The sequence below is a fragment of the Cricetulus griseus genome, chromosome 2 (assembly GCF_003668045.3).
Source record: "Cricetulus griseus strain 17A/GY chromosome 2, alternate assembly CriGri-PICRH-1.0, whole genome shotgun sequence".
In the NCBI taxonomy this organism is placed as follows: domain Eukaryota; kingdom Metazoa; phylum Chordata; class Mammalia; order Rodentia; family Cricetidae; genus Cricetulus; species Cricetulus griseus.
This window is the reverse complement of record NC_048595.1, coordinates 444,303,502-444,548,501: the sequence shown is the minus strand read 5'-3', so window position 1 is coordinate 444,548,501 and position 245,000 is coordinate 444,303,502. Positions and strand designations below refer to the sequence as shown.

The following is a 245,000-nucleotide window of genomic DNA, read 5'->3' as shown; positions in this document are numbered from 1 at the left end:
TTTGAGGCATTGATATTAACCTTCTCCTTGCTGCCTGAATTCTGAGTGGGGAGAGATAGAGAGATGACGGCTGACGGATGTACAGCATGGAACCCATCCTTTCCAAAATGACCCCAGGGTCCTCTCTGGATACCCTTATAGCTGGAGAAACTGACACCCAGGGTGATAAACTAGATCTTAGGTGCGACTCCCTGGCTTTCTTGGCTACATGGCTCTGCACCCCACAGTTGGCTATGCTGATATTCACCTCAGGCCAGCATCATGTGTCACGGCAGCCCCAAGGACATGGGAGCATATAGGGGCAGATGGGCTCTAGTGAGAGGACAGGAGTGTCACCACAATTGCCTGTTCCTTCACCTGAGATGAGACCTAAGTAAGAAGCAGGTCACAGGACCACAGTTTTAGCCCTAGAGGAGAGCCTCATGGAGAATCCTCTACTCATATAACCGTTCTTGGGGTCTGTGCCCAAGCCATTCTTTCCTCACAGTATCTCTAGGAGACTCACTGGAGAGGGATGTGGCCCCAAGGACATGATTCTTTGAGGTAAAGCAGGCAAGAGCATGGGCATACTCGGAGCACAGACAAGTGGGGGTCCTGAGGATTGAAGCAGGCTCAGTGTGTAACTTTGTCTGGGCTGCTAGGCCAGCTGACCCTAACAGGATTCACTATCCAATACTCCAACCACCAGGAGCCCTAGAACCACTGTTTCCTCCTCTAGCTATAACCGACTCTAAGCCAAGAATCTCATGTCAAATCCTGAGGAGAGTATTTTAAATGGAAATGATAAAAATGAGTAGAAAAAAATATTGGCCACAAATACTGAAACAAGTTTCCACACAAACAAAAAACAATAACGGAAAACCAAAAACAAGCTCTCCACGACTTATCTTTGCTGTAGGGAAAAGGAAGCCCATGGTGGGCAAAGGCTAATGAGAGCTGAGGGGCAGTCAAGGGAGGCCCGACCTGTCACTGTCTATGAGACACAGGCCTGGGATTGAGTTTCCTCTCTGGACTTCGTCATCTCCACCTGTACCTGCAGTAAGAAGACCTTGTACACAAACCGATTATCTTCCCACAGGTGGCAACTCAAGGACAGCCATGGTGGCAGCCCTCAGCCCAGCAGACATCAACTATGATGAGACCCTCAGCACACTGAGGTATGTATATTCTGCAGGTGACCCTGGAGTAAGAACATGTCTTTCCATGATCCAGCCAACACCAGTCAAAGGGTGTTCTTTTGGGGAGTGTTCTCTGGGAACTCAGAGGCCAGCAATAACTGTGCTGGAGCTCCAGGGTGCTTGTGGGCCCAGTTCTGTCCCTATTATCCTTTAGAGTCAATTTCAGGGCTAATGGTGGCCCAGAGCCCTGTGACCCCGGGCTGGAAAAGCCATGCTTCTGGCTGTGGGAGTGGAGGACTTTAAATTAGCAAATAAGGTCCAAGAAGCTCTCCCCAAATCTCCCACTATGAGGTGGACATTTTTCAGATGAGAACCGTGGGGGCAGAAGGCAGCTTGATTGGTTGGGTTGGGAATGGTTGGCCTCTACAGAGTGTACACTTTCTGTGGAAAATGGAGCCTGTGTCACATGGCATCACATGTGCCCTGTGACGGCAAACAGCATGCTGAGCTGTGACACACGTGTGTGGCCATTCCCACACACACATGCATCTTGCACCCCAGTTTTAGAATAGCCCTCTCTACCCTCGGATACCAGATTCAAGTCCAAGGGTGGTCAGTTTGGGGAAGGACACTGCCCTGTGCCTTCTGCCCCTGACCCCTAGTTCCCCAAAGTAGACAAGGCAGGCTGGACTATCCCACCTGTAGGTTGTTCCTGGACACTGGTCCCAGAGGCTATCCTTTAGGGCAGAGGGGTGATTTCTCATTCTGCCAGCCTAGGTCAAAGATTTTCTCCCCAGCCGAACTCACCAGGCAGAGTTCTGAGCGCCCCTGGGCTTGCTCTGCGGACCTACCCCCAACTCCTGTGTCTCTTTGCTGTCCAGATACGCAGACCGGGCCAAACAGATCCGCTGCAATGCCATTATCAACGAAGACCCTAACAACAAGCTGATTCGAGAACTGAAGGATGAAGTGACCAGGCTGCGAGACCTGCTGTACGCCCAAGGTCTTGGCGATATCACTGACAGTGAGTGTCCATGCCGGTCTGCCCTGGGTAGGGCAGGGGCCTCAGACTTGAGGACCTCTTGTGCCTCGTGCCCTCTCTCCTGGGGCTGTGTCCTACTCATGTGGTGTTGACACAGTTGTCGGGAAGTGTTGAAGTTGCCCAGAACTTCATCCCTCCTCCAGCTCCTGGGCAGAATGCCGCGGGGTGGGAGGCCTGGGCGGGCAAGGACTGGGCCAGGTTTTCTGGCCTTGGCCTGGATGGATTGCATGGTTTGGGTTTGGAGCTGGCCCAAGCAGGCCAGGGAATGTTTCCTGGAAGCCCACAGGCCAGCTGCAGCTGCTGGGATTTTGGTGGGTCCTATGTCCCTACCCTGAAGACCTACTCTCCCCTAAGCTATTCGCTCTGTGAGACGGGTACATGGACCCTTGGGGACAAACTGCTCTGTTTCTCTGTCTCTTCCTCCCCTGCCTGCCCTCCCCATAGCCAACACTGTGCCCGGAGGACCCAAATGTGTGTATTCCCCACTGCTGCTCTGCACCCCTGCTTTCATCCCGGCCATGGGGGCCACAGGGCAGCACGGGTGGGGAGGGAGACCCCACAACCTCTTCTGCCTCCCCTACTTCAGGGCTGTTCAACAATGGGGGATTCCATCTGTCTCCAAGCCATGTTCCTGGTTCACCTCTGTCTGTGTGGGAAACTGAGGCAATAAATAGGCAGAGTGCATCCAAGGAGACTTGGGCTAGACTCGTGAGCACCCTTCGGCTCTAGAAGGTCAGGTGGTAGAGCCTGAGGACTCGGAGGGCCAGAAAGCCATGCTATCCTGGCTCCCGGCTCCTGGCCCAAGCCTACCTCTGCCTGCTCCTTCTCCAGCTCCAGCTCTCCCCACATCTGGGTCCCTGGAAGTCTCTTGAGGCTGAACATGTCAATGGTGCTCCCAAGTCTCTTCCAACCTGAGGCCTGGATCCTTGGGGTTCACTTCCCCAGAGCCCCGTGCTGTCCTGTGTTGGCTGCTGCTTTGCTGTGTGTCTGCTTCTACTGGGAAGGGCCTGGCACCTCTCCTCCAGGTGTCACAGCCCAACTCCCCATCTTTAAGGGTGATGGAATTCTGGGGGTGGTGGAAGAGTAGGGGCTCCCTCAGGAGTGTTCTCCATGCACCTTCTCCAGGTAGTCTTTGGGCCCATTCTGGGCTCAGCGGGATGAGGAATACAGCTTGGTTTGCAGCACAGGTGCAGCCCTTCCGCAGAAGACGGAAATGGACCTTGGGGGTAGGGAGGACAGGTGCCTGAGTGAGCTTAGGTGAACTCCTGGCCTCAGGTGCAGGGGCACTGTGAGGTGTGGCTAACAGGCATGGGCCTTGGATGCAAGTACAGGGGCTGCAAAAAGGCCCCAGTCAAAGGGAGAGTGGAGTGGCTGTGGGTGCTGCTGAGGGAAGAGGGCCCATGGGTCAGGCAGGTGAGTGGCAGGGCTGAGGGTGGCAGGAGACCTTGCATGCGCTTGTCCTGGGCAGCTGGGCCAGGCTGCTGTGCCTTGCCTGTGTTTCCCGTTTCTTGCCTCCCCTGACCCTGCCTCTTGCTTTTCCCACCTGCTTCTTTCTCTTCTCTCCTTCTTTCTCTCTTGCCTTCCCTTCAGAATGCCTTAGATGTGTTCGACCTTGAGAACAGTAACCGTAACTGTGGTGGGGCCGAGCTAAGCCAAGCCCCTAACAATCTCTCCACAGTGACCAATGCTCTGGTGGGCATGAGCCCCTCATCTTCGCTCTCAGCCCTGTCCAGCCGTGCGGCCTCTGTGTCCAGTCTCCACGAGCGCATCCTGTTTGCCCCAGGCAGCGAGGAGGCTATCGAAAGGCTGAAGGTGAGGACTACCTGGTCTAGGGCCCTCCTGGGTGGGTGATGGGCATCAGCCTGTAGGACAAGGGAGGCTCAGAGAAGTGAGGGAGCACCCTTGCCTGTGACCTCTGGGATACCCCTGTATATAGCCTCACCTCTCAAGATCAGAGTGGTGTAATAATGGAAGTCTTGGGTATGCAGCTACCCTGAGGCACTGAGGCCAGCCCTGCAACAGCAGCCAGAATAGCTAGTGCATTCAGGCATCAGGCTGCATGAATTTGGATAATGAACAGAACTCCTGGGAAGTAAGTGCCTTTGAAGGTCCTTTTTTAAATTAATTAATTAATTCATAATTTAAAAAAATTTTATGTGTGTCAGGTGTTGGTGGTGCACGCCTTTAATTCTAGCACTTGGGAGGCAGAGGCAGGCAGATTTCTGGGAGTTCAAGACCAGCCCGGTCTACAAGAGCTAGTTCCAGGACAGCTTCCAAAGCCACAGAGCAACCCTGTCTCAAAAAACAAAACAAAACAACAATAAGAAATTATGTGCATTGGTTTTTGCCATGGTTGTCAGGGTCCCCCGGAACTGCCACGTGGGTGCTGGGACACTTGCTTCTTTTTCACTCCTGATTTGTTTTTCTGGCCTTGTTCTATGGGGTGTGTTCAGGAAAGTCTGTTGTACTTCACCTTGATCCTGCAGAATCTCTTATGCTGGGAGGTGCCTGGGCATCTGAGCCTCGGGGCTCTGCAGGCTCTTTCCTGGCTCCCCGTGTCCTTTGACAAGCCACCCCACAGCACAGGCACAAACTGGGGTCTCACCCTGCTCTGTCTCACTCCCCAGGAAACAGAGAAGATCATTGCTGAGCTCAACGAGACCTGGGAGGAGAAGCTGCGGCGGACGGAAGCCATCCGGATGGAGAGGTGGGCAGTGGGGGGTAGGGGTCTGAACATTCCAGAGAGTCCTGGCCCCCAAACCTGGAAACCCAAACCCTGGGGGGAGGTTGCATGTCTGCCATGGGACAAATCTGTGCTGCCTGACCCAAGCAGCTAACATGTGGCACTGGCCACTGGCCATTGAGGCCTCGAAGAGCAGATCTGTGGGTGAGCACACTCCTACAGGCGGACACTGCCCAGGCACTGCTGACAGTTCCTGGTTGGTGGGTGGGTCAGGCAGGGTGGGGCTAGGTCTGGAAACCTCTGAGCTTGTGCTGACCGAAGCTCTGTCTTCCAGGGAAGCCTTGCTGGCTGAGATGGGTGTGGCCATGAGAGAAGATGGTGGCACCTTGGGTGTGTTTTCTCCCAAAAAGGTAGGAGCTGGGCCGATGTGGACAAGGTGTTGGACCACTGGTGGATGTCAAAGTGGGCAGGGTCCCTGGGGAAGGAGTAGCAGGATGGGGTTCTGGCACAGGCATGAGCCAGCCTTACCTAGACTTTCCATTGTGTGGTGGGACATCCTGCTGTCTGAGAAACATCCCGTGGGGCTCGGGACTGCTTGAGGTTTACACTCGGTTTGTCAAGATTGTAGCAAGACTTGGGGGAGATGCCCAGGGTGGAGAGCTGAGTGTTGTGGATCTACCTCCACCCTGAGTCTGCTACTTCTGGAAGCTTCTGACCTTCCTTTCCCAGAGCAGTTCCCTGGCTGCAAGGCAGAGTGGCAAAAGTCCAGGAATATAGTCTGGTCCCCAGCCATTGCCAGTTTCTAGGCCCTGTTTTGTGTCAAAGAAAGGCTGCCCTGGAGGGAAGTGGAGTTAGTGGCTTGGGCATCTGAGAGATTGGGCCAGACACCTGTGGGCAGCTTCCCTAGAGTCTGCTGCCCTGCCTTGGTCTGGGATTGCTTGGAAACAATGCATCACATGAGAGCTTGAGGTGGCAGGCTGGGGTCATGGAGAGAGACCCAGGTGTAGGTGTCCCTGTGGGCTCTAGCCAGGCCATTCAAGGCACTGTAGCTGGTTCACTGCACACACAGAGAGCAGTTCTCTTAAACTTGCCCAAATGTGAAATACATGGCCAGAGAGGCTTTTTTTGGCATTCCAAGACTGCTGTACCACCCAGGAGCAGAGGACACAGCACTGTAGAGTCCCCACCATGTATCTCTGCGAGGGTCCAAGTAAGGCTCCACGTTGCCAGTGCATAACATTAGGCGGCTGAGCTTGTGACCGGACACCTCTGTGACCAAAGTTTGGGAAGGGCTGGGAAAGGTCATGGTCTAGCTTGGGACTCTGTGAGGACCTCAGAGTTTCCAGGACTCAGGGAAAGTAGGAAGGCCTGCTGAGTCGTCGTGATACCACCTCCATTGAGCTCTTCCTGGCTGGATGAGTTGGGGATGGCTGGCACTGATGGTCAGGACTCTGCACCCGTGCTCAAGGGTGCACTTGGATTTATAGTATAACATGGCAGTGGCTCACCCCAGGGTACCCTGGGGAAACAGGAAGCAGTCCCATCCTGGCACCTCTTCCTTGTTACAGGACCCTGGCTTGGGACACAGGGATAAGATGACTCCTTAGAATCCTGCAGGAGGGGCAAAAGCAAGAACGATCTGGGACAGGAGACAGAAGGCAGCTATCAATGGGGTGGGGTCACAGGAAGCAGACATCTAGACCTGGAGTTGGGATGCTAGCCAACATGCAGGTCCTAAGTAGCCCAGTGGTGACTCCATCAGCTGGTTCTTCCCAGGCCTCTGGGGAGACTATTCTTGACCAGGGCCCTTATCCTGCTTGCTGATAGTTTCGCTGGAGAGCCTTTGGTTCCAGGTTGTTCCCCTGGAATGACCTTTCTGGAGCATCCTTTTATGGTACAGAGGCAGGTGCCTAGGACTCTTGGGGTGGGGGGCAGGACCAACCCTGGAGCCCAGCATGTGCCCTGCACATCTAGAATCCCCCCCCAGTGCAAACACAGATTCCATCTAACCCTTACCTGAAGCCTTCCAAGAACTGGGAGCTGGGTCTCCCAGATGCCCCCAGCAGCCAAGTTCCCCACAAAATATTCAGGCCCTCCTGAGCCTGCTGTTGTCAGGAAGGCCTGAGTCTGGACTTTCTTTGTCCTTCATTTTCCTGACGAGGAGTTGCCAATCTGGTGAGGCCAGCTGAGCTTGGGGCTCTGGGGTTCTGGGTGCCCCAACTAAAGGTTCCCTGGGTACCCTTGCACTCCATGTCTCTTTTCTTCTCTGCCAGGCTGGGGAGGGCACTGTGTCCCCAGCAAGCCCGGATCTGAGGATGGTGGTAGTCTGGTGCCTGCAGAGGGCGGGCAGGATGGCCACTGTGAGGATTCTGCTTCCCCCCCAGGAGAGTGACCCTTCTGTTTCTCCCCAGACACCTCATCTTGTCAACCTGAATGAGGACCCATTGATGTCTGAGTGCCTCCTCTACTACATCAAAGACGGGGTCACCAGGTAGGGGCTGGATGGGTCATTGAGTGGAGGGAGGGGTAGCAGCTGAGGGGATTACAAGGTGAGAGAGCTATAGCATCTCCAGTCAGCCTGGATCCAGTGGTTTGGGGAGTGTAGGTCCCCTATCCCCACTAGCCCGCACTGTCTCGTACGAGCTGAGTTGGATAGCAGCTCTATGTGGTCCACAACGCTTTTTCTGAAGTGCTCCTGGGGCCATCTGGATCTCCCCACAGCTGGGCTGCACTGGTGGTCTCTCGCCCACTCTCACGTCCCCATATTCCCACAGTACATATACCTTGGTATTTAAAAACAAAACCAAAAATGAAACGTGAAAACCCAGCTGGGCATCCCTGGGAGCTGCCCGTAGGAGTGAGCCAGGCAGAGTGGGTGTGTTCGGGGCCCTGCCGCTATGCTGCCGTGGTTCCTCAACAGAGTGGGCAGAGAAGATGCAGAGAGGCGGCAAGACATTGTGCTGAGTGGGCATTTCATCAAGGAGGAGCACTGCGTCTTCCGGAGCGACTCCCGGGGAGGCGGAGAAGGTAGTGTCGTCCTCCGGCCCCCACCCTGCCCCGTCTGCTGACCTGGCATCCGTGAGACCTCGTGGGTCACCCCTATCCAGCTTCTGGGCTCTAAGTGGATCCTGAAACACACCAGTACAGGAACAGTATGAGCCCCAAGGACAGCTGAGTGACACCCTCTATTAGAAAGGTTTTTGGGAGAGGCCTGGTGACTCCTGTGGCCAAGCGGCTTTTGCTCTGGGGAGCCATATTCTGCCTGGAAGGCTGGGGCCCAGGGGCATGGTGGGTGCTGGGGCAAGGACGTTGCTAAGTGTTAGCAAGCAGGTAGGGATGTGTAGGCAGAGGAACCTCGGGCTACGTGGATGGAGCCCACTCTAGTGTTGAAGTGGTTTGGAGAGCATGCTCTCCTGTCGGTTGGGGAGCAGCTGTCTGTGGTCTGGCTACCACTGCCTGCAGAAGATGGAGCTGCCCAGTGCTGGGCCGGCCCTGCTGGTGTACCGACACTGTGTCCATGCCTCTGAGTACAGAGCTGGTGTCCAAGCCAGAAGGCATCTGACCATCCTCAGTCTTTGATTCCATTACCAAATCCCTGTCTAACTTGACCACCTTGGGATGGTGGCCCTAAACGGTGCTTGGGACAAATGTCACTCCTAGATTTCCCCACCCACAAATCCCCACTTCTTTTCTGTGCAGGTGAGTCATAGGGAACTAGGGCCTTCTGGGGACATGTTAGCCACTATTTCTTAGTCTTGTCCACTTAGAGGCCTGAGTAAGAACATGAGAAGTCAAGCCCAGCATTGCCCCCCCTCCCACCTAGTCTTGGCTTGGGCCCATGTGTCTCCTTCTTGGTATTTTTCTCCTTGACTAAATGATGGGAACCCTGGGTTCATCCAAGAAGTCTTACGCTTGGTCAGATTGTATTGCCATCCAGGAATAAGGAACCTGAATGGTGCCCACCAGGGGCCAAGAGAGCTGAGCCACCGAAGCAATGACCTCTTACAGTGCCCTTCTTATGTGTCTCGTAGCCGTGGTGACCCTGGAGCCCTGTGAAGGAGCTGACACGTACGTCAATGGCAAGAAAGTCACTGAGCCCAGCATCCTGCGGTCAGGTATGGCTGGGAGCACTAGGGGACTGTAAGGTAGTCAAATCGAAGTCTTTGTGCTCATCCTCTCGGGCATAGTTTAATCCCAACAAAAGGTAGCTTTGCTATGGACACCTGAGCAGCCCTGAGACCCTCTAGTCCCCAAACTGGTCTCTTGAGGACTAAAGTGCCTGGACCTGAGACTACAAAGGCAGAGGAGGCTCCACTCACAGAATACTGGGTTAATGGAGGTCCTGAATGGTCACTTTGTTGGACTAAGCTCGGGAGAGAGGGCAGGAGACAGACAGATGGTTGGCCAAACTGTGGTATTACAGAGCAGTCAGTGTGGGACAGGTTACCACCTTCTTCAACACCATTTTCCTGGGATTAAACAAATTTCCCACCCTGCTGCTATAAAAACCACACACATACAGCTGCTAAAGTCTCCTCCAGGAAAGTCCTATCAGATATCCCCAGACAATGTAACTGTTGTCTGCATGATGGGAGGCATGGAGATACACGTGGCTGAAGACAGAGCTGGGCAGATGAGTAATGACACATGCACACATGTGTAAGGAGACTCCCTAGGAACTGACTTACAGGAGAGTCAGTCACCATTGTGGCCATGACAAAGTACCCGGGGAAACAATTCAGGAGAAGGAGGATTGCTTTTGGCTCACAGTTTCAGAGGCTTCAGTCCATCTCCATTTTTGGGCCAGTGGTAGTCAGAGCTTCATTGTGGGAGGGTATGGTGGAGCAGAGTTGCACAGCTCTCCGTAGCCAGGAGGCAGAGGTGAGAATATGAAGGTTCTGGGAACAAGATCTACCCTTCAAGGGCATACCCTCTACTTCCTCCAACAAGCCCGCACCCTGGTGACTCACTCATCTACTGTGAACTCACCGGTAGTTTAAGCGCCAATGAAGTTAGTGCTCTCATGGTCTCATCACCTCCCCATAGTGCCCCTGGCTGGACCCCTAGCCTTCAACATCTGAACCTTTGAGGGAGACGCCATATTGAACCCACAACATTCTACTCCTAGTCTCCCAGCCTGTGTCCATCTCACAATGCACAGTGTATTCCATCTGTCTCCAAGAGTCTCCACACATGGAAAGTTCCATCATTGCTTAGGAGCCCGAGTATAAGGTGTCCTCTTAGACTCAGGGCAAACTTTGTGGCAAGCCCTTGTAAAACCAAAATGGAAATGACACACTTCTGGTATATGATGAGACAGGGTATACATTCCCACACTGAAGGGGAGGAATAGAAACTTAGCAAGGAGGAACGGGGCTGAAGCAAGTCAAAACTCAGCAGGGCAAACAATAAGTCCTATAGCTCCATGTTTAGAAGCCAAGGCATGTGGTGCTATGTTGTGAACTTTAAAGGCTTCGGTAGTCTCATCCCTCGGCCCTCTTCAGCTGTGGCCCACAAGGCTTATTTCCTGGAAAGGCTCTGCTTCTGGCTCATGGCTTTCCTCAGAAGACATTCTGTGTTCTTGGCATCTCTGGCATGCTGGGGTCTTCGCAGTAACACAGTATTTACTCTCGCAGCTTTATACACTGTCCTCTCAAGGTCTGCCTGTGAGGGGTTTAACACACACACACACACACACACACACACACACACACACACACACACATATATATATATATATATATATATGCCTGACCTCTCAGAACTTTACTTTGAAATCTGTTGGAAAGCCTCTGTAACTACATAACTCTAATGATTCACCCAGCTGCAAAATCAGCATCACTTGGGCAATGCTAAAACCTGCTGCTAGCTTGAGGGGTAACTAGGCCTGCTTGGATCGTGGCTGCGGTGGCCACTGAGTGTCTGGATGATTGGACACAGGGAAGTACTTACTGAGACAGCTTGTGTACACAGCTTTCTTGGCTCTAACTTGTAAATGTGCTTCTTTTCAAAACCCCCAAGGTTTTCAAATCTTTTTCTGCGATGGTGACTGCTCCCCATTCTTACTGTAAACCTGGCCAAAGCAGCTGCTAAAGCCCCTGCCATGGCTACCTGGATGCTATGCGGCCTTGGAATTTCTTCCGCTAAATTAAACTAACACTTTGACATTCGGCCTCTCACACAGTCTTAGCACATGAGCAAAACATAGCCGTGGTTTTTGTTTTGTTTTGTTTGGCCAGAACATAAATAATTTTCCTCTAGCCCAAGTCCTAATGGATCTCTCTTTCTCATCTGGAGCCTCATGAGCTGTCTTTACAGCTGCTTTCTAATCAGTGTTGGAACCCTTTGCACTTCTGCCAGAATTAAGCTCTCCTTACAGCATCCTAGGGTTTCTATAGCCTGTATCTCTAAACTTTACCAAATCCCTTCTACAAAACCTAAGACACATAGTCAAGGGGCTGGATTTGGGAGACAGCAAAGGGACTCATTCCAAGGAGAAAGATGATTTTGGAGCTAGGGTTTGGGGGTGCTGGATGGTCTTCCCGAGGTAGGTGATGCTGGGATACCCAGGCAAATGAAGTGCCTGTACCCTTTCTCTTTTCTTCTTCTCCCACCCCTTGAGGGTACCTGAAAATCACAGGTACCCCAAGCCTGGTTTTGCCTCCATCTCCCAGGAAACCGCATTATCATGGGAAAGAGCCACGTGTTCCGCTTTAACCACCCTGAGCAGGCCCGCCAAGAGCGTGAGCGAACACCCTGTGCAGAGACGCCTGCTGAGCCAGTGGACTGGGCCTTCGCCCAGCGTGAGCTGCTGGAGAAGCAGGGCATTGACATGAAGCAGGAGATGGAGCAGAGGTGAGGCCTAGCGCCAGCTGCCTGCCCGCCGAGTCTGATGGCCTTGTGTTCACCTGATGTTCTCTTGCAGGCTTCAGGAGCTGGAGGACCAGTACCGGCGGGAACGCGAAGAGGCCACATACCTGCTGGAGCAGCAGAGGCTGGTGAGGATACCCACCGAGCTTCCCAGACCCTCTATGCCCTAGCACACTTGGACAGTGGACCTCTGCTCCCTCTGGCCACCCTCTCTGCTGCCCGGGCCCCCCTCTTGCTCTCCAGTGGGCTGGGGTGAGGCTGTCTCCATCTCTCAGGCCCTGCCTATCTCTTCAGGATTATGAGAGTAAGCTGGAGGCCCTACAGAAGCAGATGGACTCCAGGTACTACCCAGAGGTGAATGAGGAGGAGGAAGAGCCAGAGGATGAAGGTAAGGACTCAAGGACTCAAGAAGATGGCTTGTGAACTGAAAGAGCAGGTCCCAGGTGGCTCGCAGGAAGTCAACTGGTCTGAACTGTTGCCCTGGGAGATAAACCTCCTTAATTCTGGATACTGTTGTACGGACAGGATTTAGGAGGCTGTACTGAAGCAAGTGACCACACATCTCTCTCACACACAGGCACACGCTTGCTAATGGGAATGGGCCAGGACCACAGGTGCTGGCAAGGGTTCTCTTTGTTCACTGTGTGGTATGTAGAGACCACCAAAGACCTGGTTCACTTTGCACCTCATCTGAGGGTTCCCTTTTTTCAAGAGGGCCCCATGAACAGAGGGCATGTGGGCCTCCGCTCTGCCCTTGCTCTCCCAAGAGTGCTCTTCCCCACTGGCAGTCCTGCCAGGCAGATGACATGGTGACAATGGTGACATGGATCCTGAGTTGCTTTGACTTTCAGCCAATTAGGGAAGCTCATCTGGGGAGCCCAATTAATCTTTGGGTGACCTGGGGCATTTCCACAACACTTGATTGGCTGGTCTCTCTGCTGGGGTCTCCTTTCTCCACGCCAAGAGGGTTTAGTATGAAATCAGGAATGAGAGCATGGGGCCTCCAGCCCAGCATGGTAGGGGCTGACCAGAGTCTGTATCTGGGGAGAGAGGGCCAGAAGCCAGCAAGTCTTCCATGTTAGCCTTTAACATTGACCTCTGGTTACAGTGACTGCAAAGGGGCTACAGACCAGCTGCAGTGTGGCCTGGGCCCAGCGTCCACTCAGCTAGTCCTTTGGCCTTGCCAAGCCATCTTGATCCTTTGGAGCTCAGGTTGTGGTAGGCTATATTGTGGCTTTCTTTGATGACCCACATGGCTTCTCCCACAGTCCAGTGGACCGAGCGGGAGTGTGAGCTGGCACTCTGGGCCTTCCGGAAATGGAAGTGGTACCAGTTCACTTCTCTACGGGACCTGCTGTGGGGCAATGCCATCTTCCTGAAGGAGGCCAACGCCATCAGTGTGGAGCTAAAGAAGAAGGTGGGACCCATCAGAGGGGTTTCCCCATGAGTTCTGGGCTAGTTCTGGGCCCTAGAGCTGACTGGGCCCTTGCCTGAATGAGGTATCCAGTGTGGGAGGTTGAAGGAAGCACTGGGGGTGGCTGGAACTGATCTCTTGCTGGCTCTGTTTGGGAGTCAACAGCAGTGGTGGGGACGGGGTGAGGGGTGTCAGGCATTTTTTTCAGTGATAGCTTGAACGGTTTGGTGAACTATGGAATATAGAGCTGAGATCTCGGGGGTGTGGGGAGAAGCCCCCTGGGAACCTGGCTTCCACTCAGCAAGGCGTGGGTGAACGGTCATCTTCTGCCCTTTCCAGGTCCAGTTCCAGTTCGTCCTCCTCACAGACACCCTCTACTCCCCACTGCCGCCAGACCTACTGCCTCCAGAAGCCGCCAAAGACCGAGAGACACGCCCCTTCCCTCGAACCATTGTGGCAGTGGAGGTGCAGGATCAGAAGAACGGGGCCACCCACTACTGGACGCTAGAGAAGCTCAGGTACAGCTGGTGGGCACTGAGGTGGAGGTAGACGGGGTCCTCCCCGGGGACAGAGACAGACTGGGTTCTGCTTCACAACAATGCCAGTGTGCCTCCTGGTGTCACGTTTTGTCTGCTTCTGAAGGAGCACTTAGGCAGTAGAAGGGACTGGAAGGTGGCTCAGTGTCTCCAGCAAGGCCTGTGCCAAGGGCCTCAGAGACAGGGGTGCCCTGGATTCTCTACTCTGCATGCCTGAAGGAAATTTTCTCCTCAGCCCCCAGAAGGCTGAGGGCCTGGGCAGGTGGAAGGGCATCTGTAGTGTCCCGCCATCGCTGAGGTTTTTCCATTGCTTGTGTGTTGTGAGAATGCTTCTGCCTCCTTGGTCTCCTCCTCTAGATCATGCCAAGTCTTCGTGTGTAAAGGTGACTAGGTAATGGCACAGACGTCTGCCATGAGAAGAGTAGAATGTACTCACAGCCCTGGAAATATGAGGCACAAACCTGCAGGGCCATGACTGGGCACCAGAGCAGGCCAGGAGTAGGAAAGCCAGAGTGTTCCTTGGACTTCTGAGGAAAATGTGGGACAACTGGTCTCTATGGACCAGCTCCCTGGAATGAGGCCAGACTTGGTAAAGGGGTCTTCCTAGTTTCCTACTGTCCTGGGGGCAGACAGAACATGGGTCAGGTGTGTGAGAGTTTAGCATGAGGAGAGGTGGGTGTGGACTTGGGGTCTGTTGTTTTGTATGCAGAAGGCAAGCTCACCAATGAGTTGCTAGCTATCTCTAGGGAGTAGCTAGATCAGAAGTTCTCAACCTGTGTGTGGGTCATGAACTCTTGGGGATGAATAACCCTTTCATAGGGGTCACCTAAGAACTCTGAAAAACACAGGGATTTACATTATGACTCATAACAGTAGAAAAATTACAGTTATGAAGTAGCAATAAAAATAATTTTATGGTTGGGGTCACCACAACATGAGGAACTGTATTAAAAGGGTCACAGCATTACGAAGGTTGAGAACCACTGAGCTAGATAGAGAGGGCTCTTCTCGGTTAGCCAGGCCTCCTGAAGATGGCAAATGTGGACAGCAAAACATGACTAATAGGCAACCCTTTTCTTGTTAAATCTGTGTGTGCCCACAGGCTCTCTGTCCTCCTGTGCCCTCCTAGGAAGTTAGGTTGAATATAACACCATCAGTAGTGGACACTTAACCCTCTAGAAGTCAAACTGAGCCCTAGAGAGCACAATCTCATTTTCTTCCTCCTAAATTTTGTCCTACCTCAGGGGTGAGATTTAAAACTACTTTGTCTTGTTGGGCAGTGGTGGTGTACCCCTGTAATCCCAGCACTGGGAAAGCAGAGGCAGGTGGATCTCTGAGTTCAAGGCCAGCCTGGTCTACAGAGTGAGTTCCAGGACAACCAAGGCTACACAGAGAAACCCTGTCTTGAAAAACAAAACAACAAAACAAAAATTTGTCTTCTCCATCCCTTTCTCTGCCTCCCTTGAGCTCACTACAAGAGCCTTCAGGGCTATGATACCAGTCCCGTTTCTGAGTTGCTGTAGTTCTCTGTTCAGCTCACCTTTGCTGTCACTGGGGAAGACTAGGGAGGCATTTGTGGTGAACTGCCTTCTCACTTACACGGTTGCTGTGGATGCTGACTTCTGAGGACCACAGAGGGGTTACTAGCTGGCAGACCTCTGAGCCTGTGACCCTGACAGGATGATGGTGATAGAGCCATGCTGGGTCTGATGCCCTAGGAGGAATGGAGAGCCAGGCTACCTATGGGCACTGGTCTGAGCCTCCATGGTCTTTGAACCCCAACAGACAGCGCCTGGACCTGATGCGGGAGATGTATGACAGGGCCGCAGAGGTGCCCTCCAGCGTCGTCGAGGACTGTGACAACGTGGTGACCGGCGGGGACCCCTTCTATGACCGTTTCCCCTGGTTCCGGCTGGTGGGCAGGTGGGTACCTCCTCCCTGTCCTTGCAGAGAAAGACAGAGAGAGAGAGAGAGAGAGAGAGAGAGAGAGAGAGAGCAGACACAGAGACAGAGACAGAGACAGAGACAGAGAGACACACAGAGAGAGAGGGCAGTGGAGTCAGAGCCTAGACCCTGAACTGTCCTGGCCTGAAGTCAAGAAGGGGCATATTCCACACTTGTTCTTACCTCAGTCATCCCTCATCATGCATCTGCATGCCCAGCTGTTTTAGGAGACCCGGGTGCCATCTTGTCACTACTGCCTACACCTATTGTGATACTTGTCCGTGTGTGTCCGTGTGTGTGTGTGTGTGTGTGTGTGTGTGTGTGTGTGTGTGTGTGTGTGTGTGTGTGTGTGTTGTCCAAGCACCCAGGGGCCTAAAGGCATTCTAGGTCACTGGTGTTTTGGGGGTGGGAACACAGAGGCAAGTTTAGAGACTACCAGCTCCTTCCTTGTTTTCCAATCTGGTGTCTGTACCTAGTCTCCGACCCCCCATGTTATCTGAGGAGATCCTCAAAGAGCTTTGGCTATGGCCAGTGTGGACCCTCGTTGTCACTCATACCTGCTGCTGGTGATTTCCAGAGCCTTCTACTGACCATGGATTCTGTTGTTGTTAGTCTGGGGTGTTTTGTTTTGTTTTCTCTTCCCAGCCCAGAGATTGGGTGTATTTTTTGTTCCTTGTCTTTTAAGGCAGCTTTCTTGATGGTTGGTGTTTGGTTTTAAACAGAAGTCCTCCTTGTCCCGCCCCGCCCCGCCCCACCTTCCCCGGAGTAGCTGGTGTTAACTTCTTTCTGTCTTGTCGTACTAACCTCAGTTCAGTCATCTCTGGCTGCAACAGCTACCCTCTTCTCAACACATGCATGAGCGAGCGCATGGCTGCTCTCACCCCCTCCCCCACCTTCTCAAGCCCCGACTCCGACACCACCGAGCCTGCCGAGGAGCAGAGCGTGGGGGAGGAGGAGGAGGAGGAGGAGGAGGAGGAGGAGGACCTGGAGGACGACGTCTTTCCGGAGCACACGCTGTGCGACGGCCGGGACCCGTTTTACGACCGGCCCCCCCTGTTCAGTTTAGTAGGAAGGTTGGTGAGGTTGAGGCACGCATGCCGGGGAGGAGCCAGCTCTTTTGCACAGGAGCACTGCTGTGGTATAATCCGGCATCGGGGCAGACACCGGACCCTCTGGGCCATGCAGGCTAGGGCTAGCCTCTGAGGGGCTGAGAGAGCCAGGTTCCCCTCGTGTCTTCACAGTGGGAGATGGATGCTCTGGCTCAGCAGGGAAGTCTGGAGCCAGTGGCAGGAGAGATTGGGGCTTGGAGCATGCAACTACAGCCAAGAGCTCCTGGTACCCACTCTGAATGGCTGGGATAGTTCCTGTAGTGACCCTAGGAAATGACCAAGACTCCATGACTCCCTGTGCAGGGCTCGAGGGACATTTAAGAGGGGAAGAAAGATGTCCTCAGGCAGGATTCCCCAAACCCTTGTCTTGGGAATCGGCTTGGTTCAGCTGAAGTGGCTTCTGCTTATGCCACTGTTGTCCAAAGAAAAGGTACCCTATGCGTTCAGTGCCGCTGTTCTGAGAGCAGGACTATGAGCCACCCAGGGCAGGGGAGGAAGGACCTCACCTACCTGCCTTAATTTTGTAGAGCCTGGCAGGTGAGAATAGCTCCAAGCCCCTGACCTCCCAGGCCAGCCTGATGAATGGGCACATGCCCTTTACTGAGAATCCCACCCCCATCCCCTGGCCGCTTAATTCCTGGGATAGGTGTGAGAGAGAGGCTGGGGATGGGGAAATGGGATACAGGAAACCGGGTCTAGCTGCTGGCTGCAGCAATGAGCCAAATAACTTCTGAAATGCTAGGGTTTGTAATCTACCTGCTTGGAACAGCAACAGTCTTAGTAGCATCCTCTCCTGGAGTTTAAGATTGCTTCTCGGACAACGGGAGTTTCAGAACTCTTGACCTTGGAGCACAAGTCCTTATAGACTATGAACTTTCAATGGAGTTCCTTCCTTTCTTCCTTGAATGGAGGCGATGGTGTGAGAGCCCCTCTCCCTCTTGGAAGGTAGCAAGTTCCATATCACTGGCCAGGATCTTTGATTAGTGTTCCTAACTCTCAGTGGCTGGCAGTAGCTGTGGTGAGCTAGCCAGCTGGACACAAATGGGTAGCCTCTCCCTCCGAGACACCCTGGGTCTGGACTTCCACCCTGCTGGGCCTGAGCAAGAGGTGCAGATAGCAGACCAGCTCTGCACAGGCATCTCCCAACAAGCCTTGAGCTATAGTACCAGACCTCCCATGCCTGCTGGGCCCTGGGAGTGGTTCCGGGTGTCAGGTAGGCAAGGGGTCAGGAGACAATGACATGAGGAGAAATGGGGTGTGGGCTCTGCAGTCTCATGAAAAGAGCTGGGTCCTTCCAACCTTGTTTTCCCTCTTGTGGATTTGAGATTTTACAAAAGGACCAAACTTAGCAAAAGTCATCCATGAGAGGCCTGGCCCCCTGTATTGTGGGGTGCTCTGTGCAAGGCTTCATTTGGCAACATCCTGACCTTTTTGGTTTGGCAAGAATTGGCTTCTCCGCACAGCAGCTATGCAGGCCCAGCCCTGAGGAGGGCGCCACCTTGGTTTTCCTTTTATCCTCTGGTAGCTGCTGGCTCTCTCTCCAAAGCTTAAGCAAAATTGGGGTACCCACTCTTGTCCCCTCTGGAAAGGCTTCCCTGGGTCCCAGCATGCGTTTCTGCACCTCACCAATCTGTGGTTAGCGCTGCCTCCTCCCTCCTGCCTCGCCACGTGCTGCTCTGCCCATTGTGCCCCCCTCTCCTCTTCCGGGTATTTTAGTCTGCTTCAAGGCGCTCTGGATCCTGGGCAGTTGTCTCATGGCCGTTACCAGGGCCCCTCCTCACATCCAGGGTCTCTGATGGTTAGATGTCAGGTGGCCTGGGGATGTGGGTGAGTTAGCTGAAGTGAGCCTAGAGGCTCCCATTTCCTAGTTAGTGAACATTCAGAAGATGGGGACAGGGAGGCAGGCACTCAGAGAGGAGGGAGGTCTGGGGGAGGATCTGAGGAGGGTACCAGATGGGTAAATGTGGACCCAGCAAGAGGCTGCACTTGATAGCTCCGTGCTAGGCCTCCTTATCTGGCCCAGTGTGGCTGTGACAGTGTTCTTCTGGCCTTGAGAGCAGCCGGGTGTTGGCTGGTGTGGCTTGCCAAGCTTGGCAAGGGCTGTGTGGCTGTGTTGTGACCCTGCAGTGGCTTACACTGTCTTGTTGTTTCTGGTGTCCAGAGAACAGGTAAGATGAAGGCTGGAGTCTATTGGCCCCCTGAGCAGGTGTGCCCTCATCTCCCAGGTTTGCTGGCTGAATGAGTTCTACTCAGAGTGGGGCACAAAAGTCTTCCAGATTCAGCTTGTGGCCCCTTCAAAACCTTGGGAGGCAGTCCTGGCCCAGAAGTATCTTCTAGATGAATGACTTCACCACAGTGCCAAGTGGACTGAGTTGGTCATATAGATCACGTAGAGAAGGGGGGTGGGGGATGGGGAAGTGAGCATTGCATTCTTTTTGTCTTCTGCAACATCTGACCCCACAGCTATAGCTAGACCCACAGTTCCCATTTGCCCTGTGCAGGGATCGTGAGGATCCAGGGGCTTTAGCCACAAATGGGTCTCTTTCAGTGCATAACCCCAGCCTCCAGTGAGAGATTCGGGTTAGGGTCAGTGTTAGATGTGGGACACATCGTTCCTACAGTTTGGATGTGGGCCATGGCAGCCTGAATTTCCCCTGTCTGATGGGAGGACGTTCTAAAAGATGGAGATACAAGATTTATTTGTGATTAGTTGCACTGACAAGCAATGAGCAGCAGGGCTGAGAGCTAACTAAGGGAAACTAGTTAGCAGGACCCATCCTAGTTCTGGCCCTTGCTGCCACCCCTGGTTTCTGCCTAATATTTTTGTGCATCAGTTTCTTCCCTTGTGAAATGAGCCTGAGTGTTATATTCCACCAGCTGTGATGGGCCATGCTAGACTCTGGACTCTTTACATCCGTAAGAGAGGAGAACACAGCTAGCTAACTCGAGGGGTACCACTGTTAGGACAAGGTTGATAAACCACCTTCCAGGCATTGGGGAGCATTCACCGTTCCAGGATATGTATTTCTTCTTTTGGTCCTGTAGTCTCTGGGGTGGTCCCACTTTACAATAGGCCCTGTAGGGAGCCTGAATGGCTGCCTGCTGAAGTCTTACCATATGACTTAGGTATAGACTTGCTCTGGGTACTTCTCCAGAACCCCTAGTTCTGGACAGTGGGGAAGGGTCAAGAAGTGAGTGTGTAAGATCTCTGAGTTTCCCTATGGGTGCTCACAGAACTGGGGGTATCTCCATAGTGCCAATAGGGTACATCTGGATAGCCCAGAACCTGGACTCTATTGATTCCAAGCAAGCTCTGTGACACTGCCTCCTGAGCCCTCTAGAGAGGTAACCAAGGGGGTGAGGGCCTTGGGAAGGCAGAGACAGGTTTCATTTGGGCTCAGAGGCCCTGAACAGCCATCACAGGGCCTTCACCTGGCCCCAGTGTGGTATGCCCTCACAGTCCTCTGTGGGCTCTCTATATTCTTTCCATAGCAATTCCCCAACTGGAATTGAACCTTGAACAAAGGGGTTTGGCTAGCGCTTTTCCTGAGAGGACCCTCTGCTAAGGAAAGTCCTGGGGCGGTCACCCACAGGGACACTAAGGTCTCTTGAGGGAGCTGCCTCCCAATGAGGCCTGACTTTGAAGGCTTTGCCATAACAACTTGCTGAAGCTCTGCCATATATTAAAAGCACAGAAAACCGGAGAGTCTACAAATTCTCAAAGTCAGAAGATGGAGCCCAGAGAATGGAAATGGGCTGTTGCCGTGAGAGTAGACAGATAGCAGGGACCCATTGGCCCCTGTGGGAGGTTGAACATGGGGGCTGTAAGGTGGGGCTGGCCCTTAGGACTTAGATGATTCTGTGAGGAGCTTGGGCACCATTGAGGGTGTGGGGACTTCAATGTGACAGGGACACATAGAAGGGACAGTGGGAGAGGCAGGGTGACAGAGAGGCCAACTGAGGGATCACCAGCAAGGAGGTATTGACTTGAAGGGGCATCAGGGCCGGGCCTAGGCTTCTGAGTGATGCGCACACACTCTGAGTTGCACTTACCCTGAGAAGGGCGACACTTAGGGGCCGGTTGTGTCTGACCTCCAGGTAAGCTGATAGGACACAGGTGTTTGTTTGTTAATAGAGCTCCATGGAGGAGTTGCTTGATGGAGCCCAAGGGGAAGTAGGGATCCATACTCTTAAACGTTGAGGCTTGCTAGCCTGTCCTGGTTCATCCCAGGTCCTCCAGCCCTTGAAGCAGGCTGAAACCCGCTCTTCAGCTGTTCTCAGACAGCCATGTCCAGGCTGAGCTGGGTTGTGCCCTCCATGCACTGAGGCCCACTCCTCCCTCTCTGTACCTCCACCTCCTGTCTCCCCTGAGCCCTGAAAACCCTCCTCCCACCCCCACCCCACCCCCACCCCCTTGCCTGTTCCCAGCCCTCCTCACTGCCCTGGCTGTCTCGCCGCTTTGCTCTGCTTTGCAGCTTCATGTTGTGTGTGAGCCGGCCTTGGTGTCACTGCTGTAGCTCAAAGCACACCCTGAGGGCCACCTGTGACTATGGCTCTGCTCCTGCAGGGCCTTCGTATACCTGAGCAACCTGCTGTACCCTGTGCCCCTGGTGCACCGCGTGGCCATCGTCAGCGAGAAGGGAGAGGTGAAAGGCTTCCTCCGTGTGGCGGTGCAGGCTATCTCAGGTGTGTGTGGCTCTGAGTCCCTTGGGGGGGGGGGCTTGCCTCTGTAGGCAAAGGTGGGAGGAAGAATATTGTGCAGGAGCCAGTATGAAGCTCGCCTTACCCTGGACGTCCCGGCCTCCCCGTGGCCAACATGAAACTTACCCCCTTCCCAGGCAGGTAGGCGGGTGGGGCTTGAAGGAAAAGTCTCCTGTGCTGAGCCCTTGGCTCTGGCCTCCTAGGCTGGCCTGGACTAGATAGGAGCATCTCAGCCATGCGGGTGCAGCCCAGGATGTCTGAAACTACTCTCCTACTCTGGCTTGGAGTCCCCACCTATCACACACTTAGGGTGGACCCAGAGATTGCCTTGCTGCCTCCAAGAGACATGGACTGCCTGTTACCCCCCCTCCCCTCCCCCCGCTTTCTCCATAGTCAAGGGAACCTGTAGACTGTTAGTGCTTGCCCAGTGCCGGTCCAGAGGTCCCATCTAGCAAGGAGAGCCAGGAGTGGGTGGATTATGAGCTGGTAGAAGAGCCCAGACTTCAATACCACCCAGGCCACACTGCTGGAAAGTGAATGTTACTGAGATGTCTTCACTAAGGGGTGTGTCTCTGGCACTGAGGCAGGTTGTATGTTCCTCCCAGGCAGTTCACACCTCAGCTCATCTGAATGAGACAGTCAAGGGGGGCTGCTCGTGGCAATGGGAGTGGAGGCCTAGAGGGTGGGTGATTCATCTGGGGAGTCAGTGACGAGGCTGGCTCAGGGCCCTAGAGACCCAGGCCCCAGTGCACAGATCTCTATAGCTGTGACAGGGTGGCTTTAACTTAACCATCTAGCTTCTCAGGAAGAGAGGCTATGATGAAGTCTGACCTGGGGTCCCCAGATCGTATATGAAGACACTGGATCTTACTGTATTTGGAGTCACAACTAATATTTCCCTACCTGTGGCAATGGAAGAAAGGAACTTAGGAAACACAATCTAGTCACCCCTGCCCTGCCCTGTGGCCATGGGTTGGGGTCAGCTCATCCACTGAGTCCCACTGGGACTAGCCCTGGCTATCAGACTTTGTTAGCTGACTAGGTGGTAGCAGAGGAGTCGTCGCATGCTGGAGGTGACATGGTAGGGCCCATGGGCTCTCAAGAGGGTGGTGGAGGGGATCAAGATGGGTTCTCCCCGAACACCTGGTACAGGTCAGACAGTGTAGGGCTTATGGCTCATGATGCATGGGTCTTGACAAGGACATCCCTCTGGGTCTTGACAATGACAGAGCTGCAGGTGGTGATGCTGGCTGCAGTTAAGAATTTGGTCACCTGGGGCCATTTGGCCTGGCTCTGTCCACTATGGAAAACAAGTTGGCCAATCACTTGCTCATTCCTCTTGCAGCTGATGAAGAGGCTCCGGATTATGGCTCCGGTGTCCGTCAGTCAGGGACTGCTAAAATCTCCTTTGACGACCAGCATTTTGAAAAGGTACTATGAAGGCTTGCCTTGTATACTGAGGAACCCTTCCACTGAACCCTAGGCTCTAAGAGCCAGCTCTGGCAGGGCCCCGTGGGCTTGGAGTCTTTTCTTTTCCCCCCTCTCTCCCTGAGCACTGTGCCTGTCCCATCCCTTGCTGTCTAAAACACACAATGTCCCTTCCCCAGTTTGTCAGTACCCTCTTGGTCCAACCATCTTCCTGAGTCTCATACAGCAAGGCCTAGAGCTGGTGAGTAGAGGCAGCTTTTAGAACAGGCACCCCCATTCTCTCCTTTCTTGGGTTAGCTGTTCTCGGGGTTCCCATAGCATACTGTTTTTTCTACCACCCTTCTTCCTGCCTTCCCCCAGTCCTGTGAGAATGAGCACAGCCCCATTGTGGCCACCCTCTGACCCACACAGAAAGGACTATCTGAGGAGACAGTGGAGGGATTGATCCCACGCAGTGCCCCTCCCTAGATGGCCTTAATTTAGCTATCTGGTTCAAGATCTCAGTCTGAGGATGTCCAAGATGGAGCAGTCTGCCTGTGGCCTGCCTCAGGAAGTTCCCTGGTGCCCTGGGGGTACAACTGAAGGCCAGGAATGGTTCCTGGTTTCCCTTCACTATGTCTCTGGCACTGAGGCAGGTTGTGTGTTCCTCCCAGACAGTTCACACCTCAGCTCATCTGAACGAGACAGTCAAAGGGGGCTGCTCGTGGCAATGGGAGTGGAGGCCTAGAGGGTGGGTGATTCATCTGGGGGGTCAGTGACGAGGCTGGCTCAGGGCCCTAGAGACCCAGGCCCCAGTGCACAGATCTCTACAGCTGTGACAGGGTGGCTTTAACTTAACCATCTAGCTTCCCGGCTTTCTCTAACTCTATGTCTTCACAGTTCCAGTCTGAGTCCTGCCCTGTGGTAGGGATGTCCCGCTCAGGGACCTCCCAGGAGGAGCTGCGCATTGTAGAAGGCCAGGGTCAGGGTGCCGACTCCGGGCCTTCAGCTGATGAGGTCAACAACAACACCTGCTCAGGTAGGTGCAGCCCCACTGTATGGGACACGGATTTGTGGGAGCAGGGCTTGAAGAGCACAGAATCTAGAGTAGAGGCTCCATCGCTCTGCTCCCAACAGCTGTGACTCCTGAAGGCCTCCTAGATAGCCCTGAGAAGACTGCCCTGGATGGGCCTCTGGACACAGCCCTGGACCACCTCCGTCTGGGCAGCACCTTCACCTTCCGTGTAACAGTCCTGCAGGCATCCAGTATCTCTGCCGAATATGCCGACATCTTCTGCCAGTTCAAGTGAGCCTGTTGTCTGTTCCCTGGGCTGCTGGGAAGTAGGGTGCTCTCCTGAGGGAGGTGCAACCACGTAGGCTGTGCTGGGGGCCATGGAGGTCACGTGATGCCCAGTGAGGCCACAGGCCCTTACTGCAAGTCCTCACCCCAACTTCCTCTTCTTGATCTGCAGCTTTATTCACCGCCATGATGAGGCTTTCTCCACTGAGCCCCTGAAGAACACTGGCAGGGGACCCCCTCTTGGCTTCTACCATGTCCAAAATGTAGGTCCTAGCCCTTATCCTCCAACACCCAAGGACCTTCTACAAGGCTAAGAGTGTTTTTCCCTTCCCATACATTCTTTCTCCTCTGAGCTAACTGTTCTGGGAGCTGTCTGGCACCAGGTTATAGACCCTCCAGTGCCATGTGGGGATGCTGACATTACAGCTAGGTAGCAGGGGGATCTGTGCTGTTTAAAATTGGAGCCTAGGGTCAGAATAGAGCTCCTGAAAACTGCTCACAGTGATCCTTGAGCAGACACAGACTCAGAACCTCCAGGGATGTCATGGCTGGAACTGATGCTGAGGGCAGGGCCTATAGTGCTGCGTTTTCTTGGGCACTTTGAGATACGATTCACGCCTTCCTTCTTTCCCTTCTAGATTGCGGTAGAGGTGACCAAGTCCTTCATCGAGTACATCAAGAGCCAGCCCATTGTATTTGAGGTCTTCGGCCACTACCAGCAGCACCCATTCCCACCTCTTTGCAAGGATGTGCTCAGGTCATCTGCCTAGGTCACCCAAGTGTCCCTGTCTCCAGGCTACAGAGCCCATGTACCTGATGCCCTCTCGTTAGCTGTCCGGGATGTTAGAGCATAGCCCAGCCCGTCCCTTTGGAACTGGGTTCTTAAGGACCATTGCTGTCAGAGCCTGGACCATCAACCAAGCTTGGGAAGCATCCAGGGCATAACCAGCTTTTGCTGCCCACTGGCCACTTCCAGGAAGGGAACATCTGTCCAACTCTCTCATTCTTTGGGGGGAGGGAGCAGAGGGAAGTCTCAAGAGGCTGGGATGTGAGGTTAAGGTACCTATAAGCCATCTCACCCTGGGTCCAGGAGGTGGGATGGGAATGCCAGCCACCCCAAGGACTGGAGATGCGTTGATAAGCCTTTGTTCCTCTCCAGCTCCATCCATCTCTCTTCAACAGAGTAGACCTCACAGCTGAGCGATAACCAGGCTGTGGGAACAAAAGAGGGAGGCAACTGAGATTATTTGGGGCACTGAGACTCTGGGACCTCATGGAGCCTTTGGGATGGTGTCTATGACCCTAAGAGTTCCTCCTTTCATATCTAAGCATGTACAGAGACCTGGGATCTCCCTGAGTCTGACAGGACAGGGAAATAAGGGACACATGAATGCACTTCTGATCAGCCCACCCTGCCCTGGGCTGCCCCAGGACTCACAGATACCAGCTAGGTCTGCTCACTCTGCCTTTCCTCCACAGCCCCCTGAGGCCCTCACGTCGCCACTTCCCCCGGGTCATGCCGCTGTCCAAGCCAGGTAGGTGAGGTTCTCCTGAATCCAGTGGGGAAGCTACTCCATGGGTGCAAGTGTGTTTGGACCTGCTGCGAATGTAATGGTCTTTCAAGGTGCAGATGGCATAGCAGATGCCGTCTGTTCTGTGGAATGTGTAGATTTTGGCTTTGTGCTCTGTTGTTCAGCACTGTCCACAAGGGAGACATTTAGACCCAGTGACAGGTAGTATGAAGAGCACTCAGCACTAGTAGAGGAAGGGCCCTGTGGACAGACATGGTTGGACCCCGGAATGTGTGTGTGTGTGTGGGGGGGGTGGTGTGGGCAGAAGCCGTCGGGAGGTAGACATATTAGAGAGCCAGCAGGAAGAGGTGTGGATGCTGGCAAGACATACTTGGACTGATTCATTTTGCTGTGGCCAAGTGTAGCTCAGACCAGGCAGAGGGGTCCTGTGCATGTGATAGGACACTGAGCAGTGCCTCTGCTGCCCTCATGGTGGAGTCTCAAGCCACCACCCTCATACCCAGCTGTGTGAAGCCACGCACTCCTACTTGGGAGCGTTCAGTGGCCACACACCTGAGACCAGTGCCATGTTTCTCATGCCTGACTGTGCAGGTCTAGGTGTGACCTGGGCATGGGTACGCCAGTCAGGCGCCTCTGTTTGGGCAAGTTGTTGTCTATGCAGTTTTGTTGCCCTCTCCTTGAGTAACCCCTTCACAACCTTGTTTTCTCATCTTCCTAGTGCCTGCCACTAAGCTCAGTACGATGACACGGCCTTCCCCAGGTCCCTGCCACTGCAAGTATGACCTGCTGGTCTACTTCGAGATCTGCGAGCTGGAAGCCAATGGCGAGTGAGTGGTACCCAGAGTGCCCATGTGGGGCACCAGCTTGGGGTCCAAGAGTCTGATTAAAGAGGAGAAGGGCACTGGGAATGGTGTTCTCAGAGCAGCTGAGAGTCCACAGTGACTGACATGGGAAAGGAGGGTCAGGGGACTCTGAGCCCATGTCAGCGGAGGCCTGGGACCAGGTCCCAGTCTTGAGGCATGGAGCACAGAAGCCACGACATATCCATACCCAGGTCATTGGTGTAATTTCTGACTTGTAGTGTAGGATGGAAAATACAAGAACTGTTGTAGAGAGCCAGCCCAGAAGGACCTGGTCAATGATCCCGTTTTCAGCTCTACTGACCCTGGGGCCAGGATTTGTGTTATGGCGGGGGTGGGGGGGGAGGAGGGGGTTTGCATCTCACCATCACCGTCTTTTCCAGTTACATCCCCGCTGTGGTAGATCACCGAGGCGGTATGCCATGCATGGGGACCTTCCTTCTCCACCAGGTGGGAAGCCTTACCTGCCTTCCTCTAGCCTTGCCCCACCCTGAAATCCCTTGTATCCTCAGTGTCACCTGACTATTCCCCCTCCTGGCATGTGGCAGGGCATCCAGAGACGGATCACCGTGACGCTGTTGCATGAGACAGGAAGCCACATCCGCTGGAAGGAAGTTCGAGAGCTGGTTGTGGGTGCGTAGAGCAGGCAGGGGTTATCTCAAGAGTGGGCTATTTTGGACAAACCCCTGGGTTCTAACTACGGTTCTGCCCTGTGCTGTGTGACTCTGGCTAGGTCACGAAGCCTTTCTGTGCCTCAGCCCATTGCCTGAAAGGGAGAACCCTGGGTCTGTGTTATAGCCCCAAGTTTCTACCTAATCTGTGTTGCCCTTCCCATGTCTTTGAAACAGTAACCACAACTAAATGGTTAAGACAACAGAAGACTACCAGGTGTCACAGTTCTGGAAATCAGTGTGCCAGCAACAAGCATGCTGTCTGGGGCACTGCAGGGTCCTTCTCTGCTTTGCCTGGTCTAGGGAGGTGGCTATAGTCCCGAGTGTCCTTAGCTTGTGGAAGACTACTGCAGTCCTCGGCTTTACAGGGCAGGCTCCATGCATTTCGATGGCATCAGACATGTGACAGTAGGGCTCCCACACTCACTCCAGGACAACTTCAGCTTGGCTAGTAACACTGCTGGGCTACGCGGTCGGGACTCCAGCACACCTTGTTAGGAAGGGCAAGAACACTGTCTTTCTCTGTGACCTCCTCTGTTGAACTCTGCTTTACTAAGCTGTCCTCCAGACTTTCATTTGGCGACGTGGGTAGATATCCATCCCAGGACGTAGCTCCTCTACCCTGCAGCTGAGACATATCTATCTACCCTGCAGCTGAGACATATCTATCTAGAAGCTCCTCCCCAGTCCTGGGTAGGCAGGATCTCAGAACCGAAGTCCTTAGACTGACCCATCGTCCTGTGTCCCCACATACAGGTCTGTGAATGGTTGGTCTAGGTACCAGGATGGACACTTGTGTTTTACAAGTTTTTTGTCAGGGATCAGAAAAGGCATGAAACCAGGGGTCAGAGTGTCCTATGGGGAAAGTCCAAACTGAACCAATTCCAAGACTGAGGTCAGGTCTAGCACCTGGCTTTCAAACCAAGCTATCTCTGGAATGGGGCCAGCCTGCCTATGCTGTCATCCAGTGGTGTCCCACCCACTATGTCCCCCCTCTCAGATGGGCAGCCCAGAATGCCTTAAATCTCACCTTCTTCTCCTCTTCTAAAAATGCAGATACCAAAAGCTGCTGATTTTGGGGTGGCAATGGGGACCTAACAGAAGTAGGGGAGATACTGCTGGGAACACTGAGTCCATTGAGGTTATAGCTGCCCCCCAGTCTAGAATCCCTTCCTGGAAGGCATAGGTCGTTTAGGCTCTGTGAAGTGGACATTGTGCAGAGGGACGAGCAAAATGGAGGAAAGACAAGAGACCCTGGTGGCCATGAGCTCCATATAGGTGGCCCTGTGACGGATATAGATGACACTAGCTCAGTCCCCACCTCCATCTTGTGTCCTGCCCAAGTATGCCATCAGACCCTCAGGCAGAGAGCTCTATGGAGGCCCGTTCCCTAGGGCTGAGTATCTGCTCTGGGCAGGCTCTCCTTGCCCTGAACTCCTCCTTGTCATGGTATCCCAAGCACTGGAGAGTCTAGCATCAGGAAAGGACTGGCTGAAAAACCCCAAATTGCCTCCTCCTAGAATCCTCATGCTGCAGAGCTTCAGGGAACCCGGCAGGACTGCCCAGAATGTGCAGAGGAAGAGAGGGAAGCTGGCCACTCTGTTGCCAGAGCAGAGGACTTGTGAGCCATCTGCCTGCTTCCTTTAAATGAGCCGGAAGCTGCTTCCAAGTTGAGGAATTATGAGATGAAGTGTCTGCCTCACAGACAGACAGATGGACTCCTAGGCCCAGAAGACTGGCTAGTGCACGAAGAGCATACACATGGACAATGCTACTTTCCCCTTCATTATTGTTGTTTTAGGTGTAAAATGGAGTAGGCTCTCCCCTCATCTGGCTTAGGTCTCCTTGTAGCACAGGTGGAAAGCGCTGAGCTCACTAAGCTGGGCAGCTGAGATCCACCAGGAAGGAAGTGTGATTAGAGTTGAAGAATAGAATGCAGCCCTCTGCTGGAAGGAGACAGGAGGGAGACACTGGCCATGGCACAGGAGCCCCCAGGTCCCCATCAGCCTCCCTGCCCACCCTAGTGTCTTTTACTGCCTGGCCAACAGTCAGATAGGGAATGCACCTGCCACCTTGGCTTCCGTGCAGAGGCCTCAGCATACCTGGACAGCCAGCCTTCCTGGGCAATGACACACAGCCGCCGCCCTTCCCACAGGTCGCATCAGAAACACTCCAGAAACCGACGAATCTCTGATTGACCCCAACATCTTGTCCCTCAACATCCTGTCATCAGGATATGTTCACCCAGCTCAGGACGACCGGTGAGTCACAGAAGGGTGGGAGGACCATGACTCCTGCTGACCAGCCCCCACATGGGTCACCTGCCAGCCTGCCATGGTCTCACTGACCCAGCCACTCATGCCGTGGCCAGCTCCAGGCCTACACCCTCTTTCTGACACCTAGAGGGACAGAGCAGTGAGTGGTGGCTTGTGGCCTCTAAGTCTCTCTGCTCCCTTGATTCCATGTTCCCCATGTCTGGTTTACACATTCATATCATCCTATCACCTGATGAGGGCCAGCGTGGGCTGAGTCCTGTCCCTGGGAGTTGGTGGGTGGATGGTTGCTGACATGGGGTGGGAGACTACCACAGTGTGGTTTCTGAGGACCACACTGCTATGGACAGGTCTGAAGCCTCTGACAGGGATCCCGGGGATGGGTGGGGAGCAAGGAGGCTGTCCGGAGTCCACAGAGTTGGCAGCTTGAACAGAGGCGTGACCGTGGGTCACCACTTAACACACACTTCTCATCACTTTCCAAGCTCCAGAGAGTCCCAACTCCCATTTCACTTGAACAGTAGAGTGATGGACCCCTGAGATGTTCTTGGCAGCCCTGAGGGTTTTGCTGAGGTGCATGGGTATGACAGAGGTCACACAAAGGCTGCCAAGGGCCAGAGTCATCCTGTGAGGGTGGATGCCCAACTGGACAAAATTGCCTGGGACACAGTCTTCCAAAGATTTGTGGATGTTTGGCAGGGGTTGAGCCCCAGCCTGGTTCTTCCTCAGTGACTCAGCCTGACCCAGTGCCAAGGAACCAAGAGCTGACCCAGGAGCTATAGATGAGACTATCTGTGGCAAAACATTTTTTGAGGGTGTGACACCCTTGGAGAGGCGCAGGAGGATCATACCACTGTGAGGGGTTGTATGGACCCAGAGTCCTGGGAGTGGCCTGGGTTCTTCCAGCTCCTGGGTCCAGAGCTCCACTTCTGATGGCCCTGAGGAGGGACCAGAAGAGGTCCTCCCCAAAGTACCACAGACAGCTTCAGTGGGGAGCCAGGGCTGGGCAGCAGTGGAGAGAGTGGACAGGACAGGACAGGACAGAAACTAGGGTGTACACATGTGGGTCTGGTCCCCACCCTGCACTTCTGGAGGTATTTTCTTGGGAAGACGGCACTGTGAGGGATAGGCTGGAGCTCATATTGGGGAGTAGGAGGGGAGCCAGACTATGACATGAGCTGGGACCTAGAGCTTCCTCTGGTCTTCCTTCTCCTCTTGTTCTGCAAATGCACCCTACTGAGGCAGAGGGCCTTATGACTCCTAATATAGTATAGGCTCCTAAGCCTAAGCATGGGAGTGAAGGGCCCGAGAGGGAGGAGCAGGAGCTGGTAGGGCCTGTCCGCCACTGAGTGCTAAGAGGTGCTTTGGGGTCTGGGAGTAACTTAACCCCCGTGACCTCTGACCACCCACTGCAAGACATTCTGGGAGCCAAGGGGGAGGGATGGGACCAAGAGGTCAGTGGGTAAGTGGGAGCCTTCTAGGCCTCCCTTTCTAGCTGTCTCCTTGTACTGAAGACCTTGTTGCTGGTGTCTTCTTGTCATTCACTCCCCTATCAGCCCAGCTGTCTTTGACCCTGGCTAGGCAGAGGACAACTAGGAGGCCAAGACTCATTGTCCCTCAGCTGACAGAACTTTGGTTAAACAGCCTCAGCCCTGGCTCTGGACTGACTAGCTTCCATCCTATTCCCCTTCCAACCCCACACCTAGGATGGAGGCCCTGGATACCAGAAGGGAAGACAGATGAGGCCCCTCGCTTGGCTCCTGCCCTTGCTGTTCCCGCTGGTGCAACCCCAGCCCTCCCTACCCCAGAAAAGCCTCAGGCACGCTCCTTAGCCCATGACCTCCCTCCCCCAGGGCCCACTGGGCCAGCTTCCTGTTCCCTGGACATGGCTGACATCCTAGGAGACTTTGATGGCCAGGCTGCTCAGAGACCAGCCACCATACAGAGGCTGAGGCTTGGGCCTGGTCTAGCTCTGCCCAGGGCCTCAGGCTACCATGCGCTTTGCCATACCTGGGCCTCTCCCTGCTCCATGGTCCCTGCTTTGCAGCCCCCAGCCCTGAATGGGTCTGCCAGCCTCAGGCGGCTGCCCCCGTTGCCGCTTGCTGCTGCTAACCTGCTGTCCCGCTGCCCACCTGCAGCCTTCACTAACGTGTGGTTGTTTGTGTTTTGCAGGCAGTTTCTTGATTCGGACATACCTAGGTACCATTTCTGTCCCTTGGTTTGATTTCAGCCTCTTACCTTCCCTCCTCCTTCCCTGGTCACCTACACAACCCTAAACTTTTAATTTCTAGCTTTTTCAACTCATAACCTTGCTCACCGTTCCTTCCTGTTTCTCCCTCCTTTTAATTTCATTTCCTTGGAGTAGCGTTCTGGTTTTATTTTTATTTTCCTGCCCCAGCCCCACATTCCTGGCTGAGTCTCTCCTGCCTCCTCCAGCCTTCACTCCTGATTTCGGCTGCTTTTGTAGTTTTCTGCCTCTGTAGACACTGGCCGGCCTCCTGCTCCTCCCACCCCAGCCTTGCCTTCTATGCCAACCTCTAGCCTGGCCACAGCAGGTGCAGATATCTCCTGCATGTAGGCTGGACAACCCGGCTGCTGGGCTGCACCAGCTCACAAGGGCCAGCCACTTCCTGCAAGGGGCCATAGCAGGCAGAGCCTGGAGCATGGGGAAGGGGCAGACAGGACCCACTGCCAGGAGACTCTGAGCTCCCATGTGCTCTACAGCTGCCCAGGAGCCCTTTCTAGAACAAGTCAGCAAGAGGGACATCACTCTAGCCTCACTACTCCAGCCATGGCCTCGGCCTTGGCTTTTGGAAGTGGCAGGCACTAACTCCATGAGAAGGCCAACAAACAGGCTTTTGAATGTGGCTTGTGCCCATTTGAGACTCACTTATGGGTGCTGAGTCCTGGTGGGGAGATTGCTGAGGCTTCTTTTTACCTGGCTGGAGGAAGTCCCTGAACACACTGGCCTGTGTTGGGACTCAGTGATCACTAGGAAAGGACAACCTCCAGGTCTTGAGTCCTCACTGGGTCCAGGAAAAACTTTGGGCTGTTCTGAATGGAAGACCAAGGCATCACCTTCTGGGCACTTGCAGGACGGTGACCAGAGTTTCCTGGTGGTTATCTGTCCTGTGGATCAGCTTTCTTAAAGTCATGAACACTTGAACCTTTAAGCTGCACCACCCATGTAGGGTCTAGGTTGCATCCTTGGCGGGTCATGGTTGTAATGGTCAGTGCAGATAGTGTTCATTTGCCGTCTTGCCTGGGTACATGGGAGTGAGGGCCCCAGAAGGAGGCTCCATAGGGTTATGAAGCTGTGTTTCTCTGAAGCATATTCCCTGGGCCATAGGTGTGGGACACATCTGAGTTATTGACCAGATCTTTTTTACATGATACTATGGGCCATGAGCCGAGTGGACACTCCCTGGGGACCTGGGACTAAATGAGGCAGAAAACTCATCAAGAGACAACTCAAGTCGTGGCCACACTCAAGCAGGGGACATATCCCTGTCAAGCCTGAGCATTTCTCCCTACCAAGATCAGCTAGGTGGGCTCACTGGAGGAGGTGGCATTGGGCTGGCTCTGGAGGCAAGTCTCTGCTGAGACCCCATAGACCTGGGCTTCCGTCTGCTGGTGGTCTCTGCGTTTGAGAGGTCTTTTAAACTGGACAAGATAGCTCCAGCTACAAACATCTAGTGCCTCCATGGGGCTTCTGGGTGAGCAAAGAGACCCTGGCACCATGCAGAGGAGGGAGCTGGCAGCTTCATCTTTGTTGGTCCTTCCTCAGCCCACAAGTTTCATGAGCTCCTGCTTATGCTCTGGGGTTTGACCTTCCTGGAATGGTCCCTCCCATTTATTCTGAAAATAAATGTGTTAGTAACAGGACTGGGGCTTGAGAGAGAAGGAAGGGAGGGAGGGAGGGAGAGAAAAAGGAAGGGAGAAAGGAAGGAAGGAAGGAAGGAAGGAAGGAAGGAAGGAAGGAAGTCCTTAGTCTGGAACTTTAGCTTCCTCCCAAATCCAGTTCTACAGGACGGGGACCCATTGTAGTGGCCAGTGACGCCATCATGGTCATGAATGGGAGGAGTCTTATCCCATGTGACCCAGGAACCACACAGCTGAGCTAGACCTAACTAAAGAGGGACATGTACGTGTCAGAACTTTCTGGAGGTTACTTCTTCCCTGAGGATGGAGAGTCATGATAGCGGCTGGCTGTGATGAATTAGCTGATTCATGCAAATGTCTCAGTTCATACCGAACATGAAGTCTCCCACTATTGTCACTGACAGTGGCATTTGATATAAAAATGCAGAGCTCCTGAGAAAATTTGTGGTTTTTATCCTAACCACTGAGGGATGAAACCAAGACACTGTGGGCCACACACAGGGACTCTGTGAAAGTTGTGGAGTGTTAGCATGGGTATTTATGACTTAGCCACATTTTAAAAGACAATCTGACCTTACGCCCATCCTGTGCTCCTTCCAATGGCTTCATACCCTGCCTGCCCTGAGTTATGGGGTTCTCCTGGATGAGCATAAGGGGCAACAGATCCTTTAAAGCCAGGCCCTTCTGCAGCGTCCACAAGAAGTAGAGAAGCAGCTGGATCTTGGCTCTCTTCATCTACCTGGCTTCAGAACTCATTTTTATTTTTCTAATGCTCCAAGAGTTCTCTAGCCTCCTGAGGAAGGCCAGACGCAGGGTCTCATGGAAGCCTATTTCCTGTATATCTCCCTTAATACATTTGTGAATAGCATTAACTGTTTCAGGCATCCCTCCAGTGCTGTGAGCTGCATCTGACTTGACATTAGGAACTGTAGGTCCAGAGACCCAAAGCCTATTGGGTCTTCATTGACCCCATCCCCACTGCAGCTGCTAACTGAGCAGGCTTTGTCCTTGCCTTGAGCCCCTGGAGTGGGGTGAGTGGGGGGAGAGCGTAACAAGGAGCTTTGCATCAGGACCTGTCTCCTGAACCTCCTTGATGAGGGGTGGGCCCAATGGAGAGATAGCGCCAGGAAGGAGGAGTTCAACCAGGCTGAGACTAGAAAGGGATCCATGAATACAAGAGGACAGTCAGGGGCAACTGACCAGGATTTCCCTAAAGGGAGGTCTGGCCAGGGTCCTCCTCCTCCAAGGATAGTGACTTCAGACAGCCTGGTGGTGTGGACCGGGGAGTCATGGGTACAGAAGCCATTACCAGCTCTGGCTGCCTCTACTGGGCTATCTATCGCCCCAGTACTTACCAGATAGACCTTGAATTGAGTCACACTCTGCTCTTCTGGGTTCCTAACATTCCTATGGTCTGTGTATCAGGGAGAAGCTCTCTGCAAATGTGCACCCCCCCAATCTGGCCTGCTTGTCACCCCAGCTCCTCAGCCCATATCCTTGACAAGCTCCCTGCTCAGCAACACCCTCCTTTAGGCAGCCCCTCACCTGCTTATCTCAGATCTTCCCTTTCCCTGTCTTGATCTGGTGAATACGGCTTCCGGTTCTAACTTCGTAGTTCCCCCAAACTATGGGATGCTCGAAGGAACCCACAAGTGACCTTGAAGAGTGGGGAAAGTAAGCCAGGATGATCAGGATCCTGTCAGGGGTGGAGAGCCACCATTAACCTGCAGGGAGGGTTTGGAGTGTAGCTTGCTAAGGTGGCTGGTGCAGACTCCCAGGATGTTTTTGGTGGCAGCCACTCAGCCTGGTTGTGCTACTGTCCTGGGAGAGGGTCCAGCTGCATGTGGTCACCGTCAGTCCTGGGCAATCAGACCTGGAGCTGTGGGTGGGATTTGTGCTTGCCTGTGTGGGGTCACATCTAGACCTTTTACACAGGATCTCCCAGGTCAGCACTGGAGCAATTCCCCTATTCTCAGTTTGTCATGAGTCGTGACATTAAGTCCCCATGGGGAAAGGAACTGCCCTGGCTATAGTCTGGGGACTTGTGACAGATGTGAGGCTGTGAGGTGGCTTCCTTGGAGGACCTGGGCCTCCCCCTCTAGAAACATACTTCCCCAGGCATTCTGGGTTTTTGGCTGCAGTCTTAGGCCTGAAGTTTTGTGTTCAGATCCTCAGGAAACGCACTCTCATTGATGTGCACCTTGTTTGCCCTCTGTGACAGGGACACCTGCAAGATCTAAAAGTCAGAGTCAGTGTGGTTTAAATACACCTCCACAGCCATCAACAAAGAGTGACATTTATTTACATACTCTCATGGGAACACACGTGTTGTCATAACCCACAGGCTTATTCAGACAGCAAGAGCAAGAGGAAGTTTTTTTAAGGTTTTTTTTTGGATTACATCAGTTATTTTGAAACAGTCATCTTTGGTTATGGTGATCAACACCATGAGACATCAGTAGTAGGTTGAATAGACAAGCTGGATAGCTGTCCTTGCAGCAGTGCCTGTGCAAGCTCATGGCTTTGACTGTCTTGTGACAGTCACTTGCAGGCAGTTGTGATGAGAAGCCTCCCTCCATGGCCACCTGGCTTTATCCATTATTTGCTATAGTTGACACAAGGACTCCATTTTAATCTGACAGTGTGCTCTTTCCTTTCACAGCATCACAGACAGTAGGATCTGGTGCTCAGTAGGGCCTCATGTGTGCATGACCTGCCCTCTGGAGGCCAGGCAAGAAGCGCATCCACCTTCACAAGGACATAGGTGTATCGTTCTGGTCAGACTGGGAAAAGGCATGTTTCTAATTTACAAACCTGTGGTGGCATGGAGTCACCTGCCCAGGTCCCTGCAGCCTGTCCGCAGCACCCACTGTCCTGTCTGTGGGCAACCCTCATGTAGTGAGGGCAGTGCTCACCACGTGGGTCACCCTTGCTCAAGCACTATGCGTGCTGTATCACAGGCTGTCCTGTCTGTAAGCTTGCAAGGGCAGCTGTGTCCCCTTGGAGAGAAGAGAATCACATAGTAGGCCTCCTGGCGCCCCTCCAGGGCAAAGAAGCCAGTTGGAGCAGGACATTGCCTGGAGGTCCAAGCTACTGCATCCTTGGGCTCTGATTCTGGCTTTAGGAGGCTTGCTGGCCACCTTTGCCTTTTGAAGACCCTATGTTACCTGCCCAACTTTCTGAATGGTCAGATTAGCCATTTCTCATCTTTTCCATTGGACAGTGCTCCAGGAATGCCGTGTCTATAGGGAAGCCAAGGGAGTATGCACAATAGACATGGGCTCAGATGGCACCCTAGGGGTAACAGCCAGAGCAGTTGGTGGTGGGGCTGGGAGGGATTTCGCCTGCCCTAGGCCTGTTTCTTCAGCTGTGTTAGGAGGGTCTGCAAGATGATGGGGAGCAGAGCAGATCACAGAGACCATTTGGAGTCAGCTGAGGTTCTCCACTCACAGGAGACAGCAGCCAGAGTTTCTGACTCAGTGGTCACCCTAACAAGTTCCTGAGTGGTTCTGGTGTAGGCTCTCAGCTGTTTTGGACTGTTCTCATAGTGTATCTGAGAGTTGCTGCTCTATTTTCTGATACTCTAGGAAACTATCTGAGATTGGGTGGCTAAGAAAAGAGTGTTTGGACTCAAAGTTCTGGTCCACTGTGGGTTGAGGGTGGGGAGATTTGCATCTGGAGAAGGTCTCTTGCCTGTGGAGTTAGAAAGTGTGACAAGAAGCAGGAGGTGCATGCACGTGCTCTGCTTCCTCTTAGCTGTCAGAGCCCAGTCGTGGAGAACCCCTGGCAACCATATTTAGTTCCACTCACTCCTGGAGGCTGCATCTCTAGACACTGTCTTCCACCCTGCCGATGCCTCACAACAGGGCGTGCATTTTGACCCGGGAATGCTGGGGCACCCATCTCCAAGCCATTGGCTAACTGTCACCCTATAAGGAATGAGAGGTTGTGTGGAGGAGGTCCAGGCTTCCCCTGGGGTACCTGAACTCTATGTGGAGTGAGAGTCCACTGCACCTTCCCAGGGCCTCCCGATGGCTGTCGTCCTGGGCCTTCCTGTGTAGGCCACCTCAGCTTCTTTGAATTCTATTTTTCTACCTAGTTACTGATGATGGTAATAGATCATGGGTTCCATATAATGGCCTGCATGTTTGGTGGATCCCACAAAGGTGCAAGCCCCTCCGATTCTCCTATGCCACCCCCAGCTTGTCCACTCTTGGGCAGGGTGACATCCCTTAGCAGAGTCTTCAGGGACACTGGGAAGATCCAGACCCTCCATTCCTTGGGGCCCTCAGTCTGTGTCTCATGACCTAAGCCATGGCCGGTGGAGGATAGATAGAGGCTTGTCATAAGGCCTCATGTGTGCAGTCCCCCAAGACAGCAGATGACCTCCATGGCTAGGGACTGACCATCATTTGGAAGTGGCCTCATGTGTGTAGCCCCCCAGAGGACAGCAGATGACCTCCAAGGCGAGGGACTGACCATCATTTGGAAGTGACTTGCAAGAAGCTTCATGGCTGTGTTGATTTTGAAGCCTGTTCTGGTTGGCCATCTGGCCACTGGAAGATGGGGCAATGTGTGAAAAGGCCAGTCCTGCTACCGAAAATGGTCCAAATGGAGTCATACCTGCCACAAATAGGCATCTGCCAGTCAGGCCTTCAGAGATATTCCAGTTTGCTGGGGTTTGCAGTGTCCTCCACCAATACACTCAAAGGCCACAGTTTTGTTTTCTCTCACCTGGGTCTGGGCTAGAACCACTTTAGGCTAGCTGGCAGAGCCCTCTCTATTTCCAGGAGCACCCCAGATAAGCTTGAAGACCACAACTAACCTGGCCAGACTCATTCCTCTAGATGTTTCACGCAGGGCTGAGAGGCAAGGACAGGCCTGGGGCTCAGTCCCTGGGGGGACGTCCAGACTTGGGAGGCCATGCTCTTTCCAAGGGCATAGAGGAGCTCTGTCTACACACACACACACACACACACACACACACACACACACACACACACACACACACACACACCATTCAGAAGCTTTGAAGGCAAAGGATGATAGATAAAGGTTTGAGGTCAAGCAAGATGTGACGGTGATGATGGTCCTACCCTGGCATCACTGGAATGGTGACACTGACTCTAAGATGCCCCATGACAACCCCTGTGATCCCCTCACTCAATGTTAGCTCCTTGGTTCTGAAGGACGCCATGATGAAATGGGGGCCTTCACTGCCCTGCATACCACAAGGAAACAGCAGAGACATAGCTGACCTCTGCGGTCATAACTGGAAGCAGTTTCATGAGGATCTGGGGCACCCATGGGGCTGGGCTGGGGCTCCAGGGGGCCCCTCAGCAGCTGTGCTGGCCATGGAAGGCCTGTTCTGACGTCTCGCTCTCTTCTGTGTGTGTGCGTGTGTCCTGGCTGCGCCCTTAGCGTTTCCTTCGGAAATGACACTAGGTACAGGCACCATTCTCTCCTGCCCTCGCTTGCTCCAACCCCCCCCAACTCTATCCTTCCCCCTTTTCCTCCAGTGCTGCCTGCCCTTTGCCCTGTTCTGGATACCCGCTGTCTCCTTGCCTTAGACCTCTCCTTAGTGACGTGTCTGACAGTGGCCCTGTCCAGCCTGCTTTGTTCCATGTCCCTGACCTGTGGACCCCATGTCCTGTTCCTGGACAATGTCATACAGGAAGAAAGGCAGTACCAGTCAGGCCCTCACATGGCCAGGCACCTCAGGGAGCCTGCTGGCATCCTTGAACGGCCTGGCCATGAGGTGGTGGGAGAGTGTGCTGCCGCCTGACCTGTGAACTGTGTGTCAGCGAGGATGCTTGGATGGAGTGGGCCTGTGGAGTGGCCATGCTATGAACTGAGGCAAATTTCCCCCTGGGAACCCTGGAGATTTCTGTTAGGATAAGCAGAACAAATGCCATCTTCCAGAGGAGAGGCCCATGGGGATTGTAGTGCAGGGGTCCATATCGTAGATGCAAAGTCCTAGGCTCTTGATAGCTACCTGAGCCATCGTGGGCAAATTTGAGCCTTGCTGACACCCCAGCTGGAGATAGGGATAGATGAAAGCCCAAGGTTGCTATTCCCATGGAACTGCTGTCAGGAGCCCATGGGATGCAGATCACAGGCCACTGTTTCCACTCCAAGCATCCTCCCCCAGGGCCTCCCCCTGGCAACGCGAGTCTCAATGGAAGGGGTGGGCTAAAGATCCCTGGTGATGCCTCCTTGCTCAGACTGAGGCTGGGGCAGCTCCCTCCCCTTCCTCCTTAACCTTGGTGTGTCCTCTGAGGGTTCTCCCATTCTTCCCAGTCCACGCTGTGGAGCTGAGAAAGCTGGGGCCGGCAGGAAATGGCCCCATGGAGGCCCCTGCTTGGTCCTGGGTCTGAGTGAGGAGGGGTCTGCCCTTCTTGGTGCCACCCAAGCTTCCCAACCTGTGACTCTGTGATCTCCCTGCAGCTCTCCTCTATCTGTGTCTGTCTGCATGTTCCCATTCCCTCCAAGAGCAACCCCACACGTTGTCCTTTACCTCATCTGCTTTCTTCTAGGACCTTCTACCAGTTTGAAGCAGCCTGGGACAGTTCCATGCATAACTCTCTCCTGCTGAATCGTGTCACCCCTTACCGGGAGAAAATCTACATGACCCTCTCTGCCTACATTGAGGCAAGATATCCACGTCCACAGCAACCCCCACCCCATAGCTCCAGGGCCTTGCAAAGTGACACTGAGTCTGGTGACCCCACTCTGTTCTCAGAGAATGCCTCAAGTCCTTGAGTAAACCCAGATGCCTTTAATAGCAATGCTCAAAATTAGTAGACACCTATCTCTCTAGTGTGTGGATTTCAGTTTTGAGACTACAGCATGGCTGCATCATCACTAGACATTACATCAATATTCCAGAAAGTACAAAAATAGAAGCCCTTTACTGCCACTCCTCCCCGTAGGCCTACAGCCACCAAGCTATGGCCAGTGTGTTGTGGCCTTTCTCTGAGGCACAGGTAGAGACCAGAATGTGAGTGCTTCCACTTGGGCACAGCATCCAAGAAGACATTTGGAGATGGTGGGAGCCTTGCACATAAAGGGCACTGCTTCTCCGGAGAGACAGATCACCCTGGGTATCACATTTGCTGTGGAATGCCCACCATGCACAGCTGGAGGTAGCCAGCATCAACAGAAAGGAATTTGCTGTGACCTTCTAGAGTCAAGAGTGAGAGTGGACAAGTTCAGCCTTGATGTACAAGATTTCAGGCTCTGCCCCTGGTTTATGGTTATACAGCCAGAGAGCAGAGTAGGTCTAGTGCCCCTTGTTAGCCTCTGTCTTCAGCAATGAGGGGCAGAGCCCTGGCTCTCTTCCCTAGGATTCTGCCCAGCGTCAGAAGCAGGCATTAGCAGGCTTCAGTGAGTAGTTCTTGTGTCCTAGAGGAAGGTAGGGAAGGATGGACATTGCGCCTGGTTGAGCGGGGGCCTAGGCACTCTGGACCATCTCTATGCTCATGACCTCTGTCATCTGTCACAGATGGAGAACTGCACCCAGCCAGCTGTCATCACCAAGGACTTCTGTATGGTTTTCTACTCTCGTGATGCCAAGCTGCCGGCCTCACGCTCCATTCGCAACCTGTTTGGTAGTGGGAGCCTGAGGGCCACAGAAGGGTGAGCTCACTAGGGTGGACGGGGGGGGGGGGCTGCTTTAAAGAGGGAACTCACCAAAGGGATAGGGGAGGACCACCCCTTCCCACCCTGGGCAAGCGGAAACAATGTTAGACTTAAGAACAGTCTTGGGTGTCCTCAGTAGACAGACACTCCTGTATCAAGAACCCCTTGAGTTCCACAGCACAGACTTATGTCCTGTGAGGACATAAGCTGGAGTGAGGACCAACCACAAACCCTCCAACTCCCTGTCTTCAGTTGCCCCTGGCGGCCAGTGGAAGCACATGTAGGGGACATGCGTCACGCCAAGCAGGCATGCGGGAACCCGCTATTCTCCATGGGAAGGAGAGAGGCCTATGGACACCAGCCTCCTCATGGGTGCCCAGTAACTCTACCCTAGGGATGTCTGCCCTTAGGTCTGCTTGCCGCTCAGAAAAGCTGAATGTGTGTGTGGGGGGAGAGGGGGTGAGTTAAGTGGCTTTCTGGACACTGAAAGGCCCAAGAATGTTGGGTCTCAGACACTGGATCCCCCTCTATTCTTGCCCCTTACTGTAGCCTCACTGAGAGAGCCTGAACCAGCTCTGTGCAGCTCAGTGCAGGCCACTAATCTTCCACATGGAACCAGGGTCTGGGCCAACTCTGGGCACAGCCAAAAAGAGTAGCTTGGGCATCAGGACTCAGTAGTTATCAAGGCCCATCTTCATGAGAGGGTTATGTTGGTGACCTTGGTGGCATTGGTATCATAAGTACAGGAGTGGGGTGTGAGGTGTGGGGACCTTAGGGGACTGACGACACCTGGCACTGAGTGTAGCAAGTCTTTCTCTGTCCCACCAGCCAGCTCCCAAATAACCTCACACAGACTTCTTATTAATTATGAAAGCTTGACCAATAGCTTAGGCTTATCTTCAACTAGAGCCTGTAACTTTAATTAGCCCATTTCTGTTAATTTACATGCTACCATGTGGTTCATGGCTTGTTACCTCATCTCCCACATGCCATGCTTCCTCAGCTGCTCCTTCTCTTGCCAGTATTTTCTGCCCTGAAAATTCTGCCTAGCTATTGGCTGTTTAGCTTTTTCTTAAACCAGTCACGGTGACGTATCTTCACACAGTGTAAATGAATATTTCACAACAGCTGAGGATCTGGGGTGGGGTGGGGTGGGGCAAATGTTTTCATGTCTCTGTGTTCCCCAACTCCCCAAGCAGCTCCAGCTTCCAGAAGGGCTATTTAGCTCACAAAGCTGAGGTCCCTTGGGGTCTTGATCTAAACCCGAAGACTGGCATGGGGACCTCAGCTCAGGATGTGACATACCACAACCTGAAACAGGCTACCTGCCTTAGGCCTGTGATGAGATCTGTGCCCACAATGCATCAAGGGTGGTGATCTGTCCCATAGCTGTGCTGACTAAAGACGTACCTCTCCTTCTGCTCCCTCAGCAACCGTGTGACTGGTGTGTACGAGCTCAGCCTTTGCCACGTGGCCGATGCAGGTAGCCCAGGTAGGACACTGTCCTGACTGCTCTCTGCTGGGGCTAACTTAGCCTTCACTCTCCTTGCCTTGACTTTTGCTAAGTTGGGAGCCTCACCTGCAGAGTGCAAGTGCTTTCCCTCCAGCCTCCAGAACATCCTCAGATGGGAGGGTGGGTAGGAGTCAAGTAGCTCGCTGCTGTGGCCACTTACGTCATAGTATCATGGGAAAGGGACCGTTAGACAGCTTTTATGGGTGAGGCCCGGGGAGCCGATCTTGAACCCATAAAGGAAAGAACTTTGGAGAAGCCTGATGTCTTTCTGTCAGAATGCTAGAGTGTCAATCCCTATGCAGGAATGCAGCGCCGTCGCCGGCGGGTCCTGGACACATCAGTAGCCTACGTCCGGGGTGAGGAGAACCTGGCTGGCTGGAGGCCTCGGAGTGACAGCCTGATCCTGGACCACCAGTGGGAGCTGGAGAAACTGAGCCTGCTGCAGGAGGTGAGTGTGAGAGCCACCGAGGAGCGAAGAGCACAGGACTCCGGGAGTAAGCAGGTGCAGCTGGCTAGAGCTGTGACCCAGAATGAAGCCCAAGTGAAGCCAGGAACCCACCCTCTGGAGCTGGCACTGCTGGGTCTATCGGTAGGGTGCACATGGGAAGTGGGATACAGAAGCAAAGTTCCCTCCTGCCCATGACAGGGCCCGCGAGCATCATGAGCATGGCTAACTATGAAGGAGACCACCAGGCTTGTCTTGCCTGGGTCTTCTGAGTGCTGCCAGCAATGTGTCCCTTAGGTTACCGGTCATAAAAAAAAAATTAAAAAAAAAAATAAAAAAAAACTTGGTCAGGGAAGACTTTTTCACACCTTACCAGAAGACCTTGCTGCTGCTATGCAGGGTCATTGGCCACCTGCTCTGGCTGGTGCCGTCTCTCACCTTGGTTCCCCTGGCAGGTGGAGAAGACCCGGCACTACCTGCTCCTACGGGAGAAGCTGGAGACCACCCAGCGGCCTGGCCCGGAGGCACTGTCTCTAGCCTCCAGTGAGGACTCTGAGTCCCGGAGCTCCTCAGGTGCCTCATCCCCACTGTCAGCCGAGGGTCAGCCATCCCCTCTGGAGGCCCCCAATGAGAGGCAGAGGGAACTGGCTGTCAAGGTAAGCTGGACTGTCGGGTTTTGTGGCTATGGCAGTGGCCCAGCCTGGTCTGTGGCCAACTCCAGTCTGAGTTGCCAGTTGCTTGGTCGGGGAGGCGTTAGGGGCTAGTTAGTCCCTTGCCTGCTACCTCACCCCACTTTACTCTCCTTCAGAACCCTCAGCCTGAGGCCTTTTATAGGCTCCTCCTCCCCAGCAGTGACTTGCCATCTCTTAAATACATGAACTGCTGGGTAGCTAGCTCGCTGCCTCCATGCAGAGCCAATCCTCGTTGCTATACAAGCCACGAGGGAGGCATCGTGTCTTTAGGTGATGCTAAGTCACAGACTTCCTGAAAGCACAGTGTGTGAGTTCCCACCTTAGCTTGTCCCACCCCATGGTTGGATGGAGGTGCTGCCCCCCTTTCCCCCAGCAGGCTGCTATTGTTCAGCAACTCCCATCTGACAGTTTGGAGCAGGGTGGGTGGAGGCCCCGTGCTGCCATCAATGCAGGTGTGACCACATGTTCTCTGTCTACAGTGCTTACGCCTCCTCATGCACACGTTCAACAGAGAGTACACCCACAGTCACGTCTGTATCAGTGCCAGCGAGAGCAAGGTAGGTACAGGCCCCAGATGCCTATAGTCAGGGGTGATCCTGGTCTTGCCAGGCAAAGGCAAGGAGGGTGTTCTTAGGATCTCAGCTCCCACTGCCTAGTGAGGTACCTCACAGCTCAACAGCTGGTTTCCCTGGGCCTGGGATCGAAGGAGGCTGGGGTGTGAGTGAGGGCCTGACCCAGACCACCCCAGACCACATGGTGTCTACCCAGGCCCTGTCTTCTGCTCTCTTCCTATGCTCTTGATGTTATCTTTTTTCCTCGGGACTGTTGTCCTGCAGGCTTCTACCAACTCCAGAAGTTCATGCCCCATTCCCCACCCCCACAGCCTCTGAAGGGGGAACCCACCTAGGCCAGGGTAGTCTGAAGCCCTAGGAGGAATAGTTGGGACTGTGTAGGAGTTAGAAGAAGACCAGGGGTACAAAAGCAACAAGCACCTTGAGCTGGGAAAAGCGGGAGTGAGGGCACTCTCAACAGAAAGTTAAACGCAGGCCAGGCCCATCCTCCTCAAGGCCTAAGGGTCCACCTGAGAAAGGCTTTCTGTCTCCACAGCTGTCTGAGATGTCTGTCACCCTGATGCGGGACCCATCCATGTCCCCTCTGGGCGCAGCTACGCTCACTCCCTCTTCCACCTGCCCCTCTCTGATTGAAGGACGCTATGGTGCCACTGATGTGAGGTGAGTGGGCTCTGCACTTACTGGGAAAGCTTCTATAACACCTTAAGCCAATTGGTGGTAATCGCTGGGAATCGGAAATGGATATAGTGGGTGAGGGGGCCTCAGGGAAAGGCAGGGCCTGGCAGGAGGAGGCACTGACCTTCTTGGACTACCTGAGTCCATCTAGCCCACACAGCCACACTGAGCCCTCAAGCTCCCTGCTAGCACAAATGAAAGATATGTTAGTGAATAAACCGAGAAACAAAACCCCCTTTCCAGGGATAGGGCTCATAACATACACAATGGAGAAAAGGTAGTAGAACAGAACTTGAGGCTGAGGCTGCCATGCCTGTGGAAAGGAAACTCCACTCCATTGTAACATCACTGATTGCTAAGAGTTCTGGCCATTTTCATTCTTTTTTTTTTTTTTTTTAATTTTCATTTATTATGTATACAGTGTTCTGTCTGCATGTATCCCTGCAGGCCAGCAGAGGGCACCAGATCTCATTACAGATGGTTGTGAGCCACCATGTGGTTGCTGGGAATTGAACTCAGGACCTCTGCAAGAGCAGCCAGTGCTCTTAATCATCTCTCTCCAGCCCTTTGTTCTTTCTTTCTTTCTTTTTTTAAAAAGAATTTTTTTAAAGAATGTTTTGGACTTTCCAATTAAAAAATCAAACAAAAACAAAGAAGCAAATAGAAGGCATTGAGCACTCACTCGTCACGAGTCACCTTGCCCTGTCCTGGCAGTCTACTGCTATGCCCCAAGAACACAGAGGCACCACTGAGCAACAGTGGTGATTTTAGAGAGGAAGGGAAGCTGTGTGGGCTTTTATCCAGGGCAGAGACTGGAGAATGTCCTGAAGAAGGGAGAGCTATCTCCCCAGCAAAGCAGAGCCTACCCTGGCTGGGCCACAGTGGCTGTGGAACCTCCTCACTCAGCCCAGCAGCCCTGGAGCCAGGTGGACTCTGAAACCCGGGAACTCCTCCTGTGATTCAGACAGACAGTCCCTGGACTTTCCCCCAGCAGCTCTGAGGAGGACATTTCCAGGGAACGACAGTCCCTTGAAGAACCCTGGCAGAAAACAACATTACCTTGCATTTCCAGGACCCCCCAGCCCTGTTCCCGGCCCGCCAGCCCAGAGCCCGAGCTCCTGCCAGAAATCGATTCCAAGAAGACTCCCTCTCCAGCTCGGGCAACAGAGGTGGACAAGGAGCCCCAGCGCCTGCTGGTCCCTGACATCCAAGAGATCCGAGTCAGGTATGAAAGGTTCTTGCCTCAATCAGAAGTTGTCTAGCAACAGGCACCCAACCCTGACGTGTGTGCAGGGTAGAGCCTAGTGCCAGGGGACCCCCTCACCTATGGACAAGGCAGACAGGCCCTTCTGGCCCTTGAGAACAGAGCAGGTCACAATCAGAGAGAAGAGGGCAGGTGAATGGGACAGAGATGGGGACCTAGTGGACACTGAGCACTGGGTAACTGCTCTGGAACGTTAGCTTTTTTCCTCCTGTTCTTAGATTTCCCAAAGCAATCTGTCAACTACCCCTTCATACCTGGTCTTCCTTTCTTCCTGAGGGCCTAGTACAGGGAAATAGAGTGTGAGCCCCCGTGTTGGCTCACCTATCCCAACTGACTACCCAAGGTTCCTGAGCCAAAAGATGTCTCTCTATCTCACAGCCCAATTGTCTCCAAGAAGGGGTACTTGCACTTCCTGGAACCACACACGGCTGGCTGGGCCAAACGCTTTGTTGTGGTGCGGCGACCCTATGCCTACATGTACAACAGTGACAAGGACTCCGTAGAGAGATTTGTGCTCAACCTCTCCACTGCCCAGGTGGAGTACAGCGAGGACCAGCAGGCCATGCTCAAGGTGCGGCTAGGGCCCAGCTCAGATGTACTGAGTCCACCAAAGAAGGTGTCCACTGTCCCCTCTTGGGCTATAGCCCTTGACCTGCCCTGGTAACTACTGGTGGTAGCAAGTATTGCCATTTGCTCACACAATGGCCAACAGCTAGATCCTGTCCTGGGGTTCCCAAGAACCCTGGCAGGTTAGACAGAACCTCACAGTCCCAATAACCTCTCATTTCCAAGGCATTAACCCATGGCCTTCCAGAAGCCAACAGTGCCCTAGAAGTGTGGGAGCCAGCTCCTCGTAGCTGGTTGGAAGGGAGGCTCTCCAAGCCTGTGGAAGGAGGCTACAGTGCCTGCTGGATATTTTATTCCCTGCGGCGAGAGCAAGCTATGTGAACCTAGTTACTAGACACAACCAGCACAGAGGGCATGGCTGAATGGGACACTTCAGCCAGGGTCCCAGGTACATGAAGGTCACAGTCATTTCCCAGGGGATACAGAGCAGCACGAACAGACCTGGAACAAGTTTCCTGACCCCAGAGGTTTCCAGAATGGAGCCGCATGCCTGTGGGGTCAGGACAAAGTGTGTGTTTTACAGAGAAGCTAGTCCCACTCCCTCCTCTCCCCCTCCCCCTCCCCCAGGGGGCGGGGTGCTGTGCTGTGGAAGGCTAGCCTTCTCTCCCACCTACCAACTCTTAAAGCTTTCCAAAGGGCCCTTTCCTAGGAATGGAAGTGGCCGTGTCCCCAGAGAGCCTTCTCACCAGCAGCTTCCCTTTTCAGACACCCAACACATTTGCCGTGTGCACTGAGCACCGTGGCATCCTGCTGCAGGCCAACAGTGACAAGGACATGCACGACTGGCTGTATGCCTTCAACCCGCTCCTGGCTGGGACCATTCGGTATGTGCTGGGCCGAGAGATGGAAGAGGGCTGGAACACACGTGGGGCTCCATGCTCTTGGGGCTGGGGCATTCTTGAGTATGCTGGTACCCGTTTCTGTAATTACTGCTCATGCAATAAGTCAGCTGGAAGACTTTCTAAATGAAGGTTCTAGCAGATGGACCCAGGCTCTTTTGGATGGGATCCCACCTCTTCCATATCGCAGACTTGATGAAGGGCTAGGGGGAGGGTTAGGGTGCCCCCCAAAAGCACTGGTCAGATATCAAGTCTCTGTGTGTATAAGGGGCTGAAGAAGACAGGAGGCTGTGGTGTGGTATGGGAGTCTGCTGAGCTGCCTCTGGCTGCTGGAGGCCCCGGGGTCAACTCCTGACTATAGCTTCATTGTCCGCACCCTTGCAGGTCCAAGCTCTCCCGAAGGAGATCTGCGCAGATGAGGGTCTGAGCTGAAGCCTTCCGGATATCCAGTGGCCCAGACCACTCCCCTGTCCTCATCATCTGTCCTGTCATCTGCCACTCAGCCCTTCCCCCACCAGGGGACACCTGTGCTGGGCCCAGCAACCCTGCCTCTGGCGGGAGGCCTATACCACATGGCGAATTGTGCCCCCAGAGGTCGTGTGTGGTGTTGTTTCTTCCAAAATTGCTCTGGTGGGAAGTTCAGAATGCCAGGAAGGTCAGAGAGTAAAACACCCAGGGTATTGCCGCTGTTCTAATATTTTTTTAAGCATAGACAGACTTATAATTAATATACATTAGTTAGTGGTGTTGAAACAGTCCTCCGAGACATTAACTATAAGACTGTGTTCTGTTTATAAGTATTTATTTCTAATGCCTCCAGGTACGGTTGTAAGGCTCATGTGGAGCTCTCCCCGACCCCCCCCCCCAAGCCTAGGCCCTGTTGGTCCCCACATATGTCTCCAGCCGGCTAGGACCAGAGGGGCGGGGTGTGAACAAGCCATGGCTCCTCACGGCTGGCACAGGGATGTGCCCTGGCCAATTTTATATGAGATGCACCTAACAGGGTATGTATGTGAGGAGGTCTGCAAGTCCCGAGACTTAGGCAACTCAGAAGGGTGCAGGCAGCTTCATTCCCAGAGTGGGAAGGATCAGACAGGGAGTGTGGAGGAAGGTCAGCCCTTGCTAGGCTCCAGCTGGGCTGTGTCCAGGCTGTTGGGTAAGGCGGCTGGCTTTGCACAGGACTGTGGTTGGCAGAGAGTGCTGGTGTTCAGGATGGGATCTCTGACTTTAGCCTTGGGTCGGTGAGAACAGGGGTGAATGTATAGCTCTGAGAAGGTTCTACGATCCCTTACAGTCTCTGCCCGGCAAGCTTCTCTGTAAGTCTCGGCAAAAGAACTCAGTGAGGAATGTGTGTCCTTGCCAGGCAGATGAGGGTGACCTCGAGGTGGTCTCGGCAAAGGGACTCTTCCCTTCCGAATCTGGGGAATTTCCATACCATGGGTCCATTTGGAAAACCAGAAACCAAACCTCAAGTCCCAGAACCCATCAGGAGCAGTTACACTCAGCATCCAGCTATCCCGGGCCTCTCCCTCCACCTTGACCAGCCCCTCCCCCTCCAGAGAAGCAGCTGGGTCTGAGCTCCCTCTCAGCCCAGGCTGTCTCCACACCGCACAGACATGACATGGATACTCTTCAGACCATACTTCACGGCCTCTCTACTGACTGGAAAGGCACAGGAGAAGGTTCTGACTCCAAGGCCCTTTAGCATTGTCATCAAGGGCCCTGCCCTTCATCCAGGCATCAGGATTCAGGGTGGTGGCGGGGCTCACACTGACAGTAGTGTGTGCACCTGCCAGCCAGTGTGAGCCCTGTTGAAAGTGAGAATTCGCCCACCACTGGGGGCAGGTGCCATGGGGGTGGCCACAGTCATGCCTAGTTGTCCTCAACTCCAGGACCTGAGGTAATAGTCCTTAGCCTCAGGTCTCAGGAAACCCTTTGAAATGTAGGATAAGACTTACTTCTAAGAATCCGATCAAAATGCCCACCCCAGACCATAATTAACCCAGAAACCAGGTGACCTGGGCTATCTACTGTGGATCTTGGAGGCAGGAGGCTGAGATACAGAGTGAAGAGAAGACAGCTGTGTTCTTAGAAAGCTCACTCTGGCACTCATGACCTACTGAAGGAAGGGAAAGAACAGGTTGCTTAAATCTTTTGGTTCCCAAGGGTCACACAGCCACACAGCTCCCAGCAGGCAGGGAGACAGTCAGGCCTGCCATGCTCACTCAGGTCAGCCAGCCTGAAGCTGAGGCCTTGGAAGAGTCCGGCTCCACCCAGCATGTGGGTGTCTGAGGCCAGCCAACCTACAGAGCACCTGTGCCTGGGTCGGGTTGTAGAAAGGGTAGGAGCTCTCCCCCGCCACACTCACACACACATGCATACACACACCGTTCGGGGCCATTCCATTTTGGCCCAGTGCTATCCTGGCATTGTCTAGGAACCAAGGTGGGCTCCCTGCTTTTGTGGGAGGTCCTGAGTCAGAGCCTAGTAACCAGAACTTATTGCGCAAGAACTCCGTCCACAGCTCAGGAAACCTGATTTCTTCCTGCTGTCTCTGTCCAAAACTTATCATGTCAGCTAAAGGTCCTTCATCCAACATAGAGACAGAGGGCTGACTTGGAAACAGGGATGGAGGGGCAGGCTCCTGTCATCAGACAGAAGCAAGTCTTTCTAGCTGAGGCCTGTTTCCTGCTAAGTGCAGAGAGTGAGATAGATCCAGAAAGCCATTTCCACTGTTTGGTTTTGCTACTTGATGCTATCCAGGCTGTGACCTCAATTTAGTTTGGAATAATCATCTTTCTTGGAGAGGGTGAACTCTGTGTCCTGGAAGAACCCAGCCCTGGGCTGGGTTCCTGTGAGACCCTGCTAATTCCTGGATAATACATCTAAGGCCACCTGTCTTGCTCCAAGCAATCATGCCAACACCTTGTTTGTCACACACACACACACACACACACACACACACACACACACACACACCAGCTGTTCTAAATTGCTCTCCTCATCTATCCTGGTCCCTGGAGACCCCTGAATATCTTGGGATTACTGAATATGACCAACATTACAGATGTGAACGAGGCCAAGGTGTTGATCCCCTGCTCCGCCCAGCATGGGGATCTCACAAGACATATTCCTTTACCCCTGGGACTGGAACTGTGCAGTCCCCCAGGATGGACAGATGCTGTGGTTGACCCAAGTCTCCCCTTGCGCCTGGACCTTCTGTAGTTTGTCTATACTTGGACTCAGAGGCTGTGTCCCTGACTTGTACATATGTGATTGCTGTGGGCATCCCCTGGCCCCCGTGTCGTAACCATCTGACGTAATGACTAGTATCCTGCTGTTTACACCTGAGTGTTAGCTGTAGGCTCCTGTACTGTTTGTGTGCACTTAGGGCTCTGTCCAATTAAGAAATAAACGTGGCTCTCATGCAACACACAACCATTTACCTCTGTCTCTGTCTGCTGGCTGCGGCTGAAAATACTCGAAGGTCCCTTTGTGCAATCAGAGATGGTACCAGGCCCCCTGGTGGTGAGGAAGGGACAGGGTGGCTTCTTGGGGGTCAAAGAGGCAGATGGTGAGAGGTGCAAGAGGGTGCTAGCTCTGAGCCCACCTGCTTCCTCAGTACTGACTGAACTGATTCCAGGTGTCCCTACCTGTGTGCTCCAGGCTCTAGGCTGCTGCTGCTGCCTCCTCCCCTCACAGCCTTTTGGATGTGGTCCCGCATAACAGCTGGCCCACAGGGTGTGTCTTGGGCCTCAGAACTTTTCCTGGGGTACTGAAGTAAGGCTCTCACTCACAAGGCCCTGATCTTTCAGTGGGCTGGGAATTTGGGGTCCCCATCCACTGGTGATTCATGGGAGTATAAGAAATGAGTCTTGGCACATGAATTTCCCTGGGAATGGGAAATAGAAGACATCTCCTTGTAGGGAGCCGGTTCCTGCATTCTCCATTACAATAATGGTGCCTGAAGACACCAAGATGTAAATTACTTCACAGGCGCTGGGTAATTTCCATTCCTTTGATCTCTGCCTATCCAGTGGCTCATTTGGCCTGAGGAGCTGAAGCCATTCATAGGGTAACACGTCCCAGGCGGCTGCTTGCCAGCCTTTATTAGGGATGGGTTTCTTGGTTCAGTGTCTCCGCTCTGGTAAGCTTATGCTCTCCCAACTCTCAAGATGCATTAAAGCTTGTCTGCAGAAGGATCCGAGTGTCCTGCGTGTATTTCTTGCCGGCGAGAACATACAGCGCGTGGGACATCTCCTGGGTAAATTGGGGACAGGAAGGGGGTGGAGGTAAGGAAAAATGAGGGATCGGGTTAGGTAGGTAGGGGGTGGTGATGGACAGGGAGAATAATGGAAGAAACTTCTTGATGAGGGGACCATTTGGGAGCTAGGAGAAACCTGGTGCAGGGGAATGGAATCCACTAGGATGACCCCAGCTAAGACTCCTAGCACTAGTGGAGAGGGTCCCTGAACTGGCCTTCCCTGTAATCAGATTGGTGACTATCCTAAATGTCATCAGAGAGCCTTCATCCAGTAACTGAGGAAAGCAGATGCAGAGATCTACAGCCAAGTACTGGGCTGAACTCCAGGAGTCCTATTGAAGAGAGAGAGGAGGATTGTACAAGCCAGGTCAAGGTCATGACAGGGGAACCCACAGAGACAGCTGACTTGAGCTTGTGGAAGCTCACCAACTCTGGACCAACAGCTAGGGAGCTTGCATGGGACCATCGGTGTGACAATTGTGTAGCTTGGTCTGTTTGTGGGGCTCCTGGCAGTGGGATCAGGACCTGTCCCTGGCACTTGAGCTGACTTTTAGGAACCCATTCCCCATGCTGGTTTGCCTCGTGCAAACTTGATACAGGGGAGCTTGGTCCTGCCTCAACTGGATGCACCAGGCTTTGTTGATTCTGGAACAACAAAGGAACCCTGCCCCTTTCAGAATGAAGGTGGAGGAGTGGATGGGGGCGGGGGATAGAAGGGCAGTAGGGGGAGGGATGGGAGAAGAGGGGAACTGTGGTCTCTATGTAAATCTGAAAATAAATGAAAAATTTTAAAGAGAAAGAAATGAGTCTTGGGCTTCAAGAAAATGGATACACCGTCCAAAGTATTATCGGCAAGCCAAGAGCCCAGTGCCTCACTCTGGCAGTCATCAGCCTCCCTCCATCCTTAGGTGATTGGCTAATACAGAGCTGCACAGTTTCTGGGCAGAAATGAAGCTTTAGCATATGTTTTGATTTCAAGAAATGCAGACCCTGTAGCAATTTCAATTTCTGCCAAGTGGCTACTTTATATTTTTTTAAAGTGAAGTTTTGCCTTATTTAACTCTTTGAGAGAGAAGACAGTCCATCTTGGCTCTGTTTCCCATCCATGGGAGGATGGGATCTGTATGCCTGCAAGTGTTAGCTGATTACCTCCAAAAGACACGAAGTAGGCTGGGACCCTGGGGGAGCCGAGATGTGCTCTGGAGTCTCCTGTGGTGCCGCCCTCTGGCTGAGGATGGTATTGCCCCAGTCTGAGGCGTGACTGCAGTCTGGAATACTGAGGTGGGAGTGTTGGGTCTCAGGACTGGTGAGCTCTAGGCATCAGGGGGCATAGGCTAGCCTTGCTTCCACTTCCTCATCTAGGTCATTGCGTAATAATCCAGCCTGGAATTCACTGGGATTGGCTGGCCTGTGTGTGTTCCAGTGTAATGAGACTGCAATAGTGCAGAATTGCAACTTGGCCCTGAGACACTCTGGAAAGCTATGCTGAGACTGGACTATTCCCGACATCAAGGCTGTCTCTGAGGCCACCAGGCATCAAGAGTAACAGGTGTTTTCATAGAGAAGGGCCAGCCTGTGTCTGGAGTCATCTTGGGGTGTTTAGCACAGGGCCCTACTCCTTAGGATGGGTTTTGGGATCCTCTTGGACCCTGGCTTTAGGGATGAACAGAAAAGTAGGTTCTCTCCAGCCCAAGTCAGGCTCTGGGATAGCAGAACTTGGGATGTGGAGAAGGCAAGGGGCCCAGCAGGGGCAGATGGGGATGAGGGAGCCAGCTGGTTGGCTGGGCTGGCCTGGGTATCTTAGGACTTGGGGATGATGATTGTGGGCTCTTGTGCCCCAGAGTGTCCTAAAGGCTTTGCTGGCTTTAGTCTAGACTCATGCAGGGCACCAGGCAGATGACTTTACACTCAGGACTGACGGTGTCTCCCTTAGGATGGGTGTCTACTGCCAGGTGCTCTGGGTTATAGAAACAAGAATCAAAAGACTTGGACACTTGGCCTGAGAGGACTGTATCAAGGAACCAGCATGGAGGGGAGGATTGTCCGGTCAGGAGGGGCTGTGACCCAGGAGAAGGAAGAAGACACACAGGGTACAGGATCACAGTGCTCAACTGTTGAACACCATCTGGGGGACAAGTGGCTCTTAACTCTAGAATACAGCCACATAGAAGGTGGCACCAGCTGCCAGAGCCTGGGGTCACCCACTAGCCTGGGGGCCTGACTCACAACTCCTCTCCTAGGTATTCTAGAGCCTGTTGGTAGTCACTTAGCATCTGTGGGTACCTAAAATGGAGTTAGAGCTGGACAGAAATGACACAGGTTTATCCATACAACTGAAACGTAATTCACTTTTAAATTTTACATTTTCATTTATTTTTTTTCAAAAGTCAAAAATCTTATACCAGACTGATGTGGTATATACAGCCCTAGGCTAAGCCCTCTGAAAATATGAACTCACCTTCTCCCCATCCCAAGCCACAAGGAAGCTGCCAGGCTCAGAGTCCTGTCTTGGCTCATGTCTCCCTTTTCATTTCAAAAGAATTAAACAATAATGCAAATTTGTTTTAGGGCAGTTTTCAAAATGTAAGTAATGGGAGATGCATGGAAAAATGCAAATAATAACAACAAACCCACCAAACATAGTAGAGAGGCTGTGGACCTTCTCCTGGTCCATCAGTGACTACAAGACTGTACCCACTAGGATAGAGGACCAGCCAGGCTGAGCACCCACTAGGCTGACACAGCCGCTCCCCAAGCTCAGGCACCAACATCCTGATTTCACAGTTCTGCAGAAGGTGCTGGGGTAGGACTGTCCCCACAGACAGCTGGGTGTAATTCCCGAGGAGACTGCCCATGGCCACTTGACTTCCTCCAGGGTAGATCCGGGAGGCTGCCTCTCTGCTCTGCATCACTTACTCACCTCCTCTCCCATACAGAGGAAATCAGTGCTTCTCTGACTTTTCCAAATCAATTTTTGGACAGTAAGAGGGGAGGCAAGAAGGACAAAGTAAAACTATTCTGATAAACAAGTGTGTGGGGTTTTTTTGTGTGTGTGTATGTTTGTTTTGTTTTTTGCTAGATAGATTTATTTTCTACAAAAATAATTCATTTTATTTTGTCAACAAATCTTAACCTATGGCATTTTTGAGATTTCTCAACATGTCACTTCTTAGACATACCATAGTGAAAATGGTCAATTTTCCAAAGCATTGGAAACAGGGGTGCAGCAAGCATCGGTACACCAAAGACTAACAGCATACTCTGGGATAAATTTCTACCAGAAATTGTGTGTGGATATCCACCCTCTACCCCGTCCATGTGGATTTGCACCTGTGTACAAGCATGTGCACACAATAGTCACACACTTCTAGAAGAGCTCCAAGCTGTCCTATAACCATCACAGCACAGACACTCATGGCTCTTACATCCTCTGTGTACAGCACCCTGTATGACACCCTACATTAATGTATTATATTCTCACTTTACACAATGGACCAAGTTCTGCCATATCATGTAATAGGACTGTGACCCAGACACTTTAATCACAGCAGGATTCCTGTCCTGGCCATCTGTGCAGGCCATGAGGACCACAGGCTGCCAGCTTCCCTGGGTTCAGTGTGGCCATGAGGAGCTGTCTCAGCTCCTAGGATGCTGGTGCAACAATTATGACGCCACCCCAGGCCTGATGCATCTACAAAGCCCTGCAGGAAGCTGGTAGGCTCATAGCCCTTATCACTATCCTTTGTAGGCACACCATCCATTGTAACCCACATCTCCAACTCTGTGCTCTCATCATCCCAAAGTCAGAGGCCACACAGAGCTGGCTCTGCAGCCCCTTCTATGGGCCACTGGGGAACTGGGGTCCTGTCACCCATTCCCAGGTTAGTCATACAACAAAGGGAGAGAGTCTAAGGGTTCTAGACAGGGACCTCTGCCAGAATGGGTAGGCAGAGGGGCCTTAGAGAAGGTAAAGGGGCAGGCATGGAAAGGCCTGGAAAGGTCTTCTTTCTCTTCGGAGTGGCCTCACCAGTATCCAGGAAACCAGGACTATGCCCTTGTTTTGTCCTCAAGTCCTATACCACCACATGCTATGACCCAGGAACTCCTGGAGTAAGGGACAGCCTAGCCTTGGGGGATAAATAACCAGTGTCCTAAGGGCAGGAAACTTGATAAGTATCAGCATTGGGTTCCTTGTGCCAGGAACAGTCATTGAAATCTCCATTGCAGGGTCTACTGTAATCCTTGGGGCCCACAGGAAGTCTTAGGTCTCTCTTGACTGCACCAGGTGGCCAGGCCCAGGTTAGCTTACCCTGGGCTTTTTGCCAGTCTTTGTAGCATTACTTTTTATTATCATTGTGTAAACATGAATCAGGAAAGAAAGGTAAAAAGGACTCACACTCACCTGTCCTTCCAGAAGCTTCTGTCAGGCCAGGGATATGGGTGGGTCTTAGCAACTGTTTATTGATAAATGATTTCCATGGAGGGGAACCCAGAAGTTTCAAGAGGTGACTGAAGCCTCTGTGAGCAAGACAGCTCAGCTGGACCCCGGTGGCTACAGCCCTGGTATATAAAAGCTACAAACTTCTGCCACTTTACTCCTTTGTGGACATCTGGGTATCCACAGCACCCCGGGACAGCTTCCCTCTGGGAGTTCGGTATTTTGTTTTCTGCCGGTAGAACAGATTTCTCTGGAAAAGGCGGGGAAGGTGACCCTGATGCAGTAGGACAGCCAGGATCATCCCTGCAAGAGATGGGGTTAGATTGTAGACCAGTCAGGACATGAGAGCCCAGGCCCTCCCTGCAAGGTCCTACCTGGGCTCTGGCCTGGCTCTTTTCTGGCCACATCCTTTCTCTGGGTCCTGCCTCTTAATGCCCAGAACAAGCTGCCTAAATAGCTCACAGAGCCCTCACGGGAGGTTAGGAATGCTTTTAGATGATGCTCTGGGGACCCAGGACTCAGGATGCCCACACACGTCTCACACCATTTTTCGGGCTGCCTCTAAGGCGTGGTAGGCAGGGCTGCTTTTAGTGAGCAGAAGTTGGGGACGTGGGTGTGCTAGATAGCTATATCCCAACTTGACACAAGCTAAAGTCAGTTAGAGAAGGAAGCCTCAGTTAAGAAAATGCCTCCACCTGATGGTGGTGGCATACCTTTAATCCCAGTACTCGGGAGGCAGAGGCAGATGGATCTCTGTGAGTTTGAGGCCAGCCTGGTCAAGTTCCAGGACAGCCAAGGCTACACAGAGAAACCTGTCTCAAAAAAAAAAAAAAAAAAAAAAGAAAAGAAAAGAAAAAGAAAGAAAAAAGGCCTCTGTAAGAGTGGGCTGTAGGCAAACCTATAGGCCATTTTCTTAATTATTATTAATTAATGGGCGAGGGCCCAGCCAAAATTGTGGGTGGCGGTCCTGGATTTTATAAGAGAGCAGGCTGAGCAAGCCAAAGCGAACAAACCAGTAAGCAGCAGCCCTCCATGACCTCTGCAATAGCTCCCGCCTCCAGGTCCCTGTCCTGTGTGAGTTCCCGTCCTGAGTCCTGACTTCCTTTGATGATGAACAGTGATGTGGAAGTGTAGGCCAAATAAACCCTTTCCCTCAGCCCTTTCCTCCCCAGCTTGCTTTGGTCATGGTGTTTCATCACAGCAATAGTAACCCCAACACAGGGAAAGAGCAGGGTTAGACCTCGGTTAGGAAGGACTAGGGACGGAGAGCTGGCTCAGTCGCCATGCTTTCTCTGATATTCTCAGTCTTCACTTCTTCCAGGTCCTCAGAGGGATCAGCTGGCCAGGGAAGGAGGAGAGATCCCACTCTGCAGTTTCCACTCTGCCCCTCCCCCATCTACTCCTCCAAAAAGGGCAGGCCTCCCATGGATATCAGCAAAACATGACATAGAAAATTGCAGTAAGACAAAACTCCTCCCCTTGTATTAAGGCTGGACAAGGCCACACAGGAGTAGGGTCTCAAAAGCTGGCAAGAGTCAAAGACAGTCTCTGTTCTTACTGTTAGGAGTCCCATAAGAGGACCAAGTTACACAACTGTAACGTATGCAGAGGGCCTAGGCCAGTCCCATGCAGACTCCCTGGTTGTCACTTCAGTCTCTGTAAGCCCCTATGATTCTGGTTTTTTTTTTTTTTTTTTTTTTTTTTTTTTTTTTTTTTTTTGTGTGTGTGTGTGTGTGTGTGTGTGTGTGTGTGTGATGTATTTGACCCCTCTGGCTCCTACAATCCTTCCTCCCTCTCTTCAGCAGGATTCCCTGAGCTCCACCTAATGTTTAACTGACCAGTTCTTTTTGGGGGGGGGTGGTGTGTTTTGTTGTTCCTTTGTTCATTTGTTTGTTTGTTTTTCTGAGACATGGTTTCCCTGTGTAGCACTGGCTATCCTGGAACTTGCTCTGTAGACCAGATTAACTTTGAACTCAGAGTTCTACCTGCCTTTGTCTTCCCAATGCTGGGATTAAAAGCAACTACCTAGTTCTTAGTTCTTAATTATGACTGTCTCTGTTTCTCTGTCTCTGCATGTGCGTGCGTGCGTGCGTGCGTGCGTGCGTGTGTTTCTATGTCATAGCCACATGTAGATTCTGGTGACTTGATCTCAGTTCCTTGTGTGTTTGGCAAAAGCATTTTATAGCACAGAGCCATCTCTCCAGCTCCTCAATGTTGAATTCTAACTAACCTTTGTAAACTTTTGTTTTTGTGTTGACAACTTCTAGATGAAGATGGTGACTAGAGCCAGGCATGCTGATACATGTCTGCCGTTCTGTCACACCAGGAAGGAGAACCACAAGTCTGAGGCCGGTGATACACACGTGTGTATTCCAGCAAGGTGTTCCCAGAGCAGTGACAGAGGCAGCCAAGGCAGGACCCCCAACATCACAAGAGATGAGCATGAAGGCAGCATACCCAAAGTTATGCCAAAAACTGAAATATTAGGGTTGAAGAGATGGCTTGGCCCATAGAGTGCTTGTCTTATAAGTATGAGTGTAGGGAGACACTGTAGCCCCACCTCCTAGGAGCCGGCTACAGATATGCTTGACTATGCCTGTGAGGAGTGCCCTCTTTCTGGGCTCCCTAGCTTGCTGCCTCAGGGCACTCTCTCTGGCTTGTGTTTGGCTGGTGTTAATCTGAATAAAGACATCCTAACCCTTATACCTGGTGCCCAATGTGGGGCTTGCATTCTGGTCATCTTGCCATCCAGAGAATATCCTTGTGGAATTCTGATGCAGAGGGAAGACACTATATTAGAATGGATATTTCTGCCACATAAACAGAATAAAAAGTTAAAGATGTATATAGAAAAGATTTCTGATTTGATTTTAAAGGGCAAATTAAGACTTCGTCAGCTGACTGGGAAAGATCCAGCAGAAATTATAGTACCTTTAACTAATGAAGAAATTTCCTCCTTATGGAAGGATAATGAATATTGGCAAATAGCTCTTACTGACTTTTTGGGAACAATTAGCAACAACTATCCCAAAACCGACAGAATTAAATTCATAAAAAAAGACAGTCTGGATTCTTCCACGTATTGTAAGACAAACTCCCATTTCTGGAGTTCTTACCTTCTACACTGATGCTAACAAATCAGGTAAGGCTGATTATAAAGCAAGTGAGGTAAGTAAAGTAGTTCAAAGTCTGTACACATCTGTACAGAAGGCAGAATTTTATGCAATTCTCATGGTGCTTACGGATTTCACAGAGCCTCTTAGCATAGTTACTGATTCCCAATAGGCAGAGAGAGTCGTCTTACACATAGAAACCGCAGAATTCGTCCCTGATAATACTGAACTAACCTAACTAACAACGGTTCTTACAATTACAGGAAACAATCAGAAACAGAAGTAATCCTATATATATTACACATATCAGATCCCATAAGGGTCTGCCAGGCCCACTAGCACAAGGCAATGACGAGATTGATCATTTATTAATTGGCACTGTGCTAGAAGCCTCAGAATTTCACAAAAACATCATGTAAATAGCAAAGGTTTAAAGAAGGACTTCTCCATCACTTGGCAACAAGCCAAGGAGATAGTGAGAAACTGTCCTACTTGATCCTTTTATAATCAAATTCCATTGCCAGCAGGTTGTAATCCTAAAGGCATTCAGAGGAATGAGATCTGGCAGACGGATGTCTTTCACTTTGCAGAATTTGGAAATTTGAAATATGTGCATCATACTATAGACACATTCTCAGGTTTCCAATGGGCTACTGCTCTCAACTCTGAAAAGGCTGATTCTGTTATTACACACCTGCTAGAGGTGATGGCAGTTATGGGTATACCTGCACAGATAAAAACTCACAATGCTCCAGCATATGTCTCCACAAAAATGGAACAGTTCTTCAAATATTATAACATAAAGCATGTCACAGGTATACCACACAATCCTACAGGACAAGCAGTTGTTGAAAGATCTAATAGAACGCTTAAGGAGATGCTCCATAGACAGGCTGGTAAGTCAAAACCCCCCAAACACAGGTTGCATAATGCTCTATTGACACTAAACTTTCTTAATGCCAATGACAAAGGACAAACAGCTGTGGAAAGACACTGGACTATGGAAAAAATGTTGAACTAAATCAACCAGTGTACTTCAAAGATGTACTGACCTCAGTATGGAAACCTGGACATGTGTTACGTTGGGATAGGGGTTTTGCATTTGTTTCCACAGGAGAAGAAAAACTTTGGATACCATCAAAATTGATCAAGATTTGAGTTGAAAAAGACAACCCTCTCAACAAGGACAACTGACAGGTGTTTACTGAGGTATATCTCGTAAACTAAATGAAAGCCTCCCAAAAGAAAGGGAAGTGCTTTGTTCTTATCTTCACAGAAAAACTCATCTCCAGAAGTCAAAGGCCACTGCATGGGTAGATACTTAAAGAAACGAAGGTAGCTATAACCATCAAACAAAAGGAACGTACCATACGGTAAACTTTACAGCTGTCTCTCAAATAACTCTATTTCTCTTCATTTCCTAGTCCCTATTCAAGTAAATCAATGCTGGATTTAGGGTTGGATTTGGCTTTCCTCCCCTAAAATCCAAGCATGTTGTTTAACTGAATTTTCGAGTTTCTGTGTTATATCAAGAAGCCAATTGGTGTAATACAGAATAAATGAAGAATTTGAGGACTATCTTTTGTCTTTTCTTGGCTCTTTCTTTCAAGGCCTACACCCTCTCATAATTGTCGTTTTCCCATGGTTGCCTTTCCCAGCATACATACATATGCAAGCAAACATTTCTCTGCTGACTCTTATATTTGAGTCCCATACAGCCAATGAAGACCCGCCTGACAACAATCCCTGGATGCTCCGGAAAAGGAATTGGTCCATACCTCCTGGACTGCACTGGATTCAACTCACTCCGTTTCAACTGACACTCCGACCAGAACTTCGAGTACTGACTTCAATCAAGTTGAGAATTTCAACCTAGATCTTCAGTCAAGCAAATTCCATCTAACATGGACTGGAGATAACCCATTAGAGACTGTCACTATACTAACATTCCCCCCCACACACAGAACCCCTCAAGGCTAATCCCGTTTTAGCAGGAAGTAACTTAGAAGATGCTACGCCCCATTCCCATTTGTCTATTAGGGTTGTGTAAGCTAGTTATGAATAACTTTCTTATTGTTTAGAGATGGGATTGGAAGGAGGTGTTCAAGTTGGACACCCTTTTCACATGACTTGAGGGCTTAGCTGGAATAGACTTAGTTAGGATGTGCCATAGCAGATTATTGTATCTTCTTGTATTTCACCTTTATGATTGTTAATTTTGGATCTTTTACACTATTAAGTTTTAATCCTCTTTTAGACTAAAAGGGGAATTGTAGGGAGACACTGTAGCCCCGCGTCCTAGGAGCTGGCTACAGATGCTTGACTATACCTGTTAGGGTGTGGTCAGGGGAGGTTCAGGATGATGCGTGGGGAATTCTTAAGGGGGTGACAGACGTGGGAGCGCCTCTTCCTGGGCTCCCTAGCCTGCTGCCTCAGGGCACTCTCTCTCTGGCTTGTGTTTGGCTGGTGTTTATCTGAATAAAGACATCCTAACCCTTATATATGAGGGTCTAAGTTTGGTCTCCAGCATCTATGTATAAAAAGCTAGGCAAGCCAGGTATAGTGGCACACACCTTTAATCCCAACACTCGGGAGATAGAGGCAGATAGACCTCTATGAGTTTGAGGCCAGCCTGATCTACATAAAGAGTTCTAGGACAGCCAGGGCTATGTGTAGAGACCCTGCCTCCAAGCTCAACCTCCCCCAAAACAAGATACAGTGGAATGTACTTATAATCCCAGCACTGGGTAGGAAGAGACAATAAGATCCCTGGGGCTTGCTGGCCAGCCAGTCTAGGCTAATCAGAGAGTTTTCAGAAAACAAATCAAAACCAATAGCAAGGGAATGACATCCAAGGTTGACCTCTGGCTTCCGTGTGCATATGTGTACTCACATATATGAACACATGTACACACATACACATACACCTACACACAAGTATATTAAAGCTGACAAATTATAGAAGAGCCCTGCAGTGTGTATTTGGGGACAAGGGGATGCATTGGAAGCTGCCCACAGAAGAGTGGCCCATGCGGGTAGGACACATGGGGCAGAGAGAGGGGTCTCATCTTTTCTATCATGTTCCAATAACCCAGGTTACAATGATGAGACCATGTCTCAGCCATCATCCCAAGCTTGTGTTCGTGGGGAGAGCTGGGGCTTCTGTTTCTGTTCCCCTTGGGTTTAGGCTCCGCCCTGAGTCCTGCCAAGTGTGGACCTGGAAGGACAGGAGCATTTCCAAGTAGATCTCAGTCATCTGCTAAAACCGTGGGCAGTGTGGGGAAACCTAGTGCCAGAGAGGAATTTGCCAGTACCAGAATTTCCCAGATCCTGTAGCTAGGGACATCTGGCGCCCTTCTCTGGGTTACCCTAGCCCAGGGCAGACCACCCAGGGCTGCAACCCTGAAGGGAACAGGGTTATCCAAGCATGACCTCTGTGTCCCATAGGCCCTGTGTTGGCGACACCCAGAAAGACAGCTGTAACTGGGTATGTGAAGATGCCCTGAGAAGAAAGGAACCCAGGCACAAGCGGACTTGTGCAGCCTGTCCCTGCTGCCCACACAAGAGCCCTCAGAGGGTCGGTCCAATTCTCCATACCCCACACTCCACCTAATACCATGCCCTCTCCTCTGTGACAATCCAAACCAAGACATTCCCCCCTTAGTCACTTTCTCCAACTGTCCACCCTGCAGAGACTACGAGAACGGATCTGAAATCCTTGTGGCCCCAACCCCCAAGATCCCAGGGAGCCAGCAAGGGTGGCAGCATTTTGAATCTGTAGCTAGTAATGCCCTGTGTGTCTGTGTCTGTGTCTGCCCATGGACACTAACTACCTGGGCCAGCCTTGCCCCCACTGCTTACCTGCCACAGGACCCAGGCAATACACGTGGGTGTACTCCAGCAGCGTGTTTCCAGAGCAGTGGAATGTGACAGAGGCAGCCAGGGCAGGATTGAAGAAGGCAGATGTGTAGGGCCCAGCTGTGGACAGAAGCACAGAATTCTTATGGGCTGGCTGTGACCCAAGCTGCCATCTCTGAGACCACACTGCTAGACATGGAACTGGGCTCTTGGCACTAGGGGATTGGGGACAACTGCCCTCCCTGTTGCATGCTGGTGAGCACAAAGGATCAAGGCTGGTGCGGCCAAGGCCAGAGGTCACAGGAGAGCAGCTGCGACCAGGGATGTCTGACACACTCCCCCATCCCTCACCCTGAGACTCCTGCATCAGGAGTCCTCTGATCCAACACCCCTCCCTACCTTCTGGGAGGTGGACCAGAGAGACATGGGGAGAGAGAGAGCATGGGATATGGGGAGGGAAAGAGAAAAGTTGGGGGCAGGGGTGGGAAACAGACACACCAAGACAGGGCCAGAGTCAGAGAGGGGATTAAAACAAAAACACAAAAATTAAATAAGGATGGGGGGAAGGGGACAAGACTGAGACAGGGAAGGTGAGATTAAAAACAGTGATAGTGACAGAGATGTCACTTTCAGGCCTTGGGAGAACTACAGAGAAGTTATCACCTGCTGAGTAGCCGCAGAGAGAAGCGGGGTGAGGGGAGCAATTGAGGCAGCTACAACATTTCAGACCATGCCAGGAAGCTGGACAATGGCAGAGGGCAGGCAGAGCAGAGCCAAGCCTGGGCCTTAGGCAAAGCAAGTGCTGTGTGGGCCTAGACCTGGGTGCAGGACACGGGTGCTCTCCTGTGGGAGGTGGGAACCCTCCCACAGCGCAGGGCACAGCCCTATTCATTCTGCTGTAGGCCACCACCCTCCCACATTCTCTACACTTCTGGCCTCAGTTTATCCCATCTGATCAGGGTGCTGGAGGTCCTTCCTGTGGTCTTGCTAGCTTGGGTCACCAAGTCTTGGGCTGGCTTGGCTCGGCATTTGGCTTGTGCTGTTTCTGCTTCCTGGGCTCTTGGTCTCCTGGAAGGAGCCTTTGGAAACCTCAGCTCTGGTGCTGGAGAGATGGCTCAGTGGTTAAGAACACTGCCTGCTCTTCCAGAGGTCCTGTGTTCAATTCCCAGCAACCACATGGTGGCTCACAGCCATCTGTAGTGAGATCTGGCGCCCTCTTCTGGCCAAGCATCCACAGAGCCCACAGCTCTCAGGAGCATCTGGTCAGTAGCCTGCAGTGCTGCCTGTCCTGGGAATCCCATCTAGGCATGCCTCCCTCCAGGTGGATCCCAGGGCTGATCATGGGATGCATCACCCCTTTTGGGGTGTTTGGGGGCTCAGGGGCATTCAAAGCACAGCTGGAACCAAGCCTTAAACTGCCTAGATGCTCCAGCTGCCCCAGATGTAATCAACACTGCATCTAGGAATTGCAGAAAGATATACGGTACAGGACTCCCCTGGACACAAACCCAGGTCTAGCCTTCCAGTCCCTACACACCTGTCAGGGGCCCAAGAAGTGACTACAAGGACTTGTGGGCCCCTTGGCCAGCAGACCCGCCCCCCCCCCGTAGGCTACCAATGAAGGTGTCAAGGTCCTGACAGATCCAGCAGAAAGGGGAGCAGGGCTCACCTGTGTAGGCCATGACAGTGACCAGCAGGGCCAGGGCAGGCACCCTGTAGACACGAAGGCTGTGCTGCAGGCGGAGGAGGCTCAGATGGAAAAAGAAGGTGCAGGCCCCCTCCACCAGTGCGCCCTGCAACACGGACGTGTGCAGGGTTGAGCTGCAGTGCACAGACATGAGGCTCTGCAGCATATGTAGTTCACTGAGCTCCCAGGTCCAGCAGCGCTGGGTCAGGGCACAGGCAGCCTGTGCGCCCAGCACCTGGGCCACCACTTTCAGCAGAGTGCTGGGCAGCGATGCCTCCGCCATGAGGAACTCCTGTAAGGCCACAGTGGGGTTGGCGGAGGCCCCATCAAAGGTGACCCCATGCACCACGAAGAGCAGGAAGACCAGTGTGAGCAACAGGTCGGGCCCGAAACCCCCGGCCCAGGGGCCAAGTTCCACCAACACTCGCAGCTCTAGGCAGCAGGCTGCCAGCTGGGCTGCGCCCAATGCCTCCCGGGAAAAACTGACATAGGTACCCGCTGGGAGCAGGGCTTTAGATGCCCTCCTCGCCACCTCACAGAGGGTGCAGGTGGCAAAAAAGAAAGAGAGGGAGACATTCAGACTGGCCATCACTCTGGGATCGGCAAGAAGCCTGCTGAGCAAGGACCTGGTGACGTGTGGGAGACCGGTTGGCCCCACAGCCCAAGGACAGAGGAGCTGTGGGAACACCACACCTGTGACCCTCACAACTGACACCACTGCTCACAATGCCAGGTGCTGCAAGGAACACCCACAAAGGACCGGCCCCTCTTAGAGTCCTCCCTGGACTGAGTCACCTGCTCCCACTTCTCTCTCTCACCAGCAGGGGGCACTGGAGACAGGTCACTCTCTTCAAAGGCACCATGAGCACTGTAACTGACACCGGGGCCTGGCACCAGGACCACAATACCTCTTCCCAACGTCTGCCCTGCCCTCATATGGTCCCTCATCTTCCTGCAATTGTACTGTGTCCCCTCCTGGGAAGGACCACCAGAGATGTGAGCACACTGGCAGGCGATGGTCGGGTCGAATGACCATCATACCAGCTGCAAACCAATGGCTCATCACAAATCAGGGAAATGGGGCACCATTGCTGCTGTGCCAACCTGCCCTCCACCCCGGGTCTGACTAATGTGCTCTCGGACAGACTCCATATGTGACCGGGGTGCTGGTGGCCCTGAATGGAAGCATTATTTTGCTACTCTATCAGCTGCGTTTGTACAATTACCTTGACTCCTGGATTCCTATTTCTCAGGCAGTCCCGATCGTCAGCTCTGGATGATGCACAGCCTGTCACCTCAGGACTTCCATCAGTTCTGCCGTCTCGCTGTCTTCACACGCTAGTTGCAGCTCCTTTTGCACCAGAGCCAATTAGACACTCAACAACCACTGTCACCAGCAACATGGAAATGACGGAGTTTCTTACCAGTAGACAATCAGGATCCAGCTCGTAAGGCCAGATGCTCCGGGTCAGTGGGCTACGGGAGCCTGGTGTTCTGAACATACAGCAGAACCAGACACTGGGAAGGTCACCGCAAGGGAGTCAGCAAAAAGAGGGGGGATGAAACCTGTGGACACCGTAACCACAAATCCTTGCTCCTTTAAGATAGTTCAAGGGGGAAGGTTCTTCAGGCCCTCCAAGCAGCACCGCCATCAGGGCAGAACTTTACAACCCAAGCTATTTCCTTGGGAAACGCTCCAGACTCTGGTGTCATCATCATTTGAGCACCAACAGGGAGGGGGTCAAGGGACGTGTCAGTTAGCAGACCCACCCCCACCAGCTGCAAAATCTCCAAGTTCAGAATGCACAGGCCCAGGCGTTCCCTTTGCCTCCAATGTGAGCGATTTACTTGGAGTAGCATAGCAGCAGCATCAGTATCACTCAGACACCCACTGTCTCAGCTGCCTCCATTCCTGCTGCATAGTCAGTGCGAACGCTGCTCAACTCTCCTCCATGCCAAGCTTCCGGGGGATTCACCAATGGGTACTTCGGGGAACCAGAACCATCTCCCAGCCTGCCACTGGCTATCAAAAATGCTCCAGTTGATGAGGAGCTCACCTTGACCTCCATAGATCAGGTGGGGAAAGGACATATTCTGAGACATGGGGTGGAGAAGAGAACAGACCTGAGACCTATCCCCAAGTTAGTCAGAGGACCCAGTGGGACATGCGTATCTGTCCCCACTGTAAAGACAGCAAAGAGAAGGACTCTGGAGATCTGAGCATAAAAACAAACTGCATATTTGTCACATTGGGGTGTGGCAAAGAATATGGCAAGACCTCCTACCTCTGGGCCTGTGGAGCTGGCTTGTAGAGAAAAGACATTGCCATTGGCCATGCTAGAGGAACAGCAAGTTGCAACTGAAGTTCCAGGTGTCAGTCCACCAGAAAGGAATCCTCTGATGGATCCATCTGGTTTAGGCAAGGCCACGGGACTGCAGACCCTAGAAGGTCTTTTGCTTCTGCTGTGCCTTACATGTTTGCTGTGGCTCCCTTTCTCTGGTATCTGCCATGGTGTGAGTGGATGTGGGGAGATCTCCACTGCATGTCACATGTGTTCATCTCTTGGAGACATCCTGTTCTACTGGGCAGTTTTTTTTTTTTTTTTTTTGGTTTTTTGAGACAGGGTTTCCCTGTGGCTTTGGAGGCTGTCCTGGAACTAGCTCTTGTAGACCAGGCTGATCTTGAACTCAGAGATCCGCCTGCCTCTGCCTCCCAAGTGCTGGGATTAAAGGTGTCCGCCACCACTGCCCGGCTCTACTGGGCATTTTTACCTGTGGATTGTCAAGAAGATGATCCCTCTCTAGGCTATATGGTCTAGTTTGATGAGCTTATACAGAGCTTTGATGAATAAAAATAAATACAAGGATATGTTTCACAGCCAGGGTCTGTGAATTTCACTTAAGGAGCTGCATAGATTGTAGCTCAAGTTAAATGATTAAGACACAATTGAGTCCCAGTGGCCCAGATAGTTTAAATTCTTTTAACCTTAGTGTCAGTTGTGTTCACAGATCTCAGAGTGCGGCACAGCTCAAACAAAGCTTTGGAAATAACAAAGTTAGATCAAGATGTTTTTATTAGATAACTTAGAGGTAAAGGACCCAAAAGACAATCTAAAGTTTTAAAAAGGCACACAGTTGAGTGAGGAACTCTTTAAGGTCAGGGAACAGGAACAAAGCAGCCCAATTATTACTGGCTGACATACTCTCCAGTTTGGTTTGGTTGATGACCAAAGGTTATGATTAATTTCTTATACCCATTTCTTCCCTCAATCTCCTGAAATGTGTGTGTGTGTGTGTGTGTGTGTGTGTGTGTGTGTGTGTGTGTGTGTGTGTGAATGTATACATACCCTAAAGATTTAAGGTAGAGCTGACTGATTCTTTTTCATTTTTAAAAGCTTAGGTTTGTGATTCCTTTAAGATTACCTTTCAAGATGAGTAATGAAATAATTGGCCCTTTCTTTATCATGCATCCTGCCAGTGAAAGACCTGACAAGAACACCTTGCTTGCCCACATGGTTAATCTATAACAAGTTGCTTGGGTATGAATGTATGTGGGTTCATTCATTTTTCACCTGTAATACACAAATGTTTAATCATGTAAGGGAGATGAAAAACCTGTTTTTACCTGTAATCATTCACTTGAGAAATGGGATGCAACCATTTTGACTCTTGTACTGCCTGGAAGATTCTGTTGGGGAATAAAAGCTGTGAAAAACATGAGAGGACAGACAGAATAAAGAGGGGGAATAAAGAAGGAAACCATCAGGAGAGTTTGCGGGTGCCTTTTCCCTACTCCCCTCAGATAGAAAAGTCTAGCCTCGATGACTCAGTGGATTCCTATCAAAGCCCTGTGCTGCTGGAGACAGCCCCAACCACAACAGCTGTAAGATATGTCTGTGTGTTTCTGGTCATGCTGTGGGAAGCATTTGGCCCATTCAGATGAGCTGCACACACACACACACACACACACACACACACACACACACACACACACACACGTGAGAAAAAATTTGCCTGCTCTGAGTGCCCTAAGAGCATCATGAAGAATGGGTGGTCATTTGTCAAAGCATGTCAAGGCCCACTGGGTTAAGAAGAGAGGCCCTGCTGTATCCCTGGGTAGAGGAACCTTGCCTCTGGACAATGAGGCAAGTTCTGAAGGCTGCAATAATGCCACCACTTTTAGCTTTTATTACCACCAGTATGGAGGCCATCTGTCCTGAAGGGATTACCCATATTACCAACAGTGGCAGCAATATCATGCCAGTGGGAGATTTGTAGTCCACTAATACCAGTGGCAAGGATTTCTGACATTAAACATCTGGGGTTAGAGATATATGAGCCAGTTATCCATCAACTATCAGGTGCAAGGTAGCATGGATGCAAGAGGCATGCAGAAGAGAGAGCCACGAGGATTAAAGTGCACAGAGGTGGGAAGAACTGGAAAAGGGCGAGAGAGCAGGTGAAACTGTGGCATCCATCTGTGTCACCTCTGCCTCCTTGAAAGTGGAAAATGCTAGTGAAAATTCTGTTGATGTCACCCTTCAGGGAAAACATCTTTTTTAAAAAAAGATTTTATTATTAGGTGCAAGGTAGCATGGATGCAAGAGGCATGCAGAAGAGAGACCAGAAGGATAGTTGTGAGCCACCATGTGGTTGCTGGGAATTGAACTCAGGACCTCTGGAAGAACAGTCAGTGCTCTTAACCTCTGAGCCATCTCTCCAGCCCCAGGGAAAACATCTTAGTGCACCTCTCTCTCTCTCTCTCTCTCTCTCTCTCTCTCTCTCTCTCTCTCTCTCTCTCTCTCTCTCTCTCCCTCCCTCCCTCCCTCCCTCCCTCTCCCTCTGTGAGAGAACTGGTGAGTAGGAACTATTTTGGATTGCATTTCATTCTCCTTCATAGTCCTCCGTGAACCACTCCAATCTGTAGTCCAAACTCTGGCATCTCCCTGGAACAATTGAGGCTCACCACACATATTGGCCTCCTTCACCTGCTGCCAGGCTTGGCCACTGTGCCCCTCCCTTCTCATCCTCCCTCTCTTGTCCCCTCCCTGGTGAAGGTCAGAGGACTCCAAGACTCCTCAGTTCAGACCCTCCAGAGACCAGAGACCTGTCCACACCACATGCTGTCAACACCGTCTGACCACGGAAGAGTGTCTGTCATGTCCTCTTCCAGAGAGCCTGTTCTTTAGGAAGCCCCCTGTTGAATTCTAGAGCCATTTTCTCTTTTAATTTTATGGCTGTCGGTCAATCTGACAGATAATTCCAGGACAACAATCTGTATTCAGGCATGTTGGGTAATGTAGACATGACTCTTAGAAATTGTTATTCTATTTTGAAGGGAGGGTAATTACATCATTTTGTGGTTGCTAATAAGTAACAGGAAGCCCAAGGAGAACTTTGTTTTGTCTTCTAAAATTGTTTTACTGTTTCTCTGCCCCCCACCCTGTCTAAGCAGTTATGAAGGCTCTCAATGGGGCCCTGAAGGATGACTTTATAGTAGTGACTGACGAATATTCATTATATTAACATGGATCGCTTTGTATTTTGAGAGTGGATCTCATATGATCCAGGGTGGCCTTGAACTCACATTGTTGAGGGTGATCTCAACTGCTGCTACCTCCCAAGTGTTGGGCTTGCAGGTGTGCGTCATTAGGTCTGGCGTAGGTATGGATTCTACTAGCAAATGGCTTCCATTTTATTTGATGTCTACATGGTGTGAGTGGTTTGGAGCGTCTCCACTGACCCAGAAGTCCCCAACTATGTCATTCCTCTCACTTGGCTTCATGGCTGTCATAGGGTAACATGGGGTGATGACACACATGGGATGGAGCCCTAGATCTGCAGACAGCAACTCTAAACGCTGCGTGTCTGGAGGGGAGTCCTGGGTGAATTGCGATCCCTCATCCCCTTGTGACCAGTTAGGGATGCAGCAGACCTGACTGCATGGTGCTGCTGGGAGGAGCAAGTGACAGGCTCCCTCCTGACACAAGATGGTATGCGCATGCTTGGTTGTTTGTGGTGAGGGTTTGGGGAGCAATGCATGATAAAGCTTGAAGGGGACTTTGGCAGATTCCATGGCAGGCAAGGGTGACCAGAGGCGGAGGGACAAACATGCCAGGCAGACAGAGCTTAGCTTAATGAGAAGTTTTGCTAGAAAGGGAATGGTGGAGGGGCGCGGCACGGTAAAGAAACAGAAAAAGAGAGATGGCAGAAGAGAAGAGGGAGACAGGAAAAGTCCTGTCTGCCCTAGGAAAACAGTGGGGAAAGAGAGAATCCAGAGAGAGGAACGGAAAAGGAGCGTAAGTGGGCAGAGGTCTTTCTTTTAAATGGGTCCTTTGCACCTGGGCTGACCAGGGTACTGCCTGAGTGCATTCTGCCCGGTGACGAGGCAGGCCAGCATAATGCCTGAATCCCTATACCTGTAGGTAGGATGGGGTCTCTAGGAGGTTCCTAAATTGAACTCACCCCCTGTCAGCCAGCCCTGCACCCAAGATTTACCAATATTCTGACTGTCCTTGCCTGCTCTGTGTCCTTTGGCTCCCAAACCTTTGCCCATACCTGGCTTTGGGTACCCAGCTCTCACCTCTCACCCCTGGCGGAGCTCATTCTAGCCCTTCCACGCTCACCTTTAGCTACGCTTGGCCACGCCCAGTGACAGTTACAACTGCCCGCAGTGGACCGTTTAGAATTCTGCTTCCTCCCGGGCGGTGCTAGAGCTGTGGGCCAGTGACATGAACATGGAGAAACCCTGCTGGCCCTGAGCGCTGTCTGCCCTCTCCACACTGTTGATGGGTAAGGCTATCACGAGACTGGGCTCAGTCAGTCATGCATGAGCTCAAAGAACACTTCCTTCACCCCGAAACGTTATTCAGGGATAGTGACCTCTGAGAGAGGGGACCTGCAGCCTTCTCCTTACTATAGAGGAGGTTCCATTATACAGAGACGATGCCTCGAACTATCCATTTGGTCACCGAGGCTGCTTGACTGGAGATACCATTGGATTAGCATGGATAGTCTATGCTGGGAAGACAGACCTGTCATTTCCTCCAAGTCTCTGTCCACAGACTTGAGTGCCTTGTAGAAGACACTTGGGCAGCCTCCACCTAAACACAGGGACAGCTGCAGTTCCTCCAAACGTTGGGGCAATTCATGGATACCCTGGTGAGCCTCACAATACAGCATGCCCTTTCATCCCCAGCTGCCAGAAAGTTATTTTATTTTCTTCCCCTGAGCCTGACATTTGCTGCCATCTCCACTAAGCTCCAAGGCATCAGAGGAGCCAGACTGTGGATCACCAGCCTGCCTTGGTGTCAATTTCTGTTTCTATTTTACTTGCAGCCAGGACTTCCCGGCTGTCTCTATCCCACAGGCTGAAAACCTGCTCAGGGTCGGTTGTCTCTACTGCCGAGAGAATGGTTTCAGAGCATTGTGTCCTGGAGGTGTTGGTGATGTCCCACCTTTGCAGCCTCAAATATAATATGGTGGTGTTCCAGCAGGAGTGAACTTGGGTTTAAAGGCATCCAGAGCATCACGGACACAAGAAGGACCCATTAGGGAGGCAGGGCAGGCAGGCCCTGATGCTACCAGCGCCCTGCCTCCCCTCCCCCATTAAGAGCAGTATTTTTTTGATCCCCTCCTCTAACTCCTCATTTCTCTATATGTACGGTACAACCCGGAGCATCAGAACTAAACTGGCTGTGGCTTCAGCCTCTAGCCTGCAGTCCTGATCCATCCCAACATGAAGTGCCTGGCCAACCTGCTTGTCACGATCTGAACGTGGCTGCTTGTGAGTCCTCCATGGTCACAACCTGCCCCTGCTTCCCTGCAGACAGTGCTGCCCTGCTCTCTTTCCCGAGAACATAACTGAGGTTATGAAACCCACACCCCTGCTGCCCCCCCATGCCTCTGTAGACACTGAGACTCAGATCTGGACTCCTGCCTTCCTTCGGGTGTCTAACTGGGTAAGAGCCATCTAGCCAGCAGTTCTGCTATCTGAAGATCCACAGCTCACAGAGCACAGGGGCCCCCAAGGCCTTTCTGTTTTATGAGCCCATTATCTTCCTTTCACTGATGAGCTACAAGGTAGTTCCCTCCAAGGCATCCCCCACGCCCCAGGACCTTTTCATTCCTAAGTATCACCACTGTCCCCCCCAGTATGGACTTAGCTTGCTTGATCACTATGTGACAGAAGCCACACCCCACGAGGAGTCCTGCCCACGGTCCACTGCCGGTGCATAGATTTCCCCTCGTCTCCTATTTTCTCATGATCTCTACTGAAGACACTCTGAACTTGCCCTCTGTGGGCAAAACATGTGCTGTTGATTCTAGCTGTGTCCTAGAGCTGAGCTCTTTAGGATAAGGAGCTAGCTATGGACAGCCATGCTGGGCCAAGGAGAGGAATCTCAGCCCCTATCCTCACCTGTGTTATTCTCAGTCCAGAGAGTGGTGAAACATGTATAGGGCCGTGTGTCCCTTTTTAGAGGCCAATTTCTCAGCAAGCCCAACCCTGCCTTAGCCCTGCTGAGCTGTTATGGATAAGGACAGGGCTTGGCCTTGCCCTTCTTAGCAAGCAAGGAACTTGTACTATGGCCAAGACCTCTTGCAGCAAAAGTAGAACAGCCCATGGCTGGCTGAAAAGCATCAGTCTGATGTCACTAGTGGACCTGTGGACCTGTGGGCCAGGAACTCCTCCTGGCTTCCTTTGCAAGTTGCTGTCTGTTGGATCTCAAAGGCATCTGTTGATTTGTGTCTAGTGGTTGTTCTTACACAGCAAGTACAAAGCTGCCTGGTTACAAAGAAGACAAAATGTTTACTATGTGGCCCTCTATAGAAAAGGTTGGCCAGCGCTGATGGAGACCCCTGGGTTTGCAACCTGCTACCAGAACAAAAGCCACCTACCTGCAGACCTCTAGGTCAGTGATCCCACACTAACCTGAGAGGATAAGGGATGAGCACTCTGGCAGGGCCTCAGGAAGAGCCCGCTGTGGGAAGCTGACATGACAGATAGATGCTCCCATTTGCCTGGGGCAATACTTTGTCTTCACTTCCCAGCTGGCACCTTGGACATGGCCTAGCTCCTCTCCCAGGCCTCCCACTGCTGGCTGGTACAGTTTTTTGGCATGTGATGGAACACGGCAGAAAAGGAAACGACACACCCACAAGCAGCACCCACTCTGCCCTATAGGAAGGACTGCATCATGCTGTTCATGGGTGGCACAAACCTACCTTCGTTCCACCTGCTCAGCAAAGATGCCAGAGTACCTGTCATCCAACAGCCTCACTCTGATACTAAGTCCAGAGCAGAAACCAGCTTCCTCAGACCTTAATCGCCTCACACAGCTCAAATCCTATCACAGCTAGGATGCAGCTCAGTGACAGAGCCTTGGCCAACTCCTATGTCAGCGGCACCTCGGGCTCATCACAGCAAGCCTCCAGGTGGCCAGGACCCTCTCAACATGTTGAGATACCTCCTTCAGCTAGCAGCAATTCAGGCATTGTTGCTGCTGAGACCTCCTGCATGGTCTTGGCTGGCAAGCAATGGCACTGGTAATGGGACCCTCACCCTACTGGCAGATACTGGAACCTGATCAGCGATCACTGGGATTTCCAGGTTCTTGTTTCCTGGGAAAAGAAACGGCAGGCACAGGGACAAGTGCATAGTAGTCGAAGCAGAGACAGTTTATTAAGGAAGAAAGCACCTCCAGGGGAGAAGTGGGCCAGAGTTTGAAGAAAGGTCAGAAGCTCAATGGCGCCAGTGCCGAGGGTGTGTGTGTGTGTGTAGAGTGTAAGCTCTTTGTGGATCCCCTTTGAGTTGACCTTGGAGGGGATGGGTTCAAGTCCCCTCTGCAAATCCGTTGCTTTCATATGCTGCTGTTGACCTTCCTTTCCACCTGAATCTCCTGGCACAATCATGGCTGTCACTAAGGGCCATGCTTGTTGTTTGTCCTTTTCCAGGTCACAAGGCCAATGCCAGTAGCTCTGCATATCAGCTGCTGACTACTAAATGAAGCTTTCTCCTGGTTGGAGCATAGCTGCCCTGGTTGGAGCATAGCTGCCCTGGTTGGAGCATAGCTGCCCTGGCCTTTTTTTTTTTTTTCAGTGATGATCATTTGGGTGACTTTAGTCTCCTATTTGGACTGACAATGTCACAAAGACAGAGGGACCAGGACCTGCAGTTCCACGGGCACCAAAGTAGGCAGTGTTGAACACTGCTGCAAAGGCAGCATCCAGGCTGGGACCCACCAAAGCCTGGTACTTGGGTTGGTTGCTTTAAGGAACCCTGAAAAGCAAATGCTTTCCCTGTCCCCGTGTCCCAGGACTACCTAGAAGCCTGCCGTCATGCTCAGCTGGGAAGATGGTGAGACATGCAATCTGGCCCTCTCTGGCCCATGGCAGTCCCCTGCAGAGGGGCACAGCTCAGACCTGTGTCAGGAGGTGACTGGGCCACATCTCCTAGCAGTGAGCTCTCTAGGAGGTCCTTATTCTGGGGTGGCCATGACAGGGAGTCCAGGTTATAAGGTCAAGTCCTAAAATTGTCTTGGCTGTCACCCAAGGGGCCAGATGCAAGGCAGGAAGCTTCTCTCCTCTCTCTGGATATGAGCAGCTGGACCTGGGGGGGGGGGCAGGAGCCTCTTGATCATGTGCAATGGATCAGCCCGGCCCAGGTGTACAGTGGGAGCAAGAACAGCTCAGGCTGGCTAGCTTCTGCTTGCAGAACTACAGAAAAGTAACCAGAATGTCACCAGGGAGCGGTGCTCGATGGTCTTGGTCACAGCCACCATCTGAATCTCCAGGCACAATCATGGTTGTCACTAAGGGCCATGCTTGTTGTTTGTCCTTTTCCAGGTCACAAGGCCAATGCCAGTAGCTCTGCATATCAGCTGCTGACTACTAAATGAAGCTTTCTCCTGGTTGGAGCATAGCTGCCCTGGTTGGAGCATAGCTGCTCTGGCCTTTTTTTTTTTTTCAGTGATGATCATTTGAGGCCACTGGGGAACAGCATTCATATAGGCAGCCTTGCACGGGGCTTCCAAACCCCCAGGGCTGGGATAGGCTGCAGAGGCACAGTCTCCCTGGCCCCGCCCCAGATGTCCCTGTGTAGCTGAGGACAGAACAGGTCCTTAAGAGACTTTTGCTCATCAGCACTGATTCCTCATTGGGCCCACAAAGCAGCAAAGCCCAGGGTCAGAGCTTGACATCAATGCCTTGTTTTGTGTACTTAACCCATTTCTCCTACCTTGGAGGCTGAAACCTCAGAGATAAGTTGTTGTCCTGAACCTGGTGTCACCTTAGATTCTAGGAGCACCAAAGCGTCCCAGGACAAGCCGTTTCTCCAGAGGAGGGCAATGACTTATGAGGACAAGGTCATACCTTGGCCAGGGCTGCTTCATTATACATAACTTTGTTGATCCTGCACCAATTCTCTGTTTTAACCTAAAGCTCATGTCAGTATCCCAAAGAGGACTTGGGAGGTCACTTATTTGTTCCTCTTTCTACTGTGGCCACAATGATTAAATTTTCTGCTTTACATCACTTTCTATATTCGGTGTACCAGTGATGTCGGTGGTGTATGGGCACATCTAGAGGGGTTCCAGGTTCTTATATCCCAAAGCAAGGAATTGGACAGAGACACACAGATAGCAACAAACAATGCAAGTGAATGTATTAAGAATGTATCTCCAGAGGCTGGAGAGATGGCTCAGAGGTTAAGAGCACTGGCTGCTCTTGCAGAGGTCCTGAGTTCAATTCCCAGCAACCACATGGTGGATCACAACCATCCATTATGAGATCTGGTGCCCTCTTCTGGCCTGCAGGCATACATGCAGACAGAACGCTGTACACAGAATAAATAAATCATATATAATTTCAAAGGAGGAAGTGTGCTGGAGCCAGGAGAAAGTTTAGACGCTCAGTGTTGGCTCGCAAAGGATTGGGGCACTTGTGTCACTTGAGTGGGCTTTAGGGGGTTCATTTGTAGTATGAGATTTCTCTGCACCCTGTTACATGTAACTCATGAGGTATGGCTCACTTCTGAGTGTTCTGGAATGCCTCTGCACATGTTCCAGTCTAGTCAGGCTTGGTGCAGGATAGCGGGCCCAGCCATCTTGTTTTCACCAACAGTCATTTCTCATATACTATCTTTGCATCCTTTTTTTCCCGTAAGGCTTTCTAGGTCCCACGTGTACCCAATTCTCCCACCTGAGAGCGGTGGTCCCAGAAATCTTTGGGGGAGAGCTGGAGGACAATGATACATCTTTTAATATTTTTCATAAGTATTTCCTGCGGTGAAGGGCACAGTCTGTGCCTAACAGGGACCGCAAAACTCCCTATTCTAGGCAGTGCCTGGGAAGATTTGGACCGCATGTAGGTAGGAATTTACTGAAACCCTCATCTCACAATGAGTTTACTCTGAAACTTCTGTGTCCTAGAAGACTCAAATTTTATAAGGAGGTTAAAAACATAAGATCTGCAGTGCCCACCAATGACTCCTACTGGGACAAGAGGAAATCTATGCCCGCGGTTTGTCCCAGGGGAGCCATCTTTGTATAGTGTGCTCTTGGGTTGTATCTTTGGGTTGGAAGGCGCGCGGTGCCACTGACCGGTGACCCCCCCGGGCTTCCGCGTCTCAGGCCCGGCCCGGCCCCTGCCTCCGCCTAGCTCTCGCCCCAGCCTACGCCCGCACAGCCGCGGGGGCCCGGGCGGGGGGCCACGCCGTGCCGGAGGGAGGAGGAGGACGACAGCTTCCTCCTGCTGCAGCAGTCGGTGACTCTGGGCGGCTCGGCCGCCGTGGACGGGCTCATCGCGACGGCCGGGCCTCGCCGAGTGCTGCCCCGGGGCCCCCGGGAGCCGTGCGCGGCGCGCTGGGGGAGTGCGGGCGCGGGCGCGGGCGGGGCCGGGCGGCGGGGGTGGCTCCGGGGGCGGTGGCTTCTCGGCGAATCCAGCAGCGGCGGTGGGCCCCAGGTGGAGCGCGCGCGCGCGCGGCGACGGAGACATGCACCGGCTCCTGCAGCAGCTCGTGCTCTCGGGAAACCTCATCAAGGAGGCGGTGCGCAGGCAGCCACGAGCCCCGCCAGTGCCCCGGGGTCCGTGGGTGGCCGAAGCCGGCCGGACTCAGTCACCCTGCAGCCCTCGGGTGCCTGGCTCTGACCCGGGGTCCCGCGGCTCGGCCGGCCCAACAGTGTCCTGCCGGGACAGTAGGGAGCCGAAGCCGTCGTCCATCCCGCGGGCCGCAGCCCCAAAGTTACCGGCCGCGCGCGGGGCTGTTGGAGAAAACGGCCTCGACTGAGCAGCACCGGCAGCCGGCAGCCGAGGAGCTGGGATTTACTGGGAGAACTGCGACAGCTACTTGATGGACTTGGACCTGCCAGCCCTTGGGTGACATCGTTTATACTGGATTGTGGCTCGCAGGGGCGGGAATCGGGAGGGCTTTCTAACAATACTTGAATACACGGTGTCGTTATTTTCGGGTGGAGAAGCTTCCTGGATATGGTGCTACAATTGCAGATCGGAGAGGTTCTGGGGTGAAGAGTGTTGAAGCTTGGCAGCTGGGTGGCTTGGCAGCACCTGCTTTCTGTTACAGTGAAAGGATGATGAGACCCAGTTGGTGAATTCTCGAAGGTGGGGAGAGTTGAGTTTAAATGTGTTCTTGTAAATGACATGACCTTGCCAACTTTGACTCAAGGTCAGGCTGGTTGTGAGTGGGGTGTTGTGGGATTCTTGGGAGAGCTAACCGCGGGGTTTTTTTTTTTAGTCTTTTTCTTGATCCAAGTGCAGACCTGTCTGCTTTGCCACCGCTTGGAGTCTTCCGAGGACACGCAGCCCAACAGGGCCGTGAAAGGAGAGTTATTTGAGCTTTCCGTGCTTTTCTCTTTCCAGATCTTTGAGAGAACTTCATCAGCTTTCTCAGAAATGGCCATGGACAACCCCTTGTCCTCTGCAACCTTCGTTACTTGTGGTGTGTGGGGGGTTGGATGAAAGCCTTGGACACACTTTTCTGCCCTGTTTTGAACCCTCTGCTGAATCCGAGGGGCGCTCTCCTGCTTCCTCACCTGTTAGTTCTTTGTGAATGACTGAAACCGTTTTTTTAAAATGTGACTCCTGGAGGAGAAATCACAGGCTTTTCCAAACCTTGTGAAACCTGAGGGTGCCCTTTGAGGTACCACCCCCAAACTTTAAGGTAGCTAAACCATTAAAAAAAAACAAAGATTCAATGGCTTGTTCATCCTCAATAGTGTAGCTATTGACGTACACTTGGCAACGGAGTGTCTGAAATTGTGGTGGTCCTGATTTATAGGATTTCAATTAAAATGTCTGCTGAATAAACTTGGTTTTTGTTTTGGAAAAAAAAAAACCAAAATACTGATGGTTATATTTTGGGAATGTGGGAAAGAACAAAATAATTCAAAAAAGAAACATAATTGTGAAATAGAATTTAAAAAATAGTTGAGGTTGTAATCACTGAGCATGTATTATACAAATAGTACCCAAAGAAAAATAATGAAGAACAAAACATGGAGATTATATATTCTAGCAGATGTGTTTATCAGACTTCTCTACATCTAAAAGATATATTTTTCTTGATTAAAGAAAACATTTAATTTTTTTAAGTTTTCAGGTATAAGTGGCCTTCAAGGTGTTCTTGAAGCTGTAGAGCTCTAGAGAAGATAGATTATTGTAGAGATTAACTTTTCTTAGTCTAAGCTGAGTAGGCATCTACCTACCCAGAGAAGATACCAGCAAACATCAGAAGATATTTGTCTCCTGGACAAGACTTGTCTTTCACATTGCTTTGGCTGCAATAGTTTATAACCATCCTCGATGTGCAATGTCCCCTACCTTTTGAGTGAGGACTCTCAATGTCAAGGCCTATTATTAGACCAATTTATGGCAAGTCCCTAACAGGAATATCCCCTGCATTAGGGCAATTAGCTATGATGGCATAGCCGAACCCCCAGGAGCAATAATATCCTGAGAATCTGTCCACACCTTGAGCAACAGGAGCTTTTGGGAACCATCTTCTGGGACCAGAATTGAGACACTGATAAAGTAACACCTTGAGCAATCATGTATCCCTCTGATTCTCTGTTTTGATTTTTTATTTAAAAATATGTCTTATATGGACCTGAGGCTTCTTAGTTTGCTTTTTCCAACATGGCCACATCGATTGAACCTCTTTTCTCTATCCCACCCATCATTTATCATCAGGCTACCAACCAGGAGTTTTGGCCTAACACTCCATTCACTCTGTGAACTGAAAGGAAAATTTTCAATTTATGTGACCACTTATTTATAAGCCACTTGGGTGCCATGTAAACAATATACAAACCTAACACATAGACAGCACATATCCACAAAATGCTACATGTATAGATTTTAAACCCCAAAGATTTTGTAGCTTTACAGTCATCATTTGCCAATTTTTAAGTTAGACTGTTGGTCTGATTATTTTGTCCAAAGCACTGAGTGATCTTTAATCAAAGCCTGTTCTTTTCAAAGATTTTTAGTAGAAATTATGAGGTCTTAGGCCTAGATGACAGAGACAAAGTTGAAACCACCCAGTGCTATGGGTACAGCATAAATGTTTAGAAGCTTATATGACAGCATGGGCATTTAGCAGAGTAATACTGGGTTCTGCCCAGGGCCCATGACTTCTCCAGCCACGGGCTTTTGACCAGGAACCCAGCACCAGCAGTAAAATTTCTCCATGGAGAGCGGCCTCACATGAAACCAGAAGATAGTTATCCCCTGTAACAACCCTGCCATCATTGCACCTGTGGGCACATCTGGCCGTGCAAACCAAAACTACAAACAAAAAACAGGTGAATGGGTAGGGAGGGAGGGTTTTGTTTCTTGTTCTTTCCTGGACTTCTTGCTCCAGTGTGTGTCTTATTACCTAGGAGAGTAAATCCACACCCTCAGGGCTGGGACTGTCAACTGTAAATAAACAGAAAGGACATGACACACCGAACTGTAACAAGCTCCTTGAGTGATTGTGTGGGGTTCGATTTGGAAAGATGAGACCACAGCAGCTCATTGTTTTCTTAGGCCATAAACTGAGGTGAGTCACCAGGGCTCCTTAGGAGAATGGAACTAAATAAATGCTTTAAAACATCATAAACCACTGGGTCTGGCTCCAAGCAATCAGGATCTGATCTTTACAGAATGGGGGATGGGAAGTGTCACTTTTTGGTTTTGGCTTTTTTATCTCTATACCCCCCAAAACAGATCAGCAGGGTCAAATCCTCGAAGGATAAAGATCTTCCTTCTGGAATGTCTTCATAACTGAGAAGGGGTGGGGGACCTGGTTGGTGCCTCTCTGTCACAGAATTCTTGGATCATAAGGCATAAAAGGGTTGAGCTGTATATTTGAGAAGGAGGTGGATGGTAATCACATGTTGACGGTCACCTGTGACATCATTTAGAGGTCAGGTGGCCCTCAATAATGGGGCACAGTGTCACCATAGAGAGTAATGATTGATATTCCTAAGACAGTCCTAGCTAGAGCTTAGTGGCCTATAATCCAAAACTATCAAACCTACCAGAAGGTTAAACAAGCAGCAGGAGTGTGTCAGTAACTTCCCTGTTACAATGATAAAATACCTTTACAATATCAGCTTAGAAAGGGAGAGTGAGTTCTAGCTAACAGCCCAGAGTCATATCCATCATCACTGTGGGGAAGTCACAACAGCAGGCACTGGTTGTTGTATTACAGCCACAGCCAGGAAGCAGGGAGTTATGGCTGTATGGCAGTCTCTAAACTGAAACACCAGGAAGTAAAGGAACTTCACATGTCTGGGAAAGCTGAAACAAAGGTCACCAGGGACTCTCCCTAAGGTTACTGAAGCAGTGAGGAACTACTGAGGTGGCTGACCAGCCATGCTGCCAAGAGAGTCTCCACCCTGCCTGAAGGTTGTGCAGATGTAGAAATACAGCCTTCCTGAGTCCTGCGTTGGGGTAGCTTGTCCATGGTGCAAATTGTTTTGACATGGGTTTGTCCGGTCTGCAGATTTAATAAGCCATTAAGTGCTGAAGGAAGCTACCTCCGGGAGGACACTGAAGGGAAGACAGGTCCTGGGCTAGGGCCTATCCAAAAAGGTGGGGTACAAGCCAAAGCCCTCAGATGAGACAGACTAAACTGTTCAGTGTTGTGGGTGGGTTCAGGTTCTGCCATTTGAAAGCAAATGGGAGCTGAGAGTCTGGGTGGATGAAACACAAAAACAACCTGAACGTCCAACACTGCCAACCAGGAGGCATTGGAGGATGCCCTAGTTCACTTTTTCTTGTGCTGCTGAACACCATGACCAACTTGGAGAGGAAGGGGCTTATTGGGTTTACAGGCGACAGTCTGTCACACAGGCAGGAACTGGAGCGGAAGCCATGGAAGGACACTGTTTTACTGACACACTCCTCATGATTTGCTCAGCTGCCCACTCCCACATAAACTATCAATGTAAAACATGCCCACATACCTAATAATCCCAGGTCAGTCCGATGGAGGCCATTACCTCCTCCCAGGGGACTCTAGTCTGTGTCAGGTTGACAAAAGCTACCAGCATGGAAGGTGTCTATCCCAGAGCGTTAAAGGTTGGCAAACTACAAGATGGGTTAGAGCCACACAGCCTCACTTACTGTTGTTAGGTCCTGGACCATTCTGGAAGATCTGTCTGATTTCTTTACTGCCAAAATAGGGTGTGGTATACAGAGGGCTTCGTGGTGCCCTAGCTCAGTAGCCAGAAGTTATTGAGATGCTAAGCCTTCCTTTAAACTATATTGGGGGTCTTTGGGGAAATGGTTAGAGCCCTTAAAAGTAATTGTCTGAGTGGTGGTGGTGCACACCTTTGATACCAGCACTCAGAAGGTAGAGGCAAGCAGATCTTGAATTTGAGACCAGCCTGGTCTACAGAGTGAGTTCCAGGACAGCCAGGACTGTTACACAGAGAAACCCTGTCAAAAAAAAAAAAAAAAAAAAAAAAAAAAAGGTAATTGTGACAGGGGTGGCTGTTACTAATCTCTAATCTCCGGGAATGAAGGCCCCATCCTTCAGGTGACAATTGTTGGGTGAGATAGGAGTCTACAGTAGAGACTACAGGAAAGACATTTGAGGTTCCAGGTGGCTCTTGGCCACTTTGGGATAGGGAACTATGGAGTTTTAAGAATGGACCTGAAATTTAGACACGCTATCTCTACCTGGGAAGGGATGGGGCAACAAGGCAGGACCAGGAAGGGAAGAGTAAGAAGACACTTGCCTGCCATATACAATCCAAGGGGCTTGGGCTGGGCTGGGTCTGGCTTTTCAGAAACAACAGTGAGGAGAATGGGGAGTAAAGGGTGAACCAGAGCCGCCAGGGTGGAAACAATAGTTTCGGTATCTAAAAGGAAAGTAATTTTGCAACTATCACATTTAGGCTTATCCAAGGCCCTCCACAGAGGTGGAGAATACAGATGCCCTGTCTTGGCAGTAAAGTCATCAGGTGGATTGTACAGAACAGTCGGGGACCTGAGGTTAGTAAAGAACAGACGGAGAGGAGGGTTGGGGAGCAGTAGGAGGGGGAGATCTGGGAGAGAAAGTGGCATCAAGGTTGTTAAGTGGAAGAGTGGCTGGATGGATTGAGCAGCGCGTCCTCTGGAAAGGAGCTGTTGAGAGCGAACCCGATGAGACATAGCATCCCTCCCACACATGAGGGTGCTGTGACAAGGCTGTGAAGGTCTGGACATAGAGTCATTCGAAATTATGAGCAAAAGATGTCTAATTGGAAGATACAATTATAGCTTAATGAGACATTAGGTTATCAACATTCTTGGTCTAAGAGTGGATATAAAGAATACATTTTGTTACAAGGGGAAAATAACTTCTTGAGGGTCTGAGGATCAAACAGAGCAGTTTTTAGGATATATTGCAGGGTTGCATGCCAAAGAGATGAATCCCTAACAGCGGCAGGGCAGGCTGATCTGTGTCCACTGACTCCCAGGTGTGTCTTCTTCCTGGGCATCCCCCTAGGGAAAAAGAATCATCCCCCATAGCTGGAGAGCCTATAGAGTGTTGTGGCTGGCTCAAATCCCAGAGTGTTAGCACCTGGGCTTTGGACTGCCTTTTGTGACTGTTAGCTTTTACGATCACTACATTTTGTTTGAAGTGTTTGAACCTTGTCTGAGTTCTTCCTGAAGGGTTCAAAGCCTCTGCAAAACTTGGTTGGAGTCCATCACAGTGAGTAAATTCTCAAGAGAGAATTACCACCTAACCCCAGGAGGAACTGGGTCCCTTTATAACAGTTAAGAGGAGTGACTTGGTCTTGCCTCTTGGGCATTGTGTGAAGGTTATATTTGAATGGCTCTGAGGAGGGCAACGCAGTCTCTTCTTGGATAGGTACATTTGTAATGCCATTTGCCCCTCCTGACTCTAGCCGTTTAGTGTGAGGTGTCAGAGGTCCTTAGGAGTTAGGCTGTAGTTGCTTGTATAAGGCATGATTAAGTGACTGGTTTAGGGTCTAAGCAGTCCATGTCTTATTGTTAGAGAGTAGGGGTTCATACCTACCTTTGGTTTTGTCCTGTTGCCCCCTCAAAGTAGGAGGGAGAGAGAATTATAGCATTTTAGGCTCCTTTTAAGTTACTGCTCTTAGCAGGAAGCTGCTGTGGTTTTGCAGTGTCTTGACGCACCAGTGAGGACTACAGTCTCCACTCAGAACTACACATCCTGTCGTGGGAGTCTTCAAGTATAGCATGTAATTCCTTGACCCATGCCCACAGTTGGAGTGGCTTCTCTCAGATACCCCTAGAATGTATAAAATGTGTAAGAGGTTATACACATAGACTTGCCTCCTGGATGGCTTGCCCAATGATGTTAGTAAATTCAATGGGCATTTCTGAAGGGATTCCAGGTATCCCAAACAAAGGATAGTAGCAAGCAAAGCAAGAGAATTTATTAAGAAAGGATTCTTGCAGGTTGGTGGTGGCGGCTCACGCTTTTAATCCCAACACTCAGGAGGCAGAGGCAGGTGGATCTCTGTGAGTTCGAGGCCAGTCTGGTCTACAGAGTGAGTTTCAGGACAGCCAGGGCTGTTTCACAGAAAAACCCCGTCTCAAGAAAAAAAAAAAATCAAAAAGGAAAAGAAAAAAAAAAAAAAAGAAATGATTCATTTCCAAAAGAGGTAAAGCAGGCTGGTACACAGAGAAAGCTTAGAAGCTCAAACAGTGGTGGCACACAAAGGATTGGGACTTTGGGCTTTGGGGGTCATTTGCATAGAGTCTTAGTTGGGGTTTCTATAAAACACTACAACCAAAAGTCATCTGAGGAGAAAGGAGCACTTCATCTTATAACCCTCAGGTCATACTCTACCGCTCTCCATGGCTTGCCTGGCTTGCTTTCTTCTACACCCCATGACCACTTGCCTAGGTGTGGCCCCACACATAATGAGCTGGGCCTCCATATCAACCACTCATTAACAAAACAGGCTTGCCTGCAGGCCAATTTTCCCCTTTATTGAAAATAGAACTTTTCCCTCTCATGTTATATCCTGACTATGGTTTCCCCTCACTTTAACCCCCCCCCCAGTTCCTTCCCACTCCCCTCCCATCCAGATCCACTCCCTTTCTCTCTCATTAGAAAACCAACAGACTTCTAACAAAAACCATCATTTCAGAGTTGGACAAGGCAGACAAAGAGAAGGAAAAGAGCCCAAGAGAAGGCACAGGAATCAAAGACCCAATTGTGTGCACACTCGGGAATCCCATAAAAACACTAAACTGAAGCCACAGTGCTGGCACCAAGTCCTCTGGGCCCTGTGCATGCTACCTCAGCCTCTGTTTGTTCACACTGGTTTGTCATGTTGATTTAGAGGGCCTTGCTTTCTTGGTGCCCTCCATCCCCTCTGGCTCTTACATTCTTTCTGCCCCGTCTTTCTCAGGTTTCCCTGCGTCCTGAGAGGAGTGATTTGATAGAGACATCCCACTTAGGGCTGAGTGTTCCTAGGTTTCTCACTCTCCACACAGTATCTGTCTATGGGTCTCTATCTTTGTTCCCATCTGCTGCAGGAGGAAGTTTCTCTGATGATGGCTGAGTAAGGCACTAATCTGTGAGTATAGGAGAATGCCATTAGAAATCATTTCATTGCTGTCTTTTTGTTGTTGTTAGAACAGTAGTATTTGGTTTTAACCTAGGTCCCTGAGCTTTCCAGCCTCTGGTTCTTGGTCACCCAAGTAGTGCAGGGTATGTGTTCCATCTCATGGAGTGGGCCTTATGTCAAATCAGATATCGGTTGGTCACTCCCACAAGCTTTGTGCCACCATTGCCTTAGCATGTCTTGCAGGCAGAACCACCCTTGTACATCAAAAAGTTGGTGGCTGACTTGGTGTTTATGTTTCTCTTTTGGTAGTGTGACGCTAGCATGTAGGGGTGAAGGATCTCTGTAGGCACCAGCTTGACTTCTCCATGTTCAATGAGTTCTGTAGGTGTTGAGGCCTTACTATCAGTTAGTGGAGATCAACTTATAGTCCTGGCAATAGCCTGGGTTATTTGGGGAGTCCCATGGGACCCCTTTGGCCAACAATTCAATTAGATGTAACCGAATCCCTGTACTAAAAACTTTATTTAGTGACAAAAGATAGCCTTTTGGGAATTTATCTTCCCCACTATTTGGTGATTTCATTTAGATCACCTTCATATTTTATGGCATTTCTACTGTATTAGGTTTCAATATTGCTCTCAAATCGCCCTTAATTTTAGCTGTCTCTCCCCATGTTCCTTCTCTCATTCCCCTCTCTCTTCTCCATCCCCACCTGCTTCTCCCATTCTGGGAATCCCATCCATCCATAACTATCTATTTTATTTCCCTTTCCTAATCTATCTGTCACCCCTCCCTTACTCTATACCTACACTCTGCAGTTCTACAGATTGTAGCTTGGTTATCATTGACTTAACAGCTAATATCCACATATAAGCAAACACATACCATATTTGTCTTTCTGGGTCTGGGATACCTCATTCAGGATGATTTTTCTCTAGTTCCATCCATTTTTCTGTGAATTTCATGATGTAGTTTTGTTTTAATGGATGAATAATACCCCATTGTATAGAAGTACCACATTTTCTTTATCCATTCTTTTGTTTAGGGGCAGCTAGGTTGTTTCCAATTTCAGGCTGTTATGAATAGAGCCTACATCGCTCAATCATTAAGAGAACAGGTTGCCTACAGGCCAGGCTTACAGAGCATTTTCTCAATTGCAGTTCCCTCTTTTCAGATGACTCTAACTTGTGACATGTTGACAGTAAAACAAAGCAAAACTAGCCAGTGCACACAGAATGGGCTTTGGGGAAGTTATTTGTATAGCACAAGCTTTGTCACAAATGCTCTGTTGCATGCTGTTTTTTTTTTTTTAAACAAATCAGAGGTCACCTTCAGACATTCTGGAGGGTCCTAGCACCTACTCCAGTAGCCCTCACCAGTTCTAGTTGGCCTTGGCCAGTAGCGGTATGGGGTTCAGTCTTCCTCTTTACCAACAGGGTTTCTACTATGCTATTGTTTTTACATTTATTTATTTATTTGGGGGTATTTGTAGGACCGGAGCACGTCTTGTAGGATATGATTCTTTCCTACCACCATGTTGGTTCCAGGGACTGAACTCAGGTTGTGGGGACTGGTCACAAGTCCCTTTACCAGATGAGTCTTCTCAGTGTCTCTTCCTAACATGCTTTGCCATGTTAACTTTGCAGTGAAGATGCTGTCTTTCACTTCTACCCATTTATTTTGCACCATCAGGACAGATGGCCAAGCCTAGCCTATAGGGGAACATGGGCTGTCCCCTTGAAACTGTGGTTACAGAGAGGATGGGGCGGGTAGAGTGTTCTCTTCATCATGGCAGAGGCTCTGCTGGTGCTTTGGGCAGGGAACCTAATGCTACACACTTGGAGGTGCTGCAGGGGCCCCAAATGAGCCATTTCTTCCCCGCCTGAGGCTTTGCTTCTTCTGTCATGGTCAGGCCACTTAGAATAAGTGTCTGTTCTTGTAGTCTAGAGGCTACTGCTCAGAAAAGAGTCATAGGTCCACACATCTATAGTACGTATTTTTATACCACATAGATACACCATCCTTTCCAAGCTGAAGGTTTAGAGAATATTGTAGAGGGTGGAAAGAATGGGGGGGGTGGCTGAAGGAGGAGTGCTCGAGTGTGGTGGGAAGGCCATTTCCTCTAGCTTAGCATGATCATCAGCCATGAGCAGAAGGCTGCTGCTGAGATCCACTGAATGTTGTTGCCCACGGTCATGGTAACGAAATAAGCAAAATACTACTTTGCTAAACAGATTGACACTGGCGGTGAAGCTGTTAGCATTCCCTCTTAGAGGGACATGAGGGTCAGCAGACCTGAGGTTCCAGCCACAGCTCCCTCAGACCCCCAGCTGCATCTTGTCTAGAGAAGGTGTCCAGGAATATCCGAGGTGGAAGTTTCCTAGGGACTAGAAATCTCATGGTGTAGATTTTGTGAGTTGTCACCCATGCTGAGAGTGGGGTTTTTCAGTGATGGAGTCACCAGGGAGTGGTGGAGTCACCGTGCTTTTGGAAGTAACTCCAGTAAACTGGTTCACCAGTTTGTACTTGGATCAAATTCTTTCTTTAGTGTCTGGAGGGTGAACAGATTTTTGGTTTCTGCAGAAAGGGTCACACAAAATAGAGGACAGTTAGGCAAGAAGAGCTGGATGAAGTGGGAGTTGGGAGTGGCAGGGGGAGCAGCCCCCAGTTGGAGGGGCTCTGGCTGCAGCATTTGGGCCAAGCACAAAGGGTGAAAGCCCAGGGCTATCACATCTCCAAATGTGCTCTGTGCTCTGAGCTGGTTTCAGTAGGTTTGTTTGTTTTAAAATTTTATTTATTATGTATACAATGTTCTTCCTGAACACCAGGACAGGGCACCAGACCTCACAATGGATGGTTGTGAGCCACCATGCAGTGGCTGGGAATTGAACTCAGGACCACTGAAAGAACAGCTGGTGTTCTTAACCTCTGACCCATCTCTCCAGCCCACTAAACTGGCTTTGTAGCCAATTCTTGTCTCTAGAGCCCCTTGCAGCCTAAGGCCACACCCCCAGATAGTACAGGTACCAGGCCAAATGTCAAGCTTCCTCACAACAGACTCCAGAAGAGCACTACCACAGCCATTGGCCTTGTGATCAACAGGCCCACTATAAATGGAAACACCACCAAGAGGCCCGGGGCTCCAACAGCAGTGTGTTACTGATGAGTGTGGCTTTATGGCCATTGGGTATCCCGAGCTGTCATGTGCTGTAGATGACAGCCTTCCAGACCATAGGTACTGCCCTCCTGCCTAACCCTACAGTAGGCATGAAGTCTGGAGGTCCCTAAAGGAAACAGCCATTAGAGGGTCCTCTCAGAAGATGTCTCCTAGCTCTTTGAGCTGTATGTTCCTTCTTTGCCTCTTACCACATGCATCTGGGTGACACCAAGGGCCCTGCCAGGACCATCTCCCGGAGACAGCTCTATTCTAAAACCAGTGACTGGCCACCGAGGCCCCATTCTCGTGCCTCAGGGGTTCTAGATCTGGGGTGGCAGGTATGTGGTCTTGCTCCAGGGTCCTTCAAGTTGGTCTTTAGACTCTCAGTCCTCTGGTCCCTTCAGAGGAGCCTCCTATACAGACTCTCTAGGCCACCTGGGTTTCCTAGAGTGTTCAAAACCCACATTAGCTTCAGGCTGTTTTGGGGGCTCCTTGCTAACATCACAGACTCCTCTGGTCCATGGAACAGGTTCACTTCTAGGTGAGGGTCAAGCTCTGAGAATCTTGGCTCTTGTGCGGTGTATTGGAGGTGGTGGCTGACATGGATGCATCTTGGAACTCCTTGGCCATGTAGTAGTAACAGATGGCATCCAGGCAGCAGTTGGCATCTGAGAGTCTGCTTGTGAGGGACAGGGCACGCCCGAAGGTGTAACGGGTAGCACAGGTGTTCAGGCCCAGGGAGACCTGCACGGTCAGGACCACATGCAGTGGTAAGAAGCAGATGATAAACACAGCCAAATTGGCCCAGACCATGCGGGTGGCCTTGCGGGTGGCCTCTGCCTGCACTACATCAGTGGTTGGCCTCTGCACCAGCGCAGTCACAACCTGCAAAGAGCAGAAGACCACTATGGCCAGTGGCAGGTAGAAGCCCAGGAGTGAGAAGGCAATGGTGCGGAAGTTGTGCCGGGTATGGCTCCTGAAGCAGAAACCACCCTCCTGCAGCCCCAGGCGCCAGCGCACTACCAGGGAGGTGACCACTGCCACCCAGAGGGTCACACACACTGCAACGGCCTGTTGTGGGGACCGAAGCTCACGGGCACGTATCGGATGCCGCACTGCCACATAGCGGTCTACAGCAATAGCAGTGACCAAGCTTATGCTCATGTACCTGTTGACCAGGTAGATGCCCTGTGAGAGCTGGCAGATTGGTGTGTCTGAAGTGTGTCTCAGGGAGTACAGCATGAATGGCAAGGAACAGAGTAGGCAGAGGTCAGCCACAGCTAGGTTGGTCATATAGACTCGGGTCTCCGTCCACTGCTGCATGCGCCAGCAGAATACCCAGAGTGCCAGGCCATTCAGTAGCAGTCCCAGCACCAGCAGCAAAACTGAGTAGATGCCGAAGACGTAGCTGACTGACTCACTCCACACGCTGCTGTTGCAAGTTGCATTCATCGTCCCGGGGCTGCAGGAGGGTCAGGAAGTCAGTGAGAGTTGGTAGGAGGAGGAGCCCAGGGTTAGGCCCAACTCCTGTGCCAAGGCCTGCCCACCTCTGTACAGGAGCTATGGAGGAAGCATGCAACACAGTGTGAAACTCCCCTTTCCCAAGAAACCATAGAAACTGTACAAATCTCAAAGTCACCCTCAAGGCCTAACCTTTTCTCACTGGACAGGTAGGGAGACCAAAGCCTCCAGAGATGGAGGAAGACCTAATGTTGCAGTGACCAGGTCAAAGCTAGAGACAGAATGACTCCTCCCATCTCCCTGGCCTTTCTCTCCTTAGGCCAACCTGTTGCAGGGGAAAGGGGAAGGAAGGAGTGTCTACAGGTCCCGTCCAGGAAGCCTCCAATTGTCCTAGGCAGGGACTGACGCCATCAGCCTCACTCAGCATGCAACTCTCAGTAGGGAGGCCTCAGAGGCAGCCCCACCTATGGGCCCAAGGATCCCAAGGCTGGGTCTTGCAGATTTCTGCCCTCAACCTGGCTGCAAGAAGACACCTCCACTTGATTCACAGATATGGCCAGCACCCACTCTGTCTGGTCTGTCCCCGAAGCACAGGACAACAGAGGGGATATAGGACTTGAGATCACCTCTGGGAAGCCGTGGGAACTCCTGAGGTGCCACCACCAGGCCTGCATCACCCCAAGGACCCCTCCCAGGTTTGTGTCTGAGATCAGGGTGTAGGTACACAGTTCTCAGTGGTCATAGCCCTGTCCCTCCAGGACCTGGATGTACTCAGAGGCCCATGCCACTGCCATTGTCAGGAATGTCCCCACGGTCACATTCCACTGCCTGTCTACCCCCTACAATTAGGCCCAGGAGGGTTACTGAGCCCATCAAGCCCCACCCAGGTAGGCTTGGGCAGTGTGGACACTTAGGACATGGCCGGTGGCACAGCAATCACACTCCCGTCTCATCCCGCTGTCAGGCCAGCCTCGGTTACCCCGCCATAGCGGCGTCAGTGTGACTCCACAACTAACACAAGAAACTGCCAGCAAGTGCTGAGCCCAGGCACACTGGACGCCTGGCCCACCCCCTTGTTGGTTGCTGGGTACCAGGAAAGACTGGAGAATTGGATGAATCATAGCTCTCAGTTTTACTACAGGGGCTTCCTGCTGGGGAAGATGACGGGAGGGGAAGAACTGTGTTCACCAGGGAGAGTCAGGCATTAGCTGGCTGTCTGCCTTAGAAACATGGAAGGCATGTTTTCCTTTCCCACACTGGAAATGGACAAGCACCCAGCCCAGTGATTGCAGACAGGGAGGTTAATGCACGCTAGATTGAGCCAGGGCTCATTTCCTCTTTGGTCTCCAGGGAACCTATGGGCCCACAGTCCATTAGAGAAGCCAGGCACAGATTCCAGCTGAACTGCTATCGTATTTCTGGGTCTAGAGCCCATATCTGCTGGATTAGAATGGACTGCTTACCAGCAATCGCAGTTTCCTGAGCCCTGCTCTGCAGTTTTTGTTTGTACTTTCATACAACTCAGGATTCTTTGGCCCTTGGAGGGACCCTGAGTCAGGCTGAGCTCTGAGGGTGTCCCCAGAGGCTCTGGCACTGACTAAGATGGCCCTTTCTGTCTACCCTTTACTCCCAGATACACTTACCCAGAAGCAACCTGTGGGGCCTCCAGCAGAACAGGTCCCTGAAATTTGTTTAGTATTCAATGGCAACATCCAGAAGCTGGACAGAGCGGGTCCTGGGCTGCCTGTGGGGCAGGTCTCCATGCTACCAGTAGCTGGGTCCCCAACCTGAGGCCCCTTCACCTAAAAGCACAGCCCCCACTCTAATTCTCTGCCTCTGGGTTTGGAAAGGACGGCCTGACTTCTCAGCTACCTGAAAGCTGTGGCTGTGAGATGTGGGGCCACTGCTTGGGCCCTCCCTAATGTCCACTGTCCCACATGGCTCCATGGGGGCTTCCTGTTACATACCCAAACTTGGTATTTTCAGGTTAGACTCAACATGACCCAGCATTTTGTAGGGTCAGGTCAAAACCTCTGTTCACTTAAAAGATAACACAGAACCCTACGAAAAAAGGATTCAAACGTTCCAAGAGGTTCAGGTACACATGCAGCTCTGTTAGAAGCAGGCTGCTATGGAACTCTGCTCCTTCAGGACACCTCCTGCAAAGTTCCAGGTATCAAGTCCCAGGGCCCAGTGACAGCCAGCATGTACCCCAGACACTCCCAATTGCCTCCCAGTGGCAGGTGGGTTGCCCTCAGCAAGTACTTGGCATCTACCACACAGCCGGTGCTGGCATGCACATGGTGGCATCTGGAGAAGCCGCCAGTGGCTACTGGGTTGGGGAAATGGTGCTTTCAGGCTAGGAACTTCCTACCTGGGGTGAAGTATGGAGCTGGCATGAGGAGGGGATTCAGTTGTGCCTGGCCCGGGTGTTTTCCTCCATCCAGCAAGATCAAGCCCCCTTGTGCAGGAGAAACAGAAGGCTGCCCTATGAGTTCAGCACTGCCCATTCAGGGAAGAGGTTTGTGGAGGCAGAGGGAAAGACTGAGCCCTCCAGAGCCCATCCCTCAACCATCCTGATGTCTGGATGGGGGCCCACAGTGCTTGTCTGCTCATAATCAGGCCCAGGGGCCCACCCACTGGCTGAGATTTGGTGGCAGGAATAAGGCACTAGCAGTTGGATACTGCATGGACTCTGAAACCACAGAGCCTGGACCCCTACGGAAATACCCCAGGGCCTTAAGAAGGCATGTGCCTGGGAACGCGAAGCTCCTCTCAAAGGCATGAACAGTTATTTTCTTTTCTAGTTTTCAAATGCAAGACACCACCTACAAAACAGACTTGGGAGTCTCAGATGAGGAAGGCAGGAAGGCCCAGAAACATCCTGAGTTACTGTGTGCCTGCCGCTCATGTTGTCCCCTCCCCCACCTCAACTGCTATGGAGCATAGCGCACTGGTCCTGAGTGTAAGCGCTCTGCCTGCTCCCTCAGGAAGCCTGCCCTGAGGACCCAAGTCCCCAGCTCAGTCCTAACTGTGCTCAAGCATATCTGCCAGACCCCAGCCAAACCCACCTAACTGACAGACCCCAGTCCATCCCAGCCCTGCCCTCACCTCACCCGATGGACCCCAGCCCCGCCCTCTCCTCACCCAAGGGACCCCCAACCCAGTCCCCCTCATCTGATCAAGTGACACTGCCCCCGCCTTACCCATCTGACAAAATCCCAATCCAATATCAGTCATCTGATAGACTCCAGCCCAGCATCATCAAATATGACAGACAAATCCCACGCAGCTCTGCCCCATGTGGAAGCCCCAGCTACATCATGTCACACACCTGCTCTCTCTCGCTGGGCTGGAGCCTGGAGCGGAGGACTGAGGAGGCCGACCTCACAGCTGTCTGTCTCAAGCCTGCGGTAAGTTGAGTAGGCTGTTGGGGTTATTGATGACAGCAACAGGGAGGCGGCAGCTCCCCGCCCCCACTGCCTGCACCGCTTTGTCAGTCCTGGGGCTGTGTTGAAGAGTGGGGATTCCGGGAAGGGGAGCTGCTTCTTCGTACCTGCCTGCCGCCTCTGATGACACCTGCAGAGAAACAGCAAAGAAAGCATTTGTTATAGAAATAAGTTGAAATGGCTAACCAAGCAGGCAGCTCGGCCGCACCCTTGGATGCTTCCTCTTCCTCAGCACACTTCATTCTTTTTTATCATGACCGGGCAGCCCCCCCCCCCCAGTATCTGCAGTCAGGAAATGGCAGTCTATACCCTGCTCCCTGACCAGCGGCAGCAATGTTCCCTCCCTTCCATGCCTATGAAGATGTGATTGACAGTCACGTCACACATCCCTACCTGACAGATGATACAACCAACATGCCTGGGTACAGGCCTGGTCAGTCAGCCCACAGACAAATCCAGACAGGGCACTGCTTTATTTTCTTATTTTTATTTTTATAATTGTAATTAGACCAATTTTTAATTAGAAACAAGCTTCTTTCACATGGCAATCCCAGTTCCCTCTCCCTCTCCTCTTCCCCTGCCCCCGCTAACCCCTATCCCAACCCCTTTCTGCTCCCCAGGGAGCGTGAGGCCTTCCACAGGGGATCTTCAAAGTCTGTCCTATTATTTGGAGCAGGGCCTAGACCCTCCCCGGTGTGTCTAGGCTGAGAGAGCATCCCTCTATGTGGAATGGGCTCCCAAAGTCCATTCATATACTAGGGATAAATACTGATCTACTACCAGAGGCCCCATAGATTGCCCAGACCTTCAAACTGACATCCTTGTTCAGGGAGTCTGGAACAGCCCTATGCTGGTTTCCCAGCTATCAGACTGGGGTTGATGAGCAACCCCTTGTTTAGGTCAGCTGTTTCTGTGGGTTTCACCAGCCTGGTCTTGACACCTTTTCTCATCACTTCTCTCCCTCTCTGCAACTGAATTCCAGAGTTCAGCTCAGTGTTTAGCTGTGGGTGTCTGCTTCTGCTTCCATCAGCTACTGGATGAAGGCTCTAGGATGGCATATAAGTTAGTCATTAATCTCATTACAGGGGGAGGGCATTAAGGTAGCCTCTCCGCTGTTGCTTAGATTGTTAGTTGGGGTCAAACTTGTAGATCTCCAGACAGGCCAATTCTGACCTACCTCCTCAGAAGCCTTTCCAGGGCTCATTCTCTTAGTCCAGACTATCCTTTACATCTGTAGGCCTTAGTAGGCACTCTTTGCCACAAACATCTTCACTCAGAGCTCAGGGTTCTTTCCCTAGGTCATTCTTGCAGATCGCCTCCCCAGCCCCAACCACCCAGGGGTTGGGGGACCTTTTCCACACATGAGCCCCACAGCCTCTGACCACAGTGTTCCGCAAGGGGCTAGGGAGAGCTTCAATTCCACTCTGCCCCATCTTCCAGGGGTGGAAAATGAGACCCAGAGAAGGAATTTATTGGGTAGGGTGTCCCAGTTGATAGCAGGCTTGGGACAACACCCTAGTCTGCTGTCTCTCAGGTTGAGCTCCTGCCCAAGAGGGAAAGTTGGCTTCAAGCCCTCTCTTTCACTGTACCACAGGCACAGCCTATGCCACTGACTACCTTTCCAGACCTGGGTCCCAAGATAGACACTCAACCTGGTGTGGAGAATCCCACCTGGGGCTAAGACACGGCCGGGAAGTGTCTCCTGTCTGCATACTGGACTGAGTTTCCATCCTCACCATCTCCCCGACTTCAACCTCTGGCCACAGGATTTGTAGAAGGTGCTGCTGGGTAGAGGCTTGGTGCCCTACTATCATGTGGACCACCTCAGGGGTTTCTTACCTCTGAAGTAGTACAACAACATCAACACCCCTCTCTCCTCCTCACTGAGCTCCCTGGTGATCTAGAGGACGTTGTATCCCGGGAAGACGTTCAACATGTGGGAGTCATGGTGGGCTCTAAGACACCATCTTCTCCCACTCAGGGCACAAGTTGCCCTCAACCCTGTCTCCACACCCTACCAAGCCTATGGGGATGCCCAGCCCTTTTGTCAGGGGATTTAGATGCCCAGGTCTCAGAGACCTAGCCATTGCTGGTCAGGTTCCAGGGTCCTGGCCAAGTCCACATTGTCCCTGCTAGGCAAGTCTCAGTCTTCTGCAAGAGACTGACTGGTGCCTCTTGCCTCTACCAGCCTCAGATCCTGGGTACCACTTCTCTCTCTGAGGCCTGCCTGTCTCAGCCAGGTCCCTGCCGAGGCAACCCTTGCCTTCTTCTCATATGCTAAACCTGTTAAGCCCACACCAGGCCCAGTCTTTCTGTGTCTCTGTCTCTATCTCTCCTTCTCTGCCTGCGGCTCAGGATGTAGCTCTCAGCTACTGCTCCAGTGGCATACATGTTGCCATGCTCCCAATGTGAGGGTAATGGACTGACCCTCCAAAACTGTAAGCCAGTCCCCAATTAAATGATCCCTTCTCTAAGAGTTTGCTGTGGCCATGGTGTGTCTTCACAGCAAAGAACACCCACTAAGACAGGTGCCCAGGCCTACAGGCAGTAGGAACACAGTGACCTCTCCTTAAGGATTCAGGATGCCACTGCCACCTCCAGTGGCTGAATCAGAAATTGGATGGAGCCTCACCTTCCAGCCACCTCCCCAGGCTGACCTAGTGCCTAAAGGCAAAGGGACACTAAGGGTGACCCTGTCTTTGTCTACAATGCTGACACTGATCTACACAGAGTTTTTTTTTTTTTTTTTTTTTGCATTTGTCTTAGGAAGACAGTGCCTCAAGCATTGATTTTTCTTGAAGTCTATTTGTTTCAGGGCTCTCTTAAGTGCTATGTCCCATCTAGTGACCATTTGGCCAGACACCGATTACCCAGCCCCAGGAGAGAGGATCAGAAGGCAGGATCCCGTGTGTCCTTGACCCTGGTTATGCTAGGTAGGGCTAGCAGAGAGGATATGAACTATTTGCCAGTTATACATTGGCACTTTCAGTTCCCTCTTCACAGAACCAGGTCTGGAAATAACATCTTCCTGGGAACACCCCCCCCCCCCGGCTGGGCCAAAGCCAGCCAAGACATGACCCTGCTTCTGATGTTATTTTGTGGTGGGTTTATGGTCTAGAATCCACAGGAGGTGGGTGCAGAGTGGAAATACAGCACTGAGGGCTGTGAGCCCCCTTCAGCCATTGGTTCCCATTCTGCTCTCATGCCAGGTCCTTCCAATACCAGTCCTCAGCCTGTCAAGGCCACCTCCCTTTACTCCACAAGTCATATCCCCCCTTCACAGGACAACAAAGTGACAGACATGGTAACACCCTTGAGTTCCACTTGAACTGAAGCCCCTCACTGTCTCAGGACCCCAAGCTTTCCGCCTTATCAGTAAATGTCCACCAGGAAGCCTTCCCTGCTGTCTGGAAGCTCCCAGCATCCAACCTGGTATGGATTCCAGGAGTTTCCAGTGAGACACACCCTGGGCACACCCTTGCTCCATCCACTCCCTCACACGTGGGAGCCAGCCTCAACGCCTCCTTTCCATCTCAGCTGTCTACTCCAGCTCTGCCCAGCTTGCCGCTGGGGCTGCTGGTCATTTCCCATGCCGCATTGTTCTCCTGGATGGTTGTGGCCCCGCTGTTGTTCTCTTCTGTGGGTTTGTGCCTTTGTCTCCTCTGCAGGATGGTCCTGACAAGGTACAGTTAAGCACCAGGCTGTGGCTCTCACCTCCAACCCCAGAACCTGGGAAAAGCTACCAACTTGGTCCTTGCCTCTGTAGGCCTTGTCAGAGAGCCCATGACATAGCCCAGACTTTTGTCTGGGTCTAACTCTTTCAGAACTCTTGTCCACAGGCAACACACACTCAAGTATCTGACATAGTGGCGGGATCTGTGATTCTCCTTAAAGTCCCTGGTAGAGTAAGGCTGGGGGCAGTGGTATCTTCATTAAGAAGATGTGACAAAGGGGGCCCTGTGGGGATGGGTGACTGGCACTCTGTTTTCTCTGCCTTACCCCCTACTTTTCTGAGTATTTGAAAATTCCCACAGGTTTACATGAAAGAAATGTGTGTTCAGCTGCGAGATGGCCTGTGAATGGCAAAGCTCATCAGTTATTCAGGGAGGCAAAGTAGCCAAGTAGTTGAAGGACATGATGCCACAAGGCCGGTAACTTTATTGTGGGGGTCCCTTCAATCTGAGACTTGACACCTATAGCCCCTTGATGGTTGCACCCAAGCCTCCCCTGGCCTTCCTGAACAAAGAAGCCCCCCCCCTGCCCTCCGGCTCCTCCAACGTCCTGCTATGGCACCAAGAACCTAGACCACAGAAAGAGATTTGGTTTGAGGCAGGGAAGGCCTAAGTTTCCTCTGAATGTGAGGTAACTTTCTCTATATTTTCTTCTACTGGTGGGATTTCCATAGAGCAGGGGGTTAAGAGCTTTGTTAGGAAGCAGCTACCATAGGGTGGTCAAGGGACATGGTGAGGACCCAAAGAATCCTCAAAGAATCTTGAATGAACTCCTTGGAGAACCCCAGGAAACCTAAAGGAGTTCTGAAGAGGCTTTCAGAGAGCTGAGGAAATCCATAGGGAAGTGTCCTGGGGAACATCCCAAGAAAGTCCTGAAGAGATTCTGAGGCACTCTGAGGAGATCCTGAAGTAATCCTGAGGGTTCGAGGAGATCCTGAGGAGGTCCTGAAGGAACACCAATGAGGTCTGAGAGGATCCTGAAGTAGTGTTGAGAGGGTTTTGTGGACATCCTGGGAGGACCCTGGGTGGAGATTCTGAGGTCTCTACCACAATTCAGAGGCTCCTGAGTTGTGAGGGTGTTCTGAGTGGCTGCCCCACTCAATCGCTCTTCTGTAGGAGCCCAGAACCTACCTCCAGCAGTGACTCTTTGTCCTGAGAGATTCAGGGGTGTTATCCTTCCTTCTATCCTCCTGTCCACTTGTCCCTTGGTGCCCACAGATAGTTCACGTCAACTGGGCCCTAAAGACAGCTGGAAGCATCCTTACCTTCTGAACAAAACCCACAGGCTGAGGGTAGGTGCCGTTTCAGGACGTCCAGTCCCATTTACCCTAATGACACACTCACCTCAGGCCGTACTCTTCTGCTCCAGCTGGGCCTTCCCAAAGTGCTGTTCAGTTTCAGTGCGGTCACACACCCTTCTGGGACTCCCTCCTGGACAGTGGGATGGGACCTTGGCTGCTACTAGGCCATAGGCTCCCGCCTCTTCAGAGCCTCGTTGCCCTTTTGCCGCCCTTGAATTGCTTATTCACACTCTAGGCCCTCCTTCCCCTTTCTTAACTGGAAGGCGGGCTTCTGACCTCACACCAGTCCTCTATGGGGGATGCTGTCTTCCACCATAACCCTCTAACCACCCACTGTGTTTCCTCAGTCTCAAGGAGGTTTCATGAGCACTCTGACCTTTCTAACAGAGTCCTCCCCACTCAACCCACCTCTGGTCTGAGGGCCCCTCTAGCTACTCCCTTAATCCAGAATCCTGACAGCTCACAGGTCCTGAACTGTGGCAGAGACTTCAGACTAAAAAAAATTTGGTGGGACAAAATGCCAGCTCATATCAGGCAGTGGTGGCACACACCTTTAATCCTGGCACTCTGGAGGCAGAGGCAGGTAGATCTCTGTGAGCTTGAGACCAGCCTGGTCTATAGAGTGAGTTCCAGGATAGCCAGGGCTACACAGAGAAACCCTGTCTCTAAAAAACAAAAGCAAAAACAAGCCAGCTCACTCTGCTCCAAGTGGAATGGTCACCACCCAGAAGATGACAGTAGGCAAGAAGGGCCAGTTTCTCTGTGAGGGACTTTTCTACCTCCCCCATCAGGACATCAGCCTTCTGCTTGCATTGACTAAGGTAGTATCTCTTGGGTGGGCCAGGAATTGGCTTAATCAGTACCTGAGACACACCGAGGCAGCTCTCTTGAGAAACACAGAGCTGAGCGTTCTCACATCAACCTTTTCTCTACCCCAGGGCCACCAGCTCTCTGAGACACTTCCTCTGAGGTTGAGCAAGGTGTGGCTGGTGATAGAAATGGAAGCAGAAGAAGATATACCCATAGGCGGTTATAGATATGAAAAGGGTAACCCTCATCATCAAGACAAGACAGAAAGAAATTACCAGCTCTGCAGCCCCAATGACTGTCCCCTCACACAAGGACAAGTTCCAGAATCTGATAACAATCTCAGGGTGACTTCCTCTGGTATGATTCATTGATTTCTAAGATGTCACAAATCCCAGTGAGGGGACTCGATGATGCTGAGCAAAGTGAGAGCCGTAGTATTATTTGACCCCAACCCCTTATCAAGGAATCTACCACAGACAATGAGAGAGGGATGAGCATTCTTTAGGGTCAGCACTGCAGTGCAGACCTGAGCATGGCAACAACCCATGAGTCTCCAACTTCAGTCTGTGGGGCTCTCGTTGAAGGAAGGGTTCTGGCGCCATGGAGCATTGCATAGCTGTAAGAAGAGGACAGTCTGTCTAAGATCTACTTCTAGGCCAGGCAGTAGTGATGCACAACTTTAATTCCAGCACTCTGGAGGCAGAGGCAGGAAGATCTCTGAGTTCGAGGCCAGCCTGGTCTACAGAGAAGTTCCAAGACAGCCAGGGCTGCACAGAGAAACCCTGTCTAGAAAAACAAATAAAAAATATATTTCTAAGCATGTTTATGTGTATGTATGTATGTATGTATGTATGTATGTATTATGTATGTATTATGTATGTATGTATGTATGTATTATGTATGTATGTGGGTTTGATAGAATATACTGGAACCTCATGCATGCTCAGTGAGTGTTCTGTGCCTGAGCTATAACCCAAGTCTTCCTTCTACCTTCTGTTTTTATAAGGATCTTCCCAAGTCTCCCAGACTACTCACTCTGTATCCCAGGAATGCCTTAAAGTTGTGATTTCCTGGTATTAGCTTCTAGGTCAGCCTAGGAAAACATGCCTGTGCCACCAAACCCAGACAATTTATATCCTTTAATTTTTATATCTTTCCTTAATTTAATTTTTTAAAGACAGGGTGTCATTGTATAACCAAGGTTAGCCTAAAGCTCATGATCCTTTGCCTCAGTGTGTATGACACCATGCTCAGCTAATTTATATCTTGTTTATATGGAGCCAGGAGCTTATGAAGTTTGGTTGGTTGGTTTTATTTCTTTTCTTTCTTTCTTTTTTGATGCAAACTGCATGAGGCTTTATTATAGTTGTTTAACAAGCTAACCCCATGTTAGCTCGGGTCTTTCATCTACCCACCATGGCGGATGGCTAGAAAAGACAGCTCAAGGCGTCTGCATAGAGATCTTATAGGGCAGCGTAAGGGGAGTGTCTAGGGGTACGCACAGACTCAGGATTGGTGTGCCTCCAGGCTTGGAAGGTTTGCCCTGTGTTGATTGGTCAACTGGTTGTTATGGCCCATAGGCCCTCCCAGGGTGGTTGCTATGCTCTGCGCATCATTGCTGTGCACTTGTCTGTAAAGCACACCCAGAGCCATAAAGCATAGCACCACCAACTAACTTCTGATTGGTTCCTTGCCACGAGGCAAGCACCTAACCTCCTAGTGACTAAGACAAGGTCAGACAAGCATGTGTTCAGCTGTTATGGCTGGCTTTATTTCTTTTTGAGACTGGATTTTATTTAGCTGAGGCTGGCCTTGAACTCCTGAGCGTCCTGCTTCTATCTCCCAGGTGCTAAAATCACAGTATGTGCTACCATGCCTAGCAATCTTGTGTTTTCATATATGAAACACACACTCATGATTCTGGGTGTGTCTCCTTTCCCTTAGTACCTTTCTATCTCTACCCACCTACTAGATACTGGCTTGCCCTAAAGTTCTTCTGTGCATCAAAGTCAACAATCTGGTGTTACCTGAATTTAGGTCCCTGAGTCCCCCAGGCTGCAGGTGACAGCATGGACCTATGTCACCATCGCAGTGGCTTCTGACAGTCTCACTCTGTGGCCTAGGCTGACTTGGAACTCACAATAGAGTCCCGGATGCCTTGAACTCAGGGCCATCGTCCTGCTTTCGACTTCCAGGTACTAGGACTGTAGGTGAGAAACCACCACACCTAGCTCTGTTAAAAATGCTATTCCATGACAGGTCCTTATGAGAGCACATGTGAAGGTCTACTAAGATAGCAGAGTGCTTTCCTGACATGTGGGAAGGAAGCCCTAGGTTCAACGTTCAACACTGTAAAAGAAATTAATAAACACCACCTGCCTAGAGTTAACCAAGGAGTCACTTCTTTGACAACAGGCTGGCCTGTCATCTGGGCAACACAGCTGCTGTGAACCCTTGGTAGATTGTCTGAGGAAACTTCAGCTACAAAAACCACTATAACCATGGCTGTTATTGCAGCCACCTCTTCTGCTTCGGGGCCTTGCTCCAATCATGACTACTCAAGGAGCCTGAAATTGCTCTGGGTGCTTATAGTTTGGTCATGAAAAGCATTGGCTGGTGTCTAGGTGACTGCTCATCTTTTTCCCTGGAAGAGTTCGGGGAGAACTTGTTTGCTCCAACTGGCGCACATCCAGGGCTTATGATGGTGAACACTGGACACAAACTTAACATACCTCTCCTCCAGCTCTATTATGCAACACTGTTCTGCTTTCTGGGGTCAGTACTGGAGACATCTCTTCCATTAACCAATACGAAGTCCCAACAACAACGGTTTGTCCCAGTGGACTCTTTCCTATTTGTGGTAGAGCAGGCTGAACTGGTTGCACAGAGCAGACAAAACCTCATCTTCACTCTCAGGGAGCGTTTCCTCAACTCCCTCATCACTGAAACATGGACTGCACCATGCTCAGTCCTTAAGGTCCCCGTGGACTCCCAGGTCACTAGACATCAGTGCGCACATGGTAGACACTATATTGCTCCTCCTGCAGGCAGCATCCAGCAAAATCAATACGGTCTCATTTTGCAGATCTCTCGATAGACTATTTTAATGGGATTCTGGATAATACAAATGAACCCCCATTTACTTACCAGAAAAATTAAGGATAGAACTTAAAATGATCCTGGGGGGCCTCTTGCACATTGCGCTGAAACTCTCTCATACCCACAACACCACAAAGCCGCTTCCTCTTGTAGCAAAGACACACATACCGCCTGGCCTCGTCCTGCCCTGCCCTTGCTTCTCACAGCCCCACTCACTGTCTTCTTGTGAGCATGTCTTGACCCGAGCCCTCGGCATAGCACATATGCTCCTCAAGCAGGGGCTTCTGCTCTTATCAGTCTCACCGTTACCTATGCTCATGACCCCACCCTGCCAGCCTGGACTCCGGCGTGAGTGCTGGGCCATGCAGGGGTCTGCTAACAGGTGTTTTCTCTTGGACGCCTCCAAAGTACTCTACAATCAGTTTGTAGCCAGGTGACCCTCACCATCCATCCCTTCCATCATCTCCCCAAACACTAATTTTCCCTGAAATTTGCCAACTCAGAGGGATCTCTCTACTGCCTACCCCAGATTTGTGAGTCTAGTTTTTCAATCTTCCTTCCTTCCCACTTCCCCACTTCCAATTAATCAATAAAGAAAACAAAGAAGATCACATACATAATGTGTATATTTTGTTTGAAATAGAACAAAAAAGTAAGATTACATACATAATGGAGGAGATAACTGAAATAGAAAACAAGGTGCCAGCTATCCAAAATAGGGAGAGCACAGGCGGGAAAGGGCACGGGCAGCTTCAAAGACGGTCACTTCAAATGAGATCAGCAATTGATTAAAAGCAAGACTCCAGTCAAATGCATGTAAGCATGGCATCGACTTCTTTCATAAGTATTGATAAGTTCTGTTTTCACTGTCATTTAGTTCAAAATATCTTTTTAAAGATTTATTATGTAAACAGGTGTTCGATCATGTATACAGGTGTTCTGCCTGCAGGCCAGAAGAGGGCACCAGATCTCATTACAGGTGGCTGTGAGCCACCATGTGGTTGCTTGGACTTGAACTCAAGTCCTCTGGAAGAGCAGCCGATGCTCTTAACCACTGAGCCATCTCTCAGGCTCTCAAAGTATTTTCTACTGTTCTTTTAGTTATCACTATCTTTGAAGTATTTCTAAATGTATTGTTTTAAGAACATTTCAAGTTCAAATATAGAGTCTTACTATGTAGCCCAGGCTAGTCTTGGACTTATAGCCATCCGCCTGCCTTAGCCTCACGTGTACTGAGATAGCAAACAGTGCCATAGCCTCACCCCCAGCTTTTTGGGCTTTCTTTAGATGCCATAGCTCTTTGTTACTGGTTTATTGTTAAGTTTAATTATATTTAAGGAATATACTGCATATCACTTAAATCCTTTTAAAGAAGACTGTGTGTGTGCATGCAGTCACCACCCACATGGCTACTCAGCCTTCAAGAGTCACACAGACTTCAGCCAGAGAGAACTCATGCAGCCCTATGGACAACCCCTATTTTCCAAGAGGTTAATATTCAAGTCCTGGAGTCCCATAAGGCCTTTGCCTGCCCTTCTGGCCTAATCTGGGTGCTGTTCTGCATGGCCCTCTCCCCACACTGCAGGCCCATCCCTGAGGGCACCTAGTCCACACTCTGCCCCCTATCGATCCACTGTCACACTGTGTGCTCATCTGTCGTCTCATTGTCCAGATGCTGAGGCTGCCTGTGTGTAGATGGTCCTCCATAAAGGGCCAGGGTTCCAAGGTGGGGGCGCTGGACAAGGAAGCCCCATCTAAGGCACTGGCATGAGCAGTGTGCTTGCCACCCAACATATACACCCTGGTGTCTTCAGGATGAAGTGAGGTTGGGTAGAAAGTGCTCCCAGCCAGCAAGGTCAGCCTGCCCTACCAAAGCAAAAAAAGCCCCTCTGCCAGAGCAGCTCCACGCAGAGCTTTGTGGAGGGCCCAAAGGCTGCAGTGTGTTTCCAAGAACAAGATGATTCTTCCATTAATTTCAGATGGAGGCAAACCTGGCTTAAATCTGGTAAATATCAGAGGATAAAAAAAGACAGGAAAACCCAAAAGAGGCATACCTGGGAATCTTTGTATGTTAGTAAGGCATGTTTAAGAGTGGGAAGGGGTGAGGGGAAGAGGGAGAGGAGAGGGGATCAGAAGAGTGCAGGGACAGAGCATGGGATGCGCTGGCTGGCCTACATGACGCTCAAGGCTCCGACGAGTCCCACCCCAACCCATTTAGCCTCTTGTCGCCATGCTGCCCCTCCTGACCACCTGACCTCAGGTCCAAGACTCCATACTCACCTTAGAGGCTCTGGACCCTCAAAGTTGGCTGAGTGCCTGGGAGGAAGGAGGGAGAAAGGACGGAGGGACAGCCAAAACTGGGCAGCACGCAGCCTCAAGAGGCGTTCACCCACTCTTCTGATTCACCCACTCTTCTGAAGCAGGAAGTACTGGAAGGAGCTGGGCTGGCAGAGTGGCCAAAGTCTCCCAGGAAGGAGACGTTCTCACACAAACACACCCAACCTGCCCTTCTGGATCTACCAGGCCCACCCTCATCCCTTCCTGCCACTAAAGGTGCTCAGCAGGCACCGTGTGGCCCTGGGCACCATGGAAGACAAGCCCTGCCGACATGCCTCAGCTCTTCCCAGAAACCTGCCGATCCCACCAGGGTTGCTTCACATATCCCATGGCTTATAAACAATAGGAATTTGTCTGACACTTCCGGTGGCTGCAAGTCCAAAAGCAAGGTCTTGGAGAGCCAGTGGCTGGTTCATGGCTGGTTCATGTCTTGCTGCAGCCTCATGTGATGGAGAGGTAAGGAGTTCTCCAAGTTCCTTTTATAAGGACACTGTAGTAGTTTCTTTTCTCATTGCTGTGATATCTGATTTAAAGCAACCACAGGAATGGTGGGTTAATTTTGCTTCACGAAAAGTGGTACAGTCTGTCACGGTGGGAAGGTACGACAGTGGCAATGAGGCAGCTGGTCACATTGCATCTGCAGTCGGGAAGCAGGGACAGATTCTGACAGTCTACTTAGTTTGTTGGGCCCAGCTGACAGCATGGCATTCTTACATTCACGTTGGGTCTGTTCACCTCAGTTAATCTGAGGACAGACATGCTCATGACATTCCTTGGGGATCATAAATCCTGTCAGGTTGACAAGATCCTGCCAAGCCCTCTTGCCTGCTCCTACCCTGGTTAAGCTAGTCCTTTGGTCAGGTGACTGTGGGAACTGCCACTACAGGGCACGGCATCCTCAGGGTGGTGGGATCAGGACCTAACCATCACAAGTGGCAGTGCCCTCATGCAATCTCCACCTGTGTCCTAACCACCTTGCTAAGGGGAAGGTAGGCTTTCAGATCCTGGTGGTGACTCCATAGCCTTGGGAGTACCATTCCCCTCCTGTCCTTTAACACCCCCTAGAGTCCACAATGACCTATGTTCACCCTTCCAAACCAGGGCCGCCCTGAGAAGTAACAGCCTAGTGGCTGTCCCCTAGTGCCCGCCTGAGCTAGACACCTCAACTCCTTAGAACACGGAAGGCAGGTGGAATCTAGCTGAAAATGTCCTGTGATCCTGACGAGCAGGCCGCAGCTTAAGTGCACCTCTTGGAGGTCACTGGGGTGAAACACAGGGAGGAACATCAGACTGGTACTATGATAAGTCCTCAAAAGGCCTCCCTCAGGAGCCACAGCAAATTGGCCGGTGGTGGCATTGGTGAGAGGCATAGTAACCGTGGAACTCTCGGCAAGGGTGTGGGGATCCAGATGCCTCCAACCGCTAAGCAGACCTTTGTCTAGTGGCTGGGAAAAGTCCACTGGGTGGAGGCTTAGGTACGTTCCTTGGGGCAGCCTAAGGGGACAAGGGACTCCTGGGGCCTTTCCTGTAAGCTGTCAGGTAGAGCTGATGGGGATGTCCTCCTTCTGTATGCTGTGAATGTTTCTCTTATTGGTTATTGAATAAAGCTGTTTTGGCCAATGGACAGGCAGGATGTAGCCAGGCAGAAAGTTTAGGTGGGGCTACCAGACTAGAAATCTGGGAAGAGGAACAAAGTGAGTCGCCAGGGAGATGCCATGTAGCTACCAGGAAGGTAGGACATCTGCGCATTCTCTAGTAAGCCAAAACCACTTGGAGAGACATAGATTAATAGAAATGGGTTAATAATTTAGAGAGCTAGCCAATAGGAAACCTGAGCCATTGGCCAAAGTTTATAATTAATATAAGCCTATGTGTGTTTATTTGGGACTAAATGGCTACAGGTCTGGGCGGGACAGAAACTTCCATCTACAGAGGGCTATTTCTCGAGAGTCCTCTTAAGATGTCCCTGGGTATACTACTAAAACAGACAATGTTGAAAGGGGAGGGGCAGCAAATAATAACATGCTGGCTTAGGGAGCAATTGGAGGGGAACCCCTAGGAAGGGCTGCTGTGGCAGGGAAGGTCTTTAGGGTCTACCTTACCTTGGAGGCAGCCTTGCCCATGTGACCCAAAGGCCAAGCATTCCAGCTCCCAGGGAACATTGTCAGGCCTCCATCCTTCTAAAGACTCTAAATTCAAGGTTGGGGCTGCCCAGGTGGCTTAGGGGGAGTTCTGTTTCTACCCAAACAAACTGCCCCAAATCCTACTCTGCTGTGTACTTCTGGATTAAGGGGTCCAATCTGAAAAAAAAGTGACAATCTAGGCTGTGGAACTGGATTACCCATTACCCACAGAGAACAAGGGTTTGTCACTGGTAGTGGGGAGACAGTAGGCTCTGCCCAGAGTGACTATCCTGTCTAACCCAATTGCTATTTGCTGTTGTTGAATAAGGTGGGTGTAGAAGGGGGTGATGGTGGACTCAGTGCATTGTCTAGGTGCAGACTCAAGAGGTCTCCCTGGGATGATAGAGACAGCTGCCTAGGGAGCAGCTGTAGACGGGCAGGTGGCTGCTGTCCAGGATTACTGAAGCCCTCAAGTGTTATTTTCAAAGGAAAGACCAACACATCCCGCCAAGCCCTCAGGCCTATCCCACCCTAGTTAAGCTAGTCCTGCATGCCAGGTGATGGTGAAAACTGCCATTACAGGACTTGGTAAATAACCAAGGGTGGTGGGATCCAATTCCAAGGACAACAAGACAGGAGATAGCCTTTGTCAATGAGTGGCACCAAATATAACTGCCTAAGAAGTTATGGCTTATCAACAGGGGTGATATAGAGGGCCACCAGGCAGACATTTGACCAAGCCAGTGAGTGAATGACAGAGAAGGTAGCACTTCAATACAGTTCAAAGACCTGGCCCACAAGAGGACATGTTTGCTGTCCACATCAATATGGTCACAAGTCCCCCCACAACTACAGTTTTGGATCTTTCCTCCATGGCTGTGTATTGGGAAGGGGGGCTGTTCAGGCATCTGGCAGGCCTATGGGTCCTGCCTATGTTGACAAGGCCCATCACAGTAGGCCACAAAAGGGTGGCAGTTTGTCAACAGTCCAGCAAAGATCAGCTCGTGCAAGTCCAGGAGGCATGCTCACTGCATGGAGTTAGCTGTTCCCTAACTCCAAGCATCTAACTGGGACTGACTGATGGAAATGATTAACACCCTTAACACATCACTGGGATTCAATGTCACAAACCAGAAACCGAAGCCCAGGAAGACCAAGTAGGATGCCAAAACTATGCCCAAACCATCTGCTTCCGTTCCTACCTTCTCCAGAGCCCATGCTGCCCTCACCCACTTCAGCACCTCCCAGCTGTGCAGGTGACTACCAGGATGTTCATTTGGCCTTGGGCTTTGTGGAACAAGACCAATTCATATATTACTCATGTTTATTTATAAAGTCATATCCTAAAAATATTTCAAGTAATAAATAGTTTTTAACATTTGTCACAATCTGCCTGCTTGGTGTAAAGCTTCTGAAGTCAAGAAGGGTAAGAGGATTCTTCAGAGACTTCCACAGCAGGTCTGGGCCCCAGGAATCTCCTGGTCTTCACTGAGGAATGAAGATGCCACTTGGGAGTCCTAGCCCCACCCTGCAGCACCCACTGGACCCCAAGATGTCTTCTATTCAGGACAAAGCACCCTATTTTCACTTCAGGATCCAGTCGGTCCTCAGAGCTGATGAGAAGCCTAGGCTCACAACTGGCCGGAGATGTGCCTGGATGCTGAGATGCAGGCAGTGGCGGCTGCTCCAGGTCACAGCAAGCACACAGGTACTTAGTCAGGCTTTCATCACTGCCATGAAGGAGACCTGCAGGGAGAGATGAAGTTGGGCCCTGCCCTCTGCTCCCCACTGTCCTAAATACCTGAGAATGAGACTCAGCCCCAGCTTCCAAACCCCTGGAGGCTCTGTCTTGTGACTCTTTATGAAGAGGTCACACCACTTTCCATCTCAGATAGAGGCCACTTGCAGCAAGGCTACTGGGAGGAGGACAAGGGAATTAAGACCCCAGAACACCAAGCATATGTAAGTGGGTGAGCCAAGCTAGGCAAAGGCACTACATACGAACCTCCTGGAGTAGCTGGCCCAGCATCTCTTGGCTGTGAATGGACTGTCTGTGGAGAGAAGGTCAGGTCATCCCCTAAGCCTGCCTTATACACCTTCCCACAGATCCAGGCCCCACTCCCAGGGTCAGACCAGCGAGTCCCAAAACCCACAAGCCCACCTCTTGGCTCTGTCAGAAAGACAGGAGCTTGGGCCAAGCAGGGGACTCACATGGAAGAAAGTGCTACAGTGCTGAGAACCCTGATCCCTGCTGGCCTCAAGGCCTGGAGCCCTACCTGTCTATTCTGGTTGCTATGGTCACTGTGAAGGTACCCTCTGTATCTGGCAGATAGGTGGAGGGCACAACCCTGTAGGTCCCCACTGACAGGAGGCAGAGGCGGCTCACTTCCTGGGCATAGCGATGTGGTACACAGCTTAGCAGCGGCTCCTGGAGCAGCAGGGAACATGCATTCTGAGTCTCACCATCCACCGGGACCTGGGGCAACAGTGCAATCAGCATGAGGAGGCTTGGACAGGACAGCATGGCTTGCTCACCCTCTGAACAGCACCAACTGAGGGCAGAATGGCCAGGGTCAGCAGGGGTAGCTGATGCTCTCAGTCCTTCAGCTATCAAACCCCTTTGCCAAGGACAAAAGCCATGGCCATGCCATTCTTGCCAGAGGCCCTGACCTGACTCAAGATTCCAAGAGTCCAGCTTTTTGGGATACACTGACAACCCTCAAGAGAACCTTTTTGAAAAATTCCTGTTCTCTCCTCCCCATGTCACCTGCATCCCAGGCATACATGCTTCCACCGCCACAATGAATCCTGATGCAGCGCGATACACGCTCAGTCAATGCTCACCGTGAAGCGAGGCCCCAAAACGAACAATCACGGGATGGGAAGCCTCATTATTGTCATCATGGAATCTGTAGCCTAAGACCCTTGACCTCTAGCACAGTACTTCTTTCTTCTCCCATTTCTTCAACTAAAACTTTTCTCAGTGTGTTCCCTGGCCTGTTGGCTAAGAGTTAGAATAGGATAAAGAAGCACCCTGGGAAGGTCTGAGACTCACCGAGCTTCCCCAGCCTGAGCAGCCTGGCAGAGACACTGGTATAAGCAGAGCTCCTGGACCATCACAGAGTCCCCACGTGAGGTCCTTTGGTGTGGCCTCTCCTCCATTACCTACGGCTACCCTGGGCTGACCTCCTCAAGGCAGAGTTCCTGGAGGTTTGTCCAGAAGTCCTGAGCCAGGCTCACAAGAGCTTTTCCTCAACCGTGCTGGTACCTATCTGGAATCCTCTGGGCTTGCTGACTGTGGCTGTAGCACCTAACCACTGGGCTGTCCTGCTAGAGGCAGTGGCCAAGTCTCTCTCCCTTGATATTCTTCTGGACTCTGTGAGTCTTTCCGACAGAAGCCCAGACTCCTGTCTGCTCTACCTGATCCTGTTATAGGACGGCTCTTGCCAGCCCCACCTGAGTGATATAGCATGAAAAATAAAAACCCAAGACTGACGCTGGGGTTCAGGATTAAAGCTGTGTGCTAACACTGCCTGCCTGGCTTCTACGGCTGACTAGTGTGGCTGCTTTGCTATATTGATCTCCAGTGGCTTTAATAAATCATGAACAATGTATCACCACCGAGTGACATGGGAAAGGATTGGCTGTGGCACCTGGTACTGCCCACGGGTGTGTGACTACTCACTGTCTGTGGTATGAGTGAGTGAGGCCTGGAACCACATCAATGTGAGCCTGGGCTCCCCCTCAGAACTCCAGAGCCCAGGATCAGATACAGGAGGGGATGGGATGACACAGATACCGGTGTTCGGAGTCAGCTGAGTTGCTCCAGGTAACCCCAGTGAATAAAGACTTTGTGAAACCTACAAGTGAGTCTTTCCTGAGGCCAGCTGGCTGGGCCAACAGACACAAATGACAGAATGAAGACTCTGTGTCACAGCATCCGGCCTCTCCTAGAACCTAGCTCACCTGAAAGATATGGAAACCAATTGGGTGGAGCTGGCTGTCACTGAGTCGGCAGTGTTGGTGCAGGGTGATACGGATGTAGCGAGGACCAGCACCCTCAGGAACGGAGAAGGGGAGGCAGGGATTGCAGGGGTAAGAGGCAAAGTTCCTGCTGCCCCCAGCTGTCTGGCCAGCTCTCCAGCAGCCCCGCAGCTGCACGGTCTCCCATTCGCCTGCAGGCAGGGCTGTTCCAGGTGATGCACCCTTGGTGGCCGGCCTGACAGCACTGTCAGGAGGACAAGCATAGAAAGCAATGTTAGCCTTGTCCAAAGGAACCTGCCCAAGTCCTACCCTCACACTGAGCACACCCGTTCCTCCCCAGGCCTCAGTGCAGTTGAAGGAAACTTAGCTAGCACTGGCTCTTCACCTGAGGGAGATTTTCCCAGTGGAGAAGACCCGGAGCAGGAACTGCCCTGGCACATCCTTCAAGAAGGTGCTGGGGACGACCAGGTAGTAGCCTGGGGAGAGCTCACAGCGCAAGTGGACCTCACGGTCATATGCATGGCAGGCAGTGCCAGCCTCAGGGGGTGCAGACAGGACTCTGGGCAGGCTGACCTTCCGCTTTTCTACCTGCACCAATGGAGACAGGAGGCTCTGAGGAGAGTCACACCAATACACTGGGCCTCTGACTCCCTGCTCCTCACCGCTCAGGCAAAGCTCTCAGGAGACAGACCATCCATCCTTTTGAGCCAGCTGGAGATGCCAAAGACTCAGGGCTTTTCTCAAAGGTGAATAACAGACAAATCTAGAACTATGTTCAGAAAGGCCCATGACCAGTGCAGCCTGGGGAATGCTGAAAAAGGGACTTTCCTGCAACATTTTTACAAGAGGAAAGGACTATGAGGTAGGTCACACCTACAAAGGACAATGAACAGTGGTGTGAGTTGTCACACTCTATCAAGATAAAAAGATTAAAATGTAGCCATTGAGTAAGCAAGTAGCAGCTCCTCAGAGGCCTGTTCTAGGAAATAGATACTGGTTTATAAAACTAACCAAATGTCTGAGACTGACAATAAAATAACCCTAAACACTTACAGGTGTTAAGGGGAAACCAGAGGAAGGCAGCCAGGTGGAGTACACAAGGCAGGCACCAGCCTTGTATAATGGCAAACTTGCTTTGGGGAAAATGGGGATTGTAGGGGTCAGGCTAGCCTCCACCTCTGGGGTGAGATGGTGGGGTCTGAATCAGTTACATCTGCTGGAACACCAGAGGTGCCTGCAGCCAGAGGACACGGGAAAAGGAATCAACGGCCAAAGATGGGTGCTCCTGGGACCCAGGCCTCCAATGCCTGTCTACCTCCCACCACGGGCTGAGCAGATGGAGTTACCTTCCAGATGTGCAGGCCCACAGCCTGGTAGTCCTTGCCTGGGAGATTCACTGGTGCATGGCTGGCACCCACCAGTGCCCGGGTCTGACCCACTAAGCACCTCCGGGGTCTCTGAAGGACAGCCGCACACACCTCACTGGGTTCCAAGAGCCGTAACCAGAACTTGGGGTTGCAGGGAAAGCAACTGTTGTTCCGGCAGCCTCCAGCTGACTGCCCTATGACCCAGGCGCCAGGTAGTGCCCGAGTGTGACACAGCACCTTCTCTAGTGGGAGAGCACATGAGTCAGCTGTGAGGACCTTGCTGGTTCTGCTGTACCACACGGCAAGCACACGGTGGCAGTCAGCCCACCCTCCAAGACAGAATCCTACCCATTCCCTTTCTCCAGGTCCTCAGTCAGTCAATCAGAAGAAAGGGCACCCAGTCACTGGTGTGACACTCTGTGAAGGCTCCTGACTTCAAAGAGCAGAGCCCACTCCTGTGGGCGGTCCTACCTGTGTAGAGACTCTGTAGGTGGCCTGCCTTTGTGACTGGGTAGCCAATGGTGACCTCGTCAAATTCCCTGAGGAACTCCTCTTCCTCCACCCAGAACTCTCCTTCCTGGAGTTGTGCCAGCAACTCAGACGCCTCGGCTGGATCTACCTGGTTCCACCCTTCACCCCTGCAGGAAATCTTATTTCAGTACAGGCAAACAGGAAGTGGGATGCTGGAGGATGCAGACCCCACGTTTCTGCCAGACCCTGGATGGCCAGCTGCATAGCACATTCCCTTGCTAAGAAGTGACCTGGAGAAGGTTCCTTCTGTGTGCTGGCTGTCCATCAGAAACTCTCCTTCCCAGGGGGACTCCATGCCTGAAAACTTGCCTTCTTAAAGCCATCAGACCTTCTAGTCCCTGAAGGAGCTGTCATGTTGAGTAGCGTGCTGCTCTGCTAAGTGGCAGCACCAGACCAGCTTGGGCACAGAGGCTCCCAGGTATCAGGGGGATCCTAGCTTAGTTGGGTCTTAAAACTGAGCTGAGGACTTTAGCTACAGGCCACCCTCAAACCCCAACTCATCCAAACGCCTGGCCAGGCATCCACTATGCTATGGGTAGCCAAGATAAAATCCCATAAAAATAATTATCCTGGCAGCTGGACGTGAGCAAAGAACAGGCCAGGTGGGCATCATGCCACGGATGCTCTCAGGGTACTTACCCCTCTCTCCAGAGACCCTGCCAACAACGTCGGCCCCAAGGGTTATGAATCCGAAACAGGAGGATACCCTGGCCAGTGCGACTCCACAGCTCCCGCAGATCTGAGATGATAAAGGCATGGAACTCCCCGAGCTCCTTAGCACCTGTGGGAACAGCTCAGTCATGTGCAGGACCAGCATCACCATGTCCCCAAACTGGACAGGACAAACAGATTCCTGCTTTCCTGATGCCCTGGGTCTCCATGGTGTTAAGGAGTTCTGTTCCAAAACACAGGCCAGATACTTGCAGTGCTCACTGGCATTCTGTGCCAGGAAGGGCCAACAGCTGGGCCCTGGCTCACTGCCACCAAGGACTGGTGCTGCACGCAATATGCTTCCTCTGGGCCTTAGTTTTCACCATGTGTCTCAGAGCAGGGCCAGCTATCAAGTATGAAACCACTATTACTGTCACTGACATCAATAGCTAAAAGACCCCCCCCACCCCACTCCCCAGGAAAGTCAGATGGAGAAGGAACACGTGAACCAGAAGTCAATGTTGAAGACTCGAGGCCAAGAGGAATTCTACCTGGCCAGAGACCACAGAACAAAGAGAAGTGCTATTCCAGGGAGGGTGAAAGCCAGAAAGAGGGCAGGAGGGCCCATGTGGCCACAGAGCTACTCCCAAAGGCTCTGCAGCTACCTACCATTCTCAAGCCTAGCCTTGAGGCTTCAGTAGCCCGAGCAGCTCTTTGCCAGGGAGAGGGGTTCTCCAAAACTCGAAAGGTCCAGAAGGGTCCACACTCTAAGGCCACCCAACATCAACAGTTCCAAGAAGCGGAGGGGTCAATGGTCAGCTCCCACCCTCAGGAGGAGGCTTAGTGGAGCCAGCATGGGCAGCAGTGAACACACCCTGTTCTTCCTTTTAATCCCACATCTGCCTGAGGGGACCAGACCAGAGCTTTGCCAACTCTTAGCTGCTGGACTAGCAGTGTGATTACCAACGAGTTTTGGTTACTTTGATAGTCATATTGTATTATTTATGTGTGTGCACATGTGTGTATGTGGGGGTGTGTGTGCACATGTGTGTATGTGTGTGTGTGCACATGTGTGTATGTGGGTGTATGTGCACATGTGTATGTGGGTGTATGTGCACATGTGTATGTGGGTGTATGTGCACATGTGTATGTGGGTGTATGTGCACGTGTGTGTATGTGCACGTGCACATGTGTATGTGGGTGTATGTGCACGTGTGTGTATGTGGGTGTGTGTGTGCACATGTGTGTATGTGTGTGTGTGCACATGTGTGTATGTGTGTGTGTGCACATGTGTGTATGTGTGTGTGTGCACATGTGTGTATGTGTGTGTGTGCACATGTGTGTATGTGTGTGTGCACATGTGTGTGTGTGTGTGTGTGCACATGTGTGTATGTGCACATGTGTGTACAGGCCAAAAGACAGCCTTGGTGTTGTTCCTCAGGAGCAACCCACCTTATTTTTTGAGACAGGGTCTCTCACTGGGACCTGGAGCTCACTGTCTCAACTAGGCTGGCTGGCCAACAAGCCCCACGCATCCTCCTGTCTCCACCTCCTCAGAGCTGGAATTACAAGTACCCATCAGCATGCCTAGCCTTTGACCTTGGTGCTGAATATCTAACTCAGGTCCTCAGGCTGTACAGCAAGCACTTGACTGACTGAGCACCTGAAGTCCCTAATTTTGAACCAAAGTTATATTACAAAAAATACTCTTAAATGTGAATAGAAAATTATAAAGGTGTTCACGACAGTATTATTATTATTAGAAAGATCTAGCCAGGCATGTAATACTGCCAGTGGTGTTAACACTCATGAGTCAGAGGCAGGAGGACTACCTGATTTCTAAGAAAGCCTGAAACCCCCCCCCAAAAAAAAATGAAATAAGAGCAACAACAACAAAAGTAAGAAAGGCTCTGAACCATCCAACATTATTGGAAGGATCGAGAAAATTAGTGCAGTTCCAGCAATGGAGGAAAATACTCCAAAGTTTACATAATAACATAGAAAATGCTATACAACAGAAACAGAAAAAGCTGTATACACAGGAGAAAACTCAAAAAGGGCACCAAAAAGTTCTAAGTGGCTTATAGTTGTTTTATTTGGGTGAGCTTTTCTTTCTTCTCATTTTTGTACACAAACTTTCCTTCATGAAACTTAATGTGTTAGTAAGACAGAAAAGGCTTTGGGTTTTGGTTGGTTACCAGCTGGGCAGGGATGATGGCATGGTCAGCTCAGACACTGTTCCTGCTACTGCTTCTAAACTGTCTGGGAACAACAGGGGACACAATGTAGGTCCTGTGTTGCTCTAGGTGGAGGGACTGGTCGAGGAGAAAGTGTCACTTCTCTCTGGAGGAGGGATAACAGAACTACACAAAGCCACAACAGCCCTCTCCGGGACAGACCTCCTTCTCTATAACAAGCTAATGGTGGAGGGAGTTGTAGCCACACGCTGTACCTGCTCTGGGGCTGAGCACAGAGCAGCTGATCAGACATTGATCCTTCAGGCGGAGTAGTTGCCGACAAGTCCTTTGCTCCCCGCCGCTGGGTCTGTCCTGCTGGTCACTGGCTCCCACTATGTCTTTCAGGCTCCACCTTTCCGCCAGGCTTCCAGTGAGATCCACCAGGGCATCTGCCACCTGCCCTGCCCACAGGTGCTCATAGGATCCATGGATCCTGGGAACCATAAGCACAGGAAGTATAAGCCTTGCTCCTGGGGGTTTCTTGCCTCTCCTATTCCCACAATCCATCACACCCCAAAGCACCTTCCAAGCCACACTCTGACTGCACCTGGATTGCTCCTTTGCTTCCTATCACATCTCCACTCATCTGTAAATGTCAAAATCTGCCCTGGCCCTGCTGTTCTCTGACCAAGTTCAGACCCACCCTCTACTGTGGGCAGCAAGACAAGGGGACATAGGGGCTCCATCTCAGAAGCTCAAACCCCACTGTTCCGAGTCCTGAAATTCCCTAGCCTTCTGAGTCCCTCTGCTCAGACACCTGCCCATCAGCCAGCCTCCTTCAGCAGGGTGCAGGGGGACAACTGTTCATCTGGGACTGCAGAGAGAGCAGGACTGGGATGAGCAAGAGCTGCGCCACACCAGACTCCTTGCTCCCCTGCAGCAGGCAACAAACCGCTTGTCCTGAATGTTAGAAACATACATGGCGACATCTTTGTGCTGGGACTGAGGAATGAGGAGGACCTCTCAGTGGAGTGCTGGGCAGGGAGAACAAACCACAATTCTAAAAGCAGAGTCCACAGGGTCCACAGGACTGGCTGCCAGACCCCGAGGACTACAGAGCACTCTGCAGCCCAGGACAGAGGAGATGGGCCTCTGGGGACAGTCTGGGTGCTAAAGGCACCCAGTCTGGCTGGCCCAGCCACGTCTATACCATACGTACTTAGCATAGGCCTTTTCCAGTAAGGGAAGCCAGAACACATCCTCTCTCTGGCACCGGGAGAAGCACAGTCTCCCAGCAAGGCAAGGCAGACGATCATCTATGGTCACCTCCTCCCAGTGTCCAAACTGCCAAATTCGACAGGTGAAGAAACCTCGGTACTTCTGGTCAGACCAGCTTGGCTGTCCTGGAGGGAAGACCTAACACGCACAAGGAGAGGCCAAACAGATAGCATGAGATCCATCTCAGTGAGCTCCTCAGTATCCCAACAGTGTGGCCTCACAGAAGCACTGCAGACACCTGAGGGACCATCATCACCTGTGTTCCTCAGTGTGGCCCTGACAGAAGTACTCAGACACATGAGGACCACCTGAGGGACTACCATCATCTGTGCTTCTCAGGGTCTTAACAGTGTGGCCTCAATAGAAGCTCTCCATGAGCACCTGCTGAGAGTAAAGGGCTCTGCTCTGTTGGATGCCAGATCTATATGATCATGTCACAACGAACTCAACCAGTGAACACAAAATCCAGATTTTCACATAAATAACTCATGTCCCCAAAGCTTACAGCCAACCACATTTACTGCCCCAAATAAGCATTTGACCTGAATCCAAAGCTTTGGCAGGCAGGAGTAACTTAATTTGGGGGGGGGGGGTTGGGCTTAAGACAAGGTTTCTCTGTGTAGTCCTGGCTGTCCTGGAACTTCCTCTGTAGAAACAGGTTGGCTTCAAACTCAAGAGATTCACCTGTCTCTGCCTCCTGTGTGCTGGGATTAAAGGCGTGTGCACCAAACCCCCTTCTGTAACCCAATTCTCGACAGACCTGGCTATAACAGGTAGCCACGGGCCTAGCAGTCCTTCCTGCTTCTCAAAGCCAAGTGCACCAAACTGCTCATCACTGGCCCAACTAGGTCTGCTGCTTGCTTCTGTTATAGGCAAAAGCAGGCTCTGCACTTAGGGAGAGACTTAGTGTGGTGCTGACTCCAACTCTCAGTTACAGAGGAAATAAATATGCTGACAAAGACATCAGCATCCTTTTACAGAAAAGTTAAATGTCAACAAGCCTGTAAGGAGAGGTAACAACAGTGACGAGCTTAGCCCAGGGCCCAGGACATAAGAGAAGCCATCCACAGGTTACCCCTCAATGCTGTTGCCTTAACCGAAAACCTGAGCAATAAAACAGGCAACACTGTGAGAAAGAAAACCCACAAAGCCTTTGTTATGGAGTCTGCCTATATCAGAAGACAGTCCCAATGACCTTTTCCCTATTGGTACTTAAAACCTACATATGAAAAAAGAAAGAAATCAATCCAGTAGAGAAAACAAATTCCAAACCAGAGACACAAGATGCCTCTGCTGACCCTGTTCTACCTGCCAGCTTGGCCTGTTTTTGTGTCCCAAATGTGTGGGTGGCTCTGGTCTGGTGGACAGAACACATCTGGGTCATGGTCTTAGTGCCCTAACCTTCCCCATCACCCATGCTGCTCAGCCACAAAATATGCTGCAGCAGGCCCTGCTTTTGGAAGAACTTCCCGTACTGTGCAGGTAGAACGAAACCAGTAGGGAGAAGCCTAAGGTGGCCCATACCTGGTCCAGGAGGTGTTGATTCTTCTGCAGGGCAGCACAGGCACACAGGAACCAGCAATCCCCCAGCAGCCCTTGCTTCACCTGTCCCTCCCGTGGGTTATCTGGAAACAGCTGAGGTGTGGCACAGATTTCCTGAAAGCAATTTGTGCAGAGTTAGCTCATGCCTGTGGCTACTCTTCAAGCTAAGCACACATGAATCCAGGACAGGCTACAGAGGCACTTTCCTAACATTAGCTAAGCTTCTGGCCCAAATGAGACGGGAAGCTACTCCTCCGCCACCCCTACCCTTCAGCACCTCCTTGGCTACAATTCTCCCATGGAACATCTCTACACTTTCCTCATTGGCAAGACCTCAATTCTGGATGACCCTTTGTGAGACAGCTAAGTTTAGAAATCAGCTCTATTTCATAAATTCATGGTGATGAATATCAAATGGGTCCTTTGCACTGCTGGAAAGTCTACTGTGCCTCCACAGGGTTCGATTTCCCACTCCTCAAGACAACTTCCTACCATCCCCCTTATCTCTCTTCTCAAACATTTTCATCCCCTTTGCCTGCACACCAGAGCTACCAACATGTCCTGCTACACAGAAGCCACTGGACATCCACCTTCTGCTCCCTTGGAGCTGGCCCCGTCGTTACACCCTCTCCTTTCAACATGTTCAGGCATCCCACTCCTGGGCAGGGCAGACCTGCATGCCAGCAGGACAGAGATCTCCTGTTTTTAATATCTGGCAGCACTGTATTTATTTCCTAGGCTCCCTTCAATGGTAGCTTCTCACAGTAACTGCCACCCTCCTGTCCCTGCCTTTCCTTCTCATCAAAGTCTGCTCTTGCTCCTCCGTCAATCATGCCCCCAAACTGCCTCATTTTCACCTTTGTCACGTCAGATAGAGTGGGCATGTCTTGTCATTTAGTAACTTTCAGAACTGCTGGCTGCCCCCCGACCCTCAAGGGCACAGAGGCTCCCATGATGCCACACGCGCCTATGGCACTCTCCCTCACTGCCTGCTGCATCTTGCCTGTTGCTGTCTTCCTGTTGGGGCTCATTTGCACACTTAAACATTAAGGCTTAAGGCTAAGTCTCGAGATCCTTCCTCCACCCCTATCCCAGGACCTGAGTGGCTCTTCCCCAGCTGCACTGTAAACATCTATCCCGTCCATCATACTCTTCCTGGGCTTCTGCCTCATCGACCTGACAACTCCAACAGAACAAAGAGGCAAACCAGGTGCTGCCTAGGACCTGTCTATCACTCTGGCCAGGAATCACCAAGTCATTTTTTTTTTAATCTACCAATATAAATTATGCCTGTTTGCTTGTGACACAGTATGTCTATGGAGGTCAGAGGTCAACCTATTGGAGTGTGTTCTCTCTCCATCATATGTGGGTCTTGGGGATCAAGCTGCGGTCCTTAGGCTTGGCAGTAAATGACTACCTGCTGAGCTGTTTCAATTCTCAAAGTGTCTACTGCAAAGCCGCCTCCACCCAGCTGTCGGGCTACACTGAACATCAAGATCAACTTCCAGCACTACTAAAAGGGCAGCCTGAATTCTAGCCTTGACGACCATCTCTCATCTCCCTCCCAGGAGTGAGTTTCTTTCCCACGGTTCTTTTTCTGTCTTCTTTACCACTGTTGGTACAACCATAAAGAGACAGTCCAGGCACATGGCTACAATACAAAACACAAAAAGATATTATCCTGTGTCCTAGTTACCAAAGAGCAAGCTCCTTAAAACATTCCAACACACTCCTTAACTGAAAACCCTTTACAGGTCTCTCATGGCACCTGAAATCCATTTATTAGCCTTTATTGTATGTGTATGAGTGTTTTGCTTGAATCTGTTGTCTGTGGACCATACGCATGTAGTGAAAGTCACAAGAGACTGTTGAATTCCTGGGACTGGACTTACAAATGGTTGTTAGCCATCATGGAAAACACATTTTTAAAGAAAAACAACAACAACAACAAAACCTGAAACTCTCAGTGTTACCCAAGACAAACCAGGATGCTTATCAACACCCTGAGCCAAGCAGTGCAGGTAGTACAAGGGCTGGTGTCCATCCCGTTGTCATGGATACAGCAGCACTCTACGCATGTGGGGCAGGCTGGTCCCTGGGGAGGCTTTTCAGCAGATAAGCAATGTCTAAAAACACCAACAAAAGCACTAGGCCTGGGTATCTATTTTATCGGCACGAAGTCCAAAACAACATCTAACACCGCTCTCTGTAGCCATGGGGGGTGACACTGCTCTAAGGAGCAGATGAGCAAATGACCAAGACTAATGGAGGGTGGAGAGAAGCAAGAGAGAGGGGCAATGCCAGTTCCAATGATCAGGTGGTTCCACCAGTTCTTCTGCAGCTCCACCTTCAGCTTCTAGATCAATCAGATAGATCTGCTCCTGCAAGTTAAAAATGTGCTACTCAACACACCTGCAACAGACTGACCAGTCGATCCAGAAACTGCTCACTGGTGACCAGATCAATATGCAGTCCCACCTGCCTGTACCATTTAAGGGTGTCCGTGGAAGCCAACAGCAGCAGCCCCTAAGGTTTTCCTACTGTGTGCTGGTTAACCACAATGATCCCTGTGTTCTGTGTTCACACCCCCACGCCAAGAGCTACTAAAAGAAATATAAGCAAAGTACAAAGCCAAGAAAGATTTGTCCGGGCTGGAGAGGTGGCTCTGCAGTTAAGAGCACTGGCTGCTCTTCCAAAAGGACCCGGCTTCAATTCCCAGCATCCACAGGGCTGCTCCAGGGGACCCAACAGCCTCACAGACATGAATGCAGGCAAAATACCGATGCACATTATGGAAATAAAAAAAGAAGAAGAAACGTACATTGAAGAAAGGCTTGTCAAAGAACGCTACGCTGAATCACACCTGACCAAACTTAGGTGGTGGGATCTGGATTTACTGCTTCTCATCTTCATATCGGAACAACTCCCTGACTACCTGACTGCTGACCTGGAGGAGCCACCTCATCTCAATCCTCCTTCCGAATGGACTTGAGGAACTACGCGGTCGGGCGGGCGGCGGGTCCGGCTAAGCCCAGAGCCCGCCTCTGCGGGGACCTTCTCCGCAACACCCGCCCAGGCGAGAGACCCGGCTGCACCTGGGGCCGTCTCCAAGTGATGTCCTCCCGAAACTGGGCCAGAGGCGTGGACAAGTTGAAAAAGAGCGAGGAGTCCGAGGCGGGGAATGCGGCGTCCTGGAAGAGGCCCCGCGCCGGCGGCGTCTCGGCCCGGACCGCCCGCATCTTCGGCGCCCTGGGCTCCCATCTGCCGCCCGTGGACTCGGCCGCCGCCCGGGAGCGAGTGCGCGACCGTCGCTGCAAACCTGCTCGGCTCAGCCGCGAGACCTACTGATGCCGACCCGCCAGGCGCCGCAAGCTCCGTTGTCCCGGTAACCCGGCTGCAGCCAACCAGGCGCCTCGCTCGGGTCATGTGACATGTTTGTCTAATTGCGCACGCGCTCCAGCTCCGAGTCGGGGTGCGGGGTGGCTGGATTCCGAGGCTCTGCTCTCGCGAGAGCTCATCGCAATGTGTCTTCCACGGCGGCCCCACCCAGATAAATGTGTATGGCTTTATTCTCGGGACGGCGCAGCTGCTGTCGCTTGGACTCGAGGTCTAGGGGAGCACGGGAAGCTGAAAAGACGCTTTGTTTTAGGTCTCGTTGTCAACTACCCATCCCAGCATGCAGCGCCGCTCCCAGCATACTTCGCGGGTCACGGGAGCCGCCTACTTCCCAGCGTGCGTGGCTCCTTCCGGTATCAGGCCGGAAGTTGGCATGCGGCTGGTTTCCTCCCTGGCTTCTGGCTCGGGAGGGCCGGTGGTGGCCGCCTCGGGGCCGACCTCGTGTGTGCGCCGCGGTGGTTGATGCTTGCGTGGCCCTGGGAGGCGGAGGTGTCACCGCATCGAGGCCTGCCCTGCTTGGCGGGCGTCGGACTCCGCGGAGCCCAGTGGCCGGGCGCTTGTTGGCTGGATGGAGACTGGCTGGACTCGGGCTCCACTCACCGCTTCTCTGCCGTGGGCACATGAGGACGGTGGCCGGGTGACCCGCAGGGACCGGCCCTTCCGGTTCCGGGAAGGACGCGGACCCGTTCTTCACACAGAGCCTTAAGTGAGGGAGAAGCCGCCGCACACCTTTGTGACAGCTGCCTGCCCCCTGTAGGGCTGCCCTGCCTCCGGCCTCCTCGGGGCCGCCTTCACTCAGCACTGGGTAAAGGGTAGTCAGCGTGAAGTCCCTTTTGTATAGTCAGGTAGGACCGGTGTCCACTGCTGCGAGAGGAGCGGCCTGCCCAGAGAGCCTCGCTCTTGCAGTGAGAGGCTGTGTGTGTCGCTCCCGCAGGACAGCAGTCGTTGCCGTGACACGACACTGCTGCCTTGACCCCACTAGGCCTCCGCATCACGAGGACACTCCTCTCTTTGCTGAGGTTGTCAAAAAAGGGGTAGCCACATAGCCCAACACATTTTTGGAGTGCTTTTTATTTAGTACTCGTGGTGTTGACCCAGGTGATGCTGCCTCTGGCCGGCTGAAATCTGTACCCCAGTTCAAAGGAATCATTGACGGTCTGGACTGTTTTACCTGGAAGTCTTGAATGACTGTGACAAATTATCCCCGACTGGGAGTCCTCTGCAGTTGGTTCACCCCGGAAGTCTCATAGGCGTGGTTGGCAGACCTGGAGTGGTTAGATTAAAGTTCAGGGGAACAAGCAGCTTCCTGAGGCCACATTCCAACTCCAGGGCTGGGCCATGCCCAGAGCCTGACCTCCAGACCATGGAAGGAACAGTGTCTTAGGGTTACTAATGATGCGATGAAACACCATGACCAAAGCAAACTTGGGGAGGAAACTTTGTTCACTCACAGTTGCATATAAGTTCATCAGCAGATGCAGTGAGGGCAGGAGCCAATGCAGAAGCCATGGAAAGGTCCTGCTTACGGTATCACTCAGCCTGCTTTCTCATAGAACCTGGGCCGACCTGCCCAAGGATGGCTCCACCCACAATGGGCTGGGCCCTCCCCCATTGATCACTAATTAAGAAATCTCTTAAAGCTGGATCTTATGGAGGCATTTTCTCAATTGAGGCTCCCTCTTCTCTGAAGACTCTAGCTTGTGTCAACTGGACATAAAACCAGCCAGCACAGACAGTAAAGCAACTGATACTGGTTAGGCAGTTAGTCTAAGCCTGCAGATGGGTGTACTTTAGTCAGATGGTGTTAGGTGTTAGGGCAGCTTATTGATTGACTTGTTCTATTCTAGAGCCCTGTGATCAATTTGCTTTCCAGTATGTAGTGATGCTCCCTCAGCCAATTTGGAGAGGACTTTCCTGTTCCTCCTGGCCCATCTCCATCACTGGGTTTGGATCCTAGGGTACCAAGAAGGACCAGAAAGAAGTAGTCCAGGTGGGCAGATGAAAAGGGATATGGAGGCAGCTGGCTCTGATGTAAGCCCCTATAACTGAGGCACTTAAAAAGTCTGAGCCCAAACTGGCTGTGGTGGAACCCCTATAATCCTAACACTCAAGAGGCAGGGTCAAGAGGATTGTGGGGTCAGCCTGGGCCACATAGCAAGAACTTGTCTCAAAATAACAAAATCCTGTCAGCTGGAGGTTCTTCATGCAAGGAATTGCCAGCTCATATCACAGTGTCGTGTGAGAGTCCCTCATTACACTGATGTCCATGGTCACTTCACCTTTGAGTGGGAGGCCTGAAACATACAAAACACTTTCTCTGCAAGGCCTTGGATGTCTTGGGGTCCTTTGGAACCTTAGCCCTTCTTGCTGCTTCCTGTTTGAACCCTCCTTGCTGCTTTCTAAACCCTTCTTTCTGCCTACTCTGGTTTTTCAAGAGAGTATTCCCTGACTTTCTCAGGAGAGCTTCTTCTGAACCCCAGTATGTCCACTGTTGAGTGGTGACAGCTGAGCAGCAAAGGAAAACCAGGGGCAGCATGCAGATTACCCAGGTTAGATTGAGGGTAGTAGTGGGGACCAACAGGCAGACTCGGTCTTGGAGAGGGGACAAATAATAGCTGCCAGAGAAAACAGTACTGAGCTGAGGGTATAGTCTTGGGGTCATGTCTGCTGGGACCCACCATACAGCTTCTACCCTCTTAGAATATCCCTGGTTTTAGTTCTTTGTTTTCTGGTAGCGAAAGTCATCTATGGAGTCTGACCTCTTCCTAGCTCCAAGGTCATAAATTAAGAAATGAGGGTGTGCCCCAGATCTAGGTAGGCAGTAGTTAGGGATAGATGGCTTCAGTGGTAAGGTGCTTGTTGCAGAAGCATGAGAACCTGAGTTCCATCTGTAGCATCCACATATAAACCAGAACATGACTGCATGGTTTTATAATCCCAGGCTGAGGAGACACAGATTGGGACCCCCTGCTGGATGCTAGCTCAGCCTAGCCTAAACCAACAAAGCTTGGGTCCCAGAGAGAGAGATTAAGTCTCAAACAAGGTGCATGGCACCCTAAACTATTCCCCCAAAACTTCATCTCACGGCCTACACAGAGCCCGGGGCCAGTCACCTGCTTTAAACCCCATTACTCAATCCTCAAAACTGCCTCATGGGTACTACAATGAAGTTGTAGATAAGAAAGCAGCTGGGCACACACACAATGTAGCCTGATGTCTGCTGAGGTCACCCCAGTGTGGTGTGTAGAAGATACAAAGACAGGTATCCCATCCCTCCAAGTGCCAACATGTGCAGCTGGGGTGATTTCTATTGCTGAAGTCAGCTTGTAATTCCATGGAGACATGCCAGAAGACAAAGACCAAGGTACTGTGAACCCAGTGCAGACAGCAATGCTGCTAAGTGCTCTGGTTGGTCTGGCAGAGTCACCTTAATTTGGAGCTCACTGAACATGTGGTTACTTTAGATGTAACTGTTCTGTTGAAAACTTTGGTCTTTGTGGCCAGACATGCAGGAATTTTGTTTGCATCATCTACTAAGTAAAACTTAACACTGTTTCATAGCTTCCTTAGGCTGGGAACTGGGAGCAAGTCATTTGTGGCTCTGATTTAGGATCTCTCAGAACATAAGGTCAAGATGTGAGGCCAGGGCTGAACCTATCTGCAGGCTCGCTTGGGACTAGAGGATCCACTCCAAATTCAAGTGAAGCCTTACTTCCTCACTGTGTGGCCACCATGATTAGTCTTTGCACAAGCTGATTACCTGAGGGCAGAGGTAATTGCCAGAGGGAATTTCAACAGAAGGGAGAAGTGCAAGCCACCATGTTTTGTGACCCACCTCAGTCAGATGTCATGGTCTGTCATCACAAAGAGAATTGGGACTCTAGGAGTGAGTGAAGGAAGGTAGCACTCTTGTCATTTAAAAATACATATCACACGCCATTTTTTGTTCATTCCCAAGATCTTGTATTAATAACACCATATAAAACATAAATAACTTTACAAGTTCCATAGCCTTTAAAACGTTCCATGACTTATAAGTTCCATGTCTTTAAAATATTCATAGTCTCTGAAATTTAAAAGTTTCTCTAAAATACCCAAGGTCTCATAACTGGGGGTTCCCATAAGAATCAAAACAATGGGCTGGAGAGAGCACTCACTGTTCTTCCAGAGGTCCTAAGTTCAATTCTCAGCAACCACATGGTGGCTCACAACCATCCGTTATGAGATCTGGTGCCTTCTTCTAGTGTACAGAAATACATGGAAGCAGAATGTTGTATACATAAATAAATAAAATATTTTAAAAGAATCCAAACAACAAAAAGTGTTTTTGATTCCCACAGGGAAGGACCAGGGCACAGTCACAAATCATAGCAAAACCAAAGTGTAAAGCTCAGTGTCTGACTTCTGGGATAGTCTTCTGAACTTTAAAGGGCTTGAGGACTCCACCTTCAACAAATGATGCTGGGAAGGGGACATCTATGTGTAAGAAAATGAAATTAGATCACTCTCTTGCCGTCAACAAAAACCAGCTCAAAATGGATCAAAGACTTTAAAACCTGAACATTTCATATTGCTAGATAAAACCCTTCAAGATCTAGGCACAGACAAAAACTTTCTGAAAGACTCCAATAATCCATGAAACAACAGGAATGACAGATGGATTGGCACAAAATTAAAAAGCTCCTGTATAGCAAAAGAAAGAAAAGTGAAGAGACAGCCGAGAGTGGAGAAAAATCTTTCCAACTGTACATCTGACAGATTAATATCTAGCATCTATAAAGAACCCCCAAAAAAACAGATACAAAACCTCCACCCCACACAAATCATTCAATCATAATTGAGCAAATGAATTAAATATACAGTTCTCAAAAGAATAAATCCAGGGTGTAGGGAAGACACTGTAACCACGCCTCCTAAGGGCTGGCTACAGGTGTGCTTGACCATGCCTGTCAGGGTGTGGTCAAGGGGAGGTCAGGATAGGTTCAGGGCTGCAGACACATGGGGGCCCGCTCTCTCTCTGTCCTCCCTGCCTTGCTGCCTCTGGGCACGCTCTGGCTTGTGCTTCGCTGGTGTATCTGAATAAAGAAAACCTATATCCTATTGACGGGTGGTCGATCTCTAACAACAGGGCAGGTGAGATGGCTGGGCAGGTAAAAGTGCTTTCCATTAAGCATGAAGATGGGAGTTCTATCTGTGGAAGAGAGAGCCTATTCCATAGATTATTCTGACCTACACATGCACACCAATGCCCTAGTGCATCCACACACACATCAAATAATGTAGTACAAAACACCAATGACCAGTAAATACATGAAAAATTTCAACATCCCTACACACACACACACACACACACACACACCATACATTGAGATTCTATCAGCCAGAAGACTTAATAGAATCAACAACCAAACAAAAATTGCTGGAGGTAAACCAGTGCAGTTACCTTGGATATAAATATGGAAGTTCTTTAAAAAATTAAAACTATAACCACCATATGATCAAGCTAAAGCACGCCTGGGTTTGCATCTGACGGAATCTAAGTCTACAACAGAGATACCCATGCATCTGTGTTTATTGTAGCACTGTTCACTACAGTCAAGATATGGTATTAGTTTAGACGTCCATCAGCAGATGAATGGATAAAGGAAATGTGGTAAATAATTATAGTGCTGTATTATTCATCCACAGAGAAGCATGAAACTATGTCCTTGGCAGGGAATTTGATAAAACTAGAGGTTTCATGTTAACATGAAAAAGCTGGGCACTTGCTGGAGAGATGGTTCAGTGGTTAAGAACACTGGCTACTCATGCAGATGACCTGTGTACATGTAGGCACATACACTCACACACACAGAACAAAAAGAAGCCAGACTCAGAAGGGAGTGAGTGAGTAAGGGGATGGGAGGAAATTTGTTTAGTGGAGAAGTGGGGCATGAGAAGGTATGAGTACAGTATATAGACTATGAAAACACCATCCTGAACCCCAGTGTTTCCTATATAAAATAGTAATGAAAAAATGTCCAAGGTCCCTGGTGTTTCTGTTACCATTGTTACTTTTCACAGGGCTGATTCTGATCTGTGTAGGCTGTTTTACACCCTCTCCTGTTTATGTGTGAGCCGTGTGCTCTGTTCTCTGCCAGTGTTCCCCAGCTGTGTCTCAAGTGCACGCTTGATTTGTTCCATGTTTCCTTTACATTGTTGGCACTAACCAGTGGGTGAGCTCAGTTGTGCCTTGTCTTTATGCCAGAAGTTCCCCAGAAAACTTTCCAAGTCTCTATGGAGAAGAGTGCTAATGGACATTCCAGACTGCACAGGGCATGGCCTAAAGAAAGTCTCAGGGCTCTAAGAACCTGGGTAAAGGCTCTAGGTGACATGGGGACTATATGCAGACCCACCATCTCCTCCTACCATGGCCGCAGGCAGGCTTCAGGTCTCCGCGGATTCCAGTCTCTTCCATCAGGAGCCTGACCTCTAAAATGTTTTTCAATTTTATTTTACGTGTATGGGTGTTTGGTTTACACAAACATCTGTGCACCACATGTATGCCTGGTACCCACAGAGGTACAAAGTGAGTGTCAGAGCTCCTGGGACTGGAGTTAACAGTTGCAAGTAGCCATGTTGAGTGTTGGGAATGGAACCCGTGTCCTTAGGAAAAACAGGTCTATGCTCTTACCCACTGAGCCATCTCTTCAGGCCCCTCTCCATGTTTTGACCCTGTCACACTGCTTCACTGACACCATGCTCCTCCACGCTTAGCTCATCCCTTCTCTTGAAATGCAGACATACCCCAAACTTTCCACCTCAGCCCTTAACTAGTATTACCTGCTAAATACTCTACATAGACCAGGGTGGACTGTGGGAGTAGAAATGGGGTATGACCCCCTCTATGGCTCTTAATCCCTGGCACATTGTCTGGAAACACTTGAAATCCCCTCCATCAGCACAGGTCCCTGGGTAGCCCCAGAGGGAGAAAAAGACAACATACCCCCACCATTCCCGTGTGGCTCTCATCATTGTCTGTGGTTAGGGTATAAGTTAGCCTCTAATGCAGAAGCCCTCTTGGAGGAGGGGTGCTGGCCAACAGGACACTGGGCATATGGTATTGACTGGGGTAGGCTGTGGTTGGCAGCAAACATTGGGGTTTGAAATGCTGGTTTGCCGTGGGATGTCCTCACATCCAAACATCTGTTGAAGCCCACCTAAATGGAGGACTCACAAGGCAGAGAGTGTGTGGAAGAGTGCGGTAGGCATGGTAGAGGAAGCTGGAAACACTGGCTGTGAGGGACAGCTACAGGCTGCCCTAGCAAGATACTACAGGGAAGAGACTAAGGCAGTCCAGCTTTGCCAGCTGAAGGAAGGGCACAGATAAAGACCAGGAACGCAAGGATGTGGTTGAAAGTGTGCTCCTCTGTACCTGTAATGGCACACAGAGCCATGGCAGATCGACACTAAGGATGGAATTCTAGGTGGGCACCACTCTATGCTGGTAACTGCTGGGAGTCACTTGATTTTGTACAGATCTGAGTGTCTGGAGGACACCCTGGGTACAGCGGGGACACCTGGAGCTGGAATCCATGCTCTGGGAGACCACAAAGGTGTCAACTTGCATTGTCAAAGAAATGAGCAGCCTAGATGAGTTGGTGGTGACAGACTTAAAAGCAGTCTTAGTGGGAACAAGTTGAAAGCAATTCTGCTGTTGAAGGAGGGCTGTGTGAACATCTTCAGGAGTGACCCCTCTGGATGGTGGCACCTGAGCCAGAGAGAGCAAAGCTGAGTGGAATACCCAGGACTCTTGGCCATGCCACCTGGTGGAACTAAGATCAGATGGCACCCTACCCCCAGCCTCCCATTATGTTTTAAATCTGAAAGTGCCTCCTACCCCCCAATCCAGGCTTAGATCTGGAACACTTGGCCGGCAGGTTATGGTGCTATTTTGAAGGCTATCAAACCTTTAGGAGGTAGGTGGTGGAAATAGGTCCCTAAGGGACCTTGTATTTGCTTGCAGTTCTGGACTACTGTCTCTGCTGCGTAGTGCTGAGGAATCTCTGCAAGCCCCCACTGCCACTGACATCACCGTTCCTTCCCTGCTACGAAGGCCTAAAAAAACAGCCAAAGCAAATTATCCTTTGTTTCTGCTAGATTCTATTGCAGCAGTGAGAACAGTAACACCTCTCTTCTGTAAGGTGTCACGGCAGTTGTCCCCTCTGCCCCTGCTGGTTGTGAGAATGTTTCTCATTCTTGAATGGGATAGAGCCTCAGGTAGGCACCAGGCACATAATCTTGCAACAAAGGTGACCCTAAGTCATTTGGGGCGTATGACTAGAGGAAGCTATAGCTGCCTCTGCTGAGGGGAGATCCCTGAAAAGGAGGGAAGGTGAATTTCGTGTCTAGTGGTGGAGGTTTCAAGTTATTCATCTCACCTTTTCCTGGGACCATGTATGGAGTTGGCTGTGACTTGGCCTGGCAGTGGGTTGGGACGACATGCCATAGCATGCTGCTAAAGTTGGAGGCTGCGGAGTACCAGGTGGTCCCAGCTGTGGCCCTGTCACCAGCTTGTCTTTGAGAAGCCATAAAGAGTGGCTCCACTTGCTGCCCTGTGAACACGGAGCTTCCCTTTGTCAGCAGAGGTATCTAACCCCATAGCTTGCTGTGCCAGAGTTCAGTCTCAGCACCTCCCAATCAATCCCCCGCACCTCCCTTGCAGCCTGCTTGTGGAGGTCTGGGTGCCCCAGTGCTGAGCCAGAGGTGCGGTCAGAATTACAGAGTCAAAGTCCAGAATAAGGGCAACAAACAACCTCTTTAGGATCCTGAAGAGATCGTGCTCAGCCAAGGTCTGATGAGGTGATGAGAACAAGAGGCCACCTACTGACCCCTATTTTGGCCTCCAGGGTAGGTTCCCACCTGGCTCTTGATGTCGGTATATTGGGATAGGCTATGACCATGGTTCCCGTGACCAGTTGTCGTCTCTTCCAGTCTTACCCTCGGCAGCTGAATAGGTACAAAAGACAAGGTAGTGACAGGAAGGGAGGTAAGATCTGCAGAGTGGAGATTTAATGGGACAGTCACCATGGTTCCTGCTGCAGCGGCCCCAGGCTGAAGCCCACAGCCTGGGACAGGCATGGAGAGCACCAGTGGTACCCAAGTAGCCACAAGGACATGCTATTCCCTGTGCTTCTGGGGCCTGGACTCCAGGTGCAGACTGAGGCCTGCTTGAGAGGTTCGTCCTCTCCATCTGTCCCTATCCCTAACTGATGGAATGCCTGTGTCCTTGTTCCTCTGCCCTCTGTCCCTCCAGCAAGTCTAGCCCAGGGGCCACACACAGGGCCCAGCAGAAAAGCACAATCCCAGGACCATGCATCCTGGGCCTCTGGCATGTGTAAGGCACATTGTGGTTGCTGCTGTGGGACTGCTGGGGTCACTGTCCTCAGAACAGTGTTCAGCAGATGCTGGCTTCCAGGGTGAGGCATGGCTGTCAGTGTTGGGGCAGGAGGCATGGTGGGTATGAGCCAGCCCTGGGGCCTGCAGTGTAAGAGAGCAGGGACAGGGTGGGCCCTGGTCCATGGGCCTCAATGGACACAAGATCCTTTTCCCCATGCCCCTGACCTGGAGACAATGGGAGGGGCTTATGGTCCTGGGCAGAGCTCGTGGCCAGAGCCAAGGCGCAGTCATGGCAGCCAGGACCACAAAAGGCACAATCGTGGTGTCTGGGAGGTCGAGGGTCAGTCACCAAGGCTAGGCAGACACATTGACGTCCCTGAGAGAGATGGTGCTACTGGGGGCCTCATCCCCGAGCAGCAGGGCTGGCGAGTCTGGGTTCGTGTCTGCCTCCGCACTGCCCAGCTCTGTGCTGGTCTCTGCAGTGGGTTCAACACTGGGGCCTAGCCCCTGGGACAGGATCTGCTGGATGGTTCTGCGCAGGTTGGGATGCAGCCGGCCCTGTGTCTGGTAGAAGACCTCTAGCGCGAAGGACTTGAGGGCACCGGTGCAGAGGTCCTCATACAGCGGGATGGTGTACATGCGTGACATCTGTGGAGAGCGAGCACCCGGTCACACCAGTGGGCTCCTGTGGGAAGGCTTTCCACCACCCAGATCCAGATGCGCCCGCTGCTCAGGAGCACTTTGGCCTGGACTCACTCACGCTACAGGACCCTCAGCAGTTTCACCCTCACTGCTCCCTCCAGGGTGTCTCTGAGAGCTTGGCGCGGAAGGACTGGGCAAGAAATGGTGACGCTGACGTCTACCTGAGAAGCTTGGATGGCCTTTGTACCCAGACATGGAAGGTGATACCTCCAGGCCCGAAGTCCAGCTAGCTCAAGGCTGATGCCTGTGGCGATCCCTGGACTCTGTGGTGGAGTTCAGACCACTGTGAACTAGTTTTGCCGTCTTTCCCATCTCACCTGTATTGTGGCCTCTCTGCTCTCAACCTCGGGTGGGCCTGATGGCTTCTAGTTCCCTCTCCAGGATATGCCTGGCCTGTCTGAGTGGACAGTCTGATGGGGTGAGGTGGGTCCCGGAGGAGAGGCTGGGTCCCTCCCCCAGTCATGCCCCAGGCTCCATGCAGCTGCACCTGGCTCTCCAGGAAGCGGCGGACTCTGTGGAGATCGGGATAGTAGTCATTGCGGACGACGATCTGCAGCCAGCGGATGCGGATCTCAGCATTCATGGAGTCCAGCAGGGACGAGTAGCATTTGGACAGGCTCATCACCACATCTGTGGGGTGGTGGGCAGGTCAGGGCTGAGCAGGAGCCACACCCCTTCCCCAGGCTACCCTGTTGACTGCGGGACCCACCCTGGGGCAACGGGGATCCATCTAGCAGCCGGTCCAGAAACAGTGCTGTCTGGAAGGTCCTCCACTTGGAGATGTCAATGGCACTGGCTGAAGCTGCTGCTTGCTCCAGGGGCTCTGCAGTCCACAGCTGGAAGAGGGCCTCTACAGGCCGGGTTAGGCTGGACCCCTGAGACAGGTCTGGCTCAGCCAGTGGTGGGCCTGTGGCATTGAGCCAGCGCTCGAACTCCAGCCCTGCAGGAAGACCAGGCCTGGGGTCCCTGCCTGGGCTGGGGAAGGGCCACTGGAGCAGCCTGCCAGGGAGACTCCAAGCCCAGAGGGTATCCCTGGGCAGGTGGTCTCTTCCAGGACCCAGGGCCCTCAAAGAATATGAACAGTTCTCCTTAGAGCCTTTGGAGGGGGCTCCTATGAAGGACACAGGGAGGCTGGAAAGCTTGGGTTGGTCACCAGAGGAGAGCTACTTGCTACATGCCTGGCCTGTATCCAGCACTGAGGCCAAGAAGGCTCTGCACTGTAATGTTCAGTGAAGCACACAGACTCTGAGAACCCTTACCAATCCCACAGTGCACTGATATACCTTCCAAAATTCACGACTCCTGGACCTTGAAATCCTCTGGCAAACTTGATTTCTCTCTAGATACCCAGCTCCTTCAGTGTCTCCCTTGGTCCTCAAGCCCTCAGACCCCCACTATGCACAAGCAGGACCAGCCAGTCCCAGGGCCAGTCCTGCCACCTTGCTGATCCTTTTCTAGGAACTTTGCACACTCTTTCCACAGCCCTTTCCCACTGGCTGCTTGGCCCAGGGGCCACCTTGTCCGGGAAGCCTCTGTCCCCTCTCCTTTAGATTAGGAGGTGCAGACTCCTTTTACTCTCGTGATACCCTGACCTAGAGCATAGGGGTTGACAAACTTCCCTCCAGTCCCAACTGCCATCTTGTTCCCGGCCCGTGGGCCTGCAGCAGAGTGGGTGGCCTCACCTGCCCGGCAGTCCACGCTCTGCTCCTTCAGTTCGGGGAAGAAGCTCAAAAAGGAGTCCAGCAGGTCCTGGGCCACCACGCTGGTGAATTTGTATTTCTCCACATAGGCCTGTGAGATGAGGGGCATGGCCTTAGCAGGTATGGAAGGCTGGGGATGTTTAGCTCTGGCAGAGCGGGGCTGGCACACTGGGACATCTTCTAAAGATGTGCATCACAGTCCAGGTGGCCCATAGGCCCTGCTGAAAGGGCAGGAGGAGGAGGGGACAGTGCCTCAGAAGGCCAAGTCCCAATCCAGTCCCCAGGCCCCTTCTTCCCAGAGAAGGGCCATGTCTGCCAGCTGGAAGATGTTTTGGACAGGAGTGGCAGGGCCCATGTGCTTACTCGGAGAAAGTCATCAAAGCGCTGGGGATCCCCACAGAGCTGGGACAGGTAGTACACGAAGCAGTAGCCCTTCTCATAGGTGAACAGGTTCATCAGGTGGCTGGGATTCACTCCTGCAGGGAAATGCCTTGTCTGGGATGCCGCTTGACACCTGTGTCCTGCATGGTGGGGCTGGGGCAGTAGGTCTAGAACTGAGGAGCAGGCAAAGGGAGGGCCACAGTCCCTCACATGAGAACTAACATCCTGGGTACACAGTGATGGAGCTTGCTCTACACCACGACAGCCAGTGCTCAGACGCTGTGGGGTTGTGCCAAGCCAAGGGCACCTGAGAGGTTTTCTTTGGGGCTGTGGACACCCAGCCTGGCCTTGGAAGGAATTCAGGCATGGTGAGGTACAGGAGCCCCAGTAGGGCAAGTGACGGGCAGAAAGGAGGGCCTGGAGTAGAGAGTACCTGGTTCTAGCTTGACTTGCAACTTGCTAACTGGACTATCCTCCCCAAGAAGTCGCATCTGCCTATGCAGGGCATCCAGGCGGAAGGCTGTCTCTAGGCAGGTGAAGGCTGCCCCTGAGTGAAGTCAGAGCAGAGAAAAGGTGGAGGTCAGGGAGGAGGGAGTATCTGTAGCAGGGTTGCCACACTCTACCCACCACCTAACCCTAGAGACTGTAAGACACTGTCAAGCCGAAGGCTAGGCAGGGCTCTGTGCCCCTTGCAATTGGTGCCCCAGAGGACCCAAGGCTACTCCACCCTGCCATGGTTGCCCCAGACAATACCATAGGTCTCTGTGGTGATGCGGCGCTGTGCATAGGTGGCCAGGCCCTCACTCAGCCACATCTCCTCCCAAGTGGCATTGGTGACAGCATTGCCGAACCAGCTGTGGGCCACCTCGTGGATGACATCAATCACCAGGAACTCATCACTCTCAAGGATGGAAGAGATGATGAAGGTGAGGCACGGATTCTCCATGGCCACGATGGGGAAGGAGGGTGGCAGGAAAACGATGTCATATCTGTGCCCATGGGTGCAGGGTGAGGAATGGAAGGGCTCCGCCATGACTCACCAAGCACACAACTCTACTCTCCACCTGGGATGCCAGCCCAGCCCCACAGTATCATTTCCTCCCCAGGCGACAGAGGACAGGGAACCCAGGGTTAGACCAGGAGTTCCTGGTCTATCCCTACTTCTTTCTCTGAGGGGAAAGAGTAACGCCACTGGGAAAACCAGGGGACAGGACATACCTGCCCCACATGTATGGCCCATATAATCGCTCTGCGGCACTCAGCCACTGTTCCACAACACCCGATAGCTTGCTGGTGGCTGTGGGTAGGAGGCATGGCTCAGCCCACACACGGCTCCTGTCACAAGGCAGAGAAGGCGGGCTGAAGCGGACAAGCCTGGGCCTTACTTACTCCCCTGGATCCTCCTCCTGCCTTGTCTGGTCCTGCTCTGTAGTCGTGGCCCTTCCCACAACAGGTAGGGGAACTGCACCATAAACCCAAGGTCTATTCAGATCCTTTTGTCAATGATCTGAAGGAGCCAGTGAGGACAGAAGAGTGCAGCTGGCTGTGGGGTAGCCCTGGGAGTGATGACAGACTGCGGGCAGGGCACTGGACGGATCAGTTAGTTGTCTGAAGACAGCAGATGAAGAGGCGTGGTGGTCGTGCGCATGGGCTCTTGGCTCTTCCTGAGGCCCAGTTTCCCAGAACAGTGCAGCAGGGAGCACAGCGGGGCTTACCTGGGCCCAATGTCTGCTGGCTTGAGGTCTCCAGCCACAAGGGCGACGAGGTAGGCGGGTACAGGGTGATCCATGTGGAAGTGGTAGACGCCGTCTTCCTCCACATACACGCTCCGTGTCGCGCTCATCAGCACCTGTACCCCTAACGGGGCCTGCAATGGGCTAGGCTAAGGATTGGCAACCTACAGGATACCACCTCCCAGAAAAGGGAACCACACTTCTGAGGGATGACTTATCCCCAATAGGTCAGAGGACCTCTTCTCTGTGACAGGGAACCATATGGCCCCATCAGGGACCACCACAACCCAGGTCGGGGAACCCCATGTCCATGATGAAGCCCTCAAATCCTTATCTGAAAGCTTCACAGGTTGAGTCAAGGAACGTGTTCCCTTCAGAGAACCACACACTGGAACCCCCAATCTGCTCCAGGTGGAGGCTGCCATTCTTTGGCTATAACTCAAGAAACCCCACCAGGTTCCTGCAGATCTAGAGGTTCTGGAACCCAACTGGCAAGAATGTCCTCATTGGTGCTGCCCCTGGTCCCTGCAGCCACCTGACCCCCTAAAAAGGCCTGTTTTTGGCTTCTCTGCAGGACTGTCCAACTAAGACAATGACCTTTAGCAGCTGGGATCCTAGTCTAGGCAAGCAAGAAGGGTACGAGGAGATAGGCCAGAGCTCAACTGCAGGCTTGCTGTAGGCTCCAGCCTCTTACAATGCCCAAAAGAAGCAGAAACAAGCCCAGCCTTGATGCTGACCTTGACAACGGCTGAGTAGGTGCACTTGACGGCCGGTGTATCAAAGCATGGGAAGAAGGAGCGGTTGCACACAGAGTGGCCCTGGGTGAAGACGAAAGGCTTGGCATTGCCATAGGTCAGCTCTGGGTCCAGCCACCAGATCTGCGGGCAAAGTGAAACATAAGCAGAGGTTGTCACCTGGTCCAGGGCTCTAGGTCTAGAGCCTGGGGACAAAGGGCTTTGGGAAGGGCCCTTGCTGTTTTTGTTACAGGCTCACAGCTGCTCCCGCAGCCTTCACCTGCCCACCTGGTACACTCATTCCCCTCCCCTGTCAGGAACTGTCAATCTAGTTTGTGTGTGCCCGACACCAACCAGACTTGTTCCAGACAGGAGGCCACATGTCTGGAGCTGGCCCATGACATCTCCCAGCACTGCCTGGGAAAAGAGGAAAATGCCCACCATGGCATTAGCTGAGCTTCCAAAGGAAAAGTGAGGAATGGTCAGAACACCTGGATGCGAATTCCCATAGGCTGGTAGCTTCCTTACACTGGGGACAGAGTGAAGGCTAGACATGAAACCCTGATATGATGGGAGTGTTAAGGACAGAGCCTCTGAGGCTGCAGTGGACAGCAATCCCCAGTATCTGCGGCCCTCTCAGGGCCAAGGTCGCTGGCCCAGCCAACCTCTTTCCCAGCCATGGCTGTGGAGATATTCGGAATCTTCAGATGTCCACACCAGGCCCCACCCCCACCAAGGAGCTCCGGCTACAAAGCAATGTCTGCCCCCACACTGCCCTCTGCTAGGACAACAGGAATGTTGAAACAAAGTGAATTTTTCATTTTGGTGATCAAGGGCATACAGGTCCTCTCAGGAATCACAGAGAGGAAACACTTCTCTGTGAGTGGACATGTGTGCAGTCAAGGTTGACTGTCATCATGGGGAACAGACACCCCCCCCCCCCACAGCAGGGCTGACACCTCCCAGAGCCCAGACAAGAGATGGTGGTGGAGCCGCTTATTCCACAGACTTCGCCTGCCCCACAGACCCCAGACCTTGTGTGTGAGGGAGCCATCCATCCCGCAGATCCCAGACCCAGAGAGAGATGCCTGCTTTCAGACCTGCTTTCAGAGCTGTGTGGGACTGCCTGTCCCCACAGACCCCACATGTGGGGTATTGCCTGCCTACTGACTCTAGAGCTGAGGAAGGAGGTGAATGCTTGCTCACAGACCCCAGACTGGGGGTGGTGGCAGCAGAAACTATGCCACAGACCCTAGGATCTGGGGTGCTGTCTTCATATAGACAAATCCTAGAAGCCTTTCCCAAAGACTTGAGCCCTGAGGAGTAATGCCTCTTGCCCCACAGACCTAGGGGGTAGCCTAATCCACAGACCCCAGACCTGGGAGAGATTCCTGCCTCAACAGCTCTGGAAACAGAGGCCGGCCCCACAGACTCCACATCCAGGAGGCTGCCTGTCGACAGGTCACACACAGACTTGGGTGAGTTGTTTGCCACGTAGACCCGGTCAGGCCTCTGCCAGCACTCATGGTCCTCCTAGCGCTGTCTTTTCCCCACAGCAAATCGGCAGATGTGCCTTCCTTTTCTGCTGGGGAGCTAGTTCCAAAATGTAGCCTCGAGAGGCCTGGGATCCAGGGACCTGAACGGAGGGTTGTCCCTGCAGTAGATCCTGTTGCCAGTGGGCTCTTGATTCACTTTGGGAGGACTCACCCCCAAGTGCTCTTTCATCTCCCCCTTCTCCCCTCACAGCAGCCACACTTCAGAGCAGCCCTCCCCACTCCTCTTCCTTGGAACCCTCAGGCCCTGCCTACCTCTTACCCTAAGGCTCACACCCATGCCTTGGCTCCAGTGAGCGGGCTGCCTTTTCCAGACACCAGTGTTAGGTACTACCTTAGAGGGACGAGCCTCAGAGGTGGGAATCTCCTGTCCCAGGGCAAAGCAGCTGATAGTCAGGTGGATAAGGAATGACTACCAACTCAGATACTGCTGGGCAGGGAAAACGCTGTTCTTGCTGGGTTGGGGTACAGAGGAGCCTTAGAACCCTCAGCACCTCCAATCTGCCGTCAGGGCCTCCTGGGAAACCTAGACGCCTCCTGCTACATCCTTCCTAGGCACAGGGCAGACAGGGATGTAAGCCCTGAGCTGCTCAATGCTCCAACAGTAGGTGCCTGAGGTTAGGGACCAATCTGCTTCCACGGGTGTGGATCAACTTTGTCACTCTGGAGCCACTCAGTGCATGAGGACCATGCAGCTCTTGCCTGTCTGGAGCAACCGCAACCCCATCCATCAGGCCACCCTTGTCCACTAGCCTTGTCTATTGAAGCCCACTGAGGGCTCTGTTCCCACCACTCTGCTGTCCACGGACAGAACAAGCACATACAGCACATATTCATAGGCAGAAGCCAGCAAGCAGCTCAACCCTCAGTTTTCACCTGGCGCACTAAGAAGCAGTCCTTATGCTGCAGAGGCCCTGCACTACCACAGCAGGCAGAGGGCGGAGCCCTGGAGACCAGCGGCCAGCACATGGCAGGGACTCCCGAGAAGGGTGCAGGTACGGGCAGCCCACAGACGTGAATCACATCTGGTCTTTTTCTGCCCAGATGTCACCTTGCTTCTTTGTGGCTCCTGGCTTGTTTATCTGGGCTCCCCAGGCAGTGGCAGATGGACTTTTCAAGGGCCCGGCAGAGCTGCCTGTGTGCTGTGTGTCCATGGTAGATGTCACATGAGCAGTCCACTACCTGGGGAGCTTCTCGAGTCAAAGGTCCTGCTCCATTCTTGCAAACCCACTGGCTGTGTGGCCACCACACAAGCCCTAGTCCTCTGCTTTTCCATCATGGCCTGTGGGATGGTGGGGGCCCTGGACAGAAAGCCTCAGTAGAGCCCTGTGTGGCTGGCGGTGGGAGGTGGGGCGCACCTACCCCAGCATGTCACAATCCAGCTCTGGGAGCCCACACCACAGCTACAGGGAAGGCCTCTCTGTCTCTCATTCCACCTCCAGACCCGGGTTTCCTCAAGCCATCTGAAGGCCCAGGTCACAGGTTGGCCTTTCTGTATCAGACATTCCCAGGACATCCTTCAAAGCTGGACTCTTACAGCTGGCTTAGCAGGGGCCCACCAGAAGCTGCTTTTGTACCCAGGTGGGGACATAACCCCTGACCGGAAGCCCCCCCTCCTCCAAGAAACATGCTATCGAGTATCTCCACTGTCCACCAGGCCTGGACCTGGGGCTTCACTCAAAGATCCCAAGAACTTGCAGGCAACATCTGAGAATAACCGATGGCACCCGGGGAAGACTCTTGGGCCAGGCTGCTCCTTACTCTCTGCACGTGTCCCAGAAGCAGAGTGCAGATTAATATCACCTGACCCAGCGGTAAGGCGAGGGGTGCCTGCAGAGCCCTGCTGACCACCCACAGGCCTGAGGCCCACCCGGGCGGGACTCACTGCGGGGGCGTCGGTCGAGGTGTAGCGCAGGATGACCTGGAAGGGCTGGTGCGCCTGCAACTCGGGAGGCAGTGTGACGGTCAGCGAGGAGCCATAGTCGGTGAACGGGTCCAACCTGAAGGCCAGGGGGCAGCCGGCGGACTCCGCGCCAGGAGCATCGGTGAAGGCGGGCAGCGGGGGACCCAACCCGGGGGCAGGGAAGGCGAAGGTGCAGGGCGAATCGGAGGCGGCGGCAGGGGCGCGGCGGTACGAGACCGAGTGGAGGCGCAGGGCCGGGTGCGCGTCGAGCACGAGCGCGCGGGGCGCGGGCCGCAGCGCGCACAGCTCCAGCACCAGGCAGCCGGCCAGCTCGCGCGCCTCAGGCCGCAGCTCCAGGCCCAGCTGCAGGTGGCGGAGGCGGAAGAGCTGCGCGCTGGAGGCCGAGGCCACGTCCAGGGCGGGCGGCGGCTCGGGCGGCGGCCGCGCGGGCGCGGCTTCGGCACCGGGCGCCTTGCGGCAGCAGCACTGCGCCGCCATGGCCAGCGGCGCTAGGTGAAATCCATGGGCGGCGGCCGCTGCAGGCCGCGGGCAGTGGGCGAGGGGCCCCGGGCGGCGGTGGCGGCGGTGGAGGTGGCGGCGGTGGCGGCGGCGGGGCGCGGGCACAACAGGAAGTCGCGCCGGGAGCCGCCCGGCCCGGCCCCGCGCCGTGCGCCGCCCCGCTCGGGCTGGACTCGGCCGCCGCCGGGGGCGCTGTGTGCGATCCCGGGGCCTGTGCGCCGGAGCGGCGGGAGCGGCGGGCGGCGGGCGCGGCGGAGCGGAGCGCGAGGCCGGACGCCCGGGGAGGCTGCGCGTCCTCAGCCTGCGCTCTGCACTCGTTACGGCTCGGAGGACAGCCTTGGAGGCGGGACCGTCGCTTTCCCAGGGACGCCAGCGGCGCCTTGGCAGTCGGTCCTCTGATTCCTGAGGTCCCCCTGACGCGGTCTCTCCCCCCACCCCCGAGCCCTGCAGTTGGCCTGGGCCGTGGCCGTGTGGTGCAAAGCGGCTCGGGAAATCGCTAGGCTGTCAAGTACGTAGCCCATACAGGTGTGGCTATTTAGATTCAAATTAAGCATAATGAGAAGCTGTCAGTTGCACTGGTCTCGTTTTAGGGTCGGCTTTATTGCAGTCGAGACGTGTGTGAAGTAGAGATACATTGTTGAACGCAGTTCTGTCTCATAGATCTAATATAAGGGTTGCAAGAGCGTTTTAGGCTAGCGCAGCAAGGGAACTCAAAGGACCAACCCAGGGTGTGGACAGAGGAGTCCCGCTATCTGTCTCTATCCGCAGGAGGCGGGCACAGATTCTGAGGGAGGGGAACTTTTAGGGCTGTCTCCTACTCTGATGATGGTGTGACTGCGGTGTCACTTCTGGGGAGTGCTCAGCTGTCTGGATCCAGTCTCCCCAAACGGAAGTCACGAAGTCAGGTGGCCCTGCCCTCCTTCCCTCCTTCCACAAGGGAGAGAGGCACAGCTAAGTGGAGGAGCCGCCACATGTGCAGCCTGACACTTCCGTTAGCAGTAGCCCCTCAGGCCTCATGTGCTCTCTGAGGGGGCAGTACATGGGAAGAACTCCAAGGCTCAGGCTGTCATCCAGAGGCAAGGATTAGAGCGAGGAAGACCCGGCTTGGATGGGAAGCACTTGACATTCCAGCAGCTGGGAGGCAAAAGCATCAGACATTCACAGTCATCTTTGGCTGTATGTGGAGTGTGTGAGGCCAGCTTGGGCTACTGAGATCCTGTCTTTAAAAAGCAAACAAATAAATAAAATGAGTGAGGAGACCTGGAGTTAAGGTTACTGCCACTTTCTGGTGTCCAGTGGCCCATTCACCAGATTGTCGAAGAAGGAATTCTCAGTTCCTGCATTGTCCTGTTGGCCAGGGTTCCTTTTTTCCTTCTCGATGTAGACTGTAGGTTTCTCCCATCCCAGTTTCTCAAATTGTACCCCCCAGAGGTTGGGGTCTTATCCTTCCTATCCTGGTGATACTCTATTCTGGAAACAGAAGGGATGATGTGGGCAGCCTTGATCCAGCTATTCCACTTCCACAAAGTGGGCTGGGTACCTCCATCGTATATTTTAGCCAGCATCATTCTTTCCAGACAAAGAGGGCATTTTGCACGGTGGTATTAGTAGACTGCAACTCCCAAGTCCCCAAATGGTGTCCAGCCAAAGAACCTGTCCCCCTAACACTGATAAGAGCTACAGAGTGTCCCCTTGTGGTTACAGTCACTGTTATACCTCAAGTCCCAGAAGAAAAGTGGGGTTTCTTGGGGGGAGGGGTGTCCTGCAGTCCCTGGGGCAGAGGTTTGAGAGCTGGGCCAGGCCAAAGCTACAGTTGAATAGCTCCCAGAACTGAGCTGGTGGAATAAAAAGGACCCTGTACAACCCACAGATATCCTTCAACCTGACCTGGGCATTATGTGCCTTGTATCTTTGTCACCTCTAGGTGACTTGACTTTAGCCAAGTCAGCAGGTTAGAAGGTATGCCCTGCCCTGATGGGAGGACAGTGGCTTTTTGGAAGATGTTGTGAACAAGGATCAGCTATACAGGCTGAGGGTGGGGGTAGGGGGACCTGGGCCTGAAGTCCTGTTCTCTGCAAGCCTTAGTGGCTACTGTGGACCTGGTGGAGGAAGCCAGCTTGTGCAGCAGCCCTGGGGTGGAAACCACCAGCTTATCACACCAGTAGAGCGAGGTGTTCCCTACAAAGTGTAGTGAGCATTTTGAACCAGTGACCACCGAAGGGCTTGCTTGTTCATTACAGCCAGACACCAGAAATACAGGGGCAGGTAGGGAAGGCGGTGCTCACCAGCACCCCAGTGCCTTGATCATGAACTGTGTGCCTCGGGTTCCCTCAAGTGAGAAGGCTTCATTCTTCATTCTAAGTGGGAACCCTTCACCTGGGGACCCAAGTATGTTTCACTGCATAGAGGCAGAGGTAACCAAATCCTTAAGTCTCTTCAGGGGCAAAATTGGGTCTATTCTGTTTGGTGGTGACAGAGCATGACCTTCAAGAAGCTGATGCAAACACACTACCCAGACCCCAGAGACCATAAGCAGGGAGAATTAGAAAAGGGAAACCATAAATACCCAACTCTAGGATTTTATTCACTGATTCATACTTGTTTGCGAATTAACCAGTGGCCACACATCTGTAATTCACACACATTGCCCAGGTTTTTCTTGGCTCTTCCCTCATTACTTTAAGTCGTGACTAGATTTCTAGGGCTCCTAAGGAAACAGGGTGTCTAAGAGAGGCTGTGTCTGAACTAGAAGAACAAGCAACACAGGGTGGCAACTGATGGGTCTGCCTGCCTGCCAGCTGGGAGGATGGTGCCCAGGGCATAATGGGAGCTTGACGATGGTATGCCAGGCGCTGGCACTGATACAAGTTAAGTAAGGTGGTGGGAGGTGGGCAGATGCCGCCCTCCCACGGCGGGCTCACGACCTCCTGCTGGAAGACTAAGAAGAGAGCGGAAGGAAGTCCAGAAGCACGAAGAGGTTCTGCCTGCAAACCTTGGAGGAGGCAGCTAGCTAGGACTCTGGTCTGTCACTCTCTGTCAACTGTCGTAGGCTCCCCAGACTCTTTATCAATCCTTTATGTTATTTTCTCTACTTAAAACTTGGCTGATTTGGATTTGATGCAAACCTGATGAATAAACGAAGTTCCCCTCTTCAGCAGACACTCCTGTACTGCCATCAAGAGGGGGCAGGCCCGTTGCCTAGTGAAAAGAGGGAAGGAACACCTTTCAGTGTAGACGTCTGGCCACCCCAGCAGCTGAACGGCGCGGCTTACTCGGGCTCAGCCGGGTCCCCGGGCAGGAGGGCCTGGGCCTGGAGTGTCTGCTCATACTTCTGCAGCTGAGCCCAGAAACCCAGATTGGGCTCGGCTACCGGGCGAGCGCTCTTCACCATCTGCAATCAAGAGATGAGAGAGATCCGACAGATAGTCCCGGGCGCAGAGGCTCCGCCCCGAGGGTGAAGCATGGGGCACGCCCCGGAAGGACCTCTCTATGTGGGGCCCGCCCCGGAAGGCCCGCCCCTGGAAGCTCGCACCTGGAAGGCGCGCTCCAGGCTGTGGCCGCCGTGGCGCATGAGGTAGGCGGTGCAGACGGCGGCCGAGCGGCTGCGGCCGTTCTTGCAGTACACCAGGCAGGCGCCGCCGCCGCGCACCGCAGCCTCCATGGCGGCGCAGGTGGGCTCCAGGTGCGTCAGCAGGTCTTCGGCAGGGTCATCGAACACGGGAACGCGCAGCTCGGCCACCCCGGGAGCGCGCGGCCCGGGCTGCTGGCGGGAGACGTTGACGCACAGAGTGATGCCCGCGCGCGCCAGCAGCTCCGTCGCGCTCGCGGCTCGCGCGTTCCCGATGAAGAGCGCGGGGGCGACGCGCGCCAACGGCGGCGGAGCAGCCTCCGGGGTGCCCATGACCCCCTAGGTCAGCCGGTGGCCCCGGGCGGCGGAGCCCTCGCTCCCGCCGCTAGGAGGCGACCGCGCAGGCCGTGGGGCGGGGCCTCTCCTGGCCTCGGCTCCGCATTGGCTAAAGAGACAGTGGGCGGGGCTAGCAGTTGCTTTTGGATGTATCCGGGCGGGGTGGGGGGGAAGGGTGGGAGACAGACAGACAGACAGACAGACAGACAGACGGACAGACACACCCCCACCCACCACCCACCCACCCAGTGGTCTGGATGTAAGGCAGAGCGAAGCGTCCTTACTGAGTGTACTATGGGGCTGGCCCTCTGCCCAGGACAGCAGGCTACATGTCAGTTGCAGCTTTATTTCCTTTCGGTAAATGATTTCTAGTAAATTGCCCCTCGGCACACCCACCTTTTCCTTTGTAAAACATGGGTTCACGTACAATAAAATCACCACTATGGCCGGGCGTTGGTGGCGCACGCCTTTAATCCCAGCACTCGGGAGGCAGAGGCAGGCAGATCTCTGTGAGTTCGAGGCCAGCCTGGTCTACAGAGCGAGTGCCAGGATAGGCTCCAGAGCTACACAGAGAAACCCTGTCTCGAAAAACAAACAAAAAACCAAAACTACCACTATGAATTCATGTCTTTATAGACCAGAATTTTGTTTTTTTTTTTTTAACTTTTTAAAATTGTAAGTTGTTTCAGTCGGTACTATGACTTCCCATAGCTTAGAATTATTTAGTGAATGAGGCCTTGGAGATGGAGATGGCTCAGTGGGTGAAGGCACCTGATGCCAGGCTTGGTGGATGATCTGAGTTTTATTCCGGGGGCCCACATAGTGGAAGGAATGTGGAAGGAGAGAACGGACTTGTTGGGGGATATTATTTTAAGGTGTGTTACTTTTGTTTATGTTGTGTTTGTTTAACTCTGTGAACCTGTGATACTGTGCCTGTCTAAAACACCTGGTGGTCTAATAAAGAGCTGAACAGCCAATAGCGAGACAGGAGAGAGGAATAGGCGGGGCTGGCAGGCAGAGAGGATAAATATGAGGAGGACTCCGGGAGAAAAGGAATCTGGGGATGAGAGAGAAGGAGGAGGACTTTAGGAACCAGCCACCCAGTCACACACGGAGTAAGAAGGAAAGAATAGATATACAGGAATAAAGAAAGATAAAAGCCCTGAGGCCAAAGCTAGGTGGGTTAGTTTAAGAAATGCTGGGAAGACTCAAGCCAAGCTAAGGCCAGGCATTCATAACTAAGAATAAGCCTCCATGTGTGATTTATTTGGGAGCTGGGTGGTGCCCCTCCCCCCAAAAAAGATCAAAGGTGTCGAAAGAGTAAAACAAGCAAAAACATCCTACAACACCGACTTTTGCAAGTTTTCCTCTACCCTGCACATGTGTGCTTTTATATATATAAGCACTCACAAAATAATTTTTAAAATTAGAAATGGTGGTACTTGGTGTCTTTGAGAGTCGATTTTTTTCTGATGTCCAGATTTTAGAGGAATGGTTTTCCTGAGGGAGGCACCATCATCCCACAGCCATAAACACTTACCTAATTCCAGTTTCAGTTTTGTTATAGTAGTGGGAACTTTTGGTTTCATTTCCATGCTTAAGAAGTCACTTCCCATTACTCCTTACATTCTCACCCCTGTAATAATAATTTCTTCAATAATTTGACAAAATGAAAAAAACTGGGCCTATTCTCTGCCTTCCTGATACTAGGTGTTGGTGACTTGCAGGCCATTACCAGTGACTCCCAGGACATAGCCTGTCCTCTTGTGCTAAACATTCAGATATCTGTAGCCAGTTCAGCCCAGCTGTCAGCGCAGGCAGAGGAGACCTCGCCAGCAGCTGTCTTGTTTTTTTTGACCCCCCTAAGGAAGGAGCTGACTCTACTGGGACAGGAAAACAGTGTGGTCAGAAAATAAGTTCTAACCTTAAAGGGAATGAGTGAAATATGAATGTTCATGGCTGGCACCAAGGACTCAGGTTGCCCCCAAATTTAGCTTGTAGAAAGTTTCACTAGTGTTTATAGCTGCAGAACAGAATGGAGGCATTTTTCATACAAGTTGGTGGAAACATCAGGTAAGTGGGTTACAGCAAAATGGGGAAATCTAGTATAGGTTTCAGATGGCATTTTTTAGATTTTGGGTGGCTGTGGAGACCCATAGAAGTAGCACTGTTCCATCTTGACATAATCAGAAAGTTAGATCCTGTTATTGCTCCTTCAAGGTTAAACAACAGTTATGTTTGGCCTAAGTTGTGGCTATTGTATGTCTTATCTAGACAACAGGGTATTTGGCCTAAAGTGCAGGTAATGGATATCTTTTTTTAAAAAGTTATTATGTATACAATGGTCTGCCTACATGTCGTTATGCCTGCATGCTAGAAGAGGGCACCAGATCTCATTAAAGATGGTTGTGAGCCACCATGTAGTTGCTGGGAATTGAATTCAGGACCTCTGGGAGAGCAGCCAGTGATCTTAACCTCTGAGCCATCTCTCCAGCCCCAGTAATGGATATCTTAACAATAGGATATTTGGTTTAGGGTGTGGTTACTTGATATTTTGGATGTTAAGGAGGTAATTACTTTTTTTGTTGTTGTTCCTTGTATCATGGTAAGAAAGAAGTCTTCTGCCTTCTCCCTTTTTGATTAGGGTATATAAGAACTTGGAATAATAAACTTGGGGCTGATCTCAGTATTTACTGGGTGCCCTCCCGACTCTATCTCTTGTCTGTTTCTTTCCTCAATTCACACTCCTCCTTCCAAGCATGGACCTGAAACATCGGCTGGACTGGACAGATGGCCTCTCAATGTGGGGCCTGGACAGATGGTGCCAAATGTTGGGGCCCAGACAGATTGGGGGAAGTCTGTTAATGCACTCAAAACAGTTCTATCCAATAGTCAATGATTATTAGTGTATAAATTGAGAACATGACAGCTCCAAGTATGGTTAAGGAGAAGGTTTTTGTTTGTTTTGGTTTTTCAAGACAGGGTTTCTCTGTGTAGCCTTGACTGTCCTGGAACTCCCTCTGTAGATCAGGCTGGCTTTGAACTCAGAAATCTTCCTGCCTCTGCTTCCCAAGTTCTGGGATTAAGGAATGCTGTGCCACCACTGCCCAGCAGAAGGTTTTTTATCGTAGATGTGAGGAAGAGTACAGCCAGAGGCATCTGGAAGAGTCTAGAGCAGAGAGAATAGACTGAACATGTTAGCAGGCTGGACTTGGCCATGAGAAGAGAGAAAGAGAGGGAGACCAAGAGAGGAAGACAGAAAAAGAGGACCAAGAAAGATGGGGGAGAGAGGGAGCCTAGCTGAAATATCAGCGTTCTAAGGACAATGAGAAGCCGGCAGGGAGGAGAGCTCCTGAGCTGGAGAAGTTTCTGGTAAGGGACAGCGTGAGAGGAGCCATGGATCCTGAAATGTGTGACAGGTACCTGTGATACAGGGAGCCTAGACGCCAGCGTGTGCTTTGGTCTGCTACTGGGAACCACAGACAGCCATTTGCCTCTTCTGAAGTGATAAGAAAATGGCTCCTTTGGTATAGGGGAACTGGCCTCAGGAGTTCCAGAGGAGTGCTGGCTTTTGTGAGAACCAGATGTGAACAATGAGTGGCTATTCATTAGGATTAAAGAGAGTCCACAATCATTTAACTCTGGATTTGTAACTTTCCAGTTCTCTCCAGTCTCAGTGTTCTAATGGTCCAGTCAGCCTTGTGTAATCTTTAGTAAATGTAGTTCCTCCTCCTCCTCTTTCTTTTTCTTCTTCCTTCTTCCTTCCTCCTCCTCCCCCTCCTCTCCCTTCCTCCTCTTCCCTCCTCCTCCTCCTCCTCCTCCTCCTCCTCCTCCTCCTCCTCCTCCTCCTTCCCTCCTGCTCAGTTTATAGGAGCCCACCCACTCAAGTGTACATTCCTCTATCCCCAGCTCCAGGAGCAAACTCTGGATGCTCCCATGTGTCAGGGAAGCCTCATACCTTGTGATGGTGTTTTAGTTACTTTTCTTTTGCTGTGCTAATATGCCATGACCAAGGCAACTTATACAACAAAGCTTTTAATTTGGGGCTCAGACTCACAGAGGATAGAGGAGTCCATGACCATCATGGAGGAAAGCATGGACCAGACAGGCAGAATGGCTCTGAAACAGCTGAGAACTTACATTTTGAGACAAAAATCATAGGCAGAGAGGAGTGTGTGTGTGTGTGTGTCGGGGGGGGGGTTGAGCAAAGTAACTAGGAATATGGAGTGCTTTTGAAACAGCAGATCCCATCCCCAGTGACACCTTCCCCAACAAAGCCACACCCTTTCCAAACAGTTCCATTAACTGGTGATCAAGCATTCAAGCACAGGAATCCATAGGGACCATTCATATTCAAACCAGCACTGTTACGGAATAATCCTTTTGGACACTGTGAAGGGTGTCTTCGCCAAGGTGCCTTCTGATTGGTTTAATAAAAGGCTAAATGGCCAATAGCTAGGCAGGTAGAGGATAGCTGGGACTTGCAGACAAAAAGAGTGCCAAAAAAGAGCTTGTGGGTGAAGAAGGGCAGGGTCTTCAGCCAGGCACAGAGGAGGCAGGAGATGAACATGCCGTGCTGAAAAAAGGTACTGCTGTGTGGTAGAGTGTAGATAAGGGATATGGGTTCATTTAAGTTGTAAGAGCTAGTTAGTAACAAGCCTAAGCTATTGGCCAAACATAATTAATGGTTATTTGGGGAGCTGGCTGGTGGGACAGAACTGGCTGGCGGGACAGAGAAAGTTCACCTATACACCACAGATGTCATCAGGAATGGGATTGGGCTAATGGGAATGAGGAGTTTGGAAAGCTTTGTTGTCCTATCCAGTGGCCAGCGTGGAAGTGCTGAGAACTGCTGTGGGAGTATACAGCAGGTGATCACTAGTGTTCAGCAGGCCAACCTATCAGATGAGTGATTCGCTAATAGAGAGTCCCACCTGGAAAGGCTGTGGAGTCACTGGCTGTGTAAACCAGTTGCTCCTGTCTGTGATTCCTCTCATGGGTCACTTCATTTCTTCCCTAAGAATCACTTTGGGTGTTTTCCCACTGCATGTATGTTTATATTGTGAAAATATTCCATTTACTGGGCACATATATCTGTGGGTAGTCAGGAAAATGATTTTTCATTTATATAACTTTGATATATGGAAAATATATTAGGACTTGCTTCATAACTAGATATAATTGTTCCACTAGGACTATAGACACTTAAAAGCCTGCTTGTTCCTTTTGCTTAGACTAACTGCACACAGTTAGCCCACTTTCAACTCAGAGCAAGTTCAAACTATAATAAAGGCTTTTGTAAATAGATTATAAGTTTAGGGCTTTGCAGCTATGCACAAGGTCAGAGTCACAGATGTCTAGCCAAGGTTACTACACAAAGTACCCTAAGCATGCCAGTTCTTTGCTTGCCAGGTCTGCTGACAAAAGACCTATGCCTCAAAGCTTCTCTCACTGGGCACTGTGCATCTGCCCTCTGGAAGCAGTCTTACTCCTGAAACCTTGAAACTCTGTCTTGCCATGGCAATGGCTCTGCCCTTACCACCTTCCAAAGGAAGCTTTGGACCAATGAGATGTAACTCTTGTGATTGTTTTATTATCACCTAAGCCTCCTTTTAAAAGGGGGGGGGAGTTTTTAGAATAGAAGAGGAAAAAAGCTAGAAGCAGCAGCTAGGAGGAATTAGAAATAGGTCAGGAGAATTAGAATTAGAAAAATAAAGAGACTTGTTTGAAACAGCAGGATGTATAAGAGAATTCATTTGCCGCCAGATACAAAATTTCTTTTTGCTTGCTGTAGTGTCCTGACTGAACCCTGAAGAGGATCTTGGAGCTGGACTCCAAAGGCTTTTCATTATGGAAGACAGCTTTGGGCAAAGGCAGAGGGGCTGGGAGAAACGGAGTCTTTGGTAGAGTTTGGGACCACTGAATGAAACCAAACTTAGAGTCTTACTCTGGGATGGGTTCCTGAGCCTCCCTAGAGGGTGTTGGAGGTGGATATTGTTCAAAGCCTCCGGCTTGATATCTCATGCTCTACTCTACTGAGCTCGAGTTGCTTACCAAGTCTGTCTCCCCCTGGACTGTGCTGTACTCTGGGTAGTTGGAACATACTTTTGAAGCTGGGCCTACCCAGAGTTGAGTCCTGACCCTAGAAATTTGTGCTGATTGAACATTAGTGTGAGTTGACAAGTCAGTTCTAGACTACATGAATAATTGGCTGTATGCATGCAATGGGTGAACTCTTTATGAACTTTTTTTTGCAATAGTATAAAAGGGGTCTTGATATAATGCGTTGCTGTCTTAAACATTGTTACTGTAGGTTGAAGGCAAAACATTCAAGCCCCTGAGAAGACACACGGGACAGTGTGCACTTAGAACTGTCTGCCTTCAGTCTGGATTTTGAGGCCCCTCCTCTTCATACCACTCACTGGTCCCGAGTGTGGGCCACATTGTAGCATCATCATCATCATAATTACCATCATAATTACCATCATCATCATCATCATCATCTGGGAACTGCCCAGGCTGGCTGGTTCTCCGGCCTTCTGAAGATGTGTTAAATCAGAAACACTTGGGTGGACCCAGAAAGCCCGTCTTGGTATGGCTTCATATGTGCTGACGTTTTACTCATCATTTAGTTAATCTTAAGTTATTTCAAGTCACAGCTAAAACAAGAGTGAACACACACACACACACACACACACACACACACACACACACACACACTACTCCTTAAAGAATTGAGTTTTTCACTTAGTACATGTCACATATATCCATGTGCTTTTCTCTAATGACAGTTTTGAGCTAGGGCCAGGCGATGGGTAAACATAATTAGTGGCAGCCAGTACTGTCTGCCTCCCAGTTTTGTGAGAACTTAAAATCACCTTACTGGCAATAGAGGAGAGTTCTTTTGCATTTTCACTTTTCCCACCATTGCTTCCAAATATCAAACTTGTGTCTAATATGTGATTTCAAGTGATTTTCTTTGCTAATTTTTCAGTCTTTAGCAGTTTTAGTAGAAAAAGCCTCATTCCCAGACAGTGATTCACTGAATTCCATAGCAACAGCAGTGGCTCAGTAGGCACCTTCATGTTTGCAGATAACCCATTTTGGCAATGCAAGCCGCTAATTTGCTGAAAGCAAGTTGGCCTGAGATCAGTTTCCAACTATCAAATCTATGGAATCTGCTAAGTTTACCAACTCACCAAAATTTAAAAAGCTAATGTTACTAGGTTTTCTTAATGAATGTTAACACATTATGAAAACATTCCTTTTGAATAACTTGGGAAGGGTGGGCAAGGTCTCACTCTGTGATCCAGGCGATTTTCCTGCCTCAGGAGTGGCATTGGGCTAATGGGAATGAGAAGGGGTCTGGAAGTCTTTTCTGTCTTATCCAGTGGCCAGGATAGTGCTGGGATGAGGGGCTTGTGCCACTCTGCCTGGTGAACCTTTATGACAAACTGTGGAAATATTCCTTTTTGATCTTTGTATGCTGAGTGTCCATGTATATACACTCATGAACATAAAATTTCAGCATGGCATGAGTTTTGACTCAGCCTTTCCACCTGCAGCTCATCCCATCACTCACGGTCCAGGGCACATTGGTACCCAGCCCCTCAATGTGTCTCTGGACATGCACTCCAGTGCATTCTCTCTGCAACCCTGTTCTAGAAGCCCCTTTTCTAGACGTCTGCCTCTCAGCTAGGACAATGTTGCATTCTAGGGCTTTGCGAGCGAACAATGAATAAAATTGGGCTTGGCAGTCAGATGGTCTTAATCATGCCTTGGCCCCAGGGTCTTTCGGCAAGCATTCTCCTTACGAATGCTGGCAGCTTCTGGCCCGAAGGCTAACTGGAAGTGTGGGGCTAACACGAGGAGCCTGCGTACCCAGAAGGGCTCGAGCATTGGCGGTGGTTGAGCCCGCGTGGCAATCGCAGCTCCGCTCGTGCATTGGCTGAGGTTTGTTCAGGGGCGGATCGGGGGGAGGGTCAGCGCAACCTGGCTCTGATTGGCTGGGTAGCACACCGAGAGCGTGACCGTCTCCAGGGCAACGTGACGCGCTCCTGTAGTGGCTCTACACGCTTGGTGCGCTCTGAGACAGTGTAGGCCAAAGGTGTGTGTCTGCTGAGGGCGACCAGGGGTGTGCGGGCGAGGCTAGATCCCATGTGGTTTTTGACGGCCCTTGCGGTGATGACCGCTCAGGAAAGGTCCAGGGAACACCCTAGGAAGGCCAGCGAGCCCTCAGGAGCTAGAGGGGGTCTACTTGGAGACTCCGAAGAGGGTCACTCAAGTCGGGTGGGACTGCGTGCAGGTCCCCCAGCTGCCACTGTCCTCAGTCCTGAGGGCGAATTGTGAACACAGATTTGCTTCTAGGTTTGAAGAGAAGAGACATGGAAGACTTTCATTCCCTTGTCACTCTGGACTCCAGTGGCTCCAGAAGTCTGGAGGGGCGAAGTAGCCAGTCTCCTGAAACCGAGAGCCAGGAGTCTGAGAAGAGCTACACCTTCTTCACCAGAAGGTGCAGGGGACCCGCTGGCAGGAAGATGCAATCAGCACCAAAGGGCAATGAGTCAGCTAGAATGCAATATTGGGGCAGGCCTTACAAATCGCTAAAGGGAGCCTGGTGTGGTGGCACCCTACCTTAATCCCAGCACTGGGGAGACAGTGGCATGCAGATGTGTCTGTTCAGGACCAGCCTGGCTTACATAAGGCAATCCGGGCCAAGTAGGGCTGCATAATGAGGCTCTGGCTCCCATACTACTACTACTACACTTCTCCTCCTTGCCCTCCTCCTCCTCCTCCTCCTCCTCCTCCTCCTCCTCCTCCTCCTCCCCCCTCCTCCTCCCCCTCGACCTCCCCTTCCTCCTCCATCGTTAAAGGTTCCTTTACCCTTCCTAGCCTAGTCTCAGTTATACCAATCCAAGAGGAAAAAGGGTGGCAAGTAGTAGCAGGAGTTCCATGCCTGCTCTTGGCTTGTCAGCATTATCCTATTCACTTCTAGCAGTTGCAGGAGTGGCCCTTGTCCATCTTGTTACCAGCATAGCTCTCCCACTACTCGGTTGATCATAGTAGGGGCTGCTAGAGCCAGGAGCCTCAGCAGAGCCTTGTCTGTGATTAAAACCCCCACCTGCACTGGTGTTTAGGAGTCTAACCTAAGAATTTACATCTCAGAGTTGGGACGTGGCTCAGTTGTTTGTCTAGAATGCACAAAACCCTGGATTCGAATCCCAGCACTGCACAAACCTGTCATGGTAGTGATGCCTGCAGTTCTACACCTGGGAGGCACAGGCAGGAGGATTAGAAGTGCTAGCTTATCCTTGGCTGTATAGTAAGTCTGAGGCTAGTATGGGCCACCAGAAGACCTGTTGGAGAGAGAAAAAGGACAGCGAAGAATTCACAACACCACAGCAGTGCCTTCTTCCTCATGATAGTCTGGGTGTCTGTCCTTCTTGACTTCTTTCTGTCTATATAATACACCAAATGTGGGTTTTGTCTTCTTGAAGTGGGATTCTTTATTGGGTAGATGCTGAGCTTAGGCTCAGTCGCCCTTAATAGGCACTCAAGGGCTGGCTGGTGGACTGGGTGAGGGCTGTGTTAGTCAGAGTTCTCCAAAGAAACAGAACTTACAGAATAAATTATGTATGCATATACATATATATATGTATATATATATGATCCAGACTCTCTTTGTATTTCCCATCTTTACATAGCTTTTTTCTTTTATATTACTTTATTCCTTTTGAAGAACTTTCTCTACCCTTTTTCTTTTATCTTCCAAGTATATTTTAAACACACTGTAACCCATTTAGAGGCCTCCCCCCCCTACCCCCGCACCTGAATCTGTCTTTTCTGTGTATCTGAATTCTTTTCTGTCTGCATGAGCAAAACTCCTAAATCTGCCATCTAGTGCTGGGGGAGCTCTCAAGCCTGCAGGCAGTGGCTGGAGAGAGAAGCCTCTCTCTGTACTGTGTGTGGCCCATGTGACAGACTGTGGGAACCTGCCACAACACTTAGCTCATGGTTGTTGGCCGCCAACTCCATGTCGCAGGTAACTGTGGGGAGACATGTCTCTGCATTGCAGCTGGCACAAGGCTATGAGACTAGGAAGCTGAGTCTGACTCCGGTTTTGTGTGTTTAGGATCTTTTAAAAAGTTTTTTCAGGTCTTAAGTGTATCTACGCCAGATGGTGGGTGCCATTTGTAGTTTCCTGTCCCAACTGCCTGTTCTCAAACAACCGGCAGCTGCTTCCCTAGAAACTGACTTGGAGACTACATATAAATTATAAATGCTCGACTGATAGCTCAGGCTTATTACTACCTAACTCTTACATATAAATCAACCTATATTTCTTATCTATGCTTTGTCACATGGCTCATGGCTCATTTTCTACACCTCCTCCTTCCTCAGCGGCTGGCTGGCATCTCTTCTGACTCTACCCTTTTTCTTTCCATCATTCTAGTTTGGTTATGCCACCTATAATTCCTGCCTGGCTCCTGGCCAATCAGCTTTTTATTAAACTGATCTGAGTGACAAATTTTCACGGTGTACAAAGGGATTATTCTACAGCAATGTATAATACTACAATACATATACAATACATATATGATTATTAAAGTGGCTTACAGGCTGTGATCTGAGTATTCCAACAATTTGGTCTCCTCAAAGAATGGCCAAGAATCTGGTAGTTGTTCAGGCCACAGGGTTGGATGTTTCTGCTGATGTTTGGTATTTGTTATAACATCTGGTAACAGGAATGTCTCAGCAAGCAGGATAGATGAACTTGCCAGCAAGAGTGAGGGCAAAAAAAGCAGAAACAAAAGCTCCTTCCTGCCATGTCCTAGCAGCTTCCAGACAGTGTGGCCCAGATTTAGCATGAATCTTCTCTCCTCAAATGATCCAACCCAAAAAAATCCTTCACAGGTGTGCCCAACTGCTTGGGTTTTAGTTGATTCCAGATGAAGTCAAGTTGACAGCTGAGGTTAATCATCACAGGATCTGAGGGGTCCCATGTTGTGTGCTGTCCAATCTAACCACCAGCCAAACATTGGGATTGGTCTCCAGAGCAGAGGCATTGGCACCCAGCATCCCAAGAGAGCTGAGAGGAGCCTGAGAAGGGGGGTGTTATGGGCTTAGGCTGAGACCCTTGTCTAAGTAACGACTCATCCCTTGAGAGCACAAGGGCGAGAGGGAGGCAAACCTACCTTGGATGCCCCTCTCTGCTGCGGTTCATGCATCTGGTGTCTGTCCATTTGTCTGTCAGTTTGCTGCCTCTCCGCTACTCTCAGACTTTTCCTAGGTCTACTTGTGTGTTTGAGTGTCTGTTTCTTGCCCAACCTGGGGCTGGTACTGCCAGCTCAGGAGGGACGACTGTGCCATGGGCAATCTGTCTGGACATAGCTAGAGGGACTGACTGGTCCTATGACCTGGGCACATTTACTCTTGTCAGTTTGTACCCTTCCTGCACAGTTCATTTCCTGTGCAACCCTACAACCACGGCGTCTCCTATGCCCCAGTGCCCCTTTGGGGGAAATCCGGAGCCTTGGGGTTATCTAGAGAGCAACATGAGGTGGCGGGGCAGTGCTCTGCACGTAGTCACTCTCACGACATCCTAGTCGCTCTTCCTTTAGCTCCCTGTCTTTCTAGGAACTCTTCATCGGATCCTAGAGAGGATGAGGAGGAGTCTGAAGGCTCCCAGAGAAAGCAGGACCTGAAGGAGACCTACATCCGGATCACACAAGGGGTGCAGGAGTGGCAGGATGGCTCTGTGTACAAAGGGGACTTCGGACTCGACATGAAGCTTGGATTTGGCGAGTTCTCTTGGCCCACAGGCGAGGTAGGCGGCTTCAGTAGGGGCCTTTCTCCTGTGAGCAGGTGTTGCGGGATAGGGTTCAGGCTTTCCACAGAAGAATCCCAGAGGACCTCTCTGCGCATGTCTGCAAAGGTGATGTCATGTCATGGTTTCCTGGGGATCATGGGTGGGGTTGGGAAAGCTGTGACCGAAGAAGATCATTTCTTATCCTGCGTGAATGTTTTATTATTTAAAATATTTGTTTTTGTTTTTTGAGACAGGGTTTCTCCGTTTAGCTTTGGAGCCTATCCTGGCACTCGCTCTGGAGATCAGGCTGGCCTCGAACTCACAGAGATCCTCCTACCTCTGCCTCCCGAGTGCTGGGATTAAAGGCCTGTGCCACCAACGCCCAGGTATTTAAAATATTTTTATTCTTTGACAGTTTCATACATATACAGAATTTACCTTGAGCATATTTACCCCACTCTCCACTCTCTCCAACCTACCTAGCACCTCCCCTTCCCATCTTAATGTCCTCTCCCTTAAAAAATAGTTTACCGAGTCCAGTTGATGCGCCTCCCATTTGCATTGGTGTGAGACCCTCCACCGGAGCATGTGCAACCTACCAGCAGCCACACCCCCGGAGGAAATGGACTTTATCAACCCCAGCAGCCATTGACTGCCAACAAATAGCTCTCCAGCTAGGGGTGGGACCTTGTGAGCCCCCCCCCCCCATCCGCTGTAGAATCCTAAGCAGGTCTTGTGCAGGTAGCCACAAATGCTGTGAGCTCCCGAGTGTAACAGCCATGCCATGTCCAGAAATTCTCTCCCCACTTCTTCTACAACATCCCCTGAGCCCTGGAGGTGGGAGATAGATACAGACGTCCCATCTAGGGCTGCATTCTTCTCAATCACTTATTCTCAGCACCTTGACCAGTTAGGAATCTCCGCACTGACTGATGACAGCTACAGAAAGAAGGTTCTCTGACCCAGGTTGAGGGCAGCACTAATCAATGGATGTAAATATAAACACTGAGAAGGCAGCTTGACAACATACCAGTTTGGCAAAACAACAGTAGTTAGGTAACATATGGAGTCAGGTAGAAATATAAGGGTATTTAATAGGGAAAAGCCTTACTTACAGAGCGACCTAGCCAGCCAGTGTGGCAGCAGTCTGTACGGCAAGTACCAAAGTGAAAGCAAAAGAGCAAATGCAGTCACCCTACGTCCCCCTGACCACGCCCTCGCAAGCTTGTGAGGGCGTGGTCAGGCACACCTGTAACCAGCCCCTAAGTAGGCGTGGCTACAGCTTCCCCTACAATTCCCCTTTTAGTCTAAAAAAGAATTAAAACTTAACAGTTTAAAGTATCCAAAATTAACAATCATAAAGGTAAAATATAAGAAACAGATACAACAATCTGTTTATGTCACATCCTAACTATCTATTTTAACTAAACCCTAAAGTCATCTGAAAGAGGTGTCCAAGCCTGAACACCTCCATGCCCTCAAAAGGATGTTCTTAACTACAAGATGCACATAGGCCCCCATGCTAGGCTATGCCCAGGACCTAAGTGAAGACTTCTTGGAGGTGGGGATCCACAACTGGGGCCCATGACCAAATTTATTTGTGCTTTTGGTATCACTGGTTGAATACAATAGCTCAGTGTGCAGCAAAGCTGGGGGTGCACTGTGTCTGGAAGCCTGGCTGGGTCATCAGTGTTATGAAGACTTGTGGTTGTTCAATTTTCCTACCATCCATGTCCAGATAAAGGACTTGGAGAATGAGGCTAGGGCAGTGTCTTAGTTAGGGTTTCTATTGCTGTGAAAAGACCCCTTGACCATGGCAACTCCTATAAAGAAAACGTTTAATTAGGGGGCTGGATTACAGTTCCACAGGTTCACCCCATTATCATCATGGCGGGAGCATGATGGCATTCAGGCAGGTGCGTTGCTGGGAGTCCTACTTCTTGTAGGCAGGATAGGAAATGGTCTGAGGATCACACTGAACAAAGCTTGAACAAAAGAGATCTTAAAGCCTGCCCCCACGGTGACACACTTCCTCCAACAAGCCACACCTCCTAATAGTGCCACCCCCTATGAAGTTATGGGGGCCAGTTACATTCAAACTACCACAGGCAGTCTAGGAGCCCTGGTGTGGGAACCTTTCCCGTTCGATGCTGCTCCTGGCATGTCAGGGGTCATGGGCTCCTCTTCTGCTCCTTTGTTCCAAGTGCGGCTCTCCCTCTGGCAAGGGTTTCTCTGACTTGGTGCCCCAGGCTGGGGGTTGCCTGGTCTAGTCCTCCCTCCAGTATCTAGTGCCTCCTGTTTGTTCAAGAAACAGTGGAAGGAACAGGAATTTCTCAGCCTAGTTGCTAAAGTCCCCTGAGCCCAGCTCCAGTCTGGAGGCTGTGTTGATCCAGGCAGCTGTAGCTTGGGGCAGGACAGAGGTAGGCATACTTCGGCTATCTACTCTTTCTGGTAGGAGCATTTCAGAGCAGGGGGATTACACAGGGGTATAAATCACTAAAGGTACACTTGTCCAGAGGAGAGCAATGGTGGGGGAAAGAGCAGCTGTTTAGGATGAGGTCTTAGGAGAAAAGAGGTATTGGGATGGGAAGAAGGGCAGGAGTCCTCCAAGACCCCAAATGGGAGCAGATGTGGGCAAAGCCTCCAACCCAGTCCTGGAACTCAGGGATGTCAGGAGGCAATGTGGGGCTCGTGATGATGGTTATACCTGTGTGCTTGTATCTCAAATCTTCACCTTGTTTCTCATTTGCTCATTGTTCATGACTTCTTGAGAAATCATAACTAAGAGCTGCTGGCCCAGCCTTTCCTTAGGAGGGAGATGCCACCTCACAGCATATGGGTCAAGTACAGTGCCTGGGGGATGGGTGACACCTTCCTTTCCTCTCTGGTCCCCTTTGAAACACCCACCTGACATTGTCACCTGAAGGGCTCAGGACAAGGGCACAGAGGCTCACAATGGACCCAGCACTGAGTATCCATTTATTAACCCTACCTTGTTCTCAACCAGGCTCAGGGTCCCCTACCAGCAAGTATCCTCCAGCCAGCCTGGCCTCTGTTACCTGAAGGAGAGCACTCTGCCAAACCTAGGAGGAGTGCTGGCCTGGCAGAAGCTCCAGGCAATTCTGACACCCCCCACCCAAGTCCGTACCAGAGCAGAGGGCATGGAGGGTGGACTAATAGAGCGAGTTGCCTGGAGACCTCTCTGGGTATTTTGAGTGACCAATCCCAGTTATCACATTGTTCACCTGGACTGAAAGAAGCCTTGTGTCTGGGTTACACAAGAAGCCCATCACAGCCCGGCCAGGTGTGGTGGCCTGGCTTAGCAGTTACCTGCCAGGGTTGAGGTTCCAGAGGGAAGTGGCTTCTCCCAGATAGGAGGCTCACTGACCTCTTCACTCCACAGACCTACCGTGGGCAGTTTTACCGGGACCATTGCCACGGTGTGGGCACCTACACATGGCCGAATGGCTCCAGTTTCACGGGCTTGTTTTACCTCAGCCAACGAGAAGGCTATGGCACCATGTTCATGAAAACAAAGTTATTCCAGGTGAGGAGATCCTGTGTTCATGTGATAGATAGGACACAATGTGTTCACGAGGGTTGGGCTGTTGTGTGTTCATGTGAGGGACAGGGTTACTGTGTGTTTGTGAGGAGCCTCTACATGTTCCTGAGGGGAGGCTGCTGTGTGTTCACCAAGGGCAAGGCTGCCGTGTGAACACACATGTGAGGGTGGGCTTCTGTGTGTTTATGTCAGGTGGGGCCTTCCTGTGTTTGGGAGAGGAGTGGGTGCAGCTGTTATCTAGGCCACTGGAGAAAAAGATATTTAGGTTCTGGAAAAGTTTAAGTAGAAGTAGCTTTCTTATTTTAGTGACTATAATACTACCAATAGGAAGGATATAAAAAAAAATTTAAAAATGCACCTATCTATTCCCAGAAGGATGTTATCAAGTTATGTATCTTTTGAATTAAAAATATCATAAATGAGCCGGATGTTGGTGGCACACACCTTTAATCCCAGCACTCGGGAGGCAGAGGCAGGTGGATCTCTGTGAGTTTGAGACCAGCCTGGTCTACAAGAGCTAGTTTCAGGACAGGCTCCAAAGCCACAGAGAAACCCTGTCTCGAAAACCAACCAACCAAACAAACAAACAAACAAAACCAAAAAAAACAAACATAAATGTTTAGTTTTAATATATAAAATGGGTCTTTCTCACACATATATCATTTTAAAACGTTCCTCCCCACCCAAGGAAAAAAATACACATGACTTTCTACCCCTTAATGTATTATATATAATTCACAATTATATGCACTCTATTACTAGAAAGTTTTGAAAGTTTCAACAAGTATAGGTTTGTGTGCTTGGGTACAAAATGGCTCTCTCACCCTGCGTCACTGCCCCATGCCTTTGTAGTCAGTGTCCCTTCCAGTCCCAGCCATGGCTAAGCTTCTGCCTGTAATTGTGCCTTTGCAAGAGAGGACCACAATGTGGAGCCCTGGGTCCAGTGTCTTCCTCTTGGCCCACAGGGCAGATCCAGCCCCATGGCCCACTGTTCTGTTTTCCTTTGGTTACTGAAGTCTCCATGGTATGAAGCCACCACAGCTTGACCGGAAGTCCTTTAGACTGCTTCCTGTTTGGGGCAATTGTGAATAAAGCTGCTGGGCACGCATGTTTAGTTTGGTTTTGTGTGTGCATGTAAATATTAAATGTAGATTTTCATTTCCCTAGGGAAACTTCTAAGTGTAGCCTGGGGTGTGTGTGTGTCTTAATGCTCCCTGTCTGTGATGTTTTGTCTCCCACCCATGGCTGCGGGATGCCAGTTGGCATCCCTGTGAACACTTGGTGTTGCTAGTGATCCTTGCTAATAGCAATGCGTTTCATTGTGGGTGGGAGTAGTTCCTTCCTAACAAAGAGCCAGACAGCCTATCATACAGTCCCTCACCCCTTACCAGGTGTTTATCAGTTTTGTTATTTGTTTCCCTCAGAGAATCGGCTTTTGGTCCAGCTTATCTGTCCATTTGGTTCTTTGTTAGCATCAGTGTCTTCCTGTCCACCCTCCCAGTGCACCCCTGCCTCTAGTGACTTCCAAAGCTTTTCTCACTTACTGCCTGCCCTCTTTTTGTCAGATATACTCTCTGGCTCTGTGTTCCACAGTTTTGATTTCCTCATATTGTCATTTCCATTCAGTTCAAAGTGCATTTTAATTTCTGCTCTGATTGCTTTTTTGACCCATGGTTCCTTGTCATATCTATTGCTTTTCATGTTCAGACTGGCTTTTGCTGGCTTTTTGCTACTGATTTCCTGTGTGCTTGCTTAATTTGCATGATTTTGGTGCTTTAAGTTGGCTGTGACTTGTGTTATGACCTAGACTATGATCAGGTTTTTTCTTTCTCTTTCTTTCTTTCTTTCTTTCTTTCTTTCTTTCTTTCTTTCTTTCTGCCTTCCTTCCTTCCTTCCTTCCTTCCTTCCTTTATTTCTCTCTCTCTCTCTCTCTCTCTCTCTCTCTCTCTCTCTCTCTCTCTCTCTCTTGTTCTTACTTTTGTGTTGCTAAAGATCAAACGTAGGGCCTTGTTTGTGCAAGGCAAATGCTCTAATACTGAGCAACAGTCCCAGCCCTCTTTTTACTTATTCTGAGACTGGCCTTTAACTCACTCTGTAACACAGGCAGATCTTGACTTTGTGGTCATACTGCCCAGCTTCCTAAAAAGCTGGGATTACAGGCCTTTATCACCATGTCTACCCAGCAAGGCTGACTTTGTAGTGTTTGTTTTTAAAATCTGTTTGTTCACATGAAGGTCAAAGGACAACATTGTAGAGTTGGTTCCACATTTGTCATGGGCTCAGGGAATGGAATCCTGGTTACTAGGTTTTCATAGCAAGTTTCTCTACCTGCTGAACCTCTCATGGCCCAAGGCCAGCTTTTAAACACATGTCAGCAGTTGTTGACAGTGTTTCCTGAGTCACACATTTTTGATGTTTGTGTTATTTTAAGTTGAAAATAAAGTGTTGGTTTTTTTTTTTTTTTTTTGTCTGCTGACTCTGCTGGTGTTCGAACATGGTAAGTTAGAATATCTCACCACAACTGAAAAAATTTAAATTTGTATACTCTGTATACTCATTACTTATTTAATGAGTAAAATCTTGGATTTATTGTATTTGCCTTATGCTCTTTTACTATAATGAACTGATAGACCCTCTTTAAAAATAATCCCTTCAGGGCAGGTTTAATCCTAGCACATGGGAGGCAGAGACAGGTGGATATCTGTGAATTGGAAGCTACATTGGTTTATATAGCAAACGCAAAGACAGCTAGGCCTATATATAGAGAGAGACCCTGTATCAAAAACAAACAACCATAAAAGACAGAAAACCAAAACCCAAACAAACAAAAACCCTCTTCAATATTTCATGACCCAAGGTCTAAATTTAATAAGGTTATAGAAATTTAGGGACATTATTTCCACTGTGGTATATTCGTCACCATAATTTTAAATAATTTTAGATATTTCTTCTCTTTTTTTGAAAATGTGTGTGTGCTTATTTGAATTTAGTTCAGTAATGGTCACTGGACAGTTAGATCTGCCTTGTCCCATACAGAGGTCGAAAACCATCATGCTGGTGTCTGCTGAATGGTTGAGATTCCCCTCTCCAAAACAAGGAGTTCTGTAAATGGAGAGCACACACCAGGTTCTTTATTATGGTAGCATTGGGGTGGAGCCCAGGGCCTTACACACTCGAGGGAACATGCTCTACTGAGCTAGACCCTCAGCTCCCCCACACCAGAGCACAAAGATTTATTTAAAAAAAAGCAAAATATCTGAAAAGCTTTGAATATCAGGTATATTTATTTATAAGTGATACTTTGGAAAGGTTGAGCAAAACATAAATGCTGTATTAAAATGAGTTCCCCCTCAGGACGGGAGATGCAGCCCATTTGGTAGAGTGCTCTTGCAGCACTCACAAAGCTTCAGGTATGATTGACAGTACCACATAAACCAGATGGCATAGATGCCTGTGACCTAGGAGCTGGAGTCAGGAGGAGCAGAAGTTTAAGTTCATCCCAGGCTCCTTCACTCAAGACCATCCTGGGATACTTGAGTCCCTTTCTTCAAAAAATCAAACAAACAAACAAACAAACAAACAAAAAAACAAAAATAGAATCTTACCCAGATTTTTACTTTTTGTGGTGCTGCTACTGGAAAATTTAAAATCACATGTTTGGCTAATGATTTCTCACCTGCTTTTGACCAGGCAGGTTTGGTGTTAGTAGAAACACATTTGGGATCAAGTCTTGCCTTGTGTGTGCTACGCTGACCCCACCGTCCAGCATTGTCCCCTCACTTCTGGCCTTCATTTGGATTGGAAGGATATTTTTTTCTTTTTATTTATTTATTATGTATACAACATTCTGCTTCCATGTATATCTGCACATCATAAGAGGGTACTAGATCTCATAATGGATGGTTGTGAGCCACCATGTGGTTGCTGGGAATTGAACTCAGGACCTTTGGAAGAGCAGTCAGTGCTCTTAACCTCTGAGCCATCTCTCCAGCCCCATGGCAGGATATTTTTAAAACCAAAAACATCATCTTATTTCCAGACCATTGTTTTAGATGTTTTACACTCTATCCCATTAGGACTCCCCCAAGCATTACATAATCCGTGTGTGGTTTGAAAACTGCAAGAATGAGTTTAGACTTTCCCCTCCATTTTCCTATTTTGAGTTATGTACTACTTTCAGATATATTAAAAGCACATATTTTCCAGCTTGTGTTTGGACAGCATTTCAGGAGATGCCTGGTTTTTTGTTTGTCTGTTTGTTTTGTGTTTTCAAGACAGGGTTTCTCTGTATAGCCCTGGCTGTCCTGTAACTCACTTTGTAGACCAGACTGACCTTGAACTCAAAGATCTGCTTGCCTCTGCCTTCCAAGTGCTGGGATTAAAGGTGTGTGCCACCACCATCACACACACACACACACACACACACACACACACACACACACACACACACACACACACACAGTTTTATTCACACTTGGACAAATACCTAAGAGTGAGAATGCTAGTTACAAATATAAGTGTGCAATCATTTTCCTAAGAACCTTCCAAACTGCTTTGCAAAGTGGTCATGGTGTTTCAGCCATCAATAAACACTTCAATGATTCCACATTCTTGTCTCACTCGACAGTCCATATTTTGGACGTTAGTATCCATGTGGGCACATTGGGACATCTCCTTGTGGTGTAGGTTTGGAGCACCTCGATGGTAGGCAAGCCTCCACTCTATCCCCCTCTGCTCTCCAGGGAGGTTGATGCCCTCCGTGGGGGATGGAGAGAGGGTCTTTCCGAGTCACTCAAGCTGACCTTGAACTCATTCTGCAATCCAGCTTGGCCTTAGATTTGCAGTCTCTTTGAATATAGGTCTGGTTTGTTGTGAGGAGCCAACTTGTGCAGCTGATGTTTGGGTTATGTTTTTGAGTTGTTTCCTGTCAACTGCTGAGCTGCTGGGTCTTGACCAAGAGAACTGTGGACTCCATGCACCCATGTGACAGCTCCTTCCCCCCTGGAGTGCCTCTTTCCCTCTGGCCCTGGTCTTGCTTGGCTCCCTAGTGTCTCTTCCTGGCCCTCTTGCTGTTATAGCTGCAGCCTAAGCTGAGCTTTCCAGATAAGGCTGTTAGCTCCCTGTTGGGCCCATCAGGCCTGCAGACCACCTGGCTCCTCACCATGCCCCACCCCTCCTCTTACTTCTATAAACCTTCCACCCCATTGCCTTAGTCCCTCACAGGCTCTTCTGGAAGTGTGTCTGCTGCCCCATGCACCTCCCTGTAGAGTGAAGCCACCCACAGACACTGCACCCCTCTTTCTCACAATCCACTCTGTCAGGCTACAGGCCTTCACATCACCTATGCCCACCTCAGACTGAAGCCAGGAAGCCAAGATGAGACTGTCTGGTGGTGGATAAAGGCACAGGTGCCATCATCTCCATATTTTAGGTCATTGGCTTTGGTTGACCTTTGACCTCCCAGTGACCTCCGGTGTCTTTTTAACTTACTTTAGAAGAGGCAAGTCTTCAAAGCTAGGGCTTTACTTTGACCCCTGCCCCAGACCACTGCTCCCTGTTTTTTGTCTGAGATCCTTTCTTCTCTGCGTACGGGAGGCGGGTGGTGATGGAAGCCTTTAGAAATGGCCTAGAAATCACTCTCTCCCTTGGGGTCATAGAAAGCAAAGAGCGGTTCCTCTCCTCTTCCTTTCTCTGTTCTCTTCCTTCCTCCTCCTTTTCTCCACTCTGGAGTGAACCTGAGTGACAGATGGGGTGGGGCTGGTTCCTAATAGGCTTCTCTGAAGGGCCTTATCTGCAAGAAAGAAAGAAAGAAGGAAAGAAAGGATCAGCCTGTGATGTTCACTGACTGAGCGCAGCATCACAGGCTGCGGTTTCTCCACCCTCGGAAGTATAGAAACTTGTAGGTAAATTGCCCGGCTAGCAATTAACTTCGGCCTACAGGGAGTCTCTTGGGAACGAACATATGAGTGTGTCCCCATCACAGCTTCAGCTTGATACGAGTGTGTCCCCATCACAGCCCTCTGTCATGTCCTCATCTGAGAGGCCACTCCTAGTCTGGCTCTTTGTCTTCCAACTTGGCCACAGCACCTTCTCCATGCACCTACCTCCATGTCTGAGCATGATGGCCTTGCTCTGTCCTAGTGCCCAGCACACCTCATGCGTGTGTATGTGTGTGTGTGTGTGTGTGTGTGTGTGTGTGTGTGGTGTGTGCGCACACGTGTGTGTGCAGCACATCTCTTAGGAGTACATTTTCTTTGCTGATTTTATGAAACTGTAACTAAGCAGAAAGCTCTCCTGGCCTTGTGGTTTCCCTTGTAGGGATTGTATAAAGATGACCAACGGTTCGGGCCAGGCATTGAGACCTACCCTGACGGCAGCCAGGACGTTGGACTATGGTTCCGTGAGCACCTCCTCAAGCTGGGGACAGAGGTCCCCAGTAGCTTCTCCTTGTTGAACTACCCAGAATTCTTAGACTTCCTCACAAGCTCAAGGGGCAGAATCAGTCTCTCAGATGAGGAGAATAAGATGTGGGGTCTCCCTGAGGACCAGGACCCCTTCTTCTATGAATATAAACGATTTCTCCTGAACGATGACATCACGCTGCCTCCAGAGATGCATATCTATTCAACTGACAACAGCCACCTGCCTATGACAGGCTCCCTGCGAAGAGAGCTGGAGGGCCGTATCTTCATGAACGAGATCCCTCCATTCATTGAGGATGAAGAGCCCTGGCTTATAACAAATGAGACTCCTTTGTTGGTCAAAATCCAGAAGCAAACTTACAAGTTCAGGTGATCAGTCTGGTCTTTCTCTCTGTCTTGTCCACTTGTTGAATAGGGTACCCTTTGGGGTGGGTTCTGGTGTTCCCCTTTACTGGGCTGCTGCTAAAGGCCCGAGTACCTCTCAGCCTTGCTTGTTGAACATGAGAACACAGTGTTTGTCTCAGTGATTCAAACAGTCCCCACAGTGCTGTGAGACCAGACAGGTGCCCTGAGGGTAGGGAGCCAGGCAGAGCTTGAGGCACCTATGTCTGTTAGGGGGCAAGGACTCTAGGCTTGTTAGACCGTTCTGGGGGGGGGGGGAGGAGTGGCCAGAAATGGCTCATAAGTGAGCTGTGCTGCAGTCCCAGAACAGGAGTGGACCCTTGAAGGGGATGTGAGTTAGGGTACACTCTGAGCAGAAGCCTGAGGGCAAACCTTGGGTTTTGGAACCGTGAACATTCCCTCTGCTGTAAGCCAGAGCTTGTGTGCTTTAAGGCCAGGTTCCTGTCTTCCTTAGAGGCTCTGTGAGTCAAGTCTCTACACACCAACATAATAGAGGAGATTGCTATTACCATCATTTGTTAATGAAGGGTCTGGCAGAGAGCCAAGGGTGTGATTCGGGGAAGGATTGGGGCCTGGAAACTGATTAGACCTCTGGTCTTTGCAAGGAAAGCCAGGAAAACCGGCACTGCTCTGCCGTCTCCGGAGATACCCTCCATACCCACAGCTTGGGGAAAGCCAGCACCTGCCCAGGGAAAGCTTTATGAAGATAGCCTTCATACGCACAGCCCAGGGAAAGTCATCACTCATCCAGGGAAAACTTCACCTTAGAAGTTAAAATACTCAAGTACCTTCTACTGTTCTTACTTCCCTAAACATTGCCCTCAGATATCAGTGAACATTTTAGCGTGCATTTGATGGGCACACATGACTATTTGCCATCTGTCTATTCTTCCTTCCATCCATTCACCTACACAACCCACTCCATTGACTCATCAATCGATCAATAATTCATCTAGCTACTCCTTCATCCTTTTACCCGAGAAACTACCCTTATCTCTACCCACCTATCTACCCACCCTTTATTCATTCAGTCCACGCATTTACCCACTCCATCTACACCCCATATCCATCTTCCTTTCCATTCCATTCACGAATTCACCCATGCACTATCCATCCATCCATCCATCCATCCATCCATCCATCCAATCATCTACCTACCTATGCCATCCATCCATTGAGTAGCCATCAAATGAGCTCATAAATATGGACAGCTATTGAGTGAATAAAGTCTATGGGTTCTTGATTGGGAATGGCATTCTATACCCACAGGAAGATTTTAGTGTTGTGTGATGGCCTAGGCCACGGGACATTGGTATTCTCTACTCCAGCAGAAGGCGGGATGTGTTTGCTTGGCTCCAACAGTGGAGCCACATGCATGCTGGCTTTCTGCACACTCAGGGTCCTGCCACTGAGAGCATATTTCCTAGTAAAATGGTAGTGAGCCCGAGGAGCCAGACAGGTACAAAGGTTGCAGGGCTTGCAGTTCAGCACTGAGCACTTTACCTCTAGGTGATGTGTATCCCTCCCTGGGCACTCCATCCTGATTGTAACTGGCAGGCAGTGTAGCCATTAGGGCTCAGGGAGATAAGGAGTGATGGGTACTGAGGAAATGGAGAGCTCAAAGCAGGAAGGGGAATTCTGAGGGGTCAGAAGAATGAGAAGTGGAGGAAGGCAGCCCCACTTGGGCTCTTTCTTGTCAAAGGTAATGGGTGATCTAGATTGTAGTCTAATATCAATGAGGCCTGTTGTGTTGCCAGGAACAAGAGTGCCCACACCAGCTGGAACATAGCTGCCATCCTGGAGGGGAACCGCAGCTGCTTTGGGCCCAGTGGCCCCAAGGAGCTCATCTCCAGGGAGATGATCCTGAAGGCTGAGGAAGGGGACTATGACTGGATTTTTGGAATCCTGAGGGACAACCTTGCCTGTGCTGATGTGGCTGACTCCAAGGGCTACACAGTGCTGGCTGCTGCCGCGGTAAGTCCTTTCTCCATAGGAACACTGGCCTATGGAGTGGGCTCCCTTGTGTGGTCCACTCAAACAGTGAGCGTCTGACAGGAGCTGCCCAGTCCTTGCCACTAAACCAAACTCCACTCATCCAAGTGTGACACTGAAGGCCAAATGGAAGCATGCTGGGAGGAATCCATTCATCTCTCCATTCACGCTAGTCCCTTCACCAAGGCCAAATGAGTGTTGTGTGTCCTGCAGCGGTATGAGGGAGCATGGATGCCAGGTGGCCATCTCCATGTCCTGCTCAGGGCCAGCTCCTGTCTTCACAAGTCTGACCTTGTCACTCTGTAGGTGCATTCTCACCGGAACATTGTCAACCTTCTCCTGGACTACGGGGCTGATGTGAACAAGCGCTCGGATGAGGGCCTTACGCCTCTTAGCATGTGCTTTCTCCAGTACTACCCCAGCAAATCCTTTCATCCCAACATTGCCGAGAGGACCCTGCCCCAGGTCAGCCCCTGTTCTCACCACCCCTTCTTCATCTGCTCTGCATCCCATTTACCTTAATGTCCACCGCCACCTCCCTGGTGTGTGGACCAGGCCTGTCTATGGTGAATGGAAAAGATAAGTCTAGTGGGGAAGGGGTCAGAAGGGAGAGCCTAGGAACTCCCAAAGGCATCCTGAGCCATGCTGCATGTACCAAGAGGGGCGTGTTCCCTATGAGTCACACGCGTAGCAGCCTGGGGTCCTGAGACCTCCCCCAGAAACATTCTTGACAGTGAGGCCGGGGAAGGGCCAGAGAATCTACATTTCTAACAGATTTCTGCTGGTGCGTAAGTCACCAGTCTAGGGACTTCTCTTTGAGATTCCCGGTGCCTAAGGCAAGAGATGGAGAGCAGCACCACTGTGCAGAAATACAGTTTAAGCTGCAATCCAAGTGCATAATGAGAATTTTCAAGCAGTGAGAAAGTAGTGAAATTAATTGTGATGATGCAGTTTTATTTAGTGTGAAGTGTCTAGTGCCGGCCCCGCCCCATGTGAGATCAGTATGAAGAATGAGGGTGAGCCATCTCACCAGCAATTATCCTTACCTTGTACGGTGATGCTTGGTTCTGGGCAGATCACGTTTCATAAGCTCAGGAGGCACAGGTGGTGGTACGAGCCCTGAGCAGTGGCTGCTCACTTCTAGTTCTGGGTAGTGACTTCAGAGTTGTCCCTGCCCCTGCAAGGGTGTGTAGACTGTGGACGGAGCCCCACACCACCATCCAGATTCTTCCTGGGGCTGCTGTGGAGGGAAGAGCCTCATTCCCTTCCTCTAATGAGACCTTTTTGGTGCTTGCCATAGGAACTCCCCAAATCCTTGATCACTCCCAAAATCTCATTCCTGTTTGGAGAGCCAAATGTGGATTACTTCTACGATATGGGCGTGTCCACCCCAGTTGGAGAGGAATATAAGTCATCACCACCCCTCTCAAGCATCCTGGAGGATGCCCTGATCCTGGGCACTGTACAATCCCGGGAGTCCATCAGCTGGAAGAGCAGTGTGACTCACAAACGAGACACCCCCTCAGTGAAGAGTGTCAGCAGTGACATAGAGAAGGAGCCAGAGGACATGGCAGAAAATATGGATGCCAGCACCCTGTACAGCGTCAACACAGACTTTGAGTCTAACATGTGCCTGCGAAACTACTCTATCCACGTCTCAAAGGACATTCTGGAGAAGAGCGCCCAGGCCTATAGTTCACTGCTGCACATCCCCGCCCTCTCAGACAAAGGGACCGTGAGGAAAATGGCACAGACCATGGCTGAGTAAGTCACCGATGCTCTGTGGTAGGTAGGGGCAGAGAATCGCTTCCAGGGCAAGTCACGTTTTCAGGGGGTACCCTTCACAGCCCTGCACCACCACCAGCAGCTGGTTCTAGAGACAATGTCCTATTGTCTGGGACTCTGTGATGGCCAGTTTTATATCAGCTTGACACAAGCTAGAGTCACGTGGGAAGGGGGAGCCTCAAGTAAGAAAATGCCCCACCAGATTGGACCAGATTGGGCGAGACTGCGGTGCATTTTCTTGATTGATGGCTAATGTGAAAGGGCCCAGCTCAGCGTGGACTGTGTCACCTCTGGGCTGGTGGTCCTAGGATATATACAAAAGCAGGCTGACCCAGTAAGCAGCACCCTCCATGGCCTCTGCATCAGCTCCTGTTTCCAGGTTCTTGCCTTGCTTGAGTTCTTGCCCTGGCTTCCCTCAATGATAGACTGTGACCTGGAAGTGTAAGATAAAACAAACCCTTTCCTCTCCGAGTTGCTTTTTGTCATAGCATTTTATCACACTAAAAAAAAAGCCCCAAGATAGCATCCTTTCAAGGGCACCATGGTGGGGCTGTATTTTCAACACATGGGCGGTGTGCAGTGGGAGGGTGCGTGCATATCCACCTCACTGTCTGGTACCCACTCCAGGAGGGGCCAGTCCCCACCTCATGAGGAATCTCAGTGAGGTTGTGACTGTGCTGGACTGAGGCCCTGCAGGACCACAGCTGAGGTTAGCTCGGGTGGCCCACACAGGGGGGTCTGATGTTAGTTAGCTATGCTTCTGAGGATGGGAAGGGCTGACATTGGGTATTTCCAAGAAAGACTCGATGCTGGGGTGCAGTGTGTCTATGTTGTCAGCACCCCTCATCCCTTGTGTGGAGGATCCTGTCCAGATCCCAGGTGTGGTGACCGCCCCATACATGCCCTCCATCCTCTGACGCGGCCCTTCTGGTACCCACAGGCGTAGAAACCGCTGGCTGACCATCACGTTGCTGCTGCACAGAGGTGCTGATCCCAACCTATGCCAGGTGCCCATGCAGGCCCTGTTTCTTGCCGTGAAGGCCGGGGATGTGGATGGGGTGAGGCTGTTGCTGGAGAGCGGGGCCCGGACTGATATTCAGTTTCCTGCACAGGTGGGTGTTAGCGGTCAGAGGGGCCTCTGCCAGACAATGGATGTGGGACACACACAGACTCCCAGGCCCTTATTCTAAAGCCCATAGCTCCTCAGGGCCGGCAGTAGGGGGCTGGTCCACCCTGCCTGTAAACACCTGGTGTGTGAGGCCTTGGTGGCATCATGGGAGGAAGGGGGCCTACCACTGAGGTTTCATTAATATGGTTTTGAAGGGGTGTTATTTCTCACAGTGCTCCACGAGGAGTGTAGTTTTCTAGTGCACCGCCTCGCCTGTGTTTGAAACAAATGTGTGATGAGAGTTATGAGAGGAAGCAAAGGCCAGACCCACCCTCTTTCACAATGGCTTCAGTTTCATGGAGAGTCAGAAGGAATCGAAGCAAACTGGGGAGCTCTTTAAGCCCGGCAAGTCCAGCCAGCTGAAAACAAGCCGGAGTTTCCTGCCCATATATCTGTTTCTATGTCTCCCTTTGACCATGCCCCGTGTCCCTTCTGCCTTGCTTATCCTGGACCCCTCCTGCACTACTGCCACCCACTGGAAGCCCTGGGTCTGGACAGTACTACCAGGCACTAACTAGCTACTTCCCATTCTGAATTAGTTCACCTCCTGGGGAACATGTTTGACAAGCACATTGCTCTCAGTTCTTGAGCCTGTGTGAAGAGCTGGAACTCCGAGGATGAAACTCAGCTGCCACAGAGTTTGTTGGCGGACTCTTGGCTTTCAGGGTTCCATTTGTGTAAACCTTGCTCATATCCAGTCCACCTGAGCAGTGGGCAGACCATCTAGTCCTACCTGGTCCTTCCAGCCTTCCCCAAGCCACAGCTCTGGAAACACTGTCCTCAGGGACAGAACACACACTATATTAACTCCCAACATCCCTGGAAGTCACCCAGGGCCTTGTGCCCTAGGAGGAAGGTCAAAGTGAGGCTAGGCTTCCTGCACAGTCCATCTGACCCCAATGCCCATTTTTGGACTGCCCTAACCCCGGGGTAAAGACTATCACTGTAGTTCAGTGTATCAGCTGCACTTTGTCCTTTTGTCTGGACTCTGATTGTGGTTCAGACCTCAGCAAGTCAGAGAGGAACCTGGGTGGCTTGCCCAAGGACAGAACACTTGCATACAGTTGGGGAAGTAAAAAGTCATGTGGTCAGATTAGTTTGCCCTTAACTTGAAAAACACAGAACAAGAAACAGAAACAAAAAAACAAATCTCCTGCATCGAGAACCTGATGTCTCAAGCCCACAGCACAGTGGCCTGGGTGGACTAGTGAGGCCTTGGCTCCTGCCTCCTCCCTCCTGGGTGGCTTCCTGTAATAATTTTTTCTTTAGTATTTGAGTCAGAGCATCATGTGGCCCCAGCTGGCCTCAAACTGGATGTGTGGTGGAACAGGCCTTAACCTTGTGATTATCCTGCCTCAGCCTCCCAGGTAGCTGTGATCACAGTCATGTGCCACCACGTCTGGCTAAGGGGGTTGCCTTTGCAGTTCCAGGCAAACTCTCTGCTTGGCAATTAAGTCTCTGTGAGCCCCTAGGAGCCCAAGTTAGTGGAGTCTGTAGGTTTTGTCTGACCTAGGCCCTCTGTGAGTATGTTACAGATGCATAGCTTGGTCTTCGTGTGGGGCTCCTAACGGGAGGATCAGGGACTGTGTCTGACTGTGCTTTTGGGACCCTTTCCTCCTACTGGGTTGTCTTGTCCAGCCTTAATAGGAGAGGAAGTTCATAGCCCTTTTTTTTTTTCTCTTTGGGGGGCCTACTGCCCAGCTCCCAAATAAATACAAGGTGATTTATTCTTACTTATGAATGCCTGGCCTTAGCTTGGCTTGTTTCTAGTCAGCTTTTCTAACGTAAATGATTTCCTTTCTCTTTAATTACATTTTGCCTTCGGGCTTTTTACCTTTCTTTATTCTATATATCTTTCTTGCCTTCTTATTCTGTGGCTTGCTGGCTGGCCCCTGGAGTCCCCCTCTCCTTCTCCTTTTTTTCCCCGGGCTCTTTATCCTCTTCTCTAGAGTTCTATTTATTCTCTCTGCCTGCCAGCCTTGCCTATTTCTCCCTCCTGCCTAGCTATTGGCCCATTCGTTCAGCTCTTTATTAGATCAATCAGGTGTTTTGAGCAGGCCAAGTAACACAGCTTTACAGAGTTAAACAAATGCAACATAAAAGAATGTGACATACCTTTGCATCATTAAACAAATATTCCACAGCATAAATGAATGTAACACATCTTAAACAAATACCCCACAGCACCCAGCTGCTCTTGGGCTGCGGAGACTCCACGCCTGAGTCAGCTGCAGGAGTGTGTCAAGGTTGTGTGCCCTGTAGAGCTAATGCTTCCTTGCTTGCTTCCCAGTGTTCCAATATCTCCTGCCTCATCACACCACCCACTGTGAGCTCTTTCTGCCTTCCAGGATAACTACACCCCGCCTTCAGGGGGTTCTCCAGGCACTTTCATTCCTACTTGAATGAGATGTTACTGAGAGGAACTGGTTTGGGGACAAAGGCATGTCTTCCTGACTGGGCTATCTCAGTTGTTGGTATTCACTCTGAGAGCAGGGTTGTGTCACCCCCCCACACCACCCCCCCACAACCATGAACTGCTGGAGCTCAGAGACAATCTATCGGGGACCAACTTCAGACAATGGGGGGAGGGACACCATGGGGAGAGTCAGAAGGGTGGTTAGCGATGGGCTGTTAGATGGCGGTATCTGGACTAGAGTCTGGCAGGGATACAGAGGTCTTAGAAGATAGTGTCAGACAGATGGCCCAAAACTAACTGGGGTCAAGCCAGTCGATCTTCAGGCATTCACAGCTGTGACCCTGGATGCCCGTGGGTTCCATGGCATTTAAGAGCATTCGGTCCATCCATTGTTGTGGGCATTTGTCTACCTCTGCCCTCCTGGGCCTCCTTGTCCTGCACCATGGGCCTGGTGAAAAGGAGATGGTGTTGTGGGAACCGGAAATGGTTGCAGTGAAGTATGCATCCTTTCCTCTGTTTGGGCATCAAGGACCCTGGCATAACCCTACCCAGGGCCTCACCTGCCTGGCTGCAGACCAGGTCTCACCCTTACCACACTTCGTCCCCGCAGCTGCTGTCTCTGACCCCGCTCCACATCGCAGCCTCGCTTCCTGGGGAGGAGGGGGTCAAGATCACGGAGCTGCTGCTCCACGCAGTCACTGACGTGGACGCCAAGGCGGCTGACCAGGACGACCTATACAAAACTGGCAAGGTGTGGTTCTGTTTGGCTCTGCAGCTGTGCCTACTGACAAAGGGGGTGAGGTGACAAAAAGAGACTCATGTACATACTCTGGTCATCGTGCTCCTGGTCCCGGCCCCTCCCGGTGTGGGCAGGCCAGGTGGGTCAGCACCCAGCAATGTGGGAGGGAGCAGGGTTGACACACTTGGGAGACTCAGGCAAAAATAATTAATTAAAGGCTGGGGATGTCGCAGGCATGGTGTCACATGTCTTTAATTCCCAGTACTCAGGAGGCAGGGGTGGGCAAATCTTTGTGAGTTCTGGCACAGTCTAATCTACATAGTAAGCTCATAGGGAGACCCTGTCTCAAAAAAGGGGAGGAATTGGGGTTGGGGCTCAATTGGTAGTGTGGTTTTCTAGCATTCCATTGTTGGTATTTAGGCATTGTACTGGCCTGTCCTTGGGGTTCTGACAGGATATGTCCTCAGCTGCAGCCACTAAGAGTACCACCTGTGCAAGATTCCCTATGTTGCCTTTTTTGTTTGTTTGTTTGTTTTGTTTTTTTTTTTTGTTTTTTCGAGACAGGGTTTCTCTGTGTAGCTTTGGAGCCTATCTTGACACTCACTCTGGAGACCAGGCTGGCCTCAAACTCACAGAGATCTGCCTGCCTCTGCCTCCCGAGTGCTGGGATTAAAGGCGTGCGCCACCAACGCCCGGCCCCTATGTTGCTTTTTAAAAGGGCCCTGCCCACCTCCCATCTTTCTCTCTGCCTGTTCCTTTCTCTCTCTGCTTCTCTGCCTGTCTCTCTGTCTCCTCCCTGCCCCCTTTCTTCTCTCTTCTGCTGCTTATGTCCCCAGAGGCCAGTTTCTCCCCCCTTCCTCCTTTTCCCATTCCCTTTCCCCTAATAAAAAACCCCTCTACCTGAGCTCTGTCATCTGGCGTCTTTCTCTCTCATGGCGTCTTTTTCTCTTGTGCTGCTTTTTAAATGACAACATCCTTGGTACCACAGAACAACAATACAAAAACACCACCACCAACCACAACAAAAACAGGCTTGGTGGTGCATGCCTGTGAGTCCAGCCCTGTCAAGGGTGGGAGTCATGGTGGCTCTGGGAGGATTCAAAGGAGTGTGTACAGGGAGGGCTCTGTGGGAAGACACTCCACACCTGTGGCCTGCCAGCAGGCACTCTGGTACACATAGGCCTGTCTCAAGCCTTGTGTTTACCCCAGGTTGACCTCCTGCCCTCAAGCTTGAAGCTCAACAATGAAACAGGCCCACCCAAGAGCTACTACAACGTGAGCACATTCATCCCAGAAGAGGGCGGACGCACGCCCCTGCATGTGGCCTGTGAGCGAGAGGACAACAAGAAGGTGAGCAGCCGTGGGGCCCTGTCATGGGCTTGGCTGGATTGTCAGAGTGAGGAGTGTGACACGGGGGTCAGGACAGGCCGAGCCCTGAGGGTTGCTGTGTGAGGGATGTTAGGCCAGGCAAGATTTTGTTCAAATATGATATGTGTGTCTATAAGCTTTCACTTCTAAGTTGGGGTGTGTGTGTCCATACATCCACACACGTGGGTGCTAGTGTGTGCATGCGTGTCCATGTATGTACACACGTGGGTGCTAGTGTGTGCATGCGTGGGTGCTGTCTCTGTGGTAGCTCTGGGCAGAGAGAGCAGCTCTGGTGTGAGCAGATGTCTCTGCTCTGCCATGTCTCTGCCATGCTGGCTTCTCGATGTGGGACCCTGGCTGCTGCATCCAGGCCTATGGCTCCAAAGCCGCTGTGCTGGGCTTTCCAAACCATCGCAGAAATCCAGTGTTCTCCAAAGGAGTTGAACTGTGCAGGCAAAAGTGAATGAACATATGAAAAGGGTCCACGGGTTCTCATGCTCTGAAGAGAGTTTCCTGGCCACGTGTGGCCCCACCTCTGGCTTAGCCTTGGATGCCATGTGAAGTCACTCTTGCCCTTGGGTCAGACATGCCTGGGATCCAGGGGCTAACAACCCCTCAGTCATCCTCTTACCTCCACGGCCTGAGCCCCCTGCCCTGTAGCCACTTGGCTCCCATCTGCCTCGGGACTCAATCTGAGCAAGGCTGGTATGGGGACGCCTCAGAAGAGACCGAGTGGCCTGGGCAGGTCAGGGAATCGGGAGGCTGTGGGGAGGGGAGGTGTAGGGCATCAGAGTGCAGGCTCACTGGGGAGAATGGGGGGATGGTACAGGGGTGAGAGGCGGCGACTGGCCCATCAGGTCCCCCTGCAGTGGGGGAAATAGAGGGACACTGACCACCAACAGAACCGGCAAGAGGTTCACAAGTGAGCCCAGCTAAATGTTTGGAGTCTGTCGGAGGATCCTCCATCTCCCTTGCCCCAAGTCCCTGTTTGGAGTTTTTGCTTAGGTTGGTTCTGGTGCAGGGAGCCGGCAGTTGGGTGACTGGCTTGACTTTAGGGGTAGCAATTGTGTTATTGCTGGTGTGTAGGGGCTCCTTGGGTATGGGCCTCTGATTTCATGTGCTTCTGCCTTTCTTCCCACAGTGTGCCAGAGACATAGTCCGGCTCCTTCTCTCACACAGAGCAAATCCAAACATGTTGTGGAGCGGGCACTCCCCGCTCTCCCTGTCCATTGCCAGTGGGAATGACCTGGTGAGCGGACCTGACTCCTTGTGCACCTGGCTCTTGTGTATTTGGCTCTTACATGCCCAGCTCCAGTGTGGGTGCGCACCAGGGAACTCTGCTATTTCTGCCACCATTGATTCCCTTCCTCCAGTCAGCCACAGGGTTTCCTGTGTCATTTTCCCACTTCTCCGTCTACTGCCTGGTTCATCTCCCCAGTCTCCCACTTACTAACCCACCCAGCCACCTACCTGCCAATCTAACCATATAGCTGCTCAGCCTGCTTTCCCTCACCCTCCCAGACACCCATCTACTGACCCACCTGCTCCTCCGTCCACGCTCCCAGCGGCCTATCACCATCGCTCTTTCACACAGCCTCTCACCCATCCTTCCTTTCATTTGACTTTTGCTTACTGAGCAGCTTCTGGGAGGAGGCAGGCACTACTGTGAGCGGCAGGCTTTGAGGATACAGCCTCCACTTTGAGGATCCCCCAACACACATTATATCTGTGGGAATCGGGCCCTACATGAGCCTGCAGCACAGTTTTAGATAGTGATGAGTGAAGAAAAATGAGAGTTGGAGGGGGGGTGGCCGAAGAGCCCGGACAGAGGTGCTCTTGGCCAGTGGTGCGTACCTGCCTGAGAGCCAGGCTCTTCCCCGGGCTAGAAAGTGAGAGAGGAACAGAACCCATCAGAGCTATGTGCATCAAAATAGTGTTGGAATCAGGCCCCGGGTAGAACTGCGGCTCCTCCCGAAGGAGCTTGTCCATGATCCTTCCCACCCATCATGCTCCCTGTGGGTGGGACCTTAGATTGTACCCAGGACCATGGTTGCTCAGCAGTCTGTCTGTGTGTCCAGGTTGTGAAGGAACTCCTGTCCCAGGGAGCTGACCCCAACTTGCCTCTGACCAAAGGCTTGGGCACTGCCCTATGCGTTGTGTGTGATCTGGCCTATGAGCAACAGAGGAGCACGGAGAACAAGATTGCCTTGGTGAGGGGAAGCATGGGAGGAGGCTGGGGATGAGGTAGGGGGGTGGAGAGTACTGACTGGGTTCAAGGTGGGGTAGCCTGGGTCATCCTAAGATCATGTCTTGAGTAAAATACACTAAAGGACACAGCATCCAGCACTGAGCACCCACCTCCCACAGTGCATGAGAAATGAGATGGTGCCAATCTGTTGGCAGTGTCTGGACCTGGCAGGCCTGCTTGTACATTGTAGGCTTCCTGGAGCCCAGGATTTGTGAGTGAAATATGCTACAAAAGTAGACAGTACGTTCGTACCTTTCCACAGTACCCAAATCCATTTATTTAGTGTGTGTGTGTGTGTGTGTGTGTGTGTGTGTGACAGAGAGAGAGAGAGAGAGAGAGAGAGAGAGAGAGAGAGAGAGAGGAGAGGGAGAGGGGGAGAGAGGGAGAGAGGGAGAGGGAGAGGGAGAGGAGAGGGAGAGAGGAGAGAGGAGAGAGGGAGAGAGGGAGAGAGGGAGGGGGAGAGGGAGAGAGGGAGAGAGGGAGAGAGGGAGAGAGGGAGAGAGGAAGAGAAAGTGTATGTGTGTGAGAGGGAGAAAGAGGGAGGGGAGGCAGTCTTGTTCTGTAGCCTTACTAGGCTTCAAATTTGTAATCTTTTGCCTCAGCCTCCTTCCTAAGTGCTGGAATTACAGCTGTCCACCACCACACCCAGCTGGAATTGATTGAATAACAGCCACATGTATTCCACAAGTCACTGCCCACCACACCCTCCTGACTCGGCTTGTTGGTCACCTGCAGCTGCCAGTTTCTTTTATCGTGTCCCAGCCTTCATTGTGTACTTTGACAACTCTCAGGTCACACGTCACTTCACACAATAATACGTGCGGACTAAGAAATTGTTCAGAAACAGGCCCAGGAGGGTGTACTGCCCAGGAGGCGTTGCACTTCCTGGCGCCCTGACCGAGGGTGCTTCTGACTTCCGTAAGAGGGACAGAGCTTTGGAAGGCTGACTGGTGCTCCGCTGTACCTGACGTCACTGTGACCGTGAATAGAGTCTGGGAGGGCTCCCATCCAGGGAGTGACGTCTTAGGATGAGGCTAGGAGGTCAGCCCTGTCTATTGTATTTGTCTCTGACTTTCTCACGCACGTGAGGGATGTCCATCTTGGAGAAGGCAGGGGACAACAACCCTCCTGGGCAGCCACGCTCTCCTGCTGGGCGGTGCCCTTTGCCTGCCTTTCAGCTGCCCAGTGAGTGTGTTCGCAGGACCCGAGAGCCATGCGCATCATGACATGGTCCCGTGTGGAACTGCCCTGCAAAGTCTAGTGTAGCAGGTGGCTTCTGTCACCCCTCCGGTGGTGGCCCTGTGTGCCTAACAGATGCTGTGTTCTGCAGATTGACCGGCTCATCAGCTATGGGGCAGACATCCTCAAACCCGTGGCGCTCGTGCAAGGTGAAAGGACGGCAGTGGGAACCGCCGTGGACTATGGCTACTTCAAATTCTACCAGGTGTGGCTTTGGGTTCTAAGCAGGACCCCTTTGAGACCTGGCTTGTCTTGGGTAAAGCTAGGAGTCTACAGCCAAGGCCGTCCTTCCAGGGCGGAGGACGCCATGATGCTTCAGGCTCTTGTGAGCAAGTGCCCTGCTGTGTCACACTAACAAGGATGGAGAGAGGTGGCCTGCTCACCCAGCTACTCTGCAGTCTGGGCTGGGGGTGACCCTCGAGTGTGCCTGACCGGCAAGTGGCGGCCACAGGACTCAGAGTGACCCAGTGCTCTGTCATAGGACCGGAAGATTGCGCACTGCCCCTTCCATGCTCTGATGCCAGCGGAGCGGGAGATATTCTTGGCCCGGAAAAGGCTGCTAGAGTACATGGGTTTGCAGTTACGGCGTGCCGTCCTTAACAAAGAGAACCAGCTGGACATGAAGTCTCTGTACCTGAGCAAGAGAGGTAGGCGAGGCTGGCTCATGAGGGTGCGTAGTCTAGCTCTGCTTTTACCCCAACACCCCCATTCTCCAGGCCTGTACCAGCTCTCCCACATTCTGCCCGGACCCTCCCCCACTGTCAGTGTCCCTCACGGTTCCCTCTCAGTCAAATCAGACTGCAACCCTCCCTGCCCCATCCCAACCGTCTCACACATGCCTACCCGTCCACCACTCTTCCGCAACACCCCAATTACCCACCGTGCACATACGTCTTTATGCCCACGGATGCCTTCACTCACATTGCCCCCAGTGCACACCCACCCACATGGAGCTCCCACCCAGGAACCACTGCCTCTACCATACACCCCGCGTCCATATGCACCAAGACCTGCCACAAAACCACGGAGGGTCTACTTACCCACACCCATCCCCACATATGCACCAACTGTATACCTTCCTTAGAGCCACAAATTCAACCACAACTAAATATAATCGGCTCTTTCCCCTCCAGGGTAACCCACCCCTATCCACAGCCCCACCTGCTACACACACACACACACACACACACACACACACACACACACACACGCACACACACGCATGTCCACCTCCTGTGCACTCACACCCTGATATCCCGAACCCCCCCCATGCTCATTCTCTCCACCTCCCATCCTGCCATCCCCCTACCCCTGTTCCCTGCAAATAGTTCCCAGCTACATGCCCACACTTACACACAGCCATCTACACACCCACGCTTACACACGGGGCTACCACCTTCTGCTATCCACACAACCAGCCTCCCCTAAATACTTTTCACACTCCCACCCATAAACCTACTTAGCACACTTCACATTTGTGCCCAGGACCTAATTATTGTACACACACATATGCTTATACAGCCACTAACTATTCCCGTTCCTTTGTCCCTGCCCCCATACACTACTGTATCCTGACTCAAACAGCTGTCCCCAAAGGATGGAGAATGTGGAGGCTGAGATCTGGCCAGTGTGCCTGGGTGGCGATTCTACTGTGGGACACAGGCTCTGCCTTTCCTGTGACACCACTGAGAATGCTGGGCCTCTGACCTCCCACAACAGCATGGGGCCTGGCTAAGGGGGCTGGCTGAGAAGACCCCAGCATACAACCTCTCCTTCCCATCACCGAGTAGATCCCAAAGTGGGGATACCACCCATGGAGAGGTTTGCCATCCCTCTCTGTTTCCAGAGCCTTGATGCCATGCAGTAGAGCAGTGAGCTTTGTCAACGAAACGGAGTCCTCTTCAATAGCACACAGACAAGTGCAGGCCTGATGGCGAGAGGCTCCTGTGAGTTCAGTGACCCACTGAGACTACCGGCTGAGCTACAGGATGGCTTACTTAGTAGAAAGAACTAGGAGAAATGAGGGCAGAGGAGCAAGCCTTAAGCACTGGCCTTGGAGGCTTTTGCCCCAAATAGTTACAAAGTGATGGACTCACTCTGAGGAGTCATTTATGTTCCAGGAAGACTTCTGAAAGCAGTGGAGCAACCAGCCCAGCACTGGTGGAGCTGATATCTAGGCAGTCATGGGCAGAGACAGAGAGGGCGACTATGGCCGTGCCCTAGGCTGCACTCCCTGTGAAGCAGGGACAGGAACTTCCTGCTGTGGGATGGGGGCACCTCACAACCCAGTTAGCCAACAAACAAGTGGACAGCAGCAGCAAGCTTGGCCTGGGGTGTAGGATTAGGACCTAACACAACACCAGTACCAACACAGCAAGACACACATGCATGCAAAGAAACGAGAATATGACCCATGTGCTAGCATGACAGACAGACACTCCTGGTGAGGGTGCCATTAGAAACGTGGTAAGGCAGCAAAGGAAGGTGCCCTGGCAACACCTTGACTCGTAGAGAGTATCAGTACAGAAGAGACATTATAAAAAAGAGCCGGCAGTGGCGGGTGTGTGGTGCGGTGAGCTCTCAGCGCATGTGTGGTGGGATTCCAGAAATGGAAGGGAAAGGAGCAGGAAGCAGTCAAAGATGTGTGGGTTTGCAGTGTCCCAGGGACACACAGTGCTGACTGCTACATTCTAGAAGGTCAGTCCCAGGGCATCTAAGTGCAAAGAAATCCAGAAACACTTTACAGTGAAATGTCAGGAGCCCCAAAGATCGGGAGAAAGTCAGAGCTTCAAGAAAAAAGATGACTTAGTTGGGCCCTGGTGGCGCACGCCTTTAATCCCAGCACTCGGGAGGCAGAGGCAGGCGGATCTCTGTGAGTTTGAGACCAGCCTGGTCTAAAAGAGCTACAAGTTCCAGGACAGCCTCCAAAGCCACAGAGAAACCCTGTCGAGAGAGAGAGAGAGAGAGAGAGAGAGAGAGAGAGAGAGAGAGAGAGAGCTATGATTTAGTACTTACAGGGAGTACCAATAGTTGGCTTCTCATCAGACTCTTCTGTTTTAAAACTGTCATTAATTTTTTATGTGTGTGATTGTTTGTCTGCAAGTATGTATGCACACCACTTGTGTACCTGGGGCCCGGAGAGGCCAGAAGAGGGTGGTGGCTCCTTTGGACCTGGAACTGCCATGTGGGTGCTGGCAACTGAACTCAGGCTCTCTGACTGGCAGCCAGTGCTCTTAACCACTGAGCCACAGAAACTACTTTTAAGATTTCTTTTAATAGTTAGCAAAACTATGTTTAAGAAAAGGCAGTGAAAACATTCCTTGTTACAATGACAAAACACCCAACACATGCCACTTATGGGAGAAAACATTTATTTTGGTTTTCAGTTCAAGAGGGAAGTCGTACTGACAGAAGTGTGAAGTGACTGGCCACCTTTTAGCCATAGCAGAGAGATATGCTGGTCTCAGCTTGGTCTCCTTTTTACTTAGTCTGTGTCCCTATCCTACTAGATGGTGCCACCTACACTCAGGGTTGGTCGAGCCATGTTACTTAAGCCTGTCTGGAAATGCCTTCATTGACATGCCCAGAGGTCTGCCTCCTAGGTGATTTTAAATCACTAAGCTGACAAGATTCACCACTACTGTGGACTCTACAAATTCAGGTTTCTGAACAAGTAACAGCTGGCCTCTGAGACAGAGCAGGGAGACATAATGAGGGCCTCAGAGACGAATGGAAGGTCTTCAGAGCCACTTCTTCAGAGGGTGTGCAGACCGGGCAAGGCTGCCCGGTAGGTAGCCTTTAGTGGTGTAGCCAGCTGAATCCTGAATGGGAGAGGATGGTGAAGGTAGGACCTAGGCAGGGGCTGCAGGGAGATAAGCCCTATGCAGGTGCAGGTGCAGGTGCAGGCGATGGCCGTGGGTGAGGGCCTCTCCCCGAGCTGCCTGTGACACCCGCCCCGCCCCACCCCACCACCAGGTGCTGACTCAGATCTCTCCACAGCAGAGCTGTCCCCCAGCCACAGGCTGAAGAGGAGGAGCTCCAGCATACTTAAGACCTCACCCACAGAAAAGCAGCAGTGAGTGCTATGGGCTCTGGCCCTACTGCCCCCTCTCTCTCCTGAGTGGCAGAGCCTTGGCCAGGCAGCCCAGCGCACAGGCACAGGTTCCAGCCGGGATGAGGCTAACAGATGGAGTCTCAGGACTCAGTGAGCTGGGTTGTCTGGGTGGGGCACACTAGCTCCACATCCTCAGGAGGGTGGCCACTTGCCTGGGGCAGGGCGCAGCCCAGCTCAACCGCTGTTTTTCTGGGAACTCCCTGCCATCCTCTTGCAGGGTGTTTCTGTGGCAGAAGGGTCCCTGTGGTCACCTGTGCTGTGTACCCTCTGGGAAGGACCTAAGCATATTTGTGGGAACATCTGTAGCATTAGCGCTGAGGGACAGGGCAGGGGTATAGAGGGTGGTGGGGAGCATCTCCTCGTCTCACCCCAAACACAAGCTCTGAGGTCTGCCCTCAGGTAGCTGACTCACCGCAGCCATGCCACTCACAACCCAGGCCCCTGTGCTTGTAAGCTGCCTCCAGTCTCCATGTTGGATGCGCAGCCTTTACAGAAGCTGTGGTAGGCCCAAAGGCTGGGTGTGTATTAACTGTTCAGAATAACCATGTGGAGACAATTCTGGGTGGGGACGTGAGGCCTTCTTTCCATATGTGGTGGCTGATCTGCCTGGTGGGATGCGGGGGCAGGACTGCCCTATGAGCTCAGGCACGGGCACAGACCTGACCTGGGGAATTCTGTTACAGCCTTCCTTTTTACAAGTTTTGCTACCAGTGTGGTCGCTCCATTGGAGTCCGTCTCACACCCTGTCCCCGCTGCTATGGGATCCTGACCTGCAGCAAGTACTGCAAGACCAAGGCCTGGACCGAATTCCATAAAAAGGACTGCAACGACATCATGATCTTGAGTAGGTTGGGTGCCATGTTGGGGTGGGCTGGCGAGGGGCCAACTGCTGCTGCCTGGGACAAAGATGAAGCCTTTATTTTCCTGATGTTTTCCCAGAATTTACAGCTGGGACCAAATGGCTAGTCATGTGTATGTGTCTGTGTATGGGTGTGTGTGTGTGTGTGTGTGTGTGTGTGTGTGTGTGTGTGTGTGTGTGTATGGGTGTGTGTGTGTATGGGTGTGTGTGTGTATGGGTGTCTGTGTGTGTATGGATGTGTGTGTGTATGGGTGTGTGTGTATGGGTGTGTGTGTATGGGTGTGTGTGTGTGTGTGTGTATGGGTGTGTGTGTGTGTGGATGGACTGTGTGGATGGGTGAGTGTGGATGGGTGTGTGTGTGTATGGGTGTGTGTGTGTGTATGTGTGTGGGTGTGTGTGTGTGTATGGGTGTGTGTGTGTATGGGTGTGTGTGTGTGTGTGTGTGTATGGGTGTGTGTGTGTGTGTGTGTGTGTGTAGGTATGTGTAGGTATGTGTGTGTATGGGTGTGTGTGTATGGGTGTGTGTGTGTAGGTATGTGTAGGTATGTGTGTGTATGGGTGTGTGTGTGTGTATGGGTGTGTGTGTATGGGTGTGTGTGTGTATGTGTGTGTGTGTATGGGTGTGTGTGTATGGGTGTGTGTGTGTGTGGATGGGTGTGTGTGTGTGTGGATGGATGTGTGTGGATGGGTGAATGTGGATGGGTGTGTGTGTGTATGGGTGTGTGTGTGTGTATGTGTGTGGGTGTGTGTGGATGGGTGTGTGTGTGTATGGGTGTGTGTGTGTATGGGTGTGTGTATGGGTGTGTGTGTGTATATGTGTGTGGGTGTGTGTGTATGGGTGTGTGTGAGTGTGGATGGGTGTGTGTGAGTGTGGATGGGTGTGTGTGTGGATGGATGTGTGTGGATGGGTGAGTGTGTGTGTGTGTGTGGTATGTAGGTGTGTCTTGGTGGGTGGAATAGGGAGAATAGAGCAGGAGCCATCCTGGCTCTCCACTTGTGGTGACATCACTATGCAAAGTGGTCATGTAACTTCTTTGCAGAGCCAAGACATGGGTGCCAGGGGGGTTGCTGTCACTGGATATCTGCTGGTCACATCAGCACAAGATGATAGTTAACATATGGGCTGCTCTTGTTTGAGGTGTCCCCTTAGAATTTCTAGCCATGTGGGTCTCAACAGGTGTCTGCTTCTATAACGGCCTGCCTGCTCCCTCAGCCTGACTCTTTGCCCCCTCCATCCTCCTCCTCCCTGGCTCTGCTAAAGTGGTGAGTGCCACAGGCGTCTGGCTGTATTCTAGCCCTGGCATTACCCACTGTCCTGGGCTTGGCAGCTCCCAAGTGGTTGGGCTGTTCCTGCTCTGAACACTACGTCTCTTGATTTGTTCATTTGTTATAAAACATGGATTTCCTGTAACAGGTACCCTCAGTGGGGTTTACCCAGAATCTGGTAATAGCCTTTGTCTTGCAGATCTTGTGGGGAGTTGTCTTTGAAAGGTGACCATAGCTGACAAGTCCTCTTGCTGCAGGCAGCACTGTAAGCACTGGGGCAAAGCATAAAGAAATTGATTGTAGCCGTACCCTGTAGACTGGGAGAGGCCTAGGGAAAGAGAGTAAGGTTTAGTGGTCACTTGCTCAGGCCCAACAGTTGGACCTCCATACTCCTTCCTAAGCCTCCTCTTATCCATCCAGTGCCCCATTTGGAAGAATCAGCTTGGAGGTTGTCAGAGTCCCAAGAGGGGGACTGAGCCTGGGGAGGAGTCCAGGGTTGCACCCTGTGGTGGCCTCATGCAAGAAGCGTCTGTGTCACAGCAGTCTCGTCCTCCTGATCAGCAATAAAGTGCTATGGTGTGTTCTCAAGTCTGTGTCCTGGGCCGGGTCTCAGATTCCTGTCCATGCTGATCATGGTGACCTTGTTGGTCTCTCGCAAGACCCGGCTGTGTTGCAAAGGAGCAGCAGGGCTGGTAGACAGGCAGGTTGAAGGTCTGGAATCTGCTAGAGAGCTGATGGCAGAACAGTGGCAGCTCCTGGCTCATGTTGGCACTGGCTTTTCCAGTTGTAGCCGCTCTCAGCCGTCTAGGTTCCTCCCATGGACTCCAACTCCCTATGGGGTCACGGTGCTCTAGCCGTGGGCTAGGCTGGTTCTGGGGCCACCGTAGGGACTGATGAGGGTAAAGGGAAAGTCTGCCCTGGAGAACCAGACCCACCTTCAGGGTGAGGGGGCAGGCAGGCAGGCAGGCGGGAGTGCAGCCACTTGCCTGGAGGTAGACAGGCCTAGGGGTGTCTGGGGAAGAAGTGGGAAAGGGGCTATGGAGCCTGAGGAGACTGGGGAAGACCCCAGCTGGCCAGCCTGACAATAGCATAGCAATATTGCTGCCTGGGTTTTGATTCATAGAGGGGGCAGGCATGTATGTAGGTGAGGACCAGAGAGAGGGGGACAAGCTGTTCCTTTATGGAACTCAGCCATAGGTGGCTTTCCAAGAGGGGCTCCTGACAGGCAGGGATTGGAGCTTTGTCCCCTAGTACTGGTCAGTTGACAGCATGGGTGACCTAGCTCCTTGTCCCAGAGTGCTAACATTGGTGATGGTCGGGGTGCTGGTGACCATGCCAGGAGCTGGGCACATGAGCATCCTACTTCCAGTCCTTACGCTAACAAGGGATAAACTTCCACACAGCCCACGCCTCTCCAGACATGTAGGGATGCAGAGACTAGTCTGGCATGTACACACATGTATACCTAAGAGTAAGGGCATTCCCGTTTGTATTTTTCTACATTTTCTGAATTCTTTTCTGTCTGCATGAGCAAAACCCCTAAATTTGCCATGGTGTGCCTGGGGGAGCTCCCAAGCCTGCAGGCAGTGACTGGGAGAGAGAAGCCTCTCTCTGTACTATGTGTGGCCCATGTGACAGACGTCAGGAACCTGCCACCACACAGTGGGGAGACATGTCTCTGCATTGCAGTGGCACAAGGCTATGAGACTAGGAAGCTGAGTCTGACTCCATTTTTGTGTGTTTAGGACCTAATTAGTGCCTAAAATATGCACTAATTGTTTTCACTTTATTTTGTATGTTTTGCTTGCATGAGTTCACACACACACACACACACACATACACACACACACACAAACACACCACATGCTCGGTTGCTTGGTTGATGACTATGGAGGAACTGGAGTTGCAGATGGTTGTGAGCCACCACGTGGCCCCGGGTCCTCTGGAGGAGCAGAAAATTGGCTCTTAATCACCCCAAATTGCTTGTTTAAAAGAAGATAATTGTGGCAATCATATTAATGTCAGTGTCCATTCTGAACGTTTTGGGGGATGTATTTAGATTTTAGTCTGCATTTTCTAATGCATCGGTCCCATAATTTCAAAATCAGTCTTGGAGGTTGGCAGGAGTGCCAGACTGTAACTCTGGCCATTTTGTCTTCAGTCTACAAATGGTCATACACACAGGCACACTCATTGGGCTTTTAGCCCTTCCATTAGTTTCCAGGAAGCCTTCCCTGTGTTCCAAAGTGTGCTCTCAAGAGGCTATGTTGATCTCACAGAGGTGAGAGTCAAAGAGTGACCTTGTGTGACATCTGCCCATGTTGGTGTGATGTTTATGTTTTTACCTCTAGCTTCTTGCAGCCTGAGCTGTACCACATAAATACTCCCTGCTGCCATATCCGTCTGCCCCTGACAGACTGAGGGAATGGTCTTCTGACGAGAGTGCCAACAGGGGTGACTTAGCCTGGCTGCCCATACTATTTTAGTATGCCACTGTTTGATCCACCTGTGGTTTCATCATCTGCCTAGAACCGAAAGCTCTTGGGTCTTCCCTAAGATGGTCAGTGGTGGCGGCTGATATTCACGTCTCTCCCTGTGTTCTCCTAAGCTCTGTGGCCTCAACCTGTAGACTTGTGACAGGTTGGGAGGGGTGGGAGGGGCAATATGTCCATGATGAGGTCGCTCATTAAAGCAAGGAGGGGCCATGTGGCTCTGGGTATATGTTCTAGAAAAGCCCCTCTTAGCTGAGAAAGTTGTCTCTAGGAAGAAGAGGTGAGATAGTAGGGTAGAGGTGGGGCTGGAGACCCAGGAGGGAATTGTACCTGGGCTCTGTCCAGGGGTAGCCTCTCCCTATCTTCTCAAGGCTTTGGCAATCACTGCAGAACAGTAAACTTCCTCATGGTGCCAGGTGGCTTGTACCTCAGAGCACTTGGAGGCCTGAACTATCATGCCAGGGAACAGAGAAAAAAGGGAGGAAATTCTAAAGTGGCTGTTTCCCATGCTGCTGCTGCTGCCTACAGGGAAGGGAGGTAACACCCAAAGCTGATGTTCACAGCAGAACCTCCTACCTCCTCACCCACAGCAGGGCTGCTGGCCCCAGTGCTGTTGGGCTGTTTGTGGCTATTGTGAGTTTTCTGGATCAGGTGGTCTGTAAGAGCTGTGGGGGTTCACTTGGAACTTGTAGGACAGAAGTAGGAGAGGTCCGCACATGCCCGGATAGAGGGTGGGGCCTTCTCCACCAGATACCTGTTGTCTCCTGGAACCTCAACCCAGCCCTCTCTAGGGGCAAGCCCAAGGACTTGTCTCAGCATCTCAGAATCCAGCCTGTGGCTTCTGTCCTTTTTCTACCTTAGGGGCTTCCTGCATAGTATTGAGACCTCTGGACCAGTCTGTGTTGTCACATGTAGGGGTGGGACAGCAGGGAGAGGAGGTGCCTCAAACCCCAACAGCTGCTCTGTTCTGACTCTGGTGCTCTCTGGTGCCCACATCCTGGCTACTCAGCTGCCGAGCCTCCACTTTGGAGCCAAGTTCCATCCCTGTTGGGAGACGTGTTCCTTCTCTTGTTCTAGGGTTGGCACCTTCCCAAAGGAACACACTCAGGCAGGCAGCCCTAGGGTAGTCACAGCTACCCTGGACCTGCACTTCCTGGGGGACCCCAGGGGTCTGAAGCAGCAGGGGCTCAGGATTCAGGTTAGGGTCCAGCTTGCTTACTGAGTACACATGCCTCCATCAGGGACCCTAAAGTCAGGGAAGGTGCCGAGGATTCCTGCCAGCAGAGTGGCACTGATTCTCTGCCTCTGAGTTGTCCTGATGGTTTCCAGTCACTGCTGGGAACTTGAATGTGTAAAGGACATAGTGCGTGCCCAAATGGTTACCACTCTGCTGCAGCCCATGTGATCCTGTTCCCGGAGCACGTGGGGGTCATCTGGTGAGACGAGGACAGCAAAGGGCAGAGGATGACAGCCTTGATGAGGTAGTGACACCTTGGGAAAGAGGAGGAGCCCTTTCTCTGGAGGCCCACCTCCCCAGGGTTTTTTTTTATTTTTTATTTTTTTTAAGGCCATCCTCTAGGTTCCAATGTCTGTGGGACCCAGTATCCCCACCTCTGTCTGCCTGGAGTCCTCTTCTCAGCGCTTACCTGGAATTTTGGGTTCTCTTTTGGGCTAGACTCCGCTGCCCTGTCTTTTCTGTCTGGATGAAAGGTGCCTTGCCATCACCTGAGCCCTCAGAAGCCCACAGAGAGTGAGGCTGAAGTGGGGGGCAGGATGGTGAGATATGGGGTATGGTAGATGATCAGACAGTCCCTTTAGAGAGCACACAGACTCGGTGCAGGGAGTTTTAGGGGCAAGAGTCGAAGTGATGTCTGTGATAGCCCCGTCCAGGAAGCAGGATAGAGACAAGTAGCATCTGAACGGCTCTGGAGTAGGCAAGACACAGCAGGCTATGGACAGAGAGGGGTTTTGGCCCCATATAGACTAGGAAGTCAATTGGAGGTGGCAAGAGAGGGCAGGGTCTGGGAGATGTGGCTAGATGTAGACAAGCAAGGATGAGTAACTCTTCTCAACCCCCTCCTACATCTGGTCATTTGGGGGAGTAGGCTGCTGGCAGGGTTCATGCCAGGTGACCATCAGAGCTTAGGAGGAGAGGCGAAAGAGCTGTGGATGGACCTGAGAGGGTCTCCGATGGCAACAGAGAAGGTAGCTTGGATCGTGATGGAGACGGAAGCCTAGAACATGGACACCAGGGTTCTGGTTCCCTGCAGAAGCTCGGGGGCTTCTGTGTTCTCTGCAGAAGGAAAAGTGAGTAGCTACAGGCGTTGTAGCTGAAGCCAGTGGGCTGTGACTTCCCCTGCTAGTCTGTTCCCTTTGAAACCTGGGAACGTCCAGTTCCATTTTCTCCCAGGTCCTGGCTCCTCGTGACTGAAGCCAGGGGCCTCTTCAGGTCACACTGCTTAGGGGAAGGCATTTCCCCACTATATTTTCTTAGCCTTGTTGAGTAGCTGGATGTATATGCTTGTGCCAATTCCTGGGCTTTTCTATATTCTTAGCCATGTCTGCTCTTACCTGGGTACTGCTACTGTTTCCATTACTTTAGTTTTGTAACAGTTTTAAATAGAAAACGGATACCTCCACACCTCCATAGTCTTTGTTCTTCCTCAGACACGCTTTGGCTCTCAGGGTGCTTCCATATGAATTTTAGGATTGTCCTACAAAAGATGTTATTGGGACTTTGCATTTTTGTTTGTTTCTTAACACTCCCTTAAAGATTCATTCATTTTAAATATAGAAGTGCTCTGCTGACTTTTTGCCAGAAGGGGGCGCCAGATCCCACTATAAATGGTTGTGAGCGACCATGTGGTTGCTGGGAATTGAACTTGGGACCTCTGGAAGAGCAGCCACTGCTCTTAACCTCTGAGCCATCTCTTGAGCTCCAGAAGTTATTTTTTTATGTATTGTGATTTTTGTGTGGCTTTTATCCTACTTCTGGGACTATATAACGTATCACATAGATCTGTATGTAATGAACCTCCCTGCAGCCCAGGGAGGTAGCCTCTTGCTCACATTCCATGATCCCTTTAATGTGCTGGTGACACTGTGACGAGTTCACAGGGACTTGCAGTTTTTCTTATTGCCTTGTAAAATGAGTTTGTAAGAGTCACTATCACCTCCTGGTCAGCTTTCTGAGGGATTTAATCCTCCTTTAAACATGTTGTGTAATTCACCCACAAAGTCCTCTTGTCCTGGGCTGTTGTGTTGGGGCTGCCTACCATTGCTGAATCAGGATCTTCAGCTATAGGTTTCTTCATGACCTAGTCTATATAAATTGTATATTCTGGGGCATTCTCCATCCCTTCCAGGCTGTCCAGTGTGTAGGTATAAAGTTACTACACTGATTCTTCAGGGTCATTTCTATTCCTGTAGTATCTGTAGTAATGAATCATCTTCATGAATATTTTGAATAATTTTGAGATCTTTTTCTTTTGTCTAGCTAAAGGTTTGATAGTTTCATCACTTCAGAAAACCAAATTGTTTTTCTAGTTTCTATTTCATTGATTTCTGCTCTGATCTTGACTTTTTTTTCTGCTGAGTTCTTTTTTTCTACTGTAAACATTTGTCACTGTAGATACTTCTCTTAGAACTGTTCTTGGTGTACTCCATAAGTTTTGGTGTGTTTTAACTTTTACATTTGTTTCAAGATAGTTTTTGATTTCCTTTTGAATTGTTTTCGACTTGCTGGTTATGGAAGGGCATGTTATTTATTCCCACATACTTGTGGGAACTTGTATAAGTTCCTCAGATTGTTGCTATCTAGTTTTAAAACACTGTGGTTAGGAAAGATATTGTTAAGATTTTGATCATGTGACCTGTTCCTGAGACACACATGCATTCAGCTGTGAATGGAATTGTATGTATGCACGTTAGCCCACTTGATCTTTAGTATTTTTTGAGTTTGTTGTTTCCTTGTTGCTTTCCTGTCTGGATTATACACTCATCACCAAATGTGGGATGCTGAAGTTACATTTTTACATTCCCCTCAGATCTGCCACTGTCTGCTTTGTCTATTTAGCACACTAATGTCAGGCACACATTTACTTACAGTTGCTGTATCTGCTCAGTGAACTGCCTTCTTTAGGATCATTCGGTGACGTTGTGACTTAGACTGGGGATCTGTTTCATCTGATTGGTAGGAACACTTCTGTTGCCTTTTAGTTATTGTTCACATGGGTTATGTCTTTAAATCCCTTCTCATGCAGCCCAATGGTTGTCTACCCCATGACCAGGGCAGGAGAGATGGCTCAGAGGTTAGGAGCACCTCTTCCAGAGGTTCTGAGCTCAATTCTCAGCAACCACATGGTGGCTCGCAACCATCTATAGTGAGATCTGGTGCCCTCTTCTGGCATGCATGCATACATGCAGACAGAACACTGTAGACATAATAAATCTTTAAAACAAAACAAAAACAATCCTCCCCAACCCACCATGATCAAAGCAAAAGCAACTTGTAGAAAAAAAAATTATGGGTTTCAGAGTGTGAGTCCATGACCATCATGGCAGGGAGCGTGGCAGCAGGCAGGCAGGCATGGTGCTAGAGCAGTAGCCAAAAGCTTATATCTGATCCGCAAGTACTAGGCAGAGAAAAAGAGCCAAACCTCAAAGGCCCTCAGTGACATACCTCTACTAACAAGACCACACCTTCTAATCCTTTCCAAACAGTTCCACCAGCTATAAGCCCATAGGTGCCATTTCCATTCAAGACATCACAATGGTGAAATGAATTTCATATACAATGTATGGTTGGATTCCTCTGGCCCAATCTCATAGGCTTTGCTGTGTTCCCTGTGCGGGCTTCAGAACTCCTGGTCGTTCTCCCAAGTATAGTTAAACATTTTATGTCTTTAAATAAGCTTTCTGAGTCACACCTTTTCTTCTGGGGCTTCTTCTAATTCAGTTTTGGTGAGCACCCACAAAGGCTTGTCCCAACCTTGTAGCTTCTATTTCCCCCTTTCACTCTGATCGCACTTACAATTTCAGTTTGCCTGTGATATGGTTCTCAGGGTGCTGATCTGGTGTAAACTTTATTTTTATTTTTTTGCCATGTTGTGATTTTACAAATCACCAGGGTGTTTTGGTTTTTTTTTTCCTGTTTCTCTGTGAGGATCTTGCTGCTTCTCTGTGGGGGCCCCTTTTGCATTTGCTCATTATACACTGACTCTTTGTGGGGGGCCTTAGGGAGAGGCATGCACATGTCTTCTTGGTCTCTCCTGAGAAGCAGGACCTTGTGGCTCCATGGCATTCTCTGTTGCTTGGGGACTCAGTCCTAGCTTCCACCATAGGTATAGGTCTGCATCTGACACACTAATCTGCCTGTTTTCTGTAGAATCTTAGTGCATTCTCCCCCCCCCCAAACAGCCACAGGGTTTACTATATCTGAAATCTCATATAGGTTGTTGGCTGTAAAATATGCATACCTCCCCTAGGTTTTGATGTTTGTGAGAAAAGGAGTTCATCTTACAGTCTACTGTGTCCCTGTGACCTGTTCAAATCCATACTTCACAACACCTCACCAATGCCTCAGGGCGGTTGGGCTGATTGCTTAGACTGGTGCTTGGCATTCTGAGGGCTTACACTTTTGGCTGGCTCACTTCATATTGAGCTTAGAAGTAGGTCTGTGTTGGAGATAAGTGGTCTTACATATCCTTTTGGGATGCAGAAGAAGGAAGTGTTTAGTTATTAAAGTCTTACTTTTCAATTCGTTTGTCCGAGTTGTGTGTACATGGGGTTGTCCTTGTCTGGGAGGAATTCCTTGCAGAGGGAAAGCCTGCTGGGCAATGACTGCCCCATTCCTCACCAGGAAGTCATGGTGTTTCAGCAAAGCAGTTTGCAAACTCCACAAACTTTGCTGCTAGGACTCCTGGCACCCCACAAACCCACCCATCCACCCATGTCACCTCGCTGGCTCTATTCTCCTTCAATGGCTCTGAATGTATGGGTCGCACTAGTTTGCAGGGTTGCCTGCCGCCATGTGAGACTCTCAAGGGGTAAGCTGGCATCACTAGGCCGTTCAGTTTGCCGGTGCCTTCCTGAGTTCTCTGAGGAAGACTCTGAGAGCTAGTGACGGTGGAGAAGGGACTACTCTCTAGCTAGCCTCTTCGGCAGCGCCGTGGCAGGACTTAGATGCAAGGTGCTTACCTGGCATTTGTCTGCTACTCAAAGGGCAAGGCCATGGGAGCCACTGGGTTAGTCCTGGCCTGGGCCTGGCTGCTGACACCTGTGTTGGGTACCTGTCTCATTATGTGTTCTCTTTCCTGACAGTAAAATCGGATGTTCTGTTCCCAAAGGAAAAAAGGCAGACGAAACAGGTGGCCACCTGTGCCCAGCTCAGTAAGACTCCAAAGCAGACGAAACAGGTGCCCAAGTGTGTCTGGTTCAAGTTGAACCTACAGTGGAGATTCTGCTGGACTACATGACACGGGGCTCCATTTGCAGGCACCTGTGAGCACCAGGTTGCCCAGCACTCCTCACAGGGCTCTATCAGCACTCTACCTCACTCCATGGCTGTCTATCCTGGCCACTCGAGGAGAGAGGACTGCACTCTTTCCCTCTCCCAGGGAAGAATCTGGGCCACCTGGCACCAGAGCTTCCCAGGACTTGCAAGGAGGTAGACAGTAAGGGTGCAGCTGCTTCCCCAGGGGTGGCCTGGGCATTGCAGGTATCCTTGGGTAGGATCTAATACCCGGCAGGAGCTTGTCCTTTGTAGGCTCCTCCCTCTGGGAGATGTTTGGGATGTGTGGCCAAACAGCATTTGTGGGGTAGGGCTCTGCTCTGTTCCCTCCTGCTTGCATAGGCCCCAATGAATGGTATCACTGTAAATGCATTTGGGCAGTAGTGTGGGCCACAGCTCCCAGATAAAGCAGACATGCCATACCTGGCTGAGCAGGGCTGCTTTGAGTCCTACTACTAAGTGAGCTTCCTAGCCATGAAGGCTGGCACTGTGCTCTCACCCAGGGACAGGTCAGCTCCTTGAAGTGAGGGTGAGCCAGCCCTGAATGCCTTAGGATATTGAGGGTCTGTCTGGTGACATAGGATAGCTCAGAACAGACTGGAGCGGCAGGACATCCCTGATCCCAACACTGTTCTCCGGGGCACCTCAGAGTACCTGGCAGGAATGAGAACCTTTGTATGGGTAAGACAATGAATGATATGTGCATTGAGGTGGGCTGGAGAGGTGGAAGGCAGGGGTAGCCCTGATATCCAGACCCCTTCCTCTCATGACCTTTGGCATGTTCAGCTGGTATAGGCGGCATCCTCCCAGGCAGGACTTGGAGATGTTCAATGGTCACTACCACAAGGAAACCCTAGGACCCTACTATAGGTGCTGCCCATGCTCAACCCCCTTCCAACACGCCCCGATCTGTGCCCTGCTGTGTGCATGCCATGCTCGCATGTACACAGACATAGTCTCACCAGAGTTACATGAGGTCGTGCCCACTGTAGGTCTCCAGCCTTTAATTCATACAAAGACTCAAAAGAACACACGTTATCCACTGGCACCGAGTGACAGAGAGCCTCATGGAGGAAGAACACAGTAGCTTGGCTTGGGTGCTGCTGTTCTGACACCCAGGCTGCTGATCCCGAAGCTCCTGCCACCCTTGCCTGAGTGGCACCAGCAGAGCTGTGGCGGGATGGGTGTGCTCAGGGCAAGGACCCAACAAATCCATGGACCAACTGCAGAGAATCCCCATCCTGGGCCAGGGGACCTGACTACTGGGCAGACCTGGGTTCACTGTGCTGGCAGTAGCCTCCGTAACCCAGTGACCAAAAGAAAAAAAAAAAAAAAGCAGTAAGCAGCCTTTCCAGGCCTTCTGCATGTCAGGGCCACTGTCTTCCTGGCTATAGCAGCTCAGCACCCTCCAAGGCCCTGGAAGGGAAGACAGAGCTGTGACAGCCTCGGTACGCCAGGTGCCCCAGGTCTCCAGGCCACAGGAGGATACCGGGCCTTGAGCCTCTCCAGTGCTGTCAAGGAAGACTTAGATGTAGTGCTCAGTGGACAAGGACACCGAGGGTCCAGATGTGCATGTCTGTGAAAGCCCTTGACTGTCATTGCTCCCCCAGCTCCTGCAGAGATGCCTGGGTCAGGAAAGGGGCCCAGGCATCCTCCTGACCTGCAGTACCAGGTCCCATTGACCCTGAGCTGAAGTGTCACCAGCCACCCAGCATCCCTGTGGCCAGGGGACCTTTATAAGTGGGATAGAGGCTAGATGTGGCTGGCTATTCCCCTGAAGTGAGGTTCCTCACGTGGACCCCCAAGGCCAGACTTTGTGAGTCCACTTGAGGGGACAGAACACACCCTCAAGCAGTGTGGCAGTTAAGCCTACAGTGGCCGAGCCAGCTGCCACCACACCTATGTCACACTCAAGGAACCCCAGAGTGGGTTTTCTTTGAGGCCCATATTCGCTGGGCCTGGTGTTATGTGGGGATCCCGGCTGCAGAGTTTCTTCTGAGTAGAAGGTGTCATGCATAAACTTGAAGGCCCTGCCAGAGCCTGGACAGCAACATACTGACAGCCCTGGCAGGCTTCCTGGGGAGCCGCGGGATGGGCCTCAGTTTCTGACATCTGTGGCCCTTGGGGTCTGGTGGGGAGTCCCCAGTGGGAGGAGGTGGGAAAGGAAGGCACAGGCTCACTTGAGGTCTCCGATGGGTTGTGGCTAACAGCCGCCCTTCTGGCTGGCCTCATGAGTTTCTGGGATGGTGCAGGAGGGTAAGGGAGGAGTGTGCAGCCAGAGGTGCCCCTGAGGTCCCTGAAATACATGGCTTTTGGGGACACTGGCTCGCAGCTGACCTGATACAAAATTAAAAGCTAGGGTGACAGGCGCAATCAGACCCAGGAGGCCAGCACCCCATGCACTGTGCCCCATTACTCTGAGCTACTGTTGCCTCATCCTGCCCTGGGCCTCCAAGGCCAAGGGTATTAAATATTGTCTGTTGCATGTTTTGGCCAAGACAGTCCTTGGGGACAGGGGGCAGTTACCGCCACCTGGGCCTGGCTGCTGCAAGGATCAAGGTGACGAGGAGGAGCAGGAGGAAGCTGTGGGGCTCTAGGCAGCTAGCGGCTGAGGTCTTCTGTCCTTCCTGCTCTGATAGGCCAGGGAGGGCATGGGTCAAGGGTGTCCGGGAGCTGGAGCTCTTCTTGCTGACCCTCCGGCCACAGGTGTCATCTGGGCAGCCGCCACCGCTGCCTGAGCCACTTCCGTCATCACCTGGGGAGGACAGGAGACTGCAGCAGGCTCTTCCTACTAGGGACCCTGGTGCTGGGTGACACTGGGAGTTCAAGCCCTGAATCTGAAGACTCAGTTAGTCCCTAGGTCTGCTTCCCAACTGTTCCATGGTAGCCGACAGACCTCTTGGCCGGGCTTCAACTCTGCTAGAAGGACATGGGGCCTTTACAGCCATCCGTAAGGGTAAAGGGTTGAGGGCCCCTGGCAGGAGTCTGGAGAGGCCTTGTACCCTTCCTCTCATGAGCAGGACAGATTCCCTCCCCAACCCCCCCTGGCTGGGGACTCACTAGCGTCCTGGAAGTCCACGTCATTGCCACCGTAGGCGCCACGTAAACGGTTGGTCATGATCTTGAGCTGCATGATCTGCTGCCGGATCGCCATGTCGGGCTTGGTGATGTCCACTTCGACCTCAGGGTTGTTGATCTGGTTGGCCAGGCCATCACCCATCACCTCAGGCAGGTACCTTGAGCAGGGCAGTCAGAGCCACAATCCATTACATTAGCGTTTGCAAAGGAGTCGAACCACAGTGTATCACACCCTTACCACACCCCAAGAGCCAGCGAGCCTCCAACCTATTGGTACCTCATGCAGGCCCCAAGGTAGTGGGTACGTGCTCACTGCTGGGAGCTGGTGAAGGTGTGTGATCCTCCAGCCCATCTTCCCACGCTCTGGGGCATTTGTGAGGATGTGACCAGTGGTGGGCACCTACCGGCCCTTGGATATTCCATTCCAGCAGCGGTCATCACTGGCTGGGCTCATGGCCATCTTCTCACTGCACAGTGTCCCTGGGAGGCTGATCCAGAAGTCCTGGATGTCTCGGAGCTTGGCCTTGGCCTCAGAGACCTGTTGGATGGCAGTCAGACCAGTGAAAAGCCAGGGGGCAGATTGCCTGTGTCCCCTCCCACATATATAGGGTTATAGCCACTGAGATGGTTGAACTTACCAACTTTTCCAGAGAACCTGTTGGGGGCTTCTCTTGCAGGGCTAGTTTGCCACGGCGACGCTTCTCCTCAGGCCCAGAGTCATGGGGATTGACCTTGGGGTTTCCGCAGCCCTGGATGACCTGGGGAGACACCACAGGGGGTCTGGAGGGGTAGCAGGGTTTCTCAGGCCCAGATCTGGATAGACCCTCCAATTCTCACAGTGTCCCCCCTCTCCTCACACACCTTGGCTGTGAGTGTGTCCTTGTTGTCCTGCAGGGCATTGATGGCCTCCGCCAGCCACATGTGTACACCGCCAATGACATTCTCCGCACCCGATGGGCCCCAGAACTTGTCAGTGATGAGCACCATGGAGTCTGGCAGAGGCATTAATACACAGGCACACACATGAACACACAGCCTTGACAGCACCAACCAAAGGTGCTGGTTGGCAGAGGGTCACAAGCTCCCATTCAGACTGGACCAGCTTACTCTCACGCACAGCTCAGAGTTTTCCTTAACAGTGGGGACCCAAGCACAGTGCATAGGTTTCCATGAACACACGGGGCCCTCATCTGGTGCTCTTGCTGGCCTAGTTCATGTCCATAGTTGCCCATGTTGGCTGATGCACGTGTGGAACATGCATGGATAGCTGTGGTCGCTAACGTGTATGTGTGTAGACGTGCCTCATACCAGTGCCCATACACATGAACTGTGTATCTGCATGTGCATGTTTCCACATAGCACAGATGTAACTGCACGCACACACTGGCTCTTAGTGCCGACACATCTGTCGGATGATCATCAGCATACTAACCATCTCACGCCAGCTATGTACTAGCATGCGTGTATGCGTGCTAGCTCCCCGCATATCAACATACATACCCAGTGATTCACATATCCTGGCATGCGCGTATGTCAGTCACCTTATGCCAGTACATGTAGGAACACCTGTGATTGGCAGGGAGACCCAGTGCACACCACACTGACTGCCCTACTGTGTGCAGCACACATACATGCCAGTTTGCACACGTGTCAGGGTATGTACATGTGTGTATAGGCTTGTCACATTTCACCTTTGTGTGGGTGTACATGCAGGTTGAGGCAGCTATTTGACCACACCCCTTGGGACAAGAATAAAAGAATCAGTCCCTTGACCCCACAGACCCACCCATATCAGGCCCTTAAGCCTTTCATTCGACCTGAACCAGGGACTACTGTCTCTTAGGACCCCTGTATGGTGCCCCTAACAGCAGGTCAGGCAGCCTGGGGGTAGGGCTCACCCAGGAGGTTCCTCCATTCGGCATCCAGGTCGGCCTGGTTGGCAAGGCAGCCTTTGAGCACATTTCGGCAATAGTCGGGGCAGGGCCGGGCACCAGGGACGCCCCGGCAATGAGCACAGTACACCAACTTCATGATGGCCCGAGAACATTCTGGGGCCAGAGGAACCTGGAGAACAAAGGCAGCCTGAGGCTCCCTGTAGTCCTTGAGCACCCGGTCACCAGCTACCCCGAAGGAGCACCACTATGAAGGGCTTGAGATGCAAGCTAGAACACCCGGGTTCTGCTCTAACCGGCCGTGGGACTTTGCCTAGCTCAGGCCACCTCAGGGCCACACTCCAAGTGCCGGGAGACTATGGCACACTGCTGTCACTAGGTTTCCCCGCTGATAAGGAAACCAAGGCCCAGAGGTTGGGAGGTGACGTGCTGGTCTGAGCAGAGATGGGGACAGTGGCAGTTTGAAGCTGGTGCTCTCCCCATACCCTCCGCTTGCTCAAGGCCCAACTCCATCGTCTTCTTGGTTCCTGAGCCCAAGAGCCCCCTCCATTCTGCCCAGATTCATTTGGCTAAGGACACAGGACCAGACAGCACATGGCCAGGCTCAGGGTGGACTCCCATCTGAGGACCTGCTGTGAGAACTGATAATGGGCTGCAGCTGTGAGGCCGAGCGAGGGCCAGGAGGCTCAGAGGGGCAGGGCTGAGAGTGGAGGGTACCAAGCACCTAGGGCATAGCATGAGGAACTGACTCCCAAGGGTCTGCTCAGAGCCTTGGGCAGTATGTGTACCTGGGCCACCTTCCGGACCACATCACTGGCCACACCCAGGCCCTGCACGAAGGAGCGTGCTGCCACAAAAGCCCGGGTGGCCCGAAGGCGCAATTCCCGGGGGGCATCCCCAAAGGGCCTTAAGGCCTCGGCCTGCTTGCCCAGGCAGTCCAGGTAGTCATCAGTCGGCAGCAGCTGGGGGTGCAGCTGCTTGAAGAGGCGTTCCAGCAGCCGGGCCCAGAACTCGGCCAGTGTCTCCTCCAGGTGCAGGTTGGCGCCACGGTAGTAAAGGCGCAGCTCAGCATACAGGTCCCGGAAGGCCCGAGTGTTCTGTGTGTACAGGTCCCCAAAGGCCCCAGGAAAGGCATCCTGCAGTGTGCGCTCCGAGTCATTCAGCAGGCGCTGGAAGTGGTCTGTGCACAGAGGAGAGTCGTGACCCCTTGAGGCAGGCAGGCTCTGCTGCTTCACCAATCTACCCATGGGCTTGACATAATACCCCCTGCTCTTCAGAACCTGCTGATACAGGCAATGAAAGCTGGGCACCACATTACAGAGGGTTCCTCAGGCTCTTGGAGACCTTTCTCCTTTTTAGTGGTGCAGAAGTCAGGACTGTCCACAGAGTCACAGACTGTTAGCTGGGGCTCCAGAGGCCATTTTTGAGTTGGGCCTTAGGAACCAAGAGATGCTGAGATTCAGTGACTCTGGGAGGGGCTATAGTGGAGCTGGGTGGGGGAACCAGAGTGACCCTTGCTTACCTGCCAACTGCCCTGTCTCTCAGTGCTCCCATTTGCCCTAAGCAGCCCTTCTCCTCCTTGTGCTCTTCAGCAAACCCTGCCCCCAGCTTCAGGTTTCAAGAACCTCAGTTTACCCCCACAAACCAGCCCCTCGGACGGATACTTTCTGGTGACATGTGGACATGTGTATCAGATTCTAAAGTTCAGAGAAATGTCACCGTACTCCACAGCTCTGCGATGGCATCCTGGCATCCACCTGGTTGTGGCATCCCCTTTGGAAGTGAGTCTTAAGGTCTGTGACTGCTAATCCCCTCCCTTCCACAAGCAACAAAGGAAGGCTTAGCAACAAGTGTGTCAGAGTATGCAAATGGTTAGGGGCTCTCTGATATTTCCTGGAATTTCCAAACTCTCGTAGCTACGCCCCAGCTGTGGTTAGAGTCAGGATGTTGATGCTTTCTCTCTAAACCTTTATAGTTCCTGTTTTCCCAGCTGACCTGTCCTCTTGAAGCACACAGGAGTCTTATTGCCCCTGACTAAGAGGCAGCCACCTCAGGGCAGGCCCGACACTCTTTCCGCCCTCAGTCTAAGCTCCCTGACTAGGGGATGGTAGCTGGGATAGAGGCCTACCACAGGGACCCCAAAAGTGCAGCTGGGATGCAGACCAGCCAGCCCTCTGTAAGTCAAGGGAACTCTGCCTGGGTCACAGAGGCACCCCAAGAGCAGCAGGTTCCCTCTGAGGGGAAGGCCCACTCTCCCCAGAGCCCTGTCAACAACTTGGGTTGATGGTTCCATTCAAGTTCCGCAGGACGAGGAACACTCTTCTGCTGACACTAACCATCCAAATCCCGGCCTTGGAGTCCTGCCCCACCTCCACAAGTCCCCACCCTCCAGCCTCCCGCTCACCATCGATGCCATGCAGCTGGGTGGCCAGCGTGGCTTGCAGGGCACGGCTGCTGTCATGGAGCGCAGTCTCTAGCTCCATACGACTATGGTTGGCCAGGTTCTCCTCCATCTCACTGGTGCAGCAGGTGTAGCCCTGGGGGCAGATCCGCAGGTGTTCACCTGTGGGATGGGAAAGGATGGTGTGACAGGGAGAAGTGGCCTAGGATGTGCAGCCCAAGACAGGGCTCAGCTCAGGTTGGGAGCCCTTTGCAAAGGTGGCAACAAGGATGGAGCAAGGCTGGGCTCCTGTGGCTCTGACCTCCTAGGGCCCTGATAAGACTCCAGGATAGGGTACCATAGGTATTCTTGAGTTATCAGTGGGCTGAGCCTCAGGCTAGGAGTGTTGTGTGGCATTATCCCAGCATCTCAGGCACATAGGGAGAGTCATTTCAGGGCTCCCAAAGAGCCAGCTTGGACCTTGCACGGGGAGGGAGGGGCTGCCTGACTTAGGCTGGAAACCTGATAGAGGCTTTCAAGCCTGGCAGAAGCCTCGGCCAGGGAGGGAAGGATGAAGTCAACCCTTCTTGGCCCTCCCAGTCTCAGACGCCACCTAGCTTCACACTTAATGACAGACAGTGGAGTGTCTGGTGAGGATGGTTCTGCAGGGCCAGTGGCAGCATCCTGCCAGACCCTGGGTACCAATCTGGGGTGAATAACAGCATGCTATGTGCAGGCTCCCACTCCTGGCCTAAGGCTCCCACCAAGCTGGACACATTCCCTGTGCCCACAGTGCTCCCACGGAAGCTCTCCCACTCCACTCCCTGTCCTGGGCTACTGTACTGAGGTGTCAGCTCCTGGTGGCACCATTCAAGACAATGTAAATCCCCACTTGCAGACAGAAGATTTCTCTGGGCCCACAGTCAGCCATGACGTGTCTACCATGGAGTCCTTACAGCACAGGCCAGGCAGCTTCAAACCCATGAGAGTCTCCTGGCATCGGAAGAAACCCTCAATGGGATGTGTTAGCCCCTCTGCTAAGGCTACAGTGATGCCTTTTACAGGGAATCTGAGGCTTGGAGATTCGGTTTTGTCTCAGCAGAGTCTGAGTTGTTCAAGACCCACTAGGTCTGCCTGATCCCAGCCTGTGCCACTCCCTCCTCACAGCTCTCTGAGCTACAGAAAACCCCCCACGGGACTGGTTGAGTCTGACAGGGGACAGGCAGAGGTAGGGGTCCTGGCTTAGGTGGAGGATCTGGGAAGAGGGAAGGGCCAGCAGGGACTCCGGAAGCTTCCCTTAGCTAGGCAAACTGACATTGATGTTACAGCCGAGAGGCTGAAACCAGAAAGACACAGAGCTTCCAGAGCCTAGAGCATGTGCCAGGGCTGGCCCCTGGGTGCCAAAGCCTGCCTTGCCTTATCCTTGCTGATGGGTTAGTGGAAAGGTAGGTGAGGAACGGGACCCGAGGTGCTGAGGACCCTAGGATGTGACGTTGCTAGCTGCTGCTGTGGTGGGCCTCTGAGGTGAGCCAGAGGGAAGTGGACAGCAAGAAGGATGTGTGGGCAGGAATCTGCTATCTCAGGAGGTGATCGCTTTGTGCTGGGGGGCGGCAGAGGCCTGGTGTCTGTGAACCCCCACCCCCACCCACCTGAAGCCAGCTGGGAGTAGAGGTCCCAGGAATGCATCCAAGGCCGAAGTCCCCTAAAGAGCCCATCCCACGGTCACATTCTTGTCTTTGGCACCCAATAAGTATGGACAGTTGTGTGGGTTGGGTGGGGGTGGGGGTGGGGGTGGGGGTGCTGCAGGTGGACCTGTGTGTGACCTCTGTGACTTTAACCTGACAGGGAAGAGACCCATCCCTAGGTTCTGAGGCTGGATAGGACTAGGGGGAGGTGTTAGGGGACACCAGAGGGCAGGAAGAGCCAGGATAGGCGAGGGCTACCCATCTCTTTTCTACTCCCCACCCCTGGCAGTGCAACCTGGAGCTTGCTCTGTCTCAGGCTGAGGTCTCAGCATAGAGGCCCCTCCCCCTGCTCACTGAGGTATGGGAACCAAGCCTCATCCCAGAACCTGGGGACTTTCTGTCATGGCAGCTGAGGAGTCCCATCTGGTCTCAGGGTCCCCAGAGGCCCACAGAACAGGGCAGTGGCTGACAGCTGGTAGAAGAACAGAAGGAATTGTATTCTGATTCAAGGGTATTTAGGGGAGTGGAGAGAAAAGGGAGCCATGGATGGGAGGCACACCCCCCCCAACCCTGCTCTGACCACTCTGCTTCCTCCTCCTGCCCAGGGTACCTGCCTTTTACAGGAGCGGAAGGTCCTGGAAACATGTTACCAAGCAACACACCTCACCGGGGTCATTTCTACCTGAGGAGGATCCATCCCAGACTACAGCAGCAAACTAGGGGACAAGTCCTGGGGATGGAGGCTACAGGTGTCAGTATGGGGTTCAGATGACATCTTGGGCTCAGCTGTGACTGGGACACTCAGGGCAAAGGCATGTGTGCAGGCCCACGATTTTAGGTGGGAAATTTGAGGACCAGGGTTCATACTAGAGCATTGGCAGGACAGAGGTGGGTACATCCTTGCTGGCCCCTCCCAACGGTCCCTCTCTCCCGACACCCTCCACCATCTTGTGGAGCTGGTTGCCACCCCTCACCATGTAGATGGGAGAGAATTAGGCTGAAACAGGGAGAAGGTGAATAAGGGCAGACGCTCAAGAAACAGGCACTTGCCAGGCTCCACTGCAGGTTCTGGGTGGGCGGGACTCATGAGACTCTTGGCCAGCCACTATGAACACTCCCCATCCAATGGCCTCCCATGCAGCCCCTTGGCTCTGCCTGGCCACCTCGCCCAGCCAGCCCGGGTGACCTGCGCTGTTCCAGTTGCCCCAGCACCGCCCCCGTCCCTCCCTCCCTCCTCGGACAAACACGGGAGTGAAGACACGGAGCCAGAGCCCGGGCACCGGCCTGAGGGCCCCCGGGCAGGCTGGGCCAGGCTGCCCAGAAGCCCATGCAAGGCAGAGCTGCTTGCTCGGGGTGGGGTGGGGTGGTCAAAGACAGGAGGCTTTCTGGCTGCTGCAGAGTCCTAGTCCTCCTGAGACTAGGGCTACAGGTGATAAGCACAATATCAGGACAGTGAAGGCAGGCTCTGCAAAGCTGTCCACACTTCCAGAAAAGCACTAGAGTACATCCCAAGTCCCTGCACCTTCTCTCAGTTCAATCCCTGGAGAAAGGCAATTTTCCACTCTAAGGGGATATAAGCCCACCAACAGTTCCCTCCCTCCCAGCCCCGAAAGTGGGTGGGGGCAGCACCCATCTCTATGATTCAGAGTTGATTTCATTCTTCCAGATTTTTCCCTACTGGGTTTTTGGGGCACTACCCTCCCCTGGTGCTCTCTGGTTTTATTTGGGGGAGGGGCTGTTCATAGCAGGTATTTCTCACCCTAGTCCCTTTTCTAAACCTTGTCCCCAAACCCAAAGCCCCCCTCCCCAAACCCAAATTCCAAGGCCCCAGGCTTCTCGTGACACCCAGCATGGCACCCCATGGCAGCAACCTCTTATTTACCTCCTCCCGGATTCTGGCTGCCCGCATACCCCCCACCCACACTGTTCTCCAGAGCAGACAACAGCCTGTGGCTTCCTACCTTTCAGGGTCACACCCTCCTGCCACCTGCTGACAGCTGCAGCTCCTGCTCCTCCCCGACAGACACAGCACCCCTCTTGGTCACCAGCAGTTACCCTAGGGCTTTATTTAGCCCAGCATCCTGAGGGCATTTCCGAAGCTGTGCATAGCCCTCTCCGACCTGTCCTCCCCTGATATCTCAGGGATTCAATGCCTGAAACCCTCACCCTTCTTAAGAGACTGAAGTTATGCCACCTTCTCAAGCCCATCCCTCCAGAAGCTTCCCTTGTTCATGGGACGATGAAAACCTGCTTCCCTTACCACCCCTAAAATACTCCCATTTCAACGTGGATAATCAGCTCTCATGGCTTGGGGCTGTGTAGGAACACAGACAGCTCTCAGCACCACAGCAAGGGAGACGCACAGGCTGCCCTCCGCTACCCAGTGCTGGCTCCTACAGCAGGCCTTCCTGTTGCCTGATAGGGCAGGAAAAGTAAACCAGCCCGGGGTGCTCCAGGGTTCTTTCCAGCTCCAGAGGCTGAGGGTCTTCAGCGTGTACAACCTAGTGGTAGCAAGGAACTAGGAGCAAATGGCCCAGGTTTCTGAAGGACTACCTGCCTTCCAGGATCCAGGGGGCCTTCACTACTGCCTGTTCCTGTTCCCCAACAAACCTGGACCTGTGTAGTCCCCAGGGGTCACAGCTGAAAGAGGACACTTCAAGCCCATCTCGGAAGTTGGAAAAGCACAATCCTCCCCATTCACCTCCAATACTTCCACCCTCCTGGATGCATTCATGACCCCCAAGCCCCTGCTCAATTTCACCCCAATGACAACATCACCAAGAAGAGCCTCCATCGCGCACGGGGACCCCTAACTGGGGGGGCATCAGCTGCTGGCACTTCTATGGGCTGGGTGGGAGGTGTCATCTCCGGGTAGGCAAAGGCTCCTGCCAGCTGCCTCTCCAGCATCAGGCCAGGCCCAGGCGAACAAAGCCTGGGCGACACCTGCAGCTCCCACCTCTGCCTCCTCCACAACGGGGATGGTTCTGCACAGCTGGAGCCAGCAAGCAGGATCTGCAGACGCCAGCGCCCGCCCGTGCTGGTGGTGCAGTGAGGAGGGGGCGCTGGTGCAGTGGGTGCGGCTAGTGCGGACTGCTGAGCGCTGCGGCAGGCAGAGGGGGCACTTAGAGGGGGGGCTGCGGCAAGCAGGAGACGGAGGGAGGGGTGAGAGGGCGATGTGATTGGCGGGGAAGGGGCTTGCCGCAGTGGGCGAGGCAGACAAGGGAGGAGGAAGGGGTGTGCCAAGGCTGCAGGGGGGGATGGGTTCAGCAGAGGAAGGGGGGCTTGCTGCAGGAAGGGGGCTGCGGCAGCCGGTGGGGGTGCAGATGAGGAATGGGTTAGGGAGGGGTGGCCAGGATGGTGCAGGATAAGTTAAGGGAGATGGCAATGGGACGAAGGTGGGGAGCTGGAGAGACAAGAGTGGAAATCGGGGCTGGTGATAGAGGTCCTGATGGGGAGGGGATGAGACATAGGCTGTGGTGGAGCTTAAGATGAGAGGTGAAAGCGTGGGGGAGGGGAGATGCAGACAGGAATGGTGATGGAGATGGCGGCTAGCAGACTCAGCCTGGCACCAGCTTCATCAGACACCTTCCTGGCCTTAGGACCCCCTTCCCGGATGGCCGCTCCAGCGGTGTCCCCAGCTGTGGACGCACTCCGGATGGCAAGCGCGATTCTGAGCGCCAGTGCAGGGTCCCGGCAAAAGCAGAGCAGCAGGGCACAGCAGGAAAGGCCAAGATGAGGCTAGGGGTGGCGGCATGGTGGACTCCGCAGCCCAGGGCAGCAGGGCAGCGGCAGTCTCACCGGCGCACACAGCTGAAGGCGGCTCCCTGGGACGCGCCTCCTCCCGCAGCCTTCACTGGCGCGTCAGCACCGCCCCCCCTCCCGTCTCCCTGGAAACAGTAGCGTCTGCGGACCGGACACTCCCCCCCCCAGCCCCCACCGTGATGCCCAGCATTTCTGAGGACTTGTGGATCAGGTCTCTTCTGCCAGCCCCATGCCGGGGTGGGGTGGGGTGGGGTGGGGTGTGTGAGGTGCAGCGGCTGCTCCAGCTTATTGGCCTCAGCAGGGCAGATACTCATGGGAAACTAGGGCTAGTGAGAGAGGTCCATGGATGGTCAGATTTCTCCCCTGGAAAGTGATAGCTGGCTGCAATGAGGGGATCCCTCTCCGGCAGAATGCCCGATCTCTACTGCTGTCTGTGTACTCAAAGGTCACCACAGTCTCCAGTCCTTCCTAATATCACCTGCCCTGAGAACCCATCCCCATTAGGCTCTGCACCCAGTTCCCTGGTGCTTCTTTCAGCCTTACCAGCCAACCTAGCCCAGACAGACCACTCTCCATGCATCTATGGTTCTGGTCCTCCTGGGACAAGTGCAGCTCTCCCACTCAGTTGATCATTTCTGCTTTCTAGCCTTTGATTCCAGTTAGGGAAACCGACCTATCAGACTTCCACCCTGAAATGTATAGGTCCCTCAGCCTTTCTAGTCTCATTGCTGGGGACAAAGGAATCTGCTGGGTGAGCAGCTATTCAAGCAAAGGGCTTTAGACCCAAAAGATTCCTCAAAACAAAGGGCTCTACCTTGAAACCCAAATGGCTGCCCTCTAAACTGCCCACTCTCTGCTCAGGGCACCCAAACAGTTAATGCCAGTAGGAGGTGCCTCAGCATGGCAAAGGGTCCCAAGAGGGCAGAAAGTCTTGTCTCAGTATCCATGGCTCACGCTATGCTTTTGGAACACATTGGAGATCTAGAGGACCCTGTGTTTATGTCTACCAAGACCACAGCCTTGTGACTTGGCTGCAGGGCAGAGCCCACTCAGAGCTTGAAGTGCTGCTCCACCAACTCAGCAAATCTCAGCCCCAAATTCTTGTTCATGCCAATCCCCATGTGGTGCAGAGTGGCAGAATGTATGTGAAAGGGAGGGTTCATGCCAGCTGTCCTGGGCTCTACACTGTTTTCTCATCTAGTTGACCTACCAGTCCACTTATGGGCCACAGGACAACTGAGGAGGCCTACAGGACAGACTGGTCCTGTTTCCTCAGATGTGTCTACATGGAATAAAGGGACGCAATGCAGGCTTCTCCTTAACCCTGTGAAGACCAAACTGCCAGAGGTGGGAAAGAGATGCCACAACCCAGACAGGATGGAGCCCAGGGAAAAAGCACAGGGCCACTGGCTGCCATCCCAGCTGTGCCTACTGGCCTGTCAGCTACCCTCCCGTGCACATCTCCTACCTTCCCACAAAGACTGCTCTCTATCCCTTCCCAGGAAGCTCCCCTTACTTTGTTTCACTTCTACTCAGCAGCCATGTCAGCTCTCATGTTAAAACACCTATAAATACAATGCGTAGGGGCATCTTTGCCCAGTGTGGGCATTTCTGGAACAAGACCACTGCTATAACCAACTCAGAACTTCTTCCCCCAAGCAGGTACAAGAGGCAGGTCAGCCAGCAGCATGTGTCTTAGTTAGGGTTTTTATTGCTGTGAAGAGACACCATGACCACAGCAACACTTATAAAGGAAAACATTTAACTGGGGTGGCTTGCTAACAGTTCAGAGGGTCAGTCCATTATGTATGCAGGCAGATACAGTACAGGAGAAGGAGCTGAGAGTCCTACATCTTGCAGGTAACAGGAAATGGTCAGAGAAACTAGGTGTGGCTTGAGCATATATGAGACCTCAAAGCCCGCCTCCACAGTGACACACTTCCTCCAACAGGGCCACACCTCCTGATATTGCCCCTTCCTTTGGGGACCATTTCTTTCAAACTGCCACAGGGTACCTGGGAGAGGAGTTCCCATCCATAAGGGCTCTCATTCCTAGCACCTGGTCAGTGTCACACAAACGAGGGTTCAAGGTTAGAATCACTTTACACAACTTGTCTACCACTGACTTGGTGGCCTACAGTTAGCCAAATCAACACACCCAAGGTCAGTGGCTGGGAACGGTCATGTGAGCAGTGCTGGGCTCCCTAGATTCCCATCCCAGGGAAATTCCTGGGTGGAAGGCAAAGACTGCAGCAGGTGTCAACATGCTGTGCTGAGAGGCAGTAGTCTGGACAGCTTCCCTAGGATGGGCTGCCCAGACAGCACCTGTTTGCCCAACAAGGGAATGCATGTGACTTCCAGCTGTGGCCCCACCCTGCCCTGCAAGCACAATTAGAGAAGGGTAGCAGGGAACTAGGATGCCAGTTACATTTTAATTTTTACATGCATTTATAAGTGTGTATGTGCCCATCTGTGTGTGAGTGTGTGTTAGTTACATGTGTGCTCAGAGTTGGTTCCCTCCTTCTACTATGTGGGTTCTGTGTTTCTGTGGATTAAGCTGGAGTCATCAGGCTCCGCAGCAAGCACCCTTTACTTCTGAGCCATCTCACCTACCCTGAGATTCGTTTATACATGAAACTCAGATAAGCAATGCATTCATTTTCCATGTAAAAATCAGCTCAAAAGAACTGAGGTGTGTGTGTGTGTGCATGTGTGCATGTTTGTGTGGATCAGACAGACACAGCATTCACAGAGCCAAAAGATGAAAACAGATGTCTGAATGCATAAACAAACTATAACTTTATTCTCAAGAAGGGATTTCTGACAGACTGTAAGATGGATAGCATGCTCAATGAAAGAAGCCAAGTGAGGTCCCCAGGGCAAAACAATAAGAAACAGAGTGAAACTGTCCATGTCAGAAGCAGGGGAGAGGAGTGGAGAGTGTGTTAGCTTTGACTTTCAACTTACCACAATCTAGAATCATCAGGGAACACAGCCTTAGTGAGGTATTATCTAGATCATGTTCTCCTGTGGGCATGTCCACTGTGGGCAGCACCATCCCCTAAGCTGGGCCATGACCCGTGTACCAGTGATGTAAGCCAGTTGACAGCTAACAAGCTGTCAGCCTAAGTGCATTTGCTTCTCTCTGCTCTCTACTGTGGATGTGATGTGGCCAGATGTGTCAAGCTCCTGCTTCTGATTTCTCTGTAATCACGGACTGTATCCTGGAAATGTAAGCCAAATAAACCCTTCCCTTCCCTAAGTTGCTTTTGGTTACGGTGTTTTAACCATAGCAATGAAATAAAACTAGAACAGGGGATTAGTGTTTAATGGGGCCAGAGGTTCAGTTGGAAATGACACACCATGCTGGGGTCACTATCCGCCCAGTGGGGTGGTCTGCCTTTTCATGGCTGTGTCTTGCAGTCTTTTGTGAGCTGTGCTGGTTAATTTTAAGTCAACTTGACACAAGCTAGAGTCGTCAGAGAGGAGGAAGCCTCAATTGAGAAAATGCCTCCAAAAGAGCCAGCTGTGGGGCTGGAGAGATGGCTCAGAGGTTAAGAGCACTGACTGCTCTTAAGACTCTTCCAGAGGTCTTGAGCTCAATTCCCAGCAACCACACAGTGGCTCACAACCATCCCTTATGAGATCTGGTGCCCTCTTCTGGTGTGCAGATATACATGGAAGCAGAATGTTGTAGACATAATAAATAAAATCTTAAAAACAAAAAACAAACAAAAGAGCCAGCTGTAAGGCATTTTCTTAGTCAGTGATCAATGAGGGAGGGCCCATTGTGGGCGGGGCCATCTCCAGGCTGCTGATCCTGGGTTCTGTAAGAAAGCAGGCTGAGCAAACCAGGAAGAAGCACCCTTCACGGCCTCTGCATCAGCTCCTGCCTCCAGGTTCCTGCCCAGTTTGCGTCCCTGTCCTGACTTCTGATGATGGATAGCAGTATAGAAGTGTAAGGAGAACAAACCCTCCCCTCCCCAACTTGCCTTTTGGTCATGGTATTTCATGGCAGCAATAGAAACCCTAAGACATGAGGTGTGGCCTAACGGAAGCCACGGACACTGGTGCATTCACCCACAAGCACACAATTCAGGTCCCCAGCAGTGAAGTGGGGACCCACATCAGGCTCGGCTGGTGTGAGACCTCTGGGGACCTCATGCAGTCCAACAGCAGTCCTAGGGATGCAGGTGAACCCTCACCTGCAAAACCAGGGCTCAATGGGCCTGGCCTGGAGCCAGATGTGGCCAGTGCACTCGTCAGCATAGTTCCTGTCTGGCCTTGACCAAGCTTTCTGAGAACGAGGCCTCAGGATACCAGCAAGTGCCTGCAAGGTCCTGTTGGAAGGGACACCTATCCTGCTACTGGTGACAGTCTAACAACCCACCCCAAAAGGCCCCTCCCAGTCCCACCACTCCTGGGACTCCTACCCAGCAGAGTCCTGTCTTTGTCACTTGCATAGTCCCCTATTCCCCAAAGGTCAGACTCACCCTCTGGGCTCTAGAAGCAAGTGACATCATGGGACCACTCTGCCTCCTCAACTCACTTCTCAGGGATGCTCACACTGCTGTCTTCTGAACTGGTGTCTTGGCTCCACCCTGTCTACCCTTGGGCTCTTCCCAATGATTGCTGGCAGGCAGAGGGGCATAGGGATCCAGGGACACAACTCTGTAGGGGTGGAGCCCAGGACAGGTTCCCTGGAGGTAGACAGTTGAAGGAAGGAGTCAATGCTTCCCCAAGGGAGCAACAGGGCTGTGACAGGGCCATAGGATCCAGGGTAGAGAGGGCCCTCCTGCTGGCTGTTACCCACACAGGCCTGACAAGAGGCTGGTCCCTTGACATTCTCCTGTTTCCTCCTGCCTTTCCTGGGACTGATGCTCCCAGGGGCCCCTCCTTGGCTGCCTTCCTAAAAGTCAGCTTCTAGTTGCTGGCCTGCCATCCACATAGCCCTGTCTCCTCTGCTGCTGTAACCCAGGGACACTGCTGTCCTTGCAATTCCTGGCTTTCCACTTCAGGAAGGAGCACTGTGGATGCTGGCTAGGATCTCTCCCCTCAGCCAGGACCTTCCTGCCCCATGGCTCCTCAGCCTCCCTATGTGCTGGCCTTCTCTCTCTACTGAGGTTTCCTCACTCACAGCCTGCCTGGAGAAAACACCATTGGGGAGGAATGGACCTCCCTGTTCCCCAAGAGGGGTTACAGCAGTCAACCCAAAGTCACATAGCCAAGTGAGCGCAGAGCCGGCTCTTGAGCATGGGTAGACTGACTAGGTCCAACAGGCCAGGCCTGGATTCTGTGGGGGTGTCTCACAGCCCTAGGATAATGGCCACTGAAGAGGTCACTGTCCTTAAGAGGTGATTCTCAGCCAAGGGTGTGGCTTTCTCCAACATCCCAGCCAAACATTCCTCCAGAGCCCAGTGTCACTGTACCATTGCACACAGCACAAACAGCTCAAGAACAGCCATCCACATGCCTTCCTGTCTCCATTCTGCATGGCTCGGATGCCACCACACTGACCCCAGACTGTCCACTTTGCCTAACAGACACTCTGGAGATCCGGGTACAGACCTTGCTTGGCTGCACCCTGACACCCAGAAGGGACTGTGTCTTCCAGGGCAGCTCAGGGAGCTCTACTCCAGGGAGGAGGCTCAGGCACCCACACTGGATTCACAGAGCTGACTTCCAGCCCCGCCCTGCTTCAGAGACAGGCACTACACTCTCAGCCACTGGTATAACATCACTCTTGTGATGGTTAGTGTATCAATCTGATAGGACTTAGAATCATCTAGAAGATAAACTCCTGGGAATGTCTTGGGGAAGTTTTATAGATTGGGTTGAAGTAGAAGACTCATCGGACATATGGGCAGTACCATCTCTTGGGCTATGGTCTTAGACTGAACAAAATGGAAAAAGAGGGCTGGGGATGTGATTTGGTGGTAGAGCACTTGCCTAGCACACATAAGCTGTGGGTTGGAGCCTGTCCTGAATGGTTTATGCCAACTTGACACAAGATAGATTCATTTGGGAAAAGGGAACTTCAGTTGAAAAAAAAATGCCTCCATTTGAATGGAGTGCATTTTCTTTTTCTTTTTCTTTTCTTTTCTTTTTTTTTAAGATTTTATTTATTTATCAAGTGTACAGTGTCCTGTCCACGTGGATCCCTGCAGGCCAGAAGAGGGCAGCAGTTCTCATTTCAGATGGTTGTGAGCCATCATGTGGTTTCTGGGATTTGAACTCAGGACCTCTGGAAGACCAGCTAGTGTTCTTAACCACTGAGCCATTTCTCCAGCCCAGAGTGCATTTTCTTAATTAGTGATTGATGAGGGAGGGCCTAGACTACTGTGGATGGTGCCACCCCTGAGCTATAAGAGAGCAGGCTGAGTAAGCGCTGGTGAGCAAGCCAGTGAGCAGCCCTCTCCCATGGCCTCTGCATCAGCTCCTGCCTCCAGGTTCCTGTCCTATTTGAATTCCTGTCTTGACTTGTCTCTGCAAGAGTAGGAAATGAAGTTTGTAAGTCAAAACAAACTCTTTGCTTCCCAAATCATTTATGATCATGGTATTTAATCACAGCAATAATCTAAGACAGATTCCTGTGGTGATGTGTTGCTTATGATCTAATAAAGCCACTGAAGATGAGAATGCAAAGCCAGCCACAGCCACCTTTGATCCCAGGACGCGGGAGACAGAGGCAGTGTGAGTTCAAGGCCAGGGCTACATGACAATGAATCAGTCTAAAAGAGAAACGGAGCTCATGCCTTTAGTCCCAGCACTATAGAGGTATACAAGAAAGAGTACAGGGTCTCATGCAGCATTCAGTGTTCAGTCGCAGGGCAATTAGTCTCCAGTCACATTGAGGTCAGGGATCTTCCCAGCCTTTAGTGGTTGGCTGCTTTGTTTTTCTGACCTTCAGCTTTAACCCCAATATCTGTCTCTGGGTTTTTATTATTCATACTACAGATTCTCAGTGCTACAACAAAACAAAGGGATCTATCGGCCTCTTGACTGTGGATATTCTGTGAACAGCTGCCTCAAACTCCTCCCACTGTCATCTTCCCAATCCTGATGAACTGCACCCTTGAACTGTAAGTCAAAATACATTCTTCTTTCCTTAAATTGTCTTGTTGACAGCTAATATACCCCTCTGACCTCATCTAGTCCTACTCCTGTGACTAGACCCTTCTCTGTGGCTCTGCGCCCAGGAAAACCCATCCCTTCCAGGGTAGTCACCAGTGGCAGGCTCTTGCCAAGTTTTAGCCACATTGTAGCGGTGGATGATCCTCACCCTACCTCAAACTCTGCTGAAGTCCTGCCCACCTAGTTGCTTCCTGTCCCTTCTACACGGCCTCTCTCTGGTTCTCTCAATAGCAGGCTAGACTTTGCTAATCTGATGCTCTTGGCTTTGGCTATAAATCCTGGTAACTTCTGTGAGAAACAGAGGCTGGTTCCTCAGGTCAACGCAAAGCTCTAAGTGCCCAGCCAAAGGCAAGAGTCCCACAAGCTAACACAAAAGGCTGGGACCTTCATATGCTGACTAGACAGGTGACCAGAGCTTCTTAAACCACCTTGATTACATGTCAGGAGAAAGCCAGGGATGGTCTGGGAGCTCTGGGCCTGTGCAGCTTAGGGCCGGAACACTCAGGCAGATGTGTGGCTGTCAGCCTCAGCACTGACATTCCCATGTCCTCATTTCCCAGCACCCACCCCCCATCCTGGGGACAGAGCCTGTGTCCGGCATGTGCTAGGCCAGAGTTCCACCACTAAGTCACACTTATTATTACTGCGTGTGTATAAGTGTCCATGTAATGTGTATGTGTGGAGTGTATGTCACTGTGCTCCATGTGGAGGTCAGAGGGCAACTCTGTGCAGTCAGTTCTTTCCTTCCACTTTTACATGGGTGTTGGGTCACCAGGTCTTCAGCTTGTGCAGCAAACACTTTTGCCTACTGAGCCACCATGGTGGTGTCCCTGCACCCCATAACCATATACTTCTCAGATTTTTAAATGACCTGAGTAACGAGTGGTCATGGGTGAAGCGAGGTCATGCTCAAGGAAACTGACACCTGCTTGCCTTTGCTGACCCTATCGGCTGCACAGCCTGAGGGTACTGTCTGCGGCCACATTTCAGCACCAAGAACAGCACCCAGCACACAGTAGGTGCTCCAGCAGCACCCTGGAAGTTTTGAGGGCCTTGTGAACCTCCCAAACCTCATCACTGTCCAGACTGGTCATCATATGCATTTCTCAGGCCAGCTCTCGCAGTGGCAGGCGCTTTCGGCCACAGATTGGCCCTGCCCCACCAGGCTTGCCACACAGCTGAGCTTGGGCTCTGTTCTGGGCCCCAGTGCCACCTGGTGGAGGCTGTCAACTCCTCAAGACAGAGTTTAGTTTTGAGGTATGAAATGAGAGGACTGTGGAGGCCATTTAGGGCTTCTCTTTGACCCAAGGAGCTACCCTCTATTCCTTACAAAACTCAGTGAGCATGTATCAGAATGTTACAGAGCACAGTGGCACACCGTTCCCCATGAATACACGGTGTTATGAGACCTGGCGGCTGGTTTAATGCCCATTGTAGATTCCAACTTGCGGGTGCCATATTCCAATCTATCTGCGACAGAAGTAAAGGGACATGAGGATATTGGCAGTTTCTACACGGGCCAAGCCCCAGGTCCTACTGTTCCTAGCAAGGACATGCTGTAGCCTGGGTGGGAGTCAGTCTCCTTACACACATTCCTGAACTCTGAGTTCCATTTGTGTTCCCGTAAGAACCCCTGGCTTGCACTACCCCATTTACTGCCTATTTGTCATCCTTCTGGATTCAACTCCATTTCCTCTCCCCATCCAAAGTTTCCCCTGGCTTTGGGGGGCCTGCAGCTCCCACACAAATGCTTCTCCTGGTGCTGCTGATAGTTGTGGGAAATGCTACTGACTCCTGGGGAAAGCCTGCCAAAAAAAAAAAAAAAAAAAAAAAAAAAAAAAAAAGGTACCCACTAACTGCTAGAACAGTTGCATGGCCAAAGTTTCATGCAGTGGATCCTGATTAGGACTATTACCTCATAGGGCTGGAGAGATGGCTCAGTGGTTAAGAGTACTGACTATTCTTCCAGAGGACCTGGGTTCAATTCCCAGCACCCACATGGCAGCTCACAACTGTTTGTAACTCCAGTTCCCGGGGACCTGACACACTCACACAGACATTTATGCAAACAAAACACCAATGTGTACCAATTAAAATAAAATAAATGAATTATATCAAAAAAAAGAAATTTCGCCTCACTCATGGAGTGTTATGCCCAGAGTATGTGACCTCTGGACACTGGCCCAGAGCCCTATGTGCATACACACTGGATGACATGTACCAACCTGGAGTCCTAAGATACCAGGATGTACAGAGGGTCCTGGGTACTGATCTAATGAGAGGAGGGGAGAGGCAGTGGTTAGAAATGGCACGTTACTAGGAATTTTGGTAACTTAGTAAGAATTACAGTGAATTACTAAGAGCCTCATCCTTTTAGATATCTGTGTGGTCCAGTGTGTCCCCAGCTCCATGACAACTGCAGACATGTGAACGCCTGAGCCAACCCTGGCAGCAAGTGGCATCAGCTTTCTCCCCAGAGACTGGCAGATGGTCACAGGTGGGCAGGATGTATTCCCTGCAGCCCCCAGAGCCTCTAGTGGGCACCTGTGGCCAAGATGCTTGAGGAAACACTCAGACGTCACCACAGTTCCCCTTGTAGATGGACTAGGAAGACCACAGGTAGTCACAGACAATGAAGATGCCCCAGACACAGCCTAGGATGTGATCCTGAGCTGTCTTCAATGACTAGGAATACTTCTAAACGTGTTTCCGAGGCTTCAGTGAGCCAGGACAGCTTATGGGGAGGTGGGCCACCAGCACCCTCTAGTCTCATATCTGGTGTGCTGCAACTCAAACACACCATCCTCACTATAGGCCAGTGGGTGTGGCTGTGTCTGAGAATCGGGACCACAATGCTGCAGTCTGGGGATCACTGGATTTGGAAGGTTCTGGAAGCCCCAACTAAATTTCTCACTAGAACTTAAATGTGTTGAGTCAGAGACTGAAAGGAAAAAAAGTCCTGCGCCTTCCAGTCTGGCCAGCTTTCCACTGTCCCTCAGGAGGACTCAGGCCAGTTTGGCTCATGCATCTGTGACCAGTGAAGGGCTAGCTCTGACCTTAAGAGATCAACCTGGGTGTGGCCAGCTGAGGATGGGCCGAGCTTATGCCTCTGTCCGCTCAGCCTGCTAGCCAAGATATGTGTCCTCACATGGCCCCCGAGGACCTGTACCCTCCGAACCTGGTCCTCCCAGTGCAGACTTCTGATGCCATCGTCCTCTGTCCCTTCTTGTACCTGAGGGAGTCTGAGGCTCGAGAGCCAGATCTGCACCCTAAGATCTCACCCTTGCAGCTTAGACACTACTTTCAGTACTTATGAGATGGGCCCACCTGAAGGTCTCCTGTGTTTCATTCACAGTGTAAGTGCCCAGGTTAGCACCATCAGCTGGTACCCACACAGGCACTTGCCAAGTCTGGGCTTGGACAGTGACTTACTCAGAATGGGAGCTGGTTAGCGCAGCAGACTCCCAGTGAGGAGCCTCTGCCCTGGGCTCCATCTCTGGGACTTAGTTTCGCATGTGCAGGGGTTCCTTTCTGAGCCACCTAGACACAGGCCCTTGTCTTGGCCAGGGGCCAACTGAGCTCGCTTCAGACACAGCAGGGTGACCTTCTGGCACTGGCCTCTAGGTTCAGCCCACAGAGGGCTTGGGCTCTGTCTCTGTTTTCCTCTGTCATGGCCCTGGCTTCCCAGGATGGGGGGAGGTTGGGCGGATGGCCAGGGAGCAAGACTGATGGAGCCCCCAGGGGCTGCCCTGTCACCTGGCCAAGTCCCCAGAATCTAGGGAGCATTCTGCACAAATGAGCAACGGCCTGTTTGGCTGGCCCTTGCCCCGGGGGAGGCGGCCTGCTTGGCACGCTGTGGGGATCTCCTCCAAACCCAGTTTGTCTCGCCCTTGCTCTTCTGATGTCCTCTGAGAGGCTGCCTAAGGGTTGAGCCTCCCATCTGGCTCACAGGTGGCCTGTCTGAGGTACACTGGTACCACTGACAGCCAGACAGTCAGGGATCTTCAGGTCACAACCTCATTACCCACCCACCCTGGTTCTGTGACATACCACAGAGATGTCACTGGGTTAGCAGTTACAGCTCTGACCTCTGATAGAGCACTGTCAGACTTAGAATATCAGAGAACCCTGACCTGCCACCTGCCATGGAAGAAAGGTCCTTCAGGGAGGCAGGGGCAGCTATGGGGAGAGGAAGTTCTGAGGAGAAGGGCTTCAGGTAGGCAGGGCGAGGAGCAGGCAGGGAGAGCTATGACTCTGCAACAGAGAGCCCAGGACTTCTGCAGCCAGACGGACATGTCCAACACGTGCCACGAATGAGGTGTAGGTACCGTGGTGTCTGTCATTTCTGAACTGAGTCCCCAAAACCTGCATGTGGAAGTATGACTCCTTCCCTAATTTAAGAAGGTAGTTTTATTTGGGTATGAGGTCACAGCAGACATTAACTATTAAGAGCATTTGAGCAGTCCCTAACCCAAGGCGACTGGTGTTTTATTTTTGTTGTTGTTTGTTTTTTTTTTGTTTTGTTTTGTTTTTTGTCTTTTGTTTTTCGAGACAGGGTTTCTCTGTGTAGCTTTGGAGCCTATCCTGGCACTCTCTCTGGAGACCAGGCTGGCCTCGAACTCACAGAGATCCACCTGCCTCTGCCTCCTGAGTGCTGGGATTAAAAGCATGCGCCACCAACGCCTGGCTCTGGTGTTTTTATAAGACATTTAGAGTAGATATATGGGAGATGCTGTGTGAAGATGAAGGTGTGGGTTTATAAGTCAGGGGCACCAGCAAACGTCAGGATGCTGGGAGAGGCTGGGCTCATGTTCTCTTACAGCCGTGGAAAGGGAAGACCCTGCTTGGCGCCTGGGTCTCAGGCTCCCAGTATCCCAAACCACGAGGCAATAAACTAAATGCAGTTACATCTTTCTGTTTGCTGTGCTTTGGTACCGTGGCTCTGGGAAAGGGAAATGCTGACAATCTCTAGCGCTGCTCCTCTGCTTGGCACACAGGGAGAACTGAGTTTCACCACATGACTGGACCTAAGAGCTGCTCAGGTGAGATTCATAGTAGGAGTGTATGGGCCTGTCAGGGAACACTGGGGACAATAGTGGCAGAAGTGCCCCTAGGTGGGCACAGGAGGGATTGGTCTGGGAGTAGGGGGCCATGTGACAGAGAAATGAGCATCCAGTGGGAATGCTGAGGTGTAGGGGACTGTGTAAACCACACCTGCTAGAAGCTGGCTACAGGTGTGCTTGACCACTCCTAACAGGGCGTGGTCAAGGTGAGGTCAGGAAGACAGGGTTTTAAGGGGCCGAAAGGCACATGGGAGCCCCTTTTCTCTGGCCTCCCTGCCTTGCTGCCCTGGCACGATCTGGCTTGTGTTTGGCTGGTGTTTTTCTAATAAAGGATACCTTTATCCCAAGCTCCTTTTATTTCTCAATACTGAGGGCATAGGCAGAGGAGGTAGTAAAGCTGGTTGGTCCCTAAGGGAGTCATCAATGGGGTGGCGCTGTGTCCTCTCACACTCAAGAGTTTCCCTGCCATGCAGGTAATGATGGAGAACAATGAAGAGATCTAGGGACCCCCATCTCACCCCTGGCTGCCCTGTGCTCTCACCTAGAGCAGCAGCCTCTTCGTAGGGTGGGGGTAGGGGTATAGCTGAGCCCAAGGGAGGGAGGACCATATCAGCCCAGGGGACCATGCCTCAACACTCATACGCAGGAGACTGCTAGTAGTACAGGTGCCTGCCCAGGCCTTCTCTCAGACACCACCAAGAAGGGCTGCCAGCAGGACATCAGCAAGTGCTCAGTCTTGGGGTAGGAGTCACCAGCTTGGAGCCACTAAAGACGACTGTGCCCAAAGCCAGGTTAGGTCAGGGCTGGACAGAGACTCTAACTAAGGGAGCTCCTCAGCCTAGGTTCTGACATAGGAAAGACACTGAAATTACTCTGGACTCAATCTGAGGAGGACAGTTTGGCTTAAGGAAGAGTCCACCTTTCCCTGCCCATCTCTTACTGCACAGGTGACAGCTGTTTCAGAAACCATGGTATAAGAGAAGGTGTGTTCATATACTGACTTGAACCTAACTGGTTCTAAAGCTCAGCCCTGCTGCTTGGCATGTATGCCAGTATATCCCCAATGCTTGGGGGTGGGGTGGGGACTTCCGAGGCCAGGGGCAGGCCTGTCATTAGAGACTTGCACTAACAGTAGTCTAGGACCACTATCACCAGCAGGCCCACCTGCCATATTCCTTGGCTTGCCTTGTGTACAGGGCATCTGTCTGTCTGCTGTTCTTTTGGGAATTGGCCCCATGTAGCTCAGCTTGCCTCTCCCAGATGTTGACAGTCTGGTAGTGGTGGTGGGAGGTCCTGTCCTTGCCTGACAAGAAGCACAACCAGGGTACCTCTGTGCATACTCCGGGCCACCATGTCACATGCCTCCAGCCTGGGAAGTCATTCTGGTCAGTTAAAAGAATTTCTAGACCCAAAGAATCAGAGTACAGAATGCAGCTGTGAGGCTCACCAGGCCTGCATTACAAAATCGTACCTCAGGTCTCTAAGCTGAGAGAACATGAGGCTTCAGAATAGAGTCTGGGTAAAGGAGGTCTGCTCCAGCTCTACGGAGGTATAGCTGCTAGCACAGGCTTTGGAATTAGCCAGATGGTGCCCTATGCAAGGTATGTGGCCTCTCTGGCCTGGATGTCTTTCTCTGTCCAGATGTTCACATGGGCCCTCTCATGAAGGGCTCATGGAATGGTTGTGAAATGCATCTTTGGAGCCCGGTCCACAATGAACACCCCAGCTGATGGACACCAGCAACTGTGCAGTTGTGTTGACTCTACAGAAAGCCCCTGGGGACCAATAGAGGGTGTTTCCATGGAGAAGCAGGATGGCCTGTCCAGCTTGGGAGCCTTCGCACTACAGCAAGGACCCAGACCATTGCATCACGCACACGGCCCTGATGGATCATGGCTCCCTGGGGCACACAGGAGCCCGACCGTTGTGCTGGGGATGATGAAAGTCAAGCTCCTAGCAGCACGTCAGGGGATGCGGACCACCTTGGGTTTCATGCTGAGCCACGAAGGAGGTGACTCTTCCTGGGAGGAATAGGCCACACAGAAACTTCTGGTCCAGAGTGGAAAATGTGTCAGTGACTTCTGAGAGCCCCAGACCTCAAGTGAGGGAGACATTCTGTTGGGTTCTAGAGAAAGCCAGACAACTCTTTCTAAGAGGCGGGAAGAGCCTACAGGCACAGGGCCTCAGATTCTCAACTACTATTGTATAGAAGGCCAAAGCCCACATAGAGAACTAAGAGTTTGGCTGGGGTTTGGGGGTACGCAGTGTGTATCTGGTATGAGGCGCCCACCCATGCTGGCAGGCAAGCAGGAATACTGTGACTTTGGGGCACAGGAGAAGATGGGCAGTTCTGAGTTTTTCTGATGCCCAGCCCCACTCCTTCTCAGGTTGGAGACCCCAAGGAAGGCGGCCTTTGTTCTGTGGAGGCCACCTTCATCCTCTGTTCCCCAGGCGACAGCACGGCGACTGTGAAGCAGAAGTATGTACCCATCTGCAGTTGTTCTGAGAACCTACTTGGGGACAGTGGCCTGGATCAGTTTTGTGGTGACAACAGAGACTAAGTAGGGGTGGTCCTTGCCCCTAGAGGCCAAAGTGGACACCCTGGCACCATACTAACCGTATGGGGTGCGCTTAGTAACATTCATGTCCCAGAATAGTCCTGCCAGTCAAGAGAGGCTTCCTTGATTATGGCTGTGATTCAGCACTGGGCTCCTAACAAATTCATCCAGGCCTTGCTCCACTGAGGGGCCCTGGCATAGAAGGAGGACACCACCATAGTGGCTGCCTCCCCTGACTGCTTCTCATCTATGGAATGGGACAGCTGTCATCACTGCTACCTGGACAGGCCACCCAGAAAACCAAACAGTGCCTTAAGGAATCAGTCCCTCTGACAGGGTGCTGTTTGCTAAGAGCGAAGTCTCCTGTTAACTACTGCTATTTCTGGTCCCCAAGACAGGAGCAGAAAAGGCCACTCAAGCGCTCATAGTCCACCCTTCTTCTCTCCCAACCACCCACTGACCTCCAGTAGTACCTGAGCAGGTATCTAGCCCCCGGGGGATCCCCATACTCCTTAGAGGAGAACGTTCTTTGGAAGTCTAGATCGGTGCTGCAGGAAAAGGCTCAGAGGATTTAGAGCTCTAGGGAGGACTGCGCCATCAGGGGCCACCAGAGGGCGCCTGGTCCTTGGAGTCCAGGTCTGGTGGTACAAAACCAGACAGGACCCTGAGCTTGGCTGCCGCTTGGGCTCCGGCTATCCTGGCGGCCACCCTGCTTCTCAGTCTATGTGCTAATACTCTCTTCAGTGCCCTGGGGCTTGTAGAGACTCTCTCTCCCACTCTGAGGGCTATGAGGTGCAGCCCAAGGGGGTTCCAGGGAAGCAGGGCACGATTTCTGAGGTGCACCAATAGGGATGGTGGAAGAACACAGCCCCCAGCCTTGCATACCAATAAGTGGGGTGACCCTGAACAGATGCTGGACTCCAACTGGTATGATAGCAGTAATTCTTCAGGGTACCCACACATCCCAGCTGGATGGACAGTACTCGCAGCCGACAAAGACATCACCGCATTTTACTTGTCTTGAGTTCCTAACTCCCACATTCCCCAACCCTGGGCAGAAAGACCCAGAATCTCTGGAAGGCCACATCTCTGCCTCTTATTTTACCCTCTCAGTGCCCTTGTCACTGCCCACACTGCCAGTCCCTGCTGACACGGGCACAGTAGCAGTGGGTGGGTACACGCTTAAGAAGCTCCTCAAGAAGGCATTAAGGCGGGTGGGCCTGGCCATGCCATGGGAAGCTGTAGGCTGGAAGGTGTCAGACTGGTGTGTGTGGGGATCTGGAGTCTGGCAAGGATCAGAGGCAGGCAAGGATGCCCGGGGTTTAAGTTCCTATTTATGTGTGTTTGGAGGAGGGGAAAGCAGGACACCTTCTGTTGCCAGACACCCAGGTGGACAGTGCCCAGAGAAGTGCAGGAGGTGTGGCCTTGACATAGCAGGGCTGTCTGCAGAGAGAGGCACAGAAAGGCCTGTACTAGGGGTATCTGAGGGGCAGCTAGCCAAGAGACTGGGGCCAAACAAGGTATCTCTGGGTTCTGTCTCTCCCCAGAGCCTGGCTACTTACTACCACTCCCAAGCAAGGTAAGGCCACAGGCTACCCACTCTGGGTGACACTCCTGATTTTCCTCATTCAGAGTGCCCATGGTACCACTTGAGCTTGGCTTCTAGCCTGCAAGCCCCTTCAGTTTCAGAAGAACCCTACAGCGGGAATTCCCTGCTCACCAAGGCCCTGGTGTTGCACTTATCCAGGGGAGCTCCACACACATTGAAGGGTGAAGCCTGGGGCTGGGGAGGTCCTTAGGACATTGCATCGGCGCTCCAAGCTCATAAAGATTCGGTTCCCAGAGCTCCCGAGGCAGCGGGGAAGGGAAGGGAGGGGAAGGGCTGCTCCCAGCAGCTGCAGGGCCGAGGCTGCCGCCAGGAGGGCCGCTCTTCTTACAAAGAGATGACAAGGCCCCTGGGCGGGATCCAAGACGTCGACCACCTGCAGCTGGGCTCGTAGCTCCAGGCGGCCCCAAGTGCCCGGCCCGACCACGAGTGCGCAAGGGCCCGGGCGCTGGAGGGCACAAGTTCCTGGGTAGGAATCCCAGCGAGCCCTGGGGTCGCCTGAAGCCCACAGCGGGCTCACATTTCCCTGGAATTCAGGCTTGCAGGATAGGATCTCCTCCCATAAATCCCACTTAGGCTGCTCCCGCCGTGGACCCGCGGGAATTCCTAAGTAGAACCTTGACGCCTCTGGGAGAGGTCCGCATAGAGAAGTTCCTAGCCCGCTGCCACCGGGAGCTGTGCCCCGACAGACCGCCCCACAGCTACCGCTTGCTCCGCCACAAGGGCGGCAGGCACGCTGCCCCGGAGCTGGGATTGTCGCCCCACAGGCACATTGGGCCAAGCCAGGGGCTGAAGACGCCCAGCTCCAACCCTGACCCGAAGGGAGTGCACCGCACTGGGGTCCACTCGTCCCTAGCCGGGCCAGAACAGCGCTAAGAGGAAGGGGCTCCAGCGCGCAGAGACTGGGAACTGGGAAGCAACAGAGCGGATCGGAGCTCAGGGGCGAGGGCCGCGGGGGACAGAGCAGCGGAGGCGCAGGAGGCCACTCCAAGTCTAGGTGGCGGGTTCTGGCGCCCGGGGCTAGCTGCGGCGGGGTCAGGGGCCCGGAGCAGACCTCCTCCTCCTCCTCCTCCTGAGTGCTGGGGTCCGGAGCCCCCGGACACTGCCGCGCCCTTACTCACCGGAGATCTCTGCCTGGGGCACGTCGCTCAGGCTAAAGCCCTTGGCCCCGTAGATCTGACGGACTTCGCTGCAGCTCCGGCTCTTGCTGGCGGGGTCCCCGCGGACGCAGGCGACCAGCGCGGCGATCGCGCACAGCAGCCACCAGCCTCTGGCCCGGAGCTCCATGGCGGGGGCCCGTGGCTCCCCGGCCGCCCGCCCGCGCGCGCTTCCCTCCCTCGCTCCCGGCCGGCCGGCCCGTTCAGCCCAGTCTGCGAAGGGCAGAGCCAAGGTCCCGGCGCGCGCGGCGGCGGCGGCGGCGGCGCTCGTGGTCCAGAGGCGCGGCGGCGGCGGCCGAGGAGGCGGAGACAACAAAAGCCGGCTGCGACTGCGGCGCGAGGCGCGAGGCGCGAGGCGCGCGAGGTCCAGGCGCTCAGTCGGGCCGCCCAGAGCGCGGCGGGCGAACGCGCAGTCCCGGCTCAGCGCCTCCCCCGCCGCCCGCCCGCCCGCCCGGCCCCACGGCGGCCGCGGAGAGGGGCAGGGAGGGGCGGGGAGCGCGGCGCGGAAGAGGGGAGCGCCCGGGCGGGGCTAGGCGGGGCGGGGGGCGCGGGCGCGGTTGGGGGCACGATCGGGGCGCACCGGGCGCTCCTCTGCTCTCGGGAAGGAGGAGGAGGAGGAGGAGGAGGAGGAGGAGGAGGAGGCGTGCAGGCCCTTGCAGTCCACGCGATGGGCTCGGTTGCTGGGGAGGAGGGAGGAAGGGAGGGGGGGAGCCAGGAATGCAAAGCGGAGTCCAGGGTCCCCGAAGGTGCCTCCCCCAGAAGCCCAGTACTCAGGGCGGAGGCACCACCTGTGGGGGCGGGGGCGGGGCGGGGGGGACCGCTGAGGCAGGGCTTCCCTCGCCGGACGTGACATCACGTCCTCCCCGGCCAATCAGGGGTTTCCCCGCCCCCTGCCGAATTCGGCACCCCTTTGCTCTTCTCCATCCTTAAGCGTACCCGGCTTTCTCTTTCAGGGCTTCCACCACTCTGTCCTGGTCTCTCGCTTCCCTGGTCACCTGCACACCCACACCCCCAACAGCGCCCACCTCCCTACGCCCTTTCTAGCCGCTCCTGCACGGCTCCAGTTCTCATCTGATGTGTTTTGGAGGAGGGTGAGGGGGCCGAAGGCGGGAAACTGGCCAAAAAACTAGCCTTCACTAGCTCCGATGACTTATATGTTACAGATTGTCAGCGGGTGTTCTGGTCCCCTCTTCGTGATTCTTTAGGTGCTTGGGCGACAAAAGCGATGGAGCAGAGGCAGGTCTGTGGGCTTGAATGCAGGGTGGCAGATGACCTCTGGAAAGGAGTGGAGTTAGGAGACCATGCAGGACAGCTCAACCCCAGACGTGTTGTGCAGGACTGCCAAGCAGAGCTGCAGGGATGATGGCGGAGGAGGGGAGGGTGCCTGGCACCCCACCTGGGGGCTGGTGGTGCTTGGTTTGGACTTTCTTGCTTGGCTGCTGCCAGTGGCACTGTCCCTTTCTGCTTTTCCTTCTGCCCTGTGGGTAAAGGCCCCAGAGGCCATCATAGCTGAGGCCAGACTGAACCCAGATACCGAATCTGGAAATGGGAAGAAAGCAAGCGAACTGGCTCACTTGGTTGAGAGTCATAAGATAATGCCTATGTGACAGACGAGTCCAGGGCCCTTGGAGTCAGCTAAGTCAGGACTTACTTTTGTGACAACACCCTTAAATCACTCAGGATGCCCCTCCCATCAGTGTTCCTAAACTATCGGACTGTCATCCCAGGAGGCTGGGTTTCCTGCCCTGACTCCCAGGGAAGTCCTTCATCCATGCATACAGCCTTTGCTTGAGAGAAGCAATGGAGACCCAGTCGGGAGAGCAGATCCCCTCACACTCCTGCACTGAAACACTTTTCCTGACTCACCAATCCCAGCACACTGCATGCTGAGGTCTGCTCCTTCTTGTCCTGGCCTGACCAGGCCAGCTTGGGGCCCCTGCCACCTTCAGTAGGGCACTTGTACCTGACCCAGGCTCCTGTTTGCTTTATGAGCTCTCCATGTGGTCTGGCTGAGTATTAGGGGGTAGCCTCTTACGGCCTGGGGGTTGACTCAGGGTTAAACCTGGCTGAGGCTCAATAGAGGCCCATGTGTGACCTATCACCACCATTGCGTGCCTCTTTGTAACCTGACCAGTCTAGATAGTTCTTCAGGGCAGGTGGAGTGCAGAGCCATTTCTGGACCCCCAAGGCAGATCTCTAGGATATGGTGGCCCTTTCTATGATCCTGGCTCAGGTGATGTCCTGTATAGGGTGGCTTCCTCTCCTAGGGACATCCTTATCATTCTACCTGAAAAAATGCAGCATAGCACCTTTCCTCAGGCCACAGTACTGGCAGCCAAGACCTTCCTCCAGAGGGATGCTTCTTCCACACTGGATTCTCCACAACCTTGAGGGACCAGATATGTGAGCAGCTCAGGGCCTGCTATGGAACTGACTGAGGAAGCCTGAGGGCAGCATGTAGGGGCTGGCAGGTCCCCAGCAGCCTCCCCTCCCTTGCAGGGTATGACACCCAGAATGGCAGTGGCCTTGTTGCTCCCAGGGAGAGGCCATTGGATGTGTATGTCACACCAAGGTTAAGTTTCTATTCCCACTTTTACTGACCAGGACACTCGACTAAAGTGGCAGAAAGCTGCCCAAGAGTCCACCTAGTTAGGTGGCACCTGAGCTAACTCAGCCGTGTACAAACGAAAACAGACACTCACCAGCTGCTTGATAGACCCAGCTCACAACAGAGCATCCATCTCCTCTGGGGGTGGGAGTTCTTACCATAACATCTGGGGTATATGAATGTGCAGGAAGCTAGCTGCCCCATTGCTAGGTGCTGTCTTTAGAGTTTACAGAGGTCCTTCATTCTTTTTGGGAGATACTGTGAGGATCTGCCCGCCTCTCAGCCCATGTTCAGGACAGAGTTTAAGCCAATGGGCAGGGAGGGACATAGGCAGTCTAGTCCTCTCAGCACCAGGTAGGCAGGACCTGTCAGAGCCTTGGTGATAAAGAGCAAAGAGGCTGGGAATAATTGTCCAGACAGCAGGAGCTGAGGGGAATCTCATGGCAGAGGGGGCTCTGCTGAAGCAGTCAAGGCGACAAGGCCTCGGGAGAAACAGAAGACACTACCCACCCTCCAACCCACCCTGCTCAGTGTGGCTTCTGCTCAGCTGTCCTCACCTATGCAGCCTCCTTCCTTGCTGCCCCCAACCTACCAAGGAGAAGGAGTGGTTACAATTTAGAATAACAGTTGCTGGGAGAGGAGAGGTCTTGCGTCCCAGAGCACTGACTGCTGGAACCTCATCATTCCTGAGAGGAGAGCTGCACCCACCAGACCCTGCCCTACTTGCCTCTGGCTCTTGGCTGCAGAGCTGTAATCACTTATGAGGCAGCACAGCCAACAATTTAGCTGTCCCTCAGCCAGGCCGTAGCATAGCTGGGCACAAGTAAACCTAGGACATTGGATGCCAAATACAGGCTGGTTGGGGCTACCTCCTGTGGAAGTTGTGAAGGGGGTTACAATGAGAGGTTTTGGAAGAGTTGGTGCTGGGGCTCCTGTATGCAGAGCACACAGGGATGTCTTGGGGGTCCTTGCCTGCTGAAAGTATGGTATGGCTGTGAGAGAGAGGGCAGAAATGAATGAGGTGGGGGACATGTCAAATGGGGGAACTGTATTCCTCCAAGCCAGATGAAGCTAGGACCTGCATTCCTATTGTCACAGAGTGTGGAGCTGAAAAGAGAGGAACAACGGAGGGCTTGGTCCCAACCGCCCAGCTTCCAGAAGAGTCCTGAAGGAATCTGGGGGTCAGGGTGTTGAGACAGACTGTTCAGAGGGATATCGGGACAGGCTGGAGGTCTGCTGGTTCCTAGCAGCCTACTGGCCTCCCCCTTTTTTCCTGTAATTTGGACTGCCTCCCCCAGCTGGTGGAACCAACATGCTTCATGTTCTCTTTGGCTTCGTGATCATCTTTCAGTGACTCCAAAAGCAACTTCCAAAGAGACAGCAGTCAGTCAAAGCCACCATCTGTTAACAGGTGCAAAGCGGTGCCAGCAGGCAGCAGGGGTCAGAGGTGTGGACTAGGCTCAGGTGACAGGTGATGGCACTTTGACCTCTTAGGAGGTGGTGTGGTACCTGGAGAATGTAGAAAACCTAGGGTGCCGACATCTCTGTAGGGACCCTGCCCTGGAGGCACCCAGAGGAAAGAAGCAGATGCTAGAAGGGGGTTGGTGAGAGAAAAGTGGCCTCCAGAAGCAGCTGACAGCACGGGAGATCCAGACAGCCACCTCCCTAGAGATATTTTGGCAAATGGCATCAGAGGCCCTGCTCGAAGGAAGTAGGATCCTGAGTGGATCTGGAGAGCCAGGGGAGCTGCGCCCCCGACACGCCTTTTGCTGCCTGGAGCACTGCACTGCTCCTGTTTGTTCTCTTCACATCCAGGAGGAAATGCAGTCTCACTACTGTGTTAAGTCAGGATGACATCTGGGGTTTCACACGGGGTCTCAGACCAAGATAGACCTTAGGGATCACCCCTGTGTGGGCTCTAGGAAGTAGGGTGCTGTTTCCCCCTTTACTCCGGCACTAAGTAAATCTCTGCAAGGTCCCCTTAGTCCTAGACTAAGTACCCAGTGCAGAGGCGCTGAGCTTCAAGTCTGAGTTCCAGGGCTACCCTTGCTTCCAGGCCTTGGGGGCCTTCTGGAGTAGGCCTGGGTGCTTGGGGGTGCAGGATGGAGACAGCATTGGCACATTCTGCTCAAGGGTGGTCCTACCTGTATTCACCCTGTGCCTGCCCCAAACCCCTGCCTGCGGGCACTCCACATCAAGGCAGCACGTTGGCAGCTGTTGGGCTCTGCTGAATCCCAGGTCCCTTTGATCAGCCGGAAGTCTGGGCATGTCTCCGTACCCAGGCCAGCTGAAAGAAGACCTGCTCAGACGAGGCTGGGCCACCCATATGGGCTGTAGCTATGCCCCTGCAGAAGCCCACTTTTGTCTCTGTCTGTGTGCCCCAGTAGGAGATGGCCCTAGATACTCAGCTCTGGGCCCTTCTGTCCTTGTTTCCTGGGAGCTGTTTTCCTGCCTTGCTGCCCTGACTCTGGGACAGGTCATCGAGGAGAGAGGAAACTTGGACATAAGTACACAGCCAGGCCCAATCTGTTTGGCTAAAGCTCTCCACATGGCTGATAGGTGTAGAGAGACCAGTGTGCTGATAATTTCAGAGCCCTGGACAGTAGGAGCTGCCCTCCTGGACTCAGCTGCTGCCTTCCTTTATGGGGCTTCTGCCTCCCTCCCCTGAAACTCTTCTACTTAGACAGCTATCAGCTTCCGGTCTGTTCTGCATTCCATGCAGACTGGTTGTCCTTTTTGCAAAACCAGCTTCAGTCAGAAGCCTGCAGGGACTCTGCCTGCAGAGCAGAGCTCAGACCTGGAGTACATGAGCTTTGTCCACGCCTCCAGAAGGGCATTTGTACTGAGCCAGATGCTCTACCTGCCACTCTCAGATAAAAGATTCTCTCCTGAGATTGGGGCTTCAGAGAAGCTTCCACCTCCAGAGGTTTGAAACTGCAGGGTTTTGTAGTCATATAGATACAGCTCCCGAACCCTGACGGAGGCCTTCTTGCCTCTAGACTTCATTACTCCTGTGTGATGGGAATGGTTCTCAAGCTGACCTAGATCCAGGGCTTGTTCAGTGTTCCAAACATCTACTTCCAGGGTAAGGCCAATTTTTGGTTTGGTTTTTTTGAGGCAAGTTTTCTCTGTGTAGTCCTGGAACTCTCCCATCTTTAGGAAGAAGCCCATGTAGAACACCTGTCACCTATTTGGGAGTTCCACAGTTGTTTAAAGTGTGGCCTAGAAAGTCTGGCCATATTGCTTCAGGGTAGGTAGTCAGGGCCAATGTTTCTCAAAGGTCCCTGTGGCCTTCACGTGTGCTGTCAGCCTGCTCTTGGGCAAGGCCATTTACCAATGTGAGTCTAATAGAAACTCCCCTGCTGCATCATCTGGACAGTGTCTCTATCAGGCTTTTGTGTACATCCACAGATATGTCCTAACTCAGGGGCAGGACACTAAAGTAGATACTGTGTGCCAGTTATACAAGACATGACCACGCTGAGCAGTGTGGAAGAGGTCCCTGCCTTCTTCATGGTTATTCCAGACATTGCTGCCCCTGGTGAGGCTGCTATAGGGCTCCCAGCTGTTGCTCCCAGGATTACCCCTCAGGAAGAGTTACCACAGAGCTGAGCTGGACAAGGGGCAGTGGTTTGGTAGTGTACCTTTGTCTACCAGCCATGGGAAAGCAGAGTGGACATTGACCTCCGTCTGGGGCTAGGAGCCACAGGCTTGGTGGGAGGTGGTGTGGCCTCCGTAACTCCTGATAGCATCATGCAGGCTGGAGAGGAAGCTGTACACTTGGCTGAGGAAGATTGTAGTTGGTTTTGTTTTTTTTTTGGGGGGGGTTGGGGGCTAACTCTTTGGCTCTTTGGGCACCTGCCATCTAGCTTCCAAATAAATACATGGAGACTTATTCTTACTTATAAATGCCTGGCCTTAGCTTGGCTTGTTTCCTGCCAGCTTTTCTTGACTTAAATTACTGCATCTACCTTTTGCCTCTGGGCTTCTTTTACTTTTCTCTACTTCTTACTCTGGGGCTTTTCTGTGTAGCTGAGTGGCTGGCCCCTGGAATTCTCTTCTCCTTCCTTTTTCCTCCTCCTCCTCCTCCTCCTCCTCCTCCTCCTCCTCCTCCTCCTCCTCTTCTTCTTCTTCTTCTTCTTCTTCTTCTTCTTCTTTTTGGTTTTTCAAGACAGAGTTTCTCTGTATAGCTTTGGAGGCTGTCCTGGAACTAGCTCTTGTAGACCAGGCTGGTCTCAAACTCACAGAGATCCACCTGCCTCTACTTTCCAAGTACTGGGATTAGAAGCATGCACTACCAGCTCCTGGCACTTATCCTTTCTTGCTCCTTGATCTTTTCTTCCCAGATTTCTCCTTCTATTTATTATCTCTGCCTGCCAACCCCACCTATCTTTTTCTCCTGCCTCACCATTGGCCATTCAGCTCTTTATTAGACCAATCAGGTGTTTTAGGCAGGCAAAATAACACAGCTTCATAGAGTTAAACAAATGTAACGTAAAAGAATGCCACACATCTTTGCAGCACTAAACAAATGTTCCACAGCATAAACAAATGTAACACATCTTCAACTAATATTCCACAACAGAGGATCAGGTTTGTATTGGGTTAGGACTAAGGTCTACACTGTAGGCACGAGAGGGGCTCCTAAGGAGGAGTCTTGCAAAAGGGGAGGCATTACAAGAGCCTGGAGAGCCAGGCTGTAGAGCCTCAGTATGTCATATGTGTTCCCTTCTATAAAAGCACTTTTGCCAGATGGTCTCTAGAGGGCAAGAGCCAAGGGCAGTAGAACTGCACAGGTCAGGGGCATAGCTTCTTGACCCTGAGAGGGGAAACATCAGGGTCTTCACTTCTCTGCGAGTGCTGGCATCTTGCTGTGAGCGCAGGGATGTATGTCTAACTGAGGGTAGCCAGGCTGAGGGGCTCAGTGGGAGGGAGGGTCTATTCCAGGTTCCTGGATGAGTCAGGGAGACTGGTCTTACCTAGCCAGGTACAACTGGAGGTGGGAGAGGAGTCTAGCCCTGGTGCTGAGTGTGAGGTGTTGCTCACAAAAAGCCATTGGCCAATCCACGAGGAGGAGAGGGGAATACTACTGAAGCAAACCCCAGCTGATGGTTATAATTCAAGAAGCTGGTACCCATAGCCTATGGCAGTGACCTGATGAAGAGTTAGCCAGCCAGCTAGCCACATCCAGCTGCATGCCCTAGCCTCGAATCAAACTACTCTTGCCAGGGAGAGGGTTGACACAGGAAGTGGAGTGTCCCTCTTAGAGGTGGCTGGTGGCATTGCAAGCTGGCCTGGCCCTTGACTCTTGTCCTCTGGTGACAGCCTGGCCAAAGTGTATTTACAGAAGCAGGTATGACAGCCTCACTCTTCCCGAGGGTCTCATATCTAAGCATTTTCCTTCTTAACATGGACTGGAGACCATAGAAGGTGGTGGAGGTGCTGGCCTGTCACATCATCAGGTGAGCCATTGAGCACCGGAGGAGGCAAAGGCTGCTCTCTGAATAGCCATGGTTAAAGTCTCCATATTGAAGTTGGAGACGCATGTGAAAAACTCACTACAAAGCTATGGTGATAAAAACGGAATATGCAGACCAATGGGATTGAGGGATCGGACATAAAACCTGTACAGCTGTGGTCATTTGCCATGGACAAGAATACCAAGACTAATAGTGGGAGAAAGAATATTCTCTTTAACAAGTGAGTCCAAGACAACTGGAGTTAGGCTTTCCCCTCCCATCGTACACAAAGATTAACTCAAAATGGATCAAAAGCCTCAACGAGCTAAACTTACAAAACTCTTAGAAGAAAATCCTAGATGAAAAACCTTTGTGGTCTTGGATTTAGAAAAGGATTCCTGGCTGTGATGTTTGGCAAGCAATAAAATGTAAAAAGTAGATAAATTCGGCTTCATCGAAATTAAAAACTGTGCACCAAGGAAGTGTTATCAAAAAAGTAAAAGGACAGCCGAGAAGCTCAGAGCAAACTCCTGCAGATCACCCCTGAACGGATGTAGTTTTTAGAAAATATAAAGAGGCTTTATAACCAAAGGTAAAAAGGTCAACTGTAGAAAGGACAGAGAAACTGAATAGGTATTTTTTCCCACAGTGATGTAAATGGCTCTCTGCTGGTTTTGTTATGTGAATCTTATTCCAGTAAAGCCTCACAGAACAGGCTGTTCCCGAGGGCTAGGTTGGTAGAGTGGAGCCTCGGGCAGCCTGGTGTGCAGCCAGCTCCATGCAGGGCTGATACTGCCATCCTTCCAAAGTGGCTCCGGCATGGGATACCAGAGTTAGAATGTGGTGGGGGTGGTGGAACACAGCCATGCAGTGGCCACTTCCCTGTCCCTAAAAGCTGAGTGATCTGTTTTCCAGGATGAAACCTCAGAGCCCTGAGACCTGACCTAAAATGCCCCCGAGAGCCCTGCAGTGCCACAAATCTCCCCTGAGCAGGAGTCGGCGGACAGCGCAGGTCTCTGGAACCTCAATTAGAAGCAAGAGGTGCCCTCGATAGCTGAAGGCTAGACAGGAGTCAACCACCAGTGCTCTGTCCAGGCTAGTCCACCAAGACCTGGTTACAACCAGCTAGCCTCTTCCTCACTGCAGGACAGGAGAGGGGACAGGGCGAACCGTCCTCTCCCTGCTATGGACGGGAAGAGGGAGACAGTGAGCTGGCCTCCTGAATCTTGCCAGTCAATGTGCAATGAAACTCCTTTCTGCTGAAGGGTCAACCCAGGGCTTCGTACATGCTAGGGCTTATAGAGTACTCTATCAATGAGCTATGTGTTCACAGCTCCTTCACCCTTTTCGTTTTGAGGCAGCCTTGAACTTGCAGCCTTTCTGCCCCATTCTCCTGAGTGCTGGGGTCGTCTGTACTGTCAGAGATCATTCCTCTTCCTTTTGGTGAATGCTGGTATAGAGTATCATCAGTCCTCTCCATGCTGAGAAACCAGCTCTCTTCGTGACAGGGAAGGTGCCATTGGCAGCTAGCATCCTCAGTTTAACCTCAGTCTGCATTGGCTTTCCTGATGCTAGGGCTTGTCCAGGGCCAACTTCCTTCCTCAACCCTCAGAAGCCTTGGGTTGCACTCTGTGTATGAGGTCCTGAGGGTCCCTTTAGGATGTTTACCAGGAGGGAGAGGGACGGGGAGCCACTGAACTGAAGTGAAGCTTGCCAAGCTCCTGGAGGGGGCCAGCCATTGGCTCAGTTTCCAATCTGCAGCCCGTGCTGATCAGTTGACCCTTCATACATCTAAAACATTGCCATGTTGTCATGGAGACCTTGTTATAGTTTGAATCCCTCTCCAAAACTCATGTGGAAACACAGTCTCTAGGGCAGCAGTGTTGGGACCAGGGCTCAGTGGTGGCATTAGTGCCATGATGTAAATGTCCTGGAGGGGTGGGGCTGCTGTCTTTCTAAGCCACGTGAGGATATAGTAGCTGTCTCACTAGAGGACACAGTGTTCAAAGTGTCATCTTGGAAGACTGTGGGCCTCTTGATCTTGGGCTTCCTAGCCTCCAGAACCATGAGAAATGCTTCTGTACTTTATAAGTTACTTGGTGTGTGGTATTGTGTTAGACCTGCACCAGTAACTTAAGATTGTAAGTTGTGGCCACAACAGGCCACAAAGCATACTGCCTAGGAGCCTAGAGGGAATCATTGGACAGCCAGGCCTCCAGGAGTCCAACCTTGCTTGACTTGCAAATACAAGATGGTTCAAAGAGGGGCTGTAGAGATAGCTCAGTGGTTAAGAGTGCTGACTGCTTTTATTAGAAGACTCAGGTTCAATTCCCAGCACCCATATGGTGGCTCACAACTGTCTGTAACTCCAGTCCTAGGGGATCCAACGGTCTCTTCTGGCCTTCATGGCTACCACAAGCATGTGGTACACAGATACACATCCAGGCAAGACAACCATACACATGCAATAAATAAAACAGAATAACAGAACTTGGGCTTGTTCAGAGTAGCCCTGAAATTTAGGTGTTATGTAAGATGGCTTGTCCTCTGTGGTAAAGTATCTGTCCAAATCTTCAGTGCTTCCAAAATTTGACTTCTCAGCTTCTTACTAAATAGAAACTAGTGATATTGGTCTCTGCACTGTCTTAGTCTCTTTTCCTATTGCTGTGGTAATACAATCTGACCAAAGCAACTCACACTGGAAAAGATTTATTTTGGTTTCCAGTTCAAGGTACAGTCCATTGTGGTGGGGGAGTCAAGGACAATGGAGCTGGAAGCAGTAATCTCATCATATCCACCATCAGGAGAGAGAGAGAGAGAGAGAGAGAGAGAGAGAGAGAGAGAGAGAGAGAGAGAGGGGCACACATGCTGTTGCTCATCTGGGGAATCCCACTCACGGTGGGCCCATCTTCCCACCTCAGTTATCACAGTCAAGATGCCCTAAAAGGCATGCCCAGAGGCCAATCTGCTTCTCAGTTTCCACTAAATATTAAGATTACTATTGGTTTAAAATTCTGATTAATATACGGAGTTGTAACTACCCAAATAATAGGGACAAGAGAAGTGATCACAAGTTGTCCCCTGTATCAATTGGGGAAACATTTGAAGGGCTACCAGGGCATGTCTCCAACCAATGGAAGTAGCAGTCCTTGTGTGTACTGTTTTCCCTATACATACAAACCCGTGATAATGCTTGGTTTGCAATTAGGCATGGTAAGAGATGAGCAATCACGAATGGCAAAGTGGCGGAGCTTTAACAATACACTGTAGTGCAAGCTTTGTGGGTATGGTCTCTCTGTCAACTCTTCATGCTGACACAGTAGGTTTGACAGCTGAGGAGGTCGCTATGTTACTAGCAGGTGGGTGGTATATACAACATGGATACACGGGACAAAGAAAGATGTCCATTCTGGGTGACACATGAGATGACATCAGATTTCTTCCTGTTATTCAAAACACTGTGCAATTTAAAACTACAACTGCTTATATAAACTTGTCAATTAATATTTTTTGATCATGGTTGTCCCTCAGTAGCTGTAAAAGGGGAAAGCAAAACCATGGATGGAGGGGTATGCTTAATGTATGCTTAATGTAAAATGCCTAATATGTTTAATAGAGAAGAAAGGATACGATTTTAATAAGGAAAAGTCTGTAAGACCTGTTTTAATTAGAAGAAAAAAGAATACTTTTGTTTTAATTATGGGATACAAAAGAAGAAAGACACGGAAATCAAACCCGATTGAATAAAATCGGGAATGGCGGGTGGCACCCAACTGTATTCCCAGCATTTATAGGCTGAGGTCGGAGGATAGTTTGGATTAGAGTGAGACTCTGTCTCAAAACTAAGCAAATGAGCAAACAATCAGACAACCCCAACAGCTACCTTGTGTAGAGAAAGTTGAAGGTCTACAGAGAAGGAATTTTATTTGTAGTTTTATACTAAGACGGACAGCATTTATTTATGATTAGAATATAAATTCAATGATAGACTGATGGGAATTTGGCATGGAGCTTTCACTATTAGGAGGACAAAGGTTTTTGGAGTTTTGGTTTGATCTTGAATATTATGAAGGGTTTTTGTTTGTTTGTTTTATTTTGACTTTTAAGCAATTGGCTTAGGCATGGAGATTTTGTATTTTATCAGTTTTTCATGTTTATGTTGTCTTTTTTTTTGCCCTTTGCTTATTCAAGGAAAGTTTAAAAGATGTTAAGTTCTTTGTAGCTTCCTACACAAACACAAACTTTGCACATTGCCGGGTTGGTTTGCCTCAAAGTGACCCAGGACCTCAGGCAAGTGCTTTAAACACTTTCACATTTTTGATAGCTCCCCAAATCAAATTCTAAATTAAGTCCTTTTAGCCTTGAGTTAACTCTGGGTTCCTGGAACATCTCCAAAGAGTATCCTTTATGACCTTAAAATAGAGATGTTGGGCTGGCAAGATGGCTCAACTTTGCCTGACGACCAGAGTTTGATCTCTAGAATGCGATGTAGAAGGAAATAACTGACTCCCCCAAATTGTCCTCTGACCTCTACACACTCACCATGGATGGCACTGAGTATATGGACACACACACACACTCACACACACACACACACACACACACACACACACACAGAGAGAGAGAGAGAGAGAGAGAGAGAGGGAGAGACAGCACCAATAATAATAGTAATTTAAAAGATTTTAAGTTAGATGTGCTTCTTGGCTGTGGTAAAATGCATAGATCGTATGAAACTCTGAGAAATCCGGCATATCTTTTTATGATACTACCAGTCATAAACAGAATTATTGTTAACATACTATATGCCACCAAACAGCCCGAATTCTTCTCCCCCTGAAAGATTTTGAAAGCAGCCCTAATACAAAACAGCAAGGTACTTATTAAAGAGACTTTGGCCAACTTCAGATTTCTAATAACTTAAGAATCACACTATTTGACTAAAAAATCTCCAAAACGATGGGAAAATGGCTGGAACTCAAGAACTGTGCAGTGCTCTGGTTTGATTGTCATTTGGGTGGGCGGAGAGTTAGCAGAGTTCACCTTTGAATGTGTCTGTGAGGGCATTCCCTGGGAGCATCCCCGAGTGTCCTTGTGTGAAAAGTTGGCAGGTGTTTGGTCCAGCTCTCAGACGCCGTGTTCTACTGCTTAAAGATGCCCCATGAGGTTTTTTGTTTGTTTGTTTGTTTGTTTTTTTCGAGACAGGGTTTCTCTGTGTAGCTTTAGAGTCTATCCTGGAACTTGCTCTAGAGACCAGGCTGGCCTCGAACTCACAGAGATCCGCCTGCCTCTGCCTCTGCCTCTGCCTCCTGAGTGCTGGGATTAAAAGCGTGTGCCACCAACGCCCAGCTGCCCCATTAGGTTGTTGTGTATGGAGTGGGAACAAGACCACACTTTTAAAAAATAATGTGTTTTACAGGATACATATTTCATGCTTTTCAAAATGCCTTGGTTTTTCTTTCAAATGGTTTCCACATGAAGCTTGAACTCAACCTGTCAATTTCATAAATACGGGTGGAAATCTCTCCAAATTTATAGATTATTGCTGGGAGAACTGATCTCTTCTCAAAATTGAGTCTGCATCCCAGAATTTACTGTGTATTTCAAATCTTTCCCTTTGGTTAGTTTATGTTCTGGCTAGTTTGCTCTTTAACAAAGTTTCACGGTTTTCATTATAGAGAGTTGCTTGCACTTTTCTTGTTTGTCTCTTTTAAAGAGTTAGGTGTTGTAAACAACTGTGAGCTTGTGAACTGGAACAGCGCCCTCCATCTTCTAAGAGCGGTCGTTGCTGCAGGCTAAATGAACCTTGCACCTCACAGCGCCTCTAAGTTGGCTGATTTTTGTTTTGTTTTTTTTTTTTGGTTGCACTTTCTGATTTACAGGTAACATAGCATCTATGTTGATAATACCTTGGACTTTAATGATAATTTTTATTCTTTAAATAATCTTTTTATTATTTGAAAATTCCATACATGCATGCATGTACTCAGACACATTTGATCAAATCCACCCCATGTCCTCTTTTTCAGTTACTCTCATCAACCCTCCACACCACACTCCCCGACAACTTCAAGTATTCTTTTGTTTTCTAAAGCCCACTATCTGTCTAGTGCTGTCTGAGTGTGCACAGGTGTAGGAGCATCTACTGGACCTAGGTAGCTCCTTAAAGAAAACTAACTCCCCACCCCCCAGCAGCCTTCAAGTGCCAATAGCTCCTCTGATAACAGTCAGACTTCATGAGTCCTGCCCTGTCCACAACGGGATTTTAATTGTCTTGATTTTTGGGCAGGTCTTGTTTGTTTGTTTGTCTCAGCTACTGTAATGCGTGCACTTTTGATTTAAAAATACTTAGGTTTTTCATTTTTATGAAATTATACTATATGAGGCTGGGACTGTGGTTCAGTTGTAAAGTGCTTGCTTTGTGAGCACCAGGACCTGAGTTCAACTTCCAGAACTCATGTTAAAAAAGTAGGGCATGGTGGGACATGCTTGTAATCCCAACAATGGGGAAGCAGAAACAGGCAGGTCTTCGGTGCACGATGACCAGCCAGGCTGGTCTAATGAACAAGCTCTACGCCAATGTCTAAAAATAGGTGGGTGGCATTTCTGAGGAATGACACCAGAGGTTTCCACAAGCACCTGCACACAGAGTTGCAAACTTCACACACTCACACACATGCACACCCCCCCCCCCCACACACATAGAGTGATTGCCTTGACTGTGCTTGTTGCTACTCTTGTAGTTCAGATATGAAATGTTTTCCAAATGGCCCATGTGTTGAAGCCTGAGTCCCATGTAGCAGTGCTCAGAACTAAGCTTTGGGAGGTGACTGGACCACGAGAGCTCTGATCTCATCAGTGGATTTATTCATATGGTTTCATTGGGAGATGGTAGTAAACTGAGAGTTGGGACTTAGTTAGAGAGACAGGTCACTTGGCCTGGGAAGATGCACCTCGAAACCTCCCTTTCCTACCCCTGTTGCTTTGCCTCAGCCCTGCCCAGAAACAGCAGAGCAAAGCAACCATGGACTTGAAGCCCAAACCCATGAGCCAAACACAGAGTTCTTCCTTTAAGTTGTTCTCGGCATCTTTCACAGTGGCAAAAAATAAAGCAAATAAAAACCAAGTCAACAAATATAAGAATAGCAGTTACAAAAAAATAGGCTAGCTAACCAGAAATCCCCAAGGCTCCTCCTCTATGCCGCTCCAGAGCTTACAGGTCCATGCCTTTGTGCCCATCTTTTTTCTTGGGTACTGGGTGTTTGATTTGGGTCTTCATGCTTGCATGGCAAACACTTTGCTGAGTCATCTCCTTAGCTCTTACCATGTCTTTTCAACTTTAGCAAGCTATACTCAGATGTAGGCACAAGGGCTGTCTGGGGGCTGGGGACACAAACACCTGAGTGAAGGCTGGGTGCTTCTGTCCATTGTTTCTTAGTTTTGATTGCTTCTGAGCTCTGTTTCTCAGCTGCTATGGAAAATTGGATATACAGTGGGAGTGAAGACTCCCACCCCCAGTACTGTCAGAAAGAGAGCAAAACCACTGCTCAGAATTGTTGATGCTTGGCTCTGGGCCCTAGGGACAGGCCAGCCGGCCTTGTCATTACACACGGGCTTGTGGCTCAGAGGCAGCCACAGGGCGGGGTGCTCATCTTCAGATGGCCTAGGGCCCTGGCCATCCCCCACTGCAGTCACACCAGTGCACACACAGCTCCAGGTAGGAGTAGGAAGTGACCCCAGGACTCTGCTTGTTGCTAAAGCCTAGCCAGGTCTCTGTCCACCTGGAGTCCTGCTGTCCGGGCTTGCTCAAGACTCTGGCTTGGGGCCATCATCTTGAGGAGAAGCTACCCTTCACCTCCTGCCCTCCTGACTTCCTCACTGCCCCCCCCCCAACACAACCAATCTCAGGCTAAGCAATCTCCATGCCCCAAAGTCTGTTGTGTTCCCAGCCCCTTCCTGTGTGCTAAGGATGCTGAGACTTTGGGGGCCCCAGGGTGGCATCTGCTTGTCTGTCCCTTCCCAGGGGGGAGGGGAGGGGATGCTGAGGGGGTCCAGGGAAAGGTTCGCTAAGGGACTCTGAACAGTGTGGAGGACTGGTCTCAGAGCTTGGGCCTCCTTTCAAGAATTGCTATAGGCTGCTCCTTTTATCCCTGGTCCCCAGACGCTGACTTAGTTGCATGACAACCAGTGATTCTTCTCAGGCCTCACTTGGCCACCGTGACCTGGGCTGGGAGGGCTCCAACTCCCTTTAGAGATCATCTCATTGACGGTTCTAAACTAAGCAACTAAACCAAAGTAACCTACTTAAACTAAGCTACCTAACCTGCCCTAACCTAAGCTGTAAGCACACAGAGCTGGGGAGGGGCCTGTCTGCTTGGATAATGCTGAGGATCGTGGCAGTAGCAACAGCAGACCGCGGCTCCCTCGGAATGCACAGTGGTTTTGTCTCTTGTGCTTTTTCCTCCTTTAAATTATAGGAGGGTGGAGGGCTTGGCAAAATACAACTCGAGACTTGCCAAGCCCAAACTATTTGAAAAAAAAAGTCACAAGATTTTTTTCTCCTAAACTCTAAAAAGGTTTTGATTCTGCCCGAAATCTGAGGTGGGTGCTGACAGCTCCAAAGACAAGCTTAGCTTAGGGGGGAGGCGAGTCTAGGGCTGGGCCCAGGGTGTTAGCACACTGTGGCCCTGGCAGGACCCCAGGACTTTCCTGCTGCCCTCCTCACTGCAGCATTTCTTAGCTGAGGGCATTTAGATGTTCATAAAATCCTCTCCATGAGATCAAGGCAGGGCCTTCAGTGCCCAAATGTCTGGGACTCCCTAAGACGCTGGGACACAAAGAAGACAAGACTCCTCATGGTGGATCTGGAGGCCATGGCAGGGTCTCGAGGACACAGGCATGGACGGGGAGAGGTCCCTGTGGACCAGTGTTTCTTTCCCACCCCGGCCATGCTGCAGGCCTGGATATTTCCTCAGTCTATGCCTTCCTTCAGATCTGAAGGCTCAGACAGACACAGCCAGTGTCTCTGCAGCGTGGGCCTCCAGGGTGTGGGACAAGTTCTTCTGAAGTTGCTTGTAAAACTGCCCAGCCCTGCACTGGCCTGGATTCCTGAGCCCTGTGGAACCAGCTGCACAGTTCAGAAGCTGAGGGCAGCTGTGGAGACCCCAGCCTTGTCCTTTCCCACCTGCTCCTTGTCCTTGTCTCCACCCTAGCCTGAGACCTAGTGGGAGGGGATGGCCATGTGTGCTCCATAGCAGGCAGCTGGCCTCTCTCTGCCTGGTGTCAAGAGCCATCATCAGAGCAGGGTAAGGATGGGAAAGGCAGGGGTCCCCTTGGGGTGCCGATATATATAGTTGGGATGTCATGGCCCAGCATGATTTTGGGGGTGATGTCTGTGAGTAGGGTCTCGCATACTGTTCCTCCTGGCTACCTGACACTGGGGCAGGGCCAAGCTACCTCTGCATAGGTGCTTTACCACTAAGGACCACCTTCTGTCCTAGGAAAGACAAGGGCTAGTGTGTAACATGAGGTTCTTTGTCCCTGCTGGTCCCTCAGCCTTTAAGACCTAAATAAACACACAGACGCTATGTTAATTATGAAACTATTGGCCGATGACTAGAGCTTCTTATAGCTCTGTCTTAATTATTAACCCATTTCTAGTAATCTAAGTATTTCCACATGGTCTTCTCCTACCGGAGAAGGGTCCAGTGCATCCTACCTTCCTGGTCTCACATGGCATCTGCTGTCTGCCTACACTTCCCAGAATTCTCCTTGTCTTCTTGCCCTGCCTATGCTAGTGTAGCAATAGGTGCTGGGCAAGGGCTGAGCAGGACCCATCAAGCCCCAGGACTGCCCCAGGGCCTGCTGTGGAGGTGCAGGGGAGACCTTAGGGAGGTATGAACCTAAAAATGGAGTAGCTAGCTTGGAGGTGGTGTTGGTTGTGGACCTGCAGGCAGGACAGAGATGCCACCACATTTGAGGGCCATCTTAAGGTATCTATTGCTGTGAAAAGACACCATGACCGCGGCAACTCTCATAAGGGAAAACTTTTCATTGGAGCTGGTTTATAGTTCAGAGGTTTTGCCCATTATTGTCATGATGGGAAGCAGTTGCCATGTGTGGTGTTGGAGAGGTAGCTGAGAGTTCTACATCTAGACTGGCAGACAGCAGGAAGAGAGAGACATCGGCTTGACCATTTGAAACTACTCCCAGAGACACACTTCCTCCAATAAAGCCACGCCTACTCCCACAATGCCACACCTCCTAACAGTGCCACTCCCTATGAGCCTATGGGGTCATTTTTATTCAAACCACCACAAGCGCAGATTTCAAAAGTTGATGGTGAGCGCTGTTCTAGGGCTAGGCCTTCATGAGCCCAAAAGTCAAAGACATGAGACTGCATTCTCATGGTCCCCAGTGACCAGTGTTATGTAATAAGGGTTCTAGCAGCAGCCTTGGTAGAGTCTCTGGGCCCTACTGTCTCCTCTCAGGAATGGACCTCCATGGAGTGGAGATCTGCCACTCGCATGACCTGAGGAAGGCTGCCCTTGGGCTCATGATCACTGGGGCTATGACTATGGAGGCTATGACCATGGGGGGTTATGACTATTGGGAAGGTCTGTGACCATGGGAAGGCTGACATCCCTGCCACCTATTCCAATTCATACCAGTCCTTACAGGTTTGGTAAACTAGAAGTATTCTATGTTCTTGTCTTGCAGCTTTGCCAAAGGGGACTCCTGTCTTCCCTGGGTCTGTCATTTTTGAGTTCTGGCTGGCTAGGCTAAATTTCCCCCAAGCCCTAGGTGGGTTATGAAAGTCAGGTCTACAAGGGTGTTCTCCCAGTTGGTAGTTATGTTCTCCTATGCCTTCTTCCACCCCAGCAGGGACAAATGGTTCCCTGAGCTGTAGATTTGAGCCACTTTGCTGTGGTTGTAGGTTTGATCCCATATGGAAATGTCTCACTCTAGGATCCAGACATACAAGCATGACTGTAGTTCTTTGACTATGTTTGGGATTTTATTTCCGGTCAGCTGACCTGTATGCTTTTGTTCAGATAGAAATCATGAATAGGTGAGGAGAGGCTGTTCCAATGCTGGCAGTCCTGGACCTTGTGACTTAGGTGCTGGGAGAGCAGACCCAGAGACTCACAGCTTCAAACCTTGAATATTAGGGCTCTGTTGTTTCAGACTTTAGAAGCCAGAGACTTAGGGCTCTAGGCAACAGGCTGGAGGCTTCTTGCTATGGGATAACCACCATCTATTATAATCTTTAGTGTCTGTCAGCCATGAGTGGGAACAG

General features: G+C 51.6%; 8 protein-coding genes and 1 non-coding gene across 37 annotated transcripts in view; 2 read left to right on the top strand and 7 right to left on the bottom strand.

Annotated features, from left to right (window-relative positions):
* Positions 1–48,037, top strand: part of Kif1a (kinesin family member 1A) — a 64,036-nt gene extending 15,999 nt beyond the window's left edge. Inside the window, exons 11-48 of one of the 17 annotated variants that reach the window (XM_035439279.1) lie at positions 1,079–1,157; positions 2,000–2,142; positions 3,839–3,972; positions 4,788–4,867; positions 5,178–5,253; positions 7,255–7,334; positions 7,764–7,870; positions 8,875–8,958; positions 11,518–11,698; positions 11,769–11,841; positions 12,008–12,101; positions 12,982–13,130; positions 13,467–13,645; positions 15,449–15,586; positions 16,441–16,680; positions 21,284–21,402; positions 22,763–22,848; positions 23,725–23,863; positions 23,962–24,130; positions 24,297–24,387; positions 24,763–24,881; positions 25,604–25,659; positions 26,375–26,483; positions 26,900–26,966; positions 27,065–27,149; positions 29,343–29,448; positions 31,633–31,659; positions 39,879–39,993; positions 40,847–40,980; positions 42,414–42,475; positions 42,799–42,944; positions 43,397–43,597; positions 44,113–44,190; positions 44,741–44,865; positions 45,953–46,105; positions 46,523–46,715; positions 47,477–47,595; positions 47,995–48,037. In XM_035439279.1, the coding sequence (XP_035295170.1) occupies positions 1,079–1,157; positions 2,000–2,142; positions 3,839–3,972; positions 4,788–4,867; positions 5,178–5,253; positions 7,255–7,334; positions 7,764–7,870; positions 8,875–8,958; positions 11,518–11,698; positions 11,769–11,841; positions 12,008–12,101; positions 12,982–13,130; positions 13,467–13,645; positions 15,449–15,586; positions 16,441–16,680; positions 21,284–21,402; positions 22,763–22,848; positions 23,725–23,863; positions 23,962–24,130; positions 24,297–24,387; positions 24,763–24,881; positions 25,604–25,659; positions 26,375–26,483; positions 26,900–26,966; positions 27,065–27,149; positions 29,343–29,448; positions 31,633–31,659; positions 39,879–39,993; positions 40,847–40,980; positions 42,414–42,475; positions 42,799–42,944; positions 43,397–43,597; positions 44,113–44,190; positions 44,741–44,865; positions 45,953–46,105; positions 46,523–46,715; positions 47,477–47,595; positions 47,995–48,037 (4,379 nt within the window). Of the gene's footprint in view, positions 1–1,078; positions 1,158–1,999; positions 2,143–2,604; positions 2,632–3,760; positions 3,973–4,787; positions 4,868–5,177; positions 5,254–7,254; positions 7,335–7,763; positions 7,871–8,874; positions 8,959–11,517; positions 11,699–11,768; positions 11,842–12,007; positions 12,102–12,981; positions 13,131–13,466; positions 13,646–15,448; positions 15,587–16,416; positions 16,681–21,283; positions 21,403–22,762; positions 22,849–23,724; positions 23,864–23,961; positions 24,131–24,296; positions 24,388–24,762; positions 24,882–25,603; positions 25,660–26,374; positions 26,484–26,899; positions 26,967–27,064; positions 27,150–29,342; positions 29,449–31,632; positions 31,660–38,763; positions 38,788–39,878; positions 39,994–40,846; positions 40,981–42,413; positions 42,476–42,798; positions 42,945–43,396; positions 43,598–44,112; positions 44,191–44,740; positions 44,866–45,952; positions 46,106–46,522; positions 46,716–47,476; positions 47,596–47,994 lie in introns of all 17 variants that reach the window. The other 16 variants (XM_035439278.1, XM_035439287.1, XM_035439286.1 and 13 more) reach the window with 16 other exon arrangements.
* Positions 48,038–56,466: 8,429 nt separating this feature from the next.
* Positions 56,467–65,559, bottom strand: LOC100752599 (aquaporin-12). Its single transcript, XM_027396095.2, has 3 exons — positions 64,953–65,559; positions 63,287–63,403; positions 56,467–56,615 (listed from the first exon to the last, which is right to left on the bottom strand). The coding sequence occupies exons 1-3, from the start codon at positions 65,557–65,559 to the stop codon at positions 56,467–56,469; spliced, it is 873 nt and encodes a 290-aa protein (XP_027251896.1).
* Positions 65,560–89,723: 24,164 nt separating this feature from the next.
* Positions 89,724–90,715, bottom strand: Gpr35 (G protein-coupled receptor 35). The gene has a single exon (XM_035439275.1). The coding sequence runs from the start codon at positions 90,636–90,638 to the stop codon at positions 89,724–89,726; it is 915 nt and encodes a 304-aa protein (XP_035295166.1). The 5' UTR covers positions 90,639–90,715.
* Positions 90,716–108,803: 18,088 nt separating this feature from the next.
* Capn10 (calpain 10) lies at positions 108,804–122,523 on the bottom strand. Of its 2 annotated transcripts, none has more exons than XM_027397637.2 (12): positions 122,123–122,523; positions 119,010–119,141; positions 117,427–117,623; positions 116,483–116,700; positions 114,019–114,160; positions 113,320–113,486; positions 112,828–113,090; positions 111,867–112,069; positions 111,464–111,725; positions 109,774–109,973; positions 109,503–109,548; positions 108,804–109,243 (listed from the first exon to the last, which is right to left on the bottom strand). In XM_027397637.2, exons 1-12 carry the CDS (start codon positions 122,264–122,266, stop codon positions 109,214–109,216), a joined length of 2,004 nt encoding a protein of 667 aa, XP_027253438.1. In that variant the 5' UTR covers positions 122,267–122,523; the 3' UTR covers positions 108,804–109,213. The 2 variants fall into 2 exon arrangements, with proteins under 2 accessions (XP_027253438.1, XP_035297042.1); XM_035441151.1 differs by having other exon boundaries at positions 109,774–109,925.
* Positions 122,524–129,810: 7,287 nt separating this feature from the next.
* Rnpepl1 (arginyl aminopeptidase like 1) lies at positions 129,811–141,128 on the bottom strand. 6 transcript variants are annotated; one of them, XR_003481607.2, is made up of 13 exons: positions 140,490–141,125; positions 137,055–137,195; positions 136,300–136,451; positions 135,803–135,919; positions 135,338–135,573; positions 135,018–135,131; positions 134,567–134,679; positions 134,186–134,294; positions 133,213–133,443; positions 132,991–133,133; positions 130,844–132,449; positions 130,303–130,520; positions 129,811–130,173 (listed from the first exon to the last, which is right to left on the bottom strand). XR_003481607.2 is itself a non-coding variant. In XM_027397635.2 (12 exons), exons 1-11 carry the CDS (start codon positions 141,003–141,005, stop codon positions 132,563–132,565), a joined length of 2,076 nt encoding a protein of 691 aa, XP_027253436.1. In that variant the 5' UTR covers positions 141,006–141,128; the 3' UTR covers positions 132,311–132,449; positions 132,558–132,562. The 6 variants fall into 6 exon arrangements, 3 of the variants coding, with proteins under 3 accessions (XP_027253435.1, XP_035297041.1, XP_027253436.1); XR_003481608.2 differs by having other exon boundaries at positions 130,373–130,520; XR_003481609.2 differs by lacking the exon at positions 130,303–130,520.
* Positions 140,281–186,907, top strand: Ankmy1 (ankyrin repeat and MYND domain containing 1). 7 transcript variants are annotated; one of them, XM_027397631.2, is made up of 17 exons: positions 140,281–140,418; positions 156,568–156,757; positions 160,143–160,286; positions 166,620–167,092; positions 168,883–169,099; positions 169,424–169,582; positions 170,418–170,881; positions 171,843–172,014; positions 175,097–175,237; positions 176,435–176,575; positions 177,735–177,842; positions 178,672–178,803; positions 180,172–180,285; positions 180,562–180,727; positions 184,083–184,155; positions 184,878–185,038; positions 186,740–186,907. In XM_027397631.2, exons 2-17 carry the CDS (start codon positions 156,716–156,718, stop codon positions 186,793–186,795), a joined length of 2,763 nt encoding a protein of 920 aa, XP_027253432.1. In that variant the 5' UTR covers positions 140,281–140,418; positions 156,568–156,715; the 3' UTR covers positions 186,796–186,907. The 7 variants fall into 7 exon arrangements, with proteins under 7 accessions (XP_027253432.1, XP_027253431.1, XP_027253430.1 ...); XM_027397630.2 differs by having other exon boundaries at positions 184,080–184,155; XM_027397629.2 differs by having other exon boundaries at positions 184,056–184,155.
* On the bottom strand, positions 143,590–145,012 carry Dusp28 (dual specificity phosphatase 28). The gene is made up of 2 exons (XM_027397636.2): positions 144,559–145,012; positions 143,590–144,417 (listed from the first exon to the last, which is right to left on the bottom strand). The coding sequence occupies exons 1-2, from the start codon at positions 144,925–144,927 to the stop codon at positions 144,295–144,297; spliced, it is 492 nt and encodes a 163-aa protein (XP_027253437.1). The 5' UTR covers positions 144,928–145,012; the 3' UTR covers positions 143,590–144,294.
* Positions 186,908–196,294: 9,387 nt separating the features above from the next.
* On the bottom strand, positions 196,295–226,064 carry Gpc1 (glypican 1). The gene is made up of 9 exons (XM_027397628.2): positions 225,602–226,064; positions 202,697–202,855; positions 201,081–201,472; positions 200,299–200,464; positions 199,262–199,392; positions 199,039–199,158; positions 198,805–198,938; positions 198,383–198,558; positions 196,295–198,077 (listed from the first exon to the last, which is right to left on the bottom strand). The coding sequence occupies exons 1-9, from the start codon at positions 225,765–225,767 to the stop codon at positions 197,845–197,847; spliced, it is 1,677 nt and encodes a 558-aa protein (XP_027253429.1). The 5' UTR covers positions 225,768–226,064; the 3' UTR covers positions 196,295–197,844.
* Mir149 (microRNA mir-149) lies at positions 205,556–205,636 on the bottom strand. The gene has a single exon (NR_105128.1). It is a non-coding gene; the product is annotated as a microRNA mir-149 (primary transcript).
* Positions 226,065–245,000: the final 18,936 nt, after the last annotated feature.

Coding starts and splice junctions, on each gene's coding strand:
- LOC100752599 (XM_027396095.2), bottom strand. CDS start 65,559: ATGGCCAGTCTGAATGTCTCCCTCTCTTTCTTTTTTGCCACCTGCACC. Junction 63,404..64,952: donor CACTGTCATGGCCTACACAG/GTGAGCCCTGCT, acceptor TTCTGTCCACAG/CTGGGCCCTACACATCTGCC. Junction 56,616..63,286: donor TTGCCTGGGTCCTGTGGCAG/GTAAGCAGTGGG, acceptor CATCTCTTGCAG/GGATGATCCTGGCTGTCCTA.
- Gpr35 (XM_035439275.1), bottom strand. CDS start 90,638: ATGAATGCAACTTGCAACAGCAGCGTGTGGAGTGAGTCAGTCAGCTAC.
- Capn10 (XM_027397637.2), bottom strand. CDS start 122,266: ATGCGGGCGGTCCGGGCCGAGACGCCGCCGGCGCGGGGCCTCTTCCAG. Junction 117,624..119,009: donor ATCAACACCTCCTGGACCAG/GTATGGGCCACC, acceptor TGTGCGTGTTAG/GTCTTCCCTCCAGGACAGCC. Junction 109,974..111,463: donor TTGGTTTCCATATCTTTCAG/GTGAGCTAGGTT, acceptor CTGTTGCCCCAG/GTCCCGGTGGATGGTGAGAC.
- Rnpepl1 (XM_027397634.2), bottom strand. CDS start 141,005: ATGGCGGCGCAGTGCTGCTGCCGCAAGGCGCCCGGTGCCGAAGCCGCG. Junction 134,680..135,017: donor GCAAGTCAAGCTAGAACCAG/GTACTCTCTACT, acceptor ATTTCCCTGCAG/GAGTGAATCCCAGCCACCTG. Junction 132,450..132,990: donor GCCGCTTCCTGGAGAGCCAG/GTGCAGCTGCAT, acceptor CGCTCTCCACAG/ATGTCACGCATGTACACCAT.
- Dusp28 (XM_027397636.2), bottom strand. CDS start 144,927: ATGGGCACCCCGGAGGCTGCTCCGCCGCCGTTGGCGCGCGTCGCCCCC. Junction 144,418..144,558: donor GCCTGGAGCGCGCCTTCCAG/GTGCGAGCTTCC, acceptor TCTTGATTGCAG/ATGGTGAAGAGCGCTCGCCC.
- Ankmy1 (XM_027397632.2), top strand. CDS start 153,315: ATGGAAGACTTTCATTCCCTTGTCACTCTGGACTCCAGTGGCTCCAGA. Junction 170,882..171,842: donor ATGGCACAGACCATGGCTGA/GTAAGTCACCGA, acceptor TGGTACCCACAG/GCGTAGAAACCGCTGGCTGA. Junction 184,156..184,877: donor TCACCCACAGAAAAGCAGCA/GTGAGTGCTATG, acceptor ATTCTGTTACAG/CCTTCCTTTTTACAAGTTTT.
- Gpc1 (XM_027397628.2), bottom strand. CDS start 225,767: ATGGAGCTCCGGGCCAGAGGCTGGTGGCTGCTGTGCGCGATCGCCGCG. Junction 201,473..202,696: donor CCAGCTGCATGGCATCGATG/GTGAGCGGGAGG, acceptor CTCTGTGCACAG/ACCACTTCCAGCGCCTGCTG. Junction 198,559..198,804: donor AATGGAATATCCAAGGGCCG/GTAGGTGCCCAC, acceptor GCCCTGCTCAAG/GTACCTGCCTGAGGTGATGG.